The sequence below is a fragment of the Carassius auratus genome, chromosome 11 (assembly GCF_003368295.1).
Source record: "Carassius auratus strain Wakin chromosome 11, ASM336829v1, whole genome shotgun sequence".
Taxonomy (NCBI): domain Eukaryota; kingdom Metazoa; phylum Chordata; class Actinopteri; order Cypriniformes; family Cyprinidae; genus Carassius; species Carassius auratus.
The window spans coordinates 12,135,537-12,350,843 of NC_039253.1; the positions used below are offsets into that span (position 1 = coordinate 12,135,537).

General features: G+C 37.1%; 2 protein-coding genes and 2 long non-coding RNA genes across 5 annotated transcripts; 2 read left to right on the plus strand and 2 right to left on the minus strand.

Moving 5' to 3' along the window:
* Positions 1–25,293: 25,293 nt before the first annotated feature.
* On the minus strand, positions 25,294–30,747 carry LOC113111037 (uncharacterized). The gene is made up of 4 exons (XR_003293253.1): positions 30,568–30,747; positions 29,481–29,637; positions 29,219–29,288; positions 25,294–25,779 (listed from the first exon to the last, which is right to left on the minus strand). It is a non-coding gene; the product is annotated as an uncharacterized LOC113111037 (long non-coding RNA).
* Positions 30,748–35,758: 5,011 nt separating this feature from the next.
* LOC113111340 (5'-AMP-activated protein kinase catalytic subunit alpha-2-like) lies at positions 35,759–40,133 on the minus strand. 2 transcript variants are annotated; one of them, XM_026275962.1, is made up of 10 exons: positions 39,762–40,133; positions 39,200–39,544; positions 38,721–39,041; positions 38,389–38,486; positions 38,193–38,243; positions 37,621–38,002; positions 37,343–37,519; positions 36,990–37,136; positions 36,566–36,781; positions 35,759–36,227 (listed from the first exon to the last, which is right to left on the minus strand). In XM_026275962.1, exons 1-8 carry the CDS (start codon positions 39,997–39,999, stop codon positions 37,042–37,044), a joined length of 1,707 nt encoding a protein of 568 aa, XP_026131747.1. In that variant the 5' UTR covers positions 40,000–40,133; the 3' UTR covers positions 35,759–36,227; positions 36,566–36,781; positions 36,990–37,041. The 2 variants fall into 2 exon arrangements, with proteins under 2 accessions (XP_026131747.1, XP_026131746.1); XM_026275961.1 differs by having other exon boundaries at positions 36,438–36,781.
* A 322-nt stretch (positions 40,134–40,455) lies between these two features.
* On the plus strand, positions 40,456–46,152 carry LOC113111342 (uncharacterized). The gene is made up of 3 exons (XR_003293302.1): positions 40,456–40,650; positions 41,503–41,607; positions 46,113–46,152. It is a non-coding gene; the product is annotated as an uncharacterized LOC113111342 (long non-coding RNA).
* A 25,119-nt stretch (positions 46,153–71,271) lies between these two features.
* Positions 71,272–208,467, plus strand: LOC113111038 (cadherin-4-like). Its single transcript, XM_026275411.1, has 5 exons — positions 71,272–71,794; positions 74,157–74,268; positions 161,194–161,217; positions 200,150–200,376; positions 206,757–208,467. Exons 1-5 carry the CDS (start codon positions 71,729–71,731, stop codon positions 206,997–206,999), a joined length of 672 nt encoding a protein of 223 aa, XP_026131196.1. The 5' UTR covers positions 71,272–71,728; the 3' UTR covers positions 207,000–208,467.
* The last annotated feature ends 6,840 nt before the right edge of the window (positions 208,468–215,307 follow it).

Here is a 215,307-nt window from a genome sequence, read left to right on the forward strand (position 1 = left end):
ATCCACATATAAGACAATCTGACCAGTAATGTGTGTGTGCGTGTGTTTTGGAATCACATTTACTCAGGAATCTGAAAGCTAATACGTCTACCTCTAAGTGTTGGCTGTAAAATCCCAGCTGTAAATTCAGAGGCCCAGGGTGCTTACAAAACATTTGGAACAATTACACTTGGAAGTAAAAGCAATATCCTGATAGTACCGCACAGGATGGATTGGAAATCCACACAAATGCGGCTTAAAGCTTCTAGCTTCTCTCAATATACCTTCCCCGAGGTTTAGCTGTGCTTGTATCTAATCAATAAGGTTCATTGAAACTCTACATGCTCAGATATGTGTTTCAACTGACAGTTTCATTCTCTGCTACTTTATTCCTATTCATTTTGCTGTAGCTGCTTTTTTTTAATTATTACTTTACACTCAATCAAATAATGCAGGGCGTGCATGTGCATTCAAATTAAATCTCTTGAATGGTTGACATTTCAGAAATGCTGTATATGTAATGCACTCACTGATTGCGGGCCATTGTACTAGTTAAAAAATGAGAAATAGTTTGTTTCTGATATCCATTAGATGGCCACAGAAAGAGCTCTTGAGAGTGCTTGCTTTATGGTTCAGCAATGTATAAAGAGCATTTTATGTCTCAGCTTTGGCCTCGACTAGCTCATCTATCCTCCTTCGCCCAACGCAGATGCACACAAACAAATGCATACTCTCAAAACAACATTTTTTATCTTCAGACAAAATAAGTTCACTGAATAAACAGTACCCTATGCTGGCCCTCCCATCACCACTCCCCCTTCAAATGCACACACAAACGTTCTTTTTCCGGTACTTTCCGCTACAATAAATCCCCGAAGTCCCCCGTTTCTAATAGCACAAACTAAAACTCATCCATTTAAATAAACCGAGTAACCGGACTGTACAGATTACGACTTTATGTCCCCAGTATGGCCACTGTCCAAAGGTCAGGCCGAAGCAGATGATCAATCGCCTCCTCATTGGAGAGTAATTCAGAGTCAGTTAGAATGATTCATTTGGTGAGGGGATGAATCAATGCTGGTCTTAATGAGATTCTCCCATACGTTTCTTATCTGCAGCCAACACTGACATCCCAGAAACATTCATCCTCAGGTAGGACCTGTGCAGCCTGAGGCGGGAAGCTTGGCTCATTATGTATTTCCCTCCTTTTTCAACCAAGATGGCCTTTCCTTCTGAATACTTAATGCTGAGAGTCATAACCCTATGCACTCTGAAGGTTTAACAGGCTTGTGGTGCTCAGTCGGTGTTGATCATCATCGTTATGACTTGCTTTAGGATGTCCTGCGATGTTTTTTTTCAACACTTGGGCTTGTAGTGTCATGGAAGCTGGATTTCATAATTTGGTCTTCCGAACATCCTTCTGTTGAGTTACTCTCAAGGTCTGCATGCAAAAACAAACATACAGTATGATGATTTTTATGAGCAGATTCTTTTTTTGTAAATCAAAAATAATACTGCTCACCAGTGTAGCTCGACTGCTGATACAAATTACTTATCAGATTATGCTAAACAAGGATTTGTATTAATCAAAAATAAAGTAAAAACAGTAATATTGTAAAACGTTATAACAAATTAAAATCATTTAGATTGTTTAGAATCAGTAGCAAATTTAGAATCAGTAGCGGTCACTCACCTTAAGGATTATTATGAACACCTGTTCAATTTCTCATTAATGCAATTCTAATCAACCAACATGGCAGTTGCTTCAATGCATTTAGGGGTGTGGTCCTGGTCAAGACAATCTCCTGAACACCCAACTGAATGTCAAAATGGGAAAGAAAGGTGATTTAAGCAATTTTGAGCATGGCATGGTTGTTGGTATTTCACAATCTGCTCAGTTACTGGGATTTTCATGCACAACCAAGGAAAAAACATCCAGTATGCGGCAGTCCTGTGGGCAAAAATGCCTTGTTGATGCTAGAGGTCAGAGGAGAATGAGCTGACTGATTCAAGCTGATAGAAGTGCAACTTTGACTGAAATAACCACTCGTTACAACCGAGGTATGCAGCAAAGCATTTGTGAAGCCACAACACGCACAACCTTGAGGCGGATGGGCTACAACAGCAGAAGCTGTTGACCCCTGACCCCACCGGGTACGACTCATCTCCACTACAAATAGGGAAAAGAGGCTACAATTTGCACAAGCTCACCAAAATTGGACAGTTGAAGACTGGAAAAATGTTGCCTCGTCTGATGAGTCTCGATTTCTGTTGAGACATTCAGATGGTAGAGTCAAAATTTGGCGTAAACGGAATGAGAACATGGATCCATTATGCCTTGTTACCACTGTGCAGGCTGGTGGTGGTGTGATGGGATGGGTGGTGGGATGTTTTCTTGGCACACTTTAGGCCCCTTAGTGCCAATTGGGCATCGTTTAAATGCCACGGCCTACCTGAGCATTGTTTATGACCATGTCCATCCCTTTATGACCACCATGTACCCATCCTCTGATGGCTACTTCCAGTAGGATAATGTCACAAAGCTCGAATCTTTTCAAATTGGTTTCTTGAACATGACAATGAGTTCACTGTACTAAAATGCCCCCCACAGTCACCAGATCTCAACCCAATAGAGCATCTTTGCGATGTGGTGGAACGGGAGCTTCGTGCCCTGGATGTGCATCCCACAAATCTCCATCAACTGCAAAATGCTATCCTATCAATATGGGCCAACATTTCTAAAGAATGCTTTCAGCACCTTGTTGAATCAATGCCACGTAGAATTAAAGCTGTTCTGGAGGCGAAAGGGGGGTCAAACACCGTATTAGTATAGTGTTCCTAATAATCGTTTAGGTGAGTGTATAACATGACCAGTGTAGACTGATTGCTGATATGAATAACTCTTATGAACCAGTTCTGTTTTAATTCTTCTTCCTGAATTATAAACACAGTGCAACCAGTGTGCAGCGCAAATCCTTACACAAATGACTCATAAGCTGATTCTCAAGTGAATCAAAAGCATACAGCGTGACCACTTTAGCTCAATTCCTTAAACAAATAACTATAAACTGATTATTTTTAGTGAATCAGTTGCATATAACATGACCAGTGTAGTTTAATTGCTGAAACAAATTACTCTTAAGAGCCAAATCTTTTTAGTGAATCAAAAACGCAACACGATCAGTGTAGCTTGATTCCTTATGTAAATTGCTCTTAATTGCCTGATTCTTTACTTCTTTTAAAGGTATATTCCACTTTTTTTTTAGATTAGGCTCATTTTCCAACTCCCCTAGTGTTAGCTTAGCTAAGCATAGATCATTGAATCTGATTAGACTGTTAGCATCTAGCTCAAAAATGATCAAAGAGTTTTGATATTTTTCCTATTTGAAACTTGACTCTTCTGTAGTTAACAATGTGTACTAAAATGACGGAAAATGAAAAGTTGCGATTTTCAAGGCCTGCTGCACCCATAGTACGGCAGAAAAATTCCTTGATAATTATGCTGGAATGAGAGTATAGTTCCTAGCCATATCAGCCTAGAAAATCGCAACTTCTTAGTACACAATATAACTACAGAATAGTCAACTTTTAAATAGGAAAAACAGAGAAACTATTTGGTCATTTTTGAGCGAATCTAATCAGATTCAATGATCTATGCTAAGCTAACAGTGCTACTGCCAGACCCAGAGATCATCTGAATGGATTCAAAAACTGTAAAACTTAACTGTTTAACTCTAGTGGAGATGGAAAATGAGCCTATTTCCCAAAAAAAGTGGAGTGTTTGTTTAATGAGTATTTTGAAAAAGTTTGAATCACTCTGTATAATTTACAGCATTAAGCAAAGAGGTAATCGCTTTTACATATATGCATAATGAAAGTGCCTATGAACATGAACCGAAATACTAAATATGCAAGTGAAGTGGAATTAAATAAATTAAAGCACAAGTAATTATTTTGCGAAAATCCACATAAAGCTCAGTTGTTGACCAAATTCATATTTATTTTTGTCATTTTAGGTGAATAACATGCTGAAAAGAAAAAACAAAAGGAGGGAGTGAAGTAGAGAGAGAGGTATGGAGGGACTGTGCCAGGAAGCATTAGTTACACTCATTACACTGCGACTCACTAGCTGGCACGAGGGCCGTAGCAGCAGATGACTTCATACCGGGGTGGATCATTAACATCTTTGGGAAGGAGCTGTGATGGTGAAAGAAAGAACAGGAGAGCACAAGAGAGGGAAGAATAATTGCTTTGTTGGGTTACATTTCCCACCTCAAATGCAGTCAAAGGTATATGAGCTTCAGATGATCGTCTTTGGTCTTCCAGGAAAATAGGAAACAGGACTGGCACTGTGCTGTAAAGATAAAATCCCAAATAGCACTCTTCACCAAATATGATTAAAGGAGAGAGCAAAAAAGCAAAAAAAAAAAAAAAAAAAAAACACCTGAGAGTCACTTGTCAAGGCTTTCTTCACATGAAAAGGTCTATCAGTTTCCCATAATCCCCCATTTCCCCTATTAATCAGTGGACAGCCACTTTGAGAAGATCCTATCTCTTCACACAAGCACTACTTTTAATTTCCCCTTGAAGAGGCTGGCTAATGAAATCACAAACAGCTTGGCGCGGTGGGACGGGTGGAATGAGTTCGGGAGATGGAGAAAAACTTGAAGCCTAATTGGCAGCGCCAGTGTATCCAGTGTAATTGCGCTTTATCTCCAGAGTCACCTTCCAGGGTCATTAAGACCAGAGTAGATTAATTGAGCATAGCTCACGAGTTCTGGAGGAAAAGCTCCTGAGAGCGCAGAGTTCCTCCATTACTCAAGTGACAAAGCTTCCCTCGCATAAACACACACGCACACACACATACGCTTGCAATCTATTCTGGGAAGAGTTTTAGGGAACATGTGCGAGTCCTTGAGCTCTGACAGGTGTTGAAATTCAAATGCAAGTGTTTGACATGTTTCTAGATCGCCCCCCACCGGTTATGCCATCATTAAAATGCTCATGGCCCCATTTGTCTGTTGCCGGGTTCGTTTGAGGCGACAGCAAGGCGTAGCGATCGAGATTCAAAGCAATTAGGAATCTAAATGACCTCACTGCATCCAGTTGAAAGTGAGATTATGTTAGATCACATTCATCGCAGTTTGATGCATTGTTTGGGTAATTCATTGGGTTTACAAGTACCTGGCGATGTACTGGTTTCAAGGGCTTTGTGAAGCCCACTCTTTGTCTTCAGACCTAGTGAGTTCTTGCTCCATTTTTCAAGAACAAAGGCTTGCAATTCTTTGAGGGAGGAAATACTGTAGGTGGAAGAGTATTTTCTGCATTCCATTTTATATCCTCTAGAAAAAAAGGTCCGTTGCTGTGTAGATTTGTTGACTAAGGAGGCGTACGATGCTACTGTTATGTTTTTTTGTTTTTTTTTTCTTTGCAATTGCAATCGCTGTCTACCTTTTTGTTATTTGGACTGAAAAAACATCATACAGGTTTTGTACGGTATAGGGAAGATTTAATTGTAATTTTGGGGTAACTGACCTTTTAACATAATTTTGCACCTTTAATGAAGACCTCTGACACCAGGGGCCAGTTGTTATGTTAATATTGTCTTAAGAACTAGTTTGACCAAGTAGCAGCTAGCCCAGAGGTAGTAACCTCTGGATACCTTTTTGTGACTGATTTACATAATTTATTTATTTTCCAATTTAAAACTGAAGTTACTGCCAGTTAGATGACTAACTTTTTATGCAACCAGGCACAAATCACTTCTTACTTGGTTATATTCATTGTACTAACATACAATAATCTGTACAAAGGTTTTTCACAGGTTTTTTACTTTCTAGTTTGTTACATTTATAGTGTGATTTTTCTGTAAGGTATCTCCATATATGAATATGCTGCTTATCATAGCTTTTGAGACTGATTTCATAAGTTCCAAATTTTCAGATTACTTTCATAAGATTAGTTGCAGTTCATTCATGTATTATGTATTTATTTGCTTCTTATTTTCATTACTTTTTATATATAATTTGAGAAGAGATTTTGGCATGTTAATTGTGATTTGTGCAATTACTATTTTTAATTGTCACTCTGTGAAATGTCTGTGAAAGTAGTTCTAGAGTAGAAAACTAACTGATAAACTTACAGTGATGCAACTTCCACTGACTTAAAGTTGTTAGACATGCAGGTTTCAACATTTAATTGGCAGTTTGTACGTCTTTGAATTGAATTTTCCACAAGTTGATTCTTTAGGGTCTTAATGGAAAGTCTGTAACATAGTTTGGTTAAAATTTTTGGTAAAAAAAAAAAAACAGCTTTTCTACCCTGTCAAAAACACTCTCTCAACAAAAGCTATGCTGACTCCACCCCTCTCTCCTGAGCTGCTCTCTGAGGAACTGTTTACTTTAGCTGCATTCATTGTGAAACTTGCTAATTAGCACATTATTAGGAAATGTCATTTGCAAAGATTCATTAAAAAAAACCTTATACTGATTTCTACTGTTGATGAAGCTGGACCACTAATGATTTGCGCGAACACAGACGCGTTTAGGTAGATCAGGGGCACATTCCCTTAAAAAACAAACGTAATCCACTGCGTCTTCAGCAGCTCAGATGTTGGGAGTAAATGATGACTGCAATGTTCATTATTACATCCAACAACAGAACACCTCAGTCACTTCGGAGTCATTCTTGTCTAGATCTACTCCTGCTGTGAAACAATGGTGGACTGATGACAGCTCACACAGGGTGGGTCTAAGGTAAGATGCCAGTCCAGTCTGTGCTGAAATGCTACTGTCAATCAAACTATCATGGAAGGGGCCTGTTTTTGTGACGTCACACAGACAGGCATCCGATATCGGCTTGATTTGAGAAAAGGGTTAAGTAGATTTTTAGTTAGATTAATTAAAAACCACTGGGTGGATTTGTATCATTTTAGGGTGGTTGTGTACACACACTGCCAACACACATTTCAGTTCAAACAACTTGTAAAAGTGCATGTAGCTTCCGATGACCCCTTTAAACTATGTAATATTGCTGTTCCTGGGCAGCTGGTCAGATCTTTTTTTGGCATTTGGCTCTTGGCAGCAGGAAAAGCAACAGATCAAAAGTGTTTCTGTAGTTGGGATTTTCTGTGCGATAGATTAATGATAAAAATGTCCATCCCTATTTTGTTCTCTCTCCACTGATTACTGCTCATGGATGAAAACCCACCATTCCCCGTTTCAGGTTGAGATTGATACTGATGGTTCTGACCTTTAGTTTGAGTGTTTTTCCACACACATCATGCCACGGATCAGAACGCATGAGGTGTAAAAACAACTGGCAAGAGTCGATCATATGTGCGAGCATGGATCGCGGAACATACCAGTGGGGGAGGTTCTTGGGGCGATAGCAGAATTTGTATACTGGATGAGAAACGGCATTGTTATGCATTATAAATCAAACCCAAATCGAGATCGCAATCTTTTAATGATTAATCCTTACAAGCCTATAGCCTATGTATTTTTGTATGTCATAATTTGTGTCTGACCTCAAAAGTTGCCCGGGCCATCCACTTCCGCAATACATGTGTGCGAGCATGTGATATCTTGGGCGTCTTGCATTTTGGAGGTTTTTCCTGTCTGTAACCGCTCCACTTTCACTTCCCTGCTCTTTACTTCGCCGTGTTTCCCACCCACTGAGAAATGTTGGAAAAAGGTAAAACATGAAACGTGTTTCGTAGGTGATAAAGCAGTAAAGAACGCAGAGCTACTTGACCGCATTCAAAAGTGAGAGCGGCATGTCGGCTTGCCAAATGTCAGCATGATAAATCCAACCTTTACAACCAGCCTCTGCTGCACGCTAGCTCATGTCGTCGAATTAATGATCACATCTATCAAATTGTTTTGGAATAATGAATGTCTCTGGACTGCCACATAGCCTCATGCGAGAGTCCATAAATTCACTCTTTAAAAACAAGTTATAGTTTATTTACAATGTGCCTGACACCGTGGTGGGAAAAATGGCATGCTTTATTAGTCGAGAGTTTAACTCTTTCTTCTCCTGCGATGTTTATGTTTTTTCAAGGATGGGCTAAAAAGATCCAAATGCATTACGGATCGACTAAACATCAAAGGTGAGGATGGTATATCTCTTAATAATGTAAGCTCACATCACAGCGCAGTTCCCAAGAGAAGCACCTTTATCTTTTAGCCAAGCTGAGTTAAGTGTTTCTTTTAACGCTTAGCTGTCCTCAAAGGGCCTTTCCATGTGAGTCAGGTCTAGTCCACAGGGAGAGGGCCTGTTCTAGTTGAACATGACACCTCAGTACTGTTGAAAATGCTTAGAAAGGAGAAACACAGATCACACAAAGAATGCACAATGCAGGAGGATGTCCTTTTGGATATGCAAAGACAATGGCTTGAATAGTTTTTCCCACGCTGTCACAGCTTTGGACTGTGTGTTCATCTGTCCCCTCTGCTATGTGTGCTTTGTTTCAGTTTAGTGTAAATAAAGACCTACTTCATGGATTCCCCTTTGTGTCCTTGCTCCTTTGCTCCTCGCTCTGTCACATTAGCAGCACCATCGTGACAGAATACCGGAACAAAACAAAAAAGTAAGTTCCTGTTTGGTTTCTGTTTCTAAAAGTGTTTTGTTTTATGTTTTTCTTCCCCGAGGTCCAGCCCAAGGAGGGTTCCAGTCCCCTACGTTCAGCCCAGTGAGGGCCGCTGTTCCCACATCCAGCCCACAGTGGGCCTCAGAAGCCGATATTCTCCTCAAGGATTTTTTGGGGGGGATGGTGCTTTAAAGAGATCCATCCATAGAGGCCCCTTGAGCTGATTGCTTCGCCATGGCCCCCTGAACTGTCTGCTCTGCAGTGGGGAGTAATGTCATACCCATGGACTGTGTGTTCATCTATCCCCTCTGCTCTGTTTGCTTTGCTTCAGTTTGGTGTAAATTAAGACTTAATTTACGGATTCCTCTACGTCTCCTCGCTCCTTTGATTCTCACTTCGTCACAGTAGCAGCAGCATCATGACATGCACTTCTTTTCATATTTTTTCACAGATCTTGCATTTTTACCTGATTCACTTAATGATTGAATATATAAATAGAAATTGAAATACTATTTAACATTTGTACCAGAATGGCAAAAAAAATCTGTTAAATTGATTGAATTTATTAAATGATTATTGCTGGAAATCTATTATTATACTGGATATACTAATCAATGCAGTGATGTTTTAGTACAATGTGTTTTGAAATAGCTTTTATCAGTTTGTATATTACTTTTAGTAATTTAGCTTTTGTCAATTTTGTTCCTTTCCCAGCTTTAATTTTATGTTTCGGTTTAGTTCTACATCAATTTATAAATTTTATATATATATATATATATATATATATATATATATATATATATATATATATATATATATATATATATATATATATATATATATATATATATAACTTTCATTTAACATTTACATTTTTAATACAGATTTAGTTGTAGTTTTAGTTACCAATAACCACACTCGATAAATAAATGCTAAAATTAGCTAAATTAAACAAATCAGGTGTCATATAAATAAAATTTTGATTACTGCACCATTTTTTAATCATGGTGAATATAAAATATAGACATAATTTTTCACGTACCAGTGCAAAAATGAAGTAAAGCAAACACATGGATCAGACAGACAGACGCTGGATGGCCACAATGCTTAAACGCTGCAAAAAACTGCACCCAAATGAAATTCTGCACATTCTGACACTTTTCACAATTATTAGTTCTTCATGACAGCAATAATTGTACTCTGTTATTTTTTCAATTAATTGTTAAGCCCTATGTGACAGCAAGCTTTGATCCTTTGCTTCTTGTTCTTTTTCAAAATTAACAATTACTAGAAAAAAAGAAACCATTAACTGCCAAAAAATGATTGCTTTACAGAAAACAATGCACTCAAATGGTAATGCAGCTTCTTAAACTCAAAGTTTATACATTTTGTAATCCTTATCCTTCAGGTGTATTTTAAGGTAACCAGAAAGAAACTTTCTTCCATTTTGTGATTTCGACATTTCCTATATGGAAAATTGCATACTAACAACACTTCAATTCTCAGCTCAAATTTCTGCAGAAGAAAAATAAATCTCTTCCCTGCCCACAGCTGCCATAACTAGGGCCTATTATGAACAGGAAACGTCTATATAAACTATAGTTTAACATCCTTGAAAAACATTTGAATGAAATCTGCTTTGTTTACTGTGTCAGCACTGCAACCAACTTCTGACTGAATATCCATCTCAGACTTTCAGCTGTAGTCCATTTTTAGGTAATTCAAACAAGGCTATTTTCATTACAAGCTTATCTTGCTAAAAATGGTACCCATGTTGTTTAGCCTTTTGTTAGTACGTTTTTTTCCCCCATACAGTACATATAATTTGCCTATAAGAGACTGTAGCGATCACACCTCTGTGTGCAAGCATATAGCAATATGATGGTAATTAAACATTTGTATTTTTTTGGCATTAACTTTAGGTCAAGTATATTTCTTTAAAGTCTTATATCATTTCTGTGCAGGTAACATCACCAAGCAGAAGTGCAACAACAATGACCGAAGAGGTCTATAATACCTAGTGAAATTCAAAAATTGCTTTGTTTTGATTGTCTATGCAATGAAAGTCAAAGTCACTCTCCCTTTGATTATAGTTAATAGTCTCTGCCTATTAAATAGGTATATGCAAAAATGTTTTAACATCAAACCAATTATACACTTCACTTTTGAAGAGATGCCAGTTCAAGGCAGTGAACCTGTTGCTAGGAGCAGATGAGATTATTCTTTGCCTCCACTGATCAACATTATGTCAGCTTAACATCATATATATTAAAACCATCTCTCCACAGCCACTTTGAATAAATATAGACTCAGCATTAGCGCCGTAGAACTCCAAACATTTGAACTGAGTCTGACAGTAATGCATGAGCCATATTCAATACTGATTGTGTCAGCTCATGAACTGTACCATGCTTCATTTCCTGCTATTATTTTACCATCATGATCCCTTTATAGTGGTGCTCACAAGCATATAAAAGTGAAGAATTAGATGGACGTCACATTCAATAAAGTGTTTGTTGAACATAATTGACATAAAATAAATTCCACTCATTAATGTCACCTCACCTCATGCTCTTGTACATTTGCCACATATTAAGAGAATCAGCAAAAATTGGTAGTTTTGGGGAGCGGGGTCTGGTTTGTTTGAATATCTCACTTGGTATCACACACCTACAGAAGTGAACTGCAGAACGGGAGGGGAGGAATAATCCACAAAGCTTGAAAACATTCATGAAAGATCTCCTAACTTCCCAAAGGTTACACTGTTGAGAAAAACTGTGTGTTAAAAGAACTTTACAATTTTCATAATGCCTCCTCGTTTCTGAATCTCTAATGGAGGTCATGTAGCCCTGGAACAAATTGAGATGAAGAGTGTGAGCTCTCCAGCTATTCTCTGTTGTTGATTTTTTTTCTTTCCTCTCTCTCTCTTTCTCTGCCATTGTGATACACCGATCCATCCTAATGAGAGCTCTTCATGTGGTTTCATTAGGGTTGGAAAACTAGCTGTACCCTGAGTTCTGTCACAACCCTCCATTATTATATGGCTGGACCCATCTGTGACCCATTATGGAGATTATGCAATTTTTTTTCCCATACATAATGTACCATATGTCTCAATAGCATAATCTTCATCCAGTTCAATTGTGGATGTTTTGAAAATATATGAATTATTCTGCTGAGTGTCATGGATCAACAAATAGGAACTTTTTTTTTTCTTTTTTTCTTTTTGCATGATTACTGTATTCTAGATTTTCCATTCATCAAATTCTGGTTTACACAAAAACATTAAGCACAGCTGTTTTCAACATTGATAATAGTATACTATAAATAAATTGCTAAAAAAAAAATAGTTTACAGCAATATTTAATACATCACTTGAAACCAAATGTTTGCAAAGCATAACAATCATTAGAGAAAAGAGATGCAGAAAAATGAGTGGAAAGCAAAGAGATGCGTTACATACTGAAAGGTAAGGGTTGTGTTCCTGCTAAGGGAAGTTTGATCATTTCATTTTCTTGGAAGGGCGCACACTACGTTACATCATTGTTTCAATAAACCGAGATCACCCTTGACAAAGATAAAACACGCTCGAGATACACTGTGATTAATTTTTATGGTACGATGATGAAAACTGTCCATCAAAACCACATTCATTTTCTCCTATTTGAACAGTTTCCTTTGTTGCTAGAACAGCCAAACTCAGAATAAGCAAGTGTGTGGGAGCGATGTCAGAAGCAGGGCCCAGCTGGTGTCATATCCTTCATGAACTATAAAAGGTAATTTGCACTGTCAGCCATCTCCAAGCTGCACATTTCCTCAACATTAACTGCACGATTAAAAATCCATTCTCCCTTTAATTCTGCAGTTAAGCACCTTCTTTTACTTTGTCTTTCCTTCCGCCTAAAAATCTACTAATCTGTCTGCTGACGTATATGTCCACTTTGGATAATTATTCTGACGGCTACTTGGAATGTTTTAATTAAAGGAATGATTGCAGTGGGATAAGACTAGCTGATTGAAATCATTTACAGTTCAGAAGAAGAAAGAAGAAAGGTGCCGTGCAGGATAATGTAGTTGTCTGCTTTAGCCTGTGTAAATTATTGCTTGTATTAATTGTTAATTGTGTCAGCTAACTGATCAGTGGTGTTTCCACATAACTGTTAATTGTGTTGGAACTTGCACATACAAAGAAAAACATGCTGAAATAAATACTCATAATGAGACTATTATTCCACAATATGTACTTATTTATTTATTTATTTAAATCTTCCTGTTACTACTTAATAATAATTATAATAATAATAATAATTAATTATGGAATACAATAACTGTCATGCAGCTATTTCTGTAAAATAAAAAATCACAGTGATCATTGTCTGTCAACATTACATTACAAAATGTACAAAATGTTATTAACATTTTTTTTTATTAAGTATTCATGTTGCCTAATTTATTTTAAGTTGACTAAACATAAAATTTTAAGGCAGCACAAACACATTTCATTTGCATTTTTGAAAAGTTTGGGTACAGACAACAATGATGTCAGAAATATCCCTTGTCCACACTGATCCATGAAAAAGACTGAAACACTGCATTACACAACCCAGGCCAGTAGTTGGCGATGTCATTTTGTAAAGACACATGATGCTTTCCTTTAGACTGAATGTAAAAATTCATTCTATTTTGTAAAAACTGGCAAATTAAATATAGAGTAGCAGGTTTTTCATCATACACCCGGCGCAATAGAGACAGAGCAACACGTGTCATAATGAGACCACAAACCACGTCCACCAATTGAAAACAATCCAACCCTCTCCACTGACTTTGTATTGCGGGAAGCTGCCTCCTTGTCATTTATGACAAAAAAAAATGAAAAACACAGAATAATGCCTAAAAGCTGCAATATTACAAGGGGTACATTAAAAACCCAGAACTTTTATAAGCTGTCAAAAAAAAAAAAAAAAAACATGAGCATTTAGAACATAAAACTATAGCGCAATGTGGTGTGGTCGTTGCATAAATACACTCTGTCTCTATGAGACAACAGGTGCAAACAACGTTTTTTTTCTAGTTTCAGCCTGACACAGTTATCGTTTTCACATCCAGTGGCACATTGTTTAAATAGCAAATGCACTTGTGCCCGTCTGTTCAGCGTGCTGCTCTGAAAACGAGGTGTGTTCAGGCCCTTCATTGTTGGCGCGTTGCTATTTTGAGGCAAATGAAAATGATTTTGCCATTGACCAACTAAAACCTAGCCTAAAGTCAATGCGCAGTATTTTTTATTTTATTATTATTTAAAAGGCGCTTTAATAATATAAGCCTATGGGCGGGAGCACAGTGTGGATACAGCCTGCTAATTACATAAATAGGGACATGCAGCAGCACTCAAACATGCCAAATATTAAAAAAGAAAGGTTTAAAATGTAAAAGATCATTATTATGTGTACATAAAGAAAAAAAATCCTACACTTCATAATGGATATCCGTTAACCTTGCACATGAGCAGACCCTTTTCCTCTCTGGAGAAGCATTCAGCCTTTGCTCTTGCAAATTCCGCCATCTAAATAGTGAATCCACCATGGTGCAAGCGTAACTGGCTTTTAAAGGGAATGGGAGATGAGACTTTGAAAGGTTTTTGTATGTTACGCCCAAAACACATCCATGACTCATTCAGAGAATAGGTACAACCCTTTTGGACCACTGTCCTGTGCGAATTAGCCACATGAAATTCAGATGTGGGGGTGCAGTTTCTAAATCGCAAGAGGTCCCCAGATAGTACTAATCTCATGCAAATGGGGCTTTAGGTGTTTTTGGTCCTTTTTGAACAGTTGGAAAAGAGCTGTGTGATAGATTACTCCTTTTCTGTGCGATGGAGAAAAATAACCACACACAGGTTTGGAATGACATGAGGGTGAGTAAATAATGACCGAATTTTCCTTTTTGGCGGAACTATCTCTTTAATCTGCATCAAGCGGAGAGAAAAGAGAGCAGTTGGGCTTTAATTGCCTGATGTCTGAGTCAGTCTGGGTATGACGAGTCAAATTCCCTTCCATTTGGGGAAAGAGCTGTTTGCGTTACGGACAGTCATTAAGGACCTGACGGGAGAATTAAATATTCATGGAAATTGCTCTGCACCCTTATATGTTTCCCTCAAGAAGACATTTCCAGAAACAAGCCAGCGCGTCATTTAAAAGAGCTGTTTTATAATGCATGTGTTTGGTGCAATTGTAAAGAACAAGTTGAATGGTGCGAGTGAAATTTGCACTTTGCCAAAAATAGAAGTATGAGCTCCTCGCAAATGAAGGCAAAGCTGGCCGGCAATCACTTGTTGCTGCAAGGTCTTGTGAAGATCAACCTATCATGTCCCGACTTCTCTTGCATTTGATGTGTTGTTTATGATGAGTCTGACAGGATGATCTGTTTTTCTTTTCTCTCGCGCTCCCTCATTCATTTATGATGCCGGAGCTGGACTAGGTGAAGGGATTGATATCATCAAAGGGCCTCATGACCATGACGGTGACCTTGAATACGGTCTATATCTTATTTCTTTCTTCTCTACGATTCTCTTTCAAGCTTTTCCTTGTTCTCATTCACCCCTTTCTCTCTTCTTCATTTATTTATATAACACTACACGAAACAACAGAGGGGAAAGGCAGAAAAGCGAGAATGCAAAATGTTTTTCTCTTGACAAATGCTCCCGAAGTACATCTGGATCCGACGGTTCAGGAGTCGCGCTGTGAACTGAACATCACCTCTTCATTCTTTTAAATATCTAGATGGTTTAATGTGGACTGTGTAGTACAGATTTGAAGCGGTATTGATCCTGTGCCGACTCTAGAGCTGCTATCTTGGCCAGACTCTGGTCTTTTCGACAGGAACGAATCATGGTGGTTATTTGGAAATGGCCTGTAAGTGTAGCCTGGTGTTGGGGGTGGGGTTGTGCTGGGTAATAGCCTCAGGACCTGGCTGTTATCGGGTAAAAGCAACACGGTGACAAGCAGGCTAATGGTTTGCTCCTGAAAATGAAAAAGTGATAACAGTAACTGGTTAAGTTAAATATTAGACTGTACATGGTGAAATGGAGGGCATGAGGGTAGATGGGCACACAAGAATGAAATTATGATTTTTAAAAAAGGTATATTTCTCATATTTTTCATAGTCAAATTACTTTTTGTTCCTTCATGCTTTTTTTCTTTCTTCTTATTCATGTTGTCATTGATATTTGAGAAATAATTTGAGGAAAAAAATTCTATCTTTGGGAGATTTCTTGTCAGGATTTATTGATGTTTTAGAATATACACTGGGAAAATGGTGTTGAAACTATTTGTAATCAGAAATTACTAGTAAATAATTACAAAGAAATGGCAAGTAATCTTAAAAAACTAATTTCAGGACTGAGTCTGACCACAAAAGTGAAGAGGATTTATTCCTGGGACAATATGCTGTTTATATGAATGTAAACATTTGTGTCATTTTGACAATTTTAGGCCTTTCTTTAACACTTGCTCTTTATTTTCCTTTTCTGTGCTCCACTAATACATATTTTGCTTATATTATAGATATTATACACAGGCAGTTAATACGATCAAGTGGGCAAGCAAGTCTATTCATAAAAGAATCCTAAAAAAAAAAAAAAGTTCACGATAACATTGTGTCCACAAACATGGACGTTGATCATGTGACGTTGACGACTGGAATAATGGCTGCTGAAAGTTTTGCCATCACTGGAATAAATGAAATTTAAAAAATATATTAAAATAGAGAAAAAGTTATTTTACATTTTACAGTATTTATGAACAAATAAATGTAGCCTAGGTGAACACAAAAGACCTGTTAAAAAAAAAAGAAAAGAAAAGAAAAAAAATGTACCCAGCTCAAAACTTGTACGCTTGTGTTTACGCACTGCCACATGAACCACAGCAGAGGGTGCATTCTGTTAGTGACAGGTGCATTTTTCCTTCATACATTATATCAAGGAATGAGCAACTAATCAAGCTACATAATTAGCTTTTTAATTAAAGAGAATTACCTACATATAATCAAAGTCAGAAATGATTATGAGGATTAAATCACTTCACCTACAGTAAATAATTCCTAAGTGGCCTTGTGTGCATTCTTAAACCAGCTTACTGTATTGAAGGCTATTAAGATAAAAGAATATAAAAAATGTAATTAAAAATCTTGATTCCTGTGAGGTCTGTGACTTTTCCGAGATGCAACTATAAAGCACACCTGGACGTAGGCGTTGCGAATTTAAGAGATAAAAAGTGAGAAGATAAATACAGGCGTCTGATAAAACTAATCAGAAATGGAGAGATTCTGACTTCCACTGCATTTATAGCAATGCCTTGCCATCTTCTTTTCTCTTGCTCTCCCGCTTTCTTCCCTACCACCAACAATTTCCAAACACCCCTCTACATCTCTTCTGACTTGAGCTACAAACATGCCACTGAAGGTCCCTCTGATGTGCAAAACATTTTATTTCTCTTTGTGTTGTGTGAAGCCGAAATGATCAAATGCATACAACGGGATGTTGGAGATATCAAGTGATTTTTAAACTACTTCATTACTGGGGAGGCAGTCTTTAAGAAGTATAACTTTTACTTTCTTTCTTTCTTTCTTTCTTTCTTTCTCCAAAAAAAAAAAAACCTTGGTTGCTTTCTTTTGCACAAGTGGCTGTTACGTACTACAGTCCATTATGAAGTTTGTTAAATTCAGTAAACAAAGCTAAATCTTTAACTGATATTTTACTGGTGTATTTCTCTAAATTGAAGTCGTTAAACATGCTGTGACTAAAAGTGCAAAGAATGAGCTCTTATAAAGCCACTAATTGTTGCATCCCTTTGATGATATAGGCGTTTGTGAAATGAAGGCTTTTTAGGGTACTGCAGTGATCAAAGACTATCCCCAGGATAGATGTTGGTAGGACACGCAGTGTTTGAAGTGTTCTTACACATTCTGCTATTAGGCACTGTTTAGGAGCGAACTCTAAATTCTATCTGATGGGGATTTCATTTGGATTCAGGCCCTAATATAAAATGTACCATCTTGCAGTCAACTTACATTGTGAGATCATGTAATTGAAAATGTGTGTGCGCCGTGTCTGTTTGTGTGCAAGGCTGAGTTCTACTTCCTGCTTTTTTTATCTCTTTTCCTGGAGTTCATGTTCCAGTGAAATGGAGGCTGAGTTGTGAAGATGTACATGCCGCAAGGAAGAGCTGCAGGGTGGAAAGGAAATTATTACCCACTTTCCCGTTCCATCAACATTAGCTACACACTCCGGCAGGCACCCCCCTCTACATGTTTGTAAAACCAGCAGCCTTTTCCAGGTAAAGGATCCATCAGAGATATGGAGCACTACAGCTCAGCCATTCCTTAGTGGGGCATATTTGCACTGTGTCATTATAAAATCTGAGTGATTTTAAGCAAGAAATTGCTCATTTAGCCCTGTGCTCTTAAATGGCATATAATGGCAAATTATCAGTTCACATGTGTCACTGAGATTAGGAAAGACCTTCGTGTTGGTGGATGGCTTGACTCCAGCAGCTCAGCAGGTGATAGCTCTCTGCACTCTTGACGAATAATAGTTTACATTTGTTTTGACTGTAGGATAAAGCTTTTCTATGGGTACATTTATTCTCCTGTGTACAGAAAAGTGACACACTCCTGCTCCCATGGAATTTAAATCACCAATGCATTTGGCAAATAAAAGGCATTCATGAAAAGGCATTATGATGCTTGCAAGGTTTCTGAAGTGTTTTGTTCGTCTTGCCAAGCAGACACTTTTGATATGAGAGACATGTTCTTTTTCTAAGAGTATGTATGAGAGTGTATATGAACGTTAATTGTTTCTTTAACCCCCACATTTATAGAGCATTTGAAAAGTATAGATAGATAGATAGATAGATAGATAGATAGATAGATAGATAGAAAGTGTACATGCTCTATTGGTGCCAGAAAACAAATGCCATTTGTACGTAGGAACATAGGGTGAGTCATTCGATGCTATTTTTAATTCTTAAGATTAAGCAGAATCTTAAAGTCACTCTACATTTGCAGATTTCACACTGCTGTGAATCTCAAATGCAATGGTCGGCACAAACTAAAGTGACAAAATGTCCAATTGCACTTCAAAGGCAGCAGTGATGAGGAAAGTAATTTGACCACAGCATGTTGTCCCTCTTGTTATATCTTACAATAGGGAAAAGCTGTCACCAGGAGGGCTTGAAACATGCTAGGCAGAGCTGACTACATTATATTGAAATGCTAAGTACTATAAATCACAAATATGCCATCTCAATAGGAGTGTGGGAGTGTTAATGTGTAAGATGGGCATGCATGTTCAAACACACACACACACACTGTCTATTTTTCATTTAGCATTTTACCTCTGTCCTACACAAGGGCAAGCTTTAACAGCACCAGCGCCAAGATAAATGCACTTAAAATGAACCTCTGATTTTTTTTGTAACCTTACAGTATAAGGGAAAAATTGGACAAGACCCGACCTGATAATAATAGCTGGAGTTGAAATTACTTTAGTTCAATTTGAATAATGGTGCTGCCTAATCTGGTGAAAAATTTAACACATCTACTGAGGAAAAACTGCTTATGTTCCTTTTTTTTTTCTACCTTGGCACGTTATGTTAATATTCTCAGTATCTGTAAAAACATTTTACTACAGTAAAGCAATGTGCTAAAATTAATCAAAGGTTCCAGGATAAAAGCTACAGAATTTGTTGTAAAAATGTATCATTACTTCCCTATGTGTTTTTCTTACCTTTTCTATTCTAGCAGAGACTGATTCATGAATGAGTCTTTCTTATGAGTCAAACCTTTTCAATGAATGATTTGTTCATAACCACTTAGCAACCACTTAACTTGTCACACAAATCCATAGTTTTCATCATAAGTGATCATTATGCTGCATTTTATACTGCTTTTTGCATGTAGTTTAAATGTATTGTTATTGTATTGAATGAGCAACCAGCACATTGTTCAAAATATTTTCTTTGTGTGCATGTGTGTGTGTGTGTGTGTACTTGTTTTGCTATTTAATTTAATTCTATTTGTATAACTCTTTTTACAAAACCAATCGTTGCAAAACAGCTTTACAGAAAATATTAAGTTTCTAAATTACATTTCGAAGTAGACTATAAGTGGTGACTATGGCAGAAATGTACAGTAAGAATCATGCAGTTAATTCCAAATTACACATAATCAAACAGATGGTGAACACTATTAACTGCAATTATTATATGTTGCGATTCAACTTTGCGATTGTGGGGACTTGCCTGCAGATAGGTTTAGGGTTAGGGTTGGGTTAGGGGATAGAAAATATTGTTTGGTAAGTATAAAAGTAATAGAAGTCCCCACAATTCATAGAAACAAACATGTGGTAGTCTGTGTGTTATGCAGAAGACAAAGCCATACAGGTTTTTGAACAATATAAGGGTGAATAAGTAATGACAGACAAATTGAGATTACTTGCTAAAATATGCATTATATACAGTATACGTACGTGTTTTGCCACTTTGCTCTCCACTTAAAATTTGCCATCTCTTGACATTTGCTCAAAATATAGCTAATTAAACACATTTCTTACATATGAAACCTATTTAAAAGGGGTGGTTGATTGCTATTTTTCAAGGCTTGACTGTGTGGTGCAGTATTATGTGTTAATGCTTCATTTAAAATCGTGAGAAACAAGGTTAAGAAATGCTGTTTTAGAACATTATCATTATCATTTAGAACATTATACGGATATCTGTAGGTTTCAGCGCCATAGAGAAACAATAGAAGATCCGAACCTTGCATAGTTTTTATTGGCTTTATGCTTCAAAAATGGAAAACAAAATGTGCCTGGGGTCCTTGTAACACTGATTGCAGGTATCACGAGAGGATAGGTAATGGGATTTATTTTATTCTATTTCCTAAACCCAATCAAAATGAAGACAAAATCATTCATTTTCTAGTTGTAATACTCTCATTAAGTTACAGTTTTCATCTGCTCAAGCAGAACGTTAATGCCATCCTGTGCTTTAGCAAGGTATCTCTGGCTAAAACTAGCTAACGTTAAAGTTAGTGAGTCCATACTAGTGTAAATAGTGAACTGTTCTCGCGTCTTGAACAGTGTAGGGCAAAAACACATAAACGTCATTTAACTGTCTCTTCATTAAACTGGTTAAATGTAATTTAATATAATCTTACCCTGCAGCACTTAAACAGTGTTGATCCAGGATTTTTTCATCTGCAATCATGACGACCGTAACGTTAGGCTTCTCCCGCTTGCACTGTGATCTGTAAACCCTTACTTCAAAATTAATATCCGCAATATTTATTTTAAAATCTTTTATATATCCACCATGGCATATTTACATCCCACTTAAATGGTGGACCTTCTGTGTCCAAAATTAAAAAAATGTATATAGGGACAAGGTATCACACTGACAGCTGTCATTGTAAGACAGTAAGCAACTTTGTTTTTCTGAGTTCGCAACAGTAACTAAGGGGGGCGGGGCTTACTAATAGGTCAGTTGTCCACTGAGACACCAACCTCATGCCTGAGAAATTTAGCTTTCCTAAATTTCCCTCTGTCATTATAAAATTTTAAAATATATATTTTAGTAAATTAAGATTAAGTCTTTAGTTCCAGTCAAAAATGTCCAACACAAAAAGAAAAAAAAGGGAGCCAGTTTACGCCTACTGGGATGAATAATATCTAGCCAATAAAGCAAGTAGAACTGGGATTTTTTAAAACACTGCCAGTAGTTATACATATTCCACTGGGTCTCAAACTGTGCAATTAATATTTAGTTGATTAGTTCAAGAAAAATAATAATCTGTGATCCGTCGGCCCTGTTGGACTCTGGCCGCAAAGCTTGTATTCTTAAAGAATATTAATTAAGAAGAAAATAAACCAAAAAGCTTTTACTTTTCTCCACAGAACATGTGTAGCCTTGTTCCATCAGAGAGCCCTTCAGATGTAAAATAATTGGAGGAATTTACCATCATAATTTTTTTCAGTAATGCTACAGTTGGAAAGTTTCAAAACTAATCTCAGATTGATCCGATTTCTGTTCTGACAAACAAAAATACCATTACCGGCCAATGTTCTCATGTCAAATAATTAGTCCGTCCAAATATTTATGAAAATGATGGACGTAATTGGAAAAGCTTGTGATGTGACATTTTGGCCATATTTTAGATGAACGAAGCTGCTGTTCTGATACACTTTAATTGTATACAGTGGAGCTGTGTGTTTTAGAGTCTGTTCTGTTGGGATTACCTCAACACTGAGATACTGGCCTCCCAGATGACCTCTCTGCTAACAATCTCCTCTCTCTGCTTTCTGCCATCAGAAGAAGGTGTGTGCGTCTGTGCGTGTGAGAGAGATGGAGTGTGTGTGAATGTGTATTGCAGGCACTGTTGGAAGGGCCAGCAGTCTCTCTTCTATAATGAAGGGTGTATGTGTGTGTGTGTGTGTGTGTGTGTGCGTGTGTGCGCAATGTTGCAGCAGCTGTCATATTGTTGGGTGTAATTGGGACCCATTGCACCATTAAGAGGGTTATGATCATTTGTGATTGTATGCAGCAACTGTCTACTTTTGACCTAGCAGACCATTAGAGATGTAGAGTGGAACAGAGGGTTAATGACAACACACACACACACACACACACACACACACACACACACACACACATTACATTTTGGTGCCTTATTCTCCTGTCCTGCATTGGTACAGGAATGATGCAGTATTCATGACACCAGCTTTTCTCTCTGAGCTGCGGGTTACATTGTGCTGTAGCTTTATTTAAAAAAAAAAAAAAAAAATGCAAAAACTAGTTATGTATTTAGTTATATTTAAACTTGAAGATGCATCTTTATGAAATAACAATGTAAATGCAATTTAAAACCAAAACAAATATTTGTGGCATCCTCTCACGGAATAACACTTAAAAAAAAAACAATTTTTTATAATAGTCCTACCAGGTTAATGTTTTTTTTTTTTTTCCTGAGCCTTGTCCATCCACCCTTTCCACTGGAAAGCAGTCATTTGAACAACATTTCATATTAATTTAATGAGTTTTATGAAGAATCTCTTTATTTAATTGATAGATAGGCCTATTAAAACTTTATGACTTTATGTCATGGATATATAAGAATGTATGTCAAAGAGAGCAAAGTGCCTTGCCTTGAGTGAATTTTAAATGTCAAATTGATATTACTTAAAAGCTGCCATTAATGTAACAATTACCTATTTAGATAAAGTAGCTCTAAGATTTCTTTTGTTGTGTCAGCTTGAGTTTTTTCATGTTTAATTAATAGATACCATATAATTAAAAACCATTAATGTTTTTTATGGTTTAAAATTGATAGATATTAATTTTAATGGATAATATTCATCTTGAATTTATATTCGTGTCATTGAGAGCAAAGTGCTTGCTTTAATCATGTAGAATATTCAAAGATGACAGATACAGACCTCAAGACTTTACATGAAACACATTATGAAAAGGTAACAATCAAATGATCATTTTATATAAATAGGCAAACTCATCTCCAGACAAGACAACATGCTACTACTAAAACGATTTATCCGTATTAATTATACATGCTCCAATGCATGCTGGGAAGAAGTGAATGTGACCAAACCGAAGTCAAATGAAATTTCTTGCAAGCAAAAGCATATCATCGCAATATTGTTTGATATTATAGATGTTTGTTCTAGAAAGATTTTTTTTCCCTTGTCAGCTCAGGATTGTGTCTAGTAAAGAGTTTGGGACTGTGATTGATTAATGGCACCTAAAGAATGCAGAGTGTTGGCATGATGTCTATGCTAATGCTAATGGATAACTCTCTCCAGGTAGGCTATGCTAGATGTCTTTGGACTGAACCAGAATACCCTTTTTCTTTTCTTTTCAGTGTAAGCCTATAGTATGTGAACTCAAACATCCATCCACCCAACAGACTCACATTCTGGGCCTGTTGGTTCAAATTTGAGTATGTCACAGTAGAAAAGCTGCATCGAGATGCCTTACTTCTTTTCTTGAAAGTTCAGAATGGTACGTATGCTCAAGTAGATAATAAAGTCATCATTTACTTCATCTTTCCTACAGTGTGCCATGTAACTCCACCACACGCTGTGGCCAAAAATTCACTTCTCCTCCATTTATCTCCTTCATTAATCATTCCTCTTTATTGAATTGTCTCCCGTCCGCTCTCTTTTTAAACTAAATAATCCCAACCACTTCACACAAACAATTTAATCTGCAGCTGGGTGAGAATCATGTATGCCATGCCAAAGGCACAGTCATCCTTCATTTTTCAATTGGTTGTGGTGTTCGCAATGAATGTTCCTGAGCCAGACCAACTGCTTGTAAATTAACAGCCAGTGCTCTGTTGCTCGTAGCATTACCACAACATTTTTGGTAGAATGGTGCAAGAAGTCACTGTGGAAACAGCAAATGGCACATGAAGCATTAGTAAAGGTTGCGGTGTGGTATGAGAGAATTTAAGTGCTATAAGCTAAGAAGCCACTGTGCTGGAAACAGCCCCCAGAAACAGCTAAGAGCTTGTGAGGGAAAAGGCTGGTCTTAGGAGACTGGGAGCAAAAACATTTCCTAAATGTGAGGATTTAGGACCTGCGAGGTGAAGTTGGCCTGGCCCTGAACTCGGTGTAACCTGTTTTTTACCTCAGAGGTGTCACCCCGATGAGATTAGAGGGCTGGAATTTGTAAATGGCATTATGTTCGGCACACTGCTGCCTTCCCTTGGAGAGATCATTTAAAAGGGAATGGTTGGTCTGTATTGATTGAATATCTGAGGATGTGTTGTGGCTTTCTTTCCATGGAGAGACCCTCAGAGGCAATGATTTCCCTTAAAGTTGCCAGTCACGGGAATCTTTAGTCACTAGATTGGGTTCATAAGTCAATTTGTTTGTCATTTACTGTAGCTAGAATGAGACAAATCTATCGTCCAAAGCCATGAAATGAAGGACAAATCATTTGACTGTTTAGCTTCACGCTTAGTAGCGTGTCCACGCATTAGATATTCTCTTTACTCTTCATGGTCGAGTTTCTGCTGAAGGACTCTACACTCAAAAAAAAAAGTTGTTGAACGAACTTAAAAAAATTTGAGTAAACTTTTCCACGAAATGTAATTACATTTTCCAAACAATATCGAATTAGTTTGAAATGATTTATAGTAATCTTGTTGTACAAACTTAAATTATTTTAGTCAAGACAACAAAAAGAAAATTGGTCCATTCTACTAGATAAAGTTTTGCCATGCCTAATAGAGAAAGTTGTGTCAGGTTAACTACTCTGAATTTTGTCATGCCTACTATATAAAATAATGCCATGTTAACTACATTCAATTTGGTCATGTCTACTATATCTAACAATGCAATGTCAACTACAAACATTTTTGTCCTACCTACTAGAAAAAATTTAAATCATTACACTTATCTAACTTGATTCTACAGTTACTTCCAAATGAAAGTGAAATACATGTTCTATTACATTAAAACCTATTTACTGTATACCTATAGTCTACTCCTGTGAAGAAAGTCAATATGTTAAAAGTCAGTCCATTTAGTAAAAATCTGTATTTAAAACATGAGCACATTTAACCTTGAGTGTCTTCTTAAAACTGCAAATATGGCAATTAAACATGCTCACTAAGTTAAGAAATGACAATGCAAATAAAACATGAGCATATAAGAATATAATAAAATGTTATTTTATTTTGTTTTCTTAAACATGAGATTAAATGTGATTGAGAGACTTAATCACCTCTGCTCATCATGCAAAAATTCAGATACAACAAAAACACATGAGCATACAAGGAAATAAAACAGCATTCACAAAGGGATCCTCAAACAGCACACCCAAGTGAAGAGTTTTGTTTTCTGCGCCTGTGCTTTGGCAGACAATTTACACAAGTTCAGCTCGAGAATCATTTTTTGGAGCACCTTAAAGGGTAATGGATCTCCTATGGATGAGTAAGATTTAAAGAGTATATTTGTCCAAGTAGCATGGCTGTAGCCAATGCTACATTACCTAAACCAGAAAGCACCTCCACATCTTCCAGCACAATGCAGATATCTTCAGGGTCTTCTGTTGCATCAGCAAATTCATGCCTTCATCACAGAATCCCTAAAAGGTCGTCTTTATGTCCGCTTCGGTTCTTGCAGGGTCATCATCCTTTGGAAAAAAAATATATATATAAAAATTGTAAATGTATGGCATATATATAAAAAAAAAAATTATACAGCATGTTTCTTTCTTTTTTTAAATGAAAACCCCAATACAAACATTAAGAAATGTGCACTCAGCTTATTTTAGACTTGTGGACCTCAATGGAATAGTTCTAAATCATTAATAAATAATGGTACAGTAGTGTAATAAAATGCTATAATGTGACACTGAAAATACACATATTTGGAGAGAAACAACAGTTATTTTTAGTGAACAACTCCACTTCCACAGCACATTCAAACCGCCACGAGCCATCTTAAAACAATGCTATGGCGTTCGGTCACCAGATCACAACCCAACTCAACACCTTTGGCAGACTGTGTTCCACTTTATAATGGAAAATACAGTGCCTCTGTCAATATCACAACAATGAATAACTATGCTACCTTAAAATCTCTAACTATCACTCAGTGACTGTTTGAAATTTTTAATTCATTTAGATTAATGACATTAACAAATTACATTTATAAATCCAGATATTCTCAAGAGCCATTGATACTTCGGTAACACTTTAGAATAATCTCCATTAGTTAATGTTAGTTAATTCATTAAGTAACATGAACAAACAATGAACAATACATTACTGTATTTATTCATCTTTGTTAATCTTAATGAAAATACAGTTATTCATTGTTAGTTCATGCTAATTCACAGTGTATTAACTAATGTTAACAAGCACAACTTTTGATTTGAATAATGCATTAGTAAATGTTGAAATTAACAAACTAAGATTCATAAATGCTATAGAAGGATTGTTCTTGCTTAGATCATGTTAACTAATGCAGTTAACTAACATTAACTGATGGACCATTATTATAAAATGCTACCGATACTTATTTCAAATCAATATTACTTAACTTTAACCAAAACTGGGCACAATTAAAACAACTGCTGACAGCACACCCTTCCCTCATTCTCTGAAAACGAGTTACTGAGTACAAGCTTTTTTTCAATTTTCTTAAGAACAAATCTTTGCCAAAATACAGGTTTGTGTACTTTAATTTCATCTATAAAATCATTAGTCACTTTATTTTCAAACCAACATAGATGGATGCAATGCCATTCACCTAAACGAGCGCCTTGTAAAATATATTACTTTATTACTGAACAAACGGAATTACTTTGTATGTTAAAGGTATATATATATATATATATATTTTTTTTCTCTTTAAAGTGTGACGTGACATACAGCCAAGTATGGTGACCCATACTCAGAATTCGTGCTCTGCTTTTAACCCATCCAAGGTGCACACACACACACACACACACACCCGGAGCAGTGGGCAGCCATTTATGCTGCGGCGCCCGGGGAGCAGTTGGGGGTTCGATGCCTTGCTCAACGGCACCTAAGTCGTGGTATTGAAGGTGGAGAGAGCTGTTCATGCACTCCCGCCACCCACAATTCCTGCCGGCCCGGGACTCTAACTCAAAACCTTTCGATTGGGAGTCCGACTCTCTAACCATTAGGCCACGACTACCCCGTGAAGCCTGGAATTAAACTGCTGTTTTTCATCAGGCCCAAAGTTTATTTTCCATTTCCGTCACTAATTAAAGGGATAGTTCACTTTCAAATTAAATTAGGTATGTTTTAGCTCAACTTAAGGGCATCCAAGATGTAGGTGTCTTTTGTTTTCGAAGTAGTTTACATTTTTATATTTTTAGGTCAAACCGTTCTTGTCTGTGTCTCACATAATGGAGGTCTATGGTCACCACCTCAAAGAGCATGCACAGAGAAGTCCAAATTAAAGAATTCCCCATCGTATGTACACATTGATGACCTAAGACACAAAACGAGCGGTTTGTGTAAGAAAATTAACAGTATTTATTTTGGTTTTATCTCCTGTACACAACCACGTCCAACTGATCTGAGTGTGCGAGTGCTTCTGGCTTAGTCTGCGCAAGCACGGAAAGCGCCGGAAGCGATCTCTCACGCGTGTACGTCACTCATTGTTTATTGTTTACCACACAATACACCACCAATCTGCACTGTCTGAAATATAATGCAGTAACTGTAATTATTTGTTTATAATGCACCCTATAATCGTTGCAATTACAATAAACACAACACATTACTCACTCTATTGACAGCGTGCCATTGGGTCCCTCTGGCATTGGACGTCGCCTCCAGTTTATACATGGCAAACTAAACGCAACGTGCAAAACGCTGCGGCTCAACAGCGGAGGAAACTCAGGATCTTCAGTCAGGCTGGTGTGTGATACGATAATGTCCTTGTTGTCGTCTTGTAGTTGTTCCATTCGTGACAACATATGTTCTCCAGTTCTCTTGGCATCTCACAACACTTGCTACTAAAACACCACCAATTTTTAAGAGATCTCGGTCTCTGAGGCTTGAAGACGTGCTGCCGCAGCGGATGATTCCATGATCGCTCTGGTTCAAATAAATATGGCTGTGACAAATTCAACATTGTCTGTTGATATATTGAAATCGTCTTCCATTGCAATTTCCTGTACATATAAATATGTTTAAATCTTCACAGTGTAAGTTAACACTTCGGAAATCTCTGTGTAAACCATGGACAGTAAGTGGAAACAATAAGTGCGCTTTCCGTGCTTGCGCAGACTAAGCCAGAGCACGCACACGTCACACATCAGGAAGCACTCGCGCCCTCACATCAGTTGGACGTGGTTGTGTACAAGAGGTAAAAACGATATAAATACTGTTCTTTTTCTTACACAAACCGCTCGTTTCGTGTCTTGGGTCATCAATGTGTACTTACGGTGGGGAATTGTTTAATTTTGACTCCTCTGTGCATGCTCTTTGAGGTGGTGACCATAGACCTCCATTATATGGGTCACAGACAAGAACAGTTTGACCTAAAAATATCAAAATGGGAACTACTGCGGAAACAAAGACACCTACATTTTGGATGTTCTTGAGGTAAGCTAAAACATATCAAAATTTAATTTGAAAGTGAACCATCCCTTTAAGTTTTGGTTCCTTGCCACTGCCACCTTTGGCGAATGGGGATGCTTGACTGATTGCATAGACACTATTGGAAGAGAGTTGAACTGGATGATGACATCACTGAATAATCAATGAACTGACTTTTTCTTAAAAAAAAACAAAACAAAAACTGTCTGTTTGTTATTGTCCTCCTGTTTAATTATGCTGCTTTGACAATGTGTATTGTGTAAAGTACTACATAAAGGTGAATCGAATTGACTATTAAGAACTGTGCTTATCAAACAGGATGATATCACGTAAACCTAAACCAGTGGCTGTGTGGAGTACAAAGGTTTAAAGAGAAGTTAACATCAGTCATTTAATTCATATCGGAGCTTTACAATTTACTCAATATTTTAAAATTAAAAAAAAATGTACATTAACTCTTTACCCATCAGCAGTTTTTGACTCTATACTCACCAAATACTGCATCATATTCATCTTCATTCAGGTAGATGCATAGATCATTGAGAATGCACTCTTGCTTGGTCTCCATGGTGGCATTGTAAGAAAACAGACAAAACATTTTTTTAAGTTCCGATATTCATACATTTGACACCCTTCAATACACATCTCTGAGCCATTATGCATTACAGAGCACTATATCAATAGCTTGTATTAAAAAGCAATATATAAAAAATAAAAAATTTAAAAAGAAAACTGAAGAAAAAAAAAATACTACCTGAGACACTGGCACCATCACATCTTGAATCTTTTTTCTAAACACTCCACCCTTTTTGGTAAACACTTTTAGCAGATCATCAGAGAACAGATCCAGTTTGGACATGAATTTTGGAGTGTAAAGGAAGGGTTGTGATCCGATGAAATTCATAATTTATCTGAAAACATAAGTTACAGAGGTCTTGTTTATGGGCAATTCAGCAAAGACAAAAAAGGTTAAAGTGCTACAAAGAAAACTAAATATTTAGTACAGGGTCAGGGTGACAACTTATTTATGACAGAAATCATTTTCGATTATTCCTCTTGATATATTAATCGCAAGTAACAGAATAACATTAACTTACACATACAAGCGCTTGGAGAAACAAAACGTTATTAGCTGCCTACACAGACCTAATGTCGGTCCATGACCATAACCTAGCTAGCAGAAGAAATGCAAAAACTCCACTTACAATTACTGAAGCAGCGAAATGTAGTACTTACGTCGCTAAAACACTATTTGTTGTTTCAGACGAGAGACTTCGTGAACGCTGTGAATTCAGTCACGAGCACGTGAACTTAACAAGCGTGACTAATCTAAAGCCTTGGATTGGCTGCTGTGCGCTTTGATTGGCATCTCAATCGTTTTAACAATGACGAGCAATAAATTAAATATAGATGAGGAAGACCTAAAATATACATTTTAAACTTTGTCACCCTAACAACAGCTGAATACAGAGTAAGAATTTAAAATCCTAGGGGACAATTTGGCCATTTCTAATTATCGGGCGTGTCTTATGGCCCTGGTTTTATACATTAATTAATGGTACTGAAGGGTTTTCTGTTCTCTCTTGTTATGCGATGCTTCATTTCAACGTTATTTGATACTTTTAGTAAAAAAAGAAAAAAAGAAAGTCTGCACCACGTGCTGAATCCAGAAACCTAACATCAGCTACAAAAGACACACTTAAGAGCTATTTTCATACAGTGCTTATAGAAAAATAACTTTCTGGTATGCAACAAGATATTAAGAAAGCATATTTTAATTAGTTTGTTAATTAAATAAAATTAGATGGACGGTGATAGATAAGAAAAAAAAGGCCACTTACCCATCTCACATGTTCGCTGCTGAACAATCCATCTGCATCCGTTTCCGTTGATGACGTGCATCCGGTTAAGACGAACAAAAAATATTCTTGTTGACTCAATTTAAAAAAATGTTGTAAACCTAATTTTTTGAAAATTACATTGTTCATGTTAAATATAATTAAGTTGACACCATTTTTACAAAGAGTTATGTTGTATGTGCTCATTTTAATTAATTAAATTGAACAAAGAGCAAAAATCATTTTTTTGAGTGTAATGTGTTTCAAACATCACAAGGCAGCAGAGGAATGGTGAGAGATACATAGTCGATGGATTTCATGAAAATTGCAAGACCTTTTATGTACTTTAAAAATAACTACCATGAAATTAAAGTGACTTTAAAAGTCATTTAAAAGTCATTATATTATATTATATTATATTATATTATATTATATTATATTATATTATATTATATTATATTATATTATATTATATTATATTATATTATATTATATTATATTATATTATATTATTAATTATATTATTAATTATATTATGCCTTAAATTTGTACAATTATTTTGAGTTCTATTTATTTATTTTTTATTTTAAGTACTTTTTATTTTTTCTTGTACTGCTGTTTTAGGCACACTGAAAAAAATTATGTATAAAGTTTTCACTCCAAAATTGCTGGTTTGAAGTAGAAAAACTAATATAGTATTTTCTTGTACTATAATAATGTTTTATTTAAAACTAAAACTAAAAATATTTTCTTTTTTCTTCTTCTTCTTCTTTTTTTATTACACAGTGCACTGTGTGGCTCACCTTATCTGAGAAAACACCCCTGCTTCATATTTGTGCTGTTGTGGACTTGCACCCGAACAAGGTCACCATTTCATTTTATTCAATACTGTTCACATCCCCTTTCTGCTCGAGACAACGGCACTGGCCCAACTTGGCCTGAGGGACACAGCTTGCGTTCATTACAAGTTTATTGCAGCTGATTTTTTTCTTCTCTGCTCATTTGGCCTGCTGGCAAGTCTTCTCCGTCCATCCATCCGTCCGTCCAAGTGCCCTGCGGGGATAGTCATTAAGGACATCACAATGTCCATCTCTAAGATGCCTGTCTTCTTCAGATGCTGGGTGGTTATGTTCCTCTTCTGCCTGAGGCGACTCATGGTGGGAAAAGCATCTCATAGCCGGAGTCTTGACACTTGTGTTTCTTAATGAGGTTTAAGACTGTCCCTGTGAAAGCATTTGGCTGGAGTCTGTTATGCCTGTGGTGATTTTAGCCAGAGAGATGGTTCTATGTCCTGCACCATAGATTCAAATCACAGTGATTTATGATGTTTAATCTCCAGCTCTGTGACTCAGTGATTTTGATCAGTCTGGAATATTTCATTTGAAATGCAAGACTTTCACTGGAAGGTTGATGGGTAGAAACTGTATATGGATGGATGGGTGGATAAGTACATAGATGTATAGATTCATAGACAGACAAACATATGTCTTCATGTACTTTCGTCTGTATATTATTGATTAATTTCTTGCAAATATCATATACAGGACAAACGCATTGCTGTTTCTTTCATAAACTTGGACACACATACTGAGCGGAATTAAACAATTGTGTTCTGAACAAACATTCATCAGCCTCGTAACGACAGATAAACAGAGAATATATTAAACTTGGGTTTTGTAAATACTGCCCTGTCTTACCAACAAAGAAAATCTTGTTCTCGTCAACAACAAATTAGGAATATCAAAGGCCCAAGCTCTCTTGAGCGTAATGAGATTGATTTTCAAAGGGATGCAAACATCAGTATTAAAAATCACCTGACCATAGTAGCGATGCCTTGCCTTTTATCTCAAGAGCTTTCTCCGGAAAACCAAGAGACTATTCTTGATATTTCTGAAAACCTCAAGCAAGTTCTCTGTTACCATCAAAATGTAGGCCACTGATAAGCTGAGCTTGGAGATTTCCTTATTAGTATACTTGGCCATGTCAACAGACACACTTCAAACACAAGCAAAGGACAAAATGAATGTTTGGAACAAAGATATGAGATAGTGTGTAAAAAACAATTGCATTTCTAGCTTGAAAAATACCTAAACTAAAAACATTTATGTGTGCTAGAATGTTCCAAGGCATCATTTAATGGCTAGGCCTGAATAGGTCCACTTTGTTTTACATTTAAAGTGTGTTTAAAAAAACCTTTTGGTTTGGAGAAATCTATATTGTGCTATACCTCCACCTGATGTGTTTTCTTGAGTTCCAGGAGGTTTTTCTATGCAGTTAATTGACTTTAATAAGGTGTAGCTCGTTGAATTGATCACACGCTCTCTGAAACACTTCATGTCTTTCTCACTAGCCTTCAATATCCACCCTGCTACGTTTTCACCAACAGTGCCTGTGTCCCAAAATCCCCTCCGAATGTTTCTCCTCCATTTATCTCCTTCATTAATCATTCCTCTTTATTGGATTCTCTCTCATCCTCTCTCTTTTTAAACTAAATAATCCCAACCACTTCACACATGGTACTCGTGGCTGAGTGAAAACCGTGTCTGGCAGCCCAAGGATACAGTCATAGATTTTCTGGGTGTTGTGTTTACTGTTAATGTGCTTATAGTGCAACATGCTTGGTCCCTAATTATGTATTTAAAACCTTCCTTTGAATGTGTGAGCATGAAGGTTTGATGAATTTTTTTTCTGCCTGACATTATGAATGTGCAATTAGACCTTTGCTAAAATTAAACCAATGCATTTTTTCTTTATTGAACTGATAATCGATTCTAAGCACCACCTTCAATAAAATCTAACCAATCCTATCTTTGCAACTGTTAACATTTTTTTTATTTTTTATGTAAGTCTATGGAAGAATTTGTTTTCTTTGTCTGTATGTTTTACATGGAATTTTACAGTATTGTATAATCCCAAATAAGCAGTCTGGTATAAACATAGAGAGACTTACACTAAAACACGTACACTTTTGTTTCCAGCCAAAATATCTAAAAATGCTTAAATCAAGAAGGATTTTCTAGACGTAAATTTGTAAATTTGATTTTTGAAACAAGCAAAACAATCTGTCAATGGATTAAGCAAAATAATATTTTTTTGTAAGAAAAAATAAATAAATAAAAAAGCATTTTCTTTTCCGTGTAGATAGTGAAATTATTTTTTTTCTTTTTTTTTTTTTTTTTACATTTTAACTACTTATTGTTCATGTTTTTTTTTCTCACATTTAGCAATGTTAAGATTATGGATCTAAACATGAAATGTGTATTAGTATGTGTCATATTTGCATTGAGTGTCCTAAACTGAATAGGGTGTATTTATTTTCGTAATTAATGCGTTGAAAGATAACACTGGCTTCTGTTGAGAGATGTTTCCCTCTGTGTTCAATTCTATGCTTAAAATTGTCATTATTACAGGATATTATAAGAATAATATCCCTTTTGTTTTCAACAATTTTATGGGACATAATTATATTTTCCCTAGAATTAAGAAATATAAACTCTAAAAATGAAAAAGAGAAGAAAAAAAAGTCGTAAACTGACAGATGTTTACAGAAAGAGGGTTTAACTTAAAGGGTAAATTGGGACTTAGTGATGTTTAAGCACTGCTCTATTGTAAAATAAAAATCTAAATCTAAAAGAATATGTGCATTTTAATTACCTTTTTTCTTGTAGGTCTGACTGTAGGCTTCTGATACACAGATTCCAGTTGGTTTCCAAGTGAAGTGACTAAGAGAGAGATTCCCTCTTCTGTTGTAGCCTTAAGCGAGGCTCTTAACTGTGGGCTGCTCCAGGGTCTGTCCCAGAATCATGCCCCTTAAGAAGCTTGACAGAAAAGTCTTATTAATGAAGGTTATATAAATAACCAAGACTGGAATCTGGCCCCTATGCAATACCGCAGTTATCAGATCATTGCCTGTGACCAAGATACTTCCACTGCTTTCAGTGCAAAGATAATGTAGTCCGTGTGTCATCCGTTAACATTATGCAGCTGTCTGCTTTAATAGGCTATAGCGTAGGCTATGTCAACCAATACAAGAAGAGGAAATCTTATATACGGTATAAAGGTGTTTTAGCTTAATTATGAGCTGACAAGAGCATAAAAATACAGGCCTGCAACTCTTTACTTGACTTCAGGGCTGTCAGGGTTTTAGAAGTCATGCTGTTTTGATGTGCAGTTCTGCTCTATATTGGATCAATATTCTTAATAATATCTCAGAAAAAGTTGTCTGTTAAGCAGTGATGTGCTTCTCAGGTATTACAGTCGCTTTATGTTTTTAAATAAATTAACTCTACAAATATATATGGGCTTCTTATGATCTAATTAATAAAAAGGGTGGACAGCTACCATCTAAAGAATATATACAAGTGCCTTCTGCACATTTCTGGTAAATAGAGCATCACTAATTAGCACTAATTCCCTTGTGAAAAGAAGTCTGCTTAATTGTATAGAATGTGCACTTTTAGTACTTCAAATCTTAAAAGTAGACTTGCTGGTCAATAAATATTAAACAACTATTTTTTCCTGGCAGAAAAATGTCCAGTTCCCAAGGGTCTAAAATGTAACATTTTATATGACATAAGTATTTATGATAATTTAACACAAAATGCACATTATAAAATTAAAGATGATCAAATGTCTGTAGATAAACATTAAAATATTGTAGATATTGAAAAATGTTTTAAATGGCATGCTTTTCACTGCTATGCATGTAAAGTCTAATAATAAAAAAGATTGAACTAAACTAGCCCAAAATGCATGTTTATAGTGTTTTAAAGTACACTGGTAATTTAAGTTAATCAAATTCTAAATTAAAACCAATTAACAATCATTAAAACAAAATTTCATTTAAATTCAGTTAACTTAATCAGAACACTTAATAAAGTTCATTACAAAAAGTGTTTTAATTAAAATACACTTTAAATATAATGAATATGAACTTCATTATCAGAAAAAAAAATACTGCAAATGTAATCAGCATTAAAGAATATTTTAGTGCACATTAATTGCTAGTCTGTACACTCAGCAGAAACCATTTAACCATATAACAAAGACAATAAAAGCAATTGTAAATGTACAAATAAAGAACAAGACTTTTAATTAAAATTAACAATTAAAGTATTAAAGTAAAAATGAAACAAATAAATTCAACTAATTGCATTTATATAAATTTAAAATAGTGGTGGTGGTACAGATTACAGATCTTAATGACAGAATACATATTTTAATGCCAAGTCAGCATCTTCATGGAAAACACAAAGAGTAACAAAATACGAGAATTACAGAAAAACAACGGAGAAAGACGGGGGAAGAAAAGACACATTTAAAATCAGTTACTAATAATATGCATTTAGCCAAAAACTAGGAAATCATCAGCGCTTAAATAGGAGAAGGGACAGAGTGGTGTTGAATAAAGGTCAATTATGTGAAAAATATTGTGTTTTTATTTATTTATTTTTTAAACAAAGCATATAACATGTTAGATGTACATGTTAAGTATATTTGAATGAATCTGATGAATCGATGTGTCGAACTGATCAGAAACCCTGACTCAGACTCAACAAGAACAGCATCTGATCTTCATCTCAGATAGAACTTGGACTGGCACTGGATAAGAATCGTGTAGACTGCGTCAATTGCTTCGCTCTTCTTCCCTTTTTTAACCCTTTCTAAAATGAAGAAAAATGAATGAACTATTAGAAACACCTCTGTGAGAAATTATTAGTGATGCTAAGTAATTAAGTAATACAATAACAATTTTGGATTTTAAAGTTGTAACTTGCAGTGAATCATAATTAAAACTGCAAGTAATAATAGAGAATATAGCATAGAAAATAAAAGATTGGCAGAAATAATAAACCAAAGTAATGATGACTAACCATCACCCAAATCCGAATTGGTCTGAATCGATCACAGGTGGGGATTTAGGATCAGTCAGATCTACATTTGTCATTTGCTCAGTCCTGGAGAGACCTGGCACACACAACAACTCAACATCTTCACAGACCTGGCCTGGCAGACGCACCCACTCAGGGTCAGCAGCATCTGTGTCAGCCATTGGTGGGATTCTGTGGGGACTTGGGGCAGGCATTAGCTCTGAATCATCTTGGTCCAGCTGCGGTGTCAGACGCACCACTCTGTTCAGGTCACAGCTTTGGAGCCTTCCACAGTTTCCAAAAGAGAGCACAGACTTCTTTCCCCTTTCTCCCTATTTCAGGCGTTTCTAAAATATATATAAAGATAAAAAAATAACAGTCTCAATCTGACTTAATGAAATGTGCCATTCTTATTGGATGAATCTCTGTACCACCTCTTATAATATCCATATATAAGATACAGTTTAACAATAAACTTTGCCAATAGAGTCTTGTCTTAATGTAGATGACTCTTCCCATGGGCAAGAGGGGACTGAGAAACAATTTAAGACCTACTCTGTGTGTTAGATTAACTTCTCTTGTCTGGTTGAAGCACGGGGTCCACTGTCTAGTTATTAAACCACCTGTGCTCTTCTAGATGCTCTAGTGTCAGTCTGTTAGATGGATTGCGGATCAAACACTGGAAAATCAGGTCACGGCATGCTGTAAAGTTTTCAGAGGGAGAGTGTGGGTTAGTCTTACTCAACATCAATGCTGACATACGAAATTTTCTAATTAAATAATAAGGTTCACAGTCACATCAGGAAACATTTGTTACTTGCTAGACTTCCTATCATATCCTTTATGACAAATATTTTCCGACTGACACTGAGACTCAGATAATGTAAAGAGGTGTCTGTTGTGTTTACCTGAGGATAAAGTCAGTTTCGTTTGAACGTAGCCACGCAGTATTTCGTCTTGGCTTTCAAAGGGCAAATATCCATGCAAGATTTCAAAGAGCACAACACCTACTGCCCAGACATATGCTGGGTTAGCGTGGAATGTGGTATGCATTAAGACCTCAGGTGGGGTGCAGAATGGTGCTCCTGTAAGAGAAAGATTTTAGTTGAGTTGAACAATGCTGTTATCAAAAAGACAATACCATAATCAATGACACTGCTCTCTGATAAGGTAAGACGACACATACCTCGATATTCACTGCTAAGATTGCCCTCACTGCTCAATGGATGAGCACAACCAAAGTCAATTAGTTTGAGCTTTAAACTGGGGTCAGTCACCAGGATGTTCCCCGAGTGGATATCACCATGGAAGACTCCACGGTCAATACAATGTTTCACCGCTTGGATTAACTGACAGATTATCCAGCGTGCTTTTTTTTCATTCGTGTCGTCTGAATAGATGATGTGTTGATGCAAGGTATGGCATGGCTCCGGGTACTCCATTATGAGCACAAAGCTCTTCTTATTCTCAATCCAATCATGCAATTTGATGACGTTGGGGCATAAGGGAGGTTGTCCCAACCGAAGCAACATTGCCACTTCTGCAAGCACAGGTTTGGAATGACCAGGCTAGAGAAAAACAGAAAATTGGCTTTCAGTAACTCATTACTTAGAAGACAGGTAGAAAAATGAACATCATTGTATTTAGATTTGCACTTAAATCTTTGTTGTCTATTTCATTTCTGCTTTATGTTATCTACAGGTTTTTACAACAATAGTCACTCAATCAACCAAATATTCTTTTGATTTTTCAACTTACAGCGTCAAGATAACGATCAGCTTGGTGCTTGTGGATGTATTTCATTGCAACCTGTGAATGGCAAAACACAGTTAAGTTTTCCAAACATACCAAAGTGCCAGACATGCACATCTACAATGTGTTTAAATCTAGACAGAGAACACACATCTCTACATTTGGAGCAAAATGTTGGTACAAGTCAATAAATGTGCTTTACCTTAATTCTGTCACTAAATATGTGGGATCCCTCATACACCAAGCCAAAACTTCCACGCCCTAGAAGCTCTCCCACTACGAAGAAAGACACTCTAGATCCTGAAAAACAGTAAGGAAAAAGAAAATGGGCAAACATCAGTTTCCTTTCATAGTCTGATATGATCAAATGATATCCAGTTAAAGAATATTAAAAAAAAATTTTTTAATTCAGATCCACTGCGAATCAGGTCAATTACAGTTTCAGATTTGCAGTCTAAATAATGATAAGCAGAAAGTAATGCAGAAAATAGCAAAGGGCAGAAATATTACAAAACAAAGGTAATAATGACTCACCAGAATCCATACTGATCTCCAAATCCGATGAATCTGACACACATGACACCGCTGGAGTGGCTGGATCTTGGTCGGCCTCTTGCACAGATGAGGGCTGGAGAGCTGCACAAACCTGGTCAGACCTGGTCTGACACCCTGGCTCAGGCTCAACAGAAATGGTTTCATCTGCTAACTTAATCTCAGAATCGTCCAGAGCCACCTGTGGTGTAGAATCCTCGACTCTCTTTGAGTCACGGCAGGGGAAGAGGTGCTTTACAGCCTTACGGAATCTCCTGAAGAACGCATGGACTGCTTTCCTCTTCCTCTGTTTTTTAGGTTTTTCTAAAATAAAGAAAAAATTAACTATTAAAAGTGAAAAAAGTACAATAAACATGTTACATGCAGTGAATCAAAATTACAACCGCAAGACATAAAAGAGTAAAGAATTTATATAATAAACGATGGTATAAACAACATAAACCAAAGTAATGATGACTAACCATTACCCAGATCAGAACTGGATGGATCTGCCACAGGTGACGACTCAGGATCAGACAGATCTGTGTCCAGTGTTTGCTCAGTCCTGGAGGGACCTGGCACACACAACTCAACTTCTTCACAGACCTGGCCTGGCAGATTCACCAGCTCAGGTTCAGGAGCATCTGTGGGAGCTGTTGGTGTGATTCTGAAGGGACTTGGGGCAGGCATTAGCTCTGAATCATCTTGCTTCAGCTGTGGTGTAAGACGCACCACACTGTTTTGATCACAGCAATGGAAAGGACGCTTAACAGCCTTCCATACTCTCCGAAAGACAGCACCGATCTTCCTCCCTTTTGCAGGTTTTTCTAAAATAAAGAAAATTTATAGTAACCTAAGAATCTCTGACTACAGATGAAATACAAATCATTACCTGAAAAATAAATGTTGCTTTTATTTGATGCATTTATAAAAGAAATGTAAGTTAATAGTACTGAAACGCTGAGTTCTTTTCAAAATGAGGCCAAGAACACCACAAAGATAACTTTCTATTTGCGATCTGTTCATCTGCAAAAAATAGCTCACCTGTTGGGCTGTTCTCCACACTCTCAGTAGGACAAACCTTCATGCCACCTTGATTATCTGAGCTCACGCTCCCTGAACCTTTTGTTGTTGTCTCGACAGGTTTTTTGTCAGTTGTCACCTCTTCGATGCTAACAGTGTCATACATTATGTCTGAGGTAAGACTGATCATCTCCTGCCTATCCATACCTTCTCTCTTGACTTCACTGCACTCAGTGAAAAACACAGATGTCTTTGACATTCTGTTTGATTATTTTATAAACCTAAAACACTGTGTGTAAGTCTAAATATACTTAGTCTCTGTAAACTGTCTATATACTAAAGCGTTTCAGTCAGTTGAATCGCTTTCTGTTGATCCTCTAGACTAGCTCTCACTCGCTCAAGAACTTCGCTTTAACTGGAGCTCAAAGCTCGAGTTTATGCGTTTTTGCGTTTTGTGCTCTGTGACGTCACATGTCTACGTCACAAGACCACTAACCCTTGACGTTCTTTTTTTTTTTTTTTTTTTTTAACCCTTGCTGTTCTAAATAAAAGCGTGCTTAAATTTCACAGCGGAGCAGCACAAAATTCAGTCATGTTGCTGGGTTAAATATAATAAAAATATAGTATAATTTAAACATGTTGCACGCACTTTACGTCCTCACGTAAACTAAACGCGGTCAGGCGCAACACGCAAGTTTTATTTCCTCGGTGAGCACACACAAGCGAACCTGACAATCCTCTTTAACTTCTGGAAGTAACGTTAATGTAACTTTATATTTCGAAGTAACGTTAGCATTACTGCTGCATTTTTTTATGAAATACGACCGAAGCGCTGTCTCAGAGACACGTGTGATTTTGTGAGCTTTTCGAAAGAAAGGTCAGAAAAATCACTTGAGAAAGAGAGAGCAAGGTAACGTTAATATATTCATTTAATTTCAAAGTGTATAACGTTAGTATTTCGAATTAATATCGCTCATTGAGTAACTCACCTTTCAGCATTTGATAATTTTCAAAAATGTGTCTATTATAAATCGGCGACGAGAGACAGTTGTTGACTTTTAAAGGGTCTGTAGTGTATAAGGTGTTTGCTATATATATATATATAGAGGCAGGTTATGAGGAAAGCAGATGCCATATTGGACTGTGTAAATCACCCCCTTCATTGTTCTTTTGAGGTCCTCCCCTTAGGCCGGAGATTCAGAGTACCTCGTTTTAAATCCAATAGGACAAAGAACTCTTTTATACCAAGTGCAATTCGGTTGCTAAACTTGCATAATTCTTGATCTAGATGAGTAGTAGTGTAACAGTGTTTTTAATTAATAGTTTGTATTGTTGTTGTATGTGTATGTGGTGTTTACCTGTTGTGCTACCTGTGTGTTTACCTGGCTGTAAGACAAGTTTCCCTTAGGGGACAATAAACTGAAACTGAACTGAACTGAACTGAACTGATATATATATATATATATATATATATATATATTGTGCTTATTAACTAAAATGTTCATATTCAAGATGTTTTTAATAGTGTTAATCCAAATACAGTTTATTATATATAATACAATTTATTATATATATTATAATATTTCACTCCATGAAAACAGGCATGGAAGCTGGAATGGCGTAAAAAAAAATTGTTTTACTTTCCATTTATATATTACCGGTTATATTATTGTAATTCATATCTTTATATTAAAATAAATATCAATAATCTTTTTTTTTCTTGTCTAAACATTTATTAGGTATGTCTTCTGTTTTTTCTCAGATGCATCATTCTCTTTACCTGCCTCAACATCAAATCTTTCTCTGGTTGACTCGAGAAGGATGTTGAAGATGTGAAGACCTGACTGATAAGAAAGTGGCCAAATTTGTAAGTCAAAGTTTAGATGTGCCTAATTTTTTAAGTTTGCATGACTGATTGACATTTTACCGAGAAGCTGCTCTGCTGCATAACTTGACTTGACTACGGTGTGTCCAAAGGATTGTGCTGTTGTTTAAGAACATGCCAGATCCAATTAGACAATTTTGACTAACATTGATTTTCTTGAAAGTTGCGTTTTTGGAATCGTAGGTAAAAGCACCAATTTGTTGTTATTATTGCTATTATAGGTATTTGCTTCTAAGGTACCAGTGATGGTTTATAAGTCAATAAAATGATAAAGTCCACTTCCAAAGCCTTGTCTCACAACACTCAGTGTACATTATTCATAAATAACATATGGTTGTTGATATGCATTTTGCATAATGTCGACTTTTCCTTTCAGATAATGGGTTTTATTGTGCTACTTCAGATTTAATGATAGGCTTTCACTCTTGTGTTTAATTGGTGACAGGGTGCTTTATTAATCTGTTTGATATATATTATTATTATTATGGTGTCCATGCATGGGTATGAGATTCTGAGATGTGTGAAATACCCTGCACGTTTTGGTAACTGCTTTAGTGATATAAATAGCAAATCATTCTAAAGAAAGTGTTATTTACTGTAGACTTCACACAAATTCATTCTGTGAATAAAATTTTTTCACAACCTGAATTAGAATTTTTTCAAATCAAATGTTTAATATTTCAACTGTTTTCTTACATTTATGTTTAACTTCATAATCTGTAACATACTTGACAAAATATGGGTGTTTTTTCTCACTAATAATGACTTAAAGAATTAATTAGGGTTTATGATTCATCTTTGACTCCTACAAGAAACACTTTTCCAGATAAAGTGTCATCTGAAAGTTTCACCTGTTCCTTACTTGCATTTTTAAAAGTTAAAATTCTTAGGTTGTTGATTTTTTTTCATTATCACAATCAAGATTTCACATTATTAACACCTATAAAAAGGTGCCATACACATCAGATGTGCTTCATATATTTGCTCTACAGCACTTGTGCTCCCTGGGGTATATTAATATTAATTTTATCTTCCTTGGTTCCTTGTATTAGCTTAATGCAATGTTTTATGCAGAAGGTGGTCTGGTTTTGCCTTCTGCTTTTATCCTGACAAACACGTCTCAACATGTGTTGTATTATTCAACAGTCTGACAAAAATAGTGCTGAGTACAGTTGGCCCACTAACAGCACAAAAGATCTTTATTATGCTGCTAAACAAATATTACTGGGGATTCAAGTGGCCTTCCATCAAACACAGTTTCTTGGTGGTTAAAATTTGTAGTAATAAATATAATGCATACATGCAATTATTGTAAAACTAGCAATTTTAAAATAAGCTGTTATGTTTGTGCTTTTGTGTGTTATGAGGAAACAGACTGAAATTTTGTTGAGGAATGCTGAGTTCGAGTTTGGAGATGAGAGGGAAAAGAACATCTCACACGGTTGACAAGACCACAGATTTGAATTTCATGAACCATGGATCACAGATTTGACTCGCCTAAATCCTAAACAGAAATGCAAAACCACATTAAGTGTGGGTAGTTCCTCCTGGAGTAGAGCATACATATCCTTTCCAAAATATGTGTAGATAGTATCATTTCTCCAACACATCCAGCAGCTATATCTTTTCTATAATAGTCTGGAAAGAGTGAATCACAAAGGCTAGTAATGATCTATTAGGTCCCCAGCCAAAGCCCTAGCAAAAGGTTTAAAAACATGTCTTTACCTAATAAACCTATCACCATGGAGACTCAGACAGACCCTGCTCTCAAAAAATAAATGAACTGTGTTTCAAAAGTCCTCTCCTGTCACAGATGGTGGTGGATTGAATAAACCACACTGAGTTACACTGATTTTGTCAGTTTGTGGAAAGTCTTGACCTATTCATTTAATGTGATTTAATATAATCATTACAGTATCAGTCTTGCAATAATGGATAAAGAGGTGATATACTTATCCACAGAGGGAAAGTGATAAATTACCCTAAGCCAAAAATGGTCATTGTCTATTATGACTTGAATTAACCAATTAAAAATCAAATGTGTTCATATCCAATGTTTTATTTTGATTGAACAGTATAATACTAATACTCATATACACTAATAGTACATTAAATAAATATACAAAAAAATAAGTTGATTTATTTAAAAATGTTATTTTATTGTTTTTAATAGTAATTATGTGTCTTTTATACTTGTCTTTTATACTAATACTACAATAAATAAATATACAAAAATAAAAGTATAAACATGAATTTTAGCATATTTTAAAGATCCTGTTGGATTTTGTTGTTGTTATCATATTTGAAATGTTTAAAATTAACTTTATTGTGAGCCTGAAAAAACTTAATGTTGTAAATAAGGGTTTATTATTAGACGTATGTATTTTTTTTTCTTATCTTATTTTTTATTGTCTGTGTGTTGTTGTTGTCTCTGTGTACTAGAAGCTTATTTCACTAAAACAAATTCCTTGTATGCACAAGCATACTTGGCAATAAAGCTTTCTGATTCTGTTTCTTAATCTGATACTGATGTTTCAGCCAGCAATGCCTAAATCATGTAGTTACAGCATCTACCAGCAGGGGCTAACTGAGCTGCGCCAATCAATCAAACCTTGTGCCTAATGAAGTTAGCTACTGTATACAGAGCAGAGATCTGTGCTTTGACTGTCATGAATTCTGTTGCTGCCTGAGGTTACAGATATCCATGTTCTGCTTCAGGTTTTTACAGACAGACCGCTTTGACCTTGAGATAATAAAAAAATAAAATAAAAAAAAATGCACGTTTGGAAAACAATGTCATCAAAGAGGACTATGCGTTACTGGTATGTAAATATCCTACTTTCTTGTGAGATTCACAACCATCCCCTGTGTATCTTTGATCTTCTGCTGTGTACAAGCAGAATAAACTTGTCACTCCGACAACTGCACCAATATCCCGGGGCTGTGATGCGCATCTTTGTATTCTTAAAAAAACCTCTTTGGGTCAAACCCAGTCACGGAAAAAAAATAATAATATTGACCACTGACACACAATTGTTTAAAGAAAACACGGCGAGTCTGTCATCGTTCAATTGTTGTCATGCTTTCATCTCTCTGATTTACAGGATGGTACTACACGGTTGTTCGCTAAATGCTCGGATCAATACTGACTCTCATTTTTAGCTAGATGACTTTGACAATGGCTGTTTTCAGTGCTAGTGGGTTTGTCTTTTAAAAGATGGAAGAGACTCCTAACGTACTTTGAGTATAAACTGTTAATAAAACGATTAGGTCTCTTCTGTTCAATGTGATTTCAAATGGACTTGATAATACCAAACATTAATATCCATCCATGCCATATTGATTTCTCTGGAGCTGTGCCCCGCTTTTAGAGATTTTTTGAGTGACACCAGCATGACTCAATCCTGGACAGAAGGTTTTGATCTAATTTTTCTTCCTCTCATTGGCACAGATGCAACGGTAGATTTTGCTAAAGCTCCGATCGATACAGCTCCCTGCTTCTTGCATCGCTCTCACAGCTTAGCATTTCCTCTGCAGGGAAAGATCCCCTCGTTTTTGCCTAGAGAGGTGGACACATCAACTTCTGTTGTCTTTTTAGATCTCAGCACTGAAAGCTCATGAAATGTTTACAGAACAAAATATATCATACTAATTCTATCTGCAATATCTTATTTTCTTTCACACACACACACACACACAACACACCCACGCATGTTTGTTTTTGTGAAAAGTGGGGACATCCCATAGGCGTAATGGTTTTTATACTGTAGAAACTGTGTATTCTATCGCCATTTACCAACCATAACCCTCACAGGAAACTTTGTGCAATTTTTACTTTTCAAAAAAAAAAAGAAAACTCATTCTGTATGATTTATAAGCATTTTGAAAAATGGGGACATGGGTTATGTCCTCATAAGTCACCCTCTCCTTGTAATACGTGTACCATACCCTTGTCATTATACAGAGTTGTGTCCTGATATGTCACAAAAACAAGAGCACACACACACACACACACACACACACACACACACAACTAACTATCATGATTGAAAATCTGGTGAATATTCACTCCCACTCAGGCTAGCCAAGATAAAATTAATTTATTTCTATATCAGAATAGATTTGGAGAAATTCACCATTACATCACTTGTTTACCAGTGGGTCCATTACAGTGAATGGGTGCCATCAGAATGACAGTTCAAACAGCTGATAAAAAAGCACAATAACTCCAATCTCCAGTTCCTCAATAAACATCTTGTCAAGTAAAAAGCTGAATGTTTGTAAAAATTCAATTATTGAGGCATTTTGAGGATAAACTGTTGCTTCTGGCCAAAATGCCATTCCATAATCTATAATGTTTCTACCGGTGAAAAGGTCCATCCTCATGTTGTACTGTTACATAAAATTCTACTGACATATTTATTAAGAACTGTTTTGGTATGTTTCCACTTGTAAACAGCACTTGATCTGTGCTTTTTTTTTATCAGCTGTCTGAACTCTCATTCTGGCGGCACCCGTTCACTGCAGAGGATCCATTGCTGATAACTCATCTGACTCTTGGATGGCCTGAGGGTGAGTACATTTTCAATCAATGGAAATCACTGCACTCTTCCAGCTGGTTAGCCGCCAAGGCCTATATTTATTCAAACATGGCAAAGGTTGGTTTGCACTCGAAATTCTTTTATTTGAATTAAAGCAGAGGATAAAAGACAAACGTTTTGGCTTTCTGCCTTTGTCAGTGTCACACTGCGTCAGTGTTTGAGTGAAGACCATCCTTTGCAGTGTCTGAGTACAACTTTCATTTTTGGGTGAACTACTAAAAAACTGTTCTTTTAAGTGTACCAGTGAGATGTTTGCAGATATATATATATATATATATATATATATATATATATATATATATATATATATATATATTAACTTTCAGTTGGTGACATATCATTAGTAATGCTAATGGCGGACTTTGAGTTGTCAAAAGAATTTTTAAGTGGCAAAATATGAATTTACATACACCTTGTTAATCTTACTCATCTGAAATTAATGGACGCCCACAACAACAGACGACCTCACAGGTGTTTACTCTACACGAGTCAATAACGACAGAACCCTTCAATTACATTCTACAGGGGATGCGGAAGAAGCATTTGTCTGAGACAATTGGCAGAAGATTGAATTGATTACCTGATTATGAAGAGACAGAGTTATTATTGTCATAACTCACTCCCCATTACAGTTCTTCGGCTCTGCAGACAGGCTATAAAAAACATTATGGCTGTTATGTGGATATGGTGTGTTTACCACTTCTTCTGCAGGGAATAGCTGGCTTAGTTTAGATATTGTCAAGATCATTTTGCCCTGTGGTGAGAGAATCCTATTTTTACCGTATATTTTTGCACCCCTTGTTTTATTTGAATTAGAGGAATAGTTCACCTGGGAATGAAAAATCCGTCATCCTACTCACCTTCATGTCTTTTCATAGCCATATGACTTTCATTCTTCTAAGAAAAACAAGGAAATATTAATAGCATGTTTCTGAGCTGCTATTTTCCATACAGTGAATGGTGACCACCGCTGTCAAGTTCTTCAAACAGTTATTGTATACTATAATTTACTTTTTTAACTTTTTAATCTGAAACTTAATCAGAAAGCAAAACAAAAACAAATGTCAGTATTTTAATGGGTCACAGACACTTATCCTTTCTAATTAAATTCTAATTTAAAATAATCTTGTCTGTTAACAGTTAATAATTGGTGAAGAAGCATTAGTTACTGGTTAGGAGAGATAACCGAAATGAACATCCCTAGTGCAATGACTATATAAACACATCAAGGCTGTAAAACTGGATTAGTGAGTATTAGTTTTCCTGTTCGACATGATGATGTTTAATGTTCCTCACAATTTTTTGTTGTCTCTTCTAGCTATTTGTTAGCAACCACCTTTTCAAGACATGAAAAAGATAAATAAATCAGAGTGGAGTGCTTTTATTTTACTTTTATTGTTCTGAAACTGATCTTGAAAAATTGACAACAATGTAATTTTCTCACCTATTCAAAATGTTTTATGTTCATTTGTGTGTGTGTTTTTTCTTAAACCAGTTACACATTATTTTGGTATATTCTTGGTTTACATATTCATAAAGCAATATATTATGGGTTCACAAAAGTCTGTTGAATATGATAAAAATGCTGGCAACTTCTCTGGTGGGGAAAACCAAACCAAAAACCTGTTTAAAAGCCCTAATGATTTTCAGAGGATTTATTTTTTTTATTTTTCCGGGTGTAACTGTTATAAGAACTGTTTTAGCTGGACTGTTTAACAATAATTTCTTTTTAGTCATTTAATTATATTCATTATTTTTTCCTTGATTATGATATACCAGTACATCACCCTGACATTTTTAACATTGACTCGAAAGGAATTTAAATTCAGAAATAAAAAATAAATATTCTCATCAAGTAAGAAGTGTATGTAAGAGATGCATTTTTGATTAAATTCATAGTTTTAGCAAAAAAAGAATGAGCACATTGTCATTGATCCAAATATCTTCTTTGTGTTTTGAAGAGTCATTTGGGTTTGTAACAACATGAAAGCAAGTAAATGATGACAAAATTCATTATTCTTATTATTACTTTTTTTTTTTTTGTCTGTGTGTGTGATTTGTTTTTTCCTATTTGAAATCATAACATTACAGAGCTTGAATGAAAGTGTAAATATTAAGTAAAGAAGTGAAAAACACAAGTACAGTGAATAATACTTCAGGGTAAAGTAATTTGAAAGGAACATACAAATAAACCACGGCAGCAAATTACCACGAAGAATAATGCATCTTCAATTTAAAACAATTCTTTTAAAGCTTGGGCTAGTTTACTCCAATAGGTAACAGTCTGTATTTTCGCCACATTAATCCTTGAAGTGCTGCATTCTAAACAAACAATATTATGAAAAGAAAGCAGCCTAAAATCTAAGATCCATGTGAGGTGTAAACCATTGCTTAGCTAGAATTCCAGGATACCCCATATGCTGTCATTGCAAACATTAACTTCAAATAAAAAAGAGGTACTGTACCTGGCAAAGAGTAATCCGCTTGAATATCCTGAAATATGTGCAGTCCACTACCATTGAATACATCACCAGGTGTGAGCACACCATTTAAGGACCATGAGGGTAACTGAAAGATTGATTACCGGATAATAGACGGGTATTGTTCCAGAGAGGAGACTGATATGAGAATTTATATATATATATATATATATATATATATATATATATATATATATATTTTCTATAGCAATCTTTTCTGCATTAAACCAAGCTTTCAAATTAGTTGAACAACTTCAGATGTAAGCTTCTTGAGCCTACACCAGTAAAAGGCAGATCTTGAAGCCTGTGGGGGAGAACACGGTCAGATTCAGTACTCCGGGGTACTTTGGAGTGGGTGTCCACCCAGACACGCATGGCCTTAATATGGAAAGCAAGGTGGTAAAGCATTAAGTTAGGGAGAGCAAGACCGTAATGCAGTTTTGCAAGCTGTAATACTGAAAAACTGACTCAAGGACACTTACCGCCGCAGATGAATTTAGAAATTAAATAATTTTTCTGAAAAATTTAGGGGGAGGAAAACAAGGGTGGATGAAAAATAAAAAGTTAACTCTAGGTAAAATGCTAATTTTCACCATGCTGATACAGAAATGATTTTAAAGGTCATCAATCTATTAGTGTGAGTATCTAAAGCAACAGAGAGGTTGTGGGTCATTTCATTTACTACAATCAAATAAAGAAATCAAGAAACATGTTTCCAAAGTATTTCTATGAGAAAATAATGGCAAAACAACAAGGAAATAACATTATTGCATTCATCGATTCACAGATATCAGCTGTAGCTTTTGAAGAAAATGTTTTTACTATAGTAAATACAGTTTAAAAATAAACGCTAGTAGCCACAAATTTACCATTGTCTGAAAGTCCATGAAATTAATAAACCATAACGTGTACTCAACTTTGGTTCATTTTCATAATAGGTAAACACAGGTCACAAGTTAACACGGTCACATTTCTTTGATTCATCCAGCTGCACAAAGAGACACAGAGAGTAAAATCCTGTCTTCAGTCCAACAATCTGACGCTGAGCTAGAGCACTTCGGTAGCTCAGTTCTTTCATTAATGGTTTCATATAACGCGGTGTATTTTAGCGCATTGCTGAAACCATTGCCAAATAGATAGCAAAATCATATAAATGAGCTAGTGTGCATTTATTAGACAACTTAATATAAGGTAAGTTTGTGCTCTCAGAATCGGCGAATTTGCTGCAGTTGTTCCATCACATCTAGAGTGAAGGACCTGAACCAAGAAGTTGGTCACCAGATAACATGATCACCAGTTAAACCGTAACACCTGGAAGAGGAGAAACGACTGAATTCCAAGTGTATCCATCTTCTTCTGCTCCTCAATGTCTGCGCTCTAATCCGGGAAGAAATTAATTGTTGTGCTGCCGAACTTGACTGGGCATATGGAAGGATGGCTTGTCTATCAGTGTAGTTCAACAGTTTGAGTATGACCGTGCAGGGGTGGTTAGACGGCTTGTATGTATAGATGCGATGTGCATGTTCGCGATGGAAGGTATCCACTTGGACAGGTTTGCCTTTAAAAAGGCATCTCCCTCAGCACTAACCTCACATAGGATCTTCTGCTGCAGTCTTCCATTTCAGCAATCTTTAATGTGATGTTGTCAAATTTAGACTTCAGACCACTGATCTGATCCCAGCTATTTCACGTTTCATCTCTAAAATCTGAGACGTCAGCGCAACATCTATGGCATATTTGACAGTGGCAGAAACTGTTCTGTCTAAATCAGTCTGTCGCTCGCTCAAGGCTTGTTTCACTCCGGCCAAAATGGCGCCATCCAGCTCAGCTTGGAAGATGGTGATGGGGACTCCCTAAATTTCTTCTCAGTGGGAGAGGTTGTGTCCTCCTGAGTAGGAACAAGTGTGGTCTATGATTTCACATAGATTCGCATTTAGTTATCCTTCAAACACCTGGAAATATGTGAGTGGTGTGGAGAGCGTCTTTTCAAAGCTCCACCGCCATTAACTGACCTCATTTCATTTATGACTAAACTTTCACTTCAATATCAAACCTCCTTTGATAAAAAATTCTTTGCAGTTGATTCAGAAATGAAAGCAGTGTGAGGACGAAGAAAACTGCACCAGAAACTCTGACTCATGCAGCATTCAATACACAACGGTGCAAGGGATTCAGCACATATTGTTTGGTCAGTTGTTGTTTCCCTCAGATTTCTCCCCTATAGCACTTGCTGTCAGGAGCTGTGTTTTACAGTTTTTGCAAGGTGTTGAGGAAATCTAAACATCCTTGCTGTCGGCTATGGCTCACACGCCTTGTGCTGACAGTTTCTGCTGTCAGCTTCCTCCTTCATCCTACTGTCCTCTCTGCAGAGGTGAGGCTTGTATGATTAGTGATGGCGAGGTGCAAGGAGACAGCTGAAGGAGGAGAAAAAATGGTGGAAAGAAGGGAGAGAGTCATGAAAGAAGAAGAAACCGAGGGAGGGAGGGAGATCTATTCAGCTTGTCAGTTTGTGATTCTGTCAGACACCTGTCCCACTGCTTTCTGATGGATTGTCCCTTGCTTCACCCCTCTGCTAAAAGGCCGCTGCTCCTTTCTTTTGTGAGAGGCAGGTGCATGCTTGCATTTGTGTGTGTATGTGTGTTTGTGAAACAAATTTTGAACCTTAGCTGAAATGACTGTGGTATTCTGTGACACGTGCACCATGTGGTTTTCCAATGCACTGCGAGTCACAAAGTCATCAAAATGGAAGTTAGCTTAATTGTTTATCAGTAGATAATTATGTTTAAACAATCGATACTAGACTAGTTTTAATACCCAAACCCCCTAAAAAAACATGTTTTAATTAAAGTCAACATGAAAAAAAAATTCAAACTATGTACTTTTTAAAGGGACTAAAAATTAGAATTCTCTCATTTAATCACCCGCAAACCTGCATGACTTTCTTCTGCAGAGCACAAAAGAAAATATTCTGAAAAATACCATGAACAAAAAACATGATTCTCAAAAAAATATTTTCTATTCTGTTTCACAGAAGAAAGTACATGATTTTGACCTTGTCATTTTGAATTGAAGTGAACTGTTTATTTGGTGTATTTTCTTTTTGTACTTTTGTGTGGTGGTTTTTCAATGATCTCCACTGTATGTTCAACATAAGATTAGTCATATATTTTTAATGAAAAATAAGTTTCCTGTTAAGCTGTAATGTTTGTTTTAATTTGTATTATTTTTTTTATTTATTATATTTAATGTTGCACGGACAAAACACACTAAGACATTAATCGAAATATGTTCGGTTATGTTTCACAGAAGACAGCAACTCATAGTTCACTAGTTCAGTTAAAGGGTTAGTTCGCCCAAAAATGAAAATTATGTCATTAATAACTCACCTTTATGCTGTTCCAAACATGTAAGACCTCCTTTTATCTTCGGAACACAGTTTAAGATATTTTAGATTTAGTCCGAGAGCTCTCAGTCCCTCCATTGAAGCTGTGTGTACGGTCTACTGTCCATGTCTAGAAAGGTAAGAAAAACATCATCAAAGTAGTCCATGTGACATCAGAGGGTCAGTTGGAATTTTTTGAAGCATCGAAAATACATTTTGGTCCATAGCAAAAACGACGACTTTATTCAGCATTGTCTTCTCTTCCGTGTCTGTGTGAGAAAGAATTCAAATCAAAGCAGTCTGGATATCCGGTTCGTGATTGAATCATTCAGTTCACCAAATCGAACTGAATCATTTTAAACGGTTCGCATCTCTAATACGCATTAATCCACAAATGACTTAAGCTGTTAACTTTTTTAATGTGGCTGACACTCCCTCTGAGCTAAAACAAACCAATATCCCGGAGTAATTCATGCACTCAAACAGTACATTGACTGAAATGCTGTGAAGATGAACACCGAGCCGAGCCAGAAAACGAACAAAACATTGACTCGTTCACGAGTCAAGAACTGTTTCTGTCAGATGCATCCGATTCGTTAACCGAGGAGCTGATGATACTGCGCATGTGTGATTCAGCGTGAAGCAGACCGACACAAAGGGCGTCTGAACTGAACTGATTCTTTTGGTGATTGATTCTGAACTGATTCAGTGCTATTGTTATGAGCGCGGGTAAACCGAAGGCTTGAATCAAGGGCAATCATCGCCAATGACGCCATTACGTCGAGTGCAAAAGAACTGGTGAACCGTTTTTTTCAACCGGTTTATTGAATCGAACTGTCCGAAAGAACTGCTGGTGATCCGAACACCGATGAGACCGGTTCTTCACTCGTGAACGAGTCAGTCTATTGTTCGTTATCTGGCTCGGCTCGGTGTTCATCACAGCAGTTCAGTCAATTTACTGTTTGAGTACATGAATTACTCCGGGATATTGGTTTGTTTGAACTCAGAGGGAGTGTCAGACACATTAAAAAAAGTTAACATCTAAAGTCATTTGTGGATTAATGCGTATTAGAAATGCGAACCGTTTAAAACGATTCAGTTCGATTTGGTGAACTGAATGATTCGTTCGCGAACCGGATATCCAGACTGCTTTGATTTGAATTCTTTCTCACAACAGACACGGAAGAGAAGACAATGCTGAATAAAGTCGTCGTTTTTGCTATTTTTGGACCAAAATGTATTTTCGATGCTTCAAAAAATTCCAACTGACCCTCTGATGTCACATGGACTACTTTGATTATGTTTTTCTTACCTTTCTGAACATGGACAGTATACCGTACACACAGCTTCAATGGAGGGACTGAGAGCTCTCGGACTAAATCTAAAATATCTTAAACTGTGTTCTGAAGATAAAAGGAGGTCTTACATGTTTGGAATAGCATAAGGGTGAGTTATTAATGACATAGTTTTCATTTTTGGGCGAACTAACCCTTTAACTATTGTTTTTTTTATTATGTGCATTGATATTTTCAACGTGTGTGTGTGTGTGTGTATAAATTATTTAGACATTACATGTATAAAATATTTATATAACTTATTAGTAAATGTACATTTAATTTATTGTTTATAAATAAAACAAATATAAATTATTAATAAATTATTATACATTAATTACACATTTATAATTAATTTGAGTCATGATCTGCTGAATCTGATTTTCTGTTTTACCATGGACTATGAAATATTGAAGTAGGTAACGTGTTTTGTTTCATGTTCACTTTAAGAAACAATTTATGTTGATCACATGCATTCTGGATTCAGCCCGATGATATGGCTTGTCATTATTCTAGTGTGTTGCAGCTGTGCATTTCTGCATCCAATCATGCGCTCAGGGCCATTAGCACTCTCACTGTGCTGCCAGTGGTAAAGTCTTATTTTCCCTCTCCCTTTCCCTCACTCATGCCATCTTCCTCTCTCTCTCTCTCTCTCTCTCTCTTTCTCTCTCTCTCTCTCTCTCTCTCTCTCTCTCTCTGTATCTCGCTCTCCTGCTTGGTTGGTGTGTAATTGGGCCTCAAGTAAATGGAGATTTGTATGGAGATCAGCGCTCAGCACATTCACACACACACACACACAACGGATAGCTTTTAATCAATGGCCGGAATGAGAGAAGTAACATACGATAAAAATCCACCATTCAGGCATCAGCTTTGACCAGTGCCGAGTCCTTTGTGTCCCTGGATCTGTAATTGTCTCAGTATCTGATTTCATTTGACTTTTTGATAAGAATAACCTCATTGGCTCTGCCTTGATATTTCCAATCCCATCATCCCTCAGAGAATGATTAACTCTCCTCCTGGCTGCGAACGGCCGTCACTGAGGCGTAAAATATTATTTGTATTACCCAGCATTTCCACATGCCTCAGTTGAGATCTTTGGCAGATGAGCTTGAAATAAACAGAGGGGGGAGCCAGTGAATCAAAGCTCCTAATATTAAATGATACGATATTAATTAGGGACAGGCGAGAAGTAATGCATCACGTCTTATTGAAAAGGGCCCCAGAGGATTAAATTATACTCGCGGGGATGGGGCTAAAAATCACCTAACCTTTTCTTATCTGTTTTAATATAAGCCATCCAGCGCGGTGGCGGTGCGCTTTTAGCGGCGCTCGTTAAGACGTAAAGGGTTCTGTGAGGAGCTCCACTCCTTCTCTATAATGATCATTATGCTCTGTGTAAACTGAGAAGCTACTGTTTGCTCTTCCCAATCCCACTCCAAAGGGTCATTCTTCTTCATTATCGCCGTCACAAAGTGCCCGACGATTATTGTGTAATCCAATTTGTTGTATCATTTTCAACAAATTGCTTCAGCCGTCTTTAGCCAGGGAAAAATGTTTATTAGCGCGTACGTCCGCGTTTCCACACTATATGCTTTTAAGATGCCAATTTCCTTTGCCTTGCTAGTTAGCGACGATGAAATTATGTTTTTCCAGCTTTCTATTCTCCCTGGTATTAGTTTAGCAAAGACATTTCTGGCAGAAAGCGCTTTTTAAAATGCTGTTTTTAATTGCCTCACTGAATCAGAGCTCCAGGGATAGTGCGTGGCCTTTGCTAATGGACTCCCTCATTTGAGCAGGTAAGACAATTAGCCATATTACCGAGCCCACTTAGCTACAGGCTAACCTGTGCACTTCTGTGGCACCTAAAGTGCTCTGCTTCGCTGGTGTCGAGCCGAACAAGTCGTGACTGCCAAAGGTGGCTTGTTTGCTTTCAGATGCAACCATGTTTGTTTGTTTGTTTTTTGGATTCGTTGAATGCTTTTGGTTCTAAGTGCGATGCCACAACACAAACGCCGCGCTCCGTCCCAAACCTGACTCCGACCAGAGGCGAGCTCATTTAACCTTGGCCGTGATTGAGAGGCAGATGGCGCACCCTTATGTCTGTTGAGCATAGCAGTGTGCTAATGAAGTGATGTCTCCATAAACAGCAGACACGGGGTCAGTCAGGCTGCTGCATGCCCAGAGAGAAGCTGTTGTTGCAACAGTGGACAGGCCTCTGGAGGACTAAATAATGAGCACTCGCTCCCGGTCTCGCTGGCCCTCTACTGCCAGCTCTCAGCCCTCAGGGACAAGACAGAGAAAGACCAAACACACCTGTACACAGAGGGACAAATGCACAGACGTACTTGTGCAGAGTGAGAGCCTCCTATAAATACAGATGCACAGCAAGCAGGGCACACAAATACCAGTACACAGACAAGCAAATACATATATTTATCTCCACATCCAGCTTCTGGATGTGTGCTTGCACAGAAATTCCAGTAATTAGTAGTTGCTACAGTACATACACATATGCTAAATATGCAGACAGTGTACATTCTATGAGATGTAGAGGTATGGTATTGCTAAGGCTGTCAATCAATACAAATTTGATATACTGATTCATTATTTAAATTATGTGCATTTACTTGAATATTTTCAGAAGAAAACCTTGAAAGATGACTTATTTTATATATAGGTGTTAGTTACTTATACCTAGGGGTTTTGTTTGATAATGATCTGCAATTTGATACCAGATTAACTCAGTAGTCAAGTTTATTTCACTTACGAATGCTGGCAAAGGTTTAGTCATTTTTCTCTTTCTGAGAAGGCGATACATGCGTTTATCATGGTGAGACTTGATTATTGTAATTCTTTCTTCACTGGGCTGGTTGCCAGTCAAGCTTAGGATTTATTTTAAATGATTCATTTTTGTTTATAAGTCTCTAAATGGGTTGGCACTATCTTATTTGTCAGATCTTTTACAGGTGTATAAGCCCTTTAGGTCTTTAAGGTCTTCTGATCATTCTGTTTTAATTGTACCTGTACTGTGAGACCAAGAAAAATATGTTGGTTCCAGTTAATGTACGGTATCTAACTATATATCTAACTATGTCCCTTGGATGAGTTTTTTTCCTAAGAAGCGAGAATGGTAGGTAGCTCTAAAATAACACTTCTTGTTTCATTTTAGCTACAGACACACACTTCCTGATGGTCTTTGAGCACACCAAAATAACTCAATAATACTGATGAGTTTAAAAAACACTTTTGTAAAGGAAAGCATATACTTTAATGCCTATAATAATACAATTTCCCTCAGACCAGTATTCTTCACAATATCTTTTTATGTTTAACAGAATAAAGATATTAATTCCTAGATTCAGGTTTGGAACAACATAGGGATGATGAGAAAATAAAGACAAGGTTAACTGTCCCTTTTAAGAGCATACTGTAGGCTTTTCAACAAAATGTAAAAAATTAAAACTACTATTGAAAAGCAAAAATTCGAATAAATCCATGTTTTGGCCAGCACAAAAATTGCATAATTTTTTATATACAATAATTGCCAAAAGTTTTGTCACTGACATACATTTTGTGTTTTGCAAAGTTTGCTGCTTAAGCTGTTGTGGTGTTCCTTCACATTGTTTCTAGATTATTGTGTTGAGTGATCATGTGCAATTGAAATAATTGCTAAAAGTGTAATTGGCCAAAAATGAACTTTTCACAAAAAAGAAAAAAAAAAGAAAATCAATCAATCCATCAAAATGGCCTTACATCCAAGGAAATAGCTACAAAGAATATTTCACCTGAAAGAACCTTTAATGGATCATGAAGAACTTCAAGGAGAGAGGTGCGACTGCAGTGAAGAAGTCTTCAGGATGTCCCAGAATGTCCAGCAAGCGCCAGAACAATCTCCTCCTGAGGAGTCAGCTACAGAATCGTGTCACCAGGAGTGTAGAGCTTGCTCAGGAATAGCAGCAGGTTTGTGTTAGAGAATCTGCAAGAACAGTGAGGCCACGACTTTCCAAGAAGCCACTTCTCTCCAAGAAAAATGTCAATGACAGACAGAAATTCTGCAAGAAGTACAAGGATTGCACAGCAGAAAACAAAGTTATTTTTTCTAATGAAGCTCCCTTCCAACTGTTTGGGACAATCGATTATTTAGAGTAGAAAAGGTGAATGCTACCAAGAGTCCTGTGATGTGCCAACATTGAAGCATCCTGAGATCATCCATGTGTGGGTTTGCTTTTCAACCAAGGACTCTCTCATGATTCTGCCCAAAAAAACTGCCATGAATAAAGAATGGTATCAAAACATCCTGCAAGAGTGACTTCTTCCTGTGATCCATGAGCAATTTGGTGATGATCCGTGCATTTTCCAGCATGATGGAGCACCATGTCTCAAAGCAAGAGTGATAAAGAAGTGGCTCAAAGACCATTACATTTAAGTATTTGGATCTGTGGCCAGGCAACTCCTTGGATCTCAATCCCATAGAGAACCTGTGGTCAGTCCTCAAAAGGCTGAATGGACAAGCAGAAGCCCAAAAATCGTGATAAACTCCGAGAACTAATAAGGCAAAAATGGATTGCCTTCAGTTAGGATTTGGCCGAGAAGCTAATATCCAGCATGTCAGAGCGTATTGCAGAGTTCAATGGAGAACAAGGGTCATTACTGTAAATATTGACTCGTTCGATTTTTTTGCCAATAAAAGTCTTTAAAACTTATGATATGCTTCTCATTGTCTTTCAGTATATGATAGAAACATATGGAAAAATAATCTACAAATACTGAAGCAGCAAACTTTGCACAACACAAAACTTTTGGCCATGACTGTATAGAATCTGAATTATTTATATGCATAGATTTTCATAAATCTTTTAACTATGTGTGATTATGTATGTGTATATGAATTATTTTACCCTGGTTTATATTGATTTTCTCTACTAAATATTTAATATATGCAGTCGCTGTGTGACTGTAATGCTGTGCAAAGGGTGATGTTGAAGCTTCATTAATTTCTTGTGGTTCCAGGGAGCGCTTCTCTCTGTAACTGCCTTAGAGTCTGCATTATCTTCTAAAATTAACTGATAAGGAGTAGCTTCCTGATGACAAATAGCTATATGTTTATTTTGTGTTAATCTAAGGCATACACTGTCTGGACCAAATTAATCAGTGCATTTTTATTTTTTTATTTTGTATGATTACCGCTGAATGTAATTTTTACTAAAATAACATGTTAAATTGAAAGTCCTAGTAGTTATGACTAATAATCAGAGGAGCAGGAGTCTGAAAAAATAAAATACATGTTTTATTTTCAGTGCATACTGAGTAAAATCCCAATCTTTTCTTGCATTTCCTTTTATATAAGCCAAAATTCAGCTGGATAGTGCGATGCCAGGGATCTTTATTATGAGAGCTCCTGAGGAAAAAATAGAATAGGCATCTGAAGTCATTCACAGCAAGATATAAAAGGCACACAATCTCCAAACATCTTCTTTAAAGCACCAATGAAACAAAGAATTCAGTGTCTGTGGCAGGAAGCTACTCCTTATCAGTTAACTCTAGAAGATAATGCAGACACTCCTGCAATTACAGAGAGAAGCGCTCCCTGGTGCCAGAAGAAATTAATGAAGCTTCAACATCACCTTTTGCACAGCATTACAGCCTTATGGAAACTGCATATTAAAACACAGAATCAAAATAAAACAATGGTAAAATGAGATATATATGTATATTTGGACACAACTTCTCATTCAAAGAGTTTTCTTTATTTTCATGACTATGAAAATTGTAGATTCACACTGAAGGCATCAAAACTATGAATTAACACATGTAGAATTATATACGGAATTATATATATATAACAAAAAAGTGTGAAACAACTGAAAATGTCATATTCTAGGTTCTTAAAAAGTAGCCACCTTTTGCTTTGATTACTGCTTTGCACACTCTTGGCATTCTCTTGATGAGCTTCAAGAGGTAGTCACCTGAAATGGTCTTCCAACAGTCTTGAAGGAGTTCCCCGAGAGATGCTTAGCACTTTTTGGCTCTTTTGCCTTCTGTCTGCGGTCCAGCTCACCCCTAAACCATCTCGATCTGACCCTGGACCACAAAACCAGTCTTAAGTGTCAATTTTATGATCAGACAATATTAATAATCAAAAATAAAGTTTTTATATATTTACAGTAGGAAATGGACAAAATATCTTCATGGAACATGATCTTTACTTAATATCCCAATGATTTTTGCAATAAAAAAAAAATCTATAATTTAGACCCATTCAATGTTTATTTTTTGGCTATTGCTAAAAATATACCCCAGCGGCTTAAGACTGGTTTTGTGGTCCAGGGTGTGTGTGTGTGTGTGTGTGTGTGTGTATGTACACGCACATATTTTTCAAAATTATTTTGCAATTTAATAATAATAAACTTTTCTGGCCTAAACAATATGCCATTCAGATTATATTTTAAGATTTATACGATTTTTGATCTTTAATGATAGTTTAACTATCGAACGATGCTGAAATAAGATGCTTTTTAATATCCACATAGTGTAGAGTACATCTATGTTCAATAAACTTTCATCCTCATTATATTGAAATATGTACCTGTATGGAAACTGACTTTAAAACTGAATGTACCTTGAAAAATAAGTGTGATTAAAACATAACAATTAGCCTCAGTCTCCTGTATATGAATAATCATGTTAAGGAAATCAATAATAAATGAGATGTTCTGCAAAAGTTTCTGCGCCTTCTGGAAGCAATTCTGAAAGGGCAACATTCATTATCAGCTCTCCAGACATGAGCCAGATCCACAATCACCTCTCAGATACGACACACAGGTGGCTTCACAAACCAATTATCCAAGAATCCTTCAGATCGTCATGTTCCAAGCAGCAGCGTTTCATACTAGAACCGTTAATAATAAATAATAATAGAAACAGGGTGTAAATTCAGCTTTGCACATGTAACCATTATCTCCACATGCTCAGTGCTCTTTGTCACAGTCTTTCACAAAGTTTCCTCCCGATCTATATTGGGCCCATTTCCAGGTCTGAGCTTTTTAGTTAGACTTTAATAGAGATGAAACTCCTCCTTTCATAAATAGAACTGTCCTGGATCTTAATCATTGTTCATTAATTTAAATGTAAAGGAAAGTGTATTGTATTGACATATTAGATATGCAGCTCAGGTTAAGTAAACTATCTAGTGCTTTCAAATGACCTTCTTTTAAATAAGGACATTCATTTCACTGCCCAAAGGAGGTATGATTTAGTTCTTCTTGAGAGAAAGCACACAAAGCATACTTAAGAGTGCTAGTGGCACGTCAGAGTGCACTTGTGATACCCACATGAGCTAAGACTTGCTTTCCTGTATTAATATTGTTATTATTTCAAATCACTAGTGAATGAATTAAATAATTGTAGTGCATCTTGGGATAAGAGTGTTAATGCATGTCAATCTGGATTTAGTTTTTAAACTGAAGTGGTCCAGTGTGTTCCAAAGAAGTTTTTCAACTTTTTTAGACCTCCTGGTGCATATAGAGTTACATAGAGTATTGTAAGAAATTAAGTGTTTCCTGTAATTACTGTACGTGTACAGTATGATAACATATTAATAATATATATATATATATATATGTGTGTGTGTGTGTGTGTGTTTGAACATCATTGCATTTACGACATGAAGGTGTGAAAATGCTGCCAAAGTTAAAAATTACACATTGTCCAGTTGCTGAAAGTGATTCAGTATTACAGAATTTTATAAACCTGATAATGATGGCTTTGGAAAGCCTTTGGCTAGGTTTGAGAAATATTGATGTTTAACTTCATAGTGATTAATGTAACTGAAGAAAAATGCATTTAATCGGATTACATGCAATGTGAGTCATGATGAGGGCCTTTGATGCTCACGCTTAACCTAAAATAAAAAAATAAATAAAAAAAATGTTAAATTATAAAAGGATGTATATGTGCTGAAGTTAAATACTTCATATGCATATATGGCTTGATATAGAAAAACACTTATTATTGGTGCAATACGATTATTTAAAAAAATTATATATCTCACATTAGTTATTTTAGCCTAAGTTATTTGGTCTCCTGCATTCTAAGAAAAAAAAAGCATATAAAGGCTTTACTTTAATCAAAATTAATTATTGTCATTTATAAAGTCCCTGTGTCTTCGATAAACAGTGAAAGATCTTTAGTTGCACATAATGGACTTAAGAGGTTTTCATTAATTAAAGTTTTTGCATGCCACTTAGATATTGATGCTTTTATGCTTTTACCATGGGCATTCATATTGTAAGAAGCATCGCAAAAAAAAAAAAAAATAAGATTTGCAATCAAACTGTTGAGAGAAAACAAGTTACTGAAGAACCCTTGATTCTCACACACTTGTTCTCATTTAGACTCATAATGACAAAGCTGCCATTTGTTTTCTGTGCTGCCACAATAGCTCAACCCACAGACAGCCCACTCCTTCCCCTTCCCGTCTTTGCTTTGGTTTTTGCCACAGAGCAGCCAAATCCACCACTAGCATGTAATTACTGCCCATTAAGAGACCCCGATCTGTTTTTATGACCCACATTCATTTTTATGTACTCTATTCTAAGAGGCTTCTTCCTCTCTCCCAGGCATTCCTCCCTCTTTTTCAAAGCCTCTCTCTTAGAGTGTCTGTTTCTTTCTCCTCTCTACCCCCCATCTGCTGTGCTGGCACTTTGATAGTGGAATAGCCGAGGGGACCCACATACCCTGAGCTTCCCAGTCGATATATCATATCTTTACCTTGAAGGAGATACAGAGGGCAGTCGCAATGCAAATAGGTAAAGATGTACGACGTACACATTTGACTGCGTTGCTAGTTGAAAGTGGGCGGTAAAGGTCAAACGTCTAAAAGCAATCTACTGTATCTCACAAATTATCCTGCTTGTCTTTGCAAGGATATTTCTGTGCAGCCCTGTTGGTGCAAATTAATGCGTTTTCATTAACAATCCAATAGTAACAGGTTGAATTATCAAATTTCTCCAAATGTGGGCTCAGTAATGTTTTGTAATCATTATACTCACAAGGAAGGGAATAGTACTTTTGAGAAAACATGATTCAGTGTGCACATATGTGCATCATCATTCTGTCTTCTAAAATGGGTTTTTAAAAAGAGAAAACTTGGAAGGAAATAATGCAATAATAATATAAAAGTGGATATACAGTAATTCTTTCTGCTATATATTGTAATTACTAACATTTATTCTATTAATATGTAGAATACTTTTTGTGATACTATATGATACAGTATTCAGTATTAATATTTTATGTATTATGTATACAATATTATTATTACTTATGTTTGTGTACTTACAGTAGTACTGATGTAGTTAGTAGTAATATACTAATATATATATTTTCAAGATGATATTTGATGCATTTTTTAAACATTTTTATTTTTTACAATATGAATCAGGTCTTTATAAAAGGCTTTAAAAAGGGCCATGTGCTTAACATATTAAAGTTACTGAGTTTTCCAATATATGGAGACCATTATATTTGGGAATCTGTGGAATCAAAAAGATTAGTTGAGATCACATGAAGTGAGTTAATAATTTAAATAATAATAATAATGATGATGTGTTTATCGGCCCAATCATTTCCTGTAATTTCTCTACCATCCAGTCGAATAAAAGCATTGAAATGCCCATGAAAATAACTTAAAACAGAAACAAACTTAGGTGAATAAAAGTCGGTAGCCTATAACTTATTGAGTGCTCCTTTACGTTTCCAATTTTCTGTGGTGTAGCTGTTACTTTGTTTTTTTTCAAGAGGTGCAGAAGTAGAGTGTTCTCAACCAGAGTTCTGAAACTCTGAACAAGGACTGTTTTGTTCTCAGGGCAGGTCTCCACGATAACGGCGAAATATCACTTTCAAGGGTGCGGTGTAATGCTAGCCACAGGCTCCAGGTAGATTGGGTCTTCACTTCGTTTCTGCCAACACCTATTTTTTGATGGTGCAGGTGTGCAGTGCAGATTAAGGTCCTCATATTAAACTCCCCAACCTAGAAAGGGAGTCGCCAATCAGTTCACATTTCTCACCCTCTGCCTTTCCTGAAGCTCTCAAACTTGCTTTAAAAAGGGCCATGTGCTTAACATATTAAAGTTACTGAGTCAAAATGAAGGCAGATCAAGGCCAACATTTCTTCTGCATTTCGCAGGAGGTGGTATCACATACAAATAAGACAAAGTTGTAACACAATTAAACAGTGTTGTTAACAAATCATGAGTCCTGTCAACTACTTCAGCTTTGAAAAAGAAATCCAAACAAAGAGACAGGAAAACTTTTGCATGTCAACCTAAATGTTTTAGAATGATTCTACACTTTAAACAATGCTGGGTTGTTGTTGTTGTTTTAACACAAATACTGTGTTCAGCCTGATGGGTCATTTTATTTTATTTTATTTTATATTGCTTTTTTATGTTTTTATTTTATGTTGCTATTTTTTTGTTTGTTTGTTTTTTTACCCAAAAAAGTTCTGTAAAAAAAAAAAAAAAGTTCTGTAACTAAGCTGCTGGGTCACTTAAAATAAAATAAAATGCTGGGTTATTTTTTCTACCCAACCACTGGGTTGAGCCTGCAGGGATGTTTTTGTGTCACCCAGCTGTTGGGTTAGTGGCTGGGTGAATCTCGCTGATAGATGAAACTATACCCCCCCCCCCCAAACCCCTCCCTCCGACAACAACTTTTTGCAAATCCTCTACAGGCACTTAGCACCACCGCTACCAATTTAGTGCACTTCTTCAGCAAAATAAGGGTTTGTAAACATTTTATTTAATTTATAAAGTCTTTACTGTGCCGAAAAATGATATATTTATGCAATGCTACAGGAGTGTATAAAAAAGTGTCAGTCAACTAAATGCATCAGTAGCGGTCGTTTCGGATGATGGAAATGCCTTGACTTGCATAACTAACAAAATATTTTATTCTATATAAAACTAAATATAATTTAATTTAATGTTTAAATGTCATCTAATCCCAGCATGTTGGGTAAAAACATGTTACCCAGCACCTGGGTAAAAATATTAAAATCATCCCAATAAAATGACCCAATGGGCTGAACCCAGCATTTGGGTTCATTATTTTAGAGTGTAGTTTTTCTTGTTTCATGTCTAATCTTACCTATAGAAGAGATACAGGACTGTTGTTGCTACTGGTACCCTATTGAAAGAAAATCAAAATAAATTTATGACTGCCTGATTCAGACAACGAACTTTTGAACCAGTATGAGAGTTGGGTGATCACAGCACCACAGGGTTGGCTTATTCTGCTTTCTTGCATTTGTTTGTTTAATACCAAACCAGGCTTTCTCCATGGCATAATTAAATCAGTTCTAATGTGCTATTTATGCATGCAGCCTCTGCATTATTCAAACAACACTTTTGCACATTATTGCATTTTTGTTGAAACACAAGAACTTGTGAGGTTGCCATTATTGAACAGCAAAACGTTCTCCCCGAAACCCCTCCCGAGATGCCATTTATTATTAATTTATCCCCCGCCACCTCCAAAAAGGAGCACAGAAGTGATTTAGAATGCATTCCTTTAGAATGCTGCATTAGCATTTTACTCAAAATGAGCAAAACATTTTTCAGTGTGAGCATTAAAAAAACAACAGCACTGTTGTTGATATTATTGCTTGGGATGGCAAGGCATTGTGCTGATATGATGGTGAAGTGGGAAAAGTTTTATCCTCTTGGTGCTGTGGTGAAGTTGCTGGGCAAGCTGTATTGTTTGTTTGCCTGAAGAGATCTATCAGTGAAGCAGGGAACAAACCAAACAAAAAATAAAAGCTGCATTAAATTGATGAAAAAAAGTCAATATAAAAGGCAAAAGGGTCGAGAGGCCTTGAGACTTAAGACAACATGGCAGCAGGAAATGAGTTTGTCAGGACTACTAATTTTGACATGAAATGGAAATCTATTTTTAAATGCATGTTATTGATCTTATTGTGAACTGCTCATCACTGCATGTTTTTATGTATATGCATATATATTTTACTTAGACATTAGACTGTTATTACTCAATACAACAGATGTCACTGGTGACATATGCCCATCTTGTACAGGCGTTTTGTCTGCTTAAATCAAGCCCCTCTACAGTCTCCATCCAAACAACAATCAGTGAATCAATCAAGTCCCAACCCCTGTTTTTTTGTTTTTTGTTTTTAGTAATCTGTTTTACTTAGATGTTATTTGCAATATAGAACACAATATCTGTTGCTTCTTTAATTACATTGCAGCTTTAAATGAATATTCTGGGTTCAATACGAGCTAAGCTTATTTGACAGCATTTGTGGCTTAACGTTGATAACCACAAGAAATCATTTCGACTTGCCCCTTGCATGAATAGAGGTTACACTGAGGCGCTTTCAGTGGAAGACAGGCCAATTTTTGAAGCTTATAATTTTATAAATTAACTTACAGTACATTCATTCTCCTGTTAACACTAATGTAATGTTTGAGCTATAACGTTTTTAAAGTAAATTTTACAGTCATTTTAGGGTTTGCATTGATCCTGAATATTCCATAGTCTTCTTAATGATCAAGACTGCTCTCCAGCTATAGAAGTTAAACTAACACATTTGAAATGTGTTACAACATTTGCACATCACATTGTGCAAATGGTGCCGGGTTACATAACTCCTTCCGCCGCAAATGTTGTCTGATGATGTTAGTATCAAATAATGCATTTTTATAGCCAAACAGCTACATTACTTTAATGACCCCTTTGACTGATAGAAACATTATGTTCATTTCATTGTGGTGCCGTGACGTGCGTCATCTCCATCGTTGTAAATTGTGTGTGAAATGCAAGATCTACAGAAGCAGATTGCACATCTTCCCTAAGGTAAGAAGTGAATAGGAAGCCCTCCAAGAGGAACAGCCACCCTGAGGTTAATTAAGCAAAGTGTATTCCAGGGATACGGTTCAAATGAAAGTACAAATGACATCTGCCATCGTTTGTCAATGTCGCTTGCTCTGCATACCTATCAAGCAATCATTGTGTTTGAAAACTGCAGCCAAAAAGGTCACGCGAGGAAACAGACAGCACACCGCTTCCATTTGTCTCCGGTGATATGAAATGCATTTACTTGGATGACAACTTTTGTCTGTAGCATGTGGCTGGTGCGAGAAGAGCTGCTTATTCACTTTTTTTCCCTTTGTGATTGGATCTACACAACAAGCTAACATCGTTATGCTGCAGTATTGCTACATTCTGCTGACTTACTGTGCGGATTGTGTAGTGTACTCACACAAATATTTATCTGTAACTTTGCACCAGGAGTCAAGAGGTTTCCAAGTTTCATCCATGGATGAAATTGCTTATACATTCTGGATTTTCATATCTCCATGACTCGTGTCCCCTGTGCGGCATGCATGTAGATAGGCATGGAAATATTCTCTATGCAGTGTTTTAGAGGAATATTTTTTATATTCTTATATAACTTAAGCTCAGCTGATAGTATTTTTCGCATCGCTGATTACCATCAAAATTATTTTTTAATTGGAAAAGGGCAAATTCTTTGCAGAAATGTGAAGCTTATTTATAAAAGCACTTGCCATTTTTTTTTTCTTTCTGTGAAAGCTTTTGTATTTTTTGAGCTTTAAATCATTTAAATAAGAATCCATGAAAAAAAAAAAAAAAAAAAAAAAAAAAAAAAAAAAAATATATATATATATATATATATATATATATATATATATATATATATATATATATATATATATATATATAATGTAATATTTTTTAGCTGCGAAATGTCACTAATTTGACCACACTTTTGTTGTTAAATTTTTTCAAATTTTATACAGAAAACATAATTTAAACAAGAAAACACTCATTGTCTTCATGCATTGTTGCTTTACTATTGAAAAAGTGTGCATTTTAACATTTTTACGAACAGGATCAATTCACATCATTGTTACTGCAACCTTTGGCCTTCAGCCTTTTTTCTTTTTTTCTTCTTCACATAAACACATTGAAGGGACAAAGTGTAACTCAATTTTGCATTTCAAATGCTGTCACATCCTAAAACCTCATCATCTGCAGAGAGAAACTGCATCTCAATCACAACAAAAATACACATGATGGACTTAAAGGCATCATATTGGGTTATGAAAAACAATATTTCACTAGAACTTGGTATTCATTACACTATTTCCCCGGGCGCCGCACATAAATGGCTGCCCACTGCTCCGGGTGTGTGCTCACAGTGTGTGTGTGTTCACTGCTCTGTGTGTGTGCATTTCGGATGGGTTAAATGCAGAGCACAAATTCTGAGTATGGGTCACCATACTTGGCTGAATGTCACTTCACTTCACTTCACTTCACTTCACTTCACTTCACTTCACCTCACTTCACTTCACTTCATTTTCTTTTTCCATTTTGTTTACTTTTGTAAGTATTTTTTTCATGTTCAATGTTAGTTGTCATTTGTTAATTTATTCTGCTAAAAAACTGTTGTAAGAGCACTGCCATTTTTGATACAATTTTACGCCCCCCAAAAAAAAGTTTTTGCTGATTTTATGTAAAACCCTAATAGAGGCTACAATATATTATAATAATAGGCAGATTCTTCTTTTGTCCATCCGTGCTACAGGGCATATTGGGCAGGATAAATAATATATACAAATAATATTAATGATACTAATATTAATGGTATAAATACACTAATATGCTAATAAATCTTTTTTTATGCAACCCTAAAAATGGTTCTATTTAGCACTCAAAAGGGCTATTGTTACAAGCTGAAGAGCCTTTTTCTGGTACTGTTTAGTACCAATTTTCTAGTGTTTTGTTTACTGAGCTTAAATTCCTTCAATATTTTGGAAGACGTTTGCTTTCAATCTGCGAGCCTGAGAGGTTTCATATAATGCACTGAAATCACATCTGTTTCATTAGAAATATAGTGCTGTTTTTATCTGTTGTTTTTGAAGAAACTTTTTATGCTTTAGATGTCTGTTTTCCTTTTTTGTCGTTTGCACTTTGCCATTGTTCTGTGTCTGCTGTAAACATTTGCCATGGATTGACACTGTGTTAATGCTCAAATGAAATTAGATTACAGCCTTTCCATTTTTACCCCTTGCATTTGTGAACCGTCATTGATGTTATTCATAAAACTGGTTTTGAAAACATGGTTTCTGCCTTTAATGCAAAATAGCAACATCATTATCAGTCAAGAACGAGCGTTGTGTTGCGCATACTTATTGTAAAATTGGCCCTATCCACAAATTGCAGCGCGAGGCATTTGGAACACTCAAATAAGTGCTTGGACAATCAATCCTGGACTCCCTCAAGCAGCCAAAGCGATACAGGTGTCTTCAAACCATTAGGGCTGATGACACCAACAACTTAAACAGCCATGAATTATTAAATATAATAATGGATTATTTATAAAGCTAGCCGTCCACACGGAGCTGAGGCATTCAGTCAGTTTGGTTGGTATGGAAATGTCATTCAGTTTATGCTACGTTTCTCTTTTGTTGGATTACATTGATCACGTCATTGGAATACAGGGACTAAAAGTAGAGTGTGGTTGGATGAACAAAGCCAAACTGCAGAATGCTAAGTATGGGTATTAATGTCTAGTGTGTCTCTTCCTCTGTCAAACAAGCGAAAATGAAGAAACCACAGAGCAGCTGAGCGAAAGCCGTGAGAGAAAGCTTAGTGTCAAACTGCTTTAAATATGTCAATGTAACCAGAGAAAAGCCATTTAAAAAAATAAGCAACCAGTGTGTGGCTCTCGAATTGTGACAAAGTATTCAAAGATATCTACAGTATTTGACCCACAACTCTCGTCTTCTGTAAAAAAATGTTAAGTGGGACTCGTGCTTAATAATTTAACATGACCTTAAACCAATTCACTTCAAGTGGCCAGACGGTGTTTTTATTAGGCAAATGTTCAGTACTCAAGTAGAATAATTTACACACCTTAAAAAAGAAAAAGAAAGAATCCCTACAAGAGTACCTCCAATCTTTGCAATCCACTGAACTCAGAATTAGTCACCACATCCTGCTGTGCAGATATTCAGCTCAATAATAAAAGTATTTTCTGGATATCCATCTGTTAGCGAATGGATTTGTGGACATGTAGACATTTCAAAACTGACATTGTCTCTTACACTTGAGCAAACCAGTCCTTCTCTGGTTCCTCCGAGACTTGTGATCAGTCCACAGTGGTTCTTTCTTCCACCATGTGGATGTAGAATTTCCTGCAGCCTGAAGCAGAGAATTCATTCACATTTGGTGGAGGGGTGCTTGCTGTCAGTACCTATTATACTTCTTGTTTTAATTGAATGTACTGAGTAATAAAGTTGTTCCAAAAGAGCCTCTTAATTTTGATCCCCTATTCAGTATGCACAGAATGTCAAAAAATCAGGCAAACGGATTGGTCTGTCCTAATTGGCATAAAACACCACATTCACATTTATCTCATGTTTCTTTTGATTGGATCAGACTGGCGTCGTCCTTCTGATATGGAAATTGAGCTACCAACTCAGATGAGCGAGAAAATGTCAGCGTCATTAAAATGTGGACGACGGCCTTTTGATTACTTTCATTCTGGGCGAAAAGACTGTCGCCAAGGAAGTAAATTATGAATAACTTGGAGAGCTATATTTGTTTCTCACTGTTTAAAACAGTTACGTCAGATGGGATACAGGTCTTTTTCAACGGATCACAGCAGGTTACGCGGCCAACTCAGCTATGATCAAAAGACAGAGAAATAAGTGAAGTGTGAAATGGCATCCTGCGTTGAAGCCTGTAAGACTGACATTTTTGCCTGCGGACAACCCATCTTATTTATTCATGGAAAGAGCCAGTTAAGAGTTTACACTTCAGGTCAGAAGCACCATTACAAGAATTTTGGCATGGCAGGGAAGACTGGAGAGTATTTAAACATCTGTGACTCTGTGCTTTTTTGCAGTGCTTTGTGTCTCAAACTTTGATTAAATATTCATTTGTTGTTTACAGTGTAAATCTTTTGTATTAAATACTTCAGTTATTGCTGCACCTCCACTGTAATTCAGTTATAAATAGCGGATTCACTAATAGTGTAAGAAGCTTTTGAAATCTTTCTTTTAGTGTGCTGTATTATTATTTTTCTCATAACAGTGGTGGCTTACTATTATGTTGGGTAAGTTGCTCTAAGAAAGTAAGTAAAAACTATTAATTACATTTTTGACAGTGTAATTAGATTACTGTGATCGTTACTCTTTTTCAAAAGTATTGCATCACTTATTACTGATTAAATTCTAAATTCTGAATCAATTTCAAACGGCAACAACAAAACAAGGATTGACATGAAACTGAAATAAATATAAATAAATTAACATCAAATTGCATTAAATTACATTTTAACATTATAAGTTAAATTCAGTATATTTACTAAATTCACTATTGTTATATACAGTTTTTAATACTAATAATTGTTAACATGGTAAATGGTCAAACAGAACTTATTAAACTGAAAGCTTATTTATTCAGCTTTCAGACGATATATTTTAATTGATAATTCTCAATTAAAATAATAAAATAAAAATACTCTTATGATGGTTTTGTGGTCCAGGGTTACAGTTCAATAACTTTTGATCACTTTTAACAAAAGAAAAATAGGCTACTCTTCAAATGTTGTGGTTATTTTCGAAACTGTTTAAACAAAACACTAAGGTTCTGTGGTATATTTACATCAATATTAATTAAATCTATAATAAAGTGATTTTTTTTTTGTTTATTTGTTTGTTTGTTTTTTCCGATGCTGTCCGATCAGTTCCTGAAGCAAAGCGCGCGAGCTGCGAACTGTTGCTATGGTTACTCCTCAGGCGAATGCTAATGTTTCCGCGCGTCTATTTAGCTCCTAATCTAACTTTTGCGCTATAATTATTTAATTAATGCATTTTAAGACCCCCCAAACCTTAAGGTGGTCAGACCACCTTATAAAACCCTTCGTAATTAATTCGCCACCTGACTGCATCCGCAGGCTATTTTAATCTAAAGTAGATTTGCAGAATGTACACAATACGCGTTGTTTAACTGTCAAGCGTGCTGTAGTGCGTCTTTAAGCAGTACGCTGCGGTAGGAGGAGTTGTAGCGGTTGTGACGCCGCCAGCGGAGCCGTGGTGCTGAGCTGAACAGCGCCTGTCCACCTGCAGTAGTGCGCAAGACCGACCGGGACAATATTCTCTCGCATCGCTCGGCGGAACCCTGCAACCGACAGCACGTCTCACAGGAATTATCTCCACGTTTGTGAATAGCAAACATCTGCCTCCTCTGCTGATGGCCAAAATGAAAACCGGCTGCGCGATTCTTGTGGCGTGTGCCTTAGTTGTGGGCACCTCTTTGGTAAGACTAAATGTTTTATTTACAAACACGCCTGAAGTAACACTACTTGAATTCAGACAGACCGTGCGGAACAGTGTGCGTTTTATGCGCTTACTCACTAAAAGTGGTGCATCGAGCGTTTACTTAGTCTGTTTGGAAATGCAAAATTGCTTTCGTAGCACTTCTGTAACATTCGCTTTTCCCCGTGTTCTTTCTTTGAAATAACATTCAAACAAGTAAATCAGTTTGTGCTGAACACTGGTCGTCTATCAGGAGGCTGCAGTGGCTTGCAGCTGCACTTTTAACACACGTTGCAGAGGATGCGGCGATGCCTGTGGTGTGTCTGCGAGAAATAGTGCTGCTCTTTCCTTACTGGAGGAATATGTGAATATTCAAATGAATTGTATTCATATTCATATTCATGTTGTGGAATATTCATTAATATGAACGTCAGGAATGATCTAACTTGTTGGATGCTAGAGAAGGGGTTGCTTTGGTCAGTGGAATTATGAAACATTAATATAGTAGCCTAGTTAAAGACGCACATATACCAGGCTGTAAATGAAGACTAGAAAGTGCTGGGGTGTTGAGTAAATACAAGTTCTGGAAATAAGACATATTTCTGTTGGATGTGGCAGATATTGACATTCTCTTTGATGACTCATTCAGAATAAAATCTGTATCCAGCTTGGGGGTGAAATGTAGCTATAGAGCTGTATTCACGTTGTGGGCAGAGGCAGCGCTGCTTTAGAAAGTATCCATCTCACAGCCCTCTGACTAATGTGATCTGTAGGGATGCTTTGACACAGACCGTTCCTCTGTGGACGTATGAAAGAGCTTAGTGCGTCGGCTCTTTGTTGTCTTGATTTTTCAGGTTCATAGTTATCTATGTTTCAGAATGGTAGAGACCCCTTAAGGCAACCTCTCGTTCGGTTCAGACACAGCCGAGGCCTGAGCTTTAACCGCGAATTGCTTTTAGAAAAGCCCACCATATTGAGACTGGCATAACCTGAATATGACCCACCATCTAATTATGCTAAATCTCCGTGGTGAGCACTATCCATTGATGCATACACACACGCACACACACACACACACACGCATACACACACACACACACACACACACACACACACACACACACACACACACTCTAGGTTACTATCCTAAAATAGATGCCACTGTAATGGGCACAATTTCTCTACTGATTTACATGGCAGAACTCCAGCACAACCTTCTTTATTCTGCATTTCCTGTCTTCCATCGCATCCCCCTTTTCTCCCTCGGTTTGTTTTAATCATCAAACAGGCTCGTTTAGCTCTTGTTAAATTTTTAGAGAAGCTCTTGATGTTTTCGTTCTTGTAAATTTCTTTAAAACCACCATTAGGGCATAAGAATGCAGGCTTCTGAATGCGAATTAAGAGAATCAGAGGTTTGCTGCTTTTGATTAAGAAAGTGTTCATTGGCATTGAACTATTGAATATTCAAATACTCTACTGGACTGTAGTGATGTGTAACCAGGAGTATGTGCACAGCAGAGAGTATTTAAGCAGGTTACAGTGGGTGCTTGGAAAGATTGAGATACTGCTTTGTTAGAGCTACAAAATAGAATGTTTATTTTTATTTTTAAATGAAATAAAAGTAATGTAATAACAATCACAAAACATCTAATCCTGATGATTAATCCAGAATTTCTTTTTAATGAATTACATTTTATTTTATTGTACTGAAATTCATTACTGATATTGACTGACTATAATATAATTCATGAAAGAAGACTTATTAATAATTTTATTATTAAATATGTATTAACTGGAACACATTTGGTTTACAGTCAGGGCAGTTACTGAAGTGTGATATAACGGTTAAATTTGTAAATTATTTAATAATTAAAATGACTAATTTTGACGATTAATTTCAAGTCTTCTTTCAGAATCTTTTTAAGGAATTAAAGATAAAAAAACATTTTATACATTTGCGTTGATATTCATTAAAGAATATGTTTTATCCCAAATATTTAATTTAATTCTATTAATAACTGATATTTGACAAACTAAAATCATTATAATACAATTTATTAAAAGTGACTTAATAGTAGTTTCAATAATAAAGGCTATCCAGTTCAAAGGAACACTGTTGAATGAGTTCATTGAGTGGAGGGTACATAAGACCAAAAAAAAAAGGTATTTAAGTATTTCAACTTGTCTATTCATTCCTAATTGTAAAACGACTGCATCTTTGCTCTGTGAGTTTGCCTCCTGAAGGTATTTATATCGTTTCGATAACCTTGAATAAGAACCACAGCCCTGTGGTCACAAATCAATTTGCCTAACCACTTCCCCTCTCCTGTGTCTTCATAGACAATAATGTCTGTCTTTCTCAGGGGAGTCACGGAAACGCTCAGATCATCGCTCCATGCAGACCAGGTTTCTCCCAGAGTTTCTACACCGTATTTGTCCCCAGGGGTGTGCTGCAAGGCCTGAACATTCACAAAGGTAAGAGCTTGCAGTGCATTGCACGATACGGCGCTGGTTTAAATGTGTGTGTGTGTGTGTGTGTGTGTGTTAATCTCAGTGGAGCTTTAGCAACAGGTTTGTGGGTGAATGCAAATGCTTGTGCATCACTTTCACTCCATCACTCTCTATGTGTAGGCTAAATGTAATATGCAAAAAATTATTCTAGCTTCATTATTGCACATTTATGGAAAATAATTCCTAAGTAATCAGAAGATTTTGTCGAATATTCTTTGGTACTCTCACCTATGCAGTAATTTAGTTGTGCTTACTGTATGATTCCTCATAAGGTGTTAACAGTGATCCAAAACCAGTTTCATCCGGCTTTAAAATAAGCACAGTGCGGAATAACAAGCACAGATAAACGGTTTAGAAAGGAAGAGCGGCGATGCAGATATGCCAGCGTGCTGAATGTTGATAGTACACACAGGACCAGTAATGCAATTAGAACACGTTTAAAACACACAATGCCTTTCAAATGCAATTTTCAAGGTCTGCAAAACGTCAGGTGATGCATTTAAGGAAACACATCCACACTGTGCCAGAATCTACGCTTCCTTCGTGGTGGATGTCGAAAGCGTATACGCGTTCCTAATCGTTGAGAGCTACAGTTGGCACAGGTCTACATTCATAAAATGCACAAAGCCAGTGTCTCCTACTGATCATCATCAATATGCATATTATTCAGCTGTAGTTTTCAACTTTCAGACAAACCCTTGCTGGTTGATTAAAAACATAAATAAATATAAAAAGGAAAGAAACCCATAATCTGAATTTAATGGATAGTTCAGTGGCCCGGCTGGCTACAGAAGCCTCATTTAAATCTTCTGTTCTGCTCCCGGTGGGTGTTTTTGCCGCTTTGAGTTATAAGGTTTTGCTCCCCTTTCGCCCCCCCCCCATGTCCTGTGTGTAATACAGTTCCTTTATTCTTTCCCACATCTTTTCAGCAAGATTTCAGCCGTCCTTTTATTCTGTGTGAGTGTTTGTGTGTGTCCGCGTGTTATGCAGGGATATGCTTTATCTATGGAATTTGTTATGCTGTTACAGTAGGAGAAAAGATGTCGGGGGGGAAATTGGACTTGCAGAAACAAATCATACTAGAAAATGGCACATTGATTCAATGAATTACCTGTTTGTTTCCCCACCGAATTCAAACTTTGATTGAGTATAACTGTTATCAGAGTAATCAATGGTTTTATTGACATAAACGTGGATGTGCAGAGGGAGATTTATTTGTTGTTCTCATTCCGGCAGCAACTTCTGCGCTGATGCGGGAACACGAAATCAAATCTTTGCAGTAATTGCGCGCATCATTTTATCATTCATATTTTATTCTAAATACTTTTAGAAATGTTCCTAGTTTGCAGTACATCTAAGATCTGTTTGTTTTGATTCCAGCCTGTGGAGGTGTTGAGGGAACATTGTCAGTCATTGACATGTCAGATGTGCTTGTTACACACAGCAAGTCGGTGAAGTATTGGCGTGCGTGTCCAAGTGCTCGCGCATGAGTCAATCATTCTGTTTACTTGCGGATTTAGATATGAGCATTTTGTTGGGATCCACTCTTGAGCCTGTGCCCACAATATCCACCAGCCACCTTTCCTTCAATATCCAATAGTGCACTCTTCATTTTAAAAACATGCTTACCCCAGCACAACTTGGCACTCGGGTGTATATCGTCAGGCTGCAGTATGAGCCCTTATAGAGAGTGATTAATGTACAGTCACCAGCCTGGGGGATGTGTTCAGAGGAACCGTAGTAATCGGGGAGTGGGGTCGCCTCGCAGGGACATTAATGATAACAGTCTTGTGTAACCCAGAACCGTCAAAGGGGAGAGTTATGGGTGAGTAGGGCCAGCGAGCATCAAGTCGAGAAAATTCAGCGTCAGTTTAGCCGTGATTGTAAACATTGGCCTGACACCTCGAGAATGCTAATGCAGAGGTTGGAATTCTCAGGAGCGCGGTGTGGTCTGAGAGTTGAACTTGGCTGAGGAACTGAGAGTAGAAAGTTCTGCTTGAGTTGCTTCCATAACTGTTTAATATGGCTGCGCTGGGGTGAGAGTGAGCGATTCATCTCAGTTCTCTAGGTACTGCTTAGCATTGGTCTCTAAAGGCTGGCCATCCAAACAGAATCAGATATGACTACTCTTTCATGGCCAGAGCAGTCGGGGTGTCTGCCAGCTGTCCGCTGGTCTCGCAGCTGCTTGCGATGCAATTTGCTGATTCCATTTAATTACAACGCTAGCTTGTTGTGTTTATTTTTTATTCATATACAAAGGTGATTGCTCATGCCAGGCTTTTAATTATCGCAAAGTTTGGGTATGATGACAACAGCGGTGCATTTATACCTATTATGCTCTAATCCTCTTGATCACTTTTATTGTACTTCTATGGATAATGAGCCTATTAAAGACACGGCCCTTGAATGAAGTCGACCGGAGTGGTTATAATTCAACCATCCAACGTTTCTAATATCTTTACACAGTAAAAACAGACAGCGTGAGTCCCTTCAGGCGCTCTGCCTCGCTAGACGTGATTCATCTTCACTCAGCATGTGAAAAAAATTCATCATTTATGCTGACAAAATATAAATGCCAGGGTTGTCACATATTCAGCTGGCCTCAGGAGCATATAAAAGGCACCCGCATGGCCACGGTAAATAGGTATGGTAAGCATTTGTGTTTTACATGATTGGATTGTAAATGGGAAGTTTTGAACTGTGTGTAACGTTGACTGATGATGCGATCATTTAGCGCGGCTCGTTATTGCGGTAGGCAGTCTGGCTCAGGAGAAAATGATATTTTATGAGGTTTTATTGTGTTACGTCATGTCTTCAGGCGTTAATGCAAACATTTATAGACGTATAAACCCATGCATAAACGGCCTTGCTGTGTTGACGTGTATGGTGGGGTCCAAACGTTTGAGACCACTCTAGAACAATTTAAAGGAACAAAGGAGTGTTATATACATTCTATAAAACAAGAAATATATAAAGATATTTGCAAATTTGACTGTGTATGCAAATTTCACAGGTCATGAGCCAGTGGACATGTGGCTGTCATGTTAACACTTAAATAAGGTTCTATTTGTTAACATCAGCTAACATGAACATATAGTGAGAAATATTTGTAAGTGCTTCATTAATACATTATTTAAATCAAAAGTTGTATCTGTATATATTATTTATTGGACGTGAGCTAACATGAACTGCTGTATCTGTATTTATTATTTAACTAACATGAACTAACTGTTAGCTAACATAAGCTAACATGAACCAACTGTTGTATTTGTATTAATTTTTGACAAAGGTTGACACAAACTGTAACAAATTTATTTATATTTCTCCATATCTTTATATTTTTTGTTAATTTATAGCAATGCCTAGCTTACATTTTTTTTAAACAAAACAAAATCAATTTTAAATTATTTTAAATTTTTAAAATGTAAACCTTTGTTTGAGTGGTCTTAGACTTTAAGAACCCTATCATACACCTAGCGCAAGTGTTATTGCTAGTTTCAGCCTGACGCAGTTCTCATTTTCCCATCCTGCATCGCGTTATTTAATTAAATAGCAAATGCAATAACGCTATTTGTGCACTCGTGGGCGTGCTGGTGTAAAAAAGAGGTGTTTTCAGAAGCATTGTTGGGGGTTGCTATTTTGAGGAACTGAAAATAGACTGTAAAATAGACGCCGGGAGCGCAGACTGTTTTTCCTGTCGTTATACTAGCAAAAGTGGATTCTGAAACGCCTTAAGTGCATCTGCGCTGTGCGCTTTAGCTCATGCGATTATATTGTTAAAATTGATGTTGATGTACACTACTATTCAATATTACTCAGCAATATTTTGAAAGATTATAAAAATTTAAAATAAATGTTTTGTGTAAACTGTGATTTCAGCATTTTTTATGAATAAAAAGTTCTTAATTTTCTCAACTTAATGCATCTTTTCCAAACAGAACTATAATTTCAGTTTATATATATATATATATATATATATATATATATATATATATATATATATATATACATTAGGGGTGTGCACGGATAGTCGAACATTCGAATACTCGCTCTGCTCTAATTATTAGATAAATAAAAATGATATTCGAATTTCGCAAAAAAAAAAAAAGTTCACAATAAAACTTAATTCGGTCACTTTCTGTGATTCCCCACGGTATATTTGAAGATGTATGCAAGCAAAAAATAATTAATGAATGAATAAGGCGCCATTCACATATCGCGCCTAAAAACGCATGGAAAACACTAGGCGCGCCCCTTTCTCCTTCTCCAATAGCAAAAAAAAATCGCTTTCAGTAGCTCTGCTACTAAATTAATTTCAAAATGGCAATCCATATATAGCTATGATCAGCTGTTCCTTCATTTTAGCTGAGCTTTCAACATTGTTAAGGGAAAGGATGCAGCTGAATGTTCAGTTCTATATATATATACATTAGGGGTGTGCACGGATAGTCGAACATTCGAATATTCGCTCTGCTCTAATTATTTGATAAATAAAAATGATATTCGAATTTCGCAAAAAAAAAAGTTCACAATAAAACTTAATTCGGTCACTTTCTGTGATTCTCCACGGTATATTTGAAGATGTATGCAAGCAAAAAAAAATTAATGAATGAATAAAGCGCCGTTCAGATATCGCGCCTAAAAACGCATGGAAAACGCTAGGCGCACCCCTTTCTCCTTCTCCAAAGCGCTCGGGCAGAAGCGCTCCTGAGGCGTCCTCTCCATGAAGATGCAGAAATTTCAGCAAAGGATAAATGGATCTGCAGCAAAAAAAAATCGCTTTCAGTAGCTCTGCTACTAAATTAATTTCAAAATGGCAATCCATATATAGCTATGATCAGCTGTTCCTTCATCTTAGCTGAGCTTTCAACATTGTTAAGGGAAAGGATGCAGCTGAATGTTTAGTTCTTGTCACATGACCTGTGTGCGCTTGCGGCATTCTGAAAAGTTTAGATGTTTTTAACTTGATGTGGTGCAGACGCGCCTGGAAAAAACGGGCTCGTTGCACCGCCCATCGCGACCATGTCGCTTCCATTATGAGCAGAGCGTGCATACCGCGCGCCTACATTGGAAATAACAAACTTGAGCGTGCAAAATACGCGATATGTGTACTGCCCCTAAGAACTGCGGTCTTCCACAGTACTTCAAATATGCTGTGGAGAATCACAAAAAGTGACCGAGTTCAAGAACATTGTTGCGGCATCTCTCAAGCAGTGAATAAACACCGCTCACTTGGAGAATGCAGTGAAAACTCCTCTTCTCGCGTCTGCCCTAGACCCTCGGCACAAACATCTCAGGTTTCTCGATGATAACATGAGAGAAGTAAGAAAAACATTCATTATCAGAACATTTTCCTTGATGCGAGTGGTGCGTCACCAACAATGAAGAGGATGCAATGCCCACTCATTGGAAAAGGCTGAGCCAGTTCTCCAGCAATGATTACAGAGTCCAGCCGAGACGAGTGGGAACAGTTCTTGCTGGAGCCATGTATTCCACCAGATGAAGATCCCATTCAGTGGTGAAACGAAAACACGAAGCGCTTCACAAAACTTAAGTCTCACACCGTCATTTGTGAGTCCCGCCAACGTCTGTGCCGTCAGAGCGCGTTTTCTCCACGGCCGGCCTTGTTGTTAACAGACTAAGGAGCCGACTTTCCCCTGATCATGTTTACATGTCTGTATTTCTTAACAAGAACATAAACAATAGAAAAAAAGCAAAAAAGATTTGCTGACAGTTTAAAAGTTTAAAAGTTAAGTGTAGGCTACATTCTACAATAGCCTAATTGCTGCAGGCTGTTTTACGTTTTTTTCTTTGTTCACTTTTATTTTTCCACTTTTTTTTTTTTGCTTTTAATCTGTACTTTTGTTTGTTTGCATGCATTGTTAATGTTTTCAGCTACAAAACACGATGTGTAATGTTCAAGCTTGTTCAAAATGATGGAAACAATAAATGTTGCTGAAAAATAACGCCTGTCTCATTAAACTTAATTTAAATAAACGAATATTCGTTTTTTGTGAGCTCAAATATTCGAATGTGATATTTGCGGAAAACGCCCATCCCTAATATACATATTGTTTTATATTTCATTTTAATTGTAATTTTTTTTTACTACATGTCAAACAAACTCTCACACTTTTTCTTTATACATACATACATATATATATATATATATCAAAGCTTTTGACAGTAATCTGCATACAGTGCAATCAGATCAGTATAGATTTACAAGAAGAAAAATAAGGATTCATATACAACATACAAAATGTTTATGAGAGTATATTGTCCATGAAGACGAATGGAGCATTTGAGCATGGGCTTTTTTCAGAGCAGGACCCCACCTGGGAGAGATAAACCATCAAAACGGATATTCCACTGATTGCACATTGTAGTGTAAACCATCATCTCGCCTAAGAGCAGGATCAGGCACTTTGAAGCCAAAGACAGAGAGCTGGAGATGAGGGGAGGACAGGTAGACACTCGCACACAAAAGAACAATCTGTTTTGAGTTGCATTTGCCCCTAAATGGTGGTCTGAAAGGATGCTGCCACAATGTGTTCAAGAGAACATGAGCGATGAACTTCTGCGCATAACCCTTTAATATCCGACACAGTGCTGGTGGGAAATGGAAGTCAGTCGCCTTTGCCGTTAGTTCAGAGGCGGCCATTAATCATCTTAATTACTAGTGCTTATGCATAGTCAGAGTCATTTGACTTCTCTTGCAGATTTGTGGCATTTGCAGTGCCACAAAATATAGTGCCTTCTTGGATTCCTTAGACATTCTACGTTTATGCCACATTTTATCATCAATAAAATATAGTAAGACCCCACTTCAGATGTCCTTTCACTTTAAAAATATGCCTCTTCCACAAGGACATCCATAAAATCCAAATGCACAGACATCTTACGGCAGTTTTACAATAAACCAGAACTAGGACTCCACCTGTGAGATATAGACGCTTGGCGCTTGGACTCCCGGGCTCTCTCTCAGCTTTCCACTCGTGTCTTAAAGTTTACCTCATTATCTAGCAAACACATTGCTCTCCATACTTACACCGTGCTTTGGAACCTCTCATGGATACAGACACTGACAAAAGCTCATTAGGATGGTTCTGCTTGAGCCCCGTGCGTAGCTTTGCAGTCACAAACACAACAAGGTTAAGAATTTATCAAATGGAACATTTTGACTGAATTATGATTGGATAAACTGGATTAAATTCAAAATAGTAAAATTAGTTATAATAATAATAATAATTTTTTGTATTTTATATTAATGTTTTTGAAAATTATTAATACGTTTATGAATACAGCAGTTCGGCTTCTGACTGGGAAGTGCATACATGAGACTATTACACCGGTTTTAATCACACTTTATTGGCTATCATGTATATCATCTATTTTAACATTTTAATATTTGTTTTTAAATCTCTTCACAATCAGTGCCCACAGTACTTATCTGATCTGTTACAGTCTTAAGGATGATAACTATAAAGATAACGATAAAGATATAGTTCTAAAAATTGTTCTCAATATGAAAGAATAGCAGAGTCCACACCACAACTATAACGATAAAGGCACAGAGAAACAATATCCTGGAAACACTTTCAGAACAAATTTTTCCAGCTGATGAACGATAAAATTATTGATAGCCAATCAGAATCCATCCTGCTGTAACGAGCTGGGAATTTAAAGCAGCAGACGTGTGTGTGCTCAGAGTAAACAGATGATATCATTTGCTTGTGTGGACGCTAATATCGTTGTATTATTATTATTATTATTATTATTTATTTTATTTTTTCTGTGTCTTAAATTGGTCATTGTTTGCATACTGTTGTAAAGCACTTTGGTCACCTTAGGTTGTTTAAATATAAATAAAACAACAGTGCTATATAAATAAAACTGTATTGTATTGTGTTGTATGATATTAATGGGGCAAATATGAATAGTTGTTTTTAATGATTTTATATTTGAAAATAATTTTTTCAATTTCCGAACAGTTTTCTCTTTCATCATGCTATTTCCAGCTCATGGTCACATATTGTGAAATAACAGCTTTCAAAACGTCAAGCTTTTGATTTCATCGTATACAGCGTGATCAAATGAAACAAAAATCTTCTATTTATCGGTTTTGCAATGCTCAAGGATGTTTACATTTTACACAGTTGAAGATAACATGATTTGTGCTGTTCTCAAAGATTACATTTTCTTGCATTATATGCTGTTATTGAACAAACCAGTGAGGTCTGCTACTTGGCTCAAGTGGACCAAGCATTCAAGAGTGTACCATATGCACAGACTTGGTTTGTGTCATGACTAATTTATTTTCCCCTAGCATTTCCAGCTAGTGTTCCACAACATACCAGTCTATATTAAAGAAAGAAATCTTGATTTCCTTGGATCTTTATTTCCCTTCCCATCCCTCTCTCTATCTCATGCTGTCTTTCTAAAACTCACCTAGCAGTTCTTAATTAAGTTTTCTTATGAAACCATGGTTCACTGTCTATTTGAATATAAATCAGACTGGATTTTCATCTTAAAGGCAGACTTTTCACTGCTGGCTGCATGTATACTATTAGCCAGCAAGCCATTTCTCATTTGCATTGGCCCCGTCACTTAGAGTTATATTCTGATCTAACGTATTCAGATGCTTTGGTTCTTAAGGTCGTTAACCTGAGATCTAGGTGGCAGAAGTGGGCTGTGATTCTGCCAGAAGGCCTTGAGCACACTGCTTTTGAAAGAAAAATGATGTGGATTTATTCATTATTAGCAAGACTGAAGTGAATACTTCTTTTTTTAATAGAAATTTTAGTTTGTTGTATATCAGGGTGAAAAATATGAATTACATGAGGACACTTCAATCCAAAACTGTAACTTCTATCTATAAAACTTTTCTGTGATAAGACTGTCAAATAATGGTTTGAAGTAAATATAAGGAAACCGCTTACTTGTGATCACATTTTTCAGACTCATTCCCTTAGATTCATTGAAAACATTTGACACAAACATGTATATGTATATATATATATATATATATATATATATATATATATATATATATATATATATATATATATATATATATATATTGTTTTATATTTCATTTTAATTGTATTTTTTTTTTTTTACTACATGTTAAACAAACTCTCTCACTTTTTCTATATACATACATATATGCATGTGTTCTCAGCAGGCCATAACGAGTTTCATGACTCTGACCTAGCGGGTCTTTAATTCTCATTGTGCCCTTAGGTTCTGTTTTAATTACTTCTTCCTTTGACATGGTGGGTTTATTTTAAGGAGCAAATACTAAAGCGCCACCGGGAAAGCGAACATGATTCAGCCCAGAGAGTCTCGAGGTTTGGCATCAATCTAAACCGAGTTGAAGAAAGTAATAGGAAAGAGGTGAGGTGTAGAGCCTTTTTCCGCTGTTGGAGATCGCAGAAGGGCTGGGGGGGATGAAGAAGGGAGCATGTGAAGAAAGAGGTGAGAAATGCTAATTGTATTCATAAGATGCAGCCTTAGTTTATCCTTATCTATGCACCTCTCTCTCTTTTCCTTTTTGAGGCTTGCAGACAGCTTCACTTCAAGTCCTCGGGCTGTCTTAAAGAGATTCTGTTGAGAGGGCTGTGGTCAGGGACTGTCGGACATGCATTTAGTCTGTTTGCTTAAATAAATGGAGGACTCACAAGGAGAGAGAAATACAAAGGGAAAAACAGAAAAAAGGTGTTGCTGAGAATATTTGGCTGACATCTTGAATTTGAATCGCACACACAAACACATGCACGCAGCCTCTTCTCCAGTCTGACATTTTGTCTTTTGATTGTGTCTTTGGGGTTACATTCAGTGTTTGCAGCATTTTGACTTGATTGACAAGGGCCACAGGAAGTGGAAGCATCCCTCCATTCAGTGAGTGATTATGTTAAATGGAGAAATTAAAGGATTACAGACTGGCCCAGTAATCCAGCTGTCAATCTCTTGACTCATTAAGGAGTTGGAAGAGAGAGGGACAGAGAGAGAAGAGAGGAAACTTAGGTGTTTGGAAGAGAGGATTAGTCTTGGTGTATCTCTCAGCTCTGTTTTCCTAATCTTTATGAAACCTTGTATTATTGTAGATGACATCACAAATATGATGTTCTGTTGAAAGAGACGATTCATACAGAAATTAAATGCTGTCTTATATATATTACTTTCTTTTCGTGGCTTTTTAAGGTATTGGCTGGTCTTTTACATTTGGTAAAAAGGGTCTCTCAAAGTCTAAAATGACTATAATGAAGCTATTTGCTCCAACATTTACGTAGCTTTTATTTTTATGTTATTAGTTTACACATGTAATTGAAGGTTTAGTATTTTTTATTTATTTTTTTTACTTATTGGTAGCTCAATTTTAGTTTTAAGGACAGATTTACTGCAGCTTGCGCCAGCAAAAAATGTCTTTTTGGCGTTAAAATAGTACTTTCAGGATTTACTAAAGACATGCAGTGAAGAGTTAGTGCTGAAAAGGTATGGACACAGTTATTTTGTGTGCTCGATTCTATTTGTAGGAGTTTCCCTTTCAGACGCAAAACTTGTGGGAGGAGACAAATTACTGGTAGTTGCATGCTTATTTAATGCCCCCCAAAAAGCAGGCAGTAATTTGCGCTGCACTTGGTAGATTGCACTGGTCATTATGGAAATGATTTGGCTGTGCCTGTGTTCTTTAATGTACGCATTGTTAGTAAATAACACACAGAATTTATGGAAATATGCACTAATTTGCACTGTTTAGTAAATATGGCCCTTAGTGCTTTATAGTTTCCAAGTCAACATACCTTCAATAAACCTTTGTTTAAATTTCTAAATTACTTTTTCATCTAATATTTATATTTTATTTCAGCTTCATTTAAATAAACAAAAACTAATCTTAAACATATTAGTTGTAGTTAATAACAACAAAACTGACAATACCCAAGTTAAGCAATTATTCACTGAAAAATGTCTCCATCTACAGTATATGGCATTTGTAGACTGTTTTTGAGCATAAAGAAAGACTTTTGAGCCTCATTCGCATTTATTATGCGTATACATAAGGCCCTATTTTAACGAACTAAGCACACTCAGGACACGTCCGAATCCACATTTGCTAGTTTAAAGATGGGAAAATGGTCGTCACGCTCGGGCGCATGTTCTAAGCGGGTTGTCTCTATTCTTTTAATAAGTAATAGGTGTTTTTTTTTAAATGTTTGTGTGCTGCTGGGCATCCCTCTCTGTGTAATAAGCAAAGTTTATGTCTGTTGTGCACCCTCCTATAGGCACATATTAGTAACGCGCTCTTTAAATAACAAAGAAAAAGTATTGCACTAGACTTAAGACCAGGTTTGAGTTGATCTTTGGCGCAGTCTATTTTCAGTTCCTCAAAATAGCAACGTGCCAACAATGCGCCTGAACACACCTCTTTTTTAGACCAGCACGCCCATGGGCGCACGAATGGGCGCAAATGCATTGATATTTAAACAACATGGTGCAGGACGGGACAATGAGAACTGCGAAGGGCTGAAACTAGCAAAAACACTTGCGCCGCATTGTGCCGGGAGTATGATAGGGTCCATAATATCCTTTTACAAAGCTCTATTTGTGAGCCATAGAAAATATAAAAGTAATATGGGTATATAATGGCATGAAGTTACATTCCTTGAACTATTCCTTGAAGTTTTCTTTGATGCACGCAAGTTCTGAACAATTACGAGATAAGATTTTCAGGCCAGTGAAATGGCAGTAGGAGAATGATATTAATAGAAATATTGTGGACTTTAGAATATAAATCCCAAGTATTTGACTATCTGTTTTTTGAAAGCCATTGTCTACACTGACAGTCTGGAACAGACTGAACTATCCATACAGTATCTGCGTCCATCCTTTCATTGATTTCTTTTGTTATTAAGTCGTTTATATTGTCCATAACGGGGAGGCATCTCTTGTAAATTATGAATATCAGCTCGAACTTGTAGACGTTTCTAGAATCCTGGAGCTGCTTTGGGGACTGGAGTAAGGCGAGGAAAAATCAATATAAATTTCCACTGTGCTGCCAGTTCAACATGGTCACTCACTTACAGCATTGATCGGCTCTTCTAAAGAATCTTTTTTGTTTTATTTATACGTTCTTACATGCATTCGTACAAACACAATCCTATTTGAAAAGTAAAAACAAGGACAAGGAAATTCATTTCGAGAGGAGGCGAAGCCAGTTGAGACTGCAGAAGCAGAAAAAGGGGAGATGGGAATCGAGGATTCAAGGTCTGTGTCTTCCTAAGTTCCCAAAGCTTGCTGAAGTTCCCAGGACGTCAGCCAGAAATGCAAATATGGTTATCAGACAATATCTTGGGCAAGTCCTCGGACTCTAAATTGTCCTCTTCAGGCTTTGTATAAATTTTCCACAGGCCTGCAACAAGCTCTTCATGTTCACTGAACTGTTGTGGTCTGTAACTAAAAAGACCTATGGTGGCACAGGCTTCAGCACTTTTGCGCTGATAAAGAGCTTGGCCATTGGTGGGTAAAAATTATGTTTGCAAAAGGACTATTCAAATTTCATCCCTGGCAACCAGTGGCTTAATTTTGAATTCTGCAAGTGTGTACAATATTCATTATCTCCAAATGCAGCAGTTTTATATGAAAAAAAAACAAACATTACCAGACCCTCAGCTGATATTTGGTTTATTTATTTATTCAAATCATGAATGCTGTTTACAACAGATAATTTGGAGGTGAGGTATGAGACCTGAATGTGAATGAAAAGTCCATAATGTCCAATGGCCATTGTGCTAGATGTGATAATTCACTAAAGAGCACAAATAAATCCATTTCTGCTTCACTCACTGAGTCATCGCTGCACTTATGCTCGTACAGTCTGGATTTTAAATTCCCCTGTAACATTTTGTGTTGCTGGTTACATATAACTGCAATAAGAGGGGTTTAATTAAAAACTTCAAGTCTATACTAAGAGCTGACAAAAGAGTAAGAAACATGCTTCTGAATGGTTTTAAATAATTTGTCAAAAAAAACTATTGATAAAAGGTAAATGGATGTCCTGTCCTGAATGCATTTAAGGTCACTTGGTAAGCATTGAGTGCTGGAATGGGTAATGTTCTTATCATTGAGTTTTGATTTTGTAGGTGTGCTTGGCACTGTAAATGAAATTGGAGCTGTAAAAAAACTAATTATCACCATGGTCATATACAGCAAGTGTGTTATTATTTCAGCAATGCTGTGATGTGTAGTGTTAATTCACATTCAGAAAATACAGACATCGCTTTTTGAATTCTGCACAATCCACAGGAATTTTCTTTTAACATTTTATTAATTCATTTATTTTTTCCTTTGATTAAATAGACAGGCTAGCAGACACAGAAATGTGTTGCTAGGCCGTGCCTCTGACAGTTTAAGGATTTTCGTGTCTTTTGAAGTTCTACCACATCATTAACATTAATAGTGTCATTAAATAAAATGCCTGTGGTTTTGGGTGTACTGCTGGATCCAGGAGACCACAGTTGCTGGTGTGGTGTAGATTGTATCTCTTTGTGTATTATATATATATATATATATATATATATATATATATATATATATATATATATATATATATATATATATATATATATATATATATATATATATATATAGTAAGCAAGGATTCATTCATTTGATTGAGAGTGAAGTGAAGATAATTATTAATTAAAGAATTTATTAAAGAATTCTGGAAAAACCTATCAAAGTTCCAAAAAATATTGAACAGCACAACTCTTTACAACATTAATAACAGCATAAAATGTGTCTTGAGCACCAAATTAGCATATAATAATGATTTAAAAAAAATTATATTTTTTTTTATTAAACAAATGCAGCATTGATTAGAATAAGTTATTTTAAAAATAGTTCACTGAACCCAAACTTTAAAATGGTTGTGTACATTCATTTGTAGCTAAAACTTTATTTAACTTATTATTTGAGCAAATAAAACAAAAGCGATTTTATTCACACTAAAATCATGCTAACATTTTTTTAATAGATTGGTACTATTCCTTTTCACTGTAAGACATTTTTTTTTTTAAGAAGAAAAGGTGGGATGACACGGACTTTTACGACTTGTAGTAATTACGTAGACAATGCTCGTGTTGATTGGGCTTAATTTGTACTGAACCCAAAATATTTATTTTAAGAAGCACCTGTTTAAAAAAGCCCCTTCATATGCACATATACAAACTCAACACATTGCATAAAGATGCACAGATGTTCAGACATGTGTAAGCATACACACATGCAAATCCAGATCCTAGAAACTGCTGTGAATTAAATGGCCGCATTCTGTGATATCATTGTGTTTAGGTCTGACAACAGTAGCAGCAGCAATCTTCTACTGTATATTCTCTCCAAACATCAGGAAAATACCAGGATTTTCACAGCCGACCCCCACAGAGTTACAAAACTGAAGGTTCACTTTATTGCTTTGAAGATGCATGGCTTAGAAAATACACAAACACACACATAGTCAGTGGATGGAAAAGTGCACAAAAACACAAAACATACATGCAGACATCCATTCAAAGAAATCCATTCATTGTAACTGAGCTTAGAAGGTGATTTCATATCAAAAGTATAATGACATTGAAGGAAGCACCATCACTGGTGAGATCAAAAGGCTACGAGTTACTTCCTGATCCTGTGGCCTCTGGCTTTTTGTATTTCTTCTGTTACCTTTTTGCAGGATTTTAGATCCAATTCACACTTTCTTAACCAATCCCACACATCTCTCTTTTTATAAATGAAGTGGAACATTTTTCTGTGATTTTTATTTATTTATTTATTTTTTTCTGCAGGTTACATCATCATGCCAGTAGGTGTCAATAACTTATTAGTGATTAATTAATCAGTATTTTAACTAGGTCATTCAGGAATGAAACCGGTTTCTTTCAGCCAGTTTGTTCGAAAATGCTGATTCATTCAGTTACATTGTCATTGAATCACTGAATCATTTCATTAGTTTAAAGACACAGATTTATTCTGAAACACAGCACACTGCAATATGTTCCTCTGAGACTTATTCTCACAACATAACTGGAAATATAGTACCAAAATGGTAGTCAATATTAACTTTGTTTATTGAACTACTTGTTTTAAATGCAATATATCTTTATATTTATCACAACGTGTAGCATGTAATCTATAGTTCTAGAAGAAAAGTGCATGTATATTCTTGAAGACTGAGATGATTTGACATCCAGTGTTGTGTCACAGACTGTGAAGCTGTTAGTTTCACATTAGTGAAGTAGCACCAATATATTGATGAGGTAACAGGGTAGTGTTGACATTTCTAGATTAATTTGTGAATGAAGACTCATTTAAGGCAGTTTAAACAGGTTGAACAGGTCAGCAAAATGACCCATGGGTTTGTGATTCAGTCTGTATCATTTGAGCAGCATGTGTAATGTTTCATCTGAAATACAGTCTCTGTTCTTACAACAGTAACAGGATATTACACAATGCAGTGAGCAAAATGAGTGCTGGATGAGCTGGATATTTACTTACAGTCAGATGAAACGAAATCTGCAAATGCATCTTATGATTTGGTGAAGACGAAGAAGCTCTTTATTAAGCTCTACATGTGCAGCTTGTACTGGAGCTACATTTGCAATCCAAAAGAATATCAAAACACTAAGGCTGGTTTCACACAGCAAGCGCGAGCAGCAAAAAAAAAAACTTGCAGAAAAAAATGAACAGAATAGGCATGTATACAGTGTATTTTAGTAAAGAAAATGAAGATTTACCTATTTAATTAAACTTGTTTTTAATTATTTAGTTTAGGTGAAAGTATGATGTATTATAAACAGCACGTTCTATATCGTAGTATGACCAAAATTAAATGATCCGAGACGTTTTTTTCTTTGACCATATAAAGTCCACACTACAGCTATAATGATAAAAACTCATACAAATGACATTTTCAGAACAATTTTTTTGATGAAAGGATATAAATATGGCCCAGGCCTGGTCCTTTCTCGTCCTTCACTATAGTCGCTCCAGTTTTATATCCTTCCATCTTCTACGTGGGACTCGGGACCGGCGGTGGGGCGCAGGTGTAGCTCACCTCCAATCACTACACCTGGCCTCACTCCTCGTTCCCACGCCTCTTGGCCCCGCCCCACTCGCCACAACAACATAATTAATTTCTTTACAAAAACACGCTTTTGTTGTTCCGAACTGCAAGTTGAACAGAAAAAGATAATATACTGCTAGTATATGCACCTTTTTGAACCAGATGTGAAACAAAAGAGCGCTTATGGACACACAAATGTCGCGCTTATGTACACTGTGTGGACAGTCAGTTATTCAAATCAGATTCCATCCAGATATGCAAAAAAAATGGATTTGGGCTAACGGTGTAAACGAGGTTGTAGCTAGTTATCACTGTATATAGCAGCTGGCAATAGTTTTGTTCTGCTGTGCTTTTTTTAGCAATGTTTAAACATTGATTAGATCAAAGCTGACTGTTTTTAATATTTTATTTTTTGCAATGGCTGCGTCCGTAAGCCTAGGTGGCTGACTTGCTGCTGCACTTCCGTATGAGGCATTAACTTTGCAGGTAGCGTTTTTTAAATCTTGAATCTTGAATCTTTGCACGAAGGCACCTCATGAAACTGATTTCTGACAGGCTTCTGAGGCAGCATAACGGTTTAATGATCTACAAATTTGGTGATAACTAAACTAATATTTAATTAATATAATGATTTTTCGCTAATATCAAAAGTGCAAACAGTCAATCAGAAATATACAGTTTAACTTTCAGACGGCATCTTTATTATTTTAGCTCAACAGTCACAGAATGGAACGCATAAGATGTGCGATATCAAAGGCAGCGAAGGATACATGCTGCCTTCAAAACTCGATCAGAAGAAGATACCTCAGGATTTGGGATTTGGATTTGGACGTGCCTTGATACCTTCCTGTCTTGGAATGCTGCCTCCGAAGGCAGCATTGTAGAGCTTTCGGACACAGCATATATTTTATGTAGCTTTTAATGACTGGGTAGCTCCAAGTTTTTATCTGTAGAATATTTAGTGGCTCAACTTGCTGAATATTTGGAATAGCTTGCCCAGCACTGTTGACATCAGATCAAATGTTGCTTGGTTACCCACAATGCCATATTTCTTTACACCCCCTTGGCAGTAATGTAACATGCTTAACTATGCATAGACATGGATGTTGACTCAAGAATCATGAGCAAATCACCTATTTAAAGAGCACCATAGTGGGTGCCCTCGGGATTATGCAGCTGTCTCGTGTCTTTGTGTGAGAGAGAATAATTGTTTTTTCTCTAATTACTAACGTGAGATGTGGCTGCTGGTGTGGTTGTTCCCAGCTGCCATCTTTTCATTCTTGTTGGCACCTTTCTGACTGAAAATGGGATTTTCTGCCATCTGGATTTGTGGTTTATGCTGATGAAACAAAGTTGTTCAAGTGGAATTGAACATAGTTTGCTGCACAATTTCTCAGTATATTACAGTTAAAAGATCTGTTATCGTTTCCGTTAGCAATTTGTATGAACTTTGAGGGTGAATTCACTAAACAAATGTGGTATTTCAGCAAAAAAAATACATCACATACACTAATCACTAGCAGTACAATTTAATCAGCCACTAAATGCACAAACAAGACTTGTTTCTATGTAAATAAGGCTTGTTAAAGACTATGCCTTGTTTGCAAAAACTCCGCAATTACTTTTGCGCGGTTACCGCCTACAGAAAGCAGTCTGTAAACAGAATTTTATTCAACAAGGATGTTTGTGTGCATTTTCTTTTGATCATGGCAGCTGTTACTTATCAAATGATGGAGAACAGCGATATAACACACAGTTGGATGTGATGTGTAGTGAATGTTTCAAAGTGACTTATATATAATATACGGACAGTTTATTGAACCTTAAGACAAAGTATATTATCAGACACATTTCATAAAACTATAGCAGACTATTACATAAAATGTATGTGGTCACTTGTTGAAATGTATTAAATATGATACATCAGGAGTTTGATGTCTCAGTCATTACTGTATTGCCCTACATAATATGGTACAGAGTTTTGATCATAAAATAGCAAATGAGAAATATATGAAGGTTACTCTTACATTTACACAAATAAACAGGTCAACAAAACCAAACAGTTTCTGGTCTCTATTGACTTCTATAGTTCCATAGTCTTTTATTTTTTATTTTTTTGTCTGTTTCATACTTCGCAAGTCAATGAGTACCAGCAACTGTTTGGTTACCCACATTCTTCAAAATATAAATGATTGAGTAAATGATGACAGATTCTTTATCTTTGGGTGAACTAGGCCCATCCCTTTAGGCTGTCAATCAGATGACAGAAGACACGTAGAAGATTGTGTACAACAGGATCATCACCATAGTTTTCATCATCTTCCATAAAAATATGATACAGTTCACTATAGGGTTAATTGACAAACCACTATTTGTAGATCTTCTGTGTTTGTCCGCTCTTCTAAAGCATCAGTATCAGTGACCTTTGACCTTTGACTTTTGTTTACAAGCAAAGCTGTGAGCCAGCGCCCGGGTCCCAGGAGTTATTCGTGTGTCACCAACAGTAACCCTTGTCACAGTGATGTTGATGGCCCGAGGGGTCTCTGCCTCAGTGACAGCTGACAGAAGAGTGCAGAAAGAAGCTGGGCCCTGGGAGGCCAGTCGTGCTTTTCAAACAGAAACAGGGATTACAGGTGTCAGAATCCATCTGTCCAACCCGATAACAAGTCCTAGGATTCACTCTAACCTATTTAGCTGGTGTTTAGTGTGGATCTACAACCCTTTAGGGGTGATTAGCTAATTAAACAGGTCCCATAATATTAAGTCTTTTAAGGTATTTAGACATATATTCTAAGATATAGAAAGCTTATTTTGCACATTAAATCCATATAAGATGCTATTAAAAAATGTGTTGCTACACCCACATGCTCATGCTTATGTTGTTTACCATAGCTGTCAAATATTATCAGAGCTTTTTTGATATTGTGAACCAAAAGTGCTCACAGTTGGGGACTGTGGTGGAGGGCAAGAATGGAATTTAATATAATGTGTCTTTTGTTATTGTGATTACAGTGTCTTTTGGGGTGGCTCATGTTTGAACGCCTCCATGCCAAAACGTATTTCGATTGCATGAACATGCAACCAAGCGAAACACTGATTTGTTATTTATGAGCCTCATCTCAAGCCCTAGTTTTGTTCTGTTTATTTGATTTATTAGTTCAGACAGTAGTCTAATAAAGTCTGAGGATTCTGTGTTAATGTTCCTGTTTGTTTGTTCGCACTAGCATGCAGTTTTGTTAATGATTGTTTTATTAGTATTTCTGTTTTGCCTTTTTTTAGTAAATTCTCTTTTACTTTAAATCACAAAACAGTAGTTAAGATTCAGACTCCGCTTTCTTTATTATATTATATTATATTATATTATATTATATTATCAATTCAAAAGACTTGGTAAGTTTTTTTTAAATGAAATAAATTAAACGATGATGCATTAAATTGACAGTCATTTATAATGTTACAAAAGATTTGCTTTTCTTTTGGACTTTTTATTTATCAAAGAATCCTAAACACACACACACACACAAATGTTAGAAATTTTTTTAACTTATCATGTGACTGCTGAAAATCCAGCTTTCAACTTTCAGCTATGCCAGCACAGGGATAAATTACATTGCAAAATATAGGAAAATAGCAAACATTTATTTAAAATGTTAATAATATTACACAATAATACTGTTTTTATACTATTTCGGATCAAATTAATGCAGTCTTGTTGAGCATCAAAGACTTATGGTAACTGATTGACCCAACTGACCTTAGACATTTACCTGACAGATAAATCTTTTTTTTTTTTTTTTTTTTTTTACACAGTGTGACTCAAAAGGTTTTTTGGATACTCTGTCATAATGAGCAAGTCTGCCAAATGTCTCAGACCAGTTTATATGCACGACCCATCATACATTGAGGGACAAATTGACTTATGAATTCCTCTGGTTCATAGCGAAAGTGGTCTATTTAGTTGTAATTGAGTGATATGCAGGGGGAGATTATGCAAGTCACCCTTCACCGACCACATTAAACAGCTTGACAAAGGCTATTTTGATATATTTTCTGTTGAGACAGGAAGTTGGGGCAGGACCAGCCAAGTCACTGCCTTTAAGATGAATGGCTATGCCACTTGCTATTGCTAGTCAGAGATATGCGGTAGTAGAGAGAGGCAGCAGTATATTTTGTCCAGGAAAGACTGTACTTTTTAAATGTGCAATCTGCTAAATGTTATTTTTGGCATTTTTAGGAGTACCCTAGTATACAGATGACCTTGAAACTAACAGAGATTGTATAAAAGCCACAAAACTTCAGCTTTGATGTCATGGGGTCTTGAGTCATATTTAGTACAGTGCCGAAGATGATGAAAAATGAAGGGTGCCATTTTTTTGCCTCTGGGTGACTGTCTCTTTGTCTCTCTATGTTTAGCTTGCTGTTTATATTTACATCCACATTTATCGATCGTCAAACCTTTGTGTCCCCTGCTAGAGTTTCTGTTCATGTGCAGTACTTTACAAATGCCATAGACCTATTAATAAATGTTGAACATGCAAAGCTACACAGTGTCCAAATGTCCAGCCACAAAAAACGGCCAAGCAAGGGCCAGAGACGTGCCTGACATACAACATTATCTATAATTTCACAGCCTGTATGTGATGAAGCTTAGTTTATTTAAATACCTTCATTAAAACTCTATGAGATTTCATTAGCTACTGCCACTATATGCTTTCGGCAATGTCGCATTTGGTTCATTTGGCAAAATGTTCGGTCAACAAAAGGAACATCAGGGTTTAAATACACCCATTTCTTTAGAGACAATTACTCTGTGAAGTGCTTTTAGGGCTAATGCGGAAGACTCTTAATGTCTCTCTTAATGAGGAGATGTTTCTTTGCTAACATTTTGCCATGGTTTTTAGTGTGTGTGCTGTAAAATATTTAAAATAGAATTCTAAAAACCCAGAACAAAATGATCAGCTGATGAAACAAACTCATGTCACAAATGAGTCCTTTCACCGCTCAAATGCATTGTTGCCAAAAGGTTTTCTACGTGGAGAAAATGATTAGGAAAAACGTGGAGGGGTTTTGAGGTGCAGAGTGAGGGGTGATGTTTTCGCTCCGCAAGTCAAGGCCATGGCGGCCTGGCCTGACAGAGCTATTTATCACACTGTCCTCTCGTGATGGATCTTAGATCGGTTCACTTGGCTTGTATTAGCTTCAAGGAGGCTAAAGGGGCTGTACTACACACACATACAACTGTGGGAGAATATGGACTGGCACACTTGCAAAATTAAACATATGCTTAGAAAGACCAAGTTGTTGTCTAATGTTAAAACTATCCCATTTAAATATGCACATACAGACTTTAAATAGAATTAAATAGATGCATTATATGTTCACGTGCCAACATTAACATAATCATGTAAAACAAGCATTGTCTTTTTTTAAGTCAGCAGCTAAATCCTATTTAACAGTGAGTGAACAAACTGAATAGAAGCAGTGTTTTGGCCAGTTAAACCATTTGATCCATCAGTGTCTAGTTTGATAACTCTTTGTTCATGCTCATTTAAATCAGTGCTGGTTTGGACAGCTGGGTGACCAATCATATCTGAACTTCATGTTTTCAATGGCCAGCTATTTCAGGTTACAGCTGTCCATGTGGAAAATAGCTATAGAAAAATAGCAAGGCCTTCAGGTGCTACTGCTGCATAGACTGTGGAGGAAAAAAATATGTCAAGTCCCCAGAACCCAGGGCATTCATAAATATTAAAGAACACGTGTCCCTCAGAAGAAATCATGTGCTTTCATACAATTGTATATATTTAGCACATTGTGCTTTGAATCCAAAGAATTCTGTGAATAGACTTAAAATGTATTTACTGGATTTTACTGTAGCTCAGTGCAGTAATTGTGCAGTAGTAGAATGCAAAAGTCTTATTCTGTATTTTATTTTATGTATAACTGCTAAAATTATTAATTCATTTGTAATAATTTCCTGAATGATTGATTCTTCTACTAATTCTACTTTTACTTCTTCTTTTCTGTTGTTATTTCATATCTTATCCACCTTTCTAACTTTAGTTTTATCAGGTCACAAATTTAATATAATAGTATTTAATAAATAATAATAATAATAATAATTGTAAAAATTATTCAACAACATATTTTTTCCCCCATGATAGATATTAATGTTCTTAATCTAAGGTATATCCTACTATAGAAGCCTTAATTCGGTATGGTTTAACTCTTAATAATAATAATAATAATAATAATAAAGCATAAATAATAATAAAGCATGTCATTTCCAAATTCATAAATTACTATTTTGCATTTAAAATGATTTTATTTGTATTATTATTATTATTTGTTAAAAATAAAACCATTTCTATACTTATAATCAATTACTTTTTTTATGTGCAGTTCTGCAAGGAATTTCCATCATAAAATACTTTTTTCTGCTTTATTTCAACAATTGTAATGCAAATAATTTTGTTGGTTAGTTAAATGGTTAGTTTAGTTTTCATTTTAATTGGGAAAAATACTTTAGAACAATAATGGCTGAAAAAGTGGATGGTCATTAGTTTATGTCAATGTTAGTATTTAAGTATCAATTGAATGCTCCATACTAGATATTCTAGGCTCTTGGAAAATGTCTACCTCTATTTCTTCCTCTCCATCCTTTCTTCTTTAAGTTTTTCCAGAAGATGTGAGCACTACTGGTATGTCTGGATTCTCAATTACTCCACATGAGCTTGGAACAAAATGGCCTCGTAACTGAGAATTGCAATCATTGCTCTTTAATTGGGTTTGAGTTGTGCCGTTTTCTCTGTGCTATTCATTGGAGAGGCTCCATCGCTTTTCATCAGCTTGGCCATGTCAGGGTCTGAATAAACGGAATTCCAGTGTCATGGGTCCCTTTCACTGAGTCTTAATGAATGCGTAGAATTCAACTATAGTCCTGCAAATAGAACACATGCACAATGGCCTTCCCCTGTAGTCTCCATCAAAAAAACAGGAGGCCTTCAATCTACCTCCTCCCTGGAGAAATTGGTATTCAGCTGAGCGTTACTCACTTAGGAAAGGCATTTAGGACTTCCTGCTACCATCTGGCTGAGCTTTTCAACCGCCAAAAAAATCTGAAATCATGCACACCGTTGTACGTTTTCAAAAACATTTGTCTCTAGCAACTTGAATTAAATATGGCAGTGTTATCTCTGGAATGATAACCAGAAGGCATGAAAAGTTTATTTTGTCCTTAAAAGTATGATTATGCAACTCTGTGACATTTGTTGCTGTTGTCTCTTTTTCCATCTGATGAAATTTGCAGCTTTTTTTATTTATTGAAAAAGTTATTTTATTTTAGAAGAATGCAACAGTCAGATTCTATAAGTAAAATACTAAATTATTTTCTGTTTAACTGATTTTAGCAAAAGTGTATAATTGCTAAAATGTATTACTTAATTTAATTGTATTTGTTATTATTGTTCCCCTTAACTGCCTGTTTGCTGATCCTTTTTCCTTTTTGTTTTTGCTGTTATTGTTTAGTATTTTATGCACTTACATCACTTTTAATTGCAATAATTGAATAATAAATACTTTAATACATATATTTCAAAGGTAAGTATATAAGAGTTAATAAAATAGTATTTAAAAATAATAAGAAGAAAGAATACAACAACAAAAAGCCAAAAGAGAAAAATAAACAAGTTAACAAATTAAGTCAGATTATAAACTAAGAAGGCACCAATGACAAAAATTAAATAATACTTTATATATTTATTTTTTGAAAACCAGTTTGTGCTAATTTGGTGGTGGTCTGTCCAGTAGAAATGACCAGCATGACCTTCCTGATGATTCTAGTTGAAGTCTTGGTGGTGAAGTTGGTTTAAAAAGCCTGATGGGAACACCAGCATCCCATCCAAAGCAAAACATATGCTTTTCAGCAGGGTTGGTTATTAACCTCCTGGATTTTGCCATAAAATGCTCAGATGAGGAATTTTTGGCAACTGAACTTTTTTCCCCCCTGTACTTCTCAAACAGGTGTTGCCTGTTGTTAGAATGATGACACAGAGCATATGTTTCCTAAGACTCGCACCCGCTCCTGAGCGAGGTACCTCCTCACAGTACCGCAGGATCTATCCCCAGTGGGACCCATTACTAATTTTAGCAAAAAGCTGACAGTTTGGTAATCACTGGGGACATTATTAACTCAATGAACTGAATTTTAATGCAGACCCACATAAAATACAGCTCACAGCAAAAGTGGCGTCTGTCTGGGTGGGAGCTGTTTTCTGAACACTGCCCTTGAGTGTAAACTGCACACTTATCCAAAGGTTGCCAACGGTTTAGCTTCTCGGGATTCAGACATAAAGCCATTCTCACATTGTCAACAGCGGCACAAAGATAGTATCTGTGCTAAGCCCCTCTTGAATGTGTCTCTCATTCTCTCCATGAACTTGGCAAGGCTGGATTAGCCAGTGGGTCTAATTTAGCCTTTTTTCAAAATCCCATTCAATAAGACAGGGGCGTAATGTTCGAACAAGAAAGTGCAAACACTTATACAGGGGAATTGGTCCCAAATCAATTATGAGAATCTCAGTCCCTTTCCTTTCCAAGAGTCCCAGTGCTGTCAGCAAGACTCAAGCCTTGAGCTAACAGAAAGCGTAATGGAGGAACCTGAAAAGTGGGTGAAAATGGAGGAATGTAGACCCTAGAGAGAGGCTCTGGTTTTAGATACACACAGTATCACAGCTTAAAATGATGGCAAGGGTGCAGCAAAAATATGGTATAAGGATGGGTTAGGATACAAGTCGATTCACTAGTTCACGCTTACATATAATTAGCTGAGGTATGGTATGCGTATTTGGCGTGCTGTCCGGGGAAGGGCTCCGAGCTCGGGAATTGCCCGAACCTAGAGTACCCCCCCTTCCCCGTATATTGTAAAGTGAACTTGAAGTGAGGAGATGGGGTGGAGGAGGGATGCTGATAAACCGTCAATGGATAGAGGTAAGTCAGCGATATTTATACTGTGGGATTGATTACTTGATTGTGGTCCACCTGTGATGATTAGGCTAAGTATCTGACGCGCTCCTCCCGAATCTTCATTGATAATTACATTTAGTAAGGGCAAGTAGGTTAGTTATTCATCAAAGCATATATTAAAACAAATGTTCACAGTTTATTTTAAGGTCCAGTTCTCACTATTGACAAACCACGAACTATAATTTTTGCCTCAAACTCCTGTTTTGCTGCTTATTATTAGTTAGCAAGGTAGTTGTTAACTTTAGGTATTGTGTAGGATTAGGGATGCAGAATATGGTCATGCAGAATATGTGTTTTAAAAGCACTAATACACAGCCAGTATGTTAACAGATATGCTAATAAGCAACTAGTTAATAGTGTGAATTTGTGCTTATATAAAAAAACAAAAAAAAACACCAACAACAAAAAAACAATCAGGTTAACCCTCTGGGGTCGGGGGGGTTTTGGATCCCTGGAGAAGTTTTAAGATGCCTTGACATTTGTTTTTGTTTTTTCAGTATCTTAAAAACATTATTTGCTAAAGTCTGATTACACTGTAATAATCACAAACTGGGCAACTATAATACATTTAATTTAATTTAATTTAATTTACATAGTCTTCTTAATTCATATGTAATTCAAATTTAGGAACTGAATTATAATTTTAAATATAGCAAGCTAAATATGTTACAGGACTTAACTATATTAAAACTTAAAACTAACATCTTATCATTCAGACAGCCCTAGACAATTATTAAAACAGTTTTTTACATTTCAATTATAGTTTTACCATGTTTTTGAGGTATGTATAAAGTAAATACCATGGTATTCTTTCAAGTACATGGTGTAAATACAATGATTAAAGTATTTGTTTTCAATTGAATATCGTAATACCATAATTTGTCATCTGATACCATGATACGTGGTTTACTGTCTATATGGTTTATTTTCACTGCAAATGAAGCACTAAAATCAGCAACCCGGTAAATAGCCTAATTTGATTTGCTATAGAGTAGATGTAGTCAGGAGATTCTGTGCTAGAAGTGTCACTGCTATCGTAAATATCTCTGTGTCCCCCATTACCAAAGCACCCCTCTGAAATGCGTTTAACTTAATCGTTGCTCACTGTTGGTGTGTAATTATGGTGTATCTGTTTATCACTGGCCCAGTATCATGCTCATTTATTTAATATTTCACACTTCCTCACCCAAAGCAAAGTCTGTGTGGACTTGAATCGACTTCTCCATCTCTCTCTTCTTTGGTCGCCCTTCACAGAGCTCTGGTCATCTGATGAAGTGTGGCGGTGTGTGTTTGTGTGTGCGCGTCTGCCTCTCAAAGTGGTCTGTGATGCATGGCGACACCTTAATTCGATATTTTGGTGTGGGTGTGTGGGTGTGTGTGTGTGTTTGTGTGGCGGCGAACTGGGCCAAGAGAAGTGAAGAGAGAGGGAATAGGCAGCAAGTGAGTTCAGTCGACTCAGCAGCATGTGTCGAATGGAGTAAATTAGATCTAAACTGAGAGGAAGAGTAAATGAGAGAGAGGAGATGTTTTATTAATAGCGACCTTATGCTGGCTACTATTACTGTCTGCTTTGACCTGTCTGTGTCCCTGGACTTCAAAGAAAACTTGATACGGCTATATGGCGAAGGCCGATCTGAAGTTGAAGGAAATTATTGCCATTGCCTAAAGTTCATTTTTTACCCAAATGGCTTTACGTCACTTGGCTCCAACAGACATATTAAAGGTCAAAGGTTAGAAGAGTAATAGCCACATGGTGCAATTAATGTTGTTATAATGGTTGCCACATCCCCATCTCTCTCTGGTAATGGATTTTAAATGACGGTGGTTTCCACAGCACTGTGGAGAACGTTTCATTAAAATGGGAGAACATGATGAGGATAATTTATCTCATTCTGCTTTTACATTCGTCTGGGATTTTTTTCGTCCATCTTTGAATGTTTCTTGGTCATTCATTTGACTCATGAGGAATGACTGCTGCTGAACCTCAATTTTACGAAAACAGTGTGTGAAAAAATGCTAATGACCTTCTAAATGATGGCACTTGCATGAGGTGCAGTCGATATTCACTGACAAATCTGCAATATTTTTACAAGTATCTGCTTGACACTGAGGAAGAAAGAATGGGAATGGAAAGTTACTAAGCAGGTCTCTATTGTGGAAAAATGAATGGAGTCAAAAACAGAATAGTGGAGGACTAAGATCTGTCTTGTGAGAGGATGGAGAGCATGGCGTGTGTTTGATATGGTGTACCGGATGCTGGAGGAGGCAGGAATTTTTCATATGGGTGGGTCAGACAGAAGCCAGAAATCACTCTGGTGGTATGGCATAGAGATTTTGTTAAACATAAATGTGTTTAACTACAAAATATTGGGCTATTAATTCCTTACTTACAGGTATTTTGATAAAAATGAAGTCTGCGCTGCAGCTACTGAACTAACTGCAGGAGTTTTTAATCAGAAATTTACATAAATTCTAAGTGGCCATGTATTATTATTTTTTTCCTTTTTGTTTTCTCGTTATCACAACTTAATTTTCTTGTGATCTCTACATTACAAAAGTTGTATTCTCGTTATCATGACTTATTTTTCTCATGATTTCGACTTAACAAAAATTGTCTTAAAAATTGAGTCGTGATAAGAATTTTTTTTAATGTCGAGATTACAAGAAAATTAAGTCGCGATGATGAGAAAACAACTCTTGTTATGTTGTGATCACAAGAAAATTTAGTCGTGATTAGGGCTGCACGTTTTCAAGTTTTTCATTAACCGTTAACCGAGGCCCTTATCGGTTAATACTCGGTTAACCATAGTGTGCGCCAGGGTTTCCGTTGTCCGGTAATTTCCGGACATTGGCCGAAAAAAAGAAAAGAAATGTCCGACAAAATTTCATCTTTCCGGTCAAATTGTCCTTTTAAAACTGCCTAATAATCTTGCCCACTAACACAATCTGAATTTGAGAATAAGCCTAAAATGTATAAAGCAAATATACACCGACCTTTGGCTATCTTATAAAGGAACAGGCTCTAGTAATAGTTATGTAACTTTCCGTGTTTAGGCGAAGGTAACAAGCAGGCTCCGCGGCCGCCTCGCTAAGGCTATGACTATGTTTGACAGGTACAATATTTGAAAATCGATAATTATTTTTTTTTTATTACATTTATATCTGAATTTATGTCAACCTATAGACTTTCAAATATCAAAATGTCTTGAATTAATATGTATTTGTGTACAAAATGACAAACATATTTTCCTATTATATTTTGCCTGGAAACGCTTCCAACAAGGCGTCGGTTCTATTTCTAGCATGCACGCGTCGAGCCACGCGTCTCACGCAGGCAGTCGACAAGCTCTAACCTGTTAACATGGGAGCCTAATTAAAAACAGACACGCCACACAGCTGAGATGCTTTCGCCCATCGCCACGCATCCAGTGTGTCCTGACCGGCCTAATGATGCCCGGGTGTTGGCTGTTGAGATTACAACAACCAGGTGGTACTTGAAGAATATCTAAGCACTGTATTGCTATACTTGCATTTTGCCCCGTCGCTCTCAATTTTAAAGTGCTTCAACGCTGTACTTTTTTTTGCCCGCTTCATATTAGAAAATGACTTCTTCTTGTGGACATTACAAATGTCTGGGAGCGCTCTGGCGGTCTCTGGTGGTGCAAAAATGTATTACAACTAAATTCAATGCACGCCATTGACGTCACTTAACCGAGCAAAATGTGTCACTCGGTTACGCAATTTTTAACGGTTAATCGGTTAACCGGTTAACCATGGACACCCCTAGTCGTGATAACGAGAAAGCAACTTTTGTTATGTCGTGATCATGAGAAAAATAAGTCATAATAACAAGAAAACAACTTATGTCGAGATCATGAGAAAATAAAGTTGTGGTAACGAGAAAACAAGAAGGAAAAAAAGGGAATAATGCATGGCTGCTTAGAACTTCCGTAGAAAGTCATCTCTGATTACATTTGTTTACATAAACCAGTGACATTTTAATACGATTTATGAAATAAAACTGAAGAATTACTATTCTTTTAATATTTACAAATTTCTGTGCATCTTTTTTTTTTTGCATATTAGGTCATTTCAGAAAGCTGCCCTTTAGCTTAGCAGAATGCTAATGTCAAACTCTATTGGAATCAATTGTGAGAGTCTCCTGTGTGGTCCGCAGAGTTGCTACTTATGTAGGGCATTCTGAATCAATCACTAGCAAGCTTCTTTCTCTGTTAGGATACTAAGTAGGCAGTAAAAGGGGAAGCAGCTCACTAGGTTTTGGAATATAATGTATGCTTAACATTAAAACATTATTTGATAATGAATCACACTAACCTTTAAAGGGACCTAATCATTCTGAATTCAGGTTCAATTTATTTCATTTTAAACAGGTCTTCTAGCTAGCAAACAAGAAAATGATTAATCATAGAATGTGTTTTGAATCACATGTATGAATTAATTCCACTTACATCAGTTATATTTTGAGATTGTTGTGGCAAAGAAATACACAAATGTTTTATGTGGTGGGTGCTGAAGGGACAGGATCGCGGAGTGTGTGTGGCGTGATCAGCTGGTTACATAAAATATGTGTAATGTAAACCGTTATACAAGCTAATAAAGAACTAGGACAGGGGTTGGACTAAATTCAGCATATTTGTATAATTGAAAAATCATAGAACCAAGGCTGCATTTATTTGATCAAAATACAGTAAAAACCACAGCATTGTGAAGTACAGTTTAAAAATACTAATTTCATCTTTTATATATTTTAAACTGTTTATTTCTGTGATGGCAAAGCTGAATTTTCAACAATTATTACTCCAGTCTTCAGTGTCACAGATTATTTCAGAAATCATTCTATATGGCGATCTTGTGCTTAAAAAGCATTTTTTATTATTTCTATATTATTAAATGAATTATTTTGAGTTTTTTTTATTTTTTGATGAAAATACATTTCAAAAGAATAGCATTTATTTGAAATATAGCTTTTTTTTTTTTTACATCATAAATAGCTTTACTTTTACGTTTGGCCAATTCAGTGTTTCCTAGCTGAATATAAATATTAATTTTCTAATCAATCTTATGTTTGTGCATGCATAGATGTTATCTGCATATGGTATGTGAAGTGACACGTTATTTTGTTGAATGTTTTGACACTGCTTGAATTCCTTCCATAGTGATTAGTTTTAATCATGCCGTGTATATCCAACTGTTCCACTATCTCTCTATTCCACAACATGCCAATCTACTATTCAACCCTTCCCAGCAGCCCTTCTTTTTCCATAGCCGTGTTTGATGTGCATCAGGCAGCACAGCTTGACTCCTCCACATTTTGGAGCATATACCCTACCATTCAAACGTTTGGGGTCAGTGAGATAGAAATATACTTTATTCAGCAAAAATGCAGTGAATTGATCAAAGTGACAGTAAATAAATGTATAATGGTACAAAAGGTTTTCTATTTCAATTTGAAGTAGGCTGACCACTATACTGTGCCACTAGTTGTGCCCCTGGTCATGGGAGAAGAGTGCCAGTGTTTTCTTACTGGCGAGCCTGAATGAGAAGTAGCTGAAGAGTGCTGTTGTTTTTTTAGTCCTGAGAAGAAAATGCTATGAGAGCTACAAGTGCAACCTCCCTTTGAACTTGAGGATGGGATTGTCTTGCGGGTTTTAAGGCTATAGGTGGAGAGAGGGTGCCTGGGAAACAGGGAGGGGTGGTGTATATGTGTGTGCGTGGGCGCACAATTCGCCCGACCTAACAAAGCTCTCTTTGTTTTAAATCAGAGCCTATGGGGAGATGCGCTTGAAAGAGACTCTCTAGGAACAGAATTCTGCAAATCTTTGTAGCTATTTCTTGGTTTTTATACATAATCAGTGGGAGACTGAGTGCTGTTTACAAAGGGAACTGTTTGTAGTGGGGGTCATACTGATTGTAAAACAGGTCAGGCTGGTTATATAAACATTGTATACACTCACATCCTTACATAAATTATGGTATCAAGTTTGTAGTATTGTTGATGCTTCGTTATGTGTGCATTAGATGGTCACTTAAAGGGACAGTCCACCCAGAAATGAAAATTCTGTTTCAAACATGACTTTCTTTCTTTCTTTCTTTCTTTCTTTCTTTCTTTTTCTGTGGAAAATAAAATAAGATATTTTGTCCATACTGTACAGTGGAAGTCATTGGGATCCAAAGCAACTCTGGTCCCTTTAGACTTTCGTTATATGAAAAAAGGCAACATCTTCTTTTGTGTTTCACAAAAGACAGACATACTCTCTTGTGGTTTAGTGCTTTATAGTTAATGTAGAAGATGTCTGTTTTTTGTTTTTTTATTTGTAACAATTGTTTATTTATTTTTTTGCCCTTGGTTTGGCAAGATGTCTAAAAACAAATTATCCATATTCACATGCTCATTTCAAATGATGTCTATCCTTAGAAAGTTAGCTTCTGTGCAAAATATAAATTATTTCTTCAATACTCTGTATGCATCAAAGAACACGTTCCCAATTATTATTTTTTCTGTAGCCTCAGGCCATTTTTTTCTTTTCTTTCTTTTAATCTTCGCTTTTTTTCTCACTAAACTCCAAAGGTAATTTAATCTATCTTTGAAAATAACAGTGTTTTTTTTTTTTTTTTTTTGCATTAGGACATTCGATTACTTTTCCTCCAGAAATCCAGCTGTCTAGCCTGCTCTGTCTAGCCTCGCCACGCTTAACGGTTTTTGCAGGTAAAATTTCAAGCCTGACCCGGGCATACCTGCAAACAGGTGACTTTGCTCGCAGATGGAGGTTTTGTTTCCCTGGAGATGCTGTGCTGTGTCGTTTGCATCTTAGCCTCATACATCTTTCATAAAGGATGTCAGTTTTGCTTACACGAAGCGAAAGCAACTGCCCCACAGGATAGAAGGGAATACATGTGCAAATTGTGTGATTCCAACAAACTGTTGTGTACACCGCAGCCGTTTGAGTTTGTTTGGTTCGTGTCTGACTGAAGTGGCATTCTGTGCTCAAAGCAAGTGCACAGAAGAGACCCTTTGCTCCTTTTTGACTGGAGGTCCAAACCAGGTGTTCTAAAGAACTTATTAAGTCTAATTCTCTCCTTAGTGCATTTATTCATAAGTCTTTTTGAACTGTCTCTCTCCCTCTCCCTCTCTCTCTGTAAAGTGTTGGATAAATGTACACTTTGTTCTTGCTGATGTTTTGGAGCCAGCATTCGCGAGGGTGGGCTGCTATAGTGGCGACTGAGTGTCTGATCCATTGCTCATATTTCTTTGATCATTCCATCCGCACAAAACAGATTTCTAGCAAAGTGCTTTCACTAAAAGAGTGCACTTGTACCTGATTCACATTAAGCCGCTGTTATTGTGTGTAAACTTCACTTCAAAAAACATGTTTCGTCATTCATTCATCCGTTCATTGATTGACTCACTCTTTCACTTGCGCACTGAGAAGCTCAAAGTGTTCTGCTCATTATCAACATGATGTTGTTATTGATTTCTGCCACCAGCCTTGTGGTGTACAAATTTAGGTATAAAGTGCAATTAACCTGGTTTACTGCATAGATGCACAGTCTGCCGGGCGCTGGTCAGCCAAGCAAACACTTAAATCAATATTCTTTACCCTCATTCCTGTTTCTTATATAGCTGATGGATGTGGATATCTTGTGGCCACTTTTTTAGAAAAAGGGTCAGGGTCTGTCCTGCTTACAGAAGCTTAGCCCCTGCTGGTAGACGCTGTTACTGCACTGTCTGGTCCCAAAAAGTTTTTTTTTTTTTCAGTTCAGTGGAAATGTGAAAATTTTGAAAATATAATTTTGGGACTTCTAATTGAACATTTTTTTTTCCTCTTCACCATTATACACGTAATATTTCTATAAAATATGTATGATGAACTGTTATCCTATTTTACGTATCAGAATAAATTACATTAATTCAATCTAAACTAATTCAGTCTGAATTCATAGTATATTGCTATTATGACATCTTTTCATATAATGATAACAAAGGTCTATGCAATATTTTATATTTAAATTCATTTATCCATATTTGTATTGGTATTATTATTAATTAGGCCTATATGTTATTTAGGGGGTTTGTGCTGAAATAATTTAGCAAATGTTTCCATTTGTTTTATTTAATAATATACTGTACATTCTAAAGTCTTCTCTAAATGGACTGTGATGATACAGTTTCACACTATTACAATTATAAATCTAGCAAAGTGTTTCAGACTTTAAAGAAAATGTACAGTACATTTTTTAAACTTTACTTTGTGTTACATTACCTTCACATGAAATTGCAGACAATTAGATACCACTGTGAGGGAGTGACACCAAATTAGATCTTTCCCTCTTCTGAGTGACATAATCACCCTCTCTATAGTCTTTTCCCTCTTTTGTGAGCGCTATTGTGGATTTTTTCTTTTGCTGTTTGAGCAAATGGAAACACAGAAACTGATCACCACTGTAGACGCTTACCCAGCTGTGAAGGCTCCTGCATCCGACAACCCTGGAAATGTGAATAAAGGTCCATATGTTGCAATTTAGCAGTAAATGCATGCTCTTTAGAATCCTCCTACAGACTTGAAATCACATACATCTAGGTGGTCCTTCACCAGCAGATCAAGCTGCATGGAATTGAACGGGAACATTAACGTACTCTCTTCAAGTGTCATAGACGTCCTTGGTTTGAAAGAGCTCACTGTGGAGAAGAGAGGCTGAAAACATTCTCTAATGCTACTTGGCCTGAGCCATGTCCCCAGACTTTGAGTGACAGTAAATTACTATTGATTGTGAAGTCGGAGAGCTGGGGTCACTGGCCTGCTAAATACTAACCCTGTTCTAGGGCTATTATTAGTCAGTCTCTCTCGATCTCTCTCCGTCTATCTCCTCTTGGGAGGCTTGGCGTTCACTTCATAATGCACAGTTTGCCATACTGTTATCTCAGGAGACTGAGACGGCCCTGTGGCTGGACACTAATTTACGAGGAGATGCTTATCAGCTTAAATTAGGAGGAAGAATGAAAGTCGGGACGAGATAATTGTTTTTGACAACCCATGCCTTACCACAATGAACTCTCCCAAGAGGGGTTAGATAGTGTCATTTATCCGTGCAAACTTTGGAGGATCGCATTTAAGAACATCCACTGGCCTTTCATGGAGGTTACAATTGCAGTTTATTGGTTTAACTACTAAATGAATTGTACTGTTCTGATATAAAAAGTGTTGATTGATTGATATAGCACTTACGTCTTTTTCAAAGATTTGTATGATAAATTTGTCACTTCATCATTCCAAAGTTTACCCAACTGAGTGTCTAAATGATGTGTCGCTTGATGTTGAAGAGCGTTCAAGCTCAAATCAGCAAGCAAAAGAATAGAAAAGCTTGCCACTTCCCTGCCCTCCCTTATCATGACATTTCGGGATTCATTATCACATATTTCAGGCATTTATTCAAGCTGAGCACTTAGCAAAACAGGACGTTAGACAGCATAAGTGTTATTATTATAATGCTGAGACAATGCGGCATTGAGCTCAATACACAGCCAGCTTTGTGATTATTTTTTTTATTAATTTCATATACATGCTTGCGGGGAAACAGACCTAATATGTGCTCATAATTGAAGTAGTCTGCCTTCAATCACACATCCCAAATAAACAAAACGCACAAATGGAGACCAAAAACAGGGCGATTAAATTAGAGAGAGCTCATGTGCCCAGCTGAGTATAAATCTGCTCTTGCCTTGCCTTTTTTTTTTCTCCAATTGCTTCATTCCCACCTGTGCTATCTACATAATGATCCCACACAGCACTGGAATCAGTGCCAGTCATTTATCTAAGAGATCAGTTAACAGAGCGTAGAAAGCATCAACAGTAAAAGGACAGTTCATCCAAAAATGAAAATCCTATAATCATTTTCTCACTCGCATTGTGTAAAGAACAGACTGGAATTCATGCGGTTATTCGCTGATAATCGCCCCCTCCCATGAGCCATGAACTACTGTGACCGAATCATTAAGCCAGTAAATGGATCGATCAATTCATTCAGTCCGGTTTTGTGAACTATATCAATTGATTCAGTGATAAGAACCATCTTAAAATAAGGTTTCCTTGACAAATCCAAGGTGTTACTGAGATTTCCCATGCAGTCATTACCTAGATCACTGATAGCTCTTTTATACAATGCAGAAGAGATTTTTGCGTTGATATGCTGTGTTTTATTGTTGTGTTAGATTTCGGTTATTGCATAAACAGCTGGGTAGAACGGTTGCTCCTTCTAGCTCACATCACGTCTCCTCTCATTATGAATCTGTGGTGTGATACGAACCGACAGACCCTCGGGACTAGATATAGATCTGCCCATCCATATGTTACACACACACTCACATACATACTCAGATACAGATGAAGACTTATGTGAGCAGGCAAATAAATGTATATTCGCTCTAAAAGCTGAAGCACTGACTAGCACTAATATGTTGAAAAACACAAAGGCTTGTCAAGTCTTTTCATTCAGTATTTTTTTCAGGCAAAAATGAAATGGGAACATGAAAATTTAGACAAAGGGATTGACAAAGTAATGGCAAGAGAGAAGTGAGGGGAAGAATGAGGACAAACAAAGATTATGCGTGCACATGATCTGTTTTAATTTCAGCCGTTAACTCATGATTGAAGTACTGAGTGCACAAACCGAAATGAAAGGAATATTCTGGATTCAACACAAGTTCAGATCAACCATTTTGACCCCCCCTCCACCCCACAGGAAACAGCTCTGATTCATCAAGCATAAATTATTGCAGGCACCTACAGTATGATAAAAGTAAACAGGGCTAGGCAATAAATGTTAAATAATGTACTGTGTATTGCCACAGGACTTAAATATTGTACATGCTATTATGGAATTAGTGCGATAGAAACTCTTACTATAAGTTATTTCGACTGTATTTTCACCATATAGATGATGAATCTGACAATTAAACAGTTAAAGTAAGCATTTGAAAAGATGCTACAAGTCAAACATTTGATAAGATTATTTACTTATGTTTTTGAAGGCTCTTATGATGCTTTTAAAAAATAAAAACATAGTAAAACCAGTGATATTGTAAAATAATATTAGTTAAGAATGACTGTTTTCTGTTTTTATGTATTTAAAATGTAAATTTTTCTTAATGGCAAAGTGGAATTGTGTTCAGGCGCATTGCTGTTTTAAGGAGCTGAAAATAATCTGTGCCATAGAACAACTTAAACCTGGTCTAAAGTCTAAAGTCAATGGCACAGTTTTTTTTTTTTTGTTATTTAACGAGTGCGTTGGTAGAATATGCGCCTCTGGGTGGGTCCACGGGGATGCGCATCACACAAACATGCCAAATATTAAAAACAAAAGGATTACAGTGTAAAGGAATATTATTGTGTAGGCTACATAAATATAAAAATTTAATGATGGATAGTCATTGCATGTATAGCCCTGAGTGCACCTGCGCCGTGCGCTTTGCACTTTGCGTTTAGATCGTTAAAATAGGGCCCATAGTGTTTGACTTAAAATTAACATTTCTTAAAAATAAATAAATGAAAAACTGAACAGACCCTATGTATCCTGTGGCCAGATGGGTCAAATGTGGAATGAACTCAACAGGAGCTCTAGGATGTTCTAGTACATGCACCAGTTGAAAAATTCATTTGTGAGGAAAGTGAATACAATATCAAAGTGACACTACTATAAAATAAGAAATAAACTAGAATGACTGATGCCCATCTCCAGGCAATTGTCAGGGTGTCCACTGCCAACTCCCTCACAGCAAATGTGGTTCATCCATCTCAGCAGAGACACTGCATGCTGTCAGGCAGCAACACTAAATAAATGTTGAATTTGGCCACTGGCTCCATTGTAATCTGAGTTTAAGCCCATATGCTGCTGCAGATCCAAAGCATTTACACAAGCTTGGCAGATCCGATGCATGATATTCTCTTATCATGTCAGAACATGTAGTATCATACCAGACAATAATAAAAACTACTACTATTTATTATTATTTTTTTTCAGGGGAGTATTCATGAGAATGGACTAGTGATGAAATATTAAGAATTACTCTTAGTGCCTAGACGTTTAAGACCGCAGGCAATTAATTTGTCTTCAAATATCCAAAACCGCTATGTCCTAAAGGCTTGTCTCTATTTTTGTCTTTGGGACTTTTAAATTTAGATTGTTTCTGTTTTATCAGCCCATATTTCAGTGAATAGAAAAAAAAATTGTGCCACATGTGTCAATCTCCCAATGACTTTGTTTCTCGCTGATTTATGGAATTTTATGGAAAGTTTATGGAAAGTTTGTTTAATTGTAGCGAAACTAGTTTTAAAATGGTTCCAGGTACTGTACCAGTTTTTAAATAAACCAAGTAAAATTGTTACAGTATATCTCTGTGAAAATATAATGGCTGCATGATAAATCAAAATCAAAATCACAGTATAGCTTAATGTGTTGATTGTCAAATTGCAAAACCTGCAATTTAAGTAATTGAATATGTCAGAGTGAAGTGCAGCACTGTGTTCTTTTACACACGTTACATTATTTTTCATATGTATTTTAAGATGTCTTATTTTGCTTATTTTCTTTTTAATAATAAAATAATAATAATAATAATAATAATAATTATTATTATTATTATTATTATTATTATTATTATTATTTTATAGTGTTGCTATATAATCTCACAATTGTGCGGCTCTGAAAATAAGCACAGTAATCCTGGCCTGACAAACATCAGATTTATACTTCAACCCTTGAATGTTGAATCAGATCTGCTTGGTCTACTCTAAACTGATAAACTTTTTGTCAGATAAACAGCCCTGAAGTTGCATTTCGTGGTGACTCCACAAGTAAAGCGTCACAGTTAATTTGTGGCAGCTGCATAAAAACAATAAAAACAATGCATGCAGCATTGTTGACAGTTCCTCTCCGCGTGCTAAGCTTATCTGATTTATTTGTCTTGACATTTCAGAGGTGGAAACGAGCTCGCGCCTGGATGGAGAGCCCGAACACACGTTGCAGCAATGGCAGGCTGTGACAAATTTAATGTCTGTCATGTTTTGATTATGATCAGAGTTAATTAAGGCCTTTAAAAAGCCTGTCGTTTTTAATTAGCATTGTGCTACATGGCACTGCTCAGCTAGAAAGGGAGATACAGATAAAGCTTTTCTGGACAAGTGCTGATGTCTGATATGTCATGTGCTTTGACCTTTCGCTCGTGTTTAACACAATGAGGAAAATGAGGGCCTGTCAGACTGGTAATCTGAGCTAATCGAAGCACTTCATAAAATTGTTCTTTTCCAGGTATAGCAGACTAGTTTTCAGAAGGAAATCAGAATAATTGAGCCATGGCGGCCTGCTTTCGCAAATAACTGTCTGTCCACTCGCTCAGCCACACAGCATGGCCTTTGCTTTCACCAATCAGAGCGCTAATGCCTCTGAACATCAGTGTCATAAGCCATTAGCTACCACTTGTAAGGGAAAAAGCGGGAAAATAGCGTTGGGCGGAGGAGGTTATGGAATGAAATGGCAAATAGGGAGGGATACAACCGAGCGAAAAGAAGAGATAACAGGCCAATTTCCTCTGCTGCTAATAGGCAGATAGTACTGCAGCATTGCAGCTCGTTAGCATCTTGCTATATTTAGCCACCTCCTCCCTTTTGACAGTGAGCTACACATCCACGGGCCAGCAACAGAAGGATTAAGGGATGGAGATACTGCCACCTTTTCCTCAGCATCAGCATTTTAAATCTCAAACACACATTGAAACTCGCAGCTCTTCTCTAAGAGCGCTAGCTGCCTTTCAGAACCGCTAAAGATGAGTGCAGTACTTAAGCAAAGCTGCCATATTTTCCTTTTATCATTTTTCCTCCCAGGCTTAAGCTGATATTCTTACCCTCCATATTTTTGAAAAAATTTCTGGATTTATAGAACTCGCCTACTGACTGACCTAAACCTTTCTTCGGGTTGAGAGTGAGTCTGTGTGCCTGACTGAGGCAGGTCGGGTCGCACAGACGCCATCCACCATCTTTACTCCCTCAGGAAACAATTTTAGAAGGTCACTTGGTGTTTGGAGTGCACAGGAAGAGAAATGGAGCAATCAGGAGGTGGAGCAGAAGGACATGTCTCCTGTCTATGCCCCTCAACCCACCCATCCACTCAGGAACGGCGCTGAAACCTGCAAGGCTAAAGACAGGTTAAAAAAAGGCTGTCATCCTTGTGTCGTTCTTAACCTGACAAAAAGCCAATGATGAGTAGTGCATTGCTCAAATTAGAAAAGTGCAAATCTATTTATTTATATATATATTTTTTTAATCAATTAGTCTGTGGGTATAGCAGACTGTAGGCTTGTTTTGTGTTCATCATGAATCAATTTCTTAAGATGCATTTGCATATGATTGCATGGTCTTGTGTTAAAGAAAAGCCCAAACAAAGCACAATTAAATGAAACTGAAACTGACACACAGTCAGTACATATGTAATGTTACGAAAGGTTTTTATTTCAAATATTAAAGCGGCAACGCTTCAACATTGATAATGATCAGAAATGTTTCATAAAAACCTAATCGGCATATAGACTTTAGAACAATTTCTGAAGGATCATGTGAAACAGAAATGACTCTGGTGTAATGATGCTGAAAATTAAGCTTTGCCATCACAGGAATAAACATTTCAAGATATATTCAAATGGAAGAGTTATTTTAAATTGTAATAATAGTAATGTAATTTTTTATCAATGTAGTAATAGTTAAAACTTTACAATATGGACTCTATTTATTAACATTAGTAAACTACATTATGCCGCGTTTTTTCACAGGACCTGTTGCTTTCTGTGATTCCACCGCAGTCTAATATCAGGCAAATTTCGGGCTTGCATCCTCTGTAGTTCGGACTTTGCAATTTTGTTTCGGGAATGTGTATGGGACAAACACCACTGCCTCCTTTCGTTTTCGTTTAAAGATATTAATAGCCTCAGAAATGTAGTTCAGGGAAATGTGTAGGCCTATATAGCCTAACATTACATTACAATGAAACAAAATATTATATCAAACAGAATTGCCTGTTTTTATTTTCATTTTAACATACTAATAGATTAATTGAATAAAGACCAAAGATTACCTGTAAGATTTATGCAAAACTAATTATATTTTATGTTTAACCACTGAAGAGACACATCAGAGCCACCGGCAAATGTCAGAAGGACTAGCTGAAAACATGAGCACTGAGCTCCCGCTGATCGCATGGAGCTGATCGTCTCGAATTTGGTGAAACACATTTTTAAATAGGCGTGTTTTATAAATAAACTGCAGATTTGAGTTTTAAATAATTACTTTCTTGCCTGAAATACTTTTAAAAACTACACAATAACAGTAATATTTTGAAAAGTATCCAAATAAATGGTTGTTGAAATCACAATGCTGCATGAACTCAACCAATCAGCATGTTTAGCAACCAAGTCCTGCCCCCGAAAGTTCCGGACCTTCTGAGGGGCATTTTTTTAACCCGGAAATGTATTTAGATCCTGGTTCCTGCTGTGGAAACACACAGAGTACCAGCCCAAAGCCCCTAGTTCCTAGGTAAAGTTCCAGCGGTGGGAATGTGGCTTTAGTTAACTATAACTAAAAGTGAATAATACCTCAGAAGCATTTATTAATTTTAAATTCATTTTAATTACAACAGGGCATTAATTTTAGAAGTGAAGACTTTAATTGGCTGAACCTGGTGGCATCCCTAAAATATTGACACCACAATGTCTTTTTCATTTCAGAAGGTTCAAACACACAGCCAAAATTTGATTAGGAATTTTTATTAGCCTTTAGGAAGAATTCCAAGTCTAATGCATCAAGTCTAATAAAGAAGCGATACATCAGAAGCTACAAACAACAAGCTATGTGTAAATTTGGAATAGCTTACTAGTGTGCAATGTTTACTATAACTGCCATGTAAAGATATGGTAAAAATAGTAAGGGCAGTATACTATTTTAAATTCAACATTTATCTTTTATGTTAAAGTATTTGTTTTAACAGACCACAACAAGTGTCAGTTTGTTTTCTATTTCTGTAGAAATCTCATTGTTCCAAATTCCCACTCCCCATAACTGTGTTTTAATGTGCATTATTGTGCATTAGCACATATATTTTTTGTGATTTGAGTACATGCACCTCTAGCTGGTTTTTTAAATGTGCTCGACTCGAAAATAATTTGTAACGTGTTTCATGTGCTCTTCAAAGTCTTCAGAGTGTTTTAATGAGAACTGGACATTCGTTGTAGAGTCTTTAAGAAGTTGTCCGAGTCTAATAATGCATATTCACAAATGTATACAGTACAAGAATGCACACACACATTCAGACGCATTGTTTCTATCCTCTTTTGCCTTTGATTCATTCTTTCTGTAATTTCCACACACCCACACTTCCTTCCTTTTTAGCTTTCTCTTATTATCTCTCTCTTGGCCCTTCTGTTTGTCTCCCCTCCTCCTTTAATTCATATAGTCCTCCTCCACATGCACTGAAATACTGTACTCCTACAGGTGTGTGAGCAACTTCTCTTCATCTCTTCCATTTCTGTGTGTGCCTCCACACACAACACACACACACACACACACACACACACACACTGTACGTCTACTGGGGTGAGGAGTCGGGTTCTCTCACAGACACTGGGGACCAGAGATAGCACTTGAGCTCCATTATCTGAGAGCAGTGGCTGCTGAAGCAGAGAGCAGAGAGGAGAAAAATCAATCCAGCCCTAGAGCTCCACTCTCAGCCTCCACCTCCCTCTGCCCCTATGCAGGTGCAATCCCTCTCTTCCTCTTCCTCCCTTCCGTACTTACCAACAAAGCACACTCCCCACCCCAGCACACACACAGACACAAACACACTCCCACCTTTCAACTTGCTGCTTCAGTGCAGCTGTCAGTTTCAAGTTCTTGTTGTCCTAAAACCTGATTAAGCAGAGGGCACAATTCCACATCTTTGTTTCTCCCGGGGTCCTCCAAACACACACTCACGCGCACATATAATCATCCACCCAGCCTGCCTCCGAAGGATCGTTTTCGCAATCATATCTTATCTGTAGCATCGTGAGCTGCAATGCAATTTTGTTTTATCTGTTGAACAGCCAGTGGGAATTTGTCTTAAATATCACGTTCTGTTTGCTATAATATCAGCACAAAGGGACACAGTTTACTGAGCTCATAATGTTTTGCTCTGTTAATTTAACAAGATATATGTAATTAGAAACTATAACAATGCACTGTTAATTTAGAAGCAAAACAATTAACTTCAATTTAAGTATACATGTATAAATTGCTTTAAAGTTTTGCTGCTATTTGTACTGGGTAACTAATGCATTGCTGTCACTTAAATGAAAAGCTGAAATTCTTTGAATTTTAAAGCTAGTGTTAAAATTTGAAGTTGGTAAGATGTGTAGGTCTTAGGTTCACAAAGGCTGCATTTATTTGATAAAGAATACAGTTAGCCTGTAATATTCTGAAATATATATATAGTGTGAGTTTGGTTATAGGATGCGGTTGTCACGCTCGTAAATAACTGTATTATGTGTGAACGTAACCATATTAAAGACTCAGGACTGACACCCATATTTTGCTGCTGTATAAACATGCCAATAAATTATTATTATTATAATTATTAAAGGTTCCAGAAGGGGGCTTTTATAGTGATGCAAAAGAAGAACCCCAAAAGAATCTATCATTGAGTGAGTGTAAAGAACCTTTTTAATAATCTCAAGAACCTTTTTTTCACTATACAATGGAAAATTTCCTTGGATGTTAAAGGTTAAAGGTCATGAAAGAAAAATATGCCAGAAGCTACTAGTGACAAGGGTGAATTAAAAATATATAAATCTTATTGGTTCAAAGTCCCACTGCACATAACTGTATATTAATTAATGTATCAACTGACTGCAAATAAGCACATTTTTTTGTGTTTAGAACAGACAGTTCTCGCTGGACTTAGGGTTAGGGTTAACCCTAACCCACGCTTAAATCACACAAAAAGGATCTGTAACATGTAAAAGTTTTTCATTTCCTCAGCTTCCTTCTTTAATATTTTTGCCACAATGTGATCTGGCGGGTTTAGACAAACCATACAACGCTGTGTGATGATTGTTAGGAATGGACAAACCATTACCACCCATTAATTCTGAATGTCATGCTAAGTACCACCGCCGGCATGAACGGGTCATCGGGGTTAGAAGACAGTCCTGTCAAATCGCACTAAATGATAATAATAATGTGAGAGCATTCTCACGACTTCTGACATTAGCGCTGCTGGACCGGACCAACCGCCGTGAGAACTTCACCATCATGCTGCTATTAGTGCACATATCTTAACTGCAAATTTATGTAGGATCTCTTTGAAAGCCACGTGATGCTCCGTAGGCATGGGAACACACAGAGAGAAGGAGAACGAGACAAAGTCGGAATGGCAGCGCCTTGCCCTCTCCGTCTCTTATCTGATCGTGTTCCATGCCAGTTGGCATTATCGCTGGCAGAAGTGCCCTTGTCGGATCGGGGCAAATACTAGCATTAAACAGCAGGTTCCCCAGCTGAAGAGAGCAATAATGGCTTCAGTTTTATAACTAATTTAAATGGAGCTCAGTGAAAGAAAAAAAAAAAGTCTTTTCTAAACATTTTTGTGACTTTCTTTGTAAACTGCCTAATGAGCATGGATGAAAAGGGCTTTGTTAAAACCCAAGCATAGAAAAAGAATACAGTTTTAACAGCCTGCATGTCTGTAAGGCTATTTTAAAGCCCTGCTGAGTTTTAGCACAAGGTCGGTAGACTGCGCTGGAGATGTATGATTTATTATTGAAATGAGCATTGAGCTCTAATAGACCCTGCTTGTTTAAGAAAAGAGAGATAGCGCTAACTCTGGTTCATGGCTAGCACGCTGCTTCTGAGCGGCTTACTGCTGCTTTGACGCACAATGGCTCAACCCCCTTCTTTCACTGCCAGGAAAGTCGACTTGAAAATCGCTCAATTCAATGACTTAAGTGTAGCTCCTAGAATTTAGACTCTTTAGTAGTCTGTATAGCTTCTGAAGAAGCTGCCAGTTCATTAACATATAAGCTAGCTGCTTGTTGCTAATGAATGAGTTATGAAATGCTTCTTCTGATCATGTTTTCATGGGTTGGTTTTGCTTTTGTCTTTTAAAATGCATTAGATTTTCTTATTAGCAGGCAGCAAATACACCTGGAGAGAGCTAGCGGTTAGCATTCCCTTTCATCTCACTGGCTGTTGCTCAGTTAGTTTTGGAAATGTATGATTCACACATTCACACACTTTTACATCCAGGTTTACTTGTACCGTAGATTCTGTGTGAGCCACAGGGAATGATTTCTTGAGAAAAACAAAACAGCCTTAGTAAGTTAGTCTGATGATTCTTAAAGTCTACTTTTGAATAGAAATCAATTGATATAGATACTTTTGGATCAGAGTTTTATGTTCGGTTACGTCTACACGTTTTTGTTTTTTTTTTGTAGAGTGAAACTCAGCAGATGCAGAGATGAATTCATGTGGCACAGCATTTACTGTTTACCAGCCACTCTAAGACACTGAAAACACCAGATCATGAGCTGCTTGTGTGTAAAACAACACAGTGCCACGTTTCACTCTGAAACATACTCTGTGTCAGACTGTCTATTTTTTGCAATTAAATCACAGTCTTTGTGATTTTGTTAATCAAGCTTAGCCATTTCACTAATTTTGTTGTGTTTTGTGTTTTAATAGTGTTAAATCTACCAGGATAACAGGGCCAAAGTAACAAACAATCCCTTGACATCTCCAAATGAAAAGTTCACAGTCTTCAGTGATATTTTATTGAGATGTGAGACCACAGAACGAGCTTGTTCTCCTTCAATCTCCTTAGTTTTTACCAACTTCATCAAAGGGAATAATTCTTAAGATGATTTTATTCACCTGTGTTTCTATAGCTGTTCTAAGCATCACTTTGGAAAGCACAAACTGAAAATACTTCATAATGGTCGTAATGAACAGCTTGGAGAGTCCAGCTTATCTGGTGAGATGTACTGTTATGTAGATTGTTATATACAGTGCTAATCTTTCACCAAGGGAGAGAGGGCAAGGATACGTTTAAGAATTCATGTCCTTGTACAATTTGTTCCTGCCTCAGGCCTTTCATGTCTCCATTTCAAAAATCAAGTCCAAAATTGAAACGAAAGGCACATTGGCAGGCCCTAACACCGACCCACCATCCTCTCGTGATAGAGGGGGAGAACAGGAGTGTGAAAGGAAACTAATGGAGCTGCCCATCCTTTCCATTTGCCTCTCCTACCTGTCTTTCTTTCTCATCCCTCTCTCTCTTTTTCTCTCCACCTCCTTCTCTGTTTCTTTCCCTCTCTCTCTTGAGTTTACTCAGGGGTGAAATGAGCTGGTGCTAGTGGAGTAGACTGATATCTGCTCCAGTCAAACGGAGACTGAAAGTGTCTCAGGCTGTGTGTGAGTGATGACGCAGGCTAAGGTACTCACTCTCCCCAAGTGTGGCTTATTTCCCTTGGCTTATTAAATACTAGCCTCTAGCTCTGAAAGGAAGTAGTATAGAACACTGGTACAGGACCTTAAAAACATAGGGCTGCACCAGGGCCATAACTGGGGCCTGTTTGAAATAGTTTAATTTGTATTGTAATTCAGTCAAGAGGAGTGAGTGATTTTCTTTCTTTTATTTTCTTGGATTAAGCTTAAAGCAGCTAGAAGCTAAATAAGGTGCGGACACTTTAAGAGACAATGAACGCATCCAATATAATACACATCTGACTTTTTTTTTTCTCAACTGTTTACTTTCACTTAAGACAAAATGGACAGTTTTTTCGAACATACTTTCCAAGACGGGTATTTCGACATATTTTGTATGTATTTGTTGGTACAAGAGCAAAAAGAGGCAAATTCGGTGTTCAACCATTTTGAGACACCTCTCTCTGGAGCGCTGTACAGCAGAACACCACGGGTGCTGAACTGGGCTCTTTCACGTTGTTTTCTGTTTGTTTAAACAACTGCGATTTGTATTTGTTCATTCAGGTGCAGGAGGAACTTCGAGGAGAATTTCGCAAAGGAGAGAACATGGCTCTCTGCGAGTAACCAGCTACTCAGTTGAGCCTTCTATTGTGTTGAGCTGTCTTGTGTTTGAATGCTTTAAACTCTTTTGAATGTTTAAATTGGCAAGTGGCAAGGCTTAAAAACATGTGAAAATGATAAACTTCATGACGACATGCAGTAGTAGCCTGTCAACTGTCCTGATCGTCTTTTTAGGCTGGCTTCAGACGGTCGAGATCGCCTGGGGCCTCCCCCTCAGCTGTGGGCCCCTATACTCGTTACCCCAATAGTGACGGCCCTGGGCTTCGCCTTAACCCTGATGTTTAAAACAAACACTGGGCATTAACCAAATGCAGGGACATCATGCATGTGACTTTTAGTGGGATCAGTGGCCAGGGTGAGATACAATGCAGCAAAATACTTTTGCAATTTAAAATAACTTTTGTTAATGTTTTTTGGAATACTATGATTTCGGACATACTACTTGCCTCACATACTGTTTTTCACATACTACTTATTAGGGAAGTATGCGATTTCAGATGCAGCTTAAGCTTTTCAGCAACCATTAATCCAGTCTTCAGTGTCACATGATCCTTTAGAAATCATTGTGATCTTCTGATTATAATCAGTGTTGCTGAATTAAAGTATTCATTTTGTAAAAAACAAACACACACACACACAAATATATATATATATATATATATATATATATATATATATATATATATATATATATATATATATATATATATACATTGACCTATAACACAGACTTTGACATATTGCAAACATAAGCTGGAGGTTGTATGGAGGACAATGAGAGATGTTGTGAGTTGTGTACTGATGTAATGTTCCGATAGGATTGTGGGATATGTGCAGAGCAAAAATAGCTGCGTTTGTAATTAGCACTCTGTAAATTACAAACAGTGTGACAGCCACATCAGAGCGCAGTGGTGCAGCGGTATTTTTATTTTTTTTCTTCTGTGTCACATTCGCCCTTTTCCTTCCCTTTCCAGGACTGTGATATTCCCTGGATAATCTCTGTTAGCAAGCCAGAGCTGTCATTATGAACAATAGTGTCGTTCTCCATTCAAAGGAGGGAGGGACCCAGACAATTCTCTATGATTGTTCCCAAATTGAGCATTTGGGAGAATCACACATTCACATGCTTGGGATCCTCCTGGGAGGACTTCGATCTGGAAGATTTTTCTCTCCCTATCCATTTTTGTTTTAGAATATGTGCTGTTTGACTGAAGGAAAAACTGAAAAGCTATTTTCGCAATCCCTAGAGGTAACGCAGAATCAACCACACCAGCCGTGAAGTCTAGTAATATTAGTCCAATGCTTCTGTGGCCACTGAATTGAGTGAATATGCTGACTCTCTCTTTTGAAAATTGCATTTTTGTATATTGGACATTAGGTCGGCTGGATGAAAAATCAGCTTCTACTTGAAGAAGTGATCGGTCAACAGCAAAATGAGGTTTCCCAAGCTGGAAGAGGTTGATATGCAAGCGTAAAGAGTTCCATAGGCGGAAAAATTTGATATAATTTAAATCCATTAAGGAGCAATATCTGTTATCCAGTTTAATGTTAGAGCTCTAGATTTACAGCAGGGCTGAGCCAGTTGTGTCGTATTAAAGGCTGTAGGGGCTCATGTTATTTACAAGCTCAGACTACCAGAGATTTGCAGCTGCTATAGAAATCATGTTAAGAATTACAATATTGAAATGCTCATCTTTCAAATTAGTTTTACAACTTAACCATACATTGCATTCCCGGGCACGGTGTCATTCTAGCAGTAGGATTATTTTCTATGGCATTTTGTTTGTGTTGTAATAATAACATGAGTAGATGCTACAAAGCCTGTCGAGGGTAACAGAATATGACACGATGCTCATTACCTGCACTGATACTACATTATAAACAAGCACCTGCAATTAAAAATGTCACATAGAACACTGATGTTGTAACACATCGTCCTACTGTTAATACAAGAATCACACACACACACACACACACCAATGTTTTTCTTTTTTTTTTCTTTTTTTTTTTTTTTATCACAGTTAGCCTTTATTTATTCATTTATCCATTTTCCATTAGCTAGAACATTATTAATAAAACATACACTACATTTCCATTTGTTTACAGACATTTTTTCAAGTAGTTGTAAATGTCTCTCTCCTAAAATACATTTTGTAGAAGCATTTTCTGTGATTGCTAGGGCTATAAACTGCCCATTCTGCCGTGTTCATTTAGTGTGATAAAAAAATAAATAATAAATAAATAAATATATATATATATATATATATATATATATATATATATATATATATATATATATATATATATATATATATATATATATATATATATGACCTTTTAACATTCTAAGAGAGAATGAAAATCCGTAATATGGATTAGTAAACCAATCAACGATTTTTATATATATTATATAACACAATTAATTATATATATTATTGATACAAGATATTGATTCTAAAGCCACTCTTTTTAAGATTTATTAATAAATGACCATAATGTGTAATTGATTTAAGTGCAAATTCTAATTGATTGACAACCCTATTAGAATGACATGTCATTTCAGGGTTCTTCTCAGCAGTTATCAATAAATCACTGTATTCTGTAATGAACTAGAATACAAATTGTAATTGATTGACAACCCTAATGGTTGCATTTGTCTGGTTGATCAGCTTAAATGATCTAGATCTACTGTATGTTATTTGTGAATTGGTATGTTTCTTGTATATGGGTAGACATAAATCACACTTAGGCGTCAGTTTGTGAGCCTCACTGAATGTTTAATCCAAATGAACATGGTTTTCATTTGACCTTTCCTGCATCTCCAAGCCCATTATCTTGTGGTCGCAGGAAAAGTTTTCACCTCTGCTTACTGAGCTTATCACCTGCGTCTCATCATTTGTCGTTTTTTGCAGTGATGGACTGACTGACCTCTGTCCACTTTGACCTTCTTTATCTCTCGCTCTCTCTGTCTACATTGTCTGGATTGATGTTTTTTATCTGGCAGTGCAGGTCTGGTGGGTCCAAAAAAAAACACCTATAAGATTATAATGCATTGAATCAATGCTCTATAATGATAGTAAATAGGCCTACACACACACACACACACACACACACACTAAATACCATTATTATTTAAGTGTGTTTGTTTCATGTGGTCTGTCGATTCGGCTATTACACACATGTATATAAAATGCTTTGTAATAATTTGAATTTCATTTTATGACCAACATGCAAAATGGCATTAGTGAATAGTGTTCTCTTTCCAACTCTTCTAAAGTTAATTAAAATAAGATCATGCCATCACATTTTGTGAAAACAATAAAAAAAAAAAAAAAAAAAGTAATAAATAAAACATCAGTTCACTTGGAATCAGCGCATATTCGTTCTACCCTGTTTTGTTGCTGAAAAAGACAACGCCAAGAAAATTAGTTCCTAAACAAACTCCCTGCTCTTTAAACACTTGCTGTGTTGTGCTTTGTAATTGGTTGGCCCCATTTTGGTTTTTCAATTATGCATGCTGGATTCACTAATTTTAAGAACACCGTGACAGCTTTTGAGAAAAAAATTAAAAAAATAGATTACCCACATTTATGTTTACAGCTGGGCGTAAGCATACTGGTATGGTGAGGTGTTCTGTCTTTTTCTTAGGGTTTGAAGGTGGAAGGCTTGTCACAGAACCAGGAGATTGTATTTAAGAGTCTTTTCATGTGGCAATAAATGCAAACACCCTGCTGAAAGAGGCATCTTTGGTATACTTTCATACATATATGCATGAAGTTCATACTGTACACACCTTTGTTCTTCAACATCTATTTCTGGTCCATGTGTATGTATCTAAGGTAAGATGCATGAACACAGAAAAAAGAAAAAGGTTATTAATTGGATCTTATTTTGCATCTAAAACCATGGCAATTCTGTCTATATTGAGTCAAATTAGGCCAAAGGCAATTTCTTGACCATTATACTGGCAGTAAAACCACTTTGTGTGTGTGTGTTTGAGTGGGATTTAAATGGATGTTTTTACCTCATCTATGTTACCTTGTCATCAGTATAGAAATCCTGACATAGCTGTTTGACAATTTAACCGCATATGGGTGGTTTTCAGAAATGCAAGTTTAATGTAAATATTGATTTACAGTTGCTAATAAAGAGAAACTTAGATAAGAGCTAATAAAGATTAAGAACTTAGAACGTAAAGAAAAAATACCACACTTCCAGTCAATTCTTTAATAACCCAAAGATACACAATAAGGCCAGTGAGTATGAGTGGCTAAAGCAGAGCAGGCATGTGAGGGGTTATATAGGTGCATTCCCTTTCTAGAACAGGCTCAAGACTTCATCTGTCCTGCAGCTCCCCTGGGCTGTGTCTATTTCTTTGGTTAGAGTTACATTTTCCCAGAACTGTTAGTAGTACACAGGCCCAGATTAATGGTCCAACAAGTCACATGCAAAATGTTACACACTATATTAGGGTGAGGTTTTTTCACTTTTGTTTTTTATCATGGTTTAGTTAAGATCAGTTTTGTTTTGTGTTTTTTTGTTTGTTTGTTTTGCTGAAAAGGGAGTGGAACTAAAAATGAAGTTAATGAAGTCCCACACAATTTGGGACCTAACCCTAACAAAACTATTTCCACATGAGAAAACAGATAAACCAAATTTCTTTATTAAATTATTAAGAAATATCACACTGGGGGAAGTCGTGGCCTAGTGGTTAGAGAGTCGGGCTGGCAATCGAAAGGTTGTGAGTTCGAGTCTCGGGCCGGCAGGAATTGTGGGTGGGGGGAGTACATGTGGGGGGAGTGTATGTACAGTTCTCTCTCCACCTTCAGTACCACGACTTGGGTGCCCTTGAGCAAGGAACCGAACCCCCAACTGCTCCCCGTGCGCCGCAGCATAAATGGCTGCCCACTGCTCCGGGTGTGTGTTCACACAGTGTGTGTGTGTGTGTGTTCACTGCTCTGTGTGTGTGCACTTCGGATGGGTTAAATGCAGAGCACAAAGAGTATGGATCACCATACTTGGCTGAATGTCACGTCACTTTTTTCACTTTAGAATTGCTTTGCTGCACTGACATTTTTTTTTTGTTTATATATATATATAATTTTCTTTTTTTCCACTTGTATTTATTTAGCAAACAGTTTTGTTTTGTTTAGTTGAAAAGGGACTTAAAACAATGATGAAGTAAATTAAGTAAAACAATGAAGTTAAGTCTCTGAAGTCCAACTCAGTTTGAGTGCAAGCAAACGAAACAATATCCACATTAGAAAACATACAAAATTGCTAAATTAAATTAAGAAATATCAAGTTGAACTAGTTTTCTGCACTGACCAAGACTATCAACAGTAACACCTTCCCAACATGACTAGTAGCAGAAACGACAGGCCTGTAAGAGATGTATTGCTAACACCGATCGGTAACAGAACCGCGACAGCAGTGTAGCTCCTTACATTACCGTTGATAAAAAACAATGCCTTCTACTACTGAATCATTGGAGGGGAAGGAAGATAATGTCCATTGGTGCAAGAAAGCTACCGACCCATCGCTGTGGGAGATGTCAATATAGAGGCAGTTGGAAATATTCTGAGTAAAAGAGCGACTTCTGCATTTCTTAACAGGGGAGTTAAATATTGAGCCACAGTCAGTGGTCTATGTTGAAAGAGCCAGTCATTAACGAATGATTTACTCCAGGGTCGTTTGAAGTATGAGCAGATAGTGCTGCTTTTCCCCCATATGATTTGTATAATATGTATTTTAATGAATATTTGTACATGCATTTTTATATGCATACTACTAGTACTATGTTTTTTTTTTTTCTTTAAACAAATAATATAATTATAGGTGGAGACATTCTGTGGTGAAGTCACATTAAACAGTCTCCCCCTGTTTGTGTTGTTATTTTGATCTAGCTATAAGAGGTTTCATTCATCCAGGCCATTGTGGAATTTCTGGTGAAATTTAGTCAAAAGAAAATGGACTTTGTTCTCCGTTTGTTGAGGGTGTTTGGCTTTTCATCTAAGAGGTTTCATCACCATCTGAGGACTTGAAACTGTCTGTGTTCGTTGTGGGTCTAATTATTTGATGGGCACCGGAGACCAAAGTAAAAGCCCCTCCAATGATCTCTCAGTATGGCTCTCATCTCTTCACTCAGGGGGTCTGTAACAGTAGGGAGAGCTCTTATACTTGAAAGGGCCTGTATTAAAATGCTGTTTTAGAGAATGAATTTCTGCTGTCTTAAGCCGATTGAGCAAAACAAATCTCTCTTAAAGTAAAATCTGGTGGCAGCAGGAAAGTGTGGCAACAATAGCAAGCCGAGAGACCGAGAGAGAGGCAGGGGAAAGCAAACTGGAAAGATATACGGGGGGCTTAGAATCGCAAAATTGCATACTGAGAATTGAAACTAAAGTTGAAAAATAATGCACTTAGAGTCAACAATGAAAGCCCACTTTGTGGCCTTTAAGTACAGACAAGCTGTTTTTCAACTGTCGGATCTTTAAGTTGATTAGAGCAAAGTTATGGGCTTAATGTCTGAGAGCTAATTTAGCATGTGGGTAGATTATGTTAATGGCTGTTTACTTTGTTCTCATAACAAGGTAAAAAGGTCAGTTTCTTGAGGGACAACAATATGGAGGCTAAGAATGTCCACATTTGATTTAATCTAGGCTGCATCTTTCTTATATTTATGTGTGTGTGTGTGTGTGTGTGTGAGTTAGCTCGCACATATGTGCACTTGGCACTTCATGAGATACGAAGGCTTTCAGGCTCATAAAGATTTCAAGGGAAGAACATTTTTTAATGAGGAACACAATATGCCGGGAGTAAATGACCTCACTGCATCTACATTACATGCTGTTAATTATGATTATTTTTGCATATTGAAAGGCAGCTTTCCTACCTTCAGTGTGTTAAGAAGCTTTATTTTACATCAGTCTTGGTTTTTGAATATTTTTCCACATAATCCATGAAAATAATCAACTCTCGTGATCTTTTTAGGCTCTGAGGAAGAAATTAAAAACCCCATGAAAATGCTTGACAAGCACAGTTTTCTTTAATGTTGATGTGCACTATATGTACAGCATGTGTTGATATATAATATTTCCTAAATACAGGCATTTTGGGCATTGGTAATGTGACAGCAATGAACAGTAGTTGCACCCATATTCTCATACTTACATTTGATGCAGTTGCTGCTTGACTATGGAAGAACATACTCCAGGTGTGCATTTGCATATTATAAATGTGTTAATTGACATAATATACTGCCCATTTTGAAATTGATATTTGACTTGAGTAATAACAGCCACAAAAAATTATTTGCCCGGTTGTTGCTAAATGAGTATAATTCACCTCCATCATTCACCTATTGTTTTATCAGGGAAGTACGCTGCTTGTTAGATGGATGCAAGGGGAGGGACATTCTAATTCTGGAGAGCATTTGATTGGACGAAATATCCTTTTGAAGCAGGATGTGTCATATATTTTTTTGTTTCAGTGTTTATGTAAGAAAAGCGAATTGATAAATGTTTTCATTAGCATATACTGACCTCAAAGCTAAAAAAAATCTCTCAATTTGATTTCTATGATGTAGAAATGGTTTTGTGTGAATTGCGAGTTGACACACATTGATAGTATGTCTTTGACTGAACAGAATGTATTCGACCATTTTGAATCCAATCACAATTCCCATGTTGTGTTTCTTCACACCAACTGTCTCGTTTCCTTCTCCCACTCTCTTCCCGCTGTGAATAATAGCTTCCAACCGCAAGAGATAAGATGCGATTTAGAGGAACGGCTGACGCCTTTGTTCTTCAAAACATTGTCAATGTTGTTGGCTAAAGCTCAAAGCTGGACACATGTTTTAGACCTCTTCCGTTTCTGTCATCCTTTAATCCCCCTGCACCTCCCTCCCACCTCCGTCCGCCTTCAATCAAGGTTATTTTTTCCTATTCTTGAATATCCCACCCAGTATCCTGATCTCTCTCCAATTTTCCTTTGTCTCATTCTGTCCATAATCAGCCTGCCCTGTCATGCATCCATCTCGGATTTGTCTCTTTCTTCTAGAGTCTGTCTTTGTGTCTCTCTTTCCCCATCTTTGAGGTTGCAGCTGGTCATCTGGGCCAGGGAAAAATGTGCCTGCAGCTATTACAAGCAGCTGGCGTCCAGAGAGATGGACAGGGAGAGAATGGGCGAGAGAGGGTGGCATGGTGAGACTTCAGGGCGCACCGTTCTGCCTTCAGTACATGCTGAGGGTACCAAATTCAATTTCAATTTCATCCGCCTCACTACTTCTAAATTTATGATTTAAGACATGGCAGAACATGTTTACCTTCATGTAAAAACCCTTATGGTCATTATATATCAACATTTATGCAAAAAAAAAAAAAAAATGCTCTTATAGCAATGTTGGTCTGTAAAACATTGACATACTTTTAATAAAAGCTAAACACAAACGTTTATATTTATTGAGAAATAAAATCTCAAAGCTAAATGCTAAGGGTTATTACCCAATCTTGTAAAGTAATATTATTAACCAGAAGAGGAAAATTACATTACCAGTCAAAGGTTAGAAATAATTTTAGATTACTATAATACATACATACACACATAAATGTATAATTAATAATTTTATTTTATAATTTTCATTTAAATATGTCATTTTGATGATCAAAAAATGAGTTTTTAGGGATAACACTTTTTACTGCAGTGGGGCTTGTACTTCTTCGATACCACAGCAAAAACTACTAGCCTAACTATGAAAGGTCAAACATGAAGAGACAAGTGAACAGCCAGTAAAAAATAAATACAAGCATAAAACAGAACAAAGTTACAAAAAAAAAAAAGGTTGGTAGTATTCATGTACAGAAATTTAATAATTAGGGTAAGATAAGACTGCATAGTGATCACTGTATAAATTAAATATAAATCTTTGTCAGAGTGTTTTGTTGTTTATTGAGCATTTGATGACAGCGGCAGTTATTAACAGGCTGATGTCCCTCTAAAGCTAATGCACAGGTCCAGTATAACGATACACATCTGATTTCTTTCTCATCTGTTTTTATTCACAGAATGATTGTCAAGATCGGTATGTTGTCATAATTTGGTGTTAGTGTCTGTTCAGAGGATTCAGAAGAGGATTCAGTTGAGGTTTCGCACGCAGTAAAACATGCCTCTCCACGTGTGCATGCTTCATGTGTGCATGGCTGCACACAGAAAACATTGCACGAGTAGAGTTCCTTTTCGCTGGAGTGGTATAAAGTGGTATAAAATCACTTGTGTGTGTAAACATGTACAAATAATAATTACTCTATTATGGGTACATTTTGCAATGAATCTCTGGATCACATGCATGTTGAACTGTGGGAATTGGTCCGAACGGATCACAGATCAACTACAATCCGTTCAGCCACTACTGGGTATTGCTTCAATCTGTGTTGCTCGCATTTAGCAACTTGATCTTCAAGTGTTTATTAATCAGTGCAAATAGCACAGAATGGAATATAAAATTTATGGGTACTTATAATTTGCCAAAAATGTCTGTTTTGTTGTGGCCGGCACTTTTTGCACATTGCTGGATTTGATAAAAAAATGCACCGTTTATTGTAGGAAGACAGGAACTGTCTGTTCTGTTAATTTATAGTTTCTCTACAAGACCAATTTAAATGCAAGTTCGCTGTAACAGCTTCCTGTTGAGGGCTCTATTCCTCATTGGTATTCAGTTCAATCATGCAATTCGCCCCAACCAAACTGAGACATAGTCATTAAATATCTTCTATAGTGTGAATCTCTTGCTCAGTAACACCTGTTCGTCTACTGTTTTCCAGAATAATTCCACTGTGGAGTATGTTGGTGTTTTTGAGTCTAAAATTGAAAGTCTGTGAGCACGCCCCCGTTGGACCTGGATGTGTGCGTGCATATGTGTGCATGCATGCCTCCGCTCTAACTTCCACTATCTTCTCTCAGCTGGAATTCCATTTGTTCCTCACCAGAATGAAACTGCATTGATTGTTGGCTCAGATGTCGGGAACAAGGGAAAAAAAAAACTACAAGAAAAGACTGGGGAGCGATAGGAAGAGAGAAGGAGAGAGTGACAAATAGAGGAAAAGTGCTTGCCTGTGCTGTGGCAGCCAGTTGTAGATCAATAGGGGGCTTTAAGAGTGAAAAAATGAAGGGGGAAAAAATAGAGAACTCGGGATGGGAGAGACAAGCCACTGATGCCTACGTTTTACAGGGGAATGACATGCTGTCATTTTGGATATGTTGCACGGTTATTCCAGACAGAGCTGTTATAAATAATTAAACAATGTCAACATAATGACCCTCAAGTTACACTGATTAATGGAGGTGAATTTCAATTCAGTCCTCTCACAATTTCAGGTCTCAGTAAAAACCTTGCAACATGTAAAATATTTAAGATTCTCTAGTAGACTCATTTTGATCTAAAATTAGTTGCTTTATCAGTTTTGGTGTTTTGCAGCTTCTTCGGTGGCCGTGCTGAAGATATTGTTTAATGTTCACGTTGTCAATGGCAGACCCAAACAGTGAGGAATTGCCTCATGGCAAATAGCGGGTCTTCACATGGACTGCCTGCCATTAATGGTAATGGAACACCATTAGCAGGCTCGACTCCAATAGCACAGAGGCTCTCTCGTTATTTCTCTCCTCCTCGTTCTTTTGTCTTCCTCCTGCTCCATATCTAAACAGACAGTAAAGAGTGGGTGGAGATGTGTTGTTAATTTGCTGCTGTTGTGTGGAGAGTAGGCTGCCTCCAGTGCTTTGTTTCACTACAGTTTGGGAATCTAATTGATATGTTTCTCAGACAGCGTTGCGGTGCCGCGCAGCTCCACCACAGGGGTGGTCTTCAGGTGGTATTTATGTCAAGTGGAAAACAATGTAGTTTTTATGAGCCTGAAAACCCAGAGCTGAGGCGCTGTTCCTCACCTTAACCCCTTTGCGTGCAAACATCGCTGACGGCCCCAGTTTATTATTGTTTCACTTTCACAGCACATTAAACATCACTGTCTTACTTCATCTGGACAAACTGTGCATCAATGGAAAGTTTAAAGACTCAAGCTTCGATATTTGACCAATATTTTGATAAAACATTGTTGCAGTGACAGATATTTAGTGATTTATGTCAGGAGTGCAAAATAATAAATCAGTATTATGCCACATTTTGAATAGAAATTCATAACTCACTCATATTCAGTCACGTCAAGAGCGGTTTATTTGTGTTCACATAGACTCACTGAACAGCGTCAATAAGGATTTATAGACCAAAGATGCATATCTGCGGAGATATATGGATATATTTACTGATGTTTACTTCATATTTCTTCAGACAGAATCGTCATTTCTATTCATTTTCCACGGATTTACGCGATCAGATGATAAACAGCCTCTCCCAGCGATCTGTGTATGTGTTTGCTGTGCCGGCAGCTCGTGCGGTGTGTGACTCAGACTCTGATTGGGTCTTTCAAACGTCAATCTAGAGTTTCATATCTGGACACCGCCCCATCGTGTCACATGCTTCCTGCACACTTCCTGGTAGTTATCTGGCCAAAACAACACTGAAACACCTCTGTACACACAAAATATCAGAATAATAAACCCGCGATTACGATAGTAAAGCTTGGTATGAGAATTTCTTGAGATCTGGGGCGTTTTTATAAAAAAAATCGAAAATGTACATCGGAAATGCTAACTTGTGCAGCGATGAAAAAGGCTACAAATAACATATTTTTACAACAGTAAACGACCAAATTCCACCCCTGATCGCTAAAGGAAGTTATTATAAACACTCGATCGGGGTTTAAAGTGAGTTTTGAGTAAAAGTGTACTAATAATTTCATAAATTGTCAGATGTAGCTTGATGCTAACGTTAGCACCAATGCTACTAATAGCAGGTGCTTTTCTTCTTCATAATGCATTTTTGTCTCAATAATTCACGTAAGGTCGTAAGAAAATGTTTTGTTGTATTTTTATAGTAAGACTTTTGATAAATAAGGGCTAAATGCAAACAGAGACTGAAGTGAGATTGCTGCTTTGTGTCTTTGTAAAGCCTGAAAAACCACAATCAAGGCTAATAAAGGTGGAATAAAAACAAAAGAATAATGATAAAAGAATAATGCGGATAATGTGTCATACCTGGCGGAGGTGTGAAAGACTCGTTTGGTGAGAACAATACAATCATGAAACGGGCAGTTTTCACAGCCAAACACACATATAAAACACACATCAGTGTTTACATGTGAGATCTTACAGAGATGACAAGGGCCATAAATCAATCTGATTAGCCTTCTCTAAAAACACACATGACATGGCCTTAGAAAATATTTAATAAAATTCACAGTTTTACAGATTCGATTATGAAATTTTTTATGAAGTCTTGGAAGACTTGTGGCCTTAGCTACACTGTGTTTTCAAACTCATTTCCTACATCAACATTTTTTTAAATACATTTAAAACATATGTTTTTAATATTTTTATTTTTGTTTTTATGTTTGAGCTTATATATCTCTATTATCATAACAGTCTGAGTGATTCTGATTCCTGAACAGTAAACTTTAAAGTGTCAGCTTTGTGAACATATGTTGAATATGTATCTAGTCAGAAAGAATCATGAGCAGAAACCTTTTTATTTTGGGTATGTAATTTCGGTCTCCATGCCAAAAAAGGGGGGTTACTAGTAAGGGGTTAAGGGATTGAGCTGGGAAATATTTAAAGGGGCACATCGCAAAACATGGGCCTTGTTTTCTTCTGGTTTGATGGCATACTGAATCTTTCATATCTCAAAACATCCTGTCTAATAGACCGATTTATTGGACCTAATCTGTGTTTATAAATTAAAAAAAAGACATGAATACATTTACACATTGCTACACTAGCATTAGCGAATTAGCACATACAGTTATTTATTTACTTAATTACGAGCATTAACACATACGATTAATATTTTAACAGCACAGGGCCACCACAACACCTATTCATTGTAGAGAAAGATAGTTATTACCTATTCCTGGTAAAGTAATGAGAATGAAGTAGAAGATGAGGGATAATATTATTCCATTATATAAATAAAGATAAGAGTTCCTGGCAGTAGGATAGCAAATGCTGCTCTGCAAAAGTTAAGAAAGTTAGGAATGGCGCAAATTTACCTCAAACAAGGTCACTGATCACATCGGTCTGACCTCCAAGTCAAAATAAAATAAAAATGGACCTATTTATTTTAATACACGAGGCTGCACAGTTCATCAGTGCATGTTATTCCAAAATTAGTTTTTATTCTTCAATATATCATAAGTTGCTCCACTATTAAAATGAAAGCCTGTTGGTGCCTCAGAGTGTGTGTGGGTCACATGATACTTCTGAAATCATTCTAATATGCTCATTCAATCTTTTTTTGTATATTTTTCTATTATATATATATATTTGTGAGATTGCGCATTAGGATATGTTTTGACCTTTTGGGTTAAATGAGATAAATTAACTGTTTCTTTTAAATTCCCTCAACTCAACAAGCAATTAATCCAGAAGCGTGTTAGTTTAAATGTGTGTGTACTAGTTTGTCATTGTATTATGGGTTGGAAATTAATTTAAATGTAACATATCCTGCAATAACTATGCCGGCAACTGCTTAATGATGCATGAGTGGATCTAATTTGAAGGACACATACACACGCCACTAATGCACATATGTACACACACTGACACACAGTTTAATCTGAGCAGCTCAGTCTCATGCTGAGAGCAGCAGGAGACAAGATCTGAAGAGAGTAACGCCACATAACTAATTAAAGCGGAGTGATTTCCTGATAACGTTCTCCTCTCAGGGTTAGTGGCGAGGTCTGCTGGGGAGATGAGAGGAGAGAGAAGGAACCCAAGTGAGTTTTGAGTTTGTCCCCTAAAGGTTTTGCTGACTCATGAGTTATAGATGTGAAAGAGGCAGCCAGTGTCCAACGTGGATCAACCTGCCATGGCTGTGAAAGGAAAATTATAGAGGAAGAGCAAGAGAGATAGTCCTTTTAGAGCCGGCATATTTCAGGCCTGTGTGATTGACACCAAAAGTTCTCAGTCTGGCGCGCCGGGTGTTTCAAATTCATTAATATTAATTTGTTTAATTTCCAATGTGCTATATTTATGTGACACATTTGATGTGTTTGTGATTAAAAATGGTCAAGGCATACTTGAAACAGATTATTTTCAGTGCTTCCCGCTCCCTCTTCGCTAGGTGTACCACATTCGGTAGTTTATGTTCAACAGTCACTGTCCTCAATGACCGGCAGGAACGTCAGGAAGCGAGCCAGCTCTGTTTCACGACGAATGTCACATTCTTGCATATTAGCAGATGGCTTTGGATAATGCGATCACTCTGTTTACTAACAGGCGCTTGGAACCAACCAAGGATGCTTGCCAGCACATAGTTGGGCAAATGCACCAAAGAAATATAGAATTTAGAAAAATTCTTGGTATTAATACAGAAGACCACATGTTCCACTTTAGAATTTGGTGCACACTGGAACCCAGAAGAGCATTGTTTATTTATTTTTAAAAGCACAAATGTGATGGCAGAAATTTGCACAGTATGTTTCCTTTTACTCTTGCATATGATCCTTTTACACCGGCATATTATATTAGGCATGGGTTGTATAGGCAGACTCGTAAAAGTAAACGAAAATGATAAATGTTGTCTGAAACTACAAATGAAATAAAAAATTAATTAAAGCTAAATAGAAATATTTAAAAAAACAAGAAAACTAAAAATGACAAAAGCAGATAAAAAAAATCCAAATAAATTCAAAGTTAATATATTCAATAAATACATTAAAGTACTAAAATAACACTTATCCTGACACTTTTGAGGATTTTGTGTTGCTTTAAGCTTGGAGGCTGATGCGCCAATGCACTATATATGCAGCTCTGTATATCCTGAGGCAATGTAATGGTAATTGGAGGTAAATTCACAAATGTGACATCTCTGAATCCTCATTTGGGCCATGATTCTTTCTTTTTTTTTCTATTCCAGAGATAATCTGGTCATGTCACATACCTTGCACCCACATGCTATGGACACACACCCTCACGCTCACACACTGTGGATACACCACTATTTCTCAGCCTGAGTGCAGCACTGCAAGCAGATCAGCCAACTCTTGGGAAATAACCTGCTCTCCTATGGCCAATTAGTCAATTAATTGCTTATCAGATCCAATTTATAATCCCTTTAAATGAAAAGACATGTCTTTTATGTTCTCTCCCACATCCCCCTCTCTGTTTATCTTCCTCACTTTTTCCCCCACAGTTCCCTGTTCTCACCTGTCATTTTTAATCTGCAAGACTGAGGCATTTAATTGTTGTCTGATCTCATTTTGCTCTTGACACTTCCTTTTGTCGTTCGCCTCCTCGTCATCATCAACATCCGAGGAGGGGTGATACGGGTTATGCTGAACCTCACAAAAGGAGCCCGCCTTGAACCCCTGTCACCCTTCCACGGTTTGGGGTAGCGATGCCAGGTAACCTTTTCTGTGACCCAGCATGAGGTAATTGATGCGGAACATTGCGTTTTTCACATCCTGTCAGGGCTGAGCATTACTGACATCTCCTTATTGGATCAGACTAAAATAGATTCACACATAAAATCGCTCACGCACGGATCTCTGTTGTTCAGTGGTGTAATAAAAAAGAACATCATTAGTCTAATTCTGCATTAATAGAAGAAGTGCGTGTGTTTGCTACAAATGCACAATGCACGTTATTGTTTTGTGTGGTAATAGAAAAGGTCTCCATTATAAAAAAAAGGCTATGAATGCACTGATCGCTGTTCTTTTTTAAAGGAATTGAATATTGATTTTTTTTTTTTTTTTTTTTTGGCTGATTAGTAAAGAGCCAGTATTTCCCACAAAGAGAATAAAGACCTTTGTGCTGAGCTGGACAATTACTCCACTACTGTTGAATACAGTGTCAGTACATACTTAAACATTTTTTATAATTAAACACAATTTAATGCATTTCATGCATTTGAAGACAACAGAAGTAATAGCAAAACAGTGGGCTTTCAATAAAGGGGGGAAAAAGAAAGTGGAGGGACTGTAATAATTTATTTGTTTGTTTGTTTGTCCTGAAATGTCCTTTGTAAAGAAATAATATAAATTAAATTAATAGTTTTCCCAGCTGACAGCTTTATTCAAAATATTTCAGTGTCTACAAATTGCTCTCAATTGCTCTCCAAATCAGTGTGAAATGATTAAAGTGATTTTGAAAACTCCAGTAATCATGAAGGAATGGAAACTGGAAATTGAGTGTTCACAAGAGGCAACAACCCTATTTTGCATCGTTTTTGCTATGCTGTGTTTATCAGAACAAATAAAAAAGAGATGTAATGCCTGGAAAAGGAGGAATTTATGGGCTGGCAGTGAGGTATAGTGGTCGTATCTCTATCAGGATGCGTCCATATGTGACTGTGTATTGTGCTCAGGAGAGGACACAAACTGTCAGGTGGCGTGTGGGGGTGTGTGCATATATTGTCCTCCTGAGAGCAGTCCACTTCGCAGATGAAGGTTTAGCTGCTCTGCAGGGGTTTATAGGATCACTTGTTCATTCAAGAGAGAGAGAGTGAACCAGGGGAAGAGTAAAGAAAGGACTTTCTTTGGTTTTTGCTCATGTATTCAGAAACAATTTAGCCTCAAATATATTTAATAGATCAACAGTCATAGCAAGTTTAAATTAAATTTAGCTATAGCTTTAATAAGATATACATCAAATAACATCAAATATAACAGTACTTCAAAATAATCTATTATCAAAATTATTTATTTCTTTTTGTTCATTAAAATGCACTTATATGATCAAAATCATCTTATCTCATATAGATATTCTTCTTTGATTAATTCTTTGATTAATAATTATTTCAATTAATAAAACATATTATTATGTTACAAAATATTTCTGACATATTTCATCAAATTAGTTGGTCCTGGAAAAAAGTACATACTTTACATACATACACTGCCATTTCAAAAGTTTTGTTTGAAGAAGTCTCTAATTCTGATCAAGGCTGCATTTATTTGGTCAAAATATTGAGAAAAAAAAAAATTAATGTTTATTACAATATAAAATATTGCTTTCTATTTTAATATCCTTTAAAATATAATTTATTTCTAATGCAAAGCTGAATTTCCATCAGCCATTACCCGAGAATGTAGTGGCATATGATCCTTCAGAAATCATTCTAATATGCTGATTTATTATTAGAATGATCAATGTTGGTAACAGTTGCGTTGCCACATTTATTTTGAAACTGTTGAAACTGATTTTTTTTCAGGATTCTTTGATGAATAAAAAGTGTATTCAAAATATAAATCTTTTCTAACCATATAAATCTTTGCTATCACTTATCAATTTAACATGCTGAATAAAAGTTTAAATTTCTTTAAATATAAAAGAAAGAATAAACTACTTACTGACCCCAAACTTTTGAACTGTAGTGTATTTTGTTAACTTTTTATTCATCAAAGAATCCTGAAAAAGGTATAATAGGTTCAAAAAATATTAAGCAACACAACAATACCAACAATGATAACAAATCAGCATATTAGAATGATTTCTGCAGGATCATGTGACACTGAAGACTGGAGTAATGATGCTGAAAATTCAGCTTTGCATCACATAAATAAATTTTATTTAAATATATATAATAATATTTCTCAATATTAAATTTTTTCCTGTATTTTTTTATTTAAAAAAAAAAGCAGCCTTGATGAGCATAAGAATCTCCTCTAGAATCATAAAAAATAATTCGTTCTGATTCCAAACTTTTGACTTGTGTACATTGTTACTGACTTCAAGCTTTTGAACATCAGTGTTTCATATTGAATTGGATGCTCTTTTTCACATAAGTCAGCTGTTGCGTTCACATCGACAGGAACATCAGATGCTGTCTTTGTAACATTGTGGCCAAATCAAACCAAAGAAGACAAAATCACATGCAACCTTTCAAAATGTAATGGCTACCTAGAATTATGTGTAATTTGATTTATTGTAAATAAAAGCACAGCCCTAAAACTAAACATTACATAAGCAAGATATTTTTGCAAAACATCTGTCAACTATTACTGAAAATTTCTGACGGTTTGGAAAGAGGTACAGGAAGAGCTAGCGTGAGTGCATTGTGCATTAAATTGACATTTTCAGTGTTACGTTTATTTGTTGTTGAATTGAATCCACCAGCAAGAACAAACAGCAGAAGTCAGAAAGAAGAAAAGGAAAAAGATGGGTGTGAGAAAGAGAGGACATTCATTTTGTCCTTTTGATAATTGTCTTGTGCGTTGATAACTGGCCCCCACCACAGACAGGTGTAATTGCTTTACTCTTTCAATAACAGTGCTTATAATGAACCCCTGTACCTTCACAGAATGACAGTGTGTCATTTTCCATTCTCTCAATGTGCCAATATTACACACACACACACACATTCAAACACTCATACAGAAGAACATACAAACACACACATTTATTCTTACCTCTATGCTAGTGTTTAGGTTTCCGCCTCAAGGGCTTTATTGAGATGAAATGTCAGTTTTAATGGAAAATGTGATAGAAACAATATAACAGAACAGAATATTGCCTGGGTAGAGAAGTTGCAATGGGAATTTGTGTGTTTGTGTGTCTATTAGTGTGCCTGTGTAATAGAATACTGGCCCTCCATGTCTTTTCTGAGAATAGTTTGCAGGCATAGATAAGCCATTGGTCTCACTATAAGAGTGAACATAAATTTTGGCAGAATTCCACTAGTGTGTGTGTGTGTGTGTGTGTGTGTGTGTGTGTGTGTGTTATCATCAAACAAGAGGGTCCATGCACTGTAGACTCAGGGGACGGGTGGGAACACAGTTAAGATGAAGAAGTCATTTTGGGGGAAAAAATGTCAGCGGTCGTACTTCAAAGACTTTCGGGGGAAAACACACATCACTGCGGCGTGTGTGTTTCTGAATGTCATAAGTGTACCTTTAGGCACAGGGAACATGCAGCTCATTATATGGTTGTACATTTGCTGTGAGTTCATTTGCCAGCCGGTCCTGCTGCCGCTGTGGCAAAACAAGTTTGAGGTGGCAGAAATGGCTGCCGGGGTCCTTCCTTGTGTACACCAGGGATTAATCACAATTTACATACTGCTGCTTGGTATAAAAGGTAGGCGTTTTGCTTGTTATAGGAAATATAGGACGATATTACTATGTTGAGCATATCGCCCAACACTAATGAAGTTGAGAGACCTGAAACTATTTCATAGCTGTGCATTAAATAAAAAAAATATTCCACACCATAGAGCATATTTTAATCAATTGCACTGGTCTGCTAGACTTGGTTGAACAAAAATAAACAATATTTTGTTGCTTAAGCTTATGTATTCAGTCATTATTCAATGGTATACTATAAATCCATGTGAAAAAAATTACTTCTCATTGTTCTCAGGTCAAATATTTATATGCGATTAAAATGCGATTAATTTCGATTAATTAATTACAAAGCCTCTAATTAATTAGATTAATTTTTTTAATCGAGTCCCGGCCCTAATATATATATATATATGTTGAGTTGCTGCTCACAAAACATTTCTTATTATCATCAATGCTGAAAACGATTGTGCTGCTTAATATTTTTGTGAAAATCTGTGATGAAAAGAAAGTTCAAAAGAACAACATTTATTTAAAATAGAAAGGTCTTTATTGACACTTTTGATCATTTTATGAATAGATGTATTCATTTCTTTCCAAATAAATAAATAAGGTCACACATTTGAACATTAGTGTATGCTTGTTTCCAGCACAAAATGGCATTTTGCATTAATATGTATCAAATGGAGAAGTGGCTTCAAACAGGAAAAGGGAAATGAGGGTGAGGTTTGTTATTGTTTCCACTGTTACTTCCTGGATTACCTTTTGCTTCTGCGTTACCGTAGCAGAATTCAGAGTAGTACACCAACATACTGTACTGCAACTACTTTTACAACTACCAGTTCAGCAGTGGGCAGTATGTATATTGTGCACATTCCCGTGTACATGGGATACCCAGAATAAACACATTATAAAACGTGAAGGGAGCACACTGAAGAGGATAATGTATCCCACATACAAAGCACTGATCTTGACCTTCCATTTACATAGGATTGCATGAATAAAGTCAAATCGGTTTTTTGATCTCGTTCATGACTAGCTATTGCATCAGTATGCTTGGAGTCAAGATCTTTTTGCATAAAATTGCATTAAAAATGTAAAATAGTTTTAACAAATGTGATAAATGATAACTGTTTTGATAAAGGTTGTAAAGGGACAGCATTAACTGAACATGCTAATGAAACACTATGTAATGGGTTTATGTGATAATTTACTTTACCACCATTACCCTACCACCATTGGTAGACTTATATATGATAATTTACCCTTTACTATATAGTCAAGGGTAAATTATCACATATAGGCCTACCAATGGTGGTATTTATATATATATATATATATATATATATATATATATATATATATATATATATATTTGTATATATATATATATATATATATATATATATATATATATATATGTCACGAATACGAACCCCGTGAGTCCCTCCAGAGGCCAGCAGAGGGCACCATCGCCCGAATACTGACACCTACAGGCATCCAAACACTCACTTACACTGATACTCACTACATTACCCAACAGCCCCGTACCTTGGACTGATCACCGGCCAGGTGTTCCATATCAGAGACTGCCATATAAGCCAGACCTTGGCGTCACCTCATTGCGAAGTCTTGTTTCTGCCACGGCTAACATTTCTGAGCGTTCTACCCTGTCTTGCTATCCCAGTTGCCAACCCTTGTTGTTTATCGATCCTTGAACCTTTGCTGCCTACCTTTGAACCCAGATTGTTATACGGACTGTGATACTTGCTGGTTACCCCGACCCGCTGCTTGGTATTGACTACGATTCTGATATCTCTATTATACTGTGTTTGCTGATCCTGACCCTTCGCCTGTACGACTACGAGTGTTCTAATAAAAGCTTGCAAATGGATCCCATGTCGAGTCAGTCATCGTTACAGAAGACTTCGCCAGGACAAGATCCAGCAGCCTATGAACATCTCTGCACCAACCTGGCAGCTCAGGCAAGTCAGATCGCTGCTAATCAGCAACAGTTAAATCATCTTACCACCGTCACGGAGGAATTGGTGAAGGCTATTCAGAATCTCCATAGTCCTGTTGTCACGACACCCGCGCCACAAGCGGCCGCCATTACACATGCGGTTCCCACGCCCTCTCAGATTAACCCACGACTGGCTTTTCCTGAGAGATTCGACGGTGACCCTAACAAATGTAAAGGCTTCTTACTACAATGTTCGCTGTTTGTGGAACAACAACCCATGCTCTATTCCACTAACAACAGTAAGGTTGCCTTTGTTTGCTCATTGTTAACCGGAAGGGCTCTTGACTGGATTACCGCTGTATGGCGCACGGATGGATCATCCTTCTCCTCCTTCAATGATTTCCTCACACGCTTCCGTGAGGTTTTCGATCATCCCAAGGAGGGAAAGAGTGCTGGCGAACGCTCGTTAGAGCTCTCTCAGGGGAGATCTTCAGCTGCTGAGTATGCTATGAACTTCCGCACATTGGCAGCACAAACGACCTGGGTGAGTGACACCTTAAAAGTTCTGTTTCGAAAGGGTTTAAGTCATGAATTACAAGCTGAACTAGCATGTCGAGATGAGGGGAGAAGTTTGAACGATTTCATCGAGTTGACGATAGCAATTGACAATCTGCAGCGTTCACGTAAACCTCGCTCTCATGTCAGTACTGTCATTAAAGCAGCTCAGTCTGTCGAGGACTCTGAACCCATGCAAGTTAATACCTATCATCTCTCATCTGAGGAGAAGAATCGCCGCTTGGCAAATCGTCTATGTCTGTATTGCGGATCCCCTGGTCATCAACGAGCCAACTGTCCTTCACGTCCCTCATCTGTCTCATCCAAATTGGTGAGTGAATCCTTACACTCTCTCCATCCAGTAAACAGTGTGTTTGTACCCCTGAAGCTAACCATTAACAACGTTCAAGTGACCACATTTGCTTTATTGGACTCTGGAGCGGCTGGGAATTTCATGTCAGCTGAGTTTGCAAGAACAAACAACGTATCATTAATACCCTGTGCTAACTCTCTGTCTGTAGCTACCATAGATGGTCGTCCCCTGGGAACTGGTATCATCACTCACCTTACACAAAGTCTATCCGTCACAGCCGGTTTACTGCACCAGGAGGTCATTCAGTTCTACGTTCTGCCCACGTCTAATACACCCATAATTCTGGGACTACCATGGCTGAGACTGCACGATCCGCTAGTATCATGGAGGGAGGGTCAGATATTAAAGTGGAGCACTAAATGTCAAACAAAATGCCTATCTACCGTTTCTCCTCTTCCAGTGCGCTCGTTGGCGATTAACAAGGAGTCATTCGAGGTTCCCAACCTACCAGCGGAATATCACGACCTCAAGGCAGCTTTCAGCAAAACCCAAGCAAATACCTTACCACCTCATCGACCCCATGACTGTGCTGTTGATCTTCTACCAGGTCACAATCCACCCAAGGGTCGTGTGTTCCCACTGTCACTCCCAGAAACCGAAGCCATGACTAAATACATCAAGGAGGAGTTGGAGAAAGGCTTCATACGTCCTTCCACTTCCCCTGCATCCGCTGGTTTCTTCTTCGTCAAAAAGAAGGACGGCAGTTTAAGACCCTGCATTGATTACCGTGGTCTCAACGAGATCACGGTGAAGTACCGTTATCCCCTTCCTCTGGTTCCAGCTGCATTAGAACAACTTCGCACAGCTCAATACTACACCAAGCTTGACTTACGCTGTGCTTACAACCTGATTCGCATCAGAGAGGGTGACGAGTGGAAGACGGCCTTTTCTACAACCAACGGTCACTATGAATACCGGGTTATGCCGTTTGGACTGGTCAATAGTCCGTCCATCTTCCAGGCGTTCATTAATGATGTCTTCAGGGACATGCTGAACAAGTTTGTTGTGGTCTACATTGACGATATTCTCATCTACTCCAACACCCTACAGGATCATATTCAACACGTCAGAACTGTGCTACAGCGCCTCATCGAACATCAACTGTACGCCAAAGCCGAGAAATGTGAGTTTCACACCACATCCACTACCTTCCTGGGTTATGTCATCAGTCCGGGGGGAGTTGCTATGGACGACAGTAAGGTCTCTGCTGTACTCAAGTGGCCAGAGCCTCAGACTCTCAAGGAGCTACAACGGTTCCTGGGATTCGCCAATTTCTACAGACGCTTTATCAGAAATTTCAGTACAGTCGTCAGTCCTCTCACTTCCATGATCAAAAGAGGTACCCATCGTCTCACCTGGGCCGAAGCCTCCCGTCAAGCCTTTAAGGAATTAAAGGAACGCTTTGTCACCGCTCCTATCCTGCATCACCCTGACCCCTCTCTTCCCTTCTTAGTCGAAGTTGACGCTTCCAATACTGGCATTGGGGCCGTTCTCTCACAACGACCAGGCCCTCAGGAGAGACTTCATCCCTGTGCTTTCTACTCACGCAAGCTCAACCCAGCGGAGAGGAATTATGATGTGGGTGATAGAGAACTGTTAGCCATGAAGGCAGCGTTTGAAGAGTGGAGACATTGGCTCGAAGGGGCTATTCATCCTTTCACCGTCTTTACGGATCATAAAAATCTGGAATACCTACGCTCCGCCAAGAGACTCAACCCACGCCAAGCCAGATGGTCCTTGTTCTTCTCCCGGTTCCAGTTCAATGTCACTTATCGCCCAGGTTCCAAGAATACTAAAGCCGATGCTTTGTCACGTATCCATGATGACGACCCTTCCATCTCAGTCCCCGAACGCATATTGCCCTTCCATGTGGTGGTTGCTCCCATCCAGTGGGATATCATGACTCTTATTGAACAACACAATTCACAAGAAGCACCACCAGCCGCCTGTCCACCGGATAAAACCTACGTACCTGCCCCTCACCGTGATCAGGTCCTGAGTCATATTCACTGTCTTCCTGCCTCCGGTCACCCCGGCATCACAGCCACACTCCATCTCCTCAAGAACCGCTTCTGGTGGGAGACCATTAACCCCGACACTATTAAATTCATTCAGAACTGTCAGACGTGTAACATGCACAAAACCCCTCGTCAACTGCCAGCTGGACTCCTTCAACCTCTTCCTATCCCTCAACGACCCTGGTCACACCTTGCCATAGACTTCATCACAGACTTACCCCTATCCCAGGGTAACACGGTCATACTCACGATCATCGATCGATTCTCCAAAGCTTGTCGCCTCATACCTCTACCCAAACTCCCTACTGCTCTTCAGACCGCCGAACTCCTGTGTAATTGGGTGTTCAGGTTTTACGGCATACCTGACGACATCGTTTCGGATAGAGGTCCTCAGTTCACCTCTCGTTTATGGAAGGATTTCTTTCAAGCCCTAGGGGTCAACGTAAGTCTCACGTCTGGCTATCACCCCGAAGCCAATGGTCAAGTGGAACGCCTCAACCAGGAGCTCACTCGGTTCCTCCGCTCCTACTGCAGCTCCCATCAAGAGGACTGGTCTCGTTTTCTCCTATGGGCCGAATATGCTCAGAACTCCCTGATCAAGCCTTCCACTGGAATCACCCCCTTCAAATGCGTTCTAGGGTACCAACCACCCATGTTTCCCTGGTCAGGTGAACCCACCAATGTTCCCGCTGTTACTGATTGGCTTCAACGAAGCGAGGACACATGGAATCAGGCCCATGTACATCTTCAACAAGCTGTACGGCGCCTGAAGGAACAGGCCGACCGTCGTCGACGCCCTGGACACACTTACCAACCTGGTCAATGGGTCTGGCTGTCCACCAGAGACCTTCGGATGAGATTGCCATGCCGAAAGCTAAGTCCTAGGTACGTGGGTCCATTCAAAATCACACAACAAATCACTCCTGTGTCATTCCGCCTTGCTTTGCCTGACACATATCGTATTTCTCCCACTTTCCACATGTCACTGCTCAAGCCCGCTGCTGCCCCTGAGGAGGAGGGTGAGGGGAGGTCCCGTGAGCAGAGTCCCCAACCGGTTCAGGTGGAGAGCGAGGAGACCTATCAGGTGCGAGAGCTGCTTGACTCAAGACGTCGGGGACGAGTTCTCCAATACTTGGTTGACTGGGAGGAGTACGGTCCAGAGGAACATTCCTGGGTCAATGCCGAGGACATTCTTGACCCCAACTTAACCACTGATTTCCATAGAGAACATCCAGAGAAACCGGCCCCTCGACCTCGAGGAAGACCCCGACGTCGCCCTCCACCTCACGCCAGGAGGCGTTCGCAGGGAGGGGGCTCTGTCACGAATACGAACCCCGTGAGTCCCTCCAGAGGCCAGCAGAGGGCACCATCGCCCGAATACTGACACCTACAGGCATCCAAACACTCACTTACACTGATACTCACTACATTACCCAACAGCCCCGTACCTTGGACTGATCACCGGCCAGGTGTTCCATATCAGAGACTGCCATATAAGCCAGACCTTGGCGTCACCTCATTGCGAAGTCTTGTTTCTGCCACGGCTAACATTTCTGAGCGTTCTACCCTGTCTTGCTATCCCAGTTGCCAACCCTTGTTGTTTATCGATCCTTGAACCTTTGCTGCCTACCTTTGAACCCAGATTGTTATACGGACTGTGATACTTGCTGGTTACCCCGACCCGCTGCTTGGTATTGACTACGATTCTGATATCTCTATTATACTGTGTTTGCTGATCCTGACCCTTCGCCTGTACGACTACGAGTGTTCTAATAAAAGCTTGCAAATGGATCCCATGTCGAGTCAGTCATCGTTACAATATATATATATATATATATATATATATATATATATATATATATATATATATATATATATATATATATATATATGTGTATAATGAACTGTACTGTAATCGTAATCAATACTGTACTGTTCTCAATACTGTATTATCTTTGGTGTCTTTCTTTGCTCTCCTAGGCATACTTTGCTCATTGTCCTCACTCAGCACAGGGTTTCATTATAATTAATTTCCTCTTTTTACTGATCTATTAATTTAATCTGTTGTGTGAATAACAGGGTTATAGCAACTAGCACATTATTGCCTACAACCTCATCTTTATTCATATGCAGTAACATATCAGCCATCCCTGAGCAGACAGTGTGCGGCCTTGGTTTTAAGTAGTGTTTTTAACTATTAATTCACTACAATTTAACTTTAAACAGATCAGTGTTAGTTTAACCCTGGTGAGAAAAACTAAACAAAACATAAAAACTTCCTTTAGTGCTTTCAGTGGTGTTAAAACGGCACTCAAAACCAGGTTTAGGGTTTGAATCGAAGTCATTTTGTCATCTCCTAATTCTAAAATTCGGTTTTGTTCCTCTCATCGCCTTCAGTCACGGGAAGCTTTCATCCCCTTCGCTTTTCATCACCCTCACTTTGTGTGTCAGGTGCATGTGGTTTTGTATTCTGGGGAGTGTTTGCGCTCGAACACAGCTCGAAATGTTTAAAAGCTTTGCCATTTTTGAGATGAAAGAAAAAAATACTACAGCACTTAAGTACGGCCTCCACTTGTACAGTTTATCTCTTCCACGACCAACCCAGGTGCTCGGGTTACACTCGTTCCTCTCCCAGGAAACGACGGCATGCAAGATCAAAAAGAAATATATTCATGTATTTTTCAGAAAGATAATAGGATGCATTTCGGTCCACTGTGGCTTTGTTGGAAGTTTGCATAATCCTCGCAGCAATATATTCATTACGAGGTTAATAATTTATTAGCAGTCTTGTTGATGAAATGCCTCTGAGACGCTTCAGCAAATGTTTGCTGTGATGTTGCCGTTCCCCTTTATTAGTTGTATTAGTCTTAGCTTAACCTTATACTTTTCTCATTCAGGTAAAAAAAACAAAAAAAAAAACATAATAGTTATGTATACTGTAGTTATATAACACATGATGGGAGGTGTTTCAAAATACAAGAATGCATCCACATGCAAAATCATTATCTTCAGAAAAAAAAAGAAAAAAGAAAAACCAGCAGCAATATATGAAATGTGGAACACAAAATGGTCCATTTGTAAAAATAGAAAAAAAGGATTGGAACAAAATCACCTGTTTGGATTTTAAAAGAAGTCATTATGCTTTTTGAAGGAGTGTGCGTGTGTGTGTTAGGGTCTTTCTAGTGGACTCGAGGGACATGAGGGAACACAGATAAAGATGAAGTTGTTATTTTAGGGGAAAATGCCAGGAGTTGTACTTCAAAGGCCTTCAGAACTGCAACATAGAGCATTGCAGAACAGGGCTGTTTTCCCACTCCGAGGGCTTTTAATAAATGCATTCAATCTCACGCGTTTATCTCCGGCTTTATTACTTTGAACTGTTTCTCCCATAGGACCGAAAACAACGCAACAGCAGTCTAGTGTTTTAAATTATTTAAACCATGCACATTGTTGAAGACGAGGAAAAAGCCTCTTGATTTTTGAGGTAAAATACAGGTATGTGTTCCGCAAACTCCATGACCCTTTTCCGACCGCCCTCATCGACTATACTCCCGTTCTTAGGGGAGGTGAGATTTGTAGTATAACTGAGCAATTAACCTTCTTATTGTCTCGGAATACAGGTAACAACCCACGAGACCTGCGAAAACAAAATAAAAACATGCAGAGCTCAAGACGAACAAACTGTTTCTTATCCCTGGGTTCTCATTCCCGGCATTACTGTTAATTAAAGCCGTGCCATCTCTCTTTGCTTCTGCTTCCCTTTCTGCAATCATAACCTGTCATGTCCTTACTAGATCAGAACGTTAATGTTTCTGGTCGCTTGTGTTTTAATGGCCCTGTCAAGGCTGAGGAAAAACTAAGGCATGCAGAGTCACAGATAACACAAAATGCCATAATTAGATTTCAGCTTATAAAAATCATGATTTCCATTTCCTTCTTCACCGCACATTTATTTATTACCCATAAAAGGTTTTCATAGGAAAATTTTCCCAGTACTCGATTTCATAAAAAAATTAATTTCGTTTTTTAGTCCATATGTGGGTGATTCTTCAACTAGACAGAACTATTATGTCCCCTTTTATGATTTTAAAGACAAAATGCTTATCTAGTTTTAACACTACCACATTACAGACTTTTACATTAATATATATATATATATATATATATATATATATATATATATATATATATATATATATATATATATATATATATATATATACACACACACACATATATACACACACACACACACACATATATATATATATATATATATATATATATATATATATATATATATATATATATATATTCAAAAATTTACTTTTCTTTTGATCTCTCTATTTGTCATAGAATGCCGAGGGGGGGAAATGTTGTCAATATTGATAATTAAGAAGAAGAAGAAATATTTCATAAGCACCAAATCAGCATATTATAATTATTTCTGAATCAGGTGACCCTGAAGTAATTTACATTTTAAACTATCACAATGTTCCTGGTTTTACTGTATTTTTAGCTATTTGACTCCTAGCCAAGGCAAAGCAAGCAATCAATCAGTCAGCAGCACGCATTGCTGTATTTCAAGTGAAGATCGACGTTTTGATAAATGTTTTAACAGATATTTGAAAAAGTTTCAAGATCAAAAGTGCCACTGATTGAAGAATCACCCATATATACATACATACAGTAGGAAAGATCACCCTGTGTTTACTGATCTGTCTTGCTTTATCATTGCATATGAAAGCTGCAAGTCAGATGTGAGGATGAGTCAGCAAGTGGAGTTTCTGAGGTCTTGCTTCCTGACCCTTTACTTTAAAATAAGATCCTTAATTCTGCACTGCTTCGGGGACTCTGTCTAACTTCTGTAAGTTTTAGAAAGTTTATTAAATGTCAATTTCTGTGTTCATACTTCACAGTCTTTATCTGCTCCATTGACCGGTTGTGGGCAGTGTGCTGAGGATTAGAAAAGCTGGCCTTGGTCAAAGGCTTGTGTGCTTCAAGGGAAGACACGGCGGTCCCATCTCACACATGGAGACATAGGAGAAAAGTTCAAGCTTAACTTTCAGACAAAGAGCAACCGTGGCTATTCTCAGATTGAGTCTTTCCTTACATTTTATCCAGATCAGCATATATTGACTTTAGGCCGACCACAAGGAGGTACCGTTACCTCTATATTCTCCACTATAATCTGCACTGCAAAGGTTATAGCTGTTTGGAAAATGTTAATGATGGGGCAAATGCCATAGACATTTCATGAAAGACAGCTGAGTGTACGGCAGTATGATAAAAAGTATGAACAATACGAGTCTTTATGTACTGCTGCATGACCAGGGCTGGTGGATGTTGCTATGAACTTGTTATAGGAACTGTCCTCCTGGAGCCTTGCTGAAGGCCATAATGCTAATGGATTCTTACAGGGAATGAATCAGCAACACTGGTCCATAATTTGATCAGTTTTTATCAGTTTCAGTTATATTTTTAATTTAATATAATAATTTATATTGGTGTGACTATTTTAAGTGAATCTTCCTGCAGGTTACATCATTGCGCCTGTAGGTGGTGACAAGTGACTTTTTTATGAGTGAGTCATTTGGGACATTCGGTCAGGCAATTTGTTCAGAATAACTAAATTACAAAGATCCTGTTATCATATGAGTGAGTCAATCAATCATATATTCAAGCGATTTATTCAAAAAAGCTAATTCATTCAGTAACTAAACATTAATGACATTGCATCATTCACTCAAGTGATTCGTTCAAATCCAGCTGATTCAATTTAGAAATATCACTGCTGCCTGTTTGCCAGCTTTACGGTTCTGTTGTGGCTTTGTTTGGAGCTATTTTACTTGATGGAGCAGAAACAAATCAAGTAACTGCCAATACTGTGACTAAAATGTAAGTTACAAAATAGTAACGTCTTATTTTGATGTGCAGTATAAAAGCAATATCACAATCCCAGTCGAATATCAGTATGTCTGGAATTACGTATAGAACTGGCATTTGACAACAGCAGTGCTCTCGGAATTGCTTAATATTTTATTTATATATGTACGCATACTGCTCCTAGTCAAACAAAATACATATTCAAACACTAGACACATCATTGTATTATGAAGCACAGACTGTAAACATAACACCTTCTCTACTGAATGTAAACACACCATGCAAGATAAATACGTAGATATGGAAAAAATCTGTATGTGAATACTTTAAACCCAAAGAGAAAAGATCACATGAGAATGTAACTTTTGGAGCGGTAGCTGTCTGTTTTGGTCATACAATCTTCATTTATGTATTTCTGATATATTATAGATGGCAGGGATTGAGTTACATGTGCACAGAGCAATTGATGCCATAGAGAAAACAAGTTATTGAGCATTGCGTGCATATAGGTTCTCCCTTTCTCTTTGAATTGCTTGACCCTTGAACATTATGTGAATCTTGAATTCATCTATGTAATTTCAAATGATAATACTCTCAAGGTTTCATTGAATCTTCTAAAGTGGAAAGATGTTGAAAAGTTTCAGTTTGCACTTCCCACATGTTTGAGTTGTGTGCTTTCTTGGCAGTTCTTTTACTGTAACAATCTGCATTTGTTTTTCAAATCAGAATGTTTTGAATTTTTACACTTTGACACAATAAATCGAGAACGTCACTGCTTGTTTAAAAAAAAAAAGAAAAGCAAAAGAAATGAAAAGAAACATGATCGGTTTAGATCTGTGGAGGCTGTGTTAAAAGTCTGAACTGCTGCCCTGCTCAAAGGCCAATGTAGTGCCCTTGGGCTACTCACGGCTTTAGTTTTTCGCTTCTGTTCTCCAAATTGCTCTTCGTATTCAGCACTTCTGTTTCACTTTCATCATGACCAGTGAGAAAGACAGAAAGCGAGAGCCGCAAGACCTCAGAAGGGAGGTCTTGAAACAGAGCTTAAAGCTCTAACGATCTTTCTGCAGCCTGCAGCTCTTTCTCTCGCTCCCTCTTTCTCTTCATCCACTCCATCCTGTTCATTAAAATCAGTGCAGAGCCTGTTGGGACAGGCACAAGCAGGGCAATGGATTTCTAGTCATTTAAGAGGAGGCGCTAACTGAAAGAGAGCAGGGAGGAGAACACTGGAGGACGAGGATCCCACAGTCAATGAATAAAGATAAAGAATTAGATGTGGCATTGTGAACATGTGGAGGAGATCGGTGTGACGTTGCCTCCAGTACTTGTTAAATGGTTTTCGGGTATTGTTTTAGGAAGGACTTTTGGCATCTCTCGTTGCTACACAGTGGCTTGTGTGTTCGTCTCTGCCTTTTTAACGATGAAAGTTTCAAATAACTTCTTTTTTCTTTGAATATGCTTTAAAATGTAATTTATTCCTGTGTTGGCAAAGCTGTTCAGCAGCCATTGCTCCAGTTTTCTGTCTTATGTGATCCTTCAGAAATCCTTTCAAATCAATTATGATGATAATAGCATTAAGAAATGAATATTAGATTAAAAAGTATATGTCTTTATATGTTAATTTTCGTTGTGTAAATATTGCACTATTGTAAATGTACTGTGCTGTTATAGCAGTAATGTATTCACAAAGTGAGATAAACTAAGTTATATGCTAGACAGAATGCAAGTTCGCCCATGCTTTTATTGTTTATGCAGATGTAATCAGAACGGTTCAGTTCACTGGTGTTCAGCCCTTTCAGATCAAGTGAGTCAATATGCAACACACTATGATTGGATTGTTTGGATCAGTAGTTTCTGTATTTCGTCTTTAAAAACATTCTTAGTAGATTTGTTAAATGCATAGTTCATCCCAAGATTATACAATTGGCGTTATTTCTTCATCACATGCTCTTCTAACCTAGTATTATTTTCTTTCCTCTATGAAATGTCGTAAAGCAGGTTTTTTTTTTAAAAACAATGACAAGTGGAGATTTTGGACTAGAGATGGTAGAATAAGTCTTCTGAATATATGCCTTCTTTTTTTTCCAAGAACGGATTAAGCCTAACATGGTTTCCACAAAAATATGTTTGTGAAAGATCACGCGAAGTTTTAGCTTTGCCATCACATGAATAAATTACAATTAAAAGTCAATTCATTTGTATTTTTGATCAAACAAATAAAGTTTTGGAAAGACTTGTTTCAAAAGCATTGTAAAAATCTTACTGTTTGAATGCTAATGTTTGTGCTTTGTGTCATTATATTATATTATATTATATTATATTATATTATATTATATTATATTATATTAAATTATATTATATTATATTATATTATATTGTTTTTATGGTGTATTTTTTTATTGTATAGAAAAGCTGCCTAAGGACATTCTGCTCTTTTGTGTTTTAGATGAGCAAGACAATATTACTGAGTTTGCATGGTGTTGCGTAAATGATGATAGTATTTTCAGTTTTCCCTTTAATATCTTTCAGTGTTCTTTTTCTCACCATGTTTTCGGCAATAACATGCTATAATTCTTTGTTATCGCTGACAAAAACTTTTTGTCAACAAACATTTCTGTCAGTAATTTCGCTGACGAGATTACTGCTGATTAGACCCCCCGACGAGTTCTGAATAGTGAAATAAAGGGGAAAGAATCCACCCGCTGAATATATCTCTCTTCCTTGTTTCATAGGCCATTGTGTTCAGAAAAGAAAACCACTTGTGAGTCGTATGCAGGCATACTACCTTTCCCTGACCTGGAGCAAGCGCTTCCTCGGAGGGAAATTATTTCTGCTCTCGTAGTCCTAAATATTTAAAGGTCCATCAACCGGGACCTCCAGCCAGTCGGATGCGGTGTAATAAACCAGACGGACGCAGAGAGGACAAAAGCAGCCATGTTATGGCTTCTACCCCCTCCCAGCGATGAAATGGATTCACACCATTTCAGCCTCAATGGGCCCTTGTGGATCTAAATGTCTGTTTTGAGATATGGAATACAAACTCTATTGGGATTGACAATGTCTCTCCGCCAGTGGGCTGTAAACAGACCGCAGGCGAAAAGGGGAAGGTAATGTCGAAATGAACCCCAAAACTAACTATAGATGCAGCGGAACGGACCCCCTTTGGGCTTTGGGTGCACCTTGAGTGTATAACCGCTCTTTATGTACTTTTCAATAAAAATACATTGGATTTGTTGATGATGGTGGAAGGCTTGCCACTGGGTCTTCTGATGCAGTGTTACCACACGCTGTCAATTTTTCTTAGCGGCAGGGGGGAAGCTGTCGTTTCGCTCTCTGTCTTACTGTCACCACCTCCTCCTCTCCTTCTCCTCTTTGTTTCAGTCTCTTTTCTCTTTTTCATTCAGCACTGTTTGGCCGTTACGGCTGCAGCCCATCTGTGGGCAGTTAGAGTGCTTTGTCGAAAGTAAGAGAAGCCCGCTCTGAAAATATCTCTCTCTCGCTCCATCACTCGCTCTTATTTTGTCTCAATTTCTCGCTATCTCCCTGGGTCCCTCATTTGATGGTCTCTTTAGTACCTGCTCCCGTTTTTTTTCTTCCAGTTATTTTATTTTCCCTTTCTCTGTCTCTCTCTCTCTCTCTCTCTTCGCTGTTCTGTCACTCCCGCCCTTCCTTTCTCTCTGGCGCTCCTGTGGACCTTAAACCCTCCTCCCCTCCACCAGTGAGCGGTAATGACAGACATTTGTTTAATCCAGGCAGTGGGAAATGAGATTAGAGAGAGGAGAGGAGAGCTTACTGCACTATCTCCCACACTGTGCCCACAGGCTCCGACTGCATGATGAAGGAAGAGAGAAAAGATGGGGCAGGCGAGGAGAGAAAGCGACTGAGAGACGCAGAAATAAGACTGAATATGTATGTATGTGCAATCGTTTACTGACTGTGGGCCCTAAACATACCCGCTGCAGAGACACTGTGTCATTATTTTACTTTGAGCTCAAACTCATCGCTGTGATGAAGATGATGAGAAGACGATCAACCATAGAAAACGATTTAATCAGGGGCACACCCACCCTCCCAGCTTAAGACGTTCAGCCATTCCTTCATGATCTGGCAATTGATCATTGTATTTGAGTTTTGTTTTGCGTAGGAGATTGTGGACAAAAAAAAAAAGGCTTACTGTATTCATAGTGGGCCTAGTGCCTACTTAACATCTGCCTTTTAGCAAATTAGTTAGGACTAATGGACAAAATGTCTTATGATAAATATTCATGAATTGTGTAATAATGGTGATGTTAAATTATTTATATGCATTTCATATACATTCAAAGCTCACTGTAAACTTAAAGTATATTTACATCGATAGTCAATTTTTATGCTGAAAGCAAAAAAACATAAATAAATAAACAGGGGTAAAGATTTATAAATAAAATTAATGTCATTCATTTTTAAACGTGAACAACAATAATAATAATTATTATTTTTTGTTATACCTCATATAAAATATCTTTATACTATGATTTAAACTACTATGAGAACCATACAAAAACATTGATCAATTGTTAAATGTTTAAAATGTTGATTACCAACCTTGGTTATTTATATTCATAAGCAGCAGCATAACAGTTGTGGTGCAGTGAATGAATACAAAATCATCCACTTTACTTGATAGGTGCCTTATTAACATAACAGTGTTACAGCAAGATATATGACTGCAGAACTTCAGACTCTCATCCAATTTTTAATGTTTTGTCAGAACAGCAGGCAACGAGTGAAAAACAATTCAATGATTATGTATAACAAAATCTGCTGATGAAGCTGTTGGCCCCCTACTAGCCCTTGGAGTTCTCTCTCTGTTGGTAGTCAAGAGAATCTGTGTTACTCTGTTTGTAAATGCGCTGTTTACCTCCTTTCCTCCTGAGCTCATTCTTTTCTGAAATAGCTACCAACGTACCTTTCAAACACAGATGCATTTTCATCTTTTCATCTCTCTATTCTTGAAAAGCATGTAGGGCGCTGCATTAAATAGAATCTGCCTCAGTTTGTGCCGCTTTGGCATCGAAAGTGATTCTTTTTTTTCCTTCTTGTGACATTTGTGTATTTGTGTGCTACACTGGCTCACAAACTGTGGCTGACTACTCTTCATTTCTAATTAGTCAACGATACATATATAGAACACTCTCATAAAAACAAACACTCAGTAAAACTAGTGAGAATGTAATAAAATGACTAAAAATATTTTGTGGTGAGGCCAAAATGTGTTGATATGCTGCGTGGACATCAAAACATACAAACATTTTCTCATTTCCCTTGCTTTTCTATACTGATCATCCATCAACACTGATGCAAGAAAATGTATCTCTTATCTCATATTTTTCTTAGATTGTGGAAACTGCATTTAGGGATTTGGGAGAATAGTATTGCATTCATAGATGAAACTTAATAATACAAGGCTCAGTTGATTTACTCATAAATATTGTTCATCAGCAGTTTCTTACTTAAAAAAAAAAAAAAAAAAGAGAGAGAAAGAATAATATCTTACCAGCATCGCATTAATTTGCTCCTGACAAAGCAGGCATATTATGAGCATCTTAGCTTTGCAAGAATTTATGCTTACTTTCATCCAAAAATCAGCGAGCCATATGGTCAGACGTCTATGTTCTCTTAATTTGCAGAAGTTATTGAAGCCAAAAGTCTGGATCAGCACCAGTTGTGTCTAGTTAGGCCTTTGTGCTGAAAATCACAATGTCAAATTTGACCATAAGGCTTTTAATAGTATAGTCTCTATGCAGCTTACCGATAAAAACTGGTTATTACAGTATGTGATGCAGTACTTTAGTGCTAATTAGCTTTAAATGTGAAAGCATTTGGTGTTATGATGGACTACAGCAGATTTTAATACGCAATACAGAGCAACGGCTGCATTGGCACACACATCCTCAATTCATGGTTTTATAATGTAGAATAAAGTTTTGTACTGTCAGAAACTTTTTACCCCTGTGGCACTGTACATGTGGCATTGTGATCATTTTTCATCTTCATTTCTGCTTGCTGGAATGACTCCTCACCTCTGTAATTTCATAAATTTGCAGTCCTTTTTGAACCCTCAGTTCCTGTAGCTAATACTGTGCTTTTGCACTGTGATGTAGCAATTTAATCCTTTTATAAATGAAATTCTTCGGCTCCCTATCTTTATTTTTTTCAACACTGCAATAAGGTTCACAAAAAAAAAAAAAAAAAAAAAAAAAAAAACATGTATGTGCCTCTTGTCATTTTATTTTTCTTGATTTTTTTCAAGAGGCTAATTGTGTTATGTTAATTTGTATGTGTTTGCTGTATACAATAATAATTTATATTTCTTAAGCAGCAGCTCAGCATATTAAAATTATTTCTGAAGTGTCATGATTTTGACTGTAGAAATGTATGTTCAAAAGTTACTGGAATAAATTACATAAAAAAAATTATATATATATATATATATATATATATATATATATATATATATATATATATATATATATATATATATATATATATATATATATATATATATATATAATTATTATTATTATTATTTTTAATGTAATTTATTCCTGTAATTTTGAACATACATTTCTACATTTTTATATATATATATATATATATATATATATATATATATATATATATATATATATATATATATATATATATATTTTTTTTTTTTTTTTTTTTTTTATTTATTTATTTATTTTTTTTTTTTTTTTTATTTTTTTTTATTTTACAATATAAGTTATAAAAAACATTCATTAACAAACTAACAATTAACAGTTTTATAAGAAACTTTTTATTATCTAATGTTACCAAAGATTAATAAATACTTATTAACTAAAAAGATTAACTAAAATTAACTAAGACCTTATTGTAAAGTGTTACCAAAAAAATAATAAATTAATACATTTTAAAATACTAATATTAATTTAATTATGTATATAGGCCTTTGTCTCTGAAAATGTTAATCATAGTGTTTCCTGCTTCAAATCTCCAGCATTTTAGTATTACACTTTTTCAAATGGTGTTTTCTATTCCTTTAGCTGTGTTGTAAATGGTGTATCTTCCTTTGTTTAGCAACAACAGGTATAACAAGCCATCAGCCCTCTTATCACAGCATTCTACTGTATCATCTAAAGTGCTAGTTCTTTACTTTAGTATTTCGCTGGAGTATCAGCACCAGCCCAGTGCATCCCTTCAATGCGTGAGACGAGGTGAGAGTCCAGCTGGGGAAATTACAGAACCAGCCACTGATTTAACCACTGATGGAGACCATTTGAGCCTCAGTGCTGCAGCAGGAAATTGAATTACCCTCACAATCTGTTTGTGCTGTACGTGCATCCCTCTGTTGTTCTGTTACCTCTGTCATGTGTGTGTGTGTGTGTATGTTTGTGGAGACTGTTTTCGATTACCTCACTGAATGTGTGAAATCCTCCTGATCTGCTTTACGGTTGCACACGGCCAGATTTAACCATGTCACACCTACAGGATATTAGCTCCTTTATGGTGGGTCACATGACTGTAAAAGGCTGTGCCCACAACTGGGAAAGGTTTCGAGATATGAGATGATGCCTGAAGGCTCCAGACCTACTGAGCCTAGTTATTAGATTGAAAGTGATATTCTTTGGTCACTTTGGACTTCCATCTTCACATTATCCATACTAAAGCTAGGTCCACAAGATCAGACTTTGCCGGATTTACTCCACATCATAGATAACATAAAGTTTATCATGGTAAAAAAAGAAAAGAAAAATTTTTTTTTCTTGCGGTTCACCAAAGGATCTGTTGCTGGTTAGGTTAGTTAAGAAGCCTGATGCATCTAAGGCCATGTCTGCATTAACCCAGATACATCTGAAAACATCAAATGTAATGTGAGTGTGCACACTAGTATTTTCAAAAGTTTTGTGACCATAATGTAACCGTCCCTTCGGCGGCCATTATTTCTGGCATTAGCATAAAATGTCTTCTTCTATGGCCCTTTTTTCTTTCTTACAGGTCAACTACTTTCAGAGCAACGATTTGAAGAGAATCTTGCTCTGCAAATTAGTGTAATTTGACATGTCTTTATTGCTAGCTTATGGTTCTGGTTACAATAACGATCTACTCTGTTGCAAAAACATTTGAAGGGAACTCTACTGCCCCCTTGAGGACCGAAGGTTATTGCCACAGACACGAGCACACGTTTAGCATGACATGTTTGTGTAAAGTATATTACTGGCTTTATCCTGTTGCACATAAATAATTAATAATAGACTAAAGCAATTTACTAAAGCAAACATGCTTTGTTTTTCCATTCTGACTTTGGCATGTATCCAGTTTTTTTTTTTTTTTTTTTTGTGGCTGAATATGGCAAAATACATTATCCAATTGGGAATAAACTGGATCCAAACACGTCCTGATGTGTGAGATGCGTGCTCTAATTCAGCTGTTCAGTGACAATAAACAATAAAGATATATATGTGTGTGTTCCAGCGCTGGTTAAGCTCAAATAATGCACCCAGTTCTCTGGAATGCTGTTTATTTTCGCCGTCACTGCTTCTGATACCATAAACCCTCAGCAGTGCACTAATGCTTATTTAAGCAATCAAGAACGTTTTACCTCATTGTAATTCTGCACGCAACCCATTAGTAATAATTAATCAAAACAAACAAATGGCAGAAAACAATAAAGTCCATTGTTGTTTTTTATAATCAGACAACTAATTAATTTGTATGAAGCCAACTTTCCGGCTTTCTCTCCAGCAGGGGTGAAGACATGGAGGAACATGGAAATTTCTGCTTCTCGCAATGCTTACTCCAATTAATACGGAAATCCATGTGGAACGGAATATTGTTTGTTGCCATTTGCGCAATGAATAATTAATGTTTTTGTTGTGGGAGTGTTTTGTTGGTAGATAAATTTCTTTGCATCGTCTTCTTCCTCATTCTGTTTCCCTCTGCCTGGTTTAACAAGACCCAGTAGAATTGCCCATTACTTCTGCACTTAAAATGAAACTTTAGTACATTTGCTTGTTCATTAGTACTATTTTAATTCCAGTGGCTGGGTATTGTTATAAGAATGTGTTCAGTAATGCATTGCAGAGAATCTTCAGAGACCCTCACGGGTTCTGTCACATTGCTACAAAACCCAAGTGGCGAGATATAAAGAAGAACTTGCACGGTTCATAGGAAATGTTCACAATGGCTTTAGTTTGGGTATTTCTTGCTGTGCGCAGGCAGTGACCGAAAGCACTATTGAACAAGAAACAGAGTAATCTGTATTTTCAGAGAGAGAAATAAATTGCGATGACCTTTCCATTTCAAAGATGTATGAGAGTGCGCGTGTATAGTCATCCAGCAAGAGTGATTTAAACGCGTAACGGGAATGCGTGACTCAAAGGAGCAGAGAGTGTATAGACAGGAAAGGCTGAGTGGGTCCTTGGAATGCAGCAAATGTTTTGTGCAATTATTTTCTTCAAGCAGATGCTGCTTAATTGAACCTAAACGCATGTCTGCATCTCAAATGAATCATCGGTGGAGGAGAGTATCTTAGTTCATTATTCAAATGAAAGGAGTATTTATTTTAAAGATTTATTTCAGGGTAGAAGCTAGTTCCTTGATGTTTTACAGTTGGCTAAGTTTGCCTTGTACATGCTGGGAGTCTGAAATCGTAACAGTGATTGTTAGTCATCTCCTGGTGAGCGCTACAAGGTTTAGGCATGGGCGAGAGTTCAGACACAGCGTTAGAGTCTGCATCCATGCCAAAATGCCCAGATTGTGTGCCAATGAGTCTGCGTGAAGCCTTGGGGAGGAGAAAGGAACTTCCTGAATTCGCAGCAGTGGGGGATGAGATACTGAATAAATGAGAAATTGTTATACAAGTAGAATAAAGGAACATTGTTTGGAAGACCTACAGCACTCCGGAGCTTTTGTGATTCTCCCCAAGCAGAAGTTTTGAAACATGGATTGCATGCTCGCAGATGAAGGAACGCATGAACTTGGAGACCAAACTTTATATTTCAACCAAAAGACGATACAGTCAGTTGAGTTGGCTCGTTGAAAATTTCCTCATTCTGCATAGACAGTGAAGTGGAACTCCTGAAATGTTAAACAACAAAAGGAAAACCTTGGAAGAGTTGTTTGAATGTGAAGAGCAGGGTTATTCTGTTGTTAGCATGATATCCTTAAGCATGATGACACACGCAAGAGTGCTGTTGTTAATTTTGGCTGTGATTTGGCAATACGTCAGAATTATTGGGGTAATAAACATTATCAACGTTTTTTTTTACCAGAAATAGTTTCAGACAAAACCAAAGCAGAATCACGTGCTGTGACTCCAAACAATGCTACACATGCTAGTAGTGTATTGTTATTGAATGAATCTTTTTTTTTTTAATAATCAAATAATGATTCTTTGAGAAAAACATACATTCACATGTATCCTTTCTGAGTGAATCAGTGACTGAATTGACTGACTGAATGAACAATCCAAATGACTCAAAGTGGCTTCATTTGTTCATCAGTGAATCAGTATTTTTGAACAAATTGGCTGATTGAATGATTCAAATGACTGTTGATTTTTTTTGCTCATATCTGACTTGTGTATAAAGTTTGGTTTCATTTTCTAACCGTCTCTCTGTTTTCTCTCACTTGTAGATACCCTGCTGTCATCTGGCCATGGTGAGTACTTGAGAAATATGTTCTCGGATACAGCTCTGCATGACTCTGAATGTGCCAGATCTCAAATGTGATTATTGTTTTTCAATGTTGGTCCGCAAGCACGCGTGACTCCATCCAAATGGAGCAACACTGCGGCAGCAGATGTACATCCTTTTTTCTGAAATTCACTTAGCATACTTTCAGGTCTGTTGGCTGACACGGAGAACCCAATCTTTGTTAGTGATTACTGAAGACTCACCTCTGCTCCCTCGGTTCTGTTCTGAGTTTCAGAGCTGGCACATTTTCCCAGCATGCTCGTTCAATCATTCGCGACTCACTTCGGTCAATCACCCCTCGTGGTTCTATTGTTAGGCTCACACGCGCTCAGTCTGGCTGTTTGTCAAAGATGAGGCGCTTGCCCTGGGAGTCACTGTGTAGACAGACCCCTTTTTCATGTACATTTGACTCAGTGGGGGGCAATCTTTAAAGTGTGTGTTTTTGCTATTGAATTTATGCTGTTATATATTCTCAAATTGCCTCCCATTTTTAGCAAAATGGAGCACTGGAAGTTGTGCACATGTGCTGGATATATAATGGACTGCGTGACCAGCATATAGTCCACCTGCAGAGCTGCTAGGGCCACTGGAAAATAACACCTGCGCTGTCCATTTCTGCATCCATTCGGAGATGGAGAGCAAGAACGAGATCAGAAAGGAGTGAAAAAAGCCATGCAGAGTCTGCGCTTAAATGGCAGTCCTGTCCTGAACTCGAGCTGTATATGTTTTGCACTCAAAGCACACTTGCCCACAATGCTTTGTGGGAACAAGACATGGCACTGTGTCCGTTTTTTTCCGTTTACTCTGCACTTTGCACGAGAATAGGATATGTGCAGGCCAGCAGGGTCTATATTTCCAGACCAGCACATTTTACTTTCTTTGCCAGTGTTCTTTTGTCAGACGGTAAGCTGGTACAAATAGTGTGCTGCCCTTCAAGATTTCTGCAAATGCACCATAATGGATAATAATATGGCTAATGCAAGCGTTTTGAATAGCTTGAAAAGGATGTTAAAAAAAAAAAGCTCTCTGCGGACCAGGGAGTTTCTTTATTTTAGTATGTACTGCATTTTTACTGTGTTTGTGTGGTGTTAGTGTAAACGAAGTAAAAGGCCATATGGTCGAAGCAATGTAGAATGATGTTGACGACATCATCCTGACAACAGTAATGGTGATGGTCACTGTTTAGACAGCAGGCATTACTCCTCCGGCTGCTTCACACAAATGTGTTCGCACAAACACGAGCACACTTTATCCTCCTGTCCAAAGCCTTGGGTTTGACTCAAAGCGGCTAAGTCTGAGGTGTACACATACACAAAGCTATAAGTGTATGTGGGTACAAGGATATATATATATATATATATATATATATATCTTTCTATACATATACTGTCATTGTTCATATGCATACGTATAAACAGAATGACCCTGCCTGTACATGTATAAATAAAGGGCCCAAATTGAGGTCACGAGAATAGGCTCTACTAGTACATAAATTTACACAACTATGTGTTTAAATTATGTTAATATATAGCAGTTGGGGCAGAAAATTAAAATAGTTTGGGGCAAAAACATAAATTCAAAATGTATTTAAAATGTTTTAAAATTGAAAACACTTATTTTAAATTGTAGTTTTAGTCAGCATAAGAGGCTATAAGAGGCATCAACAAAATCTTACTGACTTTAGGGTTCTGTAATATTTTTATCTTTTTTTGTATTTTTTATTCTTGTTTACTTCTGATCGACACATACTCTCTTTAGTGTAGTTTACTTGATAAGAGTTTTTGCATCTAATATCATGAATGTCAAGGCCACAGCCGAGAGCCTGTGTCACCTATAGGACATGCTGGATCTGCATAGACACAAACACACAGTAAATTCTTTACATGGATGTTTCTGCTGAATGTTGCTCTAATTCTCTCTTTCTCACTTCTCACTGCCTCCATCTATTCTTCAGTATGAATATGGTTGATGGAAGATGAAAGAGTGAATGAAGGAGAACTCGGTGTCCTTGGCCTTTGTGTGGGTCTGGCTGCACTCTGTGGTTTTGATAACAGAACGCTTTACAGCTGTCAGCTTATGCGCACCTCACTACCCAAGGGAAAATGACATGGTTTCCCTGCAACCGGTTTTTTTTTACAAATTTCAGTTTGTCCTTTCATAACAATTTCTCTTATATTTTATTTGTGGTGGTTTGTTTGGTTTAGTTTTTAAACCCACTGACAGTATTGTAAGATAAGATATTTTCATATTATGCATATATAGTATAAAACACATATACGCGTATATGTGTGTGTATGTATGTGTATATATATATATATATACACATATATACACATATATGTATATGTGTGTATATATATATATATATATATATATATATATATATATATATATATATATATATATATATATATGTATGTATGTATGTATGTATGTATGTATATATACATATATATATATATATATATATATATATATATATACACACCTATATGTGTGTGTGTGTATACATGTATATACTGTATATACATTTTTTACAATTATAAGCAGATGGTTACCAAGCTTACCTAGCAATGGTCTTCTAATACTATAAATAAAGTTAATCTAATAAATTGTGATGCACAATAGGGTGGCTGAAAGTCACTTTAAACTATAACTAAAAGGATCCATTTTCAATGTAGTTTTTCATTATATACATTTAATATAATATATAATAAGTATGAAAAAAATGTATATATATAATTATTGTTTTAACCTTTTTAATATTGAGGACGATTCATAGTATAATAAAGGCCTTTTGAATGTATGCATTTGTGTAAGAAAAATATCCATATTTCAAACTTAATAAAACATTTTTCTCACTTTCATTATCTGTCATACGGAAGCCATTCTGGCGGCTGACGCAGCACGTATGCGCAACGTGTGTGTCTCTAAGATATGCTAGTGTCGCGAGTTTGTTTATAGGAGCAAAGGAAGCAAAGTATCCTTACTTTAGATAAGAAAAAACGGTATCCTCTTGGTTTATATCGAAATCCTCAGACATTTTTCTTTGCAAATCCTTGGTTTGTGCTTCTTATTCGTGACCGGCGTTTTGTTTTGTTCTCCCTCCGCATTTGTCACTAATCATGCAATGCCGACATACTACAACACCCGCCAGATCGGAAAATAATCAATGTTTATTTAAATCTATTTGAATTTTTTGAAAAAATGTATAAATAAATACCACAGACTTTTGAATGGTAGTGTTAATAGAAATAGCTGCAAAATAAGCATTACCAGTCTAGCTGCCAAATCACTTTCCTTGACTATGCTGTTTTTTACCTTCACTGCAAATTATTTCCTTCCATTTCTCTTCTTTTGTCTCTCTCATTCTCTCTTGCCCTTCATTCTTTAGTAGTTTAATTGGCAATACCTGAGGTAGGCCTAGGTGTAATTGTTATAGTAGAAAGTGCCTTGGTCGGCTGGTTTTAAAGCCTTTTATCTGTAATCTCCCGATTGATTATGCTTTTTTCTGCCAGCCGAGCAAATTGTTCAAACCCATCAGGTGCACGGCAGGGAAAAAACAGCAAAAGAGGAGCTTCAGCTGTGCAACAGCCAAATCATAGAGCACATCGGCTAGAACATCCAATTTAGTGACAGACAACACAATGCTGCTTTTTAGTTTACACACACAGACAAATGAAACACAGATGTCTTCCTTGCTCCCTGTGTCACTGAGGGTTAAAAATTGAAAAAAGGAGAAGATTAAAAAGTGTGTAATCTGTAATTTAGAAAGAAAAAATAAAGAAGGAAGTGTTTTTTTTTTTTGTCTTACTGTTGGCATGCAATTTATCAAAACATTATTTAGGTTGTAATGGATTGCAGTGAATGATTTCTACAGCGTTATTGCAATTCTGCAGGCAGCTTCACAGTCCACCCAGCTTGATCAATATCTTATTCAGCTCGGTTGTATTTTTAATACAATACAGTAATGAATGCCGCCACCCAGGGGACTTGGCGTAGCCTCTTATTCTGCATATCTGTCTCAAATGGGCCCTCCTGTTAGCTTGTCATAATGTTAAAAAAAATGCTATGGTAGGAAATGCATTAGTCTTGAGTATTAGATTTTAATACAGCGCTAAGGAGCGAATAAGAGGAACTTAATAGCTGAGGTTAATGTGGGTGTGATCCAAAACCAGTTGACAGAAATGAAGATAGATAGCTAGAAATGCACTGTTCATACTTAGTATGCTGGATAAAATCCTACCTCTCCGTTGGCTTTTTGCTTTCCTTCTTTTACACTTTTGCACTCTTTCTATTTTGCCATCTTCCCAGGAGAGCTATATCTGTCCTGCTAATAGGACCACCATTGGAGAGGCTCTCTAGTAGTCATGCAGTGAAGTGAAACGTCCAATTTGGCTGCAGCTGGTTGGAGCAGTGTCCAGACTCTTACCATGTTGGCACTGTGGGATAGAGATGCTGGCTGTAGATTGGCAATGATAGGTCAGGTGTTGCCTCTGCAATTAGGACTGGTTTTTAGTGTGTGGAAGTGTGTGTGAGTCACCAAATGTATCAACAATGATGGTAAAACCAGAATTCACCTAAACTCTGGGGAGCAGGCAATGGTCCCCTTGAGGAAAATGATGTAATATACATATTAAATGAAAAAAAAAATTGTAAGGGGGGCATTTTGCAAAACAATTGTTTCAAAATTATGTAGTTTATTGAGGATCGTGTCTTTCAAACTCCTGAAGTGAGTCATCTTATAAGTTTTTTTGTGGGTTTAATGAATATCTAATTTGTGGTGTGTTTTCACATATGCACAGTAAAGAACGGCGTCAGTGCAAATGGATTAAATGGCACCGGATTTATAGCACAGGATTTATCATTCCTGAAAGTAATTTCAGAAACGGTGACTGTGTGAGGAAATTAATGTGAGTTAATACAGCAGGTATTAATGTGAGTGGTGGTGTGCACTATGCTTTTATTTTGACAGAATTAATTCTATTAAATTTTATTTTAATTAATTAATCTTCAAAAGAAACTAACTTTTAGATTGAACATAAGGTCAGTCTCGTGGTTAGTGCATCAAAGTAAAGCAAAACTGTGTTCACTATGACCAGAGTTCGATTACCATCTCGAGGTCCTTTGCCGATCCCACTCATCTCTCTACTGTCCTATCCTAATAAAAGACATAAAAAAGCCTATGGAGAGAACATAAGAGCATGACTAACATTTGGTATATGTGTGCTGTGCAGAAAACTTCCTTTTGTGTGTCCAACCTACTTTGACACATTTTTGTTAGCACAATTATTTTTAGTAATTTGCATGCAATATGTTTGATAAGTTTCACAAGCAAATTAGCACCCTTTATTTGGGATCTTAGTAAATTCAGCAACTATTTTCTTAGTATAGCTCTTAAACAGAGTTTATTTCAGTTAATTGTTTGACACTCTGAGTATTCAGGGAACTGCCTTTTTAACGATTTTAAAGAGTCACACATTACCTCACATTATTTGCCAACAGCTGCTGCCAGCCTCTGGAACGCAGAACTTGTGCTTTCTGTAACCGCCAGTGTGTGTGTGTGTGTGTGTGTGTGTGTGTGTGTGTGTTGGTACCCATCTGCATGGGTTTGTTTGCACTGCATTTGAGTTCCAATTAAAAGCATCAGTCCTTTTGGCACCACAAGCTCCTTAAGGAAATAATCTCATATATATAAGCACAGGAGGCACAGCAGATGGTGTGATAGAGGGTTACCACCAGTGAACTGTCACTTAGGAACCAGGATTTATAGTCTCTGACTCAACACTGTACTTTAATTTAGCTTTCACTGAAATGGAAGATCTTCTTCTTCCTCTACACTAGGATGTTGTTCTTATGATGAAAAGACTTAAGACAATGACACTTGTCTTTTATTTTACAAAGAAGCACATTGCTAAATACATTTCACAGAGCCGCAGCTGCTCTAGAGCTGCACATCTGCTCTGCTGTAAGCCTGAGCTCAATATCCAGGCTGGAAAAACTGCATTATGGCTATCAGCTAGTTCAGCCGGGCGCAGATTCAGGAGCTAAAACAAATGTGTAGTTCTTAGGTCCTGCAGTGAGGTGGACAGGGAGGGAAAAGACACTATTTAACTACGAGGCTGATGAATGAACAGCTTTTGGTTTTTACCTTAGAGCTAACACCTGTTCTTGCGGTGGTCCAGGCTGACAGCTTTGGGCTTGACGGCGCTCTGCCATGTGGACTGTTATTCAAAACAATTAATAGGCCAAATTTGATTACATTCAAGTGCATTTTTCCCTCAAGGTGGAGACTTGCTATTTTCTATCCCCTAGCTTTACCCCTAAACCCAACTTTCACAGAAAGTATGATTATTAAGCCGTTTTCCTCGTCGGGATTGTTGGTGCTCCCTCAGTGTAGGTGATTTCAGGTTTTATTTTCCTTCTGGGCAGATTTATTCCTCACAGTGTAGGCAAAACCTGACCCGCACACAAAATTATATCAGTTTCCCTGGAGTTGAAAGCTGCCCTATTTTCTTTGCTAATTTTGAATTTGGTCAAACATCCAGTGTTAGGTATGTGAATTCTATCTCTTGAGATTGTGAAACACATTTTCCTGAAGTTTCACGTCTATCGCTGGACATATTCATTCTTTTCATTGTTAAATAACGCAACGAACCACCAGATGTGCCTTTTAAAGGGGTCATGCATTGCATTTTTTGCTTTCTGAGGTGCAACGAGATTCATTGTTTGATATGGACAGATATGTTTTTGTAGTACACTATTTTGTACGTCAAAAGACCAAGGGTAATTTAAAGTGCTTTTATGATAGGGAGTTAATAGGCCAGTTACGGACACTTGGGCAGCATAATGTGGTGACAACAGCTTTATTATAGTATGATCCATTCAATAATAATTTAATTTATAACTTCGAATCAAAAGAATAATTGCAATCAGGAAATAAACACCGGGAATTTTTTCTTATGAATAATAATTACAATAAACAACTCCTCCGGCAAGTGATATAGTTCATTAGCCTTTACCGGCTGTTTGCGTTTGCCAAGCAACGTTGGAACTAGGTGCATTGATATAGAACTCAACTGGTGTGTATATCACCTTCAATTTTGCTAATACTGCGATTTGCAGTAGTTTTGATAGTGTACTTCTGTTGACGTTTACACTGAATTTTGTTGAAAGCTTGTCCATGTGTTGTAACCCTTAGACCATTTAGAATCTAGGGTGAATGCTTTCACTCCATCTCCTGTTTTAATGCAAACTCGCACCTCTCATTCACTCGCTCTCTCTCGCGTTCAAAGGCAGTGTAGCATTAAGGCCTATGGAGATCAACTGTGTCCAGGCAAATCCCTACACAAATTAGATAGCATAAGCCATTATTACATCCAATGTCTTCATGGCACTCCCAGCAGTTAAATTATAACCTTTCTGCTCCTGTTCACAGTCAAAGAACAAAAGAGAAACCATTTTCATTACCGCCAGTCGTCCCTTTTTCTCCCTTCCCTCTAGATAGGAGGAATAGGAACAAGCCCCATTTATTAGATGCTTAGGTGGTATCACACATGCCTGTTAGACTTAAAATAAAAGAGGAAGGCGGTGTGAAAGAGAGAGCTTTTCATAAACTGAATTAAATTTCACTGACTCAAAGCATTGGGAATGCGAGCGCCATTCTCATGCCACAGACGACAAGAACAACACACACACAGACACAAAAAACTCTTCACTTTACATTCCTGTCAAATTTTCTCAAGCAAGTCATACTTCAGGTTCAAACTTCTGCTTTGCTGCTTTTGTTTAACAAGAGAAGCTCTCCACCTAAATATATTGTCTGTCAGTCAAAAGAGAGCTAAAGCTTTATATTGTGGATTAATGTATTGAATTCTGTTCTGCGTTTTGGTACAGGCCTTCTTTCATTGTGTAAATATTCAATACAGACTACATTGACGTTTAACATCAAGCTGTCGTGAGCAGTTTTGTTGTTATAGAAAAAAGCTACCGCGTCCTACTTAAAGCATTTTTTTAAGTAGCAACAATATTGCTCAGCTGTTTTCTTTTTGTGTTTTTTTTCAGTAAAGTAGTTGTGTAGCATTCGGCCCAGATCCGGCCCACATCTGGCCTGTGTGAAATCCATGCGAGCCAGATGTGGGCCAGATCTGGGCCGAAATTGCTTGCTGTCTGGGATCCTTCTGGAATGTTCTTGCTGCATGAGCTTGTCATACAAACGCAGTTTCAAAGAATGTTGACATTTTCTTTATTTTGTGAATATACTTAAAGTGATAGTTAACCCAAAAATCACAATTCTGTCATCATTACTCACCTTCATTATTTTGGCAGATTTGAGGGCATAAGACTTCCATTGTAATGTATGGACAAAAAAGAAAAAAACAACAACAACTGTGTTCTATTAAAGAAGGAAACATAAATGTGTGAAACGACATGAAGGTGAGTAAATTATGATAGAACTATGCCTTTAAGAATTCCACAGCTTCATTCGCACTAGACATGTATTGAGTTTGGTTTTCAAATCTTATCCTTATAATTCAGTTTTTTTCATTTTGCAAGTTTGTACAGACAGCGTAGTCAATGTATCTACTTTGGTTGCTATAGTAACAGCATATGCATCAGCACAATGCCAAAAAGCTGTCAGTATGGAAAGGGATGATGGAAAATAGAAAATATTGTCTTTCCTCATGTCCATCATGGTATCATAAGATGAATCGAGTTTGTAAACATCAGATTTTGGCTGTAAACATTTTGAGTTTTTGCTGTGTAGACTACAAAAATGGATTTGAGTCCAAACAAAGCCCAAGAATTTGGTCCAGTGGATGCTGCCCTTTTCTTCTGGTTCTTTTAGCTCAGTAGTCGACAGCGGCTGTCTCACAGATGCTGATTTTGCATGTGCACAGATTGAAATCTCACATCTCCCCCCTCCCTGCGTTCAGACGCTCTCCTTCTCAGTCACGCAAATGCTCCCATCACACCATTCCATCTGCATCACTGTCACCGCTCTCTCCCTTCATCATTTTAGTTGGCAAGCACGCACATACATTCATAGACTGTGTACACAGAGTACAGTGCATGAGTGGGTATTTAATATGTTGGCCGACAGATGCACTGGTATTGGCCACAATATGTTGATGTAATTGATTTTAACAGAGAGCATCTCATCTTCATTCAGCTAGAAGATGACGTAGTCGACTTTCCTGGCACACTGGAGGCTGCATTTGGCACATTTTCCATCGCTCTTATGACCTATGGCTTAACCTCTCATGTTTCATTTCTTCCAGTTACTCTCCTCTTCAGATTTAGCTTTGGAACATTGATGCTGAATGGGAACTTTCTGCAGTTCAACCTGATTTGGCAGACTCCGTTCGTAAGGGAGCCCAATTGCTTGCATCCCAGTTTATGTTATGCAGGCGAGTGTGTGCTCTCCTCTCCGGCTGTTCCTTTGGTTACGATGGCATCATTACTCATGTCTGAATTCTCTCTCTGGTTCTTGGCATTGGTGCGGTGGGCACACAGGGGTCACGTTGTGCCAGGGTAAGGCGCTGCAGGAAAGCATGACCCGCCAAAGGGCGGGCATGAGGAAAGGGGGCCCGCTGAAGCCAAGTTGTTCTGCCGGTCAGATAGGACACTCCATCAACCTGTCCTCTTTTCCGGTTGGTTGATCTCTCCATAAATGAATCATGCCACGGCTGTTCAACATCATTTATGTAACATGTAATCTGTTACTGTTTTTATTCTATTTGCCCGTCCATATGGTAATGATTATTTTATTGAAACAATTGGTGTTGCAAGGCGTGGATGAATTGCCACTAGCAAGCCTCATTAATTTGAAATAATCAACATACTGTATGTGAAATATTAAGAGAGTGATAACCAAAGTCATTATACATGTAAAGTAGATTGTAGAGATGAGTCACGGTGGTTAACTGACAAATGGTTAAAATTAATGCAGGGGCGGAGCTGGGGTTGACAAGAGTGCATTTATTCAGTCACAGAATGTCTTTATGACCACATCGAATGGGAGACGTTTCAGATGCACACTCCAGCTTCACTTCAGCACCAGAGAACAGTACCGTGCTCGTAGCTCATACTCTTCTATTGCACACACCAAGGCACCGGCGCACTGTAGCCTGCATCTTTTCGTATCGACTCGTGAAATAAACTATGTGCATGCAATGTCGTGGTCAGTTGAAGTTACCAAAAAGCCGATTAACGCTCCATTAAAACTCTGCACTCATGTATTATATTTTATATGAGTCCCATTTAAAGAACATGTCTCTGAAATGGTTTTAAGAACTGTCCTGGAACATCCCAGCAAACGTCTCCCTCATCTAACAAACCCGATTCAACTCACCAGTTCATTAGTAGAGACTTTAAGACCTGAAGTTAGTCAGAAAAGAGAGTTGAGAGAAAATCTGATGCGTGTCAGATCTGTGTCATGTTCAACAGCGGCAGCTCTTAAAGAAATAGCAGCCAAAACAATCTATAAACCAGCTGCTGTGATGTCTATTAATCAAAGGACAAAAAAGGAAAAAAAAAATAGTAAAAAATAACTTTTATAGATTTAAGGATTCATCTATATTTAATTTAGAATTTAGTGTTTGATGATTTCAATTTCTGTATATTTCTGCTGAAGGGCACAGGTTAATATGGCATTTATTATAATGGGTTTATGTGAATTAGAAGTTTTTATTTTATTTTAAGTCTAATAAATTCAAATTGATAGCAATTATACTGTAATGTCTAATGGCTATAGTCAATGGTTAAATATTAGAGGAAAATCTATTTTATAGAGACATCAGTAGTAATGGGTATCAGTGATACTGGCCTTCAGTCATAAAAAAGATGCCATTAAGCAAATATTAAAAATATACGTGTATAAGTCTTTATATTGTTTGTACAAATTTTATACTTTAAACTGAACATGTATTTATTGTGATGCTTTGATTCACTTGTAGCATTTAGGAGGATTGCTCAAATGTTTTTTCAAGACCTCTATTATTTCCTTTATTCTTTTGTCTTCTCTGTTTAGATCTAAAGACCTAAATAAAGCTGGTAAATCTGAAACTATCCTAATTATATACTTTATTTTCGGCATCCCATCGAGTGGCTGATTTTGAAAACATTTAGTTTAGCTCATTCCTAGCAGACAGACCGGCCATGCTCTATTTTATCTCTGTATTGGCCATTTCTCTGAAAACCTTGATAGATGAGGCGTACGATTACACCGCAACTGTTTATAGTCTCCTGTGAGATCCTCATTTGCCAGCTCATTTCCCGACTCATGCTTTTTAAGGTAACACAGTAATCCCTCTTTCAATTAACAAACATCAAAGTAATATGGTGAAATTATATTTGACCACTGTATCTCATTTACAAGGGCAAGCGTCCGCAGACGTGCACATTTCACCATCTGGTTTCATTTACTTTAGAAGCCTTTCCTTCCTCCCTTGTGTATCTACAACCTGATAAACATGTTGTCGGTACTCCTCGACTCTCCTCTCTTCTCCTTCAGCCCATTTGAAGTTTCTCTTCAAGCTCATCAAAGATTCTCATTTGAGATACAAAGAGCCCTCCCTCTTGTATTATCCAGCCTGGTTGCTTTTGGCCACTCTGGACTTCAGGGGCAGAGGCGAAGAAAAGAAGATCTGGCCGCACGTTATTGTCTGTTTTCCTCAACCTTGAAGAAATCGAGAGGTCATGATCTCCCAGCGTGGAAACTTGTTTATCAGAAATCAATAGCCATTTTCTGGCCTTTTCTAGACCAAGGGCCTGGTAGATGACTTTGCGTCGGTGGAGTGAATGTGGGTGGTGGGGGAAGATCTAGCATGCAGGCGGTAGCGTAGCGCATGTGCATCCTTCTAAAAGGCCGGTTGATCTGAAATTAAGTCTCGCCTCTTCATTATGAAGAACACAACTCTTTACTCAAGGCTAATGCTTTAAAGAGGGGCAAAAGTTCAGAAGAGTGCACCGACCGTGCCTGTTTTGTTCTGGCTGCTTAAGCGTGTGGGTGTTTGTGTGTGTGCACATGGTTTGGAATTTACACTTAATATGCTCCATTTTCAAATAACAGGCTGGCATTCAGTGGTTTTCCCCTTAGAATATCACTCCAACTTTGAACTGAGTAAATACCGTAATCACCATTCACCTAAATGCATTATGGGTATGAAGGCCGTGCTGCACCGATGGCCTTTTCTGGCTGCGGTGAGCTCGGCTTAATCTTCCTAGTGTTGAGCATGTTAAAGAATAGATAATGAATCCTCAGGGTGCTGATTCAGTGGAAATGAGCTTGACAATATGGTTGCCGTGTGTGCGTTAAATGAACACAAATAGAGCAGGACATCCAGCCCTGAGTGTATAATTGACCACAGTGTGTGGGCATATGAATGTACTTCAAAAAGACCCAAAAGATCAGCCTAATGAGTGTGAAAATAAATTCATTCGGAATAATAAGAGGGTGGACGGGTCATTAATAAAGTGTCTGTTGACCTTCCGATCACAGGCCTGCGGGAGGATCCATTGTCTCTCCATCTGCCCATTTCTGATACTTTGTTGTTTACTGTGTTAAGCCTGGAATACACTACATGACTTTTACCAAGTTTTCTGCCCTGATTTACAGTCCAGATGAGTTGATGGTAGTTGCCGAAAGTCTGAGCCGGTCTGCAGATTTGAGCTGACACATTTCACAGAAAATCCCATTGCATATGATGAACACAGACTCCAACTTCAGACTATCGCTGCATCCAAAATCACATATTGTCTTGTAGGTTCTACATTTGGTTTGAAACTAATATTGCAACCGGTAAAAAAAAAAAAAAAACAAAAACAAAACAAAAAAAACTATTTTAAGGATGTTATTTATAGTATAAATGTAATTCAGTAGATCCCCGTTTTTGTCATTGTCATGTGACCTATGGTATCAGTTGAGCCACTTCTCTGCCATTCACAAATCCACTCCCATGGCCTCACTGGATAGTAGAGTCCATCAAATATGTAACTATAAGGATAACAATAATTATAGTTGTAAATCGTTCTAAATTTAAAAGAATGGTAGATTTCATGCCACACCTATTTTAATTATGTTAATCAACCAATCAGAATCCATCCTGCTTTAAAGAACTGGAGAGCTTAAATTGGTAGATGGCATAACTGCAGTGATTGCTCATAATAAAAAAACCGATATTTTCCGTTGATGTGGTCCCTAATATAGTTACTGTTATTGTGTTCACCAGTTTTGAGGAAATAAACTTTTAATAGTAAAGCATTACAATATTGTGGTACTCCCTTAAAGATGTAACTAATTACGTTACTTACTTTTTATGGAAAGTAATTTGTGAAGTTACTTTTGAGTTATATTTTAAATCTGCGCAGGGCTTGCTTGTTTGTAAAAAAAAAAAGAAAGAAAAAAGAAAAGAACAATGTATTTTACAAATGTAAAAGCCCTTTCACACCAAAAGTGAAATGAACACACCTCAGGCTGAAGGAAATGTAAATTCACATCTGTACAGTAGAGGCGCAGTTCAAACAAATTGCATGACGAATATGACGCAGGAGAAGAAAGTTCAACACTATTCAGCAATAACAAAATTGAAACAGATATGTGTCATTTTTGCTTGATAGTAATTTTGAATTGGATCATCGAATGTCAGTAACAATGAATAAATTAAATTAATAAATTATTTTGTATATTTAATCATTTAGCAGACGCTTTTATCCAAAGCGACTTACAAATGAGAACAATACAAAATGAGAGCAATAGAAGCAGTCAGGTCAACAAGAGAACAACAACAGTATACAAGTGCCATGACAAGTCTAGTACAGAATGCACGTGACGCAAGGCATCGTTCACTTGCAGTGCGCAAACTTCTGGAGGGTACATAAGATTAAACCTGTGAGTTTAAGTATGTAGGTGCCGTGCCAGTGGTCATCTTGTAGGCAAGCATCAGTACCTTGAATTTGATACCATTATATTTAATCGTTTAGATACTGAAATTATATTTAACGTAATTATTGCAGGTTTGTAATAGACTGAGTTTGCATTTAGTGAATAGTGAATCTGTTTTTGTGCAGTTGAGATGAATAAATACATGTTCATATTTAGTAAGCATCATGTTTACACTGCGCACACAACGCCTCTGCACTTACTCACGATTTCTCTCAACATAGCAACACCAGAGATGTCAGTCAAGACATGGGAAAAAAGTAACTGGAGTTAAAAAAAAAAGCTAATCAGATATTTCTTCTAAATTAAAAAGTAATGTGTTACTTTAGTAGTTACTTAAAAAAGTAATCTGATTACATAACTTGCGTTACTTGTAATGCTTTACTCTGGTCTTCATAGTTAACATTCTTGTTGTGAGCGGGCCTTTAGTCGTAGCTGAGGTTATGTTTTTTCCTCAGTGGATGTGTTCTTGGTATTGTTCTGTCCTTGTCTGTTCCTGTTTAAAGTTTGGTTGTTTGAAGGGTCATTAAGGATCGGAGATACTTCATTCTTACTGTGAGATTGCTACGATGCACGTTTTATACGGTAATTGCCGATTGAAGCGGTGCATCTCTTGTGCAGGATGTTTGCAGCACTGATGGTAAGGACCTTCTTGCCAAACAGCTAAATAATGACATTGCGTCTGAGAGGGGGACAGAGACAAAGAGATCAGCTCTGTGCAAGAGACATCTAACCGTAGGTTATGCACATAAACACAAACGCAAACGCGGAACAAAAATTGCTTGCCATCAGCAAGTCAGTAGATAGATGATACTGAGGATGGAGAGCTGTTTCTTTCCCTCCAGCTCACTCCTCTCTCTTAAGATAACTTTGCGAAAGGTGTCTTTACATCAGGAAGGAATGATGAATGGCTCTGTTTCACTCTCTCAAGCCTAAGCAAATCCAAAAGAACAGACAGTCATTCCACAATCGCTGTGGCAGATGCTGTCACTCACTTTTCCATGGAAATACTGCAATCTACACAATTCTTAGATACAAACAATGAACGTGAAATATTATATGATGATCTTATGTTAAATCATATTTTATATTATCATTAATGTATTATACAATGTACAAAATAATATTTAAAATATTATATTTACTTTAAGATCATATATACTATTCCAAGTTCATTGCTTAAATAATTTGTTATTACTATTAGTATATTTAATAATAAATAATAAATTATTGTTATTATTATTATTAATGTGAAGACTTTTAGAACATGCTAATATACAGTATGCAAGTAAAGAAAAACTTTAAAATGACAGAAAATATATTAATTATTAAACATATTATTGTAAGTATATTTCCATTATTTTATTATATTTTAAATATGTTATTTAGAGACAATTTCATATTTTTTTATATAACTTGTCATGTCTGTAATATATGGATTTTTTATGGATATATGGATTTATATATTATTACTATTAAATAATTTATAATAGCATGGTTTGTTTAATGTTGTAATGATACATTAAAAAAATTGCGAAATGCCAATTAAATTGCCTCACACTGTAAACATAGAAAAAATGGTGTAAATAAAAATTACTGGAGTATGTTTTACAAGAAAATAATATTTCAGTTTGTCCTAATGTTTAATTCAGTGTGTTACTTGCTGTTCCTTTGTAATTTTTTGTTTGTTAAATTTGACATTTTTTTGTAAAAATGGTTCTACGCCAAATGTATTGCCTGTGCAGAAAATAAACAACAGGTCTTCTGTGCCCTTTTGTTTCATAAAAGCTTTATGAATCCTAAGGACATAATCAAAATACAAGTATTCTTCAAAAACAAATATTCATCGATTTTACAGAAGAGCTGCTGAGGTCAATTAAAGACTTAACATGAAGGACCACGGGAAACATAGTTATCATTACGCACAACAAGCACCTCTAAAATGTCAGCTCTAATCATTTCCTTAGACAGCGCATAATGAGCTGACATTTGGCATGGAGGTAGATAGGATTAATGCTACTAATGACTAAATTAATGGTGCTAAGAGTCTGACTGAAAAGTGGGGTGGTGTAAAGAGATCCCAAAATTAGCTTGGTTTCTTAAGAAACACTTATTATGGAAACGGAATACAATTAATCAGAAACGCTAGAGCGCTCCAGGCCCTGACATATATGGGTGGCACCACTCAGCGCTCGCATAAACGCACATGTGCGAGCACAATGCAAAGATGCGTGACACCCCCTCATCTCTGTCTCTCAACTGTACGGTCTGTTACACATACTGTGCTGTTGTTTGCAGACTCTTTTAAGCCCAGTACCCTACAGAGGGACTGTAAAGTCAACTCTTCAGTCGTGTGAAAGGTCTAAACGAGACAGATACTTTTATTCGTCACTCTCACCAGGCTGTCTTAAGATGTGAATGGGATGATTTGCATCGTGTGCTAATTAACAGCTTTAGCATTTGGATGGTCTCCAGCTCTACGGAGCAGGAGGAGAACGTAAAAGAGAGAATGTCTGTAGGAGTGAGGGATGGAGAGAAAGAGAGAGAGAGAGTGCAGGATGTAAGAGAACATATGCTTATGTGCTTAGTGGTGTGCAGCAGTGCGCTAATGACTTAACTGCTCCGCAGAGACACCACACTCACGGGGACGTCTGTGTATGTCTGTCTGTGTGTGTGTGTGTGTGTGTGTGTGTGTCTTCCAGACTGCATTCACTGTACTGACTAAGGCTGTGGAGCATATTGAGGTCACATTCTGTACATGTTTAGGTGTTCCAGATGTGTAAACAAATGGGTGGAGGGTAGGAGAAGTTCACTGCATGAGCATAATTTTCTTGACAAATTGCCCTTCCACTGTGGATTTTGTCCTAAAATGGTGTAGCACCCATGGGGTACACTTTGATTAGTTAACATGGACACATGCCTACCAGTAGATGGCAGTTTGTGGTCAGTAAGTTTATTTTAACAGTAAAGCTGTAATAAGTCCAACAGTAAAGCTGTAATATTGTGCAATATTATAACAAACTAAAAAAACTGTTGTCCTTTTTAATATGTTATAAAATTACATTTATTTCTGTGATGGCAAAGCTGAATTTTCAGGAACAATTACTGCAGTCTTTAGTGTCACATGATCTTTCAGAAATCATTCTAATAAAACTTAAATTTTGACCAGTAATATGCATTGCTAAGGACTTCATTTGGACAACCTAAAAGGCAATGTTTAGATTTTTTAGATTAGATTCCAGATTTTCAAATAGTTGTATCTCGGGCAAACATTGTCATATCCTAACAAAACATATATCAATGGAAAGAATAGTTATTTAGCTTTGAGAAGATCTTAATTTCAAGAAGAATTGGCTCTTATGACTGGTTTTGTGTTCCAGGGTCACATATGCTGATTTGGTTAAAAGTAAAAAAAAAAATTATAATAATAAAAAAGGCCACTGTAATGTAAGTGATGGGTAACCATCATATAAATGAAATTTAAAAAAGTTTTATTCTTTGCGGTCAGGTTGTTGTTTGTTTGTTTGTTTGTTTGCTTGCTTGCTTGGGACTTTGCAAGTTCTTTCAAGTTCATTAGCCAATCAGATTTTCTGGACACCATTTTCTTGTGGATTCAGAAATGAGGCATTTACAGCTCATGTGATTGGCTCAAAAACATGTTCCCATGAGCAAAGTTGCCAGCTAACAAAATTAGTACTTCCACTGAGGCATGTGCCAGCTGAGCAACTGCCATTGATGATAAATAAGATTGGTGACGGGAATGCTACTTTAACTGTGAGTTTTCCTATAGGTGTTTTACAACGTCCTCAGATATTCAGCATTGTTCAGTCAATATTTTTTTCTCTCTTTTTTCAGATTTTTCAACATTTAGTTGCATGCTTATGTTCCACAGATGAAAAATAAATTATTCTGCACTTTTCGGTTCACGCAACTCGCTGCAAGTTCTTAGCTAATGAGTTCCTGACAGAATTCATTAATTGTTCATTATAATAAATTAGTCCTGTAGCTGTTGTCTGACTTTGAGGAAAGCTTTTTCTAGTAATTTTCGGTTGAATGCTTCTCAGAGTCTGACCATATGTTCTTTTTTTTATTAAAATATTGCATTGTGGTGACCTTTAGGGCTGATGTAACATTGCGTTAGTTCGTTGTTGGAGTTGAGAGAGTTTTAAGGTCAACCCGTCCCCCCGACTCACAAAGTGTGGGTTCTTTTTGTCTACCTGGCTTTCTTTCTTTACCCCATTCTTTTTTTCTCTTCACTTTTCAGCAGTCACCCTTGATGTCACTGCTTTCTTTACATCTCCGGTCCATTTCTCATTCCGTTTCACTCATTCGTCCTCAATGTTAATTTTGCAGCTATTTCTGTCTTTTCAGTCTCTCTTTTTTATCTCGTTCTTTCATGTCACCCTCATCCTATCTGTTTCCCTTGCCTGTCACCGAGCGCGAAACGGCTGATGCGCGTGTGAGCTGCCACGGTACTCACATTAATAACTTTGACCTCTGAGTTGACTGAGATGTTGCAGAGAAATAGTATTTGTCAGTAGATTACATAGGTTGTATCTCATTCCTTCCCTGGTGACCCGAAAGCAAACAGAAACGGCATCATCACAGCCCCTAGTGTAGCCATTGCCTTCCATTCTTTCTTTCTTAAGGTCATATTGTTATATTTTTAAAAAGGTTATGCTGAAGATAGAGCAAGTGTGAGACAAAAAGAACGTTGACATTTGTAGGCATTAGTGGAACATTCTCGATGGCCGGAAAGAGTCGTGAGCGTGCTGTGTGCCTGTTCCTTTTCATCAATGTGAGATCTGTCTTCAGTTTTGGAGCCTTTTTTATTACTGTTATTATTATTTTTTTCCTCGCTCTGCTTCTACAGGCTGTAGATAATCACTGTAATTCATAATGGCATCTCCCATATGGAAGCTGTCATTCAAAGCGCTTTGGGGGCCGCCATTTAAATTTAATGGGAAAATATGGTCATGCATATTGCTATACCCACTCATTGATTATATAATACATCTAGACAGAGCTTTCAACTTTTTTTTTGCTTAAATGTATACTTTTATACATAATTATTGTTCCTTTGTTCTGACTGTACATACATTTCCTGTTTCTTGTAAGAAAAATGTGATGTACAAAAGGTCAGAACTGAGATGCAAAATAAGCATAATGAACAATGGTATTGCATGATGAGGTATGATGCTTGCATTGAATAGTCTGTTTATTTATTTTTATACCGGTAGCTATGCACTCGGCTGTTGTGAAAGTGAAAGTTCGGGATAGTGAATTTCTACCATAAGGTGACAGATTTGCTTTGTACTCTGCAAAAGCTCAGCACGATCCCACACACATTCCCTCAAAGCTCTTGAATAAATACTTGCAGATCTGTTTGATTGCACTGTTTACATCCATGGCCGCGCTCGTCCTCTGCATAAGTGGCACAGTGAGCCCTCACATAACGTCGGAGTTAGCCATGACAACAATTGACCATAATTCACTCGATTATTTCCACAAATCCACTGCTGCATGTTGTGATACAGAATTAAATCCTGTTCATATGGGGATTATATACAGTAGTTTGGATGCATCTTTCGATTGCAGCGGGGAAATCAATAACACTTGACGTGCACCTCCAGGAGATGAAGCTTATGTGTTTGGTAATCTTACTTATTGAATGAACTCTGCTGGATCAGAGTTTTTGCTTCTTTTAGGATTGTCAAATTTGTTTAGTTGGTGGATGCTATAGTTTATAGTATCATAAATCTATAGCGCGTTCCATGTGGACTGACTGTATCAACATCCACCTTGAATTAATGAAGGACACAGAGTAAAGGATTCGCAGTGCAGACTGTGAGGATGCCCACACTAGTGTGTTTCTCACCTCTACTCCAGTGCTGAGTTCTGATCATGGAACTATTCATTTTTAATGAGACAGGAACTCTGCTGAATAGAGAGGTGGGGGATGTTGTGGTTGCTTAAGTCACTTCACGCATTTCTTTCCCCTTGCTGTACTTCTTATCTGTGTACTATTTCTTCCAATTTCATTTATCAAACCTCTCTCTCACACACACACTCTCTGTTGCATTTTTCTTATTTTAGCCTCCAAGACTTTCTGGTGATAAAATTTGAGTTCCCTTAGCTTTAGCCATTATCAAAGCAACAGTTTTTTTTTTTTTTTTTCAACTTATCTCTCTCTCAGTTGCTTCTTCTCTAGCCATAAGTTTTTAGAACGTCTGATGTTCAGTCCCACACATGCTGCAGCTCATTACTCTGATTTGGCACATCTTTGCATAAACACTGTTGGGCGCCAATGACGACCTTATTTAAGGGCAGGGGCGTTTTGTCCAAATGCTGTCTGACAGTGCCTCCTTTAAAAAATAATAAATGTTTATATATTTTTTTTCATCTAGCAACAGCGATACCAGAGGATAACGATTTAGAGGAATGTTGCGTCTTTTTAATTCCCTTTGGGATCATCGAGTTCTCACTGAAAACCTTAAATATAGTGTGAAATGTAGGTGAATAGGCACGAGACAGAAGGGAGTGCTTCTGCATTGCTGTGATTGGCTGGTTACCCTGTCGACACGATAATGCCTGTCTATCATTCATGCATATGGTCGCCAAAATGGCTGTGTGCATCCGCTCCAAAATGGACAGAATGATTACAAAGTAAACATCTCCAAATATAAATTATCTTGAAATTATTTGGAATAATGTTTTTTTTTTTTCTTTCTTTTTCTTTTCTTTTTTTGCGAGGACTAAGCTCAGTTCAATTAAAGCTGGCACTGCATGTGTCCGACCTTCATGACACCTGCAGTGTTATCAGAGGATTTTTTTAATAATGGGCTAAAAAGAAGGTGACTAAAAATAATCAAACAACATCCATCATTCACAAACAACAAACAGAAACTACACAAATGTGCTTGTTAATTTATTATAGTTCTTATTTTTTCAAACAATGTCTTAGAAAAAACAACAACTGAGATATTTCTACATACATTTAAATATATTTAAACTTGCATTTCATGTAGTATGTTTTGTTAGTAAAGTCACACAAGATGGAGTGCTGTTTTGTTGCATATCAGCAGTTAGTTCCAGTCCTCAAATTTGATTGGCCATTCCAAAAGTATTCATATACCTCTTTCTGCAGGTTATATCATTACATTACAACTTGGTGTCTTTATGAGTGAGACACTGAAACATTTACTCCAATGATTCCCTTTAAACACTGATTCATTCTGGAACCAGTCCAGTGACAGAGTGACTCATTGAATCATTTACTCAAACAATTCATTCAAGGCAATTACTCATTGAGGAAAAACGTGACTATACTGTGTCACTCGGTTGATTGTTGTTTTTGAACTGCCTTTGTTGGAAGAGCAAAAATAGACTGGCAATATTTTGTCTAAAATGTATATATTTTTTTATTATTAAGCATTTATATAAAAGCAATACTGCTTATACTCACACTGTTGATCTGCATATCATATTACATTCGAACTGTTATTCAGAACAGCTTGTGGCCAGTTTTTTTATACGTATATTTTTCTCTCTGCCAATAAAAAGAGTTCCAAAGAAGACAAAGCTTCAAGGTTTGTATACTGCGTTCCATAGGTCTATAAACCTTGCGTTAAAATGAAATGAAACTAAATCTGTTACACTTAAACCCCAAATCCAAACAGGAGGTTTGCTTTATTTCAGAAGACCACCACATGGTACTATCGAAAGGGCTTTGGCCCTCTGATGGAGCTCTGCTGAGGGGCCTTCGCTACAAAAGAGACGACTAACTGCTGTCTGCCACAGATAAGCGACGTCTCTGCTTTTAGCGCCTTTTAACTATTTGTGTTTTAGTAACCTCACCAGGTTCATATGAGCATGTCACTCCGACTGTGTCTGGAGTCTCTAGCCTGCTGACATCTAGCTAAAGGGAACACCGTTCTTAGCTTACAAGCTGGCCGGGCTTATGAAGTCTCACAGGAGGAGGTTTATGGCTAGCGACAGAAGTAAACCCGCTTATGACGTACAATCCCTTGCGGGATGTCTCAGGTAGCCTCCATCCCCTGCTGTCTGACCATATCTTCAACCGAGTGACAGGTGTTTGTACGAAGTATGCGCTCTCTCCTTCTTTCATGCTTGTGCAAATTATCCTTCTGTCAGATTTGAGAAAGACGTTCCGACTTCACCGTGGCTTTATTTTGCCTTCCTCCTCCTTAATCTGAAGCAACAGATAGTCAGCCATCTCCACGTTATCTCTGAGCTGTTTCCTCACGAGGAGAAAAACAGCCCAGAGGAGGTGAGGCAGACAGACTGTTATAGCTAAAGCTCGGCTGGATACCTCTCACAGCACCAGAGAGACATGTGGTGCATATACAACTTACTAGGCATTTGCTTGTTGACAGTGATAAAAGTTCAGAGTATTTTTTTTCTTCTTCCTGGGAGTAAAGCGAGGTTCGGGATGGGTATGGGAAGAGGTTGGGAGCCCTGACAAATGGTAGTCGTGCGCTGACATTCAGTGGGATTGGTTCTATGCGTTCAGAGCTGTTCGGGGTCTCTTTTGACGATAGGTTTTGCGGAGGTTTTGACAGCCCCTTTGCCAGCGGTCTCACTTGTCGACGATGAGGTGCATTCCAGCAGCATTAAGGAGACAAGATATCGACCACTCTCTCTGTCTCAGAAATCTTTTGACACTGTTTCAGTCTCCTGTGTGAGTAAACCTCCCTGCTCAGCTCTATACGTGAGTAGGCAAACTCACAGGAAATCATATACACTTCGTTTCACAAACTGTTGGGGGAATCATTCGCCGTTATGTGTGCGTTATTTTAACACCAGATTCATTCAAAGAATTATGTAAATCAGGCAATGCTGATAAACTAAGGTGTGGGCACATTTACTGGTATTTGGGAAATTTTCATAGACAAAATCCAGTCATTTCAAGAGGAATCCATGCAGTCAGGAATTTTGTGTGAGGGGGGACATTTCTCAACACTTATATTGTAGTGTTGTTTATTCACCGCTGGGTTCACCACTGTGACCAGCAGAACGCGTGCTTGGTTTGAAAGTGTGTGAGCTGAGCTTTATACATTACTACACTCTATTGACAAAAGACAATTGACCTTTTTTGATAGCATAATTTTGCTAATGTGACTGCAGGTGTTTACTGGATGATTCAGTGAAGGACTAGTGCAATCTGGTATACTTTTTTATATTTGGGCCTTACCACATCACTCTTTATAAATCAGAAATTGTTTTCAACTATACCACAAGACTGAATAGAAGCTACATTGCTCCAACATTTGACCAGTTATTGTTGTCAGTATCAATAGATAATATACACATACACATCTCTTTTGAAAGGCACTAGTAGTTTTGTGAACAATCTATAATGAGGATCATTTTCATAGGAATTTACATACTGAAAGGAGGCAAATTTGCACTGAAAATGTTGATAATATTGCATTTAAATATTGGTTAAACTTCATTGCGAGCAGTTAGTGAATAAAGATGTAGGATTTTGCATTGGCTGGTGGCACTGGTGCAAAATTTCACAAATATGAATATTAAAAGTAATCATAAATATTCCCTTGAATTTACAGTTAAAAAACTGGCAGCTGTGGTTGCCAGAATTCACTGTAAAATAAAAATTATAATAATAAATGTTTTTCCTATATTATAACATGCCACTTTCAAAGTTACAACCATGTATTTGTGTTAAACAGTTTACCAAAGACGTCTTAAAAGCAAATATTAAATGAATGAAAATGAATGTGGTTATTAAAATACTGATTTTCAATTTATACGGCACAGTAACAATTAAGTTGTTAACTGGCGTGGCGTAATGGTTAACGATAGGTTGTAGGTTCGAATCCCTCAAGGAGTGATCCATGAGTTTATTACCCTCTTGAGCAAGGCATTTAACCCCAGTTTACTCTGGGGGGATTGTCCCTGTACTAAGGCTAATGTAAGTCACTTTGGCTGTATGCAACATATCTGTATAGTTATTCTTCAAAATTGTGTACTTATACCAATTCAAGCTCTTGTATCCAGAGAAGAAGCCAATTTTTAATAGTATTTTCTTGCTTGTGCCTTGCAGTGACCACAGTGTTAGGACAGAAACATTAATCATGTTCGCTAGGTCTGCTGGTTAATATTGCGCTAACTCCTGCTTAACATTTTGGCTCTGAGGATCTTCCATTTTGTGTTCTTATCTCCAAGACCACGGCGCAAAAGGCATTTGAAATATCTGTGACCCATGATCGCTCAATCTTCTCTATCCCCCTCTCCGCACAGCACCTGCAAGACATGAAAAAGGGATAAAAGGAACATGCAGCTGTCAGCCAGGATCACGTCCAAGTGTGTGCGTCACATTCTCTTTTTCTTTTCCACCCACCTGAAGTCAGAGGCAGATAAGAAATATTATTTCCTTATATTTTAAAACTGACGTCTAATGGATTTCATTAAGCCATCTTTAAGGTTTAAAGTGAAATTAGTTTCTGAATAATTCATTGAATAAATAATGGAGATTACTATACTATGATTAACAAACTGTGAAACATGTCAGCATTTCATTTTGGGCTCCTGTATTCCAATTACAAACATTGCTATTGTGTGCATGAATTAGAGCGAGAAAGCAAAAATAAAAAAAGCATCATAATTTAGAATCGGATTCGGATTAGCTAGATATCTCACCATTCACTTGCAATGTAGATGCTGTATCATCCGATATATAATGAAGTGAGCAGTGCGACAAAGCCAGAATAATCAACATGACGCAGAGTAAATAAGAGATTTATTGTTCATTGCAAACAGCTTATTTTATGATAATGGGAATGTTAGCAAGAGGCCTAAACTACACACATACAGTTGGTGAGCTCCAGTGGAGCGTCCAAGAAATTTTTATGGGGTGACCAGGTGGGGATAGTAAAAATCTTTGGGTGGCGAACTAGAAAGGCTGTTGCAAGCTATGCAGCTTGCAGTTTTGTAGATCTAGAATTTGCTGTTGTCAACAAACCATGTAATACCAAGTAAAAATGAGTCAACAATAGAGAAATTACCAGTTCCACATAAAATGTGGTAAATTATTTAAAAATATTTTTTATCATCATTAATAGTAATATTAACCTTTTTTTTTTTACTTTTTTTTAAGCTACAGTCCATAACGAGGGCGCTCTAATGCTGCTCAGTGCTCCTGTAGTCTACACTGAAAAAAATAGAGCGCCCTCTCACGGCTGTAGACGGTAACGTTTTCTCTTGGTTCTAAATAAATGCAACTTATAGTCCAGTGCGACTTATATATGTTTTTTTCCTCGTCATGACGTATTTTTGGACTGATGCGACTTATACTCAGGTGCGACTTATAGTCCGAAAAATATGGTATTTAGACTGGTTCTGGTAGCCCAGTACCTGCGTATACTGATATGATCAGCCCTATAGTGAACCACTTTACCTTTTCCTGCATTCCAATCCGGTCTTTAATATGTAACACTCATCTGTTACTGCAGTGATTTAATAGGCAAATTAAAGGCTGTCTAGCTCATTGGACTGGTCAGGGATGTATTTATTGCATGTATTAATGTGTGCTGCTTCCAGGCTGCAGATGAAATGAGCTGAATGTTAGCAAGCTATTTATGGGCTGATATGAAAGCTTGAAGATGACTGAAAATTGATTCATTTCAATAAGAGCTGGATATATACGGGGAAATGGTATAATGTCGAAAGAGCCGGACCCTTTCCGTGCGCCAGACCGGCATTGTAAATAAGTCTTTATTTTTAATAAGCTCACATGGTGAAATGGAGGCTAATAAAGTTCACATCAAAATTATGCACTTAAATCATTGGCTTTCCAGTGTAATGCCGTATCGGAGAGAGAATTAGCGGGAAATAGGAAGGGGTCGACTGTGGTTGTGTAAGCCATTAAGTGTGTCAGGTATTATGTCGTTCTTTTCAAGCTTGACAACCTTAGCATTTTTCAGTCTCCCAGAAAACGGATTTTGCTTAGCTCTCTCAGCAGCGTTACCAGCACAGCAATCGTGTCTAATGGATTTTCCAGCTCCGCAACGGCTGAACACACAGAAAAGTTACAGAGAGACTGACAGAGAGGTCATACACGTCCTCCTTAAACTTTTTTTTCCTTGTGTGTGTGTGCTGCAAATGTTTATTTATTAACAGGGAGCTCAGAGGACCTGCCAAAGGGCTCCAGAGCTGATGAGATAGTGTGAGAGGTGAGAAGCCTTGTTGAGGAATATGTGAATGTGGTTTGAGACCACACGTGATAAGCCAGTTTGTGTGTAGAGAGTGTGTAGGTGTGTATGTGAGGATCCCTTGCCCTGATCATTTCGGAGGACTTGCAGGCTAAAACGAAAAACCTTGAAAGCTTGCTCTATAAAAATGGAAATACAGCAGAGTATATGTGCCATGGCATTATTCAAATCGTGCCAAATATGCCCAATAATATCACACTTGCTTCATATTGTAACAAGGTGTCTATCATAAAAGGAATAGTTCACCCAAAAATGAAAATTGTCATGATTTCCTCATGTGTTATTCAAAACTTGGTGGTTTGTGTTCTTCTGTAAGACACAAAAGAAGATATTTTGAAGAATGTTGTGGAATGTCCCTTTAAATATCCTTATTCCTAACCATTGACATCTTATTCAGTGCAAATTATTATTATTTTTATTTTTTTCAGAAATCTATTTTGTGGATTTTTAATAACTGTTTAATGTAAAGAAACATTTTAGACACTCTTTCAGAACTACTTTTTTTGTCCCATTAGAATTTCCCTGCATATTTGTGCAATTATGCATAATCTATAATGATAAATAATAAACAAACACAGTATACATACATATACTGTATTATGCAAACAAAAACTTTTATTTTGCATGAGATTAACCATTTGACAGCACTAAATATCACTGCTTTAACTGTATTTTTAGTCAAACATTGTAATGGTAGTTGTACAAAAACAGCTAAAATGTTTTTTATTTAAAGTTATAAGAGTTGAGAAGATGATTTTTAGAAGCCAATATGATGACAGTTGACTAAAATGAGCTGAATCGCTAATAACCAAGTGCATAATGCATTGCTTGCGCATCTCAAGCTTATTTGCGGCACAACTAAAAGGAAAATAAAAATCAAGACGACAACGGCTGTTTCAAACGTCAGTGGAGATCCGGAAGGCCTGTAGTGAGCGTGTCCTTTGGAAGGTCAACTTTATGATCAATGGATGAAAAAAAAGGAAATCAGGAACTCACAAAGAGAAGAAAGCAAACATACTGCGCCGCAAAGACGCAAGCATTTGACCTTTAAGGGTTTTTGTTCCGTGGTGAGATCAGAATCTGATAAGGAAAAAAGAAATTTAGCAGCCGTTGCACAGGGAGAAGCCAGAGATAGTCAGACAGTGGAGGCCGGTCACAGCTATTGTGCCGTTGCTCTTTGAGAAAACAATGAGTGTCCCTGAGGACCCAGTACGGCCACCTGCCACTAAATGGCAAAGGAAGAGATTGCTTTGACAGTAACCTGCAGAGGGAGCAACCTTGAGAGTGTGTGTATTTGCATGTGTGTATGTGAACGTGTAAATTAGACACAGAAAGGTCAGAACTGCTGTCTTATAGCGTTCTTTGAGCTTACAGTCTCAGCGCTCAGCATGCTTTAACAGGCAGAGCGCAGGTGGAAACTATATCTTCGCATGCTGTGTTGTCACCTGTCGTCTTGATCAGGCGAAACCGTCTTTCAGAAGTCCTACAAAAATAGGTCAGGGAACATCATTTCTAATAAATTAATTCATTTTAAGTAAACATGCTCATTTGTTTGTTTATTGCGCTTTTAACTCCGGTTCAAAGCTCATTCAGGAAATGAAAATGAGATGTCCTTGAGATCTCTTTCATTAGTCATTTTTAGCTATGGAAATCAACAAAGAGCTGCTAGAAGCTGCCGGAAAAGACTGATGCAGATGAATGTAACGTTTAGACAAACAGATATGTCTGGAACAGGTCACAGCCACTTCAAACAGAACCTCCAGGAGATAAAATATGGATTCATTTCTAAAAGGTGCGCCATTGACCGTTAAAGAGTGTTCTAGGTCTGGTGAGGGAGGTATTGATTTTCTCGGTCTCTTTCTAAGGTGCTAGACTGAATATTTTAAAAAATAAAGACAACATAATTAAACCGTTTCACACTAGTGTTTTTTTCTCTGATGGATCAGATTGTAGCAGCTTGGCTGGACAGATAAACAAATAAACAGAATAATCATCCAATCAAATTCATATCGCACTGCTCTAGACTCTAGACTACATGCTGTGGCCGGTGGTACTCGTTTCAAATCTTGAGAAATTGTTTTGTCATTCATTTCCTTTTATTCGCTAACCGTCTGCAATCAGATTGAGAGAAATTTGAATCATTTACATTTTGTCAGTTATCAGACGCTTTTATCCAAAGCAACTACTAACTGAGGACAATAGAAGCAATCAAAACCAACAAAAGAGCAATATTATGACAAGACTTGGTTGGGCTGATGCAGAACAGGTAGCAAGGTTTTATGTTTTATAATAAATAAAAAGAAAATAAGTAGAATCAAATATTTTTGATGTGAAAACGTGTGTGCAATATTATTACCAGCATTGTTTTTTCACAATAAATATTTTAAGAAATAGAATATAGTTTTAAGAAATGCAAGACTTTTTTTGACCACATATTTTGTTTCTTTTCTCTAATTTTTGCATAATTTCTTTAAAGCAGCATTTACCAAACTTTTTGCACTAGAGTTGACATTAACATTAATGATATTCATTTTATTTAAATACGTATATTTTTAATAAGTATTTTATTTTAATGTTATTTTTTATTGTAGCATTATTTTGAATTTTATGCTGTTATTTAATTATTCACTGTTCATCAAATCCTGATGCAGTCCCCTTAATCAGATGCAAAACCAACACACAGACAACATTTGCAAATAAGTTATGCTGTCAGTGAGTGCAATTCATTCTCAGTGAATTCTTCCCTTAGTATTTTGACTTTCTTTCAACATGTTTCGCCTGTCGGATCCAACAATGAGTCTTTTTTGCTACAAAAATTGTAGATATGTATTGAATGGCAGTTTTCCGTTCAGAGCTGGTAAATCTATGACAGTGGGCACAGATGGAAGATTTAATCATCTGGACATAAGACTACTTACAGTTATGAGTAAAAAGAAATATTTCATGAACAATTGACAGCTTTGATCCATCTAACAGATTTTTGTGACAGGATGTAGCTATAACTGTGTCAAATACGGATGGGTCACCATGGTTGTTACACCACTAGTCTGTTAGAAAGATTGATTAGTGTATCTAGATACTTTATAACATATTTTTGCTTTGGTGTTTTTAGTAGTGGAGCTTAAATTGGCCTTTACTTTAGCTGTGAGGAAGTTTGCATGGGAAAAAAAAAACTTAAATGCATTCCTTTTAAAAAACCGCCATTATTGCCATATACATTTCAATGGACACCATTGGCCACTGCTGTTGTGTATTTAAAATAGTGTACTGAGTTCAAAATAGATAAAAATGAGTCTCAGCTGTTTCAAAATATGAGAATGTGTCTTGTTTAAAAGCCCCCTCAGAAACATGGTCCAAACCGGTTCAGACAGCCCATCAACTGGCTAGCTTTGAAAATATGCTGCTTTGCACACACACAAGTTACAAAGTCAGTTTATTTTGATGAAGGCTGTCAAAGTGTGTTTGTGTGTTTTACCCCGAAACCAAATCTCCAGTCAGCAGATAGATATTTTTCAGCATTTTTGTGGTTTTGAGGATTGTTACGCTTCTTTCGAATACGTATTTACTTGTATGAGTGTGAAAACAAAAAAGACTGGAAAAATGAGGAGAGCTATACAACATCCACAGACCTCTGGTGGAAATGATAGCAGCAAATTAAAATTGCTGTTCCATTTAGGGAATTGGGATTACTTGCCTTCAAGAAAAGAAAAAAAAAGGCAAGAAAGTAGAGAGAAATGCTGAGAAAATAAAGTGTTAAAGAGAGATAAAGCTAGGCGGAAGGAAACGCAAATTAAAAGCTTACTAACATCCCAGAACTTCAGTCAGTCCTTCTTGACAGAAGCGTTCTGTGTATTTTATTATTTATCAAATGTGCCTTCTGGGGAAATATTCTGAAGACTATTCAACTCAACAAGGGAACTCTGAATTAGAGAATGCAAGCATCCCAGCCCTCCATTTTCTCTGGCTTTTGTCTTCAGAATGATCACGTGTGTACTTATGTTCTATGAATAAGGATGAGTGCCTTGTCTCTGTACATATATATCAAACTCTGTGGCACTCTACAACTTGCATGAATGCGAAAAGCATGTTGAGTCGAATCGTCTGGCTGGCTGAGCAGAGCTGCTGCTGTTTGTTTACCTGTAATCTTGTTCCTCTGGAGAGGTGATCAACACTAAAGTTGCTTCAGGCTTCTGTAGTGTCCTTGCGTCACACTTTAATGAACGCCCAGAAAAGCCTCAAGGCTGGTGTCTTCACTTCCTTAAAACAAGCCAGGACAAAGGCCTGGAGAGACACCAACAAATGTGTCGCACAAATATGATATGTGATATGGACACCGTGCGGTGTGGTTGTTACCACATTGTTTATTTATTTATTTACATTATTAAATTTTTTTGCTCCATTTTTCTGGGAACCCCCTGGTACCCTCTTGAGGGGGGTCCGTTTGAAAACTTTTGGTCATGACTAATTAAAGTTGGAATGGTCAAGTCTGAAAAGTAACCCAGATGTTCCTGTATTGCTACTTAAATAGTTATTTCGTTAAATAGTGCTGTTTATCATGTTTTAATTTATGTCGTGTAAATTAGATAGTTTGTTGTAATTAGTGTAAATAGCTTTCTTGCTCCATTTGTTATTGCAATCCTAATTACATTTTGGTTTTATAATAGATATGTTGCTTTGCATTATCCACATTATTTTTTTGTTGTAGTACCAGCATGTAAACAAATAATAAACAAACGTGAAAATAGTAGCTTTTAACAATGCAGTGAATGCACATTTATAACCTAAATACATCTGGTTAAAGGCTAATCAAGCAATTTTTTCTTTTTTTTTTATGAATGAATGAATGAAGTTTGAATGAATGGCACAAGGTTTTTGGTTGGATGTGATCAATTGACTGAGCGATTAACTCTGTAATCCGTCCGAGCATTTCAACAGATTCAGTTTCAGCCGATAACTTGGGTTTAATTCAGTCCAGTCTGTGAAATGGATTCAGCCAGTTTATTAAAAAGAACCAATTCAAAAGAATGCACCCAATTGGTTGTCAGTGTGACTAATGTTTTTGTAAGAAGCACACACTTTTCTTTCATGCCAATGAGGTGTATTAATCACTTTGACACCTCCGACTGATGTTCATTTCCCATTCTTTTAATTGTTTCCACTTCTCTGGGCTTCCGCACAACTTCTTTATCTCGTGTCCGCTCTATTTTCCTGGGGCCTAAAGCACATCTTTCTATACCATGAGCTTCCAATTGTGAGATAAGAGAAGGCAGAGAGAACAGCAGTGACCAGATTCTCCTCTGCAGATCTAGAGCAGATCAACACTCAATGCCTGAAAACACGGCCATGTCCTTAAGGATCTCACTATCCTTGAGGGGCCTTTTTTTTCTTTGTTTCTTGTTTTTTTTTTTTTTTTTGAAAAATTGCAACAAAATATAATTTTTATTATTTTTGTTTAATTGTATATTGAAATGGTTTTATGAACTTAAGACTATCATGTGAAATTGATTTTAGTAAATTATGTTAAAATTAGCAGCAACTCAAAATACACTGAGTTCAATTGTATTAGGCTTATTTCATGGACTAACGATGACCAACACTTTTACATTACTAAATCTACAATCTAGGTTAATAAAAAATATACTATTATTTATCGATTTTGTTACTGGTCATGTTAAATGATTTTGTATGTGTAAACGAACATGTTAGTATTGAAACTTATATTTTCATTATATATAAAAATTACTGTTGTTTTTATACACTAACATTCAACGTTTTGGCAGTTTTCTTTTTTTTTTTTTAAGAAAGGAATAATTCAACAAGGATCATTAAACTGATCAAAAGTGACAGTAAACGCAACTTTGTGCAGATGTTTCCAAATCTGCATATTAATGATTTCTGAAGGATCGTGTGGCAATGAAGACCGGAGTAACAATGCTGAAAATTCAGCTTTGCCACCACAGGAATAAATTAAATTTTAAAATATACTCTGATATAAAATAATTATTTAAAATTGTAATAATATTTTGCTGTATTACTGTTTTTTAATTGTATTACTAACAGTAGTTTATGTATATAAAGTATACATAAATAAAACATACCTATTTCTAACAGTACTCTTTTCATGTAAAGTAGTTTCAAAGTGCTACTGCTACATCTTACAGCAGTATCGCACCATATTGCTTCTAAACACCTTATGTTAGCAGAGCAAATGTGTCTACAGGTGTGCAGGGTTTTTTTTTTTTTTTTTTTTTTTTACACAGTGGGAGTATTTTAATGAATATATGCTACTTACAGTTGATTGAGTTTGTAATATTAATAATAATAAACTGTAGTGTAGTAATTCCATGACCCTTGCTGAAGCATTGCACATGTGCTTTCAAAGTTTATACTTCTTCAACATAGCACTGCACAATTAAAATCCCCCAGAAACTAGGCTAATTATACTCCAAATATACTGCCACATGGCATCAGGAAAGCTGAGGATGGCTGTTCTTAACATATTAGTTCTCCAGGATGGCTATACGCCACTATATGCAAGAAGCAGGAAAACAACTGGTCATACATTAGTTGTATTTCAGCCCATTGGCCTGCAGGACTCAGAAAACCTGGTTCAGTTCACAGTTGAGAACTCACTTAAATGTTTTCGTCCTCTGATTTGTGGACAAAGTGTCAAGACCTGTTGATTAAGTTCTACTTGGCATTGCAGGACCTCAGTGATCAAGGCTAAAGAGTAAAAGATGGCTTTCGAGAGCTCTTTCAGAGAGAAACATAAATAATACAGGGCAGATAGATGTGGGGGGTGGTTACAGCATATTTGTATCTCAGGCACCTAGCAGCGTCACACAAAAAGTGCTGTGTGCAGAAGTAAAACAAGTGTTTTGGTTCATTTCCACTAATTAGCAGTCCAGCCATGTGATTTTGTGAGGAGGATTTGAAGCACGTCCGATCTCTCTGCCATAGCTTTTTTTTCCCCTAACACAAACTACCCCTCAAACTCCAGACCTATCAATTCACAACTTGTTAGATTTTGCCATTCCAAAGGGAAATTCACAAAACCGCGTATTAAAGTGTTTACTCAACATCCTGAGTGCATAATATGACAGTCACATCTGCAAATGTCATATTCCTCACAAACAGTACATTTATACAGTTATGAGACTGTGAAGAGCAGCACAGACTTAGAGTGTTATAACCCACTTCGCTTCATCAAGCATAACCGCCATTGTCAAAAGTGACAGAATGTTTGGGTCAGGGGGGACCCGCGTGAGTGTGTGCCTGGGTTGGTGCGTGTGTGCGAGGGTAACAGTTTGGTGCCCTCACTGTCCTCCTGTCTTTGTGTTGTGCGGGTCCGCTGGTCGTACAGAGAGTTCTGTGCCGCCGTACATTATTCCTCCGTCAGTCAAGCGGAACAATGCAGCCCTCCAGTAGCAGAGCTGAAGACCTTGCCACGTGTATGTGTGTGTATTCACACGCACACATCTACACTGTGCAGTTGTGAGTGTGTGGATCTCTTTGTGAATGTCATGCCCGTTTTTCCCAGTACTACCTGCAGTGGTGCAGCAGGTGGACCTGATCAGGGATGGGTTAATGGGAAGGACTATATTTTATTCCTGCAAATACTTTTAAACAATACCCTTTTTTGGCAGCCACCATTTAGGCAGAGAACTTTAAAATATATATATATATATATATCACCTAGAAATAAAAACTACTTTCTTATGCCCTCAATGTCATTCAGTACTCAATTAGTTGCTCTACTATACAAATGTCTTTTTCAAAGTTTTTGAAAGAAGTCTCTTATAATCACCAAGGCTGAATAAGATATTTTTTTCATTTCTTTACGCCAATCTTGGTTGTCATATTATCTTTAAAAACAATTCTAATATGCTGATTTGGTGCTCAAGAAACATATAATTTATCAATGCTGGACTCCATTGTGCGGTTTAATATTTTTGTGGAAACTGTGCTGCCTTTTTTCAGGATTCTCCGTTAAATAATTCAAAATAGCAGAATTTATTTGGAATATTAACAATATTTTTAACATTATAAATATCTTACTATCATTTTTGGTCAATTTAATGTGTCTTTGTTGAATATAAGTATTTATAGTTTCCAAAAAATTAAAAAAGAGACACTCAAGAAGCAGTGATATCTAATGTTGGCAAACTGAATTGTGTTTGCATATTTCTAATTGAAACAGGAAGTTGGAACCAGACATGTGTCAATATCGCCAATAGCCATTAATATACATCAAAACCTAGAAAATTCACACTTAATAGCTTGTACCAAAAAACACAAAACAAAAAAAAGCCATCAAGACACTTCAAAATGAATAAACTAGATCTTTTGTATCAAGTTTGGAAAACAATACAAGTAGACAGATAGATGCAAAAAACACTAGCCTGAGAATGCTTGTGTTTATAATTTAGTTATGGATCTTATTCCAAAAAGCATTTTATTAGACAAAACAATGTGTGCAGTACAAGTTGCGCAAGCAATATTTTTGATTCATTTCAAGTGAATTTGCAAGGTAAGGTTTCGGTGTACACTGGCATATAGATGAACCTAATGCTTACAGACATCAAGTAAAAACCACAAATCTCCAGCTTTGATGCTCTCATCCCTCTAAATCCTATCCATATGGCAGGAGTTGTTTTTCCACTCACAGCTGATTCATGAGCTGCTTCATCTTCAGCTCCAGATGACCCCTGCACACCTCTCTGTGTCCAAACACCACCCAGTAAGGCAAAGAGCTTGTTGTAAAGCTCCTGAGTTTGTGATGTTGTTCTGTTTGTGAGCGCAGGGCTGAATGACCTTCAGGGGAGCCTGCAGAGAACATCAAACGCTGCAGCTCTCCTGAACTGTCTTAACCTGTACCGTAGGCCTGAACGTGGAGAGAGGATGCACCTCACAGCCACTCAATCCCCACCATCATAGAGCTGCTCCTGGCTATATTTTGTCTTCTTATTTCTGTGCATTCCTCATTCTATCTAGCATTCTGTCTGTCTGTCTGTCTGTCTGTCTATCTGTCCATCTTTATATCCATCTAGCCACATACTCATTGGCCTACACTCATACACACTCTTACAGACATGATTCTTTAGTTTTTCTTACTCTCATTCTAGCATCCTGGTCAATATCTCTTCCACGTATAGCATCTTCTTACACATTATACCTTGACATTCCAAAATCTGAATTGCAGCTTCAGTAAAGCTGTCTTGTGCAGAAATGTCAATCGTTTATTGATTTTTCTTGTTGTTTTTTTATTTATGTGCGCTGCAGTTAAAGCTTCTGACTAGAATGAGAAATTGTAATTGAATATCGTAGTGGATTTTTGCACTTCACATGGACACATTAAAACTTGTTTTGAATTGCTATTCCAAGAAACTCCTACTAAAAGGTATTTTTTATTGGATTTTCAAACTTGCAAATATTATAAGGCTACCAGTCTGTGTTAATAGTGGGCATTTTTCGAAATAGCTGATTCATTCAGGAACAAAATTAGTTTTCAATTCGAATCATTCATTATTAACACTTGTCATTAACTTGTGATCTGTATCTGCATGCTCTCAAAATGCACATTAAAAAGACTCTAGTAAACACATTTGCATTCACATATCATGTCCGACAAACGGTTCCTACTTTTATTATGCAAATGCTTCGCTCAACAAGCTTTACAAAATATACCAGAAACACTCAGTCCCCAGTTGCCTTATTTTCTATAAATCCTATTCATGTGGACAATATTTACAGTAGATTCGCTGTGTTCAACTTGTGGTCAGATGCTGGTCATCATATGCCAAGTGTAAACAGGAAGTTCGTCAAACAAAACTCAGTGCAGATTGGCGCATAGTCAACCAGTTAGACTGTCGAATAATGCTATCTTGTTTTTAAATTTAGTATGCATGAGGAAATCAATAAATGGACTTTTCACCTGAAGCTGAGATTTGTTGGCACATGTCTGTACAACCCTGTTTTTCTTATGAAACCTAAAGGCAGAGGACGGAGAGAGTTAGAGGGAATTCTGGTTTGGCATCGTCTTTGGGCTTGTTGTTTTTTAACAAAAACACTTTGAGGATGACCATTCTTGCGTTCCCATGCCAACATCCCATCCCATAATGAAACGATATCATGCAGGGCAACTCCTGTGAATCCAGTTTTTTTCTTATTCAAACACTTGAGGTTTAGCCTCCGTCTCTTGATCCGCAGGTTTACCCTCTGTATGTCAGTTGTGGAGTGACAAAAAGCCTTCAATGACAATAATTAGCTCATTCCATTAAAGCAAATTAGCCTAATTTACAAAAACATTGACTGCCGTTGTTGCTTCACACAAACATCCATCTCTCTGTTTTTTTATCATGAGTGTGTTTTTGAATCTTTCCTGCTGGCAGATGTTTTTGTTGGTGCTTAGTAAGGAAGGAGAAACAAATTTAAATGATCAATTTTCCCATCAACAACAGGCTGCAATTAATGTATTCAGACCATTTGTGGAGGTTTCCAAATAGCAAAATCATTTTGATTCTTGATTTAAAAGTTCTAGACATTTTCAGGAGAACTGACAGAGTAAAATGTTATCATTCTGCCAGTAAGATGCACTATGTTTTTTTTCCGTTTTGAGCAGAGCTTGTTAAAGTTGGCAGCATGCTTTCATGTGTCAGTGGTTTGGTGCTCATACTGAAAACTGCGTATTGGCCTCTTCCCCTCCCATTTGCAATTATTCACCAGATGAAACTCTGGAGTGTTGAGCAAGCCGTGCTGCAATTGGTGAAATGGATTCTACGCTTTATTAGCCTGTTGTTTTGGTGCATCTTCTGGCAGGAAGCCGTGTGGTAAATTGGATAGATGGCTTGATAAAAAGCTTGTCGTGCAAGATATTTCATTGCAGAATTATTATATATTTATTTATTTTTTTGCCTGGCACTCTTAACAAGTGACTGGGTCCCACAGTGATTCATGAAATCAATTTGTCTTGTTATCAGTGGGATTGTGGAAGAGAGATAAAATCAGTAGGAAGTGATTTTAGTTCCATCTTTCTTTCTTTTCAATCCTGAGGGAAGAAAGAGTTGAGAGAAGCGGCACTCAAATATATTTGGCACGCTTTGACCCTCTTGTACTGGAAGTCTGCAAAGACTGAACACTGTCGGAACAATATGCAGTTGAAGTGTCACTAATGCATAGATGAGACTGGGGCTAGTTGTCACAAGGGTTTTTTTTCTTTTCTTTTTTATTTTATAAAACAAAAAAATTTTTATCTCTAGTGGTTTTGTTTAGAACGTCTTCGTAAAAATCATCCTCATGTTCTTAGCCCAAATTTAAATATACAATTTTTGTTTTTACTGTAGAAACTATAGCTATAGTGTTGGGTCACATATGTTTTGAATGCTGTTTATGACTTTATATGAAATTTTAAATGCAATAAAAGTGCAAAATGAACAGTGGAAATTTAAAGAAAAAAAGCTTTAATATATGCGTCTTTACAGAAATTGATTTTCAAAAATGAATTTAAATGAATAATTCATCAAAAACAATTATATTTGCTTAATATTTACTCAACCTCAGGCCATCCAAGATGTAGAAATTTAGCATCACATCACTTGCTCGCCAATCGATCCACTGCAGTGAATGGGTGCCATCAGAATGAAACAGCTGATAAAAACATCACAATAATCCTCAAATAACAAACACACAGCTTTTCAGTTTTCACGAGACGTTCATTTATGGACTGGAGTTGTGTGGATATCGTGATGTTTCATTCTGACGGCACCCATTCACTCAAGATGATCCATTGTGATGTGCAAGTGATGTAATACTAAATTTCTCCATATCTGCTCCAGTAAAGATACATCTACATCTTGGCTTGCCTGAGGGTGAGAAAATGTCCACCAAATTTCACCACGTTTTCTGGTGAACTCTTCCTTCAACCTGAGAAATATGAACTATTTGTGAAAAGTCCCTGACTCCCATATACATCGAGCAGGAGTGGTCTACTAAAGTTCTGTGACCGAACTTCTGGTAAAAGTGAAATAGAGCTCTATTTTTTAAACTGTGATTAATCTAGACATGGCACATGGCTCTCTCTCTCTCTCACTTGCTCGCTCGCTCACTTTAAGTAGAGCTGAAGCTGTGGAACTTTCCCTCAGGTGTAACTGAACGGACCATCTGCTATTGTTGACCAGAACCCTTTCCAAGCAACCATAGCGGGAGAAAGCATGTGACTCACTCATTCTGTTTGCTCTCTTCACTTGTTTTAAGAGAAACTGAATTTTTCACACTTCTCTTATTAAGAGAATCCTTTTTTGTATGTACTCTAAACATTATCGACAAATGATGTCTTATGTTCAGTACATTGCTTATGCTATTGAATTTAGCCATAGCCCATCATTTATTACATGTATAATTCATTTAATTGATTTGTCTATTGGTCTGTATGTGGCTGAATGAATTATTGAATCAATAACGCCTTGTCCGCCTTAAATGTAATAACTACATTACATTCATACTGTATTTAATGACGATGTTTTATTTAATAAGCAGTCTAGCATAGTAGGGGAGATAGACAATGACAAATGTGTGGGCAAGAGCAATGAAACGTTGGCCAAATATAAGATAGCTTTGAACAGTGTTTGCATCTGGCAGCAATGAGAGTTTCGTTGTTATTATTTAATGTCTTTCTTACCCTCCCTTTCTCTCTGTTCTTGCAGTGAAGTTCGAAACCTGTCAACAAATGGAGGAGGTTTCTTTCGAAAGCAGTGACCCAAAGTTCAGCGTTCGACCGGATGGCTCTCTTTACGCAGAGCAACATGTGACGAATCTAACTGAACCCATTCAGTTTATGGTGACAGCCAGAGACAGCGCGGGAAAGTATATCTGGGAGACCACTGTTAAACTGGCCCTCGCTGGACACCTGCTATCACCTCCTGTTAACCAGGCAAGGACAAATGATCTGTCATTTATGTCAAATATTATTCCAAAAACATCTGTTTGTGAACAGATTTGTGTTGAGCTCATTTTTTATAAGCCACATATGTTATCTTTATATTTTATATATTTAGCTGTAGTATTAATAAATGTAATTTTAAATATATTTATGTTAAGTAGTTATTTATAAATTTATAAAAAGCATAAGATACTTCTTTCAAAAAAATACAAAATCTTAAGACCCCAAATTTTGAATGGTAGCATGTATACATTTTTTATTTTTGTAGTTTTTCTTTTTTTTCTGAGAGTGTTGTGAAAAGCTGTGCGTGAGTCTAGCAGCTCAGTAACAGAGTGCATGAAATAATGTGCATTGATTGAGTTCATGGTTTTAGGGGGGTCGTGGGGGGAGATGATGTGCAGTCTCAGTGTAATTATTTGCCCATATAGCACCAGCAAGAACGAGATTCAATAACACAGCAAGATGTTATTACATTTAAGCAATCATCAGAATTTGAAAAGTAGTTTTAGCTTTTAAATTGATTACATTTCGGTTCTCCCTCTCGTGCATGTATGCACAGGCGGCGATGTCATGCGTGGAGCGCTTTTAGAGGGTTTGCACAAGCCCTTGGCAACATACCAAAAGTCATGATCTGATTATGAAAGTGAATGCTCAAATTTAATTTTTATACAAAAGATGAAAGGAGTAATATTTCATCTAAGTTAACATACCCCCCCCCCCCCAACCCCTCCGCCACCCATTCACACACACACACACACAATTCTGCCACGATGTGTCCTGCTTGGCAAGTATTATTAAACTTTTAATACATGTGGCAGTCATGCTCATGTCCTGTGCTCTGGTGTAGTGCAGATGAGGTGTACAGGCTTTATATAGATGTCTTTCCCACTGGCATCGGACTGTTTCTGCATCCAAAGTGACCTAGAAATGCCAAGCAGCGAGGCAGGGATGCCGGTCCTCTAGGGATCCTGGAGTCTGGTCTGGCGAGCCCTATCCCCGTGTCCCTAACCCCGCACATGTCCTCTCCTTCTGCACGACCATTTAGAGAAATGTCTCCTTGCCAGTTACAGCAGGTTACCGAAGGACAAACGCACATGTGCGCACACACACGAAGCAAGAAGATACATGGGTGTTCTGGGAAATGTGACTCTTTGCAACTCTCTGACCTAGTTGAGACCGTGAATAATTAATGAAAAAATTATCAACATAAAAATGAAGTAGTTTGGCTCTCAGAGTATTTCAGCATTAAGGCATGTTTGATCTGTTTATGTGCCAGAATTTCATCTGTCTTGTCCCGAATTCCTGGCAGATGTGATTTTCATTAATTAATTATCCTCAAATAACTCAATGAAGTACCAAAAAGCAGGGTATAGGATCAATTTGACAAAGTAAGGGAGGATATTATGAACCTTAACAGTTTGGCTTGTGTCCAGTATAATGTCTACAACAGCTTCTTTTTACTTTTTCTTTTTTTCTGCATCATGGCCAAGCAGAATAAAAAATGTGATTATTCCTATATTATTTTCTTTTATTAATCTAATTATTCATTTAACATACTGTATGTATATATTTGTTATTATTTATATACACATTTTATACATCTATATAATAATATTTATAATAACTGTTAGCATTATGTTGTTGTTTTAAATGGATAGGAAGTTTGATCTCACGTAAAACAATAGAGATTTATTAATTACTTTTCTATACATTTTATGTAATCTATTTTGGCCTCTTGATTTGAAAGACGTATGTAGTGCTTAGGAAAATTAGCATAGAAATTAGCACTTAAGATCAGCACCATCTTAAACGAACTACTCACATACAGAAATGCCCATACAGACACACACATCCGCACAGCCATGACTCATTTGCCATAAAAGTAATTAAAACAAGGCGTCTCATTTACAAAGAAAGATAGTCTTTTGTTACTTTGATGTAGCAGAGATGCTTTGGAAGAAAGACATTGATATGGAAGCTAGCTATTATCAAATGTGTATAAACAAAGATACCCCTCAGTAGGTTACATGTAGTTCAGTATAAACTTTCATGGCATACGCCTGGATGGTGTGGCTTTTATTTGTTTGATCCATGTGCAGCTTTCATTCTGGAATATTCTGTTGTATCTCCTCCTGGGCTGACAAGTTCCACCCAATGCTTTAGAGTTCAGCACAACAGTGCAGTTTCTTTGTCCCCCAACATGTTTTATTGAGCAAAGTTTCTATGCTTTTGGATGGTTCAGGTCTAAAAATACCCAGGACTGTTCTTTGGCTGGCATTTAGCTCCATATGAGCCTCATCTGCCCCTGAGCTGGAGTTTGGAATTCATGTGTGATGGGAATTATGTTCAGCGGCCATTACTGCAGGTCTGGTTTCCTCTCAACTATATGAATTCATATGTACAAAAAGTCAGAAACTAAACAGATTTTAAGTCTTACAAGATTTAAGCACAACATAACACAATATTTTGTTTATGTATGAAGAGTCATTTGTTCAGTATAAGTTTAAAATTGCATCATAGTTCACAAATGATAATTTATGTTTTTGATCAACTAAAAAGAACTGGTTGTTTTTGAATTCATACTGGCTCAAAAGATTCATTTATTTGTTTGGTTCAATATAATATAACCTACCCATAAACATCCGTGTATGGCCCATAATCTTACATTGATGACGTTATTTGGGGCCCAAGTTCACGCAGTAGTGATTCATTTTGCGCTGTAGTGATTATTAGTCCTGCCACAATTCCCGCAGACCCAATCGCAAGCTCAAATAACTAATTAAAAGCAAAATTATTTGAAAAACAAACACTTAAAATCACCGTGATGAGAACTGCTTAAAATGATGGAAACCATCTTCGTAAAAAAGTATTTGAAGTGTAATTTTGATTATTTCGTTTAGCTTACATCCTATTCGTTCAAATGGAGAGAGTGGGGTTTATGACCTATACTACTGCTAGCCACCAGATGGCGATCAAATTTTTTTGGATTCATTTTTCAGGATGTATGTGGTACGCTTGATTTCATCCTGTAGATTCAGTAGTGATATATTTGTTATAAATAAGAACCTAATGCCACCTAGCTGACGCGATTAGCGAAAGGTTTTTTATTTGTATTTTTTGCAGCACTTATTATAAACCAAGAGTAATTCTTTCTTCTCGCCTTTTTAATAATGGAACTTCAGTGAAAATCCAGGTACATTTCCATTTTCTCTTGATAGTCTGGGGTGAAGACAAAAGTAGCAAATGATTGTTGCCTAATGGGGAATTTGCACATACTGGCATGTAATGGAAAAACTCCAGACAGGGTTGCAAGCAGTGCAATGCGGCCCTATAGAACAATAACCTCCAGATGTCTGCTGCAGAGCTGCAGGCTGACTGATGCCCAAATGGGTTTCTTCTCAGCAGGGAGGGATGGGGAGCCAGCTGGCAGGGCTGGTTCTTCTGGAGCTACGGGAGCTCAGGGCAATCCAGGCAGCCATTTCACACATGCTGACTCCTGAATGCGCCCACACACACACACACACACACACACACATGAACGCAGGCATACGTAGCAGAACATTCCCTACATCTGCCGTGTGCCATCCCACAACACAACATGCTTGTTCTAGTTTATTCTTTCCTCACTGTCTGTTGTAATGGGTGCAGTGCTTGTTGCCCTACCAGAGGAATAAACCTTTTCATTAGGCATGCTGTTGTAAGTCTGTGCCTTTCATTGGTGCTGCTATGCTATGCTGCATCAGACCAGCCTGGATCTTCCTGTGCTGTTGGCTACACATTCGGAGGAATGCTTCTGCAGCGCCAGTGAGACCTGATTGAAAAATCAAGGTCTTTATCACAGCCTCCAATGTCCTGTTTGTCAGCAGGCAACCATTTTCTTTTATAGAAATGGAGTGAAAGACAGATCGAGAAGATGAATACCCTGCACTAATGAACAGATCTGTGAAGGGAGAGATTACCTAAATGTATTACTTCAGATTTATGTGCCCTCTAGAAGCTTGTTTTCTACAAGTTCTGCAAGTGCACAAAATCACTTTCACAGACTTTTGCATTAAATGTTCGTTCCTGGTGGAATGACCTGCAAAAAAAATCAATCCAAGCAGTTGAGTCCTTAGACGTATAAAAAAAAATGGACTAAAAACTCAACGATTCCATAATTATTTGACCCAACTCCTATATATCAAATTTTATAAAAAGAAAACTTGTACTCTATGCATTTTCTAACTGCTTGTTTTCTTAAAAAAAAAAAACCACTAGCTTCTCTATTATTTTTTCTATTCTATCTGTTTTCTTTTTATTGATTATATAATTCTATTAACAAAAGAAAAAAATCTTAGTATGTGTATTGCATTAGGCTAACTGAGACTTGTCTTAGCTCTTGCACATTGCTCTTTTGTTGATTTTGATTGCTTCCTTTGTCCTCATTTGTAAGTCACTTTGGATAAAAGTGGCTGCTAAATGACTAAATGTAAATACAGTACATAAGATTTTTTAAATGACATTGTGCCTATATAACCACCTTGGGTGTGCATTATTTTTCAGTAATTCAGTAGCCTGTCGTCAATTATTACTTACATCATGGAACCGTTGTTGCCAATAATGGACTTTTTTTTAAAGATGCTGGTTTAATTTTTAACTTGGCAGTTTAGACACAGGAGCTTTCGAATGCTTCTCATAATTTGTCTTTTGTCTGGGAGGATTATTTAGCCCTCACTGCTCAACTCGATTTCGCCTCAATCTCTTTTCCATTCTCCAGCCTCTTCTTTCTCTATTTCACCCTCTTATGCACACTAATTCCACCTGCCGCCCCCCGAAAGGTCTTGTTGCAGCCGCTCTCTGTTGCAGGAGCGGGTACCTACCTGTGAGCTTCATGGATGAGCAGAGCTGAGGCGGAAGTGATTTTATCAGTGCCTCACAGCTGCCCTCCTCGCTCATTCATCGTCTCCCTCCCTCCGCTACAATCCCTCCATTTTCCGAGCCCCTGCAGCCAGAGCCATCAAGCTGTGAAAAATTAAAACAAAAGAGGGAAAAAATACAATATGTTTGCTCAGATTTGCCTCACATCTGTTCGAGCTCTTCTGCCGACAAACCGTGTTTGTGAGACATTGATAGGCTGACCTGCCTACGCATGCTTGAGTTGGCAACCCCCGCCGGGGGACGCAAGACAGGCGGAGAGAGAGAGATAGAAGACTGGGATTCGGCTCGAAAATGCAGTGCCACAAACGTTGAGGTGTCAGGGGAAGAAACGGCAACACAGGATTACATGAAAAGCTGACAATTCAGAGATGAGCGCTAAAGACACTAAATAATCTGCAGGACCCCACGCACACACACACACACACACAATCAGCCCCTGTGACAAACGGTGGCTGTTTATTTGCTTCAGCCCTTTTCCTTGGCCTTTGGATGAATCAAGTAAGGGTCAGCGGCAGCTCTAGTTTTTCTTGTCTAAATTATTGATGTGGTATTTCATCAATCTTTTTCATTGGGCACCCATGAGGAAATGTCATGGTATGCGTCACTGTGGTATTGCTGTGTTATAAGGGCTGGTTTACAGAGGCCTTGACGTGATTTGTCATTTTGATTGGTCGTTTTAGCAGAAACCCCACAGCTATGTTTACGATCTCGACTCAGGGCTCAGGTGCGCACGTCCTGCTCCACAACTATTTTGTACCATTGTCTCGCAAATAATGAGTGATTAAAAGTATGTGCCCCTAGGGGTGTTTGTCTGTTCAGCCTGGTTGTTGTATGCATCTGATTGCTCTTTAATAACTCTGGAGACTTAAGAGTTCTCACTTTATTCAACTCTGTTTCAATGTTTCAGAGTGTTAATTTGAATGGTTTTGTAGTCTTATTGTATTGAAGTCTTTCATTTCGGGTGCGGGGGTTAAGTTGGGGAGGGGGTGTTCATTTAATTCATTCATTTTAGTCAGTTTGAATAAAAAACAATTAATTAATTAACTCGAACCCAACTTACCTAAACCAGCTTTATTAAGTATATTTATAATAATTATTATTATTTTCTTTTTTTGTTAATCGAAATAAAACAAAACAAAAATGTTAGATAAAAAAATTGTAGTATTAAAATAAAACTTATATATAAGTATAAGTAATATAAGTAAAACTTAATATATATATATATATATATATATATATATATATATAGTCTATTATAAATTATATTTTTTATATTTTAGTTTCTCATTTCTCCCAATTTAATTTGCTGTTTGAAAATAAATCATTTCTGATTTTCTTTTTGAATCATCATGTTCTTATTTATAGCATTATATTTAATTCTTTATTGTTGCTTTTTAATATGCTGTCTCTGTGATAACAAGCTTCATATGGAGTGTGCATATATGTTTCCACAGTTTGCTGGGGATGGTATTTATGGCGGATCCTCCCACAACCACTATCAAAATCCCAGGCTCATTATGTTTCCACGACAACACCAGCGAGGCTCGTCCAATGGGCTGCGGCGACAGAAGCGAGACTGGGTCATTCCACCAATCAACGTGCCTGAAAACTCCAGAGGACCCTTCCCTCAAGTTCTCGTCAGGGTCAGTAACGGCTACAGTTCACAGCTAACTTATAAAAAGCCTAAAAAGCTTTAATTTTATTAAAGGCACAAGACATCTCCATTGCTTTTACTTAATAATCATACAGAATATTTTTACACATGCCACTTGGTTGTTAGTAAAACAGATATAACTTTCAGCCATGAATGAAAAGACTCAAGATCTTGGCAAGCTTTGTCTCTGAGAACAGACAGTTCCACAACTGAAGTTTCACTGTGTCCCTTCGAGACATAAAAGAACAAGTCTCTCTCAAGTCTCCACACAGAAGCTTTTACCAAGGCCTCGCACTTCTGAAAGACAGAGCTTTCCTCGCCACGTCTCTTGAACCGCAGAGAAACCTAAGAGGTTAAAAAGCAGTATCACAGGTGAACATTTTCAAGAGCTTTCTTTCAGACAGCTCTTCTGCGTCTGCCGCTGAGAGCCCTTCTAAGGTAAGAAGAGGACTTGTGCTCCCTCTCTGAGTCAAGGGTTGATGAGGAGGGGGCTCAGAGTTAGATTGGCACAGGGTATCAACATCTCTCATCCATCTAATGCTTCTACAAAGCCTCTGCTTAACTTTCTTCAGAATGAGATGAGGAATGAGGCTTTGAGGGATCTTTTCTATCATATCTACAGGGTTCACTGCTAGGTTAAATGTAAGGCATAACGTACAGTCAGGGTCCTGACCAACCCTGATTTCACCGAAAACCAAGAACATAGTGCAAAAAATGCAAAAAAATAAATAAAAAAAAAGACTTAAAGTTCGAAGGTTTATGGGCCATAGATGAAAAAGATTAATTGATCATTGTGGAATATAGAGTTTATTGGTCATTACACTGCATTATTTGGCCATTTAATGCCATTATTGACCAATGAGAATTCAGAACCAATCAGAAAGTATTTTAGAAAGCAGTGTATAAGAAGGGAAATTATGTGATTGAGGACCATAATGGAAGACTGTAACATAGTTGGTATGGCAGAAGGTACTTGAAATGTTGAAGAGGATGTGTTCTCATAAAGAGTTTTTATAGAAACCTGCACTAAAAAGTATCCGCCTCTGCAGTACTTTGAGGTGTGTTATCCATGCTTGAGCTTTTCTGGGGTTCTACAAGCTTAAGTTTGTGTTATCTGTCGTTCAGACTCCAGCCTGGCCTTAGCATTCTGTGGACTGTCCTCATAAACTCCCTCACGGCCACTTGTACCTCAGATTACACCCATGGATTACTACAATCTCTTCCCACCAATGCGCACGCAGACGCATGGACATCACTTTAAACCACCCATATGGAAAGATTAGAAAACCTGTAAAAAAAGCATGGAATCCGTTTGAGGGGAGTTTTGATAACCCTTCTCACCTCTAGCCTTAAATGTTTGGCTTTAGAGACCCAGGTCTGTGGGTGTGTGGAGCTGACATGTTATGCTTGTTGGCTATTTTCAGGCAATAAAAGATTACCTGCTGCAGCCAATGCCAGGCAAATCCACACTTTGCAAAAGCAGATTATTCTGTACAGAAATAATAATAAAAAAAATAAATAAAAAAGGCTTCTTTTCAGGTCTCTGGATTTTACTTTACATAGAGAATTCGTAATTTGAGGCTTACATTTCGTATCAAAAAACCCATCCTTTATGCATTTCTGAACAGTTTCTATAATGTAGAAGAAGTCTTGTAGTACCAAGGACATGATGTAACACACAGAACCTTGAATTACATCTATACATTTGCATGCCATTTTGAAATACATATCTGAGCACATTTCGCTCAGCAAGAGCCTAGCCTGACCCATTTTTTCAGCTCCCAAATTTTCTGCTTATTTCTCACAGAATTAATCAATACACTTTTGAATCTCATAGGTGTAATTATACAACCAGCAAATTGTGTTATTAAGATTAAAAGGATACTTCACCCAAAAATTTTAATTTGATGTTTATTTGCTTACCCCTAGGGCATCCAAAATGTAGGTGACTTTGTTTCTTCAGTAGAACACAAACTGAGAGTTTTAACTCAAACCGTTGTAGTCTGTCAGTCATATAATGGAAGTAAATGGGAATCACGGCTTTGAGAGTAAAAAAAAACATAAAACAAAACTAAAAACCCTGCGGCTTGTGACGATACATTGATGTGTAAATAATAATAATAATACATTTTATTTATAATGCGCCTTTCACATGCTCAAAGCGCTAGAAAAGACACAAAACGATCAGTGTGTGCAAGAAACTGAACAGTATTTAAATTCTCATTCTTGAGAAAATATATTTATTAAAAGTCTAAAAATATATATATATTCTTGCAGGGATTAAGAATCTCTGCTCTAGTGTCTAATTACCTCTATCAAACAGTTGTCACTTTCTCTGCCTATTGTCTAGAGACGCACAGCACCGAAGGACAAGAATGAGTTTCATTGACATGAATAAAAGCAAAGCAGCATTTATTCTTGTTTACATTTTCTACATCCCCAATTACCTACGAAATTCGAATTCCAATAAACAATACATCCCCCCCAACACACGCACACAAAATGAAAGCGGTGAATTCTTAATTTACTGACTAGCTCGAATCAATTTCCATTCTCCCATATTGGTCCATTAGCTCCGAGGGGAGATAGGGAAGCTCAGTGCACCTGGCCAGCTCTAGTATTCACATTCTCTGTGTCCTATTATTTGGTGAGCAGAGCTGGGGCTTTGACGTTGCATGGATGATTTAGAAAACGAACTGCAAAGGGGTATGTGCGCTAATGCTGCTAATGGCTGCTTCTGCCTGACAATGGAGCTCGATGATACCTGGACCTGAGCTTGGAGAAAAGAAATAGACAGGGATCATCATTCTAACCTGCTTGTTTTTCAGCATGTGTGTGTGTCCATCATATTTTTAAAATATTTCTTACATGCTATTCAGGTGTGTAACAACGTGAGAGTGAAGAACGGATGACAGAATTTTTATTTCGGAGGAAAGTGTTCCCTTAAGCACAGGCTGGGAGAACAAAGACTTGGCCAAAATGTTTATGCAATTTTGTCGTATATGCAATCTAAACAGGTTTGCGGCAAACTCCTTGGGCATACCAATGAAAGACAGAAGTTTAGTTATTCTGTTTTGACGGGAGTCAAGATATCTGAGGGCGATCACCCACACAAAGGAGACATCAAGCTCTAATCTAAGCGGCTTGCTATGTGATTACATGTCTCTACCTCAAGCAAAAAATCCAGTGTGGTAGAAGCATAATTAGATCTCATGGAATGCTCCTTGACTAAAACTGGCAGTCATACATAGCCTATAGCATTACAGCTAGTGTAAGTGTCCTGGTGGGGCGCTTCTATTACCGCCTAACTTAATCAGAGGCAGTAAAAGCATGGGTCAGAGGGTAACATATTCACTTGAGTGGAGAGTTTGAATGATCGTTATTTCTCACGCTGGCCTTGAATAACTCTGCGGTTAAATAAGCAAGACGTATAGTACGCTACTTGTCATGTGAAACTTTGCACAAGTGTTAGAAAGTTCACTCACTGAGTACCGAACTTCCTTGAATGTGGGCCCACACGATTTCAGCTTCAAGAACCTGCGCTAAATGGCTTGATGCAGCGGCTTGCTTGCGTGTGTGAGCATTTGTGTGTGGGTGTGCGTAATTTTAACTTAGAGTATAATATTGTAATGTGAATGTTGATCGTTTCTGTTACGCTAAGAAGGTATTGTGTGGTAATTTATCCTGTGAGAAAATTGCACTACCGAATGCTTGTCACTGACCTCCCTCATGTTTCTACTGCCCACACAATCCTCATATTTGTATGCAATATGTTTCATGTTAGAGGCTTATGTTCTTTACATATGTGGACATTTGTATCTTTGACAGAAGTATATTTATCACTGGCACCTGTATTATACTGTATGCACTGCCATATGTATTATATAGTAGTGTATGCATTCAACCTCAGTGACCCAAATTCATTTACCAAAATGATTAGTGTAACTAGGGATGCATTGATCCAATACTCAGGATCAGTATCGGCTCCGATACCGGCATTTTCTGTGGATCGGTAGCGGTCAAACAAGACCGATCCAAATCCGATATTGTGTCTATCGTATATTATATATGTATAAATTATTCATGTATTTTACAACAATACAAAGAGCAATGTGTAACATTTTACCAGATTTTAGACATATTCACTTTTATTTGTAAATAAAATATTTCACCAGATTTTATAAATCTATTGTGCACCCTTGTTTTTCTAGAGTATCTTTTGCTGCTGAACTATCCACTAGCCTAGTTTATAATATTATTTTTGTCATAGATTGTGATTATATATATTTTTTTCATTTGTTATTTTTCATTCAAATTAAGTTGTTTATATGTAGTAGATGGTATCGTTGCATCCCTAAGTGTAACACAGATCACACTACATGGAGTGCTGTATCCTGTAATGAATTGCACTAGACTTGACCTTTTCCAGGATGATGGATGAACCCGGAAATAATAGCTGCTGACTTCCAAATTCCAAATAATGACTTTGTACAAAACTGGATAAAATGCTAAATGATCATTTTTTTATTATTATTTTCTTTAATGTACATCACGTATTGTGCATTTAACCATATACACTGTTCACCAAGGTTGCATTTATTTGATTAAAACAGTAAAATATTGTGAATATTATTGTATTTATATTTTTTTAATAAATACTATTATTTATAATATTGAAGTATTATTATATATTATATTTAATATTTTATTTAAAATAACTATATATTCAAATGTAACTTATTCCTCTGATGGCAAAGCAAAATTTTCAGCATAATTACGTCAGTCTTTAGTTTCGCATGATTAAAATTCATTCTAATATGCTGATTTGCTTCTTAATTAACATTTCTTGTTATTATCAATTTTGAAATTGGTTGTACTGCTTAATATTTTTGTTCAGAAACTTTTGCAAATGGAAAGTTCAACATTTATTTTATTTGAAATCGAAGTTTCTTGTAACATTGTAAATGTTTTTACTGTCACTTTTGATCAATTAAATGCATCCTTGCTGGATTAAAAAAAAAAAATTGTTCTGACACCAAACTTTTTAAATGGCAGTATACACTTCATAGTAGTATGTCATTCCCAACATTATGGAGGGTTTGTTGTGAAAACATTATTTTTATTTTGTGGCTCAAAAAAACTATAAATTTCTCCCAAGAGATACTAAAAGCCATTTGGAGGCTTATAATGCTAAACCAACACCCCATTAACCAGTGGCATCATTATGCCATGATTCGCTCCATCCCCCTTATTAAGTCCCTCTCTCATCTGCATCTTTGGCTCCTTCTTTATTCTCTATCCCTCCCTGCTTCGCCAGCGTGCTTGACATTTCTCTCTGCATCCATTCTTCATGCTATATGTGCATGTGTTTATAAGAGCATGGAGTGGAGAGAAAGAGACAAAGTGAAAAGATGGGCGAGGTGGATAGCTGCAGATAGCACGGTAGAAAAAGTGCAGAAGCAGCACAACAGCATCGCCTCTTCTCCCGCAGTCGTGTAGAGGTTGTCTAATTACCCGGCCCCCCTTTTTACGCCGCTGGCCCACCTCTTAGCTTGTACCCTGGGATTTGTCCATTGTGCTTTTCAATAGACACAGCGTGATTGGACTGAAAGCAGTCATTAGCCTGTGCCACTGTCTCTGGGGTCCTTGCGCATTTATAGAGGGAGAGAAAAAGAGAGTCTCATGCCTAGAAGAATACAGTTGGACTCTACTAGGGAATACATAAAGGCTCTATTTGTACTGTTCGCCCATTGTGCTGACTTTGGGAAATTAACGTCATTGTTGATATGTGGAAAAACTCCCATAATTCCATGAGTATTCAGCTATTCAGCAGCCAGCTATTTTAATTGCAAAGCTAATGCAGTAATTGCATTTGTGATTCAATTCTTTGCACCCATTAATATTAATTTTCCTCCTAATTATCTCATTTCAACACCATTCTGTTCCCCTCTTCGCAGTTGGGAAAAGGTTTTGGGGGAGCGTATGTAAATACCGTTCATGCCATTACAGATTGTAAGAGTTCTATTCAAAAGCTGTGATGCACGACTCTATGACTGTCTTATTGATTTCTCAGCATTAATAAGACTTTAAGGCACATGCTGTGTGCACTTAAGTTGGATCGCGGGTCCGGCAGCTCACGTCTCTAGTGGCGCGGGAGTCCCTCACCGCACCCTTCCAGGACCCACGAGAGGACACCAGTGTGCATGCATGGGGAAGAGACCGGTCTGCCGAGGAGAGGCGCGTTGGGCTTTTAAACAGTGGTGGTGATGAGGCTCCATTTCCTTCAGGTGTGCCCCATCATACCCCGCCAGCCCTGACTCGTCCAATGCCCCTCCTCACACACACCCACTCCAGTCGGAAGCCTGGTGAAGGGCAGCGATTTAGGACAGGGTGCCGATGACAATCGGGGAGGAGGCAGCTGACTCGTCACAATATATATATATATATATATATACATATATATATATATATATATATATATATATATATATATATATATATATATATATATATATATATACACCTAACACATCTATTTTTGTATGGAGTGCTTGACTGCCACTCAGTTTGACATTTTGTTAATTTGCACAAAATTCACAAATTTGTAAGTGCAATTAAGTGTCAAAATACTTTTGGGGCTGCTTTATGTTTGGCATACATGTGTATGAGATGATTTGACAAAACAGCTGTAACGTGTTTGGATTAAATGCTTTTTTATTATTGTTTGCTATCTTTGAAATGGGAAACATGTAACCTCACAAAAGCAACAGGCTTCCACTGTTTTTTTCCCCAGTCGTCTGACGTTATTATTTTTTATTTGTCTACATCATGCGGTTATTGGCGCATTCCACTCTTCATCTCCTGTTCATCTTCCTCTGAGAATGCAGTGGTGAATTCATGCAATTTGATTTGGGCTGTATCTGTGCAGATGGCTGTCTCTCTTCATCCTTCTCCATTCCTCTCGTCTTTTCACTCAGATGGTTATTTTCTCTTCTGCACTGTCGCTCCCCTCTCCCTTTCTTTCTCTCTCTATGTCTCAAAATAAAAACAACTTTCAGGGGAGACAGAGAAATCGATCACGTTGACAAAAGATCCGCATGACTGCAGCCCTGGCGATGTGGCTCATCTTTCAGTCTTTCTCTTTATTCTCCTCGTGATAAACTCCTGATATCGCCCGGCTCTATGATTATGTCCTGTATTCAGTTCGAGCAGGTTCTCTAGTGAGTGTAATCAGAATAGCTTTTCCATTTCTGTCCTTACAAATTCTGTACCTACCTTCGTTTTACACTTAATTGTGTCAGGGATTTTTTCCCCCCATACCTGCAGCACATGTAATGTGGATACTTCTCTTCGAAATTACACTCTGTATATCTCGAAGTCACAAGAGGTTACAATTACAAAACTAGCCTTTATGGGTACACACAGCACTGTTGGAATTAAAGCTGGGCCATTAATCTCACTACAGGACCTGAGGAATTACAGAAAAATGAGACGGAGCAGAGTCAAATAAGACATGTTCCTGTATGGTGGAATAGAGCTGGTTTAGATTTCGAATATCAGTCTAGCTGAATCACCCCTCATGTTCCATTGCCGCCTCATTTATATAGATGGAATTCCTCTTCATGCTATCTATACCCAGACAGAGAAAGGAAGAAGCAGGGATAAAAAAGAAAGAAATGGGGAAGAACAAAATCCATATTTCAAACTCCAGCTACTGCTCCATATTCCTTTCCTATTCAGGTTAGGATCCATATTAAAGTAGCCTGTGTGGAACAGACAGTTTCATCTGTTTTCTAATGGGATTTAAGAGCAAGAGTATTTGACTGACTCCAGCTTTCACTTGAGAAATATTAAAACCTGAGCATCCGGAACTCAATCTTAAAGATGTCATTCATGACTTCTTTTTTTCATACATATTCCATTTTTGTCTTCATATAAGTCATAAGCAGGCTGAATCTGTGTGCACAGAACTCTGAAGATTGTCATATAATTGCGGTGACTGCCATTCACAAACCTTCATTGCATGTTTGTTTATTCATTTATTTGGCTAATTCAATTATGCTTATAGCTGTAATAATGTACAACAGGGACAGTACACTAAAAAGTAACTTTTCTAAACTTGTAGGGTGCATATAAGTATTAGGATACAATTATTAAGATACTTGTAATTACCGATAATCAAGTACATATTAGTATTTAAAGGCATACCAAAATTAATTTGGACATTAATCAATACCCCCTGTCATTCCAAACAGGTTAAAGCCTATTCTGACGATGCTTTTCATACTTTTCTGGACCTTGATAGTGTATTTTACTTTGCAGTCTTATGGGGTTAGTCACAAGCCTCCCGG

Bases quoted from the DNA above. Each gene is read 5' to 3' on its own strand.
- LOC113111038 (XM_026275411.1), top strand. From the start codon at position 71,729: ATGGCCAAAATGAAAACCGGCTGCGCGATTCTTGTGGCGTGTGCCTTA. The intron at 71,795-74,156 runs GTAAGACTAAAT...TGTCTTTCTCAG, and splicing joins TAGTTGTGGGCACCTCTTTG to GGGAGTCACGGAAACGCTCA. The intron at 161,218-200,149 runs GTGAGTACTTGA...CTGTTCTTGCAG, and splicing joins CCTGCTGTCATCTGGCCATG to TGAAGTTCGAAACCTGTCAA.
- LOC113111340 (XM_026275962.1), bottom strand. From the start codon at position 39,999: ATGTCAAAGACATCTGTGTTTTTCACTGAGTGCAGTGAAGTCAAGAGA. The intron at 38,244-38,388 runs GTAAAGCACATT...TGCCATTCACAG, and splicing joins TATTTAGTGACAGAATTAAG to GTTGCAATGAAATACATCCA. The intron at 37,520-37,620 runs GTATGTGTCGTC...TTTCTCTTACAG, and splicing joins TCTTAGCAGTGAATATCGAG to GAGCACCATTCTGCACCCCA.